The 288358-nt window shown below is 40.6% G+C and overlaps 15 protein-coding genes, 1 long non-coding RNA gene and 1 other non-coding gene across 23 annotated transcripts in view; 5 read left to right on the top strand and 12 right to left on the bottom strand.

Annotated features, from left to right (window-relative positions):
• Positions 1 to 4507, bottom strand: part of LOC120574850 (cytoplasmic phosphatidylinositol transfer protein 1-like) — a 48617-nt gene extending 44110 nt beyond the window's left edge. Inside the window, exons 1-2 of the mRNA XM_039825314.1 lie at positions 4399 to 4507; positions 3870 to 3988 (exon numbers count right to left, since the gene is read on the bottom strand). Of these exons, the coding sequence (XP_039681248.1) occupies positions 3870 to 3917 (48 nt within the window). The 5' untranslated portion in view covers positions 3918 to 3988; positions 4399 to 4507. The remainder of the gene's footprint in view (positions 1 to 3869; positions 3989 to 4398) is intronic.
• Positions 4508 to 26481: 21974 nt separating this feature from the next.
• Positions 26482 to 36812, bottom strand: cacng1b (calcium channel, voltage-dependent, gamma subunit 1b). Its single transcript, XM_039825522.1, has 4 exons — positions 36232 to 36812; positions 29341 to 29415; positions 27603 to 27740; positions 26482 to 27293 (listed from the first exon to the last, which is right to left on the bottom strand). The coding sequence occupies exons 1-4, from the start codon at positions 36470 to 36472 to the stop codon at positions 27061 to 27063; spliced, it is 687 nt and encodes a 228-aa protein (XP_039681456.1). The 5' UTR covers positions 36473 to 36812; the 3' UTR covers positions 26482 to 27060.
• A 4134-nt stretch (positions 36813 to 40946) lies between these two features.
• LOC120575167 (voltage-dependent calcium channel gamma-4 subunit-like) lies at positions 40947 to 63573 on the bottom strand. Of its 3 annotated transcripts, XM_039825819.1 has the most exons (5): positions 63522 to 63561; positions 63186 to 63432; positions 44730 to 44813; positions 43644 to 43784; positions 40947 to 43192 (listed from the first exon to the last, which is right to left on the bottom strand). In XM_039825819.1, the coding sequence occupies exons 2-5, from the start codon at positions 63331 to 63333 to the stop codon at positions 42666 to 42668; spliced, it is 900 nt and encodes a 299-aa protein (XP_039681753.1). In that variant the 5' UTR covers positions 63334 to 63432; positions 63522 to 63561; the 3' UTR covers positions 40947 to 42665. The 3 variants fall into 3 exon arrangements, with proteins under 3 accessions (XP_039681753.1, XP_039681752.1, XP_039681751.1); XM_039825818.1 differs by having other exon boundaries at positions 63186 to 63573; XM_039825817.1 differs by lacking the exons at positions 63186 to 63432; positions 63522 to 63561 and adding an exon at positions 53321 to 53885.
• Positions 56770 to 59521, top strand: zgc:161969 (uncharacterized protein LOC569044 homolog). Its single transcript, XM_039825816.1, has 2 exons — positions 56770 to 57101; positions 57400 to 59521. Exons 1-2 carry the CDS (start codon positions 56898 to 56900, stop codon positions 59110 to 59112), a joined length of 1917 nt encoding a protein of 638 aa, XP_039681750.1. The 5' UTR covers positions 56770 to 56897; the 3' UTR covers positions 59113 to 59521.
• Positions 63574 to 64030: 457 nt separating the features above from the next.
• Positions 64031 to 69822, bottom strand: aimp2 (aminoacyl tRNA synthetase complex interacting multifunctional protein 2). 2 transcript variants are annotated; one of them, XM_039826061.1, is made up of 4 exons: positions 69661 to 69822; positions 66747 to 66965; positions 66162 to 66396; positions 64031 to 64884 (listed from the first exon to the last, which is right to left on the bottom strand). In XM_039826061.1, exons 1-4 carry the CDS (start codon positions 69673 to 69675, stop codon positions 64496 to 64498), a joined length of 858 nt encoding a protein of 285 aa, XP_039681995.1. In that variant the 5' UTR covers positions 69676 to 69822; the 3' UTR covers positions 64031 to 64495. The 2 variants fall into 2 exon arrangements, with proteins under 2 accessions (XP_039681995.1, XP_039681994.1); XM_039826060.1 differs by having other exon boundaries at positions 69547 to 69821.
• Positions 69823 to 76059: 6237 nt separating this feature from the next.
• pvalb8 (parvalbumin 8) lies at positions 76060 to 79671 on the bottom strand. The gene is made up of 5 exons (XM_039825192.1): positions 79416 to 79671; positions 78953 to 79020; positions 77970 to 78102; positions 76904 to 77013; positions 76060 to 76377 (listed from the first exon to the last, which is right to left on the bottom strand). Exons 2-5 carry the CDS (start codon positions 79011 to 79013, stop codon positions 76352 to 76354), a joined length of 330 nt encoding a protein of 109 aa, XP_039681126.1. The 5' UTR covers positions 79014 to 79020; positions 79416 to 79671; the 3' UTR covers positions 76060 to 76351.
• Positions 79672 to 80865: 1194 nt separating this feature from the next.
• On the bottom strand, positions 80866 to 80937 carry trnaq-cug. Its single transcript has one exon. It is a non-coding gene; the product is annotated as a tRNA-Gln (tRNA).
• A 2979-nt stretch (positions 80938 to 83916) lies between these two features.
• On the bottom strand, positions 83917 to 85811 carry LOC120575117 (parvalbumin beta-like). The gene is made up of 5 exons (XM_039825749.1): positions 85658 to 85811; positions 84998 to 85064; positions 84732 to 84864; positions 84303 to 84412; positions 83917 to 84213 (listed from the first exon to the last, which is right to left on the bottom strand). Exons 2-5 carry the CDS (start codon positions 85056 to 85058, stop codon positions 84188 to 84190), a joined length of 330 nt encoding a protein of 109 aa, XP_039681683.1. The 5' UTR covers positions 85059 to 85064; positions 85658 to 85811; the 3' UTR covers positions 83917 to 84187.
• A 1584-nt stretch (positions 85812 to 87395) lies between these two features.
• Positions 87396 to 90071, bottom strand: LOC120575118 (parvalbumin beta-like). Its single transcript, XM_039825750.1, has 5 exons — positions 89972 to 90071; positions 89031 to 89099; positions 88631 to 88763; positions 88348 to 88457; positions 87396 to 87662 (listed from the first exon to the last, which is right to left on the bottom strand). Exons 2-5 carry the CDS (start codon positions 89089 to 89091, stop codon positions 87637 to 87639), a joined length of 330 nt encoding a protein of 109 aa, XP_039681684.1. The 5' UTR covers positions 89092 to 89099; positions 89972 to 90071; the 3' UTR covers positions 87396 to 87636.
• Positions 90072 to 92327: 2256 nt separating this feature from the next.
• pvalb5 (parvalbumin 5) lies at positions 92328 to 95236 on the bottom strand. Its single transcript, XM_039825751.1, has 5 exons — positions 95081 to 95236; positions 94487 to 94563; positions 93274 to 93406; positions 92845 to 92954; positions 92328 to 92585 (listed from the first exon to the last, which is right to left on the bottom strand). The coding sequence occupies exons 2-5, from the start codon at positions 94545 to 94547 to the stop codon at positions 92563 to 92565; spliced, it is 327 nt and encodes a 108-aa protein (XP_039681685.1). The 5' UTR covers positions 94548 to 94563; positions 95081 to 95236; the 3' UTR covers positions 92328 to 92562.
• Positions 95237 to 96294: 1058 nt separating this feature from the next.
• On the top strand, positions 96295 to 126764 carry lmtk2 (lemur tyrosine kinase 2). The gene is made up of 14 exons (XM_039824634.1): positions 96295 to 96835; positions 105270 to 105403; positions 106576 to 106729; positions 107609 to 107685; positions 109460 to 109578; positions 109893 to 109980; positions 114426 to 114556; positions 117620 to 117704; positions 119154 to 119275; positions 120022 to 120171; positions 120339 to 123405; positions 123515 to 123647; positions 123735 to 123986; positions 124609 to 126764. Exons 1-14 carry the CDS (start codon positions 96733 to 96735, stop codon positions 124635 to 124637), a joined length of 4644 nt encoding a protein of 1547 aa, XP_039680568.1. The 5' UTR covers positions 96295 to 96732; the 3' UTR covers positions 124638 to 126764.
• Positions 126765 to 129041: 2277 nt separating this feature from the next.
• Positions 129042 to 143072, bottom strand: tecpr1b (tectonin beta-propeller repeat containing 1b). 2 transcript variants are annotated; one of them, XM_039824087.1, is made up of 26 exons: positions 142942 to 143072; positions 142577 to 142676; positions 141088 to 141320; positions 140784 to 140966; positions 140110 to 140232; positions 139895 to 140017; positions 138312 to 138486; positions 137562 to 137662; positions 137373 to 137474; positions 135979 to 136106; positions 135270 to 135883; positions 134791 to 134903; positions 134509 to 134664; positions 134278 to 134427; positions 133928 to 134085; positions 133520 to 133647; positions 132923 to 133016; positions 132691 to 132787; positions 132523 to 132602; positions 132361 to 132417; positions 132100 to 132274; positions 131716 to 131851; positions 131423 to 131515; positions 131201 to 131307; positions 130913 to 131032; positions 129042 to 130131 (listed from the first exon to the last, which is right to left on the bottom strand). In XM_039824087.1, exons 3-26 carry the CDS (start codon positions 141310 to 141312, stop codon positions 129997 to 129999), a joined length of 3573 nt encoding a protein of 1190 aa, XP_039680021.1. In that variant the 5' UTR covers positions 141313 to 141320; positions 142577 to 142676; positions 142942 to 143072; the 3' UTR covers positions 129042 to 129996. The 2 variants fall into 2 exon arrangements, with proteins under 2 accessions (XP_039680021.1, XP_039680022.1); XM_039824088.1 differs by having other exon boundaries at positions 142879 to 143028.
• A 2906-nt stretch (positions 143073 to 145978) lies between these two features.
• bri3 (brain protein I3) lies at positions 145979 to 151740 on the top strand. The gene is made up of 3 exons (XM_039824091.1): positions 145979 to 146577; positions 147675 to 147783; positions 150328 to 151740. Exons 1-3 carry the CDS (start codon positions 146424 to 146426, stop codon positions 150458 to 150460), a joined length of 396 nt encoding a protein of 131 aa, XP_039680025.1. The 5' UTR covers positions 145979 to 146423; the 3' UTR covers positions 150461 to 151740.
• A 132-nt stretch (positions 151741 to 151872) lies between these two features.
• On the bottom strand, positions 151873 to 182245 carry baiap2l1b (BAR/IMD domain containing adaptor protein 2 like 1b). Of its 2 annotated transcripts, none has more exons than XM_039824089.1 (14): positions 181811 to 182245; positions 179592 to 179667; positions 179235 to 179321; positions 173100 to 173161; positions 171558 to 171629; positions 170527 to 170661; positions 165093 to 165245; positions 164578 to 164733; positions 163352 to 163466; positions 162370 to 162586; positions 159451 to 159513; positions 158022 to 158238; positions 152947 to 152993; positions 151873 to 152862 (listed from the first exon to the last, which is right to left on the bottom strand). In XM_039824089.1, exons 1-14 carry the CDS (start codon positions 181859 to 181861, stop codon positions 152790 to 152792), a joined length of 1524 nt encoding a protein of 507 aa, XP_039680023.1. In that variant the 5' UTR covers positions 181862 to 182245; the 3' UTR covers positions 151873 to 152789. The 2 variants fall into 2 exon arrangements, with proteins under 2 accessions (XP_039680023.1, XP_039680024.1); XM_039824090.1 differs by lacking the exon at positions 181811 to 182245 and adding an exon at positions 181660 to 181678.
• Positions 182246 to 195344: 13099 nt separating this feature from the next.
• nptx2a (neuronal pentraxin 2a) lies at positions 195345 to 207298 on the bottom strand. 2 transcript variants are annotated; one of them, XM_039825929.1, is made up of 5 exons: positions 206312 to 207298; positions 204259 to 204502; positions 201309 to 201553; positions 198389 to 198568; positions 195345 to 197793 (listed from the first exon to the last, which is right to left on the bottom strand). In XM_039825929.1, exons 1-5 carry the CDS (start codon positions 206759 to 206761, stop codon positions 197566 to 197568), a joined length of 1347 nt encoding a protein of 448 aa, XP_039681863.1. In that variant the 5' UTR covers positions 206762 to 207298; the 3' UTR covers positions 195345 to 197565. The 2 variants fall into 2 exon arrangements, with proteins under 2 accessions (XP_039681863.1, XP_039681862.1); XM_039825928.1 differs by having other exon boundaries at positions 204259 to 204505.
• Positions 207299 to 229629: 22331 nt separating this feature from the next.
• On the top strand, positions 229630 to 231644 carry LOC120574416. The gene is made up of 2 exons (XM_039824674.1): positions 229630 to 230894; positions 231052 to 231644. Exons 1-2 carry the CDS (start codon positions 230702 to 230704, stop codon positions 231642 to 231644), a joined length of 786 nt encoding a protein of 261 aa, XP_039680608.1. The 5' UTR covers positions 229630 to 230701.
• Positions 231645 to 285919: 54275 nt separating this feature from the next.
• LOC120574841 overlaps positions 285920 to 288358 on the top strand; it is a 3552-nt gene continuing 1113 nt past the window's right edge. The window contains exons 1-2 of the long non-coding RNA XR_005641915.1: positions 285920 to 285940; positions 287802 to 287866. This is a non-coding gene — a long non-coding RNA (uncharacterized LOC120574841). The remainder of the gene's footprint in view (positions 285941 to 287801; positions 287867 to 288358) is intronic.

Below are 288358 nucleotides of genomic sequence, written 5' to 3' on the forward strand. Positions count from 1 at the left end.
AAGATATACGTATTATCACTGAAAGCGCTAAAACTTAATGCAAGAATACGCAGATTATTAAGAGATAAAGCTTTGCTCCTCTATGTCTAGCCATTGTTTGCTGAAGGCCCTATCTAATGAGATTTTCTTTAAGGATTCACACATTTTCCATAATTTGTTGGTTCCAAAATAAGAAAGACATCCAACACAACTAGCGATGGATGTGACAATCAAGTATGTGAAGGGACACATTTTGATGGACCGATGGGTTGCTAGACTTTGGTTTTCTTCCTGTGACTACAACATGACTGACATGATCACAAAGGATGTCAGCATTTGGGTTTGTGTATATCCTGTGTTTACATTGTGACAGATCATACTCTGGCCTCTCTCATCCTGTTAAAGACACGAAAATGTTTCCTGATCAGTGGTAGGGTTTTCTGAATGTCCACACTGATGTGAAAACACTCAACTCGGGCAAAATACTAACTGTACAACAGAGACAATTTGACAAAAATAAATTTCATTTGAACTGTGATAGATAATGTAGCTCCAAGAACACACAACACCTGCCCTAAATCATTGGAACTTATATTAGTCAAATGAATGGTTTGCTATGCAGTGCATCTCTAGAAAGCAACAACCATTTACACGCACACACGGCTGAAATAGACACAATTACAGGAGAAACCTCAACACCAATTATCGTATCTACATTTTAACAACACTAAAGTGATTGTAACAATAAAATGTCCCCATCAAACTGTGTCATATGCCTTTTTAACAAATAACATCCATATTTAGTATGAATGTAACATTGTAGAGTTAAATGTTATTCTGAGATTCTTTGAGGTGGCAATATAAATCTCACAAACTACTAAGCAACAGAATACTCAGATCATTGACTATTATCTGCCTGAAAGAAAAGAGTACTGCAGCTATTTTAGATATATGTCTTTTGCAGTAGCCCACTGAATTGCACTTATAGATCTTCATGACGTCTCCAATTTGTTTTGCCAGCCATGCTTCAACTTAATCGCCTCCTGAGAAGTCTGTTGAAGATTTTTGGTGATCTGTAGTCATGTCCTTGTGCAACAAAGCGGTCAACTTCACTAACAGACTCTTATTTATCTGTTGAGGAGCCTGCTTCTCTCATGCTGCAAATCTATTCAAGGAGATTCTGATCTGTGACTCTTATCATGTGTTGATTCAGCAATGCATACAATATAACCAGGACACCAAAGCACTAAATAAACCCAGAAACCCTCATACATGCTTTCATTACCTCCCGTTTGGACTACTGCAATGGAGTCCTGTCTGGGGTCTCCAGCAAAACCCTAGACAGGCTCCAGTATGTGCAAAACTCTTGCCTCCAGGGTCCTCACTCACACCAAGACGTGGCAGCACATCACCCCAACCGTCATCCACCTTCACTGGCTGCCAATTAAGTCCCGCATCAAATATAAAATCCATCCTGGCCCCACTGTACCTCTCCGACCTCCTCCATCCATACACCCCACCCCAAAACCTGCAGTCCTCAGACGTTGGCCTGCTCTCCATTCCCCACACCAGACTATGTACCTTTGGAGACAGAGCCTTTAGTGTTGCAGCCCCATCACTCTGGAACACCCTCCCTGCTGATATTGGAAATGCTACATCCCTGGACATTTAATTTTTTTTTCCTGAAACACCACTTTTTCACCACAGTCTACAACCTCCCTTAGTATAGCCACTATAATTCTGTAAAGTGTCCTTGGGTTTCATGAAAGGCGCTATATAAATAAAAGTCATTATTATTATTATTAAATGAATCATTGCTCACCATGAATAGGGTATACTGACTCTGTGAGATGATGCATTTTATCATGCCTCCATTTTCACAGGAACACATAGCAGTACAATACATAATTTGCACCAATCCAGATGACAGCATTACTGAAACATATTGACCACAATTGGTTGCTGCTGGGTTAAAATTAGGAAAGAGCAAAAAACGTGTTTCCTTATACTCCATGTTTGCATTTTAAAATCATCACCCGCTGCTTAAAACTGTTTTAGAAGGAGAGAGATCCACTCACAATTAGTTTTGTCATTTCCACTTGTATAAAGAGTTTTTTTTTATTTAAAACACACACACACACACACACACACACAGGTAAGACTTTTACACACGCGTGCACAAAACAGTATAGGTATACATGTATAGTGAATATGGTAAAGAAACACTGATTATTTAGCTGGTGATACTAACGATCACTAAAACAGATGTACAGATTATATGCTACCCATTTCACGCACACACACACACACACACACACACACACACACACACACACACACACACACACACACACACACACACACACACACACACACACACACACACACACACACACACACAATACTGTTGATGACTCTATAATGAGTCTTTTTGTGTACGGATGTGTACTTACATGCTGCAAAAATGAATAGATTACAAATGTTCATTTGTCAAGTCAATGGATTAAGTTGGATCCCATTATTACCATTACAACAACAGATGTGATAGCCTTTAGCTGGCCACAGAGGACAACAGTGTCTTCCATCACCACTGGAGTGAAGAAAGGAAGAAGAGCCAATCAGCCATAGGACACAATGTGATAAAGCAGCATCCTGGTAATTATAAACATGAAACATAGAGCAAGATAAGGATCAATAGACTTCAGGAGAGGCTGTTCAAGTCAGCCCTCTGATTAAAAGTACAGATTTCATCCTCACTCAACCTAAGAACACAACAATGGGCTTAGCTCGACTGCAGAGAAGGATTGTTATCTTTACAAGCTGTCTAAGACACAACTTAATGGTAGTGACTCTATGAATCCCACTTATTTAGAAGAGTCACTGACTCCCTTTAAGTGGCAGCTCATATCACATCGTGAACTGGGTTCAATGGTGTGTAAAACCTTTATGACACAATTAATCTCATAAAACACTTCAGCTGAAACTTCTGTTGTTTAGGGTCAGACATAACATAGAAAGGTAACACTAGAGCAGATAAAAAAGACACCGGAGTGTTGGACCAAGCAAAAACCCAATAAATACAGTCACAACTGAGCACTGAATGTTTAAGAAATATTGTATCTTATTTGGATCCTAAAATGTCAAAACACAGCAGCATTACTTGATCGTGAGGCTGTTTCTGTGTCACTGTGACTTGAGGGCGACTTCAGCCTGCAAATGCTCATTTCCCTAATCCTTACTGTGTGTGGATGTGTCTCACTCTCTACAGATAAAGCGTGATCAATATGAAAAACAAAATGTGCATTAAATCTGCATTTTAGTCATTTAGCTCTGAGACAGAGAACTATAGAATGCATGCATTAAAAAAAGTACAAGCAACCCAAAATAAGCAGGACAAAGGTAACAGCACATGAGTCCTCATAACATGCGACCTTGCAATTATTAAATACAGTGGTATTTGGAGAAGAAACAATACAGCTGTGAACACAGGTAGAAAGCATTTTGTGTCAACACACATTACTTTTAACAACAAAGCATGCAATCACAATCCAAACACTCAAAGTGAAATAGATGCATGATGTGTCCTTGACTACCAATAACAACACAATTCCCTCTTGTGCTGCTACTGTACACGATCTCTCTTGAATAGCATGACTTCTCTTGAACACAAAACAGTAGGCTTAAAGAGAGACAACAGCAGCTCCACCTGGCGGTGGTAGCTCAATATGTCCTTTGGTGCAAAAATGACAATTGCATCACTGACAACTTCCGTTAAACCCGTTAAATCAAACAAAACGTGCTGACCTGGCAACTCTGTGGCTGTCAGCTACGAGCTGGAAGAGTAGACAATCAGCAGAAAACATCACGAGAACAAAGAAAACTTCACCTACCTCCTCCACTGTGAGAGGCATGCAGATGCGGTACTCCTTCATCAACATAGTCCTTGCACAGCGGTGATGGCTACACAGAGGAAGATGTAGGCTGTCGAGCTTCGGTCTTGGGGGAGATCCTGCAAGTCAGTTATTTAATTGAAATCATTTGTCCAATGAAACGAAGTCACTGAGCTCCACAGATTCACTAAATCCAGACCTCACTTCTGCATCAGCAGCACCTCCTGCAACTGTGCCTACGGGAGTCTCTACACAACAAGGGTCTTTTAAGTGCTTAAATAACTCTGCCGTAAAATCAGCAGTTGCCAGTTTTATAAACGACTCCAACAGCATCGATTATGTTACTGGATAACGTCGGCAGTGTGGAAAGTGTTCAGAAATCACAACAAACTCCAAAACAAGTCGCTTCCAACAACAACCGCGGTTTTAACTGGCTTATAGCCGCTCGCGTCCCGGGAAAAAAAAGAAAAAAAAGATTGAGGCTGTCGTCGTTATACAGGTCTTCAGACACAAACACTCCTCGTCTTACCGTGTTTTCTCGAAAGCAGTTCCCCACACGTACCAGCGCGTCTCTTGCTTCTTTTGAGTTTTCCTGACAGCTCCGTCCAGGGATGCGCAGCCGTGTGGAGGTAGCTGCGTCAAGTGAGCGAGAGAGAGACAGCATTATGGACCGGAAATGCGGGGATTTCACTTTAAAAGCGTCACTATAAAAAACGGAGCAACCACTGATCTACTGTAGGCCTAGGTAGCCTACTAAATCCAAGAAATTGTAAAAGTGTATTTCATAAGTCGGAATGTTTTTTTTAGCAGCTATTTAATATTGGCGTTTGCGTCAAACATTCAATAAATCTTATTTTTATAGGCTACTTTACAGATAAGTGAACCGGATTTTATCCATATGGATATTGTATTTGTATCTTATACAACCAAACAAAAAGTAAGCTGATGAAATGGGGAAAGTTACAATGTGCAGCATTGTATATATCATGTTTCATACAGTAATTAGGTCTATACATCTAAATGATTTGCGATTGTTTCTTTCTTTTTTTTTTGTTTTAGCAAACAGAGCCTCTTTATTTGGCATATATGAGAACCACATAAGGTTTGTATGAAACACATAACATAAGGTCTGTAATAATACATATAACACTGAGGGTAGTCTCATTAGGTCTTGGTTCTGACCATAGACTGTACAGTCTCTGGTTCTGACCTGTCCTAGTTGTAGAGCTGACCTTGGTTCTGAACTGGAGCTGGCTATGGTTCTGAAATTTAGCTAAGATGTAAAATTTGCTGCTTGAGTAATAGGTTTTCAGAGAGCCTTACCCAGCTATTTAATGATTCTAAACAAAACTAAATATGCTTTTCCCTCTCATGTCTTTAAATATATTTTGGTACCACTTTCTAATAAGTCACCTTTATAAAGGGCTTATAAATTGTGACTAATGGCTTTGTTAATGGTGATGATGTGATGATGCTTTAGAATCCATTACTAAGAACAACTTTTTGGTGGCCAGGTTGTTTCACTGCTGCTGAGTCATTAATATTCATCATAAAGTTAAAAAAAAGAAGGTATTTTCACTCTTGAATAAGCCAACACATTTATGGCTTATTTGAAAGTTATTTTCATTACTGTAAGTCAATAACAAAGAGAGGCAAACATCAAATCTGCAATTATATATGTCAATAAGCCAATAATAAAGGGTGATGAGTTTCTCACTTGCTAATAAGGCAATAGCAAAAGTTAGAAAGTTGACAGTAATTACAAATGTTAATAACTCATTAAGAAAGGTTCACAATAATTGAATGATTTGCAGCTCTTTTCCAAAAGATCAGAAGTCAAACTCTCCATAGGAAACCTGATGAATAAAAACTACACAAGAAAGTGTCCTGATGGAGGAAAATAAACACCAGCTGCAACCCAAAAGTTGTTCATATTAATGGATTACAACTGATCTGTAAAGCATTAAAAAGCTATTTAGATTAATTGATAAAGACACTGGATGTAACTTATAAACCTTTTATAAAGAGTGCCATTATATTGCATATTGGCAGGAGTAAGCATTGGCAATACTATCCTTTTTTTTTTTTTACCATTGTCTAAATGTTATATTTATTTCAAAGTTTAACTATTTAGTCAGAAAACTTACTTTGTTTTATGATTTTGTACTACAGCATGTATCCCCTTTGTCCTATTACAATGTTCTTTACTCTTCTAGCAGTCATAGCTAATGTTAGTGGTTATGTTAGCGAGCTAACTAGCTGACATGTTCTCTGAATGACTCTGTTCAAGCTAATTGTTGGGTCACTTACCAGGAAGTGCATGTTGTTTTCTTTCTTCCTTTCATTTTATCTTCAGGTATGTATTATTTTTGTTTTTTTAGTCAATCAGCAGAGTGATGTCGGTAGTTGAAGACAACTTTTTAGCGTAATGTTAATGTTAGACTAGTTAACTTTACCTAGCAACCTTGGCCAATGTTGAAGCTGTAACCTGTCTGCTTTACTCAAAATCCGTGACTAATAAGTGAATCTGACGAGAAAATAAATTGTGGTATTGGTAATACACACATAGCATAAATTATCAAACGTTTTGTTACTTCTTCAACATCATAAACAAAGCAGAAAAATATTACATGCAGTAAGTTATTCTTTTCAAACAGCAGATGTCACCAGAGATCTTCATTTCAGACAAGCACTTTGTATGACATAAATTGTGCTTAATTTGTAATTCCTTTTCATGTTGTAAGAAATTGGTTCTGTCATATTTCATTTGTTGACATTAGAAGGTCTTGTGGTTCTTGAATAAGTGGGTGCACAAAACAGTCAACAGTAAGTTTAGTTACTAATGTTTTTTTTTTACTGCAGGAAGGGTCTACAGCATGTGTCTTTTTTATGTTTTCATTTTGCTGTGCATTCATATAATGTTGAATTTCATTAAGGTACACAGAAGGACAGTCTTTGAGCTCCAGGTAAATGGACTTAGTAATGAAATTTTAAACCCTGAAGATTTAAGCAGATAGACATAGGTCAGTGTAGGGTATGAATTACCAGTTAGAGAATAGGGACACCATATTGAAGATATTACATATATATGGTAATCAAATGATTAAATAGCTGTTTCACAAAAATAGATAGATCTTCAAAAAGAAGACATTTTAGGACTTGTTTTCCTGAGATTAGAAACTATATGGCATAATGTTTAATGTTGGTTGTTCTGTTTTCATGCCATGACAACTCAATTAAGCTGTCATGATAAGCTAAATTAAACTATCACTCATTAGTTTAGCATTCAGAGTTGATGAAATTTACGTTTCTCTCCCTGCTGTAAGGGAAGAACACAGACGTTTTTATGTCTCAACTCAAGAGGGTGCAATGCACTTGCATGTGTTGAGTATCTTAAACACATTTCTTACACCGTTGGTGTCACAGAACAAGACAGTCATAGAATTAGATCTGAGCATGCACGCAACCACAAATATGAAGGCCAAGATGTATGTGCCAGAATTCAAACAGTAACTCTCCCACAATTGTTAAAAGCATCCAGACACACTGATAAACCTTTTGCACATACTGTACAGTAGCTAAGGGATCAAGTCAAAATTGTGCTGAGCAGCTGAAAACAAACTGATGATGTAATAATTAATACTATTACATTATACATTACTTAAGACTCACTTTATTACAGATAAAATGCTGTGCTTACACACACACACACACACACACACACACACACACACACACACACACACACACACACACACACACACACACACACACACACACGCACACACCCCACAGATTAATTAAAGGGATACTTCACCGATTAGCATTAAGCTTTGTATCAGTAGAAACCCGGTAGTATTTTCGAATGACCGTGCTTCCCCTGAGACTAGATTTCTCTGTATTGTGGGTCTGGAAAAAGCCTCCGATGATGCAAAAATCGTCATTTAGCGTCATCAGAGGCATTTTTGCCTAGAGGCTCTGGACTACAGCCAGCTAGTTCCGCATGTTTTATACTCGCCCATAGGGGGTGGGACTGTCACTCTCCGATGCGAGAAGAGTGTCAGCCATCTTGAAGCTATGCTAAACAGGCTCTCTCTTTTCAGCAGCAAACTTTTACAACAATTATGTGCTTTCAAACTACCGCACGTGTACCACCGGGATACATTGGTATGGATCGGAGAATATGCAGGAAAAGTTATTACAGACGGAATACTCGATACACTACGCAAGCTTTGCCTCCTACGGAGACCAGCACCTCAGCCTGCGGTGTCGCTTGATGCCGCTAGCTGGGTAAGGGGACATCGAAAGCGGTGTGTGTGAAAGCGGATACACAGACCGAGGGCAGGAGTTCGAGCCAGGTGGAAAGCTAATGCTAGCCGGCCACCTGTCCCATCCATCCTGCTTGCAAGTGTCCGCTCATTAGACAACAAACTGGACTACATCCAACTTCAACAAAACTCCCAACGCGAGTTCAGAGACTTGAAATATCCATTTAAAGAGCCAGAACAGTTGACTCTGATTGGTGATTGATGCAAACTCTTCTCCAGCTGAATTCATTATATACCCGCACACAAGGAAACCACTAACACACACACACACACACACACACACACACACACACACACACACACACACACACACACACACACACACACACACACACACACACACACACACACACACACACACACACAAGAAAACACAAGCCATTGTTTTTGGCCTGAGTTGCCACAAGACATTATGCTAAGCTTTTTGTGGTCAAACTGACACCTGCTAAAGTTAGGAAGACATATACTGTATATATCTGCTCACACAAACACAAACGTTTTTTTCCAGCTGGTATCACAGTGTAGGCAGAGAGGCATAACTGTTGCTAAGAGACCTGGCTTCCTTGCATCTTGTTGCTCAACATCATAAGTTGGCCTTTACTGTCACTTTCCTAACCTTTCAGCCCAGTCCGTCCGCTGTAACTGTGGAGTAAGGATCTTGTTTCTCAGCTTGTCCTTGTGGGGGTTGGGCTGGAGCAAAAATTAATAAGGGGTTTATTGGAGCCAACACTCTGGGAAAGAAAACACTTGTGTTAGATGGGTGTCACAGTAATGAATGCATTACATGCAGGTGAATAGAGGGGGAGGGGTCTAGGGGGATGGGGGTGGATGTCTTTTATACTTAATTTGTGTTAACAATGAATTTCTTGCCACTCTAGTAGGACATGATTGAATTTATGTAAAGTTCAACAACAGCTGCTGCTATTAAAAATTGGGCTATGCAATGTGCACATTAAAGGTGCCCTGCCACACGTATTTCATTACTTTGTGGTAATGTCTGAAGTTCTACCATGGACTCTGTAACATTTTTTGTGGAAAAAATGCCTTGGTTACCTTGTTTCAAGCCATTCTAGTATGGTATAGAAAGCCTACAGGAAGACTCAGCTCGATTTCTGCCAGTTCTCATTAATATTCAACAAGCTAAGCTGTTTGAATCTGATTGGTTAACAGCTAACCAATGAGAGCCTGGCTGTCAGAATCCTTTACCCAGCCCAACTGGGCGAGCTAATGAGTAGTAATGAGCTCAGGCAACATGATCAAGGTCAAGGTCAAGGTAAACTTTATTATCCGACAAGGGGAAATTCATGTGGTCATTCATTACGCACACTTGTCACAACATATTTTCTAAACATATAGACACCACAGACAAACCAATAAACATGTATAGAGAAGAGAATAACAATACTACAGAAATGACAATAACAGAAGTCGACAATAACAATACAAAAAAATATATATGGCAGGGCACCTTTAAGGTTTTTTTACTTAGCTCAAAACTATGACCTCTTTGATCCTTCTGTTACGGTGGCCCTGAGAGGCCACAACACGCAACAATAAGACAACACATGCAAATAAACCACAATAAGACAACACGTGCAAATAAACCACAATAAGACAACACGTGCAAATAAACCATAACACGCAACAATAAGACAACACATGCAAATAAACCACAATAAGACAACACGTGCAAATAAACCACAACACGCAATAATAAGACAACACGTGCAAATAAACCACAACACGCAACAATAAGACAACACATGCAAATAAACCACAATAAGACAACACGTGCAAATAAACCACAGCACGCAACAATAAGACAACACATGCAAATAGCCCACACCACAACGGAAGTGTTTCCAGGGGACATTTTTAAGTGATGCACACATGCTTCAACCATTGGCATTTCCGGTACATGGACTGACCAACAACAGGACAATTTTAACAATTTTTGCCATTTTATTAATCACTAAATTCACTTCTGAGTACGTTTTAGGTGAGAAATTAACTCTTTAGATTTCTAATATAGGCAGTCTTGCGAAAATCGAATTGACAATTTGCTTCAAAGTTTTTGGAATTGAGTAGCTAGCTCCATAAAGTGACGCGACAGCCAGCTAGCGCCTACCAGGGCCGCTAGCTCATCGCTCAGACAGTCCTGCTCAGAGATCCCGCTCTAAGCTGGAGGTCTCTCAGACCGGTTTCGTAAATAAGAGGCTTTTATTTCGCCGTTGATGGATTGTTTGTTTAAATATCACAACACATGTCCATCATAAGATTAACGGGAACCTGTGGTTAGCTGCATTTTCGGAGTTAAACTCCACAAGCGCTTGCAGGCTTAACAACCTCGCTGGCTGGCCGTCTCACACACACACACACACACACACACACACACACACACACACACACACACACACACACACAACAACACACACACACACACACACACACACACACACACACACACAGGCGCCGATACATAATAATAAAATACTGAGCACCCTACGTGTGCCAGACTTCCAGTAGGCTACATTCATTTAAAAATAAACATTGCAGTTGGTGCTAAGTGGAGCGTCTGTCATAGTGTGATTGGTTATGTCGGTGGCATTGATTCTTAATTTCCCACGAAGCTGATTGCGGTTATGTGTCAGTTGAACTTTTCATCTCCAATCCTATCTGTATTTGTGAGAAGTGTTGCTGTCCTGAGTTGAAAGCCTATTTTAGCTTTATTATCGAGTTAAGCCGCTGTCCATTTCCCAACGTTCTGAAATGCAAACAATTTTTGACTACTTTTTTTTTTGAAGGACGTGCGCCCGTGAGCACCCACAGGGGAAAACATAAATCGGCCTACCACACACACACACACACACACACACACACACACACACACACACACACACACACACACACACACACACAGACACGGCCACTGTTTATGGTTTAGCTCTAATACCCCTAACTTATTCAAAAGAGTGGAACGCGATCCCGACTATTAGTGTATTAGTTTAAGTCAGTTTAAATTATAAAAAGAAGTAGGCCTATGCACTGGCGGGTCCTAGGTGTCCCTATTAGTGTTATGTGGAATTATCATTTCTAAATTATTGTAGTGCACTGTATATGCCTAGGGACAACAGATGGAAATTAGCAATTCAAATTACGAAAGGTATATAAATTAATATATAATTCTAAAGGTGTCTCCCCTTTAGTCTACATAACATGTCATAGCATGTTACCACTTTATGTACAACTGTTCATTTATCACACAGGCTCAAACTCAACTTCTAATAAATCAGAAAACAAACACACCAAAAAAAGTATGAACTAAATACCAAATCTAATGTATAGCCTGTCATAATTTAAACAAGTCTCCCGAAGAGAAATTGGTATCCCCCCAGTTACTACCTTCTCTCCCTTGTCACCTTCTATAAACATGCAGCTCATTAGCTGCTCAGATCATCATGGAGCTTGTCTAATGTTAGAGCATGACTCACTTAAGAACAAACCCTACACAAGTTAGGGAACTGGTCCTCAGTCCAACAGGGCAATCACTTTTTATACCCCCACCTCCGTTATCATTCCCACAAGAATTACAAACATCATCACTCCTCTGGCCGCAGAAGACGAGGAGTCAACTATGGTAATCTCCGTTGCCTTGACTGTTCAAATGATCGCGGGCTGTGAATACAATCCCTATCAAATTCGCATTGTTGAATGTGCAATCACTTTCGAACAAAACATTAATTTTAAATGACTTCTTTCTATCACGTGATCTAGACTTTTTATTTGTCACGGAAACTTGGCTGCATGTTGGTGATCTAAGCCCTTTCACTGATTTCTCCCCTGGTGATTGTGACTTTTTTAGTCCTCCCAGATCCTCTGGCAGTGGTGGGGGTTTCGCGACAATCTTCAAAAATCACTATAAATGCCGTCAATTGCCAGTTGATAAGTACACTAGTTCTGAGGTGCAAGCATGTAAGGTTGATTTGTCCTGATTTGTGCACTGGTGTATAGACCCCCAAAGTACAATAAGGACTTTATCAGTGAATGTTCGGAGTTTCTATCCTTGATTGTGCCCAACTCGGATAAGATTGTAACTGTAACTGGTCCCACACACAAACATGGTCATACACTGGATCTTGTTTTGTCATTAGGTTTACCTGTTTTAAATACTGAGCTGGATGTTGCTAGTCTATCTGACCATAAACCTATGATTTTTAACCTAAACCTTGCTTGCCAGATCGCTACATCTGAGCACTGAAGCCGTCCACCGCTAGGCAATTTTCTGATGCTTTCATAGCTTGTCCTTTTGCTAGCCCTACAGAGATGACCTCCACCTCTCTGTCTACAGATTAGCTAGTAACTTGGTTTAATACCACTGTCACAGATGTTCTTGATATTGTTGCCCCTTTTAAACTGAAAAAGACCCAAAGTCAAAGCCCAACCTTGGCTTGACAGCGAGACTTGTGCTCTTAGCCAAAAGTGTAGAAAAGCAGAGAGGAAATGGAAAAAATATAAACTGCAAGTGTCCTATGAGATACTGAGAGATCACCAGGTATCCCACCAACGCCTTCTCAAAGCATTTAATGCAAAGCATTTCTCTGATATCATAGCTAAAAATGCACATAGCCCTAAAATTTTGTTTAGTACAATAAATACTGCACTAAATCACACTATTGCACTCCCTGATGCTACGTTTGAAATCACAAATCACAATTTTTGAGCTTTTTTTTTATCAACAAGGTTGACACTATCAGATCTTGTATTTCACCTACTGATCATAACCCTTCTAAATCAATCCTATGTCCTGCTTCTCTGAATTGTTTTGTGTCTGTGGCCCTGTCAGCATTGATGGAAATTGTATCATACATGAAACCTACCTACCTACCTCAAGGTTCGATTTTAGGTCAAATTTTATTCTCTTTGTACCTGCTCCCATTGGGCTCCATTCTTCACAAACATAACATATAACATTGCCACTGTTATGCTGATGACACACAGCTGTACCTGCCTCTAAAAACAGGTGATACCAACTCTCTAAAGTCCCTTTTTCACTGCCTGAAAGACATTAAGTGCTGGATGGCTAACAACTTTCTCCAACATAATGAGAGTAAGACAGAAGTCATGTCGTCAGTGTGCGCCCTTTGGCCAGAAATCTAGGTTTCATCTTTGACCCAGCCTTAAAATTTGACAAACAAATTAGTTCTGTTGTCAAATGTAGCTTTTTAACATCTCAGGACTATTGCTAAACTAAAATCCTTCCTCTGTCGTAAGGACTTGGAGACTGTTATTCATGCTCTTATTTTGTCTTGTATTGACTACTGCAATTCCTTGTATTTGCAAATCATTTTTATCACGCCTGCAGCTTGTCCAGAATGCGGCTGCTAGATTGTTGACTGGTTTCAAAGCCCGTCTACAGAAAGAAAGCCTTTTCACTCCCTATTCAGTCCCATTGTACCGAATTTGGTTGCAGTTCTACCAGAGTTCCACTGGGGGTGATTGCGGTCCAGTGCAAAATGAATGGGACTCTATGGAGCTAGACAGCTTTGATTATAGTTTTTGCAAATTCAACATGGATTATAGCTCGAAAGTTGAATGAACGAGTACTTATGTCCTTTCGATTTCTTACAGGTTGAGTCGTTGTTGCCCATAACACGCTAGCATTCTGCTAATGAATGCTGATTGGTCAGTGAAGGACTGATTACGACCAGAGCTCCCGCTTGACGGCATCCGAAGCGGAGCCAGAATGTCAAAGTGAATATTTCGGCATGGTCTTTAAAACATTAGCAAACCCCTTTCTAGCAGGTGTATTGACAGGGAGAGTCTAACCTGTCAGCTGTGTTGTCGATGCCTCGAGAGAGAACAAAGGAAGCGACTCAGAGCTTGCTGTAAAGCAGCATCTCCGGCCGTACAATGTGTATGGTGTCATTGACATTTTAAAAGGCTTTTTAGAACAAAAATGCAACCAAGCAGTGTGTATTTTCTTTGCCTCCCCTTTCGAACGCAACATTCAAATTACTAGACAAAAAATTATATCCTGAGAAATGTGGATTTTGAGGGGTATAGCTCCATCACTCCTCCAGGAACCTAAGATCGTCTAATCATCTTTGTGGCCCTGAGACTCTGGAACAAACTTTCCATTCATATTAGCTCCTCCTCTACTGCCAAGAGCTTTAAGTTTTGTCTTAAAACACATTTTTATTCTTTGGCGTATGATTTAGTTTAGGGACATTTGTATAGAAGTGTGTTGTTTGTATGATGTTCATTGTGTCTATATTTTCTTCTAGGTTGGTTTTAAATGTACTCTATAAATAAATTGACTTGACTTGACTTGACCTTTAAACCTGGAACCAGGAAAATACAGTTATCGCCATCAGACTGAACAGCTGTGTTTATCATGTATGTATGTCATGTATGAACCAGGTGTTACAGTAAGCACCATGGATGCCTGAAATGTGTGAGGTGGATATATCACATTTGGAAAATGTAGAGGGTGCCTTCTTCAGCTGTGTGTTTTCATCACAGGGATTCACACATAGATGTGACTGCATTTGATACACGCATGGACACATACACATACACGTATATCCCACATTACATGTAGACACACTTAATGTAGACACACTCAATTACACACAAACAACCACGAACCTCAGTACACTTGTTTCCAATACACTCATTCTAAGGAATGCTGTCAAACGCACACCAGTGAGGTGGCATTTAAGAGTTGAGAGATGACAACTGAAAGTAGTTTTGAAGACAGAACACCTTTGCAGGATTTTATGAGGTGAAGTTTGTCTGCAGATAAATTGCTGTCTTTCCCCATTGCTAGACTGGCTACTAGCACTCAAAATTTGATTGAATTTGGCTGATGGAAGAGGATGAGTTCCGAGGGTCCCGAGCAGGGTTCAAAATTAACTTTTTCGTCTTACCAGCCAAATGGCTAGTGAATGTTCAAATTTGACCAACCACAAAAAAAAAATTTTGTCTGGTAAGTGAAGCAAATCTTCCAGCCACTTGCATATTTTACCAGCATTTGGCTGGTGGATGGTGTTCATTTTGAAACCTGGTCCCGAGCCTTGTTGATGAGGCCCACTGCAGTTGGAATGAAACTGTTCTTGTGGCGTGAGGTTTTGTTCCTGATGGACCACAGCCTCCTGCAAGACGGGAGTGTTTACAAAGTGGAACAAGGGGGGGGGAAAACAAAAAAATTATAAATTTGGGGGGGGAAAGGAAAAAAAAAAAACCCCTTCAAAAAAAAAAAATTTTTTTTTTTTTTTTAAAGTCCAATTTTTTTTTTTCTTTTGAAGATTTCAAGAAATTGAAATAAGACATTTAGTTATCTCCTTTAGCTCTCACTCACTCTTTCCTGTCAAGGTTGGAAATGGCTATTTTCCTCTTTATGTTTTCCTTCTTCATGCTACAACACATTCTAAAAAATATAGATATAAAGGGATGTCTAAACAGAAGTACAAGCGTCTTTTGTACAAAGAATGCAGAAGGACAATTCAAATTTTTTTCCGAGTTGAAAGGTTTTCTTTGTGGCAGCTGTTTTGATTTAACATAAATGCAGGAAGATTACTGTAGGAAGGATCAGTAGAAAGAAGAACCCTGGACAGAAGAGAAAAACAACAAGAACCATGATGAACGATGCAGCATCAAGTGGCATCACCCGTCGTTCAAATGTGGATATTTACATATTGAAGCTGAGGAAATTTTACCAACACATCGCTCACAAATGCTCATCTTCTTTTGCCACATGTGCACTCACCCTTATCAATCATGCAGATGCAACCTTTTAGTGCAGAGATTGACACTTCGTTGTGAAGACTGTTTCCATGGATACACTGAGATCCAATCCCCTTCTCAGCTTTCCCTATTGCTAGTCTAAAAAGCCCAGATATGTAGGGAGTGGTGGTGCTTCAGGACCAACATTGCCAAAGAAAGAAATGTACCCATCGTATAAAAGAAGCACCCATAATGTGCCATTTTATCATTTCAGACTCCCGATTTCCCATCTTGTGGGTCAGAGCCATCTAGGTGTCTTGCACATTTCATTTAGAGCAGAAGATTGTCTCTTGAATAATGTATAATGAAATCTGAACTTATTGCCAGTGCAGAGATATTGCTGAGAGATGTGACATTTTTTTTTTTTATCTGGGGGCTCAGTTTGCATTTCTCCTCGAAGATTAAACGACAAACGCTCAATATCACAGTTATTAGGGTGTGATGAAGGCAGAAGACTGCTTTGAAATGTGTGTGGGTTAGGGTCAGTCTCCTCGCGTGTATGTGCACATACTATTTGTGCTTGTGCGCATAACCGCATGCCAGAATTTCAGGTTTTTCACAGACATAATGCTTTTGCTTTGTCACAGTGGCCACAGTGCATTTTAGGGCTGCTGATCATCCCCTGCTCACAGCCAAGCTGCTGCCTCCATGTCACTATGGAGACACTGGTTGCTATATGTTTGTGTGTCCTTTCCTCTCCATTGATGGGTTTCCATCCACATTATCATCTTGTAATGACGTATAGAAACAGAAAATCAGGATAAAAATGGAAGAATTCAACACAATGTTCCCATTATTGTGAAAAAGTTTGCACCACCACTCGAAGCGGAAAACATTGCTGTGTCGATAAAGGAAAATGCAGCATGCCACATTCGGTTGAATAAATAATGACTGACTTGGCACAGTTATTTCAGTTAGAAGTTAAAATTCACCTGATAGTTGGATAAACACGTATCTTGATTCATGCCGTGTGTCCACTTAGCTCAAATCATATGAGGACAGGACAATAAAGAATATGAAAACATGACAAAATCCAAAGATGAAGTGCTCTAACCATCTCAAAATTGAACTGAGTTGAATTTTCATGTACGCCCTATATCCCTCAAAAGTGACTTGGTGTTTTACTTCAATTTACACCAAAAGCCCATTTAATTTAGTTACTTTGTGGTTCAACTTTGACCTACCATACACACTGTAGTTGTGTGCGCGCACACACACACACACACACACAAACACACACACACCTATTGTATTGAAACAGCTAGGTCGCCAACAATAAAGTGAGGGATTAAGAGGATTACTGTTTTTAAAGAATAGAGACAGTAAAGAACAATGGCAGAACAGCAGTAAGAAGCTGAAAGGAAAGTGAAAGACAAGAGGAAGATCTGGGGAAGAGAAAGGGGATGATAAGGGAGGATTGGGAAGAGTTCAAACAGACAAAGAAATGGGAAATTTATTAATAATCGTTCAGATGGAGGCTAATGAGTTCAGACCTTGATGTAAGTTTGACAAACACACACACACACACACACACACACACACACACACACACACACACACACACACACACACACACACACACACACACACACTTCCCCTCACCCTTCCTCCTTCTCACCTGTGCAGGGTGAACAAAGACACACGGTGAACTGATGATCCAGTAATACTGATGTTAACAGCTTGCCCATGGCTGTTCACGCTCAGGCACAGACAACCACTGCTTCTCATTACCAGAAATCAGGTACGCTTAAAGTAAAAAAAAAACACGCACGCACGCACACACAAGCAAATGTGACTGTCACTGTCTGTGACATGTGTCTGTTTATTCATTAACATGCTCATAATTTGTCTAATTCTTTCCAGTGGAAAAAATGGCACAGAACTGTTTTTTTTTCACGTCTCTGTGAATCACCTTTCAAAAAACGAGATAGCATATATAATAATAAAGCATCACAGAATAGAAAAGGTCTCATTTGTCACAGGATGTCAGCTTGACCTCTCCCAGAGTAGGACACAACACAACCCTTCAATTTGATTTTGTGAGAGTGGATGATTGTTGGACTCAGCTAAGAAATGTATCGGATGTGTGTGTGTCTGTAATAGTTTATATGTCTGCCTGTTTCTCTGTCAGTCTCAGTTGATCTTTTAAAGTGCACTTTGGGTCATTTCATGCAAACAGAGTAAAGAGTGAGTAAGTGTGCTGCACAACACTGGCTTTAGGTGTGAAATGAACACGTTTAGGCCTGACTGGACCTAAGTCTAAAGTCCCAGAGATCTAAAGAACAAAAAAAACAGCTGATGCAGAATGTTGACATGCAACAGCTGTTTCTGAATAATTTTAACCATGTTTGAAGATACTTGAAATATATTAACATTTGCAGATAAAACCAATCCAAATCATTTTGAATTTGTCACAGTGATCTAACAAGGATTCAAACATTATTTTAAGCATTTCTGAGATGTGAAAGTATATTGCAATTGTAGTAGCTTATACTTGCAGTTTTACTTAAAAGTACCCATAATGTAAAAATACTCCATTACAAGTAAGTATTAACAGCAAAATGTATTAGTGAATGTAAAAGTATGTGGCCCCTGTTACTGATAAATGATATTGTATGTATTACTTTATTATTATTATTATTATTATTAAATTGCTAATATTATTGCATCAGTACAAACGTAACAGTTAACTGTTGTAGCTGGTCCAGGTGCAGCTAGTTTTAACTTACTTTAGATACAGTTAGTTTATTTCAATCCATCCAAACTGCCTGTAAGGGATCGGATGTACTTTAAGAGCTCTTTAATTTTTCAGTTTGGTGCATTTTGTTTAATTGTCATAACTTGTAAATTGAAAGACAATTTTATTTCCACAGTTATTTTCCTGCGGGCAAAATTTGAAATCACAAAATGTCTTTGTTGTGTCTTTTCATTGATAACAGGGAGTTAAAATTGTGGAAAGTAAAAAAAAATAGAATAGAAAAAGCAGAATGACACCCTAAAAAACAAGCAGGCAGACAGATGGAATTAAATATATGTTTGAAAAAAAGAAAAGGAGCTGGGCACATAGAGTACTCATAGCTGTGACGCACAAACTTAATGCAAATCAAGACAAAGTTAAAAGAAAAAAAAACAGTGCCTGTGATTGATCACACGTGGGTGGACAACTTCAAAGGACAAAGCAACATGATGGAATAGTGATCCAGCTTCAATCCCATTCACATTTTCTTAATTGGATATATCATGCAACTAACAACTTCTGTCAACCCTGAAACAGCTCCTCATTTAATGGAGGAAATGCCCTTTAGTCAGGGTTGCCATGGCCCGGTCACAGAACTAGAGGAGACTGTGGGACGTCTGATGGACTTGAGGGGAGCATGTCAAGCTGAATCAGTACAGAGCATTATGTAAGAGACTAGCAGCGTCAGCTCCAGCAACACACAGCTCTGATCAGCTGAAGACACAGAAAACCTCTGTGTTGTGTTTGACCCTGAAGAGAGTTTAGTCTTGCGGGGAAACCTGTGGTTAATATCTGTGTGTGTGTGTGTGTGTGTGTATGTGTGTGTGTGTGTGTGTGTGTGTGTGTCGGGGGACGAAGTATCTCTCCTACTCTTTTACTTCAAAAAAAATCCCACAGGCACCGACAACTCTAACAGTTCAAACCTCTTGAGGGAAACAGAAGCCATCATTTAAGCCTGTGTGTCCTTTTCTCCACCCAACACAACAGTGTCTCTCTCAGCCTCTTCCGTCTTTCACTCTCCCTCTCTCACGGTCACCATGGTGACTATGAAATCCATATAAAAAGCAAGCATATACTGCATAATGACAAAAAATTAAATTACGGTAGGATTGAGAAAACTTTTGGCTGTACTTATGTGCTCTCCTCCCACGTTGCCCCCTGAGTGAGTCACAAGCCGGGCATGTTGGAGATGAGAGCTTTTACTGAGCAAGTGAGAAAAAATGGTCGTTCTGCAAGCGTCATTCAAAGGTTCAGTTAGCACACGAGCAGAGAAGAACTACATGAATGTAGCCTGTTTTCCTTTTTCCTATTCAAATGGCACAGTCAGTGAAGAGCTGAGCCCCCTCCCCTCGACTATCAAAACAAAACGAAACTTGGCTGCTGACTAGAGATTTTTTCTGTTATGTTTTCCTATTGCACAATGCATGAGACCTCAAGTTCAGAATTTTATTTTTCTTTGTGCAGGTGGACTTAATGTCCTCATACTAATTCTGGCTTATTCTCAGTTTTTTCATGAAAATGCTTTTCTCTTACGCACTTTTTTTCTCTTCCTGCATCATCCCCTGTATTTGAAGTTAGATAACTGGAGTGAAGTAAATAGCAAAGTCCTGATTACAGTAAAAGATGAACATAATGAGACTAGGCAGTTTTGTTTTTCTCTGATGATGTCATTCATTTTAAACCTGTTTGCTCAGTCAGAACGTGTTTTTTTTTTATTATCAGAAGGTTTATATGCAAACTAATATAAGGCTCCCGGTATTGTTCATTTCTTACCTAATATTGCGTAATTTTCTTCAGAAGAAATTAAATGACAACAGGTACAACAACAACAAAGTTAAAGAAAAAGAAACGTAGACAAGGGGAAACCAAGAAATGACAGTAGCTGTTTGCTCCTAACAAACACTTTTTCTTTAATTACCTGTTGCTGGCTTTGTCAGTGTGTGTCCTATTTATTTCTTTTCTTCCTGTCTCCGCTCTTCTCTTACATAATGAAAAAAAAAATCCATTATGGCTGTACTCTATTATTCCACAAGGGCCGGACTGAATAACGCCTCCATGCTCATCAATTGTTTCCTGCGCGTTTGTGTGTCTGTGTTTTTTGGGCAATTATTGCCTGACCTTTTAGTCCACCTCCCCTCCCTATTGATTGTAAAAACAGAGTTGGATTTAAAATTCACAAACAAAACAGTGCGAGTTTTGAATACTCTTGTTGCCTGTGGCAGCAGGACCTAAGCGCGTGTGTTGTGTGTGTGTGTGTGTGTGTGTGTGTGTTGTGTGTGTGTGTTAGTGTGTGTGTGTGTGTGTGTGTGTGTATACATTTGCTTGTGTTTGTTGAAGTATTTGTATGTACACCTTCTTGTTTTTGTAATGTATATTTTACACCAACTTAAACCCCTTGAACTTTCCAGTAAACATATGTGATTTAGTCAAGTACTCTCAACCCTTCATCTCAACATCCATGCTATGTCAGCTCCTCTGCCTCCAGGCCAGGAGTGCAGGGCTAGGTACAGATGAAACACTGGTAGTGCGTTGCTGGGTTGGATTGCCTTATTACAGGTCTATCTCCTCTCAACAGTCACTACCGATCCAAGTCATTAGACAGCAGAGTGCCTGCTTGAGAGAGCACTGGAGCAGAGAGAGATAGAGAGGGGGAGAGGGGAGGGGGGAGAAGGAAAGAAAAAGCTGATAAAAAGAAGGGGGAGAGGAACTCACTGTCACTGCCTGCAGAGGAAAGTGTCAAAGACGGGAGAGGAAACAGAGGAAAATTAGAGGAGAAAAGAGGAGAAGATTGAAGCAGACTCAGAAGAGTGAAAAGGATGAATGAAGGATGGGGCATCATAATCTGCTGCCAGGCAATAAATTGCCACAAAGAGATAAGCGATGAAGAAAGTAGATAGAAAGATCAGAAAACAACAATGATGTGAGACAAAGAAAGAAAAGGCCAAAAAAAAGAATCTGGTTGAACAGAGACAATTGGGCATGCGAAGTACCAGAGAGAGATAGAGAAACAGTGACATGATGATGAGGAAGGATAGAAACTGGCTAAATGTCCGAGGGAAAGAGAGGAAGGTTTAACTGAAGGAAAGAGAAATACAGCCCTAGATAAGCACAGTGGAGAAAGAGAGAAGTGAGTTGAGGGGGGGAGTACTTCAGCTAACTTGAGTGTCAGTGACTTTTTCCTCAGATTGAATTTAGTAAGACCTTTTGGCCAGAAAAAGTAGAAGAACATGACAAAGTAGTATACTATGAAAAATGATCTGTGAAATAATATCATGAAGATGCTGTACAATGGAAAGTACACACGGAAATCAGTGTCTGTCTTACCCACACTGTTCTTACAACAAGTTACATAAAAGTAAGCAATTAGCAAATTAGGTATTGGGATGGATCCACAGAAAACAGCAGCACTCAGAGCCATTTTAGTTTGTACGTTAGTTTGTTAAAATACTGCACTTGGAGTCATTCTGTACCTTTCATTGTTTCCTTTGCTTGTAGCTCTTTGGAGGAGCATGTTTGCTTCTGTCTGTTGGTCTCCGTGGCCAGCTTGTGTCCATATAATTTTTCAGGGTGTTTACGTGTCTCTCTGTTGCTGTCGTCACACAATTTCATAGTCTGTTTCTTCTCTGTCCGCCAGACGTGCAAGAAATTTAACCCAGTGATATTAAACCTTTTTGTGCCATCTCATTCACGCTCTCAGAGACACCGCTGAATGGAAAATATGTGTACTGTCCTGCTGTGTGTAGAGAATAGTAACCGCTTTGACAGCTCTCAGTCAGAGGTCAGGAAAGGGACTGATGGCTTTACATTCATAGCAGTGACTCAGAGGACCGGATGACTGATACGTTAGTCTGCTTTCCTCATCGACAAAAGTGACACGGTGAGACAAAACATTTCTGAGACTACATCTACCGTGGTCACATCACGTCCAGAAGCCTTTCTGATAAGATTTTAATTCATAGTAAAATATTTTCTTCTTCTTAGTAGCATTCAGAACTCATCAGGTGCACATTTTTATCTACGATACTAAAAATAGGGGACAAATAGACAAACCAAAGTGATTTCCATAACTCACATCTACATGCGTAGATGAAAATGATGTTTAATGTTATATATATTTTTTTATTTTTGCAACCTTATATTTTACTCATTATACTCACTTTCCCTACAGGGATGTGATATATAATGCAAATTGTTATCTAATCTAATGTGATAAATAATATTGTTTTAAACTGGTGTGTATGTATGCACACATACCTATAGGCTATACATATTTTTCTGTGAATAAGAGATGAGTGTGAGGGTGTAGCACACATGGGCTGTGTGGTTTTGTTTTTTACACGATGCTGTAGATTTAGGTTAATTTCTAATGGGTTATTTATTTGTCTATTTATTGGTCTGCTAAGCAAGTTGACAGTATTTATGCACGCACATTCGCCTGTGGACAAAGTTTAAATCATGGCTTTCCAGGTTAATGAATACAGTCAACCTTAACTTAAAATCATCAGCAAGCCTCCGGCATTACATCTATCCACTGCAAATTTCCATATATACAATCTATTGTGCTCTAGCCTTGGACTATGCACAAGTTAATAAAAGGCACAACAAATGTGTGATCCAAAGGCACAACATTTTTGTGCGTGTTATTTTAATTAGCATAATATTAAACACATTGTTTCTCACATGTACGGTATGGAAACTGGGATTGTGTTTGAGCAAACAATATAAAACAAAACCAAGAGGGAATTCCAAAGCCAGTGTAGGCGGCAGAGAGTAAATAGTGTATGCTCTGCTCATGCTGCGCTCATTGCTCTAAGGAAAAGGGCTCATGAATCATTTAGGGACCTTTGTGCATCTAATACATCTGCTCTTGAAAAGCCCTGACCTGCAGTGTTTAAGGTCTCCCATAGGTTTGTCCCTCAATTCAAAAGATTCCTGGACCTAAGCGACTCTGTGAATGTGTGAGCAATGACACAAGAATAGTTGAATTTTCTGTAAAGAAAAGACTTGAAATGCCATTTTTATTTCCTGAATGAATGTACATCCATTGGCTCTCTCTATCTATAGGTGCACATATAAAAACATATGGTGGAAACCCTGCTTTATGTGTAGTAAAATAATTTCCACAGTAATGGAAGCAGAGGGGAACTGACATGATTATGCATCAATACATATTGGTTGAGAAAACCATGAACCCATAAACCTGTGCACAAGAAGTCATACCTTCATCAAACAGCATTATTGACCTTTTTAGGGGTCCATTTTTATTTTTGCTCATTTGAAGAAAAAAAAAAAAGACTATCATGGATATATATTCAGAACACTTACAAATCTAAAATGAAATACAAATGAGGTGTATTGTTCACAAGAAATACAAAACTCTGGGTGAGTCCTGAAACTACTACAGGTTTATTGTATATATTGTATTAAACATCTCTCATTTTTCATTTTCGTTTGAATTGCAGCTGCGTCCTGTTCAGCTAAATGTGATGGCAGGATTCATGTGATTTATATAAAAAAGTCAATAAAATGAAAAATAAAACAGGTATTGTTTCAGTTTTCTAAAATAGAAACCTGTACAATGACTCATTAGCCTTTGTTATTGCAGTAAGAAAAATGGAAATGTTCCTCACAGAAGGACCTCAGAGCTAAATGTAATCATTTCTTCTTGTGTTCCTCTGTGAAACAGCGTGATTAAGGGAACTGTCGTTTTACTGCACCTGCTCCAGCTGAAACACTTCGGGGCCAGAGTGAGTCAAATTAACGTTAGACTTAGATGGCTGATTTGCTAACAATATACAACCCTTGTGTGAAACCAAGCAGGGACAAAGAGTCAAATAAAAATTACTTCTGTCAGGTGAAATCTGATTTGTGTGTTTTGTATTGATTGTACTATAGTAGAATCGAAAAGGTCATCTACCGAATGACTTGAACATAAAAATAAATAAAACTTTAAAAAACAAGTCTGTCCATCTGAAGCAGACAGCAAAAATATAGTTGTCTACAGAAACATCTTCAAGCTTTAAGGTACCATTTTACAATTATAGGCAATGCTTAAATTAAAGTAATCTGTGTCATACTTATCCTAAATATTTTTGACCCCAAAAGAAAAATAACACAATTTAACAAATAAAAAAAATAAGTGCTACTAAAATTTTTTTTTTAAATACATTTTAAAGATATTCTTTTTGGATTAAATATGATATATTTTATGTGAAGATATGCTTCACAACCTTCACAACCCACAGTTATGTGGCAATGTTTTAAGTGAGTTTTGATAAGCCATGCCCCCCCCTTAGTGTCAACCTTTCCATATGCAGTTTACAATTTAAAAAAGAATTGCAGATTTACTGGATTTGCCTCGAAGTTTTAGTAATTTTTGAAGCTATGGTCCAGTCCTTGATTTCCGACAAAAGCAGGTTTCTCGCTTCTACCTGGCGACCGTTGGCCAAAATGACAGCTGTTGCTGATTTTACTATGACTGGACAATGGTTTTTCTGTATACATTTCTGGTGTCTATTTTTATTTTTTTAACGCTCACTTAAAGCAGAGGACATTTGCTAACACATGAAGCATAAGCCTGAGGTTCAGCCAATACTATAGACAATAGTATTGATTAGAAGTCCTGGACTTAAGTCACCAGAGACTGAGGGGCTGAACACTGACCTGAAATAAATGACTGATGTCAAGAAGGGAGTATCAGGCAAGTGGTTTCACTCTAGACAATCAATGGCCTAGATAGATTCTAGAAAGTCCTTGGAGAAAAGAGGGGCTGCAGTGACAGTAACCCATTTTAACGACTAACTTCTTCACTTTACACAAAGTGTAACAGTGCAATGGTTCACCATTTTTATCTGGTTAAGTGTGGTACAATTTTAGTCCAATCTTGCCTGGTCTAGTCTGCTTGTTGTCCTAAAGTCATTTTACTTTCATTAGAGTGACAGACACAGTAGGATTACAATAACTGCAGTTGGACTGTTCAGATGTTGTCAGGTTAGCCACTAATGACCATAAGTAATTTTACATTATATGTTTAAACATATTTTTCCAGCACTATAGGCATTCTTTGTTTTGTGAAACTTGGCACTTTACAAGTCTATGACCCAGGTCTAGTCACACCTTAAAGGTATAGTGGAGGATTATCCCGAATTTTAGAAAAGAACCGCCCTCTCCACTTTTTGAAAAAATGCACATGCGCAACACTCTACCTGCTCCCGAGAGGGAACACCTATTAAACGTGTGCACAAGAGTGCACTGTTTACAAGTTGCTGTCGGCATGGCTCATACAAGCCTACTTTCCCAAAGAAGATTTACACTTTTTCACAAATGGAGATGTTTACCGTGTCTGCGCGGTGCGTGACTTGTGCCAGGGCTAGCATCGCTAATCATAGCTTACATCAACTTTGACTAGCAGTGATTTTAAATGGATTTCTCCAAATAGCATGCCAAACGTTACCTGTTGAGTAGAAACTTCGCGACTGAGGCATCAGTGGGAAGCCCAACCTGTGCTTTTAGCGCACACGCCAGCGTGTAAAATATTCTCCCAAAAACACTACGGTCTTGTTTCTTTCTTCAGAGGCCTTTCTCTTCTTGTCATACAATTCCTAGACACTTTTTCTCTTGCGACCCTCAGACATTTTGAAAAAACACGGTGAGAACGGCGAGCTTCAATGAATGGCTGAAACCGTAGCTCACTACCTATGCTCACCACACATATACACCTGAAAGTGCGCATAAGCAGAAAGCGAAAACTACCTAGGGACGAGCACGTACGACGGCCTTACGTAAACATATCACCAGAATGATTGACAACTAGGAGGACCAATAGTCTTGATGATCCACCCGGAAAAAGAAAATCCTCCATAATACCTTTAAAGCGTGATTCAGGTGTGTTTGCATGTTTTGCTACAAATTGTTTCCAAAGTAGACAATACATCTCTAGATTGATCATTTCTTGACATCCAGTCATCCACTGGTTGCAGTTAATTTTAGTGCAGAGTGAATGAAAATCAATTAGCAAAAAATAAAAAATTAAATACCTTGCTTCAAACAGGCATTCTATGATGCACATTTAGTTGTTTTGTTTATCATTAATGGTACTTTTTTGTCACATGGCAATGCAGTTACAAGCAGGGCCCAGTTGGTGTGTGGGTGTGTTCAGGTGCTTGTGGAAAGCTCCAACATCTGCATTTATGAGGTATGTTGTCACAACATTGGCCTTGTAAAAAAAACTGATAATGTTAGTTTATGTGGGATAGGATATGTATTTAAAGGGCAAATGATGCAAAACCACTTGTATTGTTTGTCATTTTAACCAGGCTTTCAGACATTGCATAACCTGTGGCTAATCTAAGGTGTCAGGCTCAGCGTCCATGCAGGTCTCCCAGGGGTTACGTGGCATGCGGGGCATGGAGATGAGGAGCAGGGCCACTCCACTGAGGATGAGCAGGGTGAAGGCAGCACAGGCGCAGGTAAAGGACCAGGAGTAGTAGTATTCAATCCAGATGGTCTCATCACTGGCGATCATGCGCTTGACAGACTGGCGCATTACCTCGACAGAAATGACGATGCAAAGGCCTGCATGACAAAATAGAAAGAATTGGTTGCTATGATTGTAAAAGCATGCATTCATGGTCATTTTGTTGTCATTACTGTTTAATCAAATGCTGTTATAAAAGCTACATCAACTCTCAGCCCTTATTGCCACCTCCAAATGATTTAGAAAATCTGTGTCAACTCGTTTTAATTAGCAGCCTAAATAATATCCATTGCCAAAAGAAAAGGTGTGCACGATGACACTGACACACCTCACTTCAGCTGTAACGCAAGAGACAAGAGTAGCAGACAGAGCCTGTTTTGTGATTCACACTATTTGCCACGTCTGACCTGCAAAGCCGAAGAACATCCCAGCAGGCCGAAGCAGGTAGTCCCGTCCCTTCCCGAAAGAGAAGATGACACAGAGGGTGCCCAGGACCAAGAGGAACAGACTGAAGATGGTGATGGCTGCTGCTGAAATATTGTACTCTGAGACAGTAAAAGGAAACAAAAAGGAAGAGATATGACACACAAAGAAAAACAGTGAGGCGGCAAGAGTGAGTAAGAGATGGAGGAAAGAGAGACAGCAAAGTGGTAGCAATAATGTATTGAGAGAGTGGTGTGGGAGCAGAAGGTGAGGTTGCAGTCTCGATTACATAATAATTGTTTCAATATTACACTCATGCGAGTTATGACACAGACAATTAGCCTTTAAATTTACCTCACTTTAAAAACAACTATTCAAACTGGCAATAATGTCAGATAAGATGCTGCAGGCTTATAACAAGATGATTAGAGCATCTCTCTCTCTCTCTCTCTCTCTCTCTTCTCTCTCTCTCTCTCTCTCTCTCTCCCTGCCGGCCTGCCTGCTCTCCTATCTGCTTTCAAATGAAGATAATCTAGTCTTTCATTCTGTATAACACTCCAACTGTGATGGAAATGATCCTTGGAGCATCCTTTTCCATTTCAGCACCCTGACTGTGGAGTAACACTGAGTGTAAAATAACCTTACACTTAATCTCTCCAGTGAAGGTCAGCTGTCTGTTTGAGGACTGTTGCTCTGTATGAGTACACACGTCAGTTGTTTTATGCATTTCACATGTGCATGTTTTTGCTCAACCACTGGCCAATTTTTTTGTGTCACGTCCATCAGATTTTCAGGCTGCCCAAATTTAATCGTTTATTTCTTGTATTTTATTATATGTAATACTCTCTGCTGGTACAATAAAGCTCTATACCCCTTTGACACTGTTAATTTTATTCTTTCATCTTTTACATAATGTTTTGCACCTGCTTTTGATTCTCACATTTACATTTGTAATTCATTTATTCTCTAAGTAAAGATTTTCTTAATACCTGTTTAAAATGCACTCAACCAATGCTCTTCTTATATCTTCACACCATGTTGTGTTTATATATGTAGTTACAGTTTAAAAAAGTGACTATTAAATTAATGTAAAGGAATACGTTTCCATAATAATTTGTATCTTAGGCCACACATTGAATGTGCAATCCTGACGACCATGGACCATATAAGAACTCTGTATATATAATTTTCAACATGTGTCTATATGTCTCTTCACCAAGACATAACTGCAATTTATCTACAACTTTGACAATGATCTGTAATTGCCTGCCGTTATGAGTAACAAACTGTGTTCCCCAAGACATGCTTCCCTGTGTTCGTCTATAGTCAAAAGCTGAAAGGGTTGGCTAGCAAACATAAGGAAGTAGAGGAGCTGTTTCCCTAAAAATATGTTTTCTTTAAAAAAAATAAAGGATGGTGTGCATGTAAATGAGTTTGGGTTCAAACGTTTCCTCATTATATTGAAAAAGAAAAACCCAGGCTGCATCAACATTTCCTACAAAACAGAAATGCTATTACACATTAAAGGAATGTGTAGGAGACCGAGTTGTAGTATCTGCGTATATTAGGGGTCTTATACTGTATGTGACACATTTGATATCTGAGCATATATCCACATAGAAAATGCTGGGTTCCCTGATTCACTGTACACATGTATTTACACAGAAAGTTGTGACTGAAAAAAAAAACATGTATTCTGAGTGGCAGTGAGGAGGCACCCACCTTTCTGGGTCTTCACTTCAAAAACTTCAGCTTCTTCCCCCGAGGTGAAGTGTTTGAAGTAGGAACAGTTTTGTGCTGCAGAGTAGACAGGAAAGGAACGTGGTGAGAGAGAGGAAAAAAAAAAAAAAAAAAAAAAAGAGAGATGAAAAAAAAGAGAGAAGAGAGAGAGAGAGAGAGAGAGAGAGAGAGAGAGAGAGAAACAAAAGGGGAAGAGAGCATGTGGCTCAGGTTGTATGTAGCTGTGTGCCTGCAATATCAATCAATGTAAACGAGAAATCTCTCAATGGATCCCATTAAAAAAGCTAACACACACACACACACACACACACACACACACACATACACACACACACACACACACACACACAAACAAACAAAACACATTAAGGAAACACACAGTTGTACTTGCCATTGTAAATTATTTTAGATCGGTAAAGAATCAACATGCGCAACTGTTGCAGCGCATTCCTCTTTGGCTGTTTCATCCGATGCACGCTCCACTCCGCCCCCCCAAATCACAGAAGTGTTAGTGTGACTTGCTGTTATCCTAAAATAAAAAAGTCATACACTCAAATCCTTCACTGTTCACCATGTTGGCTGTGTGTGCAGTGTACACAGGAATGACACATTTCTGCACTTTGGTTGCCCAAACTCTCGACCACAATCTTCAACATATAGGAAAACGATTCCTGGGTGCTGTCATTGCCCACACATCCATCTATCTATTGGCTCTCTCTAAGGGCAGCTGGGCTGTGAGAGGGAGGGGTGGAGTGGACGTAAAGGCCAAGTCAGTGTTCCCTATTTCCTCTCACCATCCTTTCTTGCTGAGATTAAACCCATAAAGCAGACAGGTGCTCTCTCTGTCTACACAGAGATGGACAATTTGTGTGTATGCATGTGTGTGTCTGTGTCTGTGTCTGCGTGTGTGTGTGTGTGTGTGTGTATGTGTGTGTTTGTGTGTGTGTGTGTGTGTGTGTGTGTGTGTGTGTGTGTGTGTGTGTGTGTGTGTGTGTGTGTGTGTGTGTGTGTGTACCAGGCAACCGAGGCACTGTTACCCAGGATGTTACCCAGGATGAAAAAAAAATCATTAAAGACGTAACCTAGCAACAGGCTGCTGCTGGTCTTGGCTAGTCCTATCTATTTACCAATGTAAAGGCATATCAAGAGGAGTGTGTGCATGTGGCATGTGCGTGTGTGGGTGTTTGTGTGTGTGTGTGTGTGTGTGTGAGGGGATGGACAGGCTGGGGAGAATCGGAGCAGCGTGGATCTGCAAATATATTATTGTAATTAGTCTTCTCTCATTCGCTGTCTTTACCTCTGAGGCTAAACTAATCTAAACTAATATGTGTTTGGGCGTAGATATAAGATTATCTCTTCACTACATAAATACAAGAGAAAAAGACCTTTGGTTTATACAAAGGAAGCTTCAAAAGCCTGAGCCTCTTGTTTTCTGCGTGATCCTGGTGAATTAAGAAGGACAAGAAAGAAAATGAAAGTTAGGATAGTGACTGATTTTTTTAAGTTGAGTAATTAACTCTTGTTAAGCCCCACCTCCCACTTAATTACCGTCGCTACGCCTGTCAAGCTTTTCATTCTAGCATGGCACTTATGCAGTTTACAATAATAATTTATGAGTAATAATCGAGAAATCCAAAGCTCGACAGAGCTGCAATTCCTAGTTACGGTTGCTATGATATGGGCTAAATGTGTTGTGATGGTGATTTTGCTAAATGTTATCCAACCATGTCATCAGCTACATTGGCAAAACTGTTCTAGTATTACAATATGTGATTTGTGTTTATGTGATTTTGCCATTTTGAGTCATTCCATAAAAAAATAGCTTTTATAACACAGACAGCAAATATGGTTCCAAACTCATAAACCAAAAATCAACCCAATGACAGGAAAAGCTTAAAACTTCTTCAAAATGGGCAGTCAAGGGAACACATCTCTTCTTACTTCAGTACTTTATCTTGGTGCTAAAACAGATATAAGAAAGGAAGAGCAGTTTCTCAGGTGTGATTCATCCAAATCATTTAACCACTTTGCTACTTTCTTGTCACTGGCAGCCTCAGTACGCTAGGCCAAAAAGTTGGAAAACTTTAACTTTTGTTGCCAGTTTCCATAACTATGACACATTATACTGGTTGACTTTACTGTTACTGTTTGCTAAAAAACAAACAAGTGCAACTACCCACATTTTGTAATGAAAGTAAAACACACTGCCAACATCTTTAGATGGTGAACATTTACTGAGGGGGAGGACATCTGGATGTGTATCATTGACCTTGCAGTCATGCTAATGGGGAGATTTAGTTCCAGTGGGTGAGAGTGATTAGAGCGAGGCATCGCTTGTCATTTTAGCTTTGCCTCGTTCCACTAAACTCTGCTACCACCTTCCTCTCTTTGATATGCAGCTTCTCCTTTACCCTTGCCTTCCTTTCCCCTGTTATTACAGTAAACCTGTCTCTATCTTTCACCTCAACTCTGTCTTTCATTCCTCTTTAAGTTTAGTAGTGATGTGGTTTTCCTTTTTGTTTTACTGTTGGTTTTTAACTATGACAATTCACATTTGGTCTTGAAAATAGCTTCTATATCTTTTGCAGGAGTGTTACAGAAAATGTTATTTTAGGAGATGGGGGGGATAGGGGGGCTGTCCTTTTATAGCCACGCAGAATGACGGACTAATTCTGGGTCAATGTGAAAAGGATGGGTGGTGGTGGTTTGAATGGCTATTCCACTAGGAGCTCTGATATCTGGGACACAGCAGCACAGAAGAGTCCTCACGGCCCTTGTAAGTATATGCATGTATGAGTGTGTGTGTGTGTGTGTGTGTGTGTGTGTGTGGTGTGTGTTTGTATGTGTGTGTGTGTGTGTGCGTGTGTGGCCTGACCTTTATTGTGAAATTCAAAACATTAAAGTTTGTATGTCATCCTAATAGTCAACACAAACTACATCTCATTCTGTTAGTGATGGTATGTCTGAATATGTATTTCCTTTTATATATCTGAAATGGGAGTGATAGAAATTTTGAACCTGAAACTTGTTGCCACACCTCCGCAGTTTTGGCTCTGCACCCGAAGCTGGCAGACTAGACAGGAAAATTATTGGGCGTCTAGAAAGTGAAAATGGTGGCTCAAGGTGACAAGAATGCTTTTGAGGGTATGAATTGGGGGCACCAGCATTGTGTCACTGACAAAAGCAGAGGAGAAGGATGTTTTATTTGAAGGTGTAAGTGCACGGGTGGCAATCTCTTTCCCTAGGACTAGAAAAGTTGACCTCTTGGAAGCTTTAAGACACATCTAATGATAAACTCCTCTCCTTCTTCTTTGCACACATATGTGTAGGAACACACGCTTGCACACAAAAGCATCATTTACGCTCTTTATTTCCAATCCGAGCAGCATGATGCGATCCACAAAGGGTTTGTTTGATTTTTACAGCACTCGAGCTGTCATGCGTCATTTGTGGGAAGTTCATTTCAAAAGTCATTTCGGTTCAATGCTTCGCTGCCGTTGTTATGCAACCCTTTCACAAAAGCAGTGTAATTGTGCCTACATGAAAAGGTGTTTGTGTACGCGCCTCTTGACGACTAACTCCCCCCCCCGTTTAGGAAAATGCAAATGTGTGTTATTAGGTCCAATCACCGCCTGCTTGGGTATACTGTTCATCACGGATGTAATCTGTTATGGTGCACTCACGAACAACTCAGGTATTTTTTGTGCTCATTGTGCTTATGTGCTAAACACTACGACACACACCTTTTATAGCTTTAGTTACTTTGCCTATTCATATTAATTATACAAAATATTATGAATAATCTATGATGTATTAAAGTGGATAAAGAGGAGACTTTATTGATCCGGTGGTGAAATTCACAAGCTAGCTGCCAAATCAAACTTCCGCTGTCATTTTGGTGAAAGCAACTCAAAAGTAATGCAAAAGTAGTGTAACGCATTACAATTCAGAGACAGTAATATTGTAATATAACTAATTACTCTCAAATGACAGTAACTAGTAATCTATAATGTGTTACATTTTGGAAGTAACTTGCCCAACACGGCTGGTGTTGTGTTGTTTGCTACTCCATTAGGCTCAAAACTCAGTGGCTGGTTATGCAATTGTTGAGTGTATTTTGCACAAAATGTTGAGACAAAATTATTGTAATATTTGTTCATAAGTACCCAATGGTATTTTAAGTTTAATACTGCATTATAAAATCAATGGAAACAGTCAATACTACTCCGCGTTGCAGACCTCGTTATGAGGTGTGTTAATGTGTAACGGTGTTGCCAGAGGTTGGCTGGCTTGTTAAGTGCAAACACTGACTCCCTTAAAAACACCTGTGAATTTATCACATGTGAAACACTTTGTACATGTGAAATTGCACTCAAAATATGAATCCAGCCAGGCCTTCAGTTTTTCTATGTGGTACTCTCTGCTGTCAAACTACATCAACCAGATTGAACTGGGTGGCGGATAGAAAAAGCACCTGTTGAGAAAAAACCTGTAGACGCCTTTTCTTGGCCACTGGAGAAGGACAATCAGATGGTCACTGAAACTCACTTTCTGAAGGTGGTAACTGGCCAATCAGCATCTCACCCAAGGTCATCCACATGTTACATACAAAGACATAGAGGACTAGGATTAGGGACACACAACCACACTCGCAGATCCATTTCTTACAGCACCTGGGCCACAAATGGGGACAGAGGGGCTTGTATAACACAAACTCTTGAGCCTGACGTGGGAGCAAATGGCAGAGCTGTGGAGCCACGCACCAAATCCCTAGACCTTTTTCAGGTAATATGAGAGAATGACTCATTTTCCCTCGTAAGCATAGTTTAGAAACACCTCTGTGGTTGTGGGAATGTAAACCAAGAGGGTCTCTATTAAAACAGCCCTCAGCAGGTGGCAGCCGACTGAGGGCTGAACTCCCTTCGCTGCTGGAAGCAAGACAGGTGAGTCGCCGACAAGTTTAGTCTGTCAGATGGCTTCTCTCTTGTGATTCCTACCCATTCCAGATTGTGTTGAGTATCGCAGAAGCAGTTGGGATTCCGCACACAGATATTCTGATACTGTTTAAATGCTGCTGTCAGGTTGTGGGGGCGACTTGTCAATGGGGGAAAATCTCCAACTACAGCTCTTGACAGATATATCTCCATTTTACACCAAGAAGGTGTTCTGGAGGCCCTCAGTGTGTCACATTTCTTGTCTGTCACATACTCTGTTTACCTGCCCTCACTTGAAAGCCCCCCACTCTCAATGCATACTATAAAAGTAAAAAATAAAATGTATCCCACTTTCCCCGCCAACAGAGGCATCCCTGCCTCCATCCGCCCACGGAGACTTGTGTTTTCTTTCCCAATCCCCTTCCTCCCTCCCGAGTCTCCCAGGTGTACTCTAACTCGTGAGCTGGAGTGAAAGCCACACTTCATTAAGGCCTGTACTGATCCTGAGGTGCTGGAGTCGGAGGCTAAGTCAATGATAGAGTCAGAGTGAAATTTCTCTGTTAGGCTGCAAGGCACGCGCACACAGCCATAGGCCAGCTAGACGCTCTTTATCCCAGCGCTGGCTCTGTTCAAACAGGGCTTGTAATTAAAGCTACAAGGCTATTTTGGTGAAGCATATCTTTGAATACCAGAAAGAATGCTTTTGACTTATTTTTTGTTTTTTTACTGTAATGTTCACTTCCATTAGGTAAGAGTTTGCCAATGGGTACATTTAAACATTGATCAAACTAAGGTTTATCAGTGGCATCAGAAAATACTGCTTGAATTAGGTGCATTCCCTAAAACTGCTCTCTAGACAATCTTGCATCTGGTTTGATCAAAGCCAATCTCAGATCTGCGGTGACACTGGGAGCCAGACAAGAGATGTTGAAGTTAAATAGCATGTATATTGAGTCGGAAAGTATGCTGTAACACTTCCTGTGAGGTAACGTGAATTTCATTCATTTTCATTTCTCATCTCTCCCATGGAGAGTCTATCAGCCCAGACAGAACAGATTCATGTTTTTGTCATGTTAACTGTGAAGTACAACAGTGATGCTCTTCCATCACACACTTGACTTCAGCTGTTCGACTGTGCTGAATTCTGAAGTCTGTTCAGAGACATCCTTTGTGGAAGACAATGATGGTTTCAGTAAGAAGCTGGCTATAGAACTGTTACACACATGAACACGTGTTTGGACTGAAACACAGGGTGGTAGAAAAGGCTGAGCACAATTGCTCTTATGTACAGACACTTCAACCTCAGACTGCAACCCTCTCTGTTCCCTCTTGACTTCCACTGAATCCTTTCCTCGAAATACATTTTGTAGGGGTAAATACTGTTTGCATTGTCTGATCCTGGATATACATGTACAGGGACTGTTGAAAATTGTGAAGTGATGGCAAAACACCAGTACTGCATAGCTGAAATCCACATATGTCAAAGTCGAGGCTTAATTCTAACTGTGATACAAGTGAGTATATGAAAGCAAGCAGAGAAACCACCATATTCAGCTGTTAAGTCAATTTTTTCTATTGTTTTTTTTGTCTTCTTTGACTTGTATGTTTACACAGATACATAAAGCAAAACTGCAGTATAAATATGTATCATCCAGCTCCAATCCACTTTCCACCAAGTCTTTTTCTTTCTCCGTGTTTCTAAATCTAGCAAAAGAAAAACTCCTAGCCCTGACAATACATCCAGGATTATTTAAAGCCAGGTGAGCTCAGCAGTCAGCACCAACACAACAAATTCACTTTGATAACAAATATAAATCTCATTTTACCTCTAAGTCAGAATATATTGTAAAATGTTAACCTCAACACTTAGCACAACAACAAAAAAGTCATCAAACAGCAGGTTTTCATTTACCAACAGTAAGAACAAAATACTCCGTACCTCCAGGTAAGCTGATGGGGCCGCAGCCTTTGCCCTGAGGGTCCTCCTCCACAATGAAGATACTTTTCTTGCAGAGCCTCCAGAGGCCAAAGTGGGCCGCCTCGCAGGTAGCGTTGAGCTTCTCTACCCGGGGGCTGAGCACGGCCCAGTGGTCAGTCACCACCGCCGCCAGCATCGACGACATGCCCACCACAATCACCACGGATGTGATCTTGACCTTAGTCGCCTGCTCCTCAAACATGTTGCTGCTCGATGTGTGTGCAAAGTTGTGTGTGTGTGCACGTGCCCGTGTTTGCACGCGTGTTGATGCGTGTTTGACACGATGAAGTAAAATGCTAGCGTGTATGTGTGTGTGTGTGTGTATATGTGAGTGTGTGTGTGTGTGTGTGTGATCGTAAAGACTGCCTATGACAGACAAGGTTGTCCTGTTTGTCTTCGGTTGCTTGACGTCCGGTGTTGACTCCAGATGTTCCACCGTCTTGTCTACAGCTTCAACCCTCCTGTCCACAGCTCATTCTTTCTCTTTCTCTGCCTTGTGCCTGGTGGTTAATGAAAGGGGGCCAGATAACAGTGCCCTAGTTTCTACCTCTCTCCTCGCTTCCTCTCCCTCCCAAGTTGCCTTTGGTGAGCTAAGGCCATTCAGCAACGAGATGAAGAGGTACTGCTAACACCCATCGCTCGACCATTCTGGTGTTGACAAGAGTCCAGGTCAGGATTAGACACTTTCATTTAAAGTTTAGGCACAGTCTACTGATCGTTACCATTCCAGTTGTGCACTTCTAACTACAACATCTAATGAAAACTTCCGGCAAGTGTTGACAGTGCTATTCAATATTTAATCACAATACCAAATACTGATGTTATCAATCTACCATTTATCTGAACCATTCTCTGTCATTCATATTCTTATTCAGTCCAATCCGGCTCAATTGTCTCAGGCGCTGTGTGCCAGGGGACTCCTGGGGGAGAGATTTCATTTATTAGTTGTCATCTAAAGGAGCTGATCTACTTAACCAGCCAATCAGCAGTTAAGGCTTGAGACAGGGGTCCCACCTGTAGCCAGCAGCTGATCCAGATTCAGAAAGACAGAAAAAAGAGCTTCGGCATAGGATCTCTTATATTTGAAGTTCAGTTTATAAAGTCAAAATAAAGTGAGTTCTCGATTTATACTTTATATATTCTTGTTTAATGAATTGGAAAATCCTAAACGTGGCTGTGACATGCTGCTGTATGTCTCCTTTTTTTAAACCAAATCTTCAAAGACTTTCATTTTTATGTTTGACGATGTATTGAGATAATAATTGGATTCGGCACACAAATGCTTTTGGAGGCTTTTTCTAAGAAAATGACATCACATATTGAAAAAAACCTGATACATCTTAAAGGCACAATCAACCTTTTTCCCTATGAAATACTTGGGTAATGGGCATGCTTTTTAAAAACTGCTGTGCCCCACTTTAGACAGGACTCTGGCCCATTTTCAGCCCTGACAACCCTCACACAGTTCTAGGTTTTTAACACTCTAATGGCGTTTTTCCATTACATGCTACCTGCTCGACTCTACTCGACTTGTCCGCGGCGCCCCGTCCTCCATTTTCCATTGCAGACTTAGTACCGCCTCATGCGTGAGGCGAGCGTTGCTGGTCATCATAGCGACGCCGCAGGAAACTGCCGTGACCTAACGCGACACACACACACACACACACAGAACGTCAATGTTTTTGACTCTCGCCATGCGGCTGTTGCAACAGCCAGAAGACAAATTTTGTTTCAAAAGAAGCTGGAGGCAGCAAAAAAACACACCGCTGGCTTAACTATTTAAAAATGGCGGCTTTGTTCAGGACACTCCCGTCTGTCGCTAGCAATGATGACGCAGTGATTAGTGACGATTCTCTCTGACCAATCAGTAGTCTGCAGGTTTTCACGTCACCTTTTGGTATCGGCTCAGCTCGCTTGGAACCTGGACGGAGGTGATACTATAGAAAAGTACCCATTAGCAGGTACCAGGGACTTTTTTTCGTAATGGATAAACAAAAAAGGCGAGTAGAGTCGAGGCGAGTCGAGCAGTATGGAAAATCGCCATATATGGCAAAACGTTGAAAGGGCAAGAGGTAAAGGGAAAGTGTTTCGAGAGAATCATTTGTATTTGTGTGTGTGTGTGTGTGTTTGTGTGTGTTTGTGTAAGAGCGTAAAACAGAGACAGAGAAAGTCTGTTTGTTTGTATATTGCATACCCCAATTATATAAAATATGTGTTAATGTCTGTGTGTATAAAAAAGAGAGCTGGACAGAAACACCACAGCAAATCTGATGTCGCACACTTTTTAGAAAATGACTGACAGAGCCAAAGTGCTTTCTGTAAACACCATCAGTACCTAACTGAACCCGGAAAATGATTATCAAAGATAAATCATCTCACTCGCTAGCTTAAAAAGAGAGGAGATGAGAGACAGTTGTGTTCATTATCACGTTCCACCTGGAAGCATTTGTGGCAAACCTGCCTTTATTTGTCCCAGAGGAGAAGGCTGTGAGAGCAACCGCTTGTCTAAGTGTGTAATGATAGTGTCTTTCGGCGCAGCCTGTCTTTCTGGGTGACCCTCTGACCTGCTTCATATGCTCACACTCCCCTGGTGACAATGGAGAAACCAAACACCTCACAGCTGCAGGGTCTCCAAGCAACAGCCAGCAGTGTGGACGACTGCGGTGACACCTCATCAACGATACAAGTGACTCCTACTGGAGGGATCACCTCCTATCAAGCGAGCAGGGATGAGAAATACAGAAACAGATGACAGCATCTGGCAAGAGTCTCTGACTACATTACCAGAAAAACATCACCGGAAGCTTTTCAGTACCTGAACAGTTAGAGCAATGTCAGAAACATACAAAATCACTTCTGCTGAAATCAGGATTGACACATCTAAACTCAGCAGTGATTAACTTCAATTACAGCTGCCAGCTTCCCTGTCAGAATTTTTATTCCAGGATGAAAAACCGCCTTAACTGGTGGCTAATTTTACCCATAACAGAATAGATTGCACAGCCTTCAGAGGGACCCGACTGTATTCATCTGCTAATGACAGGCAACATTACTCAAGCTAAATTAGATTACCCATGCCCCGAGGCCATTTCTATGAGGGTCATGTTAATATTCCTCTCTAAAACAACGGGATCAGTTACCATACACGCTGACGCCAACGTCACTCATTTGACCTGTCCAGCAAAAGCTTGGGCCATCGATCAACATGAAGATTAGATGATGTGGGACAGTGAATTGTGAGTTAATGAGCACATATTGAAGAAAAATGAAATTAGGTGGAAATTACAAGGTGCTGATGTAACCGTTGTACATCAGATATCACTATCAAAAGATAATTTCCCCAGCTAGATCAACAGTACCTCTCACCAGCATAATTACACCTATCAGGGTAATGTAGTTTTCATTTTGTTTTTACAATAATATGAGGCACACCATACCATGGTTAGTAAAATAGAGAGTGCTCCACGTATATGACACAGTGCTTGTATTGCAATATAGGTGGTATACAGCTTTTCCTTGCATGTTCATAGCTGCTGCATTTGGCCAAATAAAGAGATCTGTAAAGACAGTATTGTTAAGAAAACAAAAACACTTGAAAAAAAAAACATTTGACCAAGCAAAAAGAAATTTAAGAAATGTAACCTCAGCTGAATAGTCTATTTCTCTGCTCACACTCTTTTCTTCAGTCGGTATATTGAGATTCACATGCATTGAGAAAACAAAGGTTCAGTCTGCTCACTGAATAAATCAGCTTGGTAAATGTGTTTAGAGATTGCAAAAAAGCCTCATTTGGTCAGGTGTATCTCTCTGATGACTTTTTAACATTTTGATCTAAGAGCGCTGCCATCAGCACGATGCTGAATGATTTATTTCTTTGCCAAACAATGTAGAGACTCTGAGGCTGTAATAGCCAACTGATTCAGTCTTATACAGCCGAACTGAAGAGGCATTCAGGACTCAGAGAAGGTCAGCCACAGAAATCTGAATGAAACACAGCAATCAAAGGTCTTCAATGGAAAGCAAGCTACACTGAGGTGAATGCTTATGACCGTAATTATTTTTGCATACATCCCATACATCTGTCTCTGTATTCTGTTATACATAGCTGGAGGTTTGTTCTTTTGCATCAATTAAATAACCGTGTGGATTTTTAACCATGTTAGCAGCATGCCTCTAGGGATGGCAATGTCAGTCTGTTGGTCGGTCGATTCACCACTTTCAGACTGAAACATCTCAACAACTATTAGAAGGATTCAAATAACATTTTCTACAGACATTCATGGTCCCCAGAGGTTGAAATATAAAAAAATACAGTAGGTGCCTACGTTTCAACTCCTATACAACTCGTCCAATTAGCAAATGTTAATCGTTGATTTATTGAAAAAATAATTTAGTTTGAATGTGCTTATTTCACAATAATAGTAAGCCATGAATCAATATAAGCACATACAGTGATGTACAGCTGCTGTATGAATAGAAAATATAGCCTCCATGTAATGTACTTTACCTTACACAAAAGAATATTTAATAGATTGACCCTTTTGACCGATAAAAGCAAAATCAGTGTGTGATTGCTTGAATAAGATATGGTAAATTAAATTGCATGACCTATGCCAGATTGCATCAAGGCATTATTATTGAGACATATAATAACAAATAACGCTTTGAATCCTCTGTTGAACATTCAATGCTTTTTTTTATTGTACTTTTCTATACAGCTTTACATTACAAACAAATACATTTGGATTTTACCCCCAAAACCGTAATATAAAAGAGTACACTCAGAATAGATCATACTGATGGCTTTCTTTTATTCTATGAGCTAAGCCTGGTACATGAAGTGTTATCTCTAACGGTATATCAAACACACAAAATACAATCAAATACGATTCTGTGGTTGGGTGAGCTCACTTGCCAAGCCAGAACCAACTGAATAGCCCTAAGACTAAAATAAAAAAACAAACACCAGCTGGTTCTTGGAGAAAGCTCAAGCTCACAGCACAGTCACAGCACTTAATAAATACAGTATGGCGTTTTTTTTTTTCACCTCAAATCATTTTTACCAGGTTTATCTTTATCCCTGGTCCATTAATTCCATTCCATTCCACTAAAAGAATCATGGACGTGCAGAACCACAGTACACACACAGACACACACACAGACACACACACAGACACACACACACACACACACACGTCTGGTTATTGAAGCCTTCAGAGACGCAGAGCAGACAGCTCAATCTGCCTCTTTCTTGGTCCTGTGTTCGACATGGGAGGGGAGAAAAGGCAGCCAGATGGACTCACAGGTGATGTGACAGACAGACAAGCATTCTCCGCCTGGCGTGATCCTTATCCATTAAACTCTCTGTTTTCATTCAGACCAAAGGGAAGTCCTGACCTGTGCCGTTTTCACAGTTCTAGGGCCCATCTTTTTGTCAGCTGCTCTTCTCTTGTGACAGGCACATACACAATGTCACATCCATCGGGAGGTGTTGATGGATGGATGGCCTGGACTGATATGGAAGTGAATGAAAAGGGGCCATTGAACATAGGTGCTCTACTGACAACATGGACATTTTGTTCAACTAACAAATGTCAATAAGATTAAGGACGAGACAGCGAGGGAGACAAAACCTTTCATATTTCATACTTTTCATATTTGGAGGATTGGATGGTTGACTTGTACAATCAGCTAAAATACTTAACATTCAATACATTACAACTCAGCAAGTCAATCATTTGTGAAGACACTGACTCCCAAACCATACTACCGTAAAAATATTTGTTTGTTTGTTTAAAAGGCCATGCATTATTCTAAAGGACTGTGCTGTTGTCTCTATCAAACATGATTAGAGCATAAGGCAAGACCAAACTGGTTATGAGGACACAATACAAACTTTGGAGAAGGGTCGACACTTTATAGAAACTGCACACACAAAAGGAACACTTTCAAGTTGAAGAGTATATTTCATTTAGCACCTTGTTGAATAATTTACAGGTAGAATACTGCTGATTGGCACGTCTCACACCCACAATGTTTAGTGACCATTACACAGACAAGGGTTGTGATCCACACACTGCTGAATGAAGCATTTTGACAGTTGAAAGATAACGCCAATTTCGAATCAGCTACAGCACAGATTATGTACATTTATTCTGCTTTGATGATCTCTACAGGCAGATAAATGAAGGTTTGGTTAACTGGCTCATCTTCCGTCCAGCTGACTGTCCTCTTTTCTCCTCAGGTCCTTTCAAACAGGACAGTCTCTCTGAATACTGTGCGTCTGGTGGCAGGCTATCAAAAGCACTCAGGCTCCAACAAATTAGCCAACAGATTTTTCATCATTTACTATTCCTTCCACTTCGAGGTGAACCTCCAGCCCAGTAACATGCCCATCACACCGGTGTGGTCCTGCGATTCACCCCGTCCTTTATATCATTGGGGAAACAGTTATGGACCTGGAGGAACTCAGCAGACGCCTCATGTTCGGGGCTGTATGTGTTCTCCGTCACACTGTCCCTCGCCAGGGCGTACATAGACAGCTCGTCCAGGGCCCCACTGGAAGATGGCCTCCCCTTCAGACCGACCACAGGCGAGTTCTCTCGCGATGCCTCTGTTGAATGAGAGCTGGCGCGTGATGTCCGCCGGCGGTAGCGGAAGCTTGGTATCCTCGAGTACGGGGAAGAGGAAGAGAGCGAACGGATGAACTCGCGTCGCGCCTTCCAACGAACTTCCTTGTTTCTCTCAATGTAGATGTTGATGGCGAGGACAGCCACAGTTTCCGCCACTATGAAGGAGAGGGCGCCAAAGTAGAACGACCAACCGTAAGAATAAGTGTACTTCTTGTCGTCGTCCCGTTTATCACTGGGGTCTCCTGCATTGCTGGAGATGTAGACGATGATGCCAATTATGTTGCTCAGACCTGATGAACAAGAAACAGAAACAAGAACAGGAAAAAGGCATGGTGGCATGTGATGTAGCCTAGTGGATGAAATAGTGTAGACAAACAAGTAGAGAAGAAAAGTGAATATGGGGAGATCAATTATCCATGACTTTACCAGTAACAATGATGGAGCCCACAAACTCCCACTGTGTAAAGCTGTTGATCAGTCAGTGGTTACAGGACTCTCATCACTACCGAGATCATTAATAACACGTGTCCTCATCACTTGTGTGTGAGGTGTATGATAAATGGACATCCTGACCTTCAGTGAGGAATGGAGTTCATCTGTGTGATTGCACCTTTGATGATGAGCAATATGTGATACACACAGGTGCTACATCAAGCAGCTTTTCTTTATTATAAAGCCCCAGCCCTTACATGATTACTGATCGCTGGGAGCATGATTGACAAGTGTAATCCTCCAGCTCACCTGCAGCTACAAAGAGAATGCCTGCGCTGAGGAGGACGTTGCTGGTCTTGTTGTAGACTCGGCCCACCCCGACACACAGCCCGCCGAGCATCAACAGGATGGTGCTGAGGATGGGGAACACACTGGAGGCACGGACTATACCTGCAGAGATGGAGGAGGAAGCACATGACATGATGAATGTATAATTGGGTAAGTGATTAAGTCAGTGTAAATGGTTTTAACACAGTTCATTAACCAATATTTGATTGTACAATAAAGAGTTACCGTTTAGTAAAAGATGAATACAAATCAAATCATCAATCAATCCATATAACATCACCCAAGTCAAATTATAACGCAATTTATAGATAGCAAAATAAAACAATAAATACATTAATAACAGTAAAGTAAAATGTCTTTTAAATAATTTAGATTTTCATTTTGTAGAGGCCTCATTTACCCAGTCCCCGCTTTTCTCCCATCCGCTTTTGGTGGCCTTGTTGTGACAAAACGTTGCTAATCAGCTGCAGGATGTAACGGATCTCTCACTCACTATCACCTCCCCAGAAATTAATCGCTGTGCCATTTTACAAGTTTCCAAGGATGGATGAGCTTATTCAACTGTTTAGTCTTTTATTAAGCCCTTTTTTTCTTTGGTCTGACTAATAGATTGAGTTTAGACTTTGTCCAAAGTCTTATAAGTCATCTTTGTTGCTCTCTACATATTGTGCAGATACTCAATTGGCTGTGCCTTAAAGAATACACTGCAGTGTTTGTTATATTGATTTAAAATAATTCACAAGAACAGTCAGACATCCAAACAGACAAATATAAAAAAGATATACCATTGGTAGTGGTGACAGTCTGACAGCAATGATTGTAATTGAGTCCTGAACACATTTGAAACCTGTCTTACTGAATGCTGTCAGAATTACTCTGCTCCCTTTCTCCGCCTTTGTTCTGCATTTTATCAGTCTCTATAGAGTTTTGCCTGTTTGGAGACTGCTCTCAGAATCAAACTATAACACGCTGAAGGTTAGTGGATTTCTTGTCTGCCCTGACGAGTAAAGGAATGGTAAAGGCAAGACAAAGAGGACGAGCACTTACGAAGCAGGTATTCAGAGCTGTCTGTGTCGTAGTCATTATCGTCGGGGAAATGGTTGATTCTGTAACAGCTGCCTTGATTGATTCCTGCAGGACAAAGAGAAAGAGTCTCCAAAATAAAGATGACTTATGGTACACAAGGTGCTATTAAACAGGATGCGATGGTTAGGAGGATTGTTTAACCATAAAATAATAGGATAAAGAACACATGCATAAATCTCCTTTCGAGGCAAGCTGAATTTAGACCGGATTTTAGACTTTTGTTGTCTATCCATCAATCTCCGGTTGGTTATTACAGTAAAGGTTGTGGGGCTGCTCGAGTCAGAGCCACAGTTGCTCTCAGCCCAGTGACCTGTTTTTTGTTAAACTGTGTCCACTGGAGTAAGACACTACTGTGCTCTTGTCTCTGATAACAGAGGAAGGAGTGGGAAGTCACTTCTCGGATGACCGCTGGTTATTTTTGTCAACAGGGCAACTTCTAGAGAAAGAAGAGACAGAGAGCAGCGGGACATGAAAAGGGAAACACGGCCTTTAACTCTTTAACTTTTTTTGTGGCAACTGTTAGCAATAAATACCACCGTCAGGCAAGTGTTATTTATACTGTTTAATATGAGAAATGTAGCACTAAGAAAATACATTGTTTAAGCTTTTTGTTTTTATTAAGCACTTTTTTCTAAAACCATTGTTTTTCTTTCAGTGTATAGCTTTTGTTGGATGGAATAAACTGGATCCATACATATAGTACACAAAAGTATTACCTTTATCCTCTGCCTCGTTTTTACCTCCAACCATAAATGAGACTTTGACCTAAACTGTATAAAAGTATGCTGAGGGTCAGACAAGGATTGTTCTTGTTCATATCTCTCTGGGTTCACCGCAAACCACACAGAACTAAAGATGACAGCTCAATGCACACATATTGGGGGATGAAAGTCTACGTGACGAGGTGTATGTGTTTGTGTGTTTCGAGGATCAGTGCATACGCTTTGCGGCGGGGGGGATTTAAGATTGCGTTACCCAGAGGGATTTGATGTCTTGTGTCCAAATCCAGCTCAGGTTAATCGTTGAGTGCCGGGAGGAACAAGAAGCCTATTTAAACAACAACAAAAATATGTGCTGGAAGCTTTTACTGTAATGCCATTGTAAGTTGGAACTGGAGAATGGAGAGTGATGGAGGTAGAAAAAAAAAAAAAAAAAGAGAGGGGGGGGGGTGTATATGAGAAGAAAAAAAAACAACAAATGGGGGGGGGGGGGGGGGGGGGGGGGTGGGGGGGCGGGGGGGGGGGGGGGGTGTGGGGGGGGGCCTTGATTGGCTCTCACTTTTTGAGCTGTGAAAACCCTTCACACTTCAGTTATTCTGCAAACTACACCCACAGAATCAAATGTGGGCTGGGCTGTGGCCTAATTTGCATCTTTTTTTATGTGTTCATGTGCGTAGCGTTGCATTTCTCTGCATCCCAGGAAAGCAAGTGAGCATTCACTAAGCCCCCACCAGCCTTAGTTACCGTTGCTACACCTGTCAAGCATTCAGATCTCACACAGCACATAATGCAGTTTATAACAATGGCACATTCACCACCAGAAATCTTAGTCATTTTTGAAGCAACGAGACTTTGATTTCATATGAAGGTGGACAAAATTTCGATTATGCTAAAATGAAAACTGACAATGGCTGATTTATCAGCTGAAGCTAGCCTGCAAATTAAGCTAAGTTTAGCTACATGAGTTGATTTAAAAAGTTGTTGCATGAGAAGGAAAAATGACTTTTTCATTCTTACATAACCCTGTTTGGCTGCTTAGCTTACTTGTTCATATTTTCAAAGTGGATGTGCTAGTTGTAAATGGGCCATTTTTTGTTAATGACCTAGTCAGCAGGAAATAAAAGTGTAGTTTACGTTAGAGAAAATAAACTTTTAATCAATTTCGTACACTTTTGCTCTTGTGTTTTTAGTTTTAGGAGGGATTAAAAAAAAGAACACCACCCTCCAAACCCTTTAGCTTTGCCTTTCTGTGTAAGCATTAAAGACTTTTCATCTCTAATGGCCCAACAGGCTCAGGCACAGATGATTCGAACTGACCTACCACAGGATAAATGTCAACCTTTCCATTAACTGACTATGTGTGTGTGTGTGTGTGTGTGTGTGACAGACAGACACCTGTCAACTCCATTTCCCAGGTGCCAAAGGGTCAACAGCCATCAACGTCTATGCCACAGCTTTTAAGGGCATGCTTGCTTCCATTAACTAGGTCTGCTACATAATAAGGGACATCAAATTAATTAGCGTCAAATCAGTCGGTGGAAATGGAGCACAAGTTTCTGTGTCTAGTCACTGATGGAAAAAAGGGCTGTGGACTATTTTAAGCAGTGATGTGAGACTTTGTGCCTTGTGCAAAAACACATCTGGCTCTTGTGGTTAGATCAAGAACCGTGAAAATACAGACACCTTTACTAAACTGTGTCACACTGCTTTAAAACATTAAAAAAATTCACCTTTATGAACCCAGAACCCTACTATTAATTTTGACACAATATTCTCTTTGCTCTGCTCCAGTCTAGACCCCAGCTACTCCAGCCAGCCTGACGCCTGTCCTGTCTTGTCTCCTGTGTGTGTGTGTGTGTGTGTGTGTGTGTGTGTGTGTGTGTGTGTGTGTGTGTGTGTGTGTGTGTGTGTGTGTGTGTGTGTGTGTGTGTGTGTGTGTGTGTGTGTGTGTGTGTGTGTGTGTGTGTGTGTGTAGGCTGTCAGCTGGACGCTTTGTGAAATGAAAAAAAGGCAGAATACTGACTGGAAGAGAAGGAGGAGGGAGGGAGTGAAGATGAGGGAAGAAGGTACAAGGAAATGAAACAACAAAAGCACAGGGAACAGAGGAATTATGGAGATAAAAAAATAGATAAGAGGCCACATAAAGAGAGACTCTGTCACAGGAGGAGAGCAAGGAATCAATGAGAGAGAAATCGGGAAGGTAGAGACAGCAATAATGGGGAAAATGTGTTTTTTTTTGTGCTACAAATGGAGAGTTGTGCAATGTAAAAGCTGTGAAACTGAGTGGACAAGTAGAAACAAAGGTTTGCCAGACAGACATATAGCTGGTCACCTGAGTTATACAAAAAGTGCTTATCCACAAATTTGGGGGATGCTATAAAGTGATTGTGTTGTGACAAATTGAGAATATCGCACAGTAAACACATTACATGGGAAATAATATGTTCCCTGGACCTGAGTTGCAAAGCATCATGCTGAGACTTTCCTCCTCTTCTCCATGGCAACCCGTTAGCCCTTAATAAGCTCATTTACATAAACAATCTCCAAGGATGTTTTTGACGTTTTCATTGTATTTTGATACTCACCACATAAGAGATGGCACTTCCCAAACCTCCTTCACCACATAACAGTACATAACTGCCAGACATGTGTACATGCATTGGGAGCAGCTGTGGTGGGATGATGCACAGGATGATGCACATCATCATTATTTTGAATTAACGCTGCTCAGCCAATAAGGGAGCTGGTGTCTCCAGGAGTGCAGTATATCATGACCATGAGCTCTATGAGACACATGCCCCAACTTCCACACACTTCAATTGCTCTGCAAATAGATTGATGAATAAACCAATCAGAAGTGACTTTAATATTGCATTTCACAAGTAGCCTACAGTGGGAGATGCACTTTCAGTTATACACATAACAGATCTACAAGGAAAAAGGAGTAGCAGCACCATGTTCTGCTTTGTTCTTATCCTTGATGCTTTTTAGATCTCTGACACTGATGAGGAACAGCGCTCTGAGGTTTACAGCAGGTGGGATGGTTAGGTTTTAGGAAGCTGTACACTGTTACTGGGCCTTGATATCAAGTGCAGACATTAGAATACTTTAGAAGCCGGGAATGCCAGGACAAAGTATAAAAGACTGTATAATCAAATAAACCCCTCCAATTTTATTTTTCTTTCAGCCCAAGTGAGGATGAAAGAAATGCATTTTTGGAAAAGACATCAGTGATTCAGTGTTGATATGACTGACAGTTGGTTAATTAAATTGTCAGCAGGCAGCAATTTCTTCAAACACAGCTCTGCTTGGGGTTGACTGTGCATGTGTACCCACGAAGATCTATCAACCCCAACCCTAACCATGTAGTCTGTTGTGAAAGCTGTTATGCTTCGTCACTTACTTATAAAAATGTAATGTTTAATGGTTTTTCAACATGATGTTAAAGATATTATTGTATGATCTATTGCACTGCAGCCCTCGGTTCTCTCTTACATATTGTACTGTATATTTCCCAAGTGATTGAAACCTAATATTCTGTCAGAACAATGAGGACAGTGTCACTTTAGAAAACAGTAGCCTATATGAGTGTTAAAATAAATTATTGTAGGTGCTTATTTCCAGTGTCATTCTAGTATTATAAAATTGTCAGGACAAAAACCCTGTCCCATATAAATGTAATACATGTTTAAAAAAGGGGATTCAGATTGCTATACTTTCCTTTATCCTTGTCCTTTCCCAATGCATCAAATTGTAATTGTAATCCCAGTGTTCATCCTAAAAAAAACTACCTTTTAAAAATGTTTTTTTTACCATTACAGTCCCAAGATATTAAATTAATCTTTATGTTACTGCAGGTTTACAGTAAATGGCCTAAGAGGTAGATGGATGGTAAAGGGATGAAACAACTCAAAGCTATGAGGAATGTACAGTGTTAGTATTGAAACAACAGAAGCCCTGCTACTTCTGGACAATTAAAAGCTCAGTTGAATGAAAAGATCAACACCTTTTCGCTTTCTTGCTGAGAGTTAGATAAGAGCTCAATACTCTCATGTCTGTACGAATATGAAGCTACTGTTAGCTTAGCTTAGCACAAAGATAGGAACTAGTGGCAGACAGCTGGCCTGGCTCTGTCCAAACTAAACAAAATCTATCTACCAGCACCTCTAAAACTCACTACGAAAGCATAAAAAATGGGATTATGTACTGAAAGATGGAATTTTTGTTACCATTGGGCAGAAGGAGGATAGCTGTTTCCCTCCATGTCCAATCTTAATGCTAAGCTAAGCTAACAGGCTGCTGGTGATAACTTCATATTTACCAAACAGCCATGAGAGAGTGGCATTGATCTTTTTCTCATGTAACTTTCGGCACGAAAGTCAATAAGCGTATTTCCCAAAGTGTCAACTTTTCCTGTAAGGTTACCTATTTGCAAATATCTATCAACATAGCTGATTTGCATATGACACAAATTAACTTTATTTAAAAGGAGAAGAGAAATTGAATGTACCCAAAATAAAAAGGGGCGGGGGGTTGTGGGTTTGAATGAGGTGACAGAGGTTCATTAAAAAATGAAGCAGAAAAAAAAAAGAAGAGTTCAACCTATTAAGAGATGAGGAGACAGAGAGCACATCAGGGGGAGGAGAGGGGGATGGAGTGTCGAGGTGGAAGTTGGGGCCTGCTGGCTAATAAGTGCCCCCGCATGGCTTCTCAGTTGTTGCGCTTTAATTACAGACTTGTGGAGCATGGTGTGAATGGCAAAGTGACCCCCTCCCCCCCAAAACCCAACTGTTCCATGCCTCGCCACTCACGCTAACTCACCGCGAGCTGGGGTGTTTACTGTAAATATGTACCTGCTAATTAGATTATTTCTCATTCTCAGAGTTGGTTTTATGTAATTGAGTCACACATGAGCAACAGCCTCTGATGCATTGCCGATTCTGATGCAAATTAGGCGCACTCAGTGCTACCCTGGCCTCACAACATTCATGTGGGAAAACAAACACAGCAGAAAAAAGCAAAACAGCTGTTGAGAAATGCACAAATGAGGGTAGTGCTGACCTCACTTTAAAGTAGCCCTCATGCGATATATATTCCTGCCTGCTCCTTTAAATGTCATGCAGGCCTGCTGGAGAACATTCATTAAAAGGGTTCTGAGAAGACAATAGTGCTGAACGGCTGCTATGTGTGTTACAGCAACGTGTTGCCGCTGAGAGAAAGACATGTTGTCGCTGATCTGTTCAGCTAAACGCGAGGATGTTTTCCCCTGTAGCTGTGATACACACAGAGATTGATGTCCCCATCAATAACCCAGTGTGCTTGTCATTATGACCGGAGGGGTGTGTGTGTCTTCCTTCCTTGTCTTCTCCCTTTCTCACCTTTACTTATTATGAGTCTCCATGACAACAGATTGTCCAGCAGCTTCTTGTAGTTTTAAGCAGAGGCACAGAGGTGAAACTATTAGCACTGGAGAGAATGATATGATAGGCTGGCCTTTGTTTGTGCAAATGATGCATTCAAAAAGAAGTCTCAGTGCACAGAGTTCCAACCTCATCAGCATCCATTGAGTCTCTGCTGTCATTATTCCACGTTCATTATTTACTTCAAAGCACTGATGGGAAATGATGCTTGACATAATCGTTGGCTGGCATTTGAAATTTATTTTCATTTCTTGGGGTCTCGGGGATATTGCACACTGTGAATCACTGTGAATCTCTCCACATCACAGACAGGTTCCCAGCTAAGCAGGACTCTCAGTAAATTGCAAGTGTCATAACACACCAGTGTGCTTCACATGTGTCTAAAAGTGTCCATCTTCCAGAAACAATTTAATCATTGATGACAGCTCCCTATATGTGGGCTCTGATGACATTAAGTCTTGAAAATGGGAATGAAGCCAATCCACAGAATAAACTGCAAATATATATATATATATGTAGTCAAACAAAGTGTTAAAGTGCTCATATTATGCTCATTTTCAGGTTCATAATTGTATTTAGAGGTTGTACCAGAATAAGTTTATGTGGAATTTTCAAAAAAACACCATATTTTTGTTGTACTGCACATTGCTGCAGCTCCTCTTTTCATCCTGTGTGTTGAGCTCTCTGTTTCAGCTACAGAGTGAGACATCACACTTACGTCATACATATACCATCTTTGTTGGGAGTCGCACATACGCAGTAACTAGGTAAGAACTACTAGTTATTCAGTTGCAGAGTGTGAGGGAGTGCCACGCTAGCAGCTAGGCGAGCATTATAACGTGTGTTACAAAGGCTGGCCTGGTTTGTGAACAGTGTTATCTGTTGGAGATGGTAAGTCCCTTTGGGTGGACTTTGGGCTTTTTCACTTTGTAAACCTATAACATGCACAAAAAAGATATATAACACAATAAAGGAACAGGAAAAGCCAAAAAGCACAATATGAGCACTTTAAATATTCAGCTGACAAAACAAGACAAAACAAAACAGGTTTATATAACTTTTAAAACGTATTGGCATCAATTAAAACCCTAATTGTATCCACACCAAAAATCACGCTGTTATAAGAAAATGCATAAAAGAAAGAAGTTACTGTTGTGAGAAGGTGTTGTTACTGCAATAATGCTCTAGAAGTTAGTCTTTTTGTGAGTCACCCTGCTGCTGGGTTAGTGTGGACACCTCATACATCTCTCTGTATCTCTAAAGTGCCTTCCTGCATAGGCCTACATGAAGCCTATGGCCAAAGTCCTTCTTAATTCTATAGTTTAGATAGAGTTTAATAGGCCCTGTTGGCATGCACACACAAAGCTAAATATGTGTGGTGGGACCGTTTTGTATAAACATTATTCCAGCAGTGAATTTGAAGATACGTTTAGTCAGTTTTGGTATCCCTACATTTCAAAACGTAGGCTTTCTGAACAAATTCTGAAGATATGCGAGTTTCATGTCTTTGCTTTCATTTATTTGTTAAATCTGTGTCTATCAATCTCTGCGTCATGGTCATGGCATGAAGAAATCCATCCGGTCACATCGACTCACTCATTGATCGCTGAGGCGAGAAATCAAGGGGTGGCCGGAAGGACGATCGGGCAAGTGTCTGCCTCTAAAAGTAAGACGTCACTGTCAAATAATTCAAAAACACTCTCCAAAAGGATGGAAGGGGGATGTTTACCAAAGGTTCTAAAACAGAACGATTTTTTTTCTTCTATTTTGCTTGGACATGACGCGAACTCAGAGTCATCTATTTTTAAATCACCGGGCATGTTTCCATAGCAATTTCAGGGATGTTGCCAAGCAACAGCATCGATACAATGAAGACATGAATGAAAGTAGACAAACAGTGCGCACATTTCCTGGCAGCGACCGGCTTAAAAGTGAATGGGCTCAGACACGCCGGTTTGGCATCGCAGTCTGTTGCAGACTATAACACAGCCGTATTTATTGTGTGGGCCTATGCTTTAACAATGCGATGTAACTGTTGGCACACAGCTTGTGTTGAGCGCAATTAGCGGGACACCGGCTGCTTGTTTCTCGTTTATCTGCTACTTCGGTGGTTTTAAAATCCGTATGTGTGCGTATCGAGGCTTTCTCCATCTGACCTATAACCTCTAAAAGTTGTTCCAACTTTATGGCCATTTTCTTGTTGTTTCCTCATCTCCCGATTAAAAGATTTGGCGTGCGTAAAAGGAGTGCGCCACTGAGAAACAAAAGACTACTCGAAAAAAAGACAAAATTCTAACTATTTGTTTTGCGCAAAGAAAAGGAAATCCTGCATCTATGTCAAATTACCATGCAGAGCCCTCCATATGTTACCGGTGTCCAGGGACCCAAAGTGAGACTACTGGAGCAGGCTTACCTTCAATACAACAGATTCTCCACAGCCCGGAGTGGGTGAGATCGCCTCTCTTGGTTTTGGGCTGTGACTGGGTCTCGTCTGTGGTGGCATTGGTGGAGTTGCAAATGTACGCCCGTGAATAGAGCCAATAGTCCGTGCCGATGGCGATGGTCATCAGGCTAAAAGCAGCAAAAGCCCCCAAAGTGGCCAGCAGCGTTTGAACCCTGCGGTCACACCAAGCCATGGCGCTTCATACTATTCCACACTCTCACCGGTCCAACATGCGCTCACCGGAGCGCGTCAGGGCGCGGATCCTGGTCATATGTTTATGTGTGTCCACTCTCTCTGCTCCTCGGCTAAAAAAAAGTCAAGCCCAAAAAAAGTGAAAGAAGAAGCTCGAACGCTCACCTGATGCTCAACACCAACTGGATGCAGCTGTGAATATGAGAGGACACCAGTTGTGCCCACTCCAGAGGCTCCACACAGGTTGGAAGCGCGCAGGTTCAGCACGACCGCAACATACCAATTCAGAACACTTCAAACCTCCTCACCACTTCAGTCTTCTGTTCCCCCCCCCCCCTTTATCTTTGCCTCAAAACACTTTTGTCTATTCCTACACAAACTGCGCCTCGTTAAAACCCATTGCTACGTCAATGGCTCTAACGTGAGACCCCACCCTCACCAAATCTAACCAATGGAGGTGCTGTTGAATAAAGGAAGGGACAAAAACTCTTAGCATTACAATTGGATCACTAATGCATTTAAAATATGTGGAATCTTTGGGAAAATATTAATTAGCAAAACAATCTGTCTCTCAGCTGAGGCATTTGGACACTCTTCACTGAATACAGAAGCTATGAATATTACCAATGTTTATCAATTACTAATGAGAGGTTTAGACACAAAGGTCCTTCTCTTTGGTGCACTAACACCAAACATCCAAACCCCCATGGAACAGACCATTAAAAAAGCAATTAGATGCTTGGTGAGTGCATGTTCTCACCAAGCACACTGTAAATCACTCAGGTTCAAAGGATTTCCCAAGATTAGATAGATAGATAGATAGATAGATAGATAGATAGATAGATAGATAGATAGATAGATAGATAGATAGATAGATAGATAGATAGGCTCATCAGTGCCAAGTAAGGTGTGAATGGTAAGAGAGGAATACATTAAACATGTGAATAACCTGCAGAATCTCAATCTCTCAGACACACTCGCACAAACTCTTCCCTCCTCTGCTTACGTTTGTGATTATGCAGCTGACAAATCTGTTTATTAAACATGCAAAGAAAATGCCATTCATGCCCATGTGAACACCAGATTAAAGATAATGCATCTCTGAGCCAGAAAGAATGTTTTCAAACTAGCCGGGAAGCACTTTATTGGATGGCTTCGACCGGCACAGCGCATCTGGCTTGATAGAAAACATCTCTTGAGAGTACTGCCACTGGTTTCTGTAGAAATCTGGCCCTGAGATTGGGCAACTTCACCCTGTTGCTCATCTTAGAGTAAGAATTGGCTATGTTTTTGTCTGTGAAATTATTGTGAACGTGCCACATTTATAGAAAGAACAGCTTTCAACGAACCAAACCACCTGATATGCACTAATGCAATACTAATACAAAAATACAACTAACATAACAAAACATGGCAACGTAGCCTGAGCAGGAATAAAAAGATGTATGAAGTTAGGACAATGTCTGGTTGTGTGTAGAGCAGTTTCTACTTTAAGACATTTTAACACAAAGATGTTTAAGTTCTTCTCCAGACATATTTTAAAAACATATAAAAAAAATACTTTGAATAGCCTAATAGTTTGTGTCTGATATGTTTTTTTCACAACAAAGTTCAATTCAATTCTTAAAATTACATGTACTCTTTCTCCCCGATTGAAAATATATAATCCGCTACTTCACTGTAAAGTCCGTTCTCAGTGTGTTTGCACTGCAGGCTTCAAGTTTCCACATCACACTTATGTAAGTTACATAGTGGACCACGTTTGGCTCCCAAATTAGTTGTGATGTCACTAAATCATGCTCATATTTTCACATGGTAAACTCAAGACTACAGAGAAACGTTCCTCCTTCAGCAGATGAATGTGAAAATATTTTTATAGTGTACATCCCTGCACTTATATCATTCTGCACAGGGAATATCAAGCATCCAAGTGAAGTAGCAATCAGAGGAACAGTTTTGAGTGGAGGGGAACATTAAATGCTATCAAAAATATTTGAACAGTTTGAGAAGGTGCACTGTCAGCTATGTTTTTATTTGGTGAAAGCGTAAGCCTATAAAACCAGCCAATAACAATGTTTAACCCAACCAATTTTAGCCTTTTTATGTATATGAAATATATATCTATTGTAGATTATGAAATGTATTTGAAACAGCGTAAACCACAGACTACAACAAGACACAGCCATTTCTCCAGTGTCTGATCCACTTGAAACAATCACCATTCCCTCTCTATTGTCTGTCTGCTGGACCGATTATTATATACCACGCCTTATTGATCATTGTTATATAGGCTACTATACCATATACCATGTAACTGCTGTATACGACATATTACATTAAACCTTGAATAAGTTATTCTGTTATATTGCTGCATACTATACTTCTACCATATGATGTTTTATTGTCGTACTATATAGGCCTATATTATGTTATTCTATACTATATTAGCCTACTACACTACTGTCTCCTTTCCCCAACTATATTATCACATACCATTTTATATTATACTATATTATGTATGTAACATTGACTTTTGCACTATATTCTATTATATTAATAGAGAAAAACACTGAGTACCAACCATATCATGTATTAATATGCGGTTTACTCAGACCTGTTGACTATGCTGCTATTAATCACTCCACTGTCACTTTATCAGCACCACTCACTTTAACATATTTTTTTGTCTCCAAATACTCTGTATAGTTTCTATCATTTTATTCTATTTTAGTTTATATACCTCTTTTTATTATTTCTGTTACTTTAGCTATACTTTTGCTATATGATATTTATTTCTGTATTTTTCTGTTGTACTGCTGAAATAACCGAATTTAGTTTGGTGTATGATGTTATTTTATCTTGTCTTGTCGTATCGTATCTTATTTCTTTGTTTTTGTCTTATTATACATTTCCTTGTATGGCTATTTTATGTCATTATAGTTCATTTGGTGTTTTCTCTATTGTTTTAACATTTTTACTTCCGCGGCCCTGATGGTGGCGCCAACTCGCAGCAGCAGGACCCGAAAAGGGAAAAGTACTACCATTAATGTGAGTAAAAATCACAAGGAGAGGTCCCTGACGTCACGGTGTGGGCGCACGTGTCTGCACTACGCATGCGCAATACTCCACCGTGCCTATTCTCCCAATGGATTTAGCAGACTCTCAATGCGCATGTGCTAAAGGAAAACGTGACGACAGTGTCCTCTCCTTCTTCGTTTTCAGAGCAACATCTGAACAAAGGCCTGCCCCTTTTCTGAGGATTTCTCTACCGCCATCGTTACTTTACGTGTAATCACGATTACTAAATCGGATTACGATACTTTTATTATATTTCAAGACGTCGATAACAGCATAGATGATGTCCGAAATTGATGTTGATCACAATGAAAGCAGCGGCGAGACCAAATCGGCCATGCATACTTGGCGTTATCGCCACCATTTCACGTACAAGGCAGATCAAGGAAAAAATATCATCGTCCAGTGTAATCTATGTCTGCCGAGGGTAAATCTGCTGTCCACGTCGAAAACCTCAACATCAAACCTAAAGAAGCATTTAGACGTAAGTCACACAAAGTAAATTCCCTGTAATGACCTCCTGTAGCCGTCCTGTTAATGTTTTAAATAGTCAATGAATGAATAGCTCCTCTCGTGATAAATAACGTTACATTCTAGCTGCATGTTGATTACCAACTCTAGGCGCTGGAGGCTCTTTATGTTCAACTTCGCTAAAAAAGCAACCATTTTACAAGTGGTATTTTCATTGCATATGAAGTTTATAAACTAATGGCAACTCAGAGCATATCAATGGCACACCTCCAACCACTAACATGAGCCCTTACTGGCGTTTTGTCTTGCAGAGAACACACCTGGGCTGTGAAGCCAGGCCTGATGTCAAGAGGGGGAGGAAGAAAGAAGAGCACAATGGTGAGGAGAGTAGGCACTGCCAACTCAAAAAACTTAAAGCGGAAATCATCTCCAAATGCATGACCCAAGCAAAGATCGATGAGCTGATTTTCAACTTCATTGTGGAAGATTGCCAGTCATTTTATGTGCTAGAGCAACCTGGCTTCAGAAAACTGATTTCGGGCTTAACTGAAGGGCTAAAGTCCATGGACAGGGTGACCTTGTTTACAAAGGTGGACCAGGGTTTCTCCAGGATGCGAGAAGAGCTGATGGCGAAACTCGGCAGCATCCAGTACGTGTGCACCACGGCTGACATCTGGACAGCCTACAACAGAAGCTTCTTTGGGATGACCTGCCACTGGATTGATAGACATTCTTTGGAGAGGAAATCTGCTGCGCTGGGGTTTGCACGGCTGCAGGGCAGAATCACGCATGACACCATCGCTGGACGGATACATGACATCCACGTGGCATACAATATTGAAAGTAAAGTTCAGACCACAGTCACCGATAACGGAAGCCCCTTCATCAGTGTGTTCAAAGAGTTTGCGGTGGACAGCCAGGAAAGTGACGATGACATTGGGTTCTACGAGAACGTGAGCACCGTCCTCGAGGGGGAGCCAGAGCAGGACATGCTCCTGTTTCTGCCCACTGTGCAGCGCTGCGCATCACACACCCTGGAGCTGATTGTCACTGAGGACTTTTGGCAGGCTGTGTCACAGGGGCCCATGTGCCAGCTACATTACAGTACAATGGCCAAGGTGTTCGCCATATGGAGCAAATGCCACCATCTCCAGGTCGGTATGGATGCAGCAGAGGAGATAGGAAAGATGGCCCTCGTTGTGCCCGCTGTCATACGCTGGAATGTGGAGTACTGTGCTGTGCAGAAGATCGTCTCTCTCACTGAGCGGGAGCTGACTGAGCTGTGCGCCCGCCTGGAGGTCCCGCGCATGCAGCAAGAGGAGATGGCCTTCCTGAAGGAATACGTGACCGTGTTCCACCCGCTCGCTTTTGCACTCGAACTTTTCCAAGCGGAGCAGAAATGTTACCTGGGTCTGGTCATCCCGACCGTTCTCAGTCTGAAGAACAAGTTAAATGAGCAGAAAGACGCGGCCAATTACTTCGGCGATGTCATCAACGCCATTGTAGTGGCTATTGATGTGCGGTTCCAGGAGCTGTTTTCCAGCACAGAAGCGAAGATTGCAACAGCGACAACTCCTCAGTTCCGTTTGTGGTGGATGGCTGCCTCTGACAGAGAGGAGATGTGCTCCCTGCTGGCTACAGAGGCGGCCCAGATTGATCCCTGTAACCTAACCGAGGCAAACCCCAGCCGGAATCTGTCGACCATTGAATCTGAAGATGACTTCTTCAGCTATGGGTCGGTGAAGCCCACCGTTCAGATCCAGCAACGGGGAGTGATGGACGAGATCCGCAAGTACGTCGAAGGAACAGGGAAGAGCCTAGATTGCCTTCAGGACTTCCCCAGAATGAAGCAGCTTTTCCTAAAATACAACACCACCCTGCCATCCACGGCCCCTGTCCAGCGTCTCTTCAGTCAGAAAGGCAACCTGGTCACCTCACAGAGAAACCTTCTGACTGATGACTACTTTGAACGCCTTCAGCTTTTGAGATACAACATTAACGTGTGTACTTTGGTCACCCAGTGAATACATTGCCGGTGACTCTCTCTCAGCCGTTCAGTAGATGCAGAATCAAACCATATTGTGCTAAAATCATTACAGAAAAACTTAGAGTAATATCTAATTTCAGACAATTTAGCCCAGCTGTTTTCTAATCTTCCTCCCCTGTTTTAATAGGCATAGCCTATATCTCCGTTCCTGAATGGCCTAATGGAAATATCTAATTGACAATCATTGACAATGACATTCAAGGACTGAATTGATGACAAAAGCATCTTCCTATCTGTGCTAATGTTGTGATTTGAAGTTGCCACAGAGTAAATTGAACTGATTTTGTCTTTCAGTTAAGCTAGTTTGTTTTTTCTACAGGTGCTCAATGAGAATGCATCTCCTGTCTGTATGTTTTATATCACATATAAAGAGACAAGGAAAGAGCCTTTTGTGTCTTGCCTTTTTTTCCACCAAAACCAGGTGGAAAACAAAAGTAACTAGTGACTGAGGAAGACACAGATCACACAAACGCCAACAGTTCCAGTGCTGCAGAGTCCCAAGTGTATTCCTTGCCACACATGCCCAGATGTCAGTTAAGCGCTTCCGTCTTGTCAGACCGCTGTCTGGAGACCAACAGGAGGCTGTCAGAGCATACAAACACAGGCTCTGTGTGGACCCGAGCTGTCAAAAACATGGCACTTCTGAAGATGCCAATCCCGAGAGAGTATCAAACGCCCTGGGATTTGCTTTTTCTTCTTTTCAACATCATTGCATGTATGAATCTAAATGTATATATTCCAGTTATCTTTCTTCTTCTTCTTCATTTTTTAGGAAGAGATATAAAACCTCCCAGCAGTGAACTGCTCTGAAACTGCCCTCACTGCTCCAAAGTGTATTCTGCTTGAGAGACAGGGTATTGGGATTCTATTCAACGACATCAGCTGATGAGGGGAAAAGCAGCTTGAACAACTAGTTGCAGAGAAAGGACACGGTAAACGTGTGTAGCTAAAGGACTGCTGCAGAAATACAATACGTTAGAGCAACCAGGTCAGAGTTGTGATTTTAAATGAAAATTGCACAATATTAATATTCATTTACTTTATACAACCCATTACAAATATTTTCGATAATCCTTCAGATTGTAATGTCAAAATAAATTCTTGCACAACCGTCAAATCTTAGAGAGGGGTGCGTTGGTTCAAAAACTCCTGACTTGAAAAGAAAAGCAAAGAATCCTGCACCCTGTCCATCCCTTGAACTCACTTTTTTAACAAATGCTGCGGTCCTCAGACCTTCATCAGGCAAAATGTATACAGACAAACATTTACATGCAAACTGCACCATAAGGGCCATAGGCTTTTAACCAGGAATAAAACGGCAATCAGAGGACACCAGAAACATCACCGGGTATGCACAAAAAATGTATGGTCAATGAGCAACACAAATACAATGCTCAGCTCTTACTATTGTTATTCATAATTTGTGTTAAAGTTTTTTTTGCCAGTATTATAGAAAATCGGTTAACATTACACAATAGGGACATTTAATGAGAATGTGTTTACAAACCCGTATTTAGTTTGTCTTTTTCTACCTTTTATTGACTATAGGCTACATCGTGAAATATGAGACTAAAGAAAATGTGAACAGATTTTTTATATTGGCAAGATTAGCATGGTCTTAATTTTTTTATTGGAGGAAATCCTTGATCTTAAAGTGCTCATATTATGCCTTTTCCCTTTCCTTTGTGTTATAACACTAACCCTTACGCGCTTCACTTTGTAACACACGTTATAATGCTCGCCTAGCTGCTAGTGCGGCACGCCCTCATACTCTGCTTCTGACCATAGACAGTATATAAACTGGACCAATAGATCCCGTTGCTCTGGACGGAGACCAGTGAAGGATATTAGAAGCACTTTTCCGGTGAGCGCTGAGCGTTACTGCGCAGTCTCCAACTGAGAGAGACAACGTAAATGTGACGTGAGCAACCTGTCTGGAAGTTGTAAGTCTTCTGGTAGCTGTGCCAAGAGAAATCTCAATCATTCCCAATCTTGCAGAGATGGAAAGTGTAGGTATATGTAAGGAGATAACATGGGCACAGGCTAATTATTGCTAACTAAAAGTCAAAACTGCCTGCGAGCTTCTCCTGTACTATACGGTAATTCCTCTACTGTGTGACAGTAAGTCTCGTGGTTATGACACAATCGTTAGCCTATTTTTACAAAAACGGAGCCATAACGTGAGGTACAAGGTAATGGAGCCTTTTATACATTGTCGTGTTTCTTTAGAAATAAACAATGGACAAATAGTCTAAAGTTATTTGCTGTCAAAGTGACGTCAAAATGAATAGCAGTCAATGGGATGCTAACGAGAGGTGATATTGTTGTAGCATCAAAATGGCGCCAAAGGAGGTTCGAGTTCTGAAGCGAAGCTTACCCCCTTGCTTCTGACTGGGTAGTAGTCCTTACCTAGCTGCTGCGCATGTGCGACTCCCAACAAACATGGAATAGAAGTGTGATGTCTCATTTAGTAGCTAAAACAGAGAACTCAACACACAGGGTGTGCAGTACAACAAACTGTTTTTTGAAAATTAAACCATGTAAACCTATTCTGATATAACCTCTAAATACAATTATTGAAGAATATATTTGGTAGAAAGTTAGTAAGAGAGTCTCAAGCCACCTTGACCTTGCTTTCTCTGTGTGTATAAAGGCCTGGGAGTGATAGTGATAAGACTTGTGGGGGGTGCAGCTGGATTGGAGAAGCGCCCAGTAAATTTATTAACACAGTATCAAAATTAACTGGTGAGAACAATGGTCTAGTGATGAATCTGTGCGAATGCGGTTGGAACCGGAGGCCTGGACCAGGTGCACTGATAACGGTACATACATCGTTGCAGAAGGAGGAATCTGAAGAAGGATAAAGAGAGAGGGTAATGTTAGGTCGGGCATTCGGACTCCCGGAAAGACTGTTGGCGGTAGGGCGAGAGAGGATTGTCTTGAAGGAAGTCTGATTCCTTATGCATAAGCTGTAACTACTTGCAATATTGTCACTAAAGATGATTGACTTCAACTAGAGGACTCCTCTAAGTTATTTCTGGCCTACCATTAAACAAACACGAAGGTTAAAAGGTGCAGTCTGAGACAACTTGAATTGATCCTTAATCGACCCTGGCCACTGGGGCCAGGTCCAAACCAGCACCAGAACCACAAAATCTTCATTATGAACCTGAAAATGAGCATAATATGTGCGTAGTTTCTGTCGCCCCCATGAGGAATTCTAAGTAATGACAACAACACTGTCGGTGCGTCCACATGATACAAGCTTCTGTGATCGAGCACAGCCCCCACCCCCTCCTCCACGCAGTTGCTAGTAGCCAAGGAGGACACTGAGGCTTAAAAAAACATGGACTCTTCAGAGGAGGTAATTATCTTTACTTGAGTTTTTGCACGTGATAGTCACCGGACGTCATAATCTTCTGAACACAGCCATACTGGGAAATACAGAGAGAGTTGTGTGGAGCGGACAGTCTTAATTAGTTTTGTAGCAACTCGTTTGGCAATCTAACGGATATTCATTAATATAAAAAAGTTATGCACTATAGCTTTAGCGTGTATCCATACTAGGTGTTTTTAGCATCCCGATTGTTTTTTTCCCACGTGAAAGCCTACAGCCTTTATATACATGGTGCGATTTGCATGGTGCCGTTTGTATGCTTTTTGTCTGATGGAGGCCCAAAATGTGAAGTGAGTTCAAGTGATGGACAATGTAGTGGATTCTTTGGTTTTCTTTTCATGATAGGGTCCCTCTATCTTAAATGTACAGGGCAGAACATTTTACTGTTGAAAAATAAATTTGTCACTACTCTTTGGTTGAGAAACTACAGTGGTGATGAAATCGTCTCAAAATATTTCTTGTCATTTATCGTCCGACACGTATGCCGATACCGTCATCTATGCACTGAGCTAATATTAGCGGCTGGCTGCTTTAACCAATATGAAAGTTTGTTTTAAAACGACAAGCTTAATGTTAAACATTATCAATAATAAACTTTCATTTGAATTTTTGGTGATTGGCCCATAATAATTTCCAAACCATAATGCACTTACGTCCTTTACTGTGTTGGCTGCAGTCATCCCAAGCTCCAGGGACATGGGAGCCACGAGGAGTAGAGATCTTCCTAAGATGGGATTTCTTGTGTTCGTCATGGAAGAACCACATTTCAAGTGTTTCCCTACCTTCCACTTCTTGTATCATTGGATGAGGTGCAGCTGTGTCTCTGGATAGGATCAGCAGGCAAATTAAGTTAATCAATATAAATATTATCTTTAATTTACAGATGAAGAATCCTGCCACCTGTTGGACAAAGAGGTACACTACAGTAAATGCCACTTATTCAGTGACTTGAGAACATTTAAAAGGGGAACTATGCAGTTTTAATTTACCTTAACTGAACAGCATCGGAGTCATTGGAATGGTTATATGACTTTTTTTGGGTTGAATGGTGGTCGTCTCGCTCCTCCCTAGTGCCTGCGAGCAGAAAAACCACCCTTGCAATTTTCGGCAATGGCCGGCCTCAGCGTCAGGAAGTATCGCGTGATATCAGGTCTCGCCATGTAACAAATTGCTTCACGGCACTGCACACATACAAGAACCGGCTAACAAGGTAGCAATGGAGTTTTTCACACTATTGTCATGGCTGAGCCGGCTGAAAAGAAGCAGAAAGCTAGGAAAGCATTGTCGGAGGAACAGAGAAAGAGGAAATGGCAGACTGACCGAGTGAGGAGTCAGACACAAGTAAACATAGGAGCTGCCAAATATCTATTCCAAAGCTATAGGGGGAGCTCTATAGAGAAACCTGTGAGCAAAGACATGGCCAAAACTGCATAGCGCCTCTTTAAAATTAAAAAGTTTAAAATTCAAACAGTCGAACAAAACAAACCCCAGGCCCCAGTTCAAAGTTTGATCCAAAGTGGAAGTTTTAATGGTTTCAGAAAAACAAATGGTGCTAAGTATTACTTTCGAAAACCCCTAGTAATACCTGTCACCAAACATTACCACACACATTAAGAACAGGATCATGTTAGGCACAAAGTGGATGGAAGGTGTACACAGTGCGTGTTACTTCTGTCAGTACCTTTGATTGAATCCATCACCAAGCCCTTGTCTTTACAGTCCTCTTATGCTTCCTCCCTGGCAAAGATAGCCTTAGAATATCTTTGTTATACAAAAGCAGCATGGCAGAGACAAATACTCTTAAGTTACTTTAACCGCAGTCAACCATATTGCTTCTACTGAGTCTTTGTCAGTTCAGTGATATATTATATTGGGGAGGAAAGCATTAGAGGGTGTTCCAGACATGGCTGGGATATTTTAATATTCTAATGCCCTTCTCTCACTTTGCCCGGGACAGCCCCAGTCACTGCAGAAATAGCTTGGCAGGGCTGAAGTGGCCCAGGTTCTCACAGGACTTGATCCAGCGCTGGACATTAGTGGGAGTAGAGGAGGCAGAGCCACTTTGCAGCACGCAGCAATAGCAGGCGATGTCGGCCAGGGAGAACTCCGGCCCGGCCAGCCAGGGGTTGCTGCCCAGAGCGGAGTTAAGGGCCCGTAGGACAGTAGCCCGCTCCTTGGCACTGCCCTCTGCCAGCTGGAAGAAAGCTGTGTCCACCCAGCTGTCCACCAGTGTGGCGAGAGCAGGGTCGCTGGGGTAGGGAGACAGCAGCTTAAAGAGGAAGCGCGCCACGTTCGCCTCACCCTCGATGGGACACATGTTCTGGACACTGAACTTCATCTGCAGTTTGGGGACTGTGAATTGGACAAAGCATAAACATGTTTAATGGTAAACAAGGGCACGAGCATTTACCACATATGCCAATAATTGATAACATGAATGCAAAGCTTGTAATGGTTAGAAATAGCATTCTATAGACACAAGGACACTTTCACATTTGTATGTGATTTTATGTGATATTAAAAGCTAACAATATTGGGAATTAATAAGGGATGCACCGACACCACTTTTTTAAAGACCAAGTACAAATACTTACATTTAATTAGAACAAAGCAGTGTTTTCAAAATACCATGCCTTTTTCTATTCAAAAGTCAGTGGACTGGACATTTCCCTGAGCTAGTGTACACTATATAATACTAAATAATAACTAAATAATGTACACTACTGGTCATAAGTTTGGGGTCACTTAGAAATTTCCATTCAACACTCCATTACAGACAGAATACCAGCTGAGATAAGTTGCATTGTTTTTTTTAAATCAGGGCAGAAGTTATCAGATTACATTATGTGCTTACATAATTGCAAAAGGGTTCTCCTCCTTATGACCTCATAAGGAGAAGATTACAGATCGGCCCATCTGAGCTTTCATTTTCTCAAAAGGCAGAGCAGGATACCGAGGGCTCGATTTACACCTATCGCCATTTCTAGCCACTGGGGGACCATAGGCAGACTGGGGGAACGCATATTAATGTTAAAAAAACCTCAGTGAAATTTTTATGCCATGGGACCTTTAAAAAAACAATGCAACTGATCTCAGCTGGTATTCTGTCTATAATGGAGTGGAATGGAAATTTCTAAAGGACCCCAAACTTTTGACCGGTAGTGTATATCATTCCTGATATCAAATTACTGAGTGAAGTTTAGAAAGAATGCAGAACGCCAAGTCTGATGACGTTATTCACAAGCATATTAAGTAGCCATGTGTTACCAGCTCCAGCGGAGACGATGGTTTGTTTACAACAGCAGCTAAGTTCACGAGGTTTTGTCCAAATTTTAAGACTTGTGGCAAACTATATAAACAGTTAGACTACCAACTAACAGCTTTCGTTTTAGCTTGTTTGTAAAAAAATAAAAAAATAAAAATATAAACGGCTGGCATTGCTCCTCTTCCGCCTCCTATACCTGCTTGACGGAGAAGTTAATGTAACGTTGCTATGAAGTGGTTTCGGGTGTGCTAGAATCAAAGTAACTTTATGATTACAAGTATGAGTGAATGCGCACGGCATCAGACCGATACTCAATGCTGGCATCGGTATCGGTGCATCCCTATAATTAATTGGTCATCCGTACCATCTTTCCATATGAGGGTGAAGCCCAGCTGGAACATCTGGCGGGCATAGCTGTCTGCATGGCGTGGGCCAAGGCAGGACAAGAGCTGTGGCGGCACACTGGTAACGGAGGAGTGGACATGGACGGTGGAGAGCACCCGATAGTGCTGGCAAAGCACGCTGTGGAGCACCAGCAGGGTCAGGGGTGGCTGTGCCGGGTTAGCGTTTATGACGATGTCACGGAGAGCACCGAGGTCCTTGTGACATGAACAAGACAATGAAGGTAAACAGTTGCAGTATCAAAAATAAAATATTGGCCAGTACCGCATGCACTAAAAGGCTGTAAACAGTCCACGCCCTCATGTGTGCTTCAAAACAAATTCCAATATGATCAGGTTTAGCACGTCTGAATGGTATGTATAACTTCTAATGACAGTAATGATGGGTGTGATCAGGAAACAGAAAATGCAGCCAAAGTAGGTCAGTTGCAAGAAACAGAGGCATACTGTCAGTGCATGGTTCATCTAGGATGAATTCTGGCATCACTAATTAACACTGTGTCCAGTTATGATGCAGAGCTCACTAGTATTAATCCCAGTTTTCTCACCTTGCCCAGTAGTGTGTCCAGGTCTGAGATGCCTTTAAAGGTTGTGGAGCTGGGGCTTTGGGAGGAGAGGCTGCTGCTGACTGTCAGGTCCAGATCGGCATCTGGGGTGGTCACCGTCTTGGCCAGGCCCTCCACAGCTGCTTTCAGGTCGTACAGTTTTTTCATGATCTCATCCTGCCGGGCCTCCAGAGCTTTGACTGCTGGGTCCACCTCGCCATTCTGGGGAGACAGACAGAATCGCTCAGTTTGGTTGAAACCACAAACGGGAATGTGACGGTGTGTTCATTCACATTTTTAACAATTTGAGCACAATCATGCAGCAGTTTTACAACCTGGGTGTAAGCTAGTGTCCCTACATTTAATTGTCCTTGCACAGATAACAAGAGGCAAGATTGAAAACATTAAAGGTCCAATATGTAATATTTGTACTGTAATAAATCCAAAAATGACACCAATGCCTCATCAGATATTAAGGAAACATGTTAAACTGAAATACTATCTTTTCTGACAACAATGCTAATTTCAGTATTTTTTCTTTTTGAAATTTACATTCCGTGACGGAATTTATGTTTATGTTTTGATCTGTGTGTTGTTATCAACGGCCCAGTTTGACAGCCAGGCCGGGTTACCAGATATACCTGTAAAAACTTAAACCCAGCGCGCTACAGCTGTAACGGTAGTACAGCCATGAAAGCAGCTAACAAACGAACAGGATCAACGGAGATAGATTCTACCTGACCTAAAAAAAAAAAAAGTAAACGGCATGTTTCTAACAGTTGCGTGAGCAGAGACGTAACAACCCCCTGGTAAATATTGGAGATGCATTTGAAAGATGGAGACAGCTTAGATCCCAAAAGGACGCAGAGTTGGCTTATTTCCTCCTGAACAGGTAAGCATAGCTTCAGGCTAATTTATCACAGCCACTAGGGACGGGCATTTTATATAGCTAGAGTACCCGAGTTGGTTACTCGCAAAAACAATTGAGACACAGCCAGTAAAGTGATCCCGACTGGTCCTGGCTAACGCCGCCATGCTAACCCTGTTAACTGCTAACGTTACCGGGAGGACCAGGCAAGCGGGCCATGGCTGTTTACAACGTGTAGTTCAGCAGCTGGAGCCGACAACGGTGAGTTATTTTAAACCATGAGAGGGGGGCTGTAAACGGGAAGAGAGGACTGTGAGTTTGCAGTGTGTTTAGCGATTGTTGCCGTAATTTCTGAGCCAATGAAGTGTGTTCCGTCCGGCAAGGTAGTGGTATTTTTAAGCGTTGCTATTGTAATTCTAAGCCGAGGAAGTGTGCCTGACTGGCGTGTGGAGAGGACGGTGAGGTTGTTGTGTTTTTAGCGGTTCATACTGTAATTTTGAGCCGAAAAAGTGTGTCTGTCAGTTGGTTACAGAGCCCGCGTGTGTGTATATATCTATCGCTCCGCGTGAGCACGGGGTTTTTATGACTGCGATATAGCCAGCATAACGTTAGCTACTCGCCGCTGTGGAGTAATGTCTGGCTATGTGAGACTAGCATCTAACGTTGCTACTCTGCTGTGCTGTGAAGTAATGTCTGGCTATGTGAGACTAGCATCTAACGTTAGCTACTCTGCTGTGCTGTGGTGTAATGTCTGGCTATGTGAGACTAGCATCTAACGTTAGCTACCCTGCTGTGCTGTGGAGTAATGTCTGGCTATGTGAGACTAGCATCTAACGTTAGCTACTCCGCTGTGCTGTGGAGTAATGTCTGGCTATGTGAGACTAGCATCTAACGTTAGCTACTCTGCTGTGCTGTGGAGTAATGTCTGGCTATGTGAGACTAGCATCTAACGTTAGCTACTCTGCTGTGCTGTGGAGTAATGTCTGGCTATGTGAGAAAAGCATCTAGCAACATTGTTGTGAATGCTGCGGTCTCAGCCTGGCAACCCCCGTGAACTTCGAGTCTGGGCAGGAGGGGGCGGGGGAAACGACTGTCCAGTATTTTGAATTGGTAGTGCAGTAACTATTTTAACCGCTAGCTGCCAGTATTACATACAATATTACATATTGCACCTTTAAACATATCCCCCAGTCAAGCTAAACAAGTACGCATAGAGGAATCAAAGAAAGACATATCATGAAGAGATTTTAAAGACTACACCTCAGGTAGATATAGACCTCAGGTAGATACAGTTTCAATCTTGTACCATCAGAGTAGGTCATATACTGGTAATATTTGCCACAATGTCTACCTCAGATGAGTTAACACTCTACACTGCAGCTTTGAAAAACGTATCCAGATACTTAAGTAACAAATTCAACATATACCTCTGAAATAAAGTGGAGCAGGAGTATAAAGTGGCATTAAAATGGAAATACTCAAATAAACTATAAGCACCTTTAAAACTGTAATAACGTTACAGTACTTGGCTACATTCCACCACTACTCCGCTGAAACAAGGGTCTCCTATGTGCAGACATCATCATGATGCGTATTAATATCGACAGTGTCAGCAAATACAACAAAGAGTGGAGACAAACTACTCTAATACGCCACTTTATAATCTTTAAACGTTGATGGTGGAGACGTGTAGTAATTGTTGCATCAGCCAGAACTTAGATTGCTCATTTTCCTGACAAGCTAACTTCGCTAGCTAGCCAACTTGGCTAAAGACTGCTAATGCTAATACACAGCGTGAGATGCGCATGTATCAATTCGTGAGAAACAAAACGAACTGCGGGAAAGCAAAATACAAGCGAACTGCGGGAGAGCAAAATACAAGCTAACCAGAAGGAAAAAACGAAGCTTGTCAAAATGAAATGAGTTAACAGTTACCTGAATCGCGTGTTCAGAGGTGTAGCTGTTCCCCTGCGGCGCGTGGATATTTGGTAACTTGTACATGCAGGTTGGTAAATCAGTCTTTATGTGACTTCCAGAGATGGGCTTTACCTGGTACATGGGCATGGTGAAGAACCTGTAGTGCTCTGTCAAAGACAAACAGTTAAAAACAAAAATCCCGGACACAGATGTCTTTTAGGGCTGTGTGATGTTGACAGGCAGCAGCAGCGGCTACCGACGCTCGCGGTTACGCAGGAAAGAGGCCGAAAGTGACGTCACATCCGGGAAAAGTAAAAGGTGGTGATAAGTAGTTTTCATTCAATTAATTCGTTGGGGATTAGATAGTAGAGGAGCTGTTCATTTGTTGTCGTTATTTTTATATTCACAGAGTGGTGCTAAAATAATCCAGATTCAGAGATACACCACGCGCCACATTTCTCTCTGCATGAAACATTCCACGTGCACTAGAGGGCGCCAGAGTATCATTTCTCACATCCTGTCTTTGTAAATTGAGTTGCAGCAAAGAGGTTGGTTGCAGGAGGTCAGCAGTCAACAGAGGAGATGGTCATACTACTGGCATGAACTTAACTTACACACTTAACTTTCTTTGACAGTTAACAAAGACATGACAATGAAAATTACTGTCTTGTTATCGTCCATGCCGATGATGTCATTTCATATCTACACTACACATGGTTCAGTTCAAAACCTTAAGTAAATACATTTTTACGACTATAAAACACATACAAGGTTGGCTTTTTCAATTATTCTATAAATAATGGTATAATCCATAAGTATGTAGTAAAATTGTCAATTATGTAAACAGTATATGTATGTATAGCCTATATATACATGATGTATATAAATGTGACTTTGGTTTAAACCTTGTGTGTGAGTTACATGGGCACACCTGTGTGTATAAGAGTGTGAGAACACAATCACCTTTAGTACCTGAGCTTTAGAGACAGTTTAGGATGAATACGAGTGAGAGATTTCACACATACATTCCCATAGTCTACCATTTTTTTTTCTTGTGTCTCGGCTGACATCAACATCTCTGTCATGTCTTGTGGCCAAATGGATAAGATAAGATAAGATCAGATCTGACTGCTTCAGTCCTACCAAAGTCAACCTGTTTCACCGATCAAAATTGATTAGCTCAGTCTAGCCTGTTATTCAATCACAAGTGATCTTTGACTCAACCTGGCAGCTCTGCTGAGGTAATAGTCAGATCTGATGGCCAGAGTAAGACCTGAGATAGAAACTGAGACTACGGAGGGAGCTGAAACCTGACAGTTCACAGTAGTTCTTTAAATCATGTAGGAACAAGGGAGTCTGTCAGGCTGTAGGTAGCATGGGGAGTGACATAGGCCTTGTAGTTGCTGACATAGATTACTGTAACAGTGTGTTAACTGATGCAACAAATACTCTGATTAGAGTTGCCTTAAAGGAATAGTCGGACATTTTTCACTCTCTGGCAGGGAGTTAAATGAGAACAGTGATTCCACTCTCATTTGTCCATTAAATATAAAGCTACAGCCAGAAGTTAATTAGCGTAGTTTAGCACAAAGACTGGAAACAGGGGAACACAGCTAGCCTGGCTCTGTCCAAAAGTTTAAAAAAAAAAACAGCCTATACCAGCTCCGCAAACTGTAGTGTAAAAGCATCAATTTGTAGTTTTACAGGGGGTTATGTTGGAAAATGTCTTGGCTGGGAGTTGTTATTCATGGAGTCTCAACTGGTTGCCTGGCATCAGCTTACAGCCCAGAAACTCCCAATAGGTCAAACTTTTGCTTTAAACGCAGCTTGTTATTGTGTGTGATACACAGGTTCAGTGTAGTTATTGAATCTCACTAAGTGTAAAGATGAATATCACAGTTAAATTGCATCCTTAAAGTGCATGAAGGTCATAGAAGGAGTTTGACAGGAAGAAATTCATCATATCACTGTACATGTAGTCTATGGGTGTACTGGGATAGGATGATGATGGAACTCAAGGCTTTTTGGTTTTAACATTTATTTGCACAGCTTTAAGGAGATTAAAGGTATATACTTATGTATCATGTAACCTGTAATGTAAACTATTAAAACATGAAGTGCAAAAGAAAAACATGACATTAACAGCAGTAGTAATGTTTGATGATTACTATACATTTTTAGACGCAGGCAAGTCATTTTGTCTGAGTTTATGAATGTACCATGTGTGTAATCCAAGTTTATGAAGGTTCTTTTTAGTTAACTCTCTGTATGTATGTGCATTTGTGGCATTTATGGATGCTGTAAGGTGTTTACTGACCAACTCCACCTGGACACAAACATTCTTTCGTTGTCCTGTCCAACCAGACCGTTTGCCTCCATTATAGTCAAAGTAAGTTTGTCCAGGATGACTCCCGCCATCTTATCTAATTGTGCCTTCTCATTTCAAAGTACCTGTCTACCTCTCCATGACAGCCATTACTCAGTCTGAGGGTGAGTCAGCATACTATGTAACAGCTGTTCAGGGGTTTAAGCAGGGTGTGGCTTTTAGTTTCAAACTTCTATTAGTCTAGTGAATAGACACAGCTCGATGTATAGCCTATAAATAAAACCTCAATTAGCGGATGTGTAAACAATAGGCTCAAGGCAGGGTGGAAATAGATTTCTAGAAATTGCCTTGCACAGATACCGTGTGTGTCAGGAGTGGCCATTGATATGTGCATGGCCTATCATTCATTAATGAAGGGTAGCTGCACTCAGACATCATACGTAGTGGCTCAGGACTAATGCTTGTAGGGGAACAGAGGCAGTGCTGTCATCCCCTGCATTATGGATAGAGTTCCTGCGCTGAGCTCACAAAGCCCATTCAGTCATTCTAACACGCCAGTTAAATCTTTTACGATGTTCCTCCCTGTTCAGACTATCAGGTAGCAATATAGTCTGATGCCCCCAGGCTCCAAAAGACTGGGAATAAGTCCAAATATGATTAGGGTTTGTCATAGCAGATGCTGGATGCACAGCGGAAGTCCAAATGGTTCAACTTCCCATTACCTCGTCTGCTTGAGAACTTCAGTTTGGTTTCAATTGAAGATGGGATGCACATTAAAGTTTCACACAGACTTAATCAGTAAGGTGAGCCTGACGCTCCTTTCTTGATATGAGTTTTTGGTGACAATGAAGCGAGGGCATCAATTATTGAAGTGCCAAGCAGACAAGCGGGCTATAGTCCATGTGTCCATCCTAAAAATGCAGACGGATTGCATGGTACAGTATTAGCAATCGCACAAAATGTACCATAATACTATTGCAATTAAAAAGTTAGGTTTGCTGGCTTACTTTATTTCTTCTAATAGTTAATCCTTTGTTTGTTACCTAATGCTGCATCCTCATTTTTGCTACTGCTATTACTACTACCACTGCTACTATGACCTATACCACTGAATTCAGCCCTGTTGACATTTTTATTGTGTTATTTTGTAACCTTAATTTCCTTTATTCTTACAATACAACACCCTACCTACACTGTAAACCCATATTTAGTTGTAATTAAACATTTTAGTGGTCACTACTTGTTCTTTCATGTTTTGTTAAAAACCATAGGCATTACTAAATCACATTAGATAGTTTGTTTGATAGTTTGGGGGGGGATTGATGTGGTCTGGGCAGTGAGGAAGTGTATGGTCAAACAGATCCAAGCAGAGCATGTTGGAAGTTATAATCTATGCATTGTCATCCTGTCTGTTTTACTGAAATTAATGTATTAAATATATTCTTCTTAACTCTATACTATTGAATAGAAGAAAAAAAAACATATTTATAAGTGTTTGACAAGTAGAGCCAAATGTTTCATATTTATTAAATTTCATGTAACATATGTTTACTACTGATTTTTAGTAATGACTACTTATATGAACTTGATTTGTCTACTGCATCAAACTACCAGTCTGTGCTAATACAATTTGACCTGTTAAGTTTCACCTTGTCTAAAAACTTAAACGGTTTAAGGCAACGGGTTTCCACGCAAATTTCTAGTAGAGTCAACTAATTTGGATAACAGTGTATATGTACATCAACAGGTACATGATTTATCATATTACTTAGATTTACCCTACTGCTTGAAATTAAACTTAACAAAATGATAGCTTGTTAACTCATTGTTTCCATCAACAGAAGTACAAAGAAGCTTTAAACTAGTATGTTACATCTAAATTTCTGTTTTAGCTCTTGGCAGATGATAGAACTATCTTTTAATAACAATACTGTAAAATACTATCAAGACCTCCTCCATATTCACCTGCAACTGCTGTTGTTTTTAATTTTCTTCACATTGTTAGCCCACAAGGACTGTTGGACATTATTGGCCTGTCAGAGCAGCACCGTCCTAGAGAAAAACCGAGCTACAGTGACTCTCTCTCTCTCTCTCTCTCTCTCTCTCTCTCTCTCTCTCTCTCTCTCTCTCTCTCTCTCACTCTCCACCCTTCAGGTAATCTGCTTGTCACATTATCTTGTACTGCTGTCCTACGGCTGCACATCCAGCAGTCAGCGTCAACTTGTTGGCTCACATTACCTTCCTGTTTACCACTCGCTTCTACTGACCTGCAGGGGTCATGCCTTATTGTGTGTCCCCTGGCCTGTGTTACCCATTGGCTTCCCCAACCTTGTCCCGCTTTCAACCATGTACCCCCCCCCACTCCCATTCTCACTCCTCCACTCCATGTCTGCAGGGATGCAAATCAGAAACGGACAACAACATATATGAATGCGTGGTGATCTAATTAGCGCGGTGTCTCTCTACGTGTCCACTGCGTGTCTACTTGGGTCCTGATAGACAACATTTTTCTAAGATGCATATACAATTTAAGGCAAACTTCAGGCAAGAGCAATCTTGGGGTTTTAATAAAATGCAGTTGGTTTAGTTCATGACTTCTTACATAATGAGGATTACGAAACTCTCTCTAACTTTGTCTTTGTTTATACTCATGTCCATAATTGTGACCTGCAGGATCTCAAAAGCTTGTTTCACTCTATGTTAGGTATTTTACAGTGAATGTTAAGTTTTTGTCTTTAGTCACATTGCTGCACTTTGACTGCAAAATACTCAATAATTTACAGTTAGGGATTTATGGATTTTTCTTATATTGAGATATAGAAATTACTGATATTGCCTGAAACATTTTAAATTGCTAATTAATCGGTCAATCACTTCATAGTGACAGTAAAATGTATAATATGAAAAGACACACAGGCAATATGCACCTGGCCGAAGAAGGAAAACTCTGAAAACCTCTATCATTATTACAGCACATCATCTAAAACCAAGCAGCAGTTTTATGACTTCACATCCTACACTTGTGACCACCACCTCATGCTAATAGCAGGGTATGCCCTATAGTTCTGAGTAGCAGGTGTCTGCTGTAATAGTCAGGTTCTCCCTGTAATATACAGGTAATTAAAATGACACTTAGGTGTAACCACTGGAAGAACGTGTGGTACTGTACTTTGGCGCCTCTAGTGTAAATAGTGAAGTAGTTTTTAATTTTAATCCCATGAATCCTGTAAGTGCAGAGCATTAAAAAGCTGTGCGCTATTTCAAGTCTCTTGGAGGAGGGTTAGGGTAAGGTATCAAGGAGACCTGGCAAAAGAGTACATTTAAGGCTAGCATCCTCAGCTACAGCGTTCTGCAGAGTTTGCATCTTCTTCTGCGCATCCCACACATACACAAACACACACCACACATGGATGATCGTCTGTGTCTGATCTCATATTGGATTTTTGCAAAAGCATTGGGTTTTGTGTGTGTGTGTGTGTGTGTGTGTGTGTGTGTGTGTGTGTGTGTGTGTGTGTGTGTGTGTGTGTGTGTGTGTGTGTGTGTGTGTGTTTGTGTGTGTGTGTGTGTGTGCGTGCATGTGTTTTGTTGATCTAGCCTGAGCCACACCAAAGTTCAAATGGGTTTATTTACAAAGCTGAGGTCAGGTGTCACTTGATCCAGCCGCGGTGACACTCAGGTGGTCATCAAGGTCACCTCCTCTGTTTTTTCCCTGTGCTAGCTCTTTCAATCTAACTCTCTCTCTCTCTCTTTCTCTCTCTCTCTCTCTCTCACACACACACACACACACACACACACATGCACTGTAAATACACCTCAATCAGAAACCCTGTGTTTTTAGGACATGTCCAACTCATTCTCATATACCTGACACTGTCTGACATTCAGTCTCATTTACCGCTGTGTTTGATATGGGTCAGTGAAGATTCAAGGACTACACAGAACTGTGAAAACAGTGGTGTGGCTGTGTGTTTGCTTGTGTGTTTGTTTTGTGCATAGGCACATCTGTATGTACATATGTGGATATCCACTTCCCTAAGGGTTAATTACACTGTATTTACATGTGAAACATTTCAACATGCCATATAATACAGTATATTTTTCTGCCATGCCACCCTGTTTTATCTCAGACCACATCTGACCAGAATACATACAGACACCAACAGAGATGTACACTTGAGTAGAAATCACGAAACATAGCCAGAGGATTGGGATTTTATTTTTTTATTTTCTCTGTAATTTAGTAAATTTTACATTTATTTGGGAAATACGGACTTATGATCTGTCTAAAAACTTGTGAAAAGAAAGAAAAAAAACTAAAATCATGATGTGAATGTCTGTGAACCAGAACAAGTCTTGCAATAAATATAAATAAAAAGAATCAAAAGGTTTAATCTAACCAGATGGAAAATGATAGACTAAAACTAAGAGAGCCCGTGAAGCAGTGGAGTAGGAGTGGGTTGGTGGGGTCAGATAAAGTTGGAGATGAAGTCCAGTTGTTTAGGACAAGACCATGGCCTGGAACTCTGTGGAGAAAATAAACAGCATTAGTAAGATGATGATTGACCGCATGTGTCTCTAAAATATGGCTATTTAGGTATATTTAGTAAAAAGAAAGATGCAAAACCATTAGAGTGAGAGAGATAGCATGGTGGTTAGGGTTCTGTGCTCTCAAGTTAGCAGCATTTCATTGACACGATTTGTCTCATCGATTAAACAAATTCACAAATCTAATGTCACAAATGGACGATAGAAGCATTGTGCAGGTGTCAGTTTTGAGTACCTTTAAGACAGAAAAGGTGTATAGGGACTTGGGGGAGGTAACTATTATTGCTGCTTGTCTTTAGACTGGTATATATAACTGTCTCTCTTTCAGGCACCCCGGACATGCGGACTACTGTAGGAATACAGCGGATTTAGTCAATCTGCATTGTTATTGAAAATGTAAAAATGATGGAGAAGTGTTTCCTAAGTATTGGGGTGTTCTAGTCACACATACACACATGCATGTCTTGCACAATGGGTATATCAAATAGGTGTGGATTCGCTCACCGTCTGCTCCAATCTTGCCATCACTGTCGTCATCACAAGCACACATGAAGCCCTTGGTCTCCTTGTCTGTCAGAACACGAGCTCCAGGGGAAAACCTCTGGAGGAAAAACCTGGCATACACAGAGCAAACTTCAAGTTAGAGGTAACAACTAGATGAAAAGCAATAGCCACGAGGCAGAAATCAGATCAATCAACTAACACTGATCCAATCTGTCACGTTATGTGCATTGCTGCACAGAGATTTTGTAGTTAGTAGACAGTCTCTTACAATGGTTACAATGGCCCGCGTTAACCGTCCCAGTCAGGGGCAATTCTAGGATCAGACCTTTAGGGGGGCTCAGCCCCTAATGAGAATGTAACGCGGATACAGAGCCTTGCAAAAGAGTTAAACCCCCCACCCATCATCGTCCCCTCCCCCACCCCCTGCTAAATCAGTTAATCTCTGGCTACTAAAAAACAATGTCAGCTAACATTTTTTGACACTGTTAACACTATGATGAAGCTGACACAGTTAATGACCAATTTGACACAATGTTCTAACATTCAGCAATTTTAGTTGCTTACGTTTCAGTTTGGGTTCTAATCTGCGCCATGAAATTATCAACTTCTTCTCTGGGGACTACCAACGTTAAACTTCACAGCCGCGCTCCTGCTCTTCCCCTGATAGAGACTCAGCCAAAGGTGGGAGTCTGGCACCATAACCTCAGAATGGCCCAAACTACCTTTCTGTTGACCCTTTCCTTGACTGGGTTACAGGTGCATAGCATCGGCTTTTAAAACAATTTTTTTTAGGAAATTTAGGCTTGAGCCCCCCTAAAAAGGGTCTAAAATCGCCAATGGTCCCAGTTCCATGTCAGCCCTGAAATCCTAATAGATAAATGAATAAACTAATGATAAACTGGCCTCCTCTTTACTACATTCCCTTTCGTACAACAATCATAAAAAGAAGAGGATGGAATGGAAAGGTGACTGTTTTCCGTCTAATCTCTCCTCCCGATTGAGGGTCCATTAAATCCTAGGCACACAAAAACAAAGGCTGTAGTTAGTAAACTGGCTGCTCACTCACTTGAGCTCTTCCTCCTCCACAAAACCACTGGCATCATTGTCCAGGATCCCGAAAACCTTCTTCACATCCTGCGGGCTCTTCTTGTTGAGGCCACACAACTGGAAAAACTTCTTGGGGCAGAAGGAGTCTGGTGCTGGAGGATAATATAGAGAGCAGAGTCAGAAACGACACAATGAACTATAAGCAATATCAGCAAATCTTCCAAAAATTTATGTCAGTTTAAATTGTGGAGACAAGATGACATAATAAGTGTAATGTAAGTGACCTAACCTCCACATAGTATGAAGAAAATATTGGTCTTGAATGTTCTCTGTGGATTTTCTTTTACATTTTAATTTAATTATAAGAATAATTCTTAACTTGGCCCTGTATATTTTATATGTCAACAATAGTCTTTCAGTAGACTCTCATACAGTGGTGGAATGTAACTAAGTTTATTTACTCAAGTACTGTACTTTAGTACAAATTTGAGGTACTTTACTTGAGTCTTTTCTTTTCATGCCACTTTCTACTTCTACTCCACTACATTTCAGAGAGAAATATTGTACTTTTTACTCCACTACATTAATCTGAAAGCTTTAGTTACTAACTGCTTTATAAATTAAGATTTTTGCACAATGTTTTGTTATAAATTAAACTACCCAACAATATACAGGCCTACAAGTCCAGCTGAAATGATTAGCCGATTAATCACTTAATTGATTGACAGAACTGCTTTGATCATTTCCAGTTCCTAAAATGTGAGGATTTTTCTGCATTGAGTACTTTTAATACTTTATGTACATTTTACGTTACTTGCATTCAGTGTGGTATTAGTACTTTTACTTAAGTAAAGGATCTGAATACTTCTTCCACCACTGCTCTCATTTACAGAGACAACCCTATTGTCTGGTGACTGCAGGCTCCAGTACAAAGACTGTATAGAATATAAAAGAAAAAGATCTAAGGAAGAGAGCAATAATGATATTGGTGGAAGACGATACCTTGGCAGTCCTTGAGAGCATTGTCAATGGCATCAGCGGAAAGGATAGATGAGAGAGACATTTTATTCCTGTAGGAAGAACAACCATGGTGAATTATTAACACATTAGCCAGGTACAGTAGCAAACCATTTAACTTGACACTGAGGGAGAGCAAAATGTGTCCAGGTGACTATACTGACACTAAGAAGTCAGTGCAGTAAACTGGCAATGAATCTCAAAAAGTTCTAATGAATGGCATAATATAAAAGAATCTATTTTTTCAAATACTCTCATCCAACAGATTAAAAACACAAGTCTCCCCTTTTATACACCCAATTATTTCCCCTATCATCTAACTAGGCAGCCTCTGAAGTGCCTTAAATACACAAGAGCCAGAACATTTGTCTACAAAATAGTTTTAGAATTAAATATATTGGCCACTTCCCATCAAAAGCCACCTTTCTGAATCCACAAAGCAACTTACCGTGTTTAGGAGGTTCTCGCCTAGTCGGTGATCCAGCAGAGAGGTAAGGCTATGTGGTGACTACTGTCCGTCCAGGTGGATTTATATAGGTCTGATTGCAGTGACAAAAGGGATTGCTTGAGTTACCTGTCTATGGATCAAATTCTAACTGCCCGCCCCTGATCCAATTTCTCAGCTAACTAATTAACCTTTACTATTTATAACGCCCAGGGGCTGAGAAAGCAGACCGTGGACATTTGTAACGCCCTTGTAAATAGCAAATTAAGTTAAAAAGCGCGTTCTTCTCCGAATCCACCACTCCCTCCTCTCATCACTGTGCCCCTCCTCCTCTCACCTCTAGAATTATACAGTACTGTAAATGCAGGGAGGCTGTAATGTAACAGCAATCTCTCTCTCTCCTTTTCTCCCTCTCTTGCTGTTTCTGCCCCCCTACCCCCACCCTTACCCTTTTAGACAGATATCCTTTTACAGGCACCAGTCCCAAAACGAACCATCTGAGCCACATCCCCTGCAAATATGCCCTTATCATTACATTTGAGGTAAGTTATGGAAAATAAAATGTCAGCTGACATTGAACCCTTCATGTAATATTTGTTTGCGGAAGGAACATGTGTCTCCTGCAAGACAGTAGCATTATTGTGAGATTATTGAGTCACCTAAGAGGTCAACCCATACTCTTTGTGTCTGGTGCCCTGGCATTCTGTGGTGCTTCACCTGATCTGCCTTGGACATGAAACATCTATCTGCCCTGTTTGCTTAGATGCAGATATACAACAGATGGGTATCAGATTATTTCCAATCAAATCTAATATAACCCCAAACACGCATAACTGTTCATCAATGAATGTCAGGGACTCCGGTGCTTTATAACCTTCTCATATTGACAGGGGGGGGGACAGTGTTGCTATATTGCTTTGTCAACTGTGCTGATTAAGGGACCAGAGGTCACCCTCTGCTGTCAGTGTCCCATCCTGCCATGATGGTGATGATGATGCATAATGTCCCAGATATTCACATGCACCATACAAATAGAGGTATAGCAGTCAGAGGTCACTTAGGGCTGAGCACTGGCTTCATTTCTACTGATCATTTCTCCCATTTGGTCACTTTGTTTCTTCCAGTGCAGTACACATTCGTCTGTCCTATTTGTCCAGTTGCAAAAGGACCAATTCAGGTTCTCTTTTCCGAGGGCATTTGTGGCCTCCAGCAGGTCTGACACACAAGCAAATGCAGGGGTCATTAAGCACATTCCTGGGAGAGTGTTCACTGCAGCAGCACACCAAAAAAAAAAGGTCATTTCTCCCCATGATGTAAAGTTAGTTGAAGGTGTGCTTTTGCAGCAGTGCGTAGGGGAAGAGAGTGACAAACAGACACGCCTTTCTAGAAATTGTTTGTGGGAACATTTTATTTTATTAATACTGATCACTACAGCAACGGTCAATATGTAGGTAGGTCCCACCGAGATTTGAACTCGGATCGCTGGATTCAGAGTCCAGAGTGCTAACCATTACACCATGGAACCACTGGTGCCACGGTAAACTCACTAAGTGTATACAACAACAACATAAATTATGGGTATTGCACCCCCGGTCAGCTTTTTTAAATTAGAAGTCAACCACTACGTCTGCGTGCTTGAATGCGCGGGGCACGGACGATTGTTGGCAGCGCTGCTCTCTCACACGCGTCAGCTGGCGACCGTGAACTGCAGGTAATGTTGGCCTGCAGGTGCGGATGATAGTTAAACATTATCTAGGCTATAGTCCTGAAGACAGAAAACGAAATTAATTAGAAATAAATTTTATTTCATTTTATTGATAGGGGACACATTCATTCTAAGAACACGTGTTTCGGGCACGAATTTTACGCACAATGTGCAGCTTTTTGTTTAATTCATCGGCAGCATCTTGATGTCTTTCATGAATAAAAGATTTTATCTTCGGCATTTCGTCATTGTCATCCCTTCCTAAACCTAATCCCGGTGCCAACTTGGGGCCCCTCAACAAGTGATGTCTGATAGGGAGGTTGTACTGAAGCTGGACGTCTTTGAAACTCAATCATCCCAGACGTGTGAAAAAGAGACTGCGGACACCGGATCAAAAGCCTTGCTGCGACTTTACCTAAACCCAGTGCATGATGTCATGCGCCATATTGATAGCCTACCTTACAGACTATAGGCTACTGTTACTGGGCGATCATTTATTTATTTAGGGCCTACATTTGCTAATGTTCTTTACGAGCTTCTCTCTTCCCATAGATTTGCCGAGAGGACGACCCTCCCTCTTCATTCTGTCTAGCCTCGTTCGGTTTGTTTACTGTTTGTTTTTCGGAAATAACTATCAGACCGTCCCTCCATTAGGCCTACGTGGCAACACTTCAACATGTCAATCTATGCACGTCAGTCTCAAAATCAATGTTTAGATAATGTTTTTCTTAATTAAACTAAGATAGAATCATATATAAAATTAGATTACTATTTAACTAATTTTCAGTGCAATTTTTTGTAAAATCTCACTAAAAATACTAATCATTAGGCCCTATTTCAAGAAGAAAAAGGTCGGATATTCCGATTTTTAAACAATATAGTTTTTTATTACTATAGTGTAGTGTGTACTACAGAAAACTTTACAGTGTTTATAGAAAAAAAATCTTTCAGTCCTGTTACAATGTTTTTGTTTTTTTTACAGTATCTGATTAGACAAACCCTTACAGTAAAGTTGCTATACAGTAAAAGTTTGTTGCATCGATGATTGGGGAAGATGTCCTCAGTGATCACACTTCTGATTATGGGATAGGAATTATGGAACTAGTTTGTTGTTGAATTTGATGGGTAATGTACAGTTACATGTTTGCCTACTGTAATGTGAAAACAGTGAAGCAAACGGATCATCTTTAGCACTTCAAAAGGGTCATTTTGAAACATGTATCTTACATTGTTTGGTCTTGGACTGAGTGCTTGTTACAATATCTTAACTCAAATAATTGCACTATGATATGTTTAGGTGACTTAACAAATGTACTCGTTGTAGGCTATTTCACCAGAAACATAGGGGTTGAAACGTTTGTCTTGTAGTGAAAGATGTTTACAAGCTAAATGAAAGGAGAATCAGTTGCTTTGAATGCAAGATTGAATGACTAACAAGTATTTAGAGTTTTGAAACACTATGAGATAAGATAAGATATACTTTATTGTCTCCGAATGGAAATTTGTTTTGGACTCTGTCCTTTCCGCAGCTTTACAAGGACAAACACAAAATACAGAAAATAAGCATCTCTCAACACACACTCTCATGCAACACAAAACATGCTTTCATATACTGTATATTAGACAGGTACCTATATAGTACGCACATTAACTCCTCCTTTCATTGGCAGTTTCTAATTGAACAACCCAATACATATTGCACAAAATGACTGACATAATGCACAACCCAAATAGCCTACGTATTGCACAACCCAAATAGCCAACATATTGCACAAATGACACACTTCCACATAACCTATGCAGTACATAATGACATATTGAACAATCCAACAGACCATGAATTGCACCACTAACATATAGCATAACCCCAATAACCTACTTATTGCACGATGACAGTGCACAACTCAGCCAGCCTACATGTTGGTGTTGATAATGGACATATTATTATATATAAGGGACAAATGAGTGTTTATATCGTTTAACCTGCATTTAGGAACCCTGAATCTTCTACCAGAGGGTAAAAGCTGAAATTCCGGGTGAAGTATGTAGGTCGGATAGGAAACTATGTGTTGTGCCTGTCTGATAACTGACTGCTCATAAATTATCTGGGGGGACAGATGGTTTTTGACCCCCATAATCTTCATATCTGTCTGTGCCTGACGGGCGATCTGTGATTTGGACTGTACTGTCAGGTTACCATACCAGGCTGTGATACCGTATTTTACAATACTCTCTAGTATTGCATGATAGAACAAAACATACATTTTTGTGCACTGCACCATGCAATTGATAATAGTACCATAGCGACTAAAAAACTGGATAATTTCGTCCTGTATGTATTATGAGTTTCTCAAGGGCCCCATAACTGAAAGGGGGGCTCGTCCAAACAGTTTTCGTATTGCCATATAATTAGCTGTGAACGCGTATCTTTATCTGGTGCGTCTGTCCCAACTCCTACTGTGGTAGTAATCATATATTTACAGTCTATGATAGTAATGGACGTAACTCCATCTAGTGGCTGCAGGGTGGAGCTGCAGGACTGTACACAAACACGCTGATTTGTGTTGTGTATGCGCGCATTATAGGGATATATGTGTACACATAGTGTTTGTGTGGTTATAATAACCATTGCTTTTTTTTCTTTAATCATATGCATTCATGTCAGGCCACAAACGTTATTTGAAAAGATAGATAGCTAGATAGATAGCTAAATGTATAGATATGTACAGATGGATTTTTTTTAAGTTTGTAAGATGTTAATGAATTGAAAATCACACATTAATAATAAAAGCCCAATAATACCGCAGTAAAATAATATTTATTCTTTCTTTTTTTTAACCGTTTTTACCTGGAAAGTGCATCATAGATTTTACAGTAAGCAAAATTCATATTTAAGACATTAACACAACCGAGCGACATTCACAATCATCATTTTTGGACAGTGTGTTGCATAGGAGGAAACGTCTCTTAAGCAAATGTATAAAAATTATTTATATTTAGATGAAAACGGGGGAGGTCGATGAGGGCTTTGTTGTTCCATCAGAGCAGGTGTTGTTGGTCAGTTGCCACTTTATGCCTTAACCATGGCAGCGAACTCTGCAGGAGACAATAAAATACCCAGTTAGCGTCTACGAAAAGCATCCAAAGAACGATGTAACAATTCTGCATGAGTTGATGAGAGTCACCATCAGCGCCAATCTTGCCGTCACCGTCGGTGTCAACGGCCTTAAGGAAAGTCTTGGTCTCGGCGTCGGTCAGTGCGCGTGCACCTGCCTTGAAGTTCTGCAGGAACAGCCTGCGGACGGACACAATCGGTGGTTTGTTCACAGACACACTTAACATTAGATATAAATAGAAAACTTACAAAAAATAAAGTTTATGTAGTAGCAAGGTGGCTGAAGATAGTTTGACCCTGCATGGGGTCCTTCAGTCTCCATAGCCGGAAGAACGATAGCTAGACCTTCTGTTATTTAGGCTACATTATAGACATAGCAATTATTGTTTTACAGCTGATATTAGAACAGAATATGCAAGAATGTCTAAAACTGGTCTGATGTGTGGATATCTGTTTAGGACAAAGGACGTGGGGGTCCCCTGGCTGGTGTGTATCTTACTTCAGCTCCTCCTCCTCAATGAATCCACTGTTGTCCTGGTCAATGATTTTGAAGGCCTTCTTGATCTCTTCGGCAGACTGGCCGGACATACCGCATGCCTTGAGGAATTTCTTGTGGTCGAATGTGCCAGGCTCTGGAAAGAATGCAGGGTTACTTGTTACTAAACTGTAATAGCTGGACAAAAAGTACATTGATGCTCCAAACACAAAGTCACACAGGGGAGGGCTGTGACTGTGATTTTGTTAAGTGTAGCTTGGAGAGTCAACCTTTGCACCCGTCCAGGGCTGCAGCGACTTCAGCATCTTTCAGTACTCCTGCGACGGCCATTTCGATCTGCAGGAATCAAATACAAGCGATAATTATAAATAACCTACTAATACTTGCATATTATGGCTAAGGCCATGCGAGAACCTTCTAGTATCATATTGTTGACTGTATGGATTATGGTTAAAGATAGCTACCCTAGGCCTATATGTCTTTTATATTTTAGATGAATCATAGGCCTATCAAATAGACACCGATCATTGTTTTCATTAAAACAGCAGAGCACCACTCCGTAATTTGCATGTAGTTAAAAAATGAATAGAAATAGATAAGAATAGAAACATTTCAGATTTCCAAGAGCAAGTTATTCAATCCACTTCTTTTTGGGTGGCATGACTGGTGATGATGGTGCATGTCCAAATCCCGTTCGAGAGGCTGAGATTTACAGGTGCAACTCTATAGATGCTGGGAGGTCTGACTAGTAATCCATGTCTTTATGCCGCTAAACGAAAAACAGAGAAACTCTTTCTTTTGATGCTGCATTGCAGTGCGAAGTCCACAATAAAAGTAAAAAATAAAAATAAAAAATGTTTTCTGAAAGATGCCAAGCGTGATGCTGCGGCTTTTGTCTGCGTGGGTCCCGGGTGTTTCTCCGTTCTTACCTCTCTGGTTTCTTTGCTGTGTAGGGTACAGATGATACGGCCAAGACTCGAGTCGACTGCAGTGATCTTCCCGGTGTTCCCGGTGACCTTTTTATAGTTTCACGCCATCGAAATCTGAAGCATAAGATAACTGACACCGCCGACGAGAAGGGGGTGGCGAAAATGCGTCCTGCAGCCAGAGAGCGGTCTATTTTAAGTTTCACAAATGAAGACGCTTAAAAGGTGCGTTTGAAGAAGTCTTTAATGTCCACCACCCCGCACCCCTATGCTAAGAATAGGCATGTGTACTGCTGAGTAGAACGAATTGCAAGTGCTGCTGGCAACACACATTATTCAAAAGGGTAATACTGAGCATGCATGCATTATGGCTGGCGTAACTGGCACTAAATGGTTGTTTTCCCCTCTTTTCATTTAACATTTTTTATTTGGAAGGCATGGACTATTGTATTCATGAATTTACAAGGGAAAAGTAGGCTATTTCTTTCGCACTTAGTTGCATGTCTTGATAAAGTAGGTTATATATTCTGTCTGTGATATTGTCTGCCCCCATACCTCCCAATCATTTGTGTTTTGTCAGATTTAGCCTGTATCTGGGAGAATATTTTAATCAGGTTTCTAATGGTCTACTTAAATCAAATCAAGTGCAAATCAGTCATAGTTATGGTACGTATAGAAACAGTGTAAAATTCCAAATGTCAATCAGTCCCATTTTTACTGGCAAGTCAAAAATGCATTGTTCAAATTAGTTAGAAAGTGGACTGAGGGATGTTTCTCTTCAATTGCTTATTGCACACAACCTCTTTTCAGGTACAGGTACCATTCCTGTTGTTCTAAAAGTTTAGGGTGTTTAAAAGCAGAAGGGAATGCTCATGCAGATGATTTTCTTTTTTTTTGCAACCTCCAAACAGAGTAACAAAGAGACAGAGATTCATCTTGACATTTCAATATAATGCATCTCCACTGTCAGGCTGAAATTAGCTTTGACCTGTAGGTGGCAGCACTGCCCTGCGGGTTAAGGGTGAGGAGAAGGCAGACTGCTGTCACTATGCCTCTCTCTGTTTTGACTACTGGTTGATGGTAACGAGCTCAGGGTGTCATCTGATAGGGTTGAGGGTTTACATATTGCTGACTTGCAGTTCCCTGAGCATTCATAGCTTCCCCTTGAATTTCAATTTGACTTAAATATGATATGATTCCCTTTTTAAATGTATTTCTTTGCTAATACATGTTTGGAATATTTTCCAAATGTAGCATATCTAAACACTACAATAAAACTGAATGAATTGAATAATTTTACGACCCCCTCAGATCACTAAAGATTTGCATCCAAGCACCAGATTCAAAGGTTCTGCTGATGCAACGGTGGCTGCCAAGAGCCCTCCTGTTGCCACAGCACATCATCTAATTGACTACTCAGCAGTTGGTGGAGAAAAAGACCTTGGAACAGACCACCTAATTACAGTATGTGGGACAGCTATCCATTGCAAACCTCCCTGTAGGCAGGAAGTATCTGAGCAAAGCCCCAGGGCTTGTGCTTGTGCCCCTGAGTTCAGCTATACTTCCCTTCTCATTTACCATTTATCAAAACAAGTGCAGGTCAGTTCAATTGCACCTTTAGAGCATTCAAAATCTCTGGCAGGTGGAAACTAATTTCTTCCTCAACCCATTGTGTTGACATAACCGCAGCTAGAGAATACACCACGGTTGACGAGTACAAAGACGACTGACCTGAAGGAGATGATTTTACACCAAAAGTGTATTTATTCCTAGTTTTTCACTCTTCCTCAAAAGTGCAGATGGTGTTGTACAGTTTCCACAAGTCATGCTTCAGAACATTTGACACATCTGAGTAACATTCACAGTAAAATATGTGTTTCATGTACATAAGGTATAAAAAAATATTCTTTCAGCTGATGATCACTGATCTTGCAAGGCGTTTGCTGTTCCATGAAAAGAATTGGATCTTGGTCAACGGATATTTATCCTTTTACAAGCATGGCAAACTCTGTGAAAGTAGAATGAAACTGCCATTAGTAGTGAACAAAATGTATTCAGATTATTATGACATCATGGTGGTATGATCTAGACCAGTGATTCCCAACCAGGGGTCCGTGTACCCCAGGGGGTACTTCTGCAGTTGCCAGGGGGTACATGGAAAGATTACAAAGTAGATCAATTCATTTGAAAAAAAAAAAAAATAGAAATTAGATATATGCGAATATATGCGTATGGGGTTTGCTAATAGTAGTGTGATTGCTGACCAAACCGACCAACATGATTGAAAATTCAATTGTATGAAAAAAATACTTTTTACCACTTTTATATATATTAGAAAGGAGTTTGTTGACAAAGTTAAGTTACACGTACATGGAATTTTTAATAATATATAATAATATATATTTTAAACAAAAATTGGGAATTGATAAAGTTGTACATGAGTTAATCTGGCATGTTGTGGGGGGTACCTCGCACCAAAACGGTTGGGAACCACTGATCTAGACTGGACCCAATCTCTGACCATGACTTTGAGTGTGTGCAGATATTTGAAGTATGTTAATTTCTGTTAAATATTACATTGTAATGCAGATTCACTCAGAGTCCATTGCCAATAAGCATCAGAATCAATCTTGTACGTCTCTGCTGTGTTCCGCTAGATTCAAAAATGTGTCAATGAGCTAAAGAACTCATACCTTCAATACCGATCTTGCCATCACCATCACTGTCACCAGCGGCGAGGAAAGCCTTGGTTTCCTTGTCAGTGAGTGCTCTGGCACTAGCAGAGAAGTTCTGCAGGAACAGTCTGACAGGTAGACAAAACGGCAAAGTTAAAACTGTGAACATCTCTGACTACATAGATTGTTTGATTGTAAATCACTGTGCAGAATGAGTATCATTTAAAGCATATTCATGTTTGATATGTTAAGGCAAAATGTACCAACAAGCTTAAAAGTGTGCATTGCTTGAGTGTCTTACGTCAGCTCCTCCTCCTCAATGAAGCCGCTGTTGTCTTGGTCAATGATTAGGAAGGCCTTCTTTACCTCTTCGGCAGACTTGCTGGACATGCCGCATGCCTTGAAGAACGTCTTGTGGTTGAAAGACTCAGCAGCTGGAACACATGTTGTAAAACCATTAGCACCCTTACAGGCTGCATTACATAGGCACACAGAACTTCAGTGTTGATTTAATATGATAACTGTGGTTGACAGTTTACATGACAGAGTTCAGTACATTGTAAGCCGAGTTCTTTGCTTTAAAAAAAAGAAAGAAATCAAATTTGCATTGACAGTGATAATTCATTATATGTAAATAATAAAAATGAGGATGAAGTTTGTGTTTACTGTATCATTTACTTATTAAAGATAATAAAGCTCACCTGCGCAGCCGTCCAGAGCTGCTTTGAGTGCAGCAGCATCAACAACACCAGCACAGGCCATGTTTTAGTCTGAGGGAGAAAAATAGGTGAGGCTCATGGTTAGTATGAGCATCACAAATCACATACAGTAATCATACAATTGCATTGCAAATATCCTTTAAAGCAATAATTACTGATATTTGTATCTGGGAGATTCTATACTCTGAGGGCCTAAGATACAGTGACTTTAGAGAGGTATTTAGGGGGTTTGATGATGAACTAGTGTTTTCCTGTTTTTGAAATCCTCATATATCAAGTTGAGCCTAAAACCATACATCAGTGGCCAGATATTCACTGTAAAGGATTAAACAAGGCTATTCATTATCTAGCTTGACAAGATAAGGAAAGTTCACTGTGTTGGAAAGAACCAGAAACATACAAAAGTTTACAGCCATTGGTGTGTTCTGGTCACGGTGAAACTAATGAATTGCTTTAGTTTTGCAAAGGCTGCTACGCAGCATCACGCCCTTGTTTGTTTTAGTGAGATAAAGAGCTACGCTTTGCCTCTGGATGTCAGGCCTGACCCCCAGCGCTGCTATGGCACTAAATAGATGATGCTCCCACTGAGAGGCCAAATCACGGCAACATGAATCACTGCCACATATAGGCTACACAATGCAGCTAGGTAAACGCAGCTTCAAACGCATCGATTTCTTTTTCTCTCATCCAGTTAAAAGAGACAAAGTAAAATAGCCCAATTATCATCCACAGGTGTTTATCCTTGGAAATCAAATGAGCACATTGGGTCTCCTTTTCGCACTGATTGGGTCATCCTGTGCTCTGTGTAGTTTCTCTATGTTGATCCATTCCTAAATAGTATAGTCCAAGAGGATCTCCTCGTCTCAATGCCTTTCCTCCCAGTGTAAATCGCAGTCAGTGTGCGGAGCGCACTTCCCACTCACCTTTGAGTTGCGTTGAGGAGAGTGAAAACCAAGGCGGACGAGGGTGAATGCCACTAGCAACTTTCCCTCTCTCTTATATATCCTTGAGCAACACCATTTACAGAGATTTGAGTCTCTGTATCAGGTTGCCTACCAAGATGCATGGGTTTCGAAAAAATGTGTCCAGTAGTCTTGATCTATTTTTAGGTGAACAAATGAGGATGCTACCATGTGTGCGGAGGCCTATAGCTAGACGTGTGGAAACATGAGCAGGCCCGCTGCTCACTGACTTCGTGGGACATGTTTCACTCATGTGATTTATAGCCAACATTCAAGACGCTGATTCTGATGTTGTAATTTTTATCTGAGAATATTAATGTACTGAATAAGCGAGAGTGAATATAGGCCTACTAGGTCATGGGTCATATCCCCTAATTTGGTTTGTGAGAAAAACTTGGAGCCAAGGGCTCACTGCCAATTTTAACTAGCCTACTGGTTATTTAATGAGCAGAGGAAATTCAATTCACGGCCTTAAACGTCATACAGCACTCTGAAACATATTAGGCCCCTCAAAGGTTGTAAATATAGGCTACGTGTAGATTAGATATAGCCTACTGCCCTCAAAGGCACAATTGCTTTTTATCTCCTATGATTATTGAGATGTCTCCCTACTGCTTGTTAGACTATATATATTGTGTCTGTTAATTCTGCCCATTCATGAATTTACTTAATTGTCTGGTTATTTCCCTTATAGTTTGTATTCTTCTCAGTTTTATTATGACTTAATTATAAATTTTGGAGTCAGGCTTTTGATTCTTGCATCTGAAGGGTTGGCGTTGCAACACCCCCCTGAGATTATAGATATGTATCTGTCCTGTGACATGACCTGGCTATAAAGTACAGAATGCACTACAATATTTCCATATGGTTCATCTGAGTCGAGTTTCAAGCGAGCCCAGCGGCCAGACAGGGACAAGCCTTCTGGGCCAATCATTCAGACTATATTTTGTGTACTGTGCAATTGCGTGCGTAAACACGTGAACAACTTAGCAATATGTTGACAACTCATTTCACTTGACGTGCTGCCATGGCAAAAAACACAGCTCATTTACTCCACATATTAATAACTTTGTAATGCAAATATACACCCATTTTGGTCTTGTTTTTGTCACACGTCACACTCTTTATGAAATGTAAACCCTAGACTTTTAACCTTTAGGTCATTTCAACATCGATCAATCATCTCAGTCATTTCGGTGCTGTTTTAATAAAATAAAGTATGTGGACGTGTTGGCTCAGTGGGTAGAGCAGGCGCACATATACTTGGAGGTTTATACCTCGACGCAGCGGTCCAGGGTTTGAATCAGACCTGTGACGATTTCCTACTTGTCTTCCCCCTTTCTCACCTAGCTGTCCTGTTAAAATAAAGGTGGAAAAGCCCAAAAAATAATCTAGAAATAAAATAAATAAAAAGTATTTTTCCAATAATTATGGTAAATATTTCTACCTGCAGGAATTCAAAATACGTCCAGCAGAAGGCAGTAATGATCCTTATGAGGAAAATGAGGGGAATTTTTAGGAAGAAATCTGAAAAGTGGTCCCATCAATTTAAAATGCAAAAAAGAAATTGGACTCATTGACTTTTCAATTTCCCCATAGTCACAGGATATATTCTACTCTGCAGTAGTAAATTATAATAGGCACTTTTCACAGCAGACATTTTGACTAATTTTCCATTCTATTCAAGTGTTCCAGTGAGAGTGGCAGTGAGCCAGCGTCCACAATAGCCTACCAAGACCCTACAAAACCAAAGCAGCTTAATGGAATTCAGCCATCATTTGTTACTTTAATTACACCTGTGCTTTTCCTACAGTGCTAAGTCAAAAAAATTTCTCTGGAAAAGGCCTATGGGGGGTTTCCCTACCATTACAATTATGCCAGTGACTCTATTATTGTTGACATCCTTCACAAAGCCAGAGTGAGTGGGATGAGATAGTGTATCAATAGGCACTCACCATACTTTATCCTGGATATTTCCAGATTGATACTCAGTTTTAATTCATGAACTGGAGACTGGTAATCGTAATTTCAAGCTGCGTCTATTTGTGCAAGATTATTTGGTGAAAATTCTCTAGTGGTTAATCGTATGCTTATCTTGTCAGTCATCTCTAACTTTTCCTATAGATTTAGTCAGCTTAAGTGTTGCAGGGACCTTATACCCAGGAATAAGTTCAACACATTTTAACCCCTGAAAATGCCACTACAGTAGTTTAAGGGTTAATGAAATGTTGAGGCCTATATGAAACACTTAATGCATTGTCCATTACCAACACTTTAGGCAGATAGATAGGAAAAACTTAAGCAGCACACAGTGATATCACATCTTAAATATATTTATTAACCAATTACAGGTACTTAATTGATTAAACACATGCAACTAATATCAGATTTAGCCATCTGCCAAATATCTTATGCATTATTGTATCACATCAACAGGGAGAGCAGCAAGCAGGAGAATATCTGAGGTTTTTGTCTTTGCATCAAACAATCTGGAAAAACCCTTTTATCTTATAAAAGGGAAAGTGAGCCGTGGTCAAAGATGTTTATTCTCTTTATTTCAGGATATCACAGAACTCTGTGGAGGAGAAAAAGAAATTCAGACAGAGATTCCTATTGAGCACGACACACAAGAAGTCAGAGTCATACAACATTATGGTCAAGCAAGAATGACTAAACAAACAGCAAGTTATTTTGAGAATACTTTACTATAGTGTTTTTGAATGTGCTTTTTATGGACTGCAATTTCAGCACTATGTAATGGACAGCTCCCCCTGCACAGACCGCTCTGTTTCTCATCTACCAACAACTTTTTCAGATGTTTTACATGCACCCACCTTCCATCCCAATCTTGCCATCACCATCCTTATCGCCTGCAGCCATCAGAGTCTTGGTCTCAGCTACAGTCAGCTCCCTTGCTCCCTGAGAGAAATTCTGAAGGAACAGTCTGACAGGTGCACAAAAAATATCAGAGATAAGTTCAGACTTATATCATCATAGACTGTATCTTTTATGATGCCATTTTCTTTCCCCTCTAGGCTTTTCTGAGCATTCAATCCCCCTCCCCATCACTCACTCACCAGCCCTTCCCCACATGTATTACTGAATTCATTCACAGCAAGAATGCTGCTCCATTCATGCAGTGACCTCTACCTGTGGGCTATCACAGCAGAATTTCAATGTAGATGTAGCACACATGCACAAACACACTCACAGACCCATCTCTATCATTGCTCTAGCCCTTAAACCACACACACAATCCTTACTTGAGCTCCTCCTCCTCAATGTATCCACTCCTGTCTTGGTCCAGGATTGTAAAGACTTTTTTCCCATCTTCCTCAGATGAGCCAGTCAGTCCCACTTGTGCAAAGAACGACTTGAAGTTGAATGTGCCTGGAGCTACATAGGCAGAGAGAATGAAAGACGAAGAGAACAAGAGAGACAGACAGATGTGGGAGTGAGAGGTCAATCACAGAATGACAAGAAAGCAAAAGTGGCGAGGGACTGAATAGAGATGTCGCATTTACTCATTCGCTCAGATGATTTTCATTTTTCAACCAATGACATTTACCAATATACACCCTGTAGCGCTTCACTGTCTTATACCATTATAGGCTAGGCATACTGTATGTCAATATGCCATTGAAACAGTCAAAGCACACTGGATATTGCCCATGGGCCGAAGGCAAACCTAAATGTTAAAAGACCTTTATTTATCAAGCTGTTCAGAGTGGAAATTCTGATCTACTGTAGGAATAGTTGAAGGAGTAGTGTTGAAAGATCTGATGAATCAGACTTGCAGCCACAGAATGATAAATGATTGATTTAAAAACAAATAATCATATGATAAAGGAGTGTGTGTGTGTGTGTGTGGAGGGGTTGGTGTATCCATAACCCTAATGTGATTTGTCTGCTATCCCCACTTTCATAGAACATTTTGGTTTCCCATCACTTTTTTTTAAAAGAAATAAAAGAAATACTACCTCCTTTTATTGATAAATGAAAAAAAAAAATTTGATTGTTATTTTGCCTGCAACATCGCCAACAGCAAGACTCTCTTAAATAAAGGGCATATAAGCACTGACATTTGATTTTTCATCTGAGGGGGTGAGCTGTGTCTGCCTTGTCATGCGAACATAATTGCTGGAGATAAATGATTAAGTATTTTGGGATGTCAGGGCTGTATTGTGTGATTTGGTATATTCTGTGTGAATGCTCAACATAAACACATTGGTATCTGGGTGGGGACTGCTCTCCTGCCACATGGCTGCCTGGTTACCTGCAGGTTCTCTGTCCCCACTGTGAACAACACATACTGTACAGGTATCCCTACTGGGACTGGGAGTGGGTTTAACAATGCCTGTCTGTTATTCTCTGCAATATGTGAGTGGATTTATATTCTACTACTGTAATGTAAGTGTTCTAGTGTTAATGATGTTTGTTAAGTGTGTGTCTCCCTGCGTGTGCCGTCTGACTCACCTTGACAAGCCTGGACCGCAGCCTGGATGTCCTCGGCGCTCAGCATCCCTGCAAATGCCATGGTCCTCTGTAGCTGCCTGAGGGGTGCAAACACACACGGAGGAGGAAATGCAAAGTGACAGTAAATGAAACCGGTGCAGGTGTTTTCGGCTGTCAGACAACAGGATCTGTCAGATAAAACTTGTGGATAGATTTAGAATAATCATTCAGGCTTCAGGTACATGAGCACTGTCAAAAAAACAAGGTGCTAAGCTGTACCTTTTATAAGTGGGGCTGTGCCATTTTGACAGTGAGGTACAAGCAGATTAACAAAAGATATAAGTCTGTATTGTTTTCTCAGAGAAATAAACTTTTATTTTATTTATGACATATTTTATTATATGAGAATTGCCTGATGATCCAAAATTAGAGAGAAGGTTTTTGCAACTTGAAGGAGCAAACAAAAAAAGGGTTGATTGTCTTATTTTCTTTATTTCCCCCTCTTTTAAAAGAAAATAATTGAGATGCTTTAAGGCACAAACACACACAGAACGGACAACTATCATCACACAAGCATTGCCATGCACGTGAATTTGCAAAAAACTTGGTACTCACCGTTCTTCGGGTGAGGTTTGCACTCTGAGCCTATGATGCGCAGATCTCTGCTTCTCCTGTTTTGTCCTTATAAGCCACCAACGCTCTCTTGTAGCTTTGTGATCCGGAGTGCAAGAGGCAACCTGACGTATCTGTCCTCAAATCCAGGGAGAGTTCCCCCACGCCACAGAAAGCCTCCTCCTTCATCAGTTAATCAGAGCAGATGATTTTCTCACTCACGATATTATGCAAACTTGCAGGCATAAGAAAAGAATACAGTAAAAAATAATGACTTAAAATAAGGATTTGTTAAATAATCATAAATATATATACGTATTTTTACAAGTGCACATTTTTCATATGTTTATCTTACTAAGTCTGCTTTTAATGCTACTGCTACAACAACTAATGCTGTTACTATTGTTCATATTAAAATGAATAATAATACAAAAAGTACAGAAGCAGGTGTACTCAGGAAATGTAAAACCTGCAATGTGTATTTTATTTGAGTATTATTTATGTTTGGTAAATAAAAAAGGTAATAAAGACACTGTATAAACACATGAATATGCAACTGTCATATTGTAAGTCTTATCTATAAAGGGGAAATATGTGGGTCTGTCTTGTTATGAAGCATACACAGAGCATTGCAATAATTACATTTGGTTATATATTCTTCATTAAGGTTTTATCACACCTAAAAAAAATGGGATCTATAACAAGTTGACTGTTCAAAAGCATAGTTCCCATATTTGTAGCTATTGTGATCAAAACAGAGTTAGATTATTATTATTATTATTATTATTATCATCATTATTATTATTATTATTATTATTATTATTGCGAAGAGTAGATATTTAATAATGTTTCCCACTAAATCTCACACATCTATATGAAATCACTAGAAAGAAAATGAAAAAAAACCATCAAGAAATAGATCGAAAGCCAGCATCAGCCCACCTGTTTTATGCTGCTTGGCAGTTTATAACTGGCCGTTAATCCAAAAATAAACATTTATTATAGACAGGTTGTCTTTTCGAATCAGTATTACGTGCCTCACGTGGTTGGCAAGTGACTTGATGTAAAAAGCTTTATTCAGCTTTGATACAAAGCACTGGATTCCCATGACTTATAATAAATGTTGAAGCTGATTGGCTCTGTGTTTTTAACGCGAAGGTATTCTTTGTTGTGATTGGCTTGATCACTTGTCAATAATTTGAGGATTTACGCCTTATTCCGTGATGTGACGTTGTACAGGAACATGGCGCTTCAGAGGGGAGGTGTTTCATGGTAGTCAGGGCTATTGATTTATTTCCTTTAGCTATGTTAATTTAAATAACATTAAGGTACATTCACCAAATATGATCGGTCGTAAAAGGTTATCGCTCCTTTTGTCTCTATGGACAACGGAACACTAGCTAAATCTCGTAGCGGTGTTTGCTGTCGTCAGCTGAAACTGTTAGCATTGACATGCTAGCTAGCTGTAGCTAGTGAGCTGGCTAACAGTAAGTAGCTAACGTTGAACGGACAGAAAATATGCTTGTTTGTGTAGCCTACACTGGCGTTAAACTAAATACCAATGATTAAAACACGCTATTTAGCATCAAAGCAGTCATTTATTGTTTAGGACGAAGATTCCAGTTAGCTAACATTTTGTTAGCTAAGCTAGGAGGATGAAGAGCCTCCATGGACATGTTTTGTTGCTGGCCAGTGGGGTTTTCCTGTCGGCGTTTTGGCTGTCTGAAGGTGCCCCTCTTCAGTATCCTCACAAATCAGGTGAGACAGCTGACTGTAAGCTAAGCGATTGTTTGTTCACTCAGTACAACTCCTGTCTATCCAGCTGCTTAGCTAACAGATGTTTCTGTTAGCTTATAAATGTTTCTGTTAGCTTATATTTGCTGGCTGGGGGAACGTTAGCTGTTAGCTAACAGCTAACAACACAACAGCCTGGCTGCATTTCCTGCTAACCTGTGAAGATTGTTATCAGTGTATGGATACTTGTACTAACCGACTATTGTTTGTTTGATAACGAAGTTAACGTGATATCTATTATTGTTATTGGTGAATCTTTTAATAATGCTTATAATGAAAAGTAACAGGATGCCATCGACAGTTTCCCTCTACCAGAACACAGAAATACTTATTAACCTTGTCTAGTTTCATTCTGATTGATATTTAACAGAAATGAATGAGCTTCCTGGTAGCAGTGGTGTCTGAGTTAATATAGTACAGACTATTATAACTGCAGGTACAGATAGGTTAATCTGGCAGTGGGATTGGTCCAGTCAATTACATTTTACATTTTAAAGTTGTGAGTCAATAAACTGCATGTTGGCCTACCAGCATTGGTTTTGAAGTAAACCTTGAATAACCTTTTTTATGTGGACTCTAGTTTACTCATCACAAGTTGTGTCACGGGTGTGATCACTTGATTATTTTAGGATGAATCAAAGTGTATATGGAAGAAAACCGTTTGCCATACTGTCATATGACAGTGTGATAATAAACACTTGATAGGTTGATTAAGAGACTCTTGTTCAGTACATAATTACAGAACCAGGAAGACATTGATTGTATTAAAACAATTCAATTTCAGCTGTTTTACTTTGAATACTATGTGAGATTACTGTTTTGTAATTGATAGTGGACCGACAGAATGAATGACAATTGTGTTGGTCGTTTAAGTCATTTATAACAAAATGTCAAACATTTGGTTACAGCTTCTAAAAGATTAGTATTAATTTGATTTTCTTCATTTCACCACATTGTAAATTGAATGCTTTTAAAATATTTTAACTGTTGTGCTGACAAAGTTCTGAATTTTGATTAATCAAGAAATGGTACACCAATTCAAGTAGATGACTCAATTTACCGAAAGAATCACTTGATGTATCAGCTACAGGAATAATCACTTGCAACCCTAATGTTGTGGATGTCCTACATCCGCTTAAATAACAAGGGAATAGTTTCAGTGTTTTCATTTTTTTTGCAGCTTATCAGGGTAAGAGGCTCTGTCAACCTGCTTCCTTGTGAGAAATGAAAAGATACAGACGTGAATATGCTGGATTCAGGGTTGGTTATGTGTAAACGTAACACATTCCAATCGTATCAGCACCAGTCAATGATTAGCAACAGTGTTTGCTGCTTACAGTATTTTACTACAGCATACTGGAAAGTCATGTTGCAATATGAGCATGCTTTTTATGCTTTTATTACATAGCAACCTGTTCTTTGCCCCACTGGATCTTCCTTTTCCGTGTATACAGATGTGGTGCAGTAATACTTGATCGTTTCAAGGTTTGGTTATGAATTGTGGGTGAGAGCACGTATAAGAACAGTGACTGGAAAGTCACTTGCAAAGCCGGTCTTGAAGTGACTCGTGCTATGTTTACACACATCAGACATGGGTAAAGGTAGATCGGTAAGCTTTACTGGAAGTGTCATTGTTTTAACTGATGATAGTGGTCTGTCTCGTCTGTTATTCAAACTTCCACTACATTGCACAGTGATTCAGTGATTTACCCCCCCCGCCCAGGCTGTAGAGGATGCTGTATTATTATTAGTACAACACTTGCACAGATGAACAGTCTATAATGTGATGTTTTTTAAAATTGTTTTACCAGTGTAAATATTGATCATTTATAATTGAAAATGGCAGAACACAATCTTGCAAATATGGATCCTTACAAGGGCAGCCTTTAGTATGGGCTCTTCATGTAATTGATGAGGCTTAGTGCTTCTATCCTAGCAGCCAGACAAATCTTAGCGGAACACAAACATGTCAGCCAGACAATGCCATCCCTCATCCTGTACCTAACTGAAAGTACAGACATCCACTGTTGTGCACGCTGGTGGGTGAAATCTGCAAAAATGGGTCAGCTCCTCCTCTGCGTGGATGCCTACTGAAATATGCAGTGGAACCGAAATAAGACCTGGCAGCTCCCTGCTGTATTGGTCCCAAAAACCAGTTGAGTCATTTGGTGGGGCCTGCCAAGTCATAATATAAACCCATGACTCAGATAAGGCCTAACTGAGAAGTACTGATCCCATGTAGAGCTGCCGTGACCTAGCTCCTGCTTTTTCTATCTGACTGCTGCTGCAGCCTCTCTGGGAGTCCTGCACTGCCTGGAACCCTGTTGCTCTGCTGAAACAGACGGGAGGGTGTTTGTATCAAAGAGCTGCCTGCAATTACAGCTGAATGTTGTTGTATTTTACAGGATTGTTGTGAAGTTAAGCTAAAGCCAGTTGGAATTCTCTCACAACAAATGCTCCTGCCAATGACATCATTTTGTAAGCTATAATTGTAGATGGAGGAAATGTTATGTAAAAAAAACAGGCACGTGACATATTTTTGATCTGACTGGAACCGGGCTATTAAATTTTGCTTTATCATTAGCTCACTCTTGGATTCATGATGTTGGAGATTCTGGCCGGGTTAGAATTATGAAACATGCATTTCATATCAGGATAGTCTCATGACAGGATCAGGCTGCATGGTATCAGTTTGATAATGGTTTGATCTGATGGACCTGTTGTTTTGGGTACAATAACTTAAGCTTTGGCAAAGACGGTCTTCTATTTTTCAGTTCCTCTTCTGCGTGGCACAGTGGAAGACCTCAGACATGGGTTTCCCTGTCTCAGTATGAGGCTATTGGGGGAGGGGGAGGGGGGGGATGCTGCAGTAGATAACATTTCTTGTTTTAAATGTTTATGGTGGTTTGATGTTTACATAAACTATAGTACTGTAGCTTTGTAACTCACCAGTTCAACTTACAAATGTCCAACTAAATCTGATTAATTAATGTTTGCTGAACTACTGCCTGTGACTGCTGAAGATTTTATATAATTTCTCTTCACTGGAAAACATTTAGTGTACTTACCTTAAGATTTAGCAGGGAAAGCCAAACCAATGGTATGTCTTGGACACCACTTTTTTTTTTTCCCTTTGTTTGCCTATTGTGTTTTTGTTTGTCTCTTCGCTCCTGACAATTTTTATTCCTCTGGATTTCTTAATGCATATATTTTTCTTTTCTTGTGCAGTGGATGTGCCATTTGTCGTAGTGTAAAATATTGTGTCGTCTGTGGTTTTGATTGGTGCGTGTTAAGCAGATTCAGTCTAATAGGTTGGGCTGCGTCAGCTCAGAGTTCTCCTCCTGTTCCTTTCACTTACAACTGTGGCACAAAGGAAAGGAGTATAGCCTAGGACTGTGACGATAACCGCATCACCGCAATACCGGCGGTGACGTGCCACTACCGCGGTCATGACGTCATCACCGCCATCACCGCATTTTTTTTTTTAGCTCGCGTAACTTACAGGAGAACAGATATTGTGTGATATGACATATAATGAAAGCAATAATCATTGTGTGGTTACCCCACACTCTGTCTGCTCAGCTGCTAAGACCGCTGTACTGCGGAGCGTCTTTCCTTGGCATTGTCGGCAAACCTTTTTTTTTCTTTTTACTTTATTGACAATAGAGCTTTCTGAACTGTCTGTGGAATAGATCAACGGAGATGAGAGAAAGCAGAGTGGCCATAAATGACAGCAAAACACAGTAAAGACTCTCACATTGAGCTGAAATGGAAACACTACGCTACGCACAGAGTGCCCTGCATAGGACAGATAATTCCTTTGCAGCGAAAGGTTTAGATTATTTCCCCCTCAAAATAGATAATTGAGCACTGTAGTGGTTATGACCATATCAGTGACTATGTAACTACATGGAAACGGGATAAACGATGTCTGTGGCTTGCACAGTAATAGCGTTACTGAAGCTTAGCTGTTGCATCGCGCTGTCTCCTGGGAATTCAGTTGTAGCAGAAAAAGGTAAACTGTAGTGTGCAGATTGGAGCGTAGTGTGTGAAGAGTGAAAAGCGGAGTTGTTTATAAGGGAAGAAGCTTGGAGTATGAAGAATATAGTAGATATAGCTACAACACACGGAAGAGCCTTTTGAGTTTGATGGTCGTCCTTATTTATTCGAACCCGAGTATACAGACAAAGAACTAGCACAACTCACAAGAGTTGGAAAGAACGAGACTGACAGACAGAGGGGAAACAGGCAGATGAACTTGCTGCTCCAAGCACAAGCTAAAGCTAGCCTTCAGTAACTGGGAGACATAGCCACACCACCGGGCGCTCCGTGGATTTTTATTGGGATGATTATCACAGATGCCTGGCTGAATACACTCACCGGACGGCAGCTAACGGCTAACAGCTATCTGGCTGTACACACTCACCGGAGGGCAGCTAGCAGCTACTACCGCACTACTGTTTTTTTTTAGGGGGGAATACACTTCATGACATGACCTGTCCTCTGGAGGACATAGCCACACCACCACCGCTCCGTGGATTGTTATTGGGATGATTATCACAGAAGCCTGTCTGAATACACTCACCGGACGGCAGCTAGCAGCTAACGGCTATCAGCTAGCAGGGCAAGCTAGCTACCGGCAGGATCGAGACAGGGACCAGGGTATTTAAACAATGTCTGAGTTGAAAACGCATCTTGTTGACACGTAAGGGCCCTGTTCATGTGGCACAGACATATTAATTGCATTTTGTGTCTGTTAAGAGGCACAAAGGCACTCTAAAACTTGCCCCGAGCACTGCCGTTTTAGCTCAGGGGACGCTTGTGTAATGGTAGCTGCAGCTTCTCCGTGTTACCTGCACTGATTGGTGGGTGGGGTGTTTTCTATCGGAAATTATCGCGTAGCTATAGCGAACAAGATTAACGTAAAAATTGGCCGGAATTCTCCTTTTAAGCCGATGTTTATCGCGGGGGTAACGGCCATTCACTTTACCGGTGGTATTGACAACAGATAAAGCCACTGTGTCTTGAGAAGCTCAAGCTTGTTGTTTTATTGTTTACTTTATATCATCTTTGCTATCTCTTTTCCCTCTCGCTTTTCCTCACAGCAGCACTCTTACGCTGCTCTCCGTTACCGCTTGCTCTCCACACGGGCACTGACGTCAATCACTTAAGGCCCCCTGCCATTCTCGCTCTAATTTACACTACTCTTGTAAGGAGGTTGCAGTTAACCGCCATACCGCGGTGATATGCGATAAGAAAAATACTATACCGTCACAACCCTAGTATAGCCTTCGGTAGCCCTAGTATTTTATATTATTCTTACATTAATTATGGCATTCTATCCCTGATTTGATGTTAATTTTATATTTATTCTCCCTTATTGTAAAGCACATCACAGAGTGAAACAATTGTAATTTCCCCACTGGGGATCAATAAAAGTATATGACGTTAATGACGATGGACCCTTTTAATTTTTAATTCCTTTTCTCATCAATATTTCACCGCAGACACTGTCTCTCATCTTTAGCATAGAGGAGAGATTTGTGGAAGTAATCCTGTGGAAACATCCATCTTTTAGAAATAAACTATTTTGTGTTTCAGGTATTTAAAGCATTTACAGTTTGCATTACAGTACATCTCCTTTCACTTATCCTAAAGGCCAAGTTACCTCTGGTGTCTTTAACTGAGCATGATAGAGTTGTGATCTTAATATCATGGGTAAAGAGGCCAGAGGTTTAACAGTCCTGTCTATTTTTGTCTGTGATGGCTTGGCGTGCTGTTGTAGACATTAAATGAATCTCAATCAATCATGGCTGGCACTTTGGGTCATATCTAATGTCCCACAGGGAGATGAAGTGATTGCTGCTCATTTCATCTGCCCTCTGAATATCATGGGCTGTGCTGTCTGGATTTGTAGTAAGATCACTGCTTAGCCTGTTGGTAGGCTACTGTTCAGCAGCTACAAGTTCTTACCTCAGGTTCATTGTTTTATTTATGAATTGGGGGAAGGCGGGGCTTGATGCCAGATTGAGTAATTTGCTTCTGCACAAGACCTAGGGTTGGGGTTTGGCTGAAATTACCACTCTGCCCCCCCTCAACAATGCAATTGTCATTGGTTCATTGTTCATGTGGATACATCTAGAAGCATTGTGTACATTTGCAGATCTGTGTGCACACTGATGTGTAAAACAAGTAAAATATACATATTTCACCTCTTTCTGTTGGCAAACAACATTATGCATTACAGCCATCTTCTGGTAACGAGTGTGACAGGCACATTCCAATTTCTCTACTTGCTTCCTACTTGCTATGTTTACAATAAGGCATAACACACAGTTTAGACGTTCTCATTGACATCCAGTCGACTTTTTATGTCTTTTTGTCATCTGCATTTGTATTAAATAGATTTATCAAAAAGGACCGCTTGATGGGGAACATTTGGCCAATGCTTGTGCTGCTGCACTAAGAACATTGATCAGTCCACAATTTTACACTTGCAAAATCCTCTAACAACCTAAATATAAACAGATTAATGATGACTCATGTATTGTGGGATAAGCTATTCAAAGAGATTTGGAGACTGAAGAAAAACTTTTTTTTTTTCTGTAAGGAGCACCATCCACACTATAATGTGAAAACCTTTTTAAATTGATCCCATCTTGAAAAGCACAGTTTATATTAAAAAAGGCCAAAATGGAGAGAAAAATATTGTTATATATTTTCAAATTTAGCGGTTTAGTGTGGGCCAGACATATTGACCTTAGTCTGGTTTCTCATTATTCCGAAGTGCCAACTCTTTGTATTGCAGTCATACTCAAGGCTGTTGTTTTTCTACTTTATATGCTGATGAGAAAACAAACTAGAAGTAGGTTTGTAGTCTGGATACAGCACCCGGCTTTATCTGTCAGGAATTTGTAGTTCAGCAGAAGGAGACTCCGTAGGTGTTGATTCTCCCTCTAGCAGACAGGATGTACCTGACAAGCTACAACCAGTGGGAGACAGAATAAACTCAGGAGGCAGAATGGGGTTACACTCTTACTATTCTCTCGGTACACACTTACACTCACTGACACACGCACATCACGCCAGATATAATGTTGTGGGCCGAGATGAGATTAGAGTTTACATTAATTGCAATGTGACACAACATAGTGAAATTACAAATTAAGAGAAGAAATTGTGCACTTGCATTCAGAGAGACTCCCAGACAACATCCACAACACCATTTCTGACTGACAGTTAAAAGTGGAAGGGATTGACTTGAACGTCTTCTGACTGTTCACTCGCATATAGCAGTGACTACAACAGACAAATGAGCAGTGACATTTGGTACGTGAGAAGACAAGGTGGGCATGCGGTGAAAGAACATGGTGACAAGGTCACCCCCCACAAAAAGGTTAAGCTCTTGTCAGAATTACAATATACACATCTTTTAAATATTTTTTTTTTATTTTTTAGAAAAGGGTATTGACAACACTTACGTTGTGCCTTTTGTAGTATCTTTTGGTTATAAATAATATATAACATATTTATTTGATAAATCACTGACTTAATTTAAATCAAAATCTGGTATAAATATGTCTTCACTGCCTACTACAGCTATTATTTCCTTTTTAGTAGCATATTGTCCATGGTTATTACAAGAATACTCTACTGGGGCTGGAATAAATCAGGCCTCTAATAGTTAATGTGTGAATGCAGTCTCCAGAGCAAAGATGTTTCACTAAATTGGAAATCGGTTGCACTCAAATGGAAAGCCTCAGCTGTGTGAATGTTGGTCAGCATATCAGTGTAGTTAGAGAGCAGCAGCCGAGCAGCACAGTGGGTGGGTTGCAAGGCTGCTGTCAGCCCTGACACTTGAACTGCTGGGCCAGCAGCATCCTTAACGGCGCAGCCGAACACCTGCTGTCACCACTGCTGCACCATCAGCTGCGTATCAGCAAGTGGAAACCCCCACAACTGTCTCTCTGAATGGCTGACCAGGGGTAGAGGATGGGTGGTCTGGTCTTAAGAGTCACAATTGTTACATCATGTTTACAGAAATGTTAAAAAGAAATCAATAACTGTTTGCACTCTTTATTATTATTTTGTATTATTATTGTGTTACACTGCAATTGAGTTGCTAGTAAAAGAGAGTTCTAGAAGTAGCATTTTAAGAGCACCGTGCAGTGTATTTCTGTTTTCAAGCTTCAGTGTACCTACCTTTTTGTTGTGGTTGGATTTAGAAGAACAGCCAGTACACCCCTGGAGCGCAGTATTGCTGTCAAACTCACTTATGTTTATATTTGTAACAAAGCTTTCAGGTGCCAAATTTTTTTTCTCTTCTGAATACATTTTGAAGCACGGCTATGAATGTGAATAAATTCAGCATATTTTCTGTCTGTTTTTCTCACTTCAGGTGGAAGCACAGGAGATACGTTGTCTGTGTCTCTCTACCTGTCCCTGGTAGTGTCACTGACGGCGCTTGTGGCCTTGGTGGTGTTGCTAGTGAACTGTGTGACCTGCTGCAAGCAAAGGGAGATCAACTTCAAGGTGAGAGTCCTGGTGGGCAGGTAGCCAGACACACGCAGCTCCACCTGCTCCCTCATAAATACATGGAGTAGAAATGGATTGTATTGGACAGTGTCTGTGAATTTAGCGTCTGTCGTGAAAGATATGCACCGCAGTATCGTGTTTAAGGGTGTCACGATTTCGATTTTAAATTGAAATCGTCGACGCTGCCACGCCCCCATGTCACGTCCGGTCGGTTTGTCAAGTGGGAAAAAAAATGTGTAGCTTGCTCAAGGTTGTCCATTTCCTGATTGATTCTACCACCACTCCAGTGGAGGTGCTAATGAGCTAGATTATTACACAAACAGTAGCAGAAGAAGACCAGCTACGCACGCACGCACGCACAAAGCATACACCAATCACACTCAGCTTGAGCGAAGTGCTGCCCGCACGAATGAGGTAAAAAAAACGGGAGTGAGACGGTTCATTTTCCCGATTCAGTGACACTACTCGGGTTAATTAACCGGCTCTTCGGTCAGTTCGTCAACACTAGTGTTGAAGTGCTGCGAGTCAGTCAACCTCCTCTAATTTAGCTACAGCCAGTCAGAAGATAGCATGGTAACTGCAGATGCAGGAGACCCATCGACAGAACTTGAACCCCCTCCTCTTTCACTAAAGTCACCAAGTCAACAGTTTGCAAGCTCTGCTATGTGCGTGTACCATATTCTTCCACTGGCAGCATGACTAACATGGCAGTTAATCTGTCTGGTATATGTTCAACTGTTCGGAAATAGTTTAAGACACTTAATTGTTCAGAGAAGACTATGGACATGGCTGTTTTATTGTTTTTTGTTTGTTTTGTTGTGAACTTGAATGTCATCTTCTGTGACAAAGACTGCAGTTACAAAAGAGAAACTAGATGGCAGGTTATTGATATAAGTTATTGTCACATTATGTTAATGTTTTAAATTTGACAATGTTGTGTGGTACATTGCGAACAAAGTTCAGCTATTATATTGCATCAAAGTCTAGTCTAAAAATGGCATAGTAACCTGTGCTTTAAAAAAAATAAAAGTAAAAATCTCGAATCGAATCGAACCGTGACCTTAGAATGGAAAATGTAATCGAATCGAGGATTTGGAGAATCGTGACCCCCCTATTCATGTTGTAGTGGGTTTTTTTTTTTATCCACTCTTGATTTTTGTTTGATGTAGGAGTTTGAGGACCACTTTGACGATGAGATTGACTTCACTCCACCAGCAGAGGACACGCCTTCTATGCAGTCCCCAGCCGAGGTGTATACCCTCGCCGTGTCTCCTGTGGCGCTGCCTGGACCCCCACACCTCCAACCTCCTGTCTGCGTCACAGGTCGGACACATGCACACTCGCAGACAAACAAAAGATGTATACTGTGTGTCAAAATGCATTGCTTCAAACATGCACATATTGTACATGTAGATGACCCATTGATAATGTTTTTGAATGGCTAGATTAAATTTGTCTGAGTTTTCTTCTGTTTTTGTCTTTTTTGTGTCTATTTTTAGAAAACTGCACAATTCTGCAGCACAAGTTTTTCAGTCTGTGAATTAAGATTACAGAACTATAGAGCAACTATGGGCCCTGACTTTGGACTTAAACGTGGCTGGGGCGTCTGTTTCTCAAACTGCTGTCCGCCATCTTGTTGAAAACCTTTTCCTCTTTGGCTAGTTAACTTATGTTCAAGTTTCCCTCATTCATGTTTTGAGCGCCCCCCCCCAAGTAGCCATGAAGTTGCAATGCTGAGAAGGGGAATCTATTTAGAGTGCCTTATTTTATTAATTAAAATATTGATATCTGGTGCCAGCATATCGATTATCGTATTGCACGAAGGACACCGGTTATATTGCCATATATATCGATATTTTGTCTCACCCCTACTTGTCATATGCCTTTTTATAGTACATACTGTAATTAGGTCATTCCACGAGAAAAACACATCTGATTGGGGTCTTAATAAACTTGCACTACTTGATATCATCCAAGTCTGTTTTTGTCATATCTCTGTAAAAACCCACTTTCAGCAAAATTGCAGTTTTCGGTTTGGTGAGTTAAATCAATCTGATCAAATCTTTTTTCCTTTTTTTTTTTTTTTTTTTTTTTTTAAATCACCATATTTATAAGCAAGAAATGTTAGTTTTCCAAAACTCTGTATGAAACCTGTTGATTAGTGCAGTCTTAATTAACATTGTTTTGTGGTTTGTTTCACAGAAGGATCCACAGGCTTCCAGGTAGCACGTCACAGTCTGAGTTACATTCAAGAGATTGGCAGTGGCTGGTTTGGCCAGGTAACCTGATTTTCTTTAATGTTCAACTTTTGTATTGTCCCAAACAATAAAAAATACAAATAGATAATGTTAAGTTAGGGTCATGTTTGTTTTATACTAGAGAGATGTGAAGGTAGCTGACTGTGTCATTATTATTATTATTATTATTAATTATATATATATATATATATATATAATAATTTTTTTATTCTCTAAATCTCTTATAACTGGAGGTTTATGCACATATTCTCTGCCCCTGTTTTTACTTCTTTTTTATAATCCTTAACCTGTTGAGTGGAATTTGCATTCTTCCCCCATTTTTCAAATCTGTTTCCTTGTCCGATGTTTTTGTCTGATATTGTTTGCCTCTTTTTAAAGTAGCTTTTAAATGTTCCTGAAACTGTTTAATGTTCCATCTGATGATCATGAATGTCCTGTAACAACAAACGAGACTAACAGTGGAAAGAACACTATTTTTATATAGATTTTGCCACAAAAAGATTTACGGCAGGTTGACCGGCTCTACAGTCACACATTCTGATGGGTCACAGATTTCTTTATATAAGCCCAATTACATTTAATTTTAAAAGTTATCTGTTGTAGTTATGGCTGACTCTGAGGCAGGGGTCATCACAGAAAAAGGAAATTGAAAGAGGAGATCGAGTTGCGTTACGGTCAGACCTTCAAACTTTGTCCACTCAGGGTCTCCAGAGGCATACTGCCCCTAGGAGGCTCAGGTGCCCATGTTTCCAAAAACTGGGTTCCCGAAATCATGCAGAAGGTGGCTTGGAGAAAACTCTCAGGGCCAGATGTACTAACGCTTTTTTGCCCACTTCAGGTGTATTTGTTTCGCAACAACTGCCTGTCGTGGGAACTGAAAATCGCGGTTTTCTGTGTTATGCATATGCATTCATGGGAGGGTGAAGGGGAAAGTGAGAGTTCCCCATAAAGAGATGAGAAGGGAAGTGTAAAGTGCCCCTGATTACGTATTCTGCGGTATGTACAAAAAACGGCCGTAAAAGCGCGCCTCTATTTTGCGGTGAAAATTCTCCGCCTCTTAAAAGCAGGTCTAAACCAGCCACAAGCGGGTTTCCTCGCATATGCCTCCTGGTGAAATGGCAGCAGTAATCCGAGCAAGACGACGACATAGGCCAAGGAGATGAGCTGAAAGGATTTTTGCCACAAGGATCACACTCAGTTGAGTGAACACGAAATTATTAAGCGTTACAGATTAAGCAGCCGTGCAATATTACAGTTACGGGAAGAAATCAAAGATGACATTGAATCTCTGACTCAGCATTCACATTCCAGCCGTTGTTAAACTCCTCGCTACATTACAAATATTGGCATCAGGATCATTTCAAACAGTCTTAGCCTCAGCAGTGGGAATATCGCAGCCTGCACTCAGCCGTATCATAGCACCAGTACTTAATGCTTTGCTACACCGCAATTTACGGTATAGTGGGCAGAGAAAGGCGCTGATTACCCGATGAACTGCAGGTTTGGTAAATACAACGTAAGCTGTAAGTATCGCAGCGTGCGCTTTCTGCGGGTTGGCCATGGCGCTGATAACGCTACATTCGCAAATGTGCGTACATCTGGCCCTCTGAGTAACTCCGGCACAAGCCGGCACATGCTAGAAAAGATCTTTACGACAGCAGGCGTGGTAAAAACATCACATCCAAAGGGGCCGCTAGAATTGACACAAACTGAAAGTTCCTCGTAGCCACTTTAACATGTTACATGCTCTATCTCTGTATCTTGTTTAGCGTAAAGTGGTGTTTTGTATTCACAGATCCTTCTGAGTGAAATCTACACAGATCCAGGTGGATCCCGAGTGGTGGTGAAAGAGTTAAAAGCTAATGCAAGTGCCAAGGAGCAGAATGATTTCCTGCAGCAGGGGGATCCATACAGGTAAACCGATTTAGATTTTTGACTGAAGACTATTATTTTTTCAATTATTTTTAATCAGGTAATTTATAATTAACATATTTGATTGATTATTATTAATATTTACTTTAATTACATTTTTAAAAGTATCGGTGTAGGGCAGCTATATGACATCACTGTAATGTTAGCAGCACCGTCTCCTCATCCTCTTACCCACTGGGTCAGACTTCATCTCCTCTCAAATCTTACGGATATTATTTTAAAGTATTACTTCAAAGCTTATTGCAGTCCTTATCAACATCATTATCAACAGGTTTTGTGTTATTTTGTCTATACAGAGTCCTGCAGCACCCAAACATCCTTCAGTGCATGGGACAGTGTGTTGAGGCCATTCCCTTCTTGCTTGTCTTTGAGTACTGTGAAATGGTGAGTGACCACATGCTCTGCTAAATGGTATTTACAAGCACAAACATGCAGTCTTTGTGTACTAGTGTCGAGGAATTAAGAGATTAATTATTAATTTACTGCTTGCTAAATCTCCACTTACGTAGAAGGCTTCATTACATGCATACATATTTTACTGCTGGAATAAAACATAAAACTGGGCTGTTTATGCAGCAGAATGGCAAGAAATGTTTTTTTAAATTGGTGCAAAAGGGCAGAGAAAACAGTCAATAAGGCTCGCTCTTTTTTCAGCCTACTTTTTGCGATACAGGAAACAGTATTGTGCCCAGGTTGTGTCCATAAACCCTCGTATTCTTGCCAAACAGTGCACTTAAATGAATGTGTGTCTGAAAACTTTATAGGCGAGAAGTAAGCAATACAATAACAGAATCTTTGTTTATATTTGATCAGCACTGCTTAGTTTTACAGTATAATCTGAGTTCGGTCTGAGTTTGAGAGGGAAAGAGAGAGGGGCAGCTCTGTCTCTCGATATGTTGCTATATTCTTTGTGTCTGTATGAGAAAGTACAATCTGTAGTTCGAACAACAGCCCTCGAGCAAGCGAAATGCTTTGCTGTGGTATGTGCACGGAGATCTGGGCGCTGGGAAGATCGAAGGAAGTTTACCGTAGTTCATTTACATATACTACCCCATTGTTATATTACAAAGCTGGTTGAAAGTCAGCAAAGTATCCCTTTGATTGAGAAATCTGAGAATTATTAAGCCTGTTAAACTCACAAATTCATAGGGCAAGACCCCTTTTTTAAATACTGTCCAGCAAGCATGCATAGCTGACCTGCCATATTAACCATCTGGCTGAAAGCCTACTGTTTTGATCCCAGATTAGCCCCTCTGTTCTTCTTTTCATATTGAAGTGACTCAGACTCCATCATGGCATCTGATTTATTCACTGTTTGTCTTTACTTATTCTGGGTGGGCCAGGCCCAGACTGCTGGGAGCTTCCTCCCCTCCCTCCTCTTCTGCTCCCCTCCTTTTGCAGAGATCGCATAACTAGTCTAAGCCTGAGACTTCTCGCTTTCCCACTTCACCCAGTTAAGCAACAGTCTTAATTTACGCTACTCTGGTGTCGGCTCCACCAGTTGCTGTGTTTGTGCATTTTATGGGTAGCACCTTGTGCATGTTGGAAACTGTTGAGTTCAGTCTAAATTAAACTGAGCTGTTTCTAAAGAAACCTCTGGGTTGCCCAGTGACAAATGCAATAAGACAAAAAGTTACCTAAAATATACTTAGTGTATGTATGTTTGAATTATCTATTACAGGACAACCCTTTATGACAAGTACAATAGATTTTGGACTCACAGAAAACACTGCACATTGTAATGCATTTTGATGCACTCCAACCTGTAATAAATACTAACACTCAGTCAGAGAGATGTTGATGTTTATCAACAGTTGAGGGTGTAGTTTTTTGTGGAATTAGATGACCGTATATTTGAAAATTGTTTGTTTCATTTTAATTATGAATATAAAGAGAGAATCAATATGTGGCAGTCAACTTTGATATTGTGGCGTGCCGCCATAAATTAATCAATGTATGGAAAACACTGTATTTGGTATTGAAAACATTTGACATTTTGATTTCTGCAAGTATTTTTTCGGCGATTGTTTGGGGAGCACTTCAGTTGTGGAAACTGCTAAGAAACCTCTTTATTGTCATTATACCTATGAAAGCCATGCATCGTCTGAATGCCCTAGTTCTCTAGTGTGTGGTTGCAGAGTTTCATGAGGCTGTGATTATCGTACAAGTCACATACAGTATACAGTGACACAAGTTTCAGATAATGGTCTCATTAAATTGAAATGGCTATTATGGCGGGGTTTCTATGCAGTATAGAAAAGTATAAATTTGATTTTAGTATTTGGATAATTATGAAAGAGTGTAGAAAATTGTTTTTCCAGACTATTGCCCCAATTCTGTTTTCTAAAATATAAAATTCAGAATAAAAAAAACCCAAACTGCAGCCCCCGCTTGCTTTCCTGTTTTTCCAACCTGGTAACGTGTCCAGCAGGGTCCAGTTCGGTTCATCTTGCCAGACATTGCATAACGTTGTTGGGCCGGGGATATTGTCAGTTGCCCAGGGCTGGCCTGTGTCCTGGCATTGTGTTCTTTCCCAGCCAGCTCTAGTAACACCCCTGACAGGAGATAGAAATGAGTTAAGGTGAATGACTTATCACAAGTGTGTGCGAGTCATTAGGGCAGATAGCGTTTGAAGTCCAGGTCCTGTTTGTTGAAGGTGATAATTTGTGAGGGTAGCACAACTGAGTGATGTCTGGCCTTGTTATCCCTTGCTATATAAAGAGTTTTGAGGACTTCATCCAGCATTGACCCTGCTTTCATGTTAAATTTAAAGTAAAAGACAACATGTCCGTGGCCTCTATTACTACTTCAGGCGGCATCAATCATCCTCTAGATGTCCCAACGTGAAATGTGGCACTGCAGCTGCGCAGTGGACTAGATGAATCCCTAAAAGCCTATATACTGTGACGTTCCCTCTGACAGCCCGGTGATTGATGGTGGTTTTTCTGTCCAATATCACCCGTGCCGGGTAACCCTGACTCAAAGCATTTTACACATCAAAATACATCAAGCAGCTAGTGCAGGGGCCACAGAATGTCACGTACTATAGTGTGAGTGACAGCTTGTAATGCATGGATTTCCTGCCTGGTGCCTGGCCAGGATGTTAGTCAGACCCTTCTCTGGTTCAGGGTCTCGGGCATGAGCCAGCTGACTCCTGGCTTTCGAAAGTTGTTGATCTCCGTCATATATTACAGTCGTTAAAGCAACAATCCTGGCAGTGTTATGGTAGTGCTCTTTATGTTGTTGTGATTGCGTTTGTTAAGTTAAACATTACTGACCATGCCTACAGGTATACTGAGCATTATAATTCACCTTGTGGGTAAAGTTGCCCTTTGTGGTTGGTGTCCTTTTTGACTTCTGAAGGCTATTGTGCTCTTTTGTTGGTAACTCATTCTTTAAATTAGTTTAGTTAACAAAGACTGTTGGTCACACTCTTTGCCTTGGTGGCTATGAAAAACCATGTGAGTAAACAATACACCTTTTTTAAGTGCTTTACCCTGGATTTCACATGACTTCCAATGGCCCACATGCTCTGTTTAGCTTACAAGTAAACATTCTAACAGTAGCCAGAATATAGACTGCATCTACTATCCACTAGCAACATGGACATAAATAGCTTGGATTTTTTTTACATGACTTTATCATGTGATGGCTCAGCCAGACATGAATTTGTGGATTGGGAACTTAGTACATTCTTGTTTATTCACAGGCCAGACACAAGGCCTAATCGTTTTTGCCTTAAATGTTGTTTCATTAACAGTACTGGATCTTTCCTCTGAAACTCAGACCTAATCACCTGCTGCAGAGCCTTCACAAATAAAGACAGGCAGAGCGTATCATTTACCATACATTGAATATAGCTCTTCTGTGAAGACTGCTTCTCAGAGCTGCATGCGTGCGTGCCTGTGTGTGCATGTGTGCAGGGGTAATGTGGTCAAAGCAAAACCATTTTGTTTATGTAAGACAACTGATCTAGGCTGCTTGTAGTGAGATCGCTCAGGGAAAAGTAAACCCACAGACACACTCCCTTTATTCGTCTTCACACAAACTATCAGTAACTGCATATGATTTACAATATTTAACAAAAGCACCTCGTATACGGTATGTTGTGAATCTGGTGTGTGTACAGTATGTTCTTAGAAGCTCATTCCTCAGGGGAGCTTCGTTCTGCTGGCTAATCGGGAGTCCCCTTTGCTCCAACTCTGTGGTGAACATGATATAAAAAGCACACATAACTTGGCCCTCATGCCTTCACTTGTAGGAAGTTAGAGTTAAATATTCTGATGTCGAAAATGTCCACTATCTTAAGTTGTAACAAAGTATATTCAGACTGCCCTTTGTCTTTGTTTGCACACATTGTAGTAGAGTACGATACCCTGTATTGACAGTTTATCAACCATTAAAGTCTGTTACAGGAGTCTGTAAACTTGTTCCAGATTAACTTTCTTATATTCGGTCACACTGGTGACTGTGTGAATAATTAACTCAAAAGTGCCTTGTCCTGCTGCCCTCACGGGACACCTTGTTCACCTCTCCCAACCGTACACAAGCACCGTTGATTTCACTGACCTTAGCTAGACTCTGTGACACAGCATAGAGGTCTATTAAACAGTGTTACCCTAGTTGGTCCTCTCACACAACCACAGTGAGAGAAGTGCTGAGGAGACAGGAGAGTCTACTGCCCCTGTGTGGTGGTCTCTGCACAATGCATTTAACTAGTGCCACTCCTATTGCTATGACACAAATAAGATTCTTCTTGATTTATTGAATGTTTGTTTGATTTTGGTGAGCTAATACAGCTGTGTGTTTGTCTGTGTGTGTGTTTGCAGGGGGATTTGCGGGGCTATCTGTCTCAGCAGGATTGGATGTTCAGAAATGCTGAGTTGCTGCAGCTGCAGAGGATGGCCTGTGAAATCGCTGCTGGTGTCACTCACCTTCACAAACACAACTTCCTGCACAGGTAGCACTTCAGAATTGCAACACTTAAGCAAGCTCACAGGTTTTATACCCACTAAGCTAAGCATTGTGTTTCTGTTTGCCTGCCAAAGAATACAGCTGCTGTTTATGGTATGCTCACTCTCTTGGTGACAGAAACATTGCAGTTACATATTTTAATTACATTTTTCACTAAGCCAACATTTTAGTTTTTCTTCCCCAGTGTAATTTATTAGATTAGTAGTTATCTTAATTAAATGGGTATGACCCATTCATTAATATGTAGTTCTTATATGTAGGACAACGCTGTCCACATGACTCAAGCCTTCGGTGGTTGTGCACCACCCCCACCAGTTGCTAGTAGCTCAAGGAGGAAACGGTGGATTAAAAAACAAGATGGACTCTGCAGAAGATGTAATTAACTTGTAGTTTGTATGTCCGCGTTGTCTCCATAGCTGACCGTTGCTATTGTTCTTTCTCAGCGGTGAAGTGAAACGCATCACTCGAGCTTCTGCTCGCAGAAGTCGCTGGACTACACCATTTTGTAAACATGGCCATACTGAGAAATACAGAGAGTTGTGTGGAGCTGATAGGCTTAATTAGCTTTGTATCAGCTCATTTGGCAATGGCTTGAATTTAACGTTCATTAATATTGCATCTTGTCAACACATAAAAGTAAAACACACAAATATTGCTATCCTAAATATTAGTGAAGTCATTTTACCGGGTATTTAATGTCACTTGACACAAACCTCATATGATTGTAAAGACTTAAGTCAACTGTTAGTTTTATTTTAGTGTCCAACCAGTCTCAAGAGTACCAGTGTTCTACAAAAAAGGTGTGTACAGCAGAGAGGCTGCATTTCATTTTTACCTCAGCGAGTACTGAATTTCTGGCTACTTGCAGCCAGCAGGCTACAGAGGGTGTTGGGAACGTGTGGCTTGGGGGTAACATACGATGCTCAGCTCATCAGCTCTATTTTTCATGCTCAGAATAAGCTTAGAGGGTTCCAATTACACAGCTCCCATGCATTGCCACAGTGTCAGCTGTCCTCTGCCAGAGGAATATGATGATTCTTCTCTTTGCATGTAAAAGGATAGCCTCATATTGGGCCTTGTGTTTTAATCCTTGTTACAACTCAAAGGGAGTTTTACAAGCTTCCCTTCCAAGTGTAAACATTTAATTTGCGATCATAAAAATGTTTCTGTGGCACTTTTGTTCAAAGGCCACAAAAAAGAGGTTACACAAATGAACAGGAATGATCAGTGCAGCGACATGCTGGCACATTTGACTGAGAGGTGTTTGAGGGTGCAGCGCCACAGACACAAAACCCTCGGGGCAAGACTAGTGCTGTGTGGGCTGATATCCAAAGCTGAAACCTCAGCTTTGCGATGCAAGGGTTGAGAAAGGTGCTGCAAAGAGCAATACATCTGAATATATTCTCATTTAGAAAATGGAAGGAGGTTTCTTTTAAGGCATGGTTCAGTGATTGCTCTACGTACCTTTTCAGTCAAATTTCTGTACAATTTCTGCCATGTTTGCTCTGTTCGAGTGTAGATATTCATATATTTATTATTTAGATATAAGTATTCACTGGGTTGTAAAACTCTTTATATGCGTAATTACAGGATGCAAAAGTCCTACCAAATTATGGGAGAAGATATTCAGATATATGTAAATTCCTATTTTTTAAAGCCTAAATATTCAATGCTTCGATAACCCACTGTATTTAAAAAATATCAACAACAAAACTTCTTGCAAAAATGACACCAAACTGCATTTGTGTCTGATGGTATAGGACTGATCACTGTCATTCCACGTATTAGCCTTGTAGGGGCTAAGATGTTGGACCCATTTCTTTACTGTATTCTGGGCTCTCAGCCAACAGCAGGGGACAGGGGTATTTAGGGAGTTTTAAAATAAATCTCCATTTATCTTACAGAGCTTTCAGTAGGTCTGACAGTCGCTGGGCCATGTGCACACAAGAACACTGGTGTCAGCAGTGTTTGTCGTTAGGCAGGTAAACGGGACTTGGAACTTGTGCACAGGAAATGCCACAGGGCTGAAGGAAAAGCAAAGTCTGCCTCTTCTTTCACTGTGAATTAACTACCATATGTCTGCTTAATGTGCAGAGGGAGCCTCAGAGCTTCTCACGCCCTCTCCTGGCAGCCTCACAAAACGTTTGTGTTTCCCTCTTGAAACTATATCCTGCTGCTGTATGCACGAGTCAGGAATAGCCCCCGTATGAGTCTTGTTGTAAGGTGAAGAGCTGATGCAAATGACAGAATCTTCAATAGTTGCCAAAGTCATTTCTGATCCTTGCCAGAGTCCTTTGATTCTTGTGAGGTAATCTTAGCCTTTAAAGGGGACATATGCTATTTTTTTAAGTGCACACTTGGGTTTTTACTAAAACATGTTTACATGCTTTAATGTTCAAAAAACACATTCTTTTCTCATACTGGCTGTCTTAAATATACCTGTATACCTCTGTCTCTTTAAGTCCCCCTCCCGTAAAACCTAGTCTGCTCTGATTGGCTTGTTAGAAAATGTGGTGCACCTTTTGCAATGGAAGTTCTCAAGCTATGGGTGTAGATACTCAGATGCGGGGTGTTATGTTCTAATGAGCCTGTATGTGACGTGACATAGGAAGGGAAGCCGAATCTGAACGGCTTGTTGAATCCCATGTTTTCTGATCTAGACAGCCCACAAAAAAAACGTAACTGTCCCTCCAGATACCCACATGTATGTGCACAAGCACTGACAAAGTGAGTTTTTCATGATATGCCCCATTTAAGGTTAAAAGGGGATGGTGTATTCCTTGTTGATCTCGATTAAATTTTTAATTTATTCACATTGCTTTAACTTTGCTTTATAAACACAAATAACAATGCACTGGCTAAACAAAATTGACTAACTGGCAAGAACAAGCATCAGCTGAATATTTTCATTCCAGCGATTTCATTGCAGGCAAGTCACAAACTTGCCTGCAAGCTTCATAATCTGCGAATGCTTTTCTAACTGTGAATTTCTAAACTATCTAATCCATCCAGATGTGTCATGCTGATGTTGTTCTTTATGCTCTTTCAGTGATTTGGCTCTGAGGAACTGCTACCTGACTGTAGATCTTACAGTCAAAGTGGGAGACTATGGAATTGGACCCTACAGATACAAAGTAAGCAGAAACCTACATTTTAGATATTTTTTCCACATTGAGATTTTATTAGTTACTGTATGGAACTGCATAGCCTTGTCAACACCAGGTACTGGCTGCACAATATACTGTACATTGCACTGGTTTATTGACTAAAACCAGTTGTAGTTTTATTCCTCAATAGACATAATCCAATAAAACTTCTTAGGGCTGATATTGATAAATAATGTGATTATTATTTGAAATTGCTGATTTGATGCAGATTATCAGTGGTAATCATGTGACTCATACTGTGCCTGTTTTTTATGTGGTCACTAAAACTGAGTGAAAGCATGTGCATTAAGAAGTAGCTGCTCATAATCTGATTTCAGAAACGTTTGCACACATTGTGGGCATTATAAACTCTGACACATGAAGAAATGATGATGTATGAAGTGCATACCAAATTTAGCAGGTTTACACAATGCCCACCGCAAGGCACCAGCAGCTAGGGCTGGGGACCTAATTCAATACTTTTTAAGCACCGACCGAAATGCCTCTAAAGTATCTAGAATCAAAAAAAGCCTCGTCCTTTAATACCCAATTTAAATACCTATGGAGTAAATCTCATCAGCATTAGTGAGCCAATTAGCATGCAGCATGCTTCTACCAAGATCTAATAATGCTGGTAAATTGGCTGTCTAACGTTACACGTCATAGAGGCAGGCAGGACTCTACGTTACACAGAGACGGGGTCACGTCATAGGAGCTGGAAAAAAATAAATAAAAAGAGACTGCAATAACGCCTTGCATTATATTGTTTTTTCTGCCATTGTCAAACCCATCAGAAAATGTGGCCTGTTTTTAATGTCATTTTAACTCTTCTGTTCTTTCACAAGGCACATGTGAAGAGTTTAGTAGTTTGAAGTCATGTTTTGTCTATAATTTACCAAATTCAACCACATATTCCTTTTTACGATGGATAAGAACTACTCCACTGTGCAACTGCTAAACATAACTTGTCTGATTGAAGTCTGGCTATCTGGCAGCTCCAGATGACAGAAAATAAATCTTTCATTTTAGGCTGTGCAGATTGTTTGCCTTTGATCAATTGCATGTTTCACTGAAGGATATTGTCTTCTCATGAAACTGGACACACTGCATATGTCCCAAGGCAGTTCTGTCTGCTGCATCCCTTAAATACTGCTGACATATATATATATATATATATATATATATATATATATATATATATATATATATATATATATATATATATATATATATATATATACCCATCGGATAAGGTCACCCAGTGAATCTATTTCTGTAAATAAAGGGAGATGCAAAGCAAATGTGCACAGCCTCAACAAGAGCTAATAAACACTTTTTGGTGTTGCACAATTATTTGCAGTGTTTCTTCAAAAGTTATGGTTTGTAAAAGTAGTAAATACAGTGTGTGACTGTTTTTTTTTTTTCATGTTACTATAGGAGGATTACATCATCACGGAGGATGATGTGTTTGCACCCCTTCGCTGGTTGGCTCCTGAGCTGGTGGGCGAGCGCCATGGGGGTGTGATTACTATGGAGCAGACCAAGCCCAGCAATGTGTGGTAGGTACCAGACTGCAGTTCTTCACTGACACTAGAGGGTGTTTTTAAAAACCTATGACTCATAGTGACTGTGTGTATGTTTTTAAATAAGTATTTCCTTCTCTCCTGAGAGACAATATTTTAACCCTATTTTAAGTTTTAAATTCAATCAAGATTTGTACCGCCTTATTGCCTATTATTAGGTTTACAAGACACGTAAACCGTACACATATTTGGACTAAGACAAAGACAATAAATTGCTCAGCAGTACACCTCTGGCTCATTGCTGAGAAATCAAGCCCTTTCTGCAAATACAAGAGTTTGTAAATCCTACACAATCTGGACAATTTCCAAAGGGGGGGGGGGGGTGGACACTGACACTGCACCAACTAAGCATCTCTCCACACTATACAGTCCCTTTACGACTCATTGACCAAATGCGTTTCGGTCATAAATTGCAGGGTTACGTAAGGTAGTTTTAATCAGAAGAGACCGATTTCCCCTTGAATAAAAAAATATGTAGGGATTTAAAATGATCCCCAAATTGCTTGTTTTAAATTTGTCTCTTGCTATCATAGCTGCTTCATGAATCATGTAATTTATTTATATTTACAGTACAGTTTTTGTTGGTAACAGTAGTCACAACAGCTCACCTCATGAAGTTTAATGGTTTTTGGGTCGAGGTCTTTTGCTGAATTTGAAGTGCACAAGATAACTTTGGTCCTGCAGTGAATTCCAACCGCTATTTTGTCTTCTATTGTCCATAGGGCCTTGGGGGTCACATTGTGGGAGCTCTTTGAGAATGCTGCTCAACCGTACCCCCATCTGTCTGACCGGGAGGTTCTCAATCATGTAATCAAGGAGCAACAAGTCAAACTCTTTAAGCCACAGCTGGAGCTTCCTTATTCTGACAGATGGTGAGTTTTTGGAACATGTCTATTAGAACAAATTACATACAAATATTATTGTAAAATAAAAACGGTTTGTAGTACTGCTTAAATCAGGGTTTAAGTCATTAAAGTTATTTATTATGGCCATTCAAATGTATCTGAAAAAGAAGTGACTGTTTTCCCTGTAACTGCAGGCACGAGGTCCTGCAGTTCTGCTGGCTGTCTCCAGACAAGCGAGCCACAGCAGAGGAAGTGCACCGTTTGCTTATCTACCTGCGCATGCAAGGCCAGAAGGACATAGAAGAAGACTTTGCGCAACGCTGGGATGCTCTTAAGCCTAACCCTTCCACTCGGCAGACCACTGTTAGCCACTCCTCTTTTCCAATCTTGGAACAGTTTGCTGATGATGCCCTGCGACAAGAGATTGACGAAGTTCTTACGGTCACTGAAACAAGCAAAGGTCTCAGCTTTGAGTATGTTTGGGAGGCAGCCAAACAGGACCACTATGATGGCAACTATGGGCGTTCAGGCCTGGACACAACATTGAACTATCACAGCATGTTCTTTCCTGTTTCCAGTGAAGACATCCAGGCCCATTTCCCTGATCCTGCAGCTAGAGCCACGGGCACAGAAAGGTGTAACACTCCTTCAGGAATTCCTGGGATTGTACCAGTGTTTGATGCACAAAAGCCATCTAATGGTAATGAATATTACATACAACTAGAAGAACAAGGGGAGAGTACTGTTGCGGAAAATGGGAATAGAGGGCAAGACTTGGACTTCAGTACAGGCCAGCAAGACTTTGTTGTTCTCCAAGACGTCCGTCTGGATGAGTCTAGTACTGATGCTGATTTTTTCCACCAAAGTATTGACTCCAAGGATTCTTATTTACCAGACAGCCACATTTGGTCGTCTCTTGAAAATGACAGTCCATACCACACCAACATTTTCACTGACGGGGGGTCCAAGCAGCAAGAGGACTCTCCTTCCTGGAGACGCAGTTTTATGGAGCTTCCAGAGCGCTATGGCAACCCTTTCCAGGGAAGTGCTCCTTTAGAAGTCCAGGAGGTGGATACAGATAAAAGCTATGGGGATTCTTTTTTAGGGGATTGTTCAGAAGCCCCTTACCTGGAAGATTCGGTAGACGTGGAGAGGGAGAACACCGATGCGAAGAGGCTTCTGAACACTGAAATACTAGCTGACAACTTTATGTTTCTCAAAGACCACAGCCTGATGAAAGACAGATCACATTTCTCAAGTCCACAGGAGAATTTTCTTCTACCTGGCCGAGCTCACGAACCAGAAGAAAGATTCAAAATGAGTTCTTGGGACAACCTCGAGAATTTAGGCAGCTTAAACGCAGCAGACACTTATTTAAAACCTGCAGCAAGTAGCACATCCTCAAGACAGGAACTGTTAGACTCTCCAAGTTCCAGCTTGGGGGAGTTATGCCCGTCTCTGGTAGAAAACGAAACACTGGTGCCTTTCATTACAGTGGTCACAGAAGATAACGCAAGCAACCAGCTGCCAGTTGGAAATAGTTCTTCCACCAAAGACCTTGGTCTGCAGCAATCCTCAGACAGAGGTATAGACTCTGGTTTTGATTCTACCTCAGAGAGGTTTGAGTTTATCATCAGTCAAACTGATGGCCCCACCCCTGCATTCTCTGAAAGTGCCACTACAGACTCATTGTGCACAGATGCCAAAATTCCCAGCCTTGAAGATGACCATGGAACCTCTAAGGATAATGTTCAGCCCATAGGAAGTGAAATGCCTGAAAACCTGCAAGTCCAAGCATTGTCCTCAGACAACGGACACAGTGAAGACCTCACAAGTAATGATCTGTTGAGTGAACTAATTGAGGATGCAGATATAGAACTGGAAACCACTCTGTCTGACCATGAAGAATCCTTTATGGATGCTAATGGACTCCCTATTGTCAGATCTTCTCTGTTGATCTCTGGGCCATCTTTGGACCAGATCAGCCAGGACAGTTTACTGGAAGACAGTATGTCCACCACTCTACCAACTGTAGATAATCCAGCCGAGACACCAGACTCTTTAGACTCTCTTGACATCCACAGACTCGGTGAACAAGGAGAAGAGCTGAGTGCTCAAATAGCCCAACACAAACTCCAGCCTCCATACAAAATATCAGACAGTGGGTATGAGACGGAGAACCTGGAGTCTCCTGAGTGGAACTCCCAGCCTAATGTTAAAGACCATTCCCCTGTAAAAAATGGCACAAGTGTTGCCAAAGAAGAGGAGGAGACGGAGGAGCTCACAGCTGCGACAAATCTGGTTCCACCAGAAATCATCATCTCCGAAGTAGAGGGTGTGCTGGATGCTCCCAGTGAGGATCCCTGTGAGTGCCAGCAGACAGATCACGTAGCTCCTGCTGAGGAGCCACTCATGGGCAGTAATTACAGAGACTCTGCCTACTTCTCAGACAATGAATCCGAACCTGAGAAGAAGTCTGAAGAAACTGTTCCGGGAGTTTCTGGTGAAGTCACGTGGCTGAGGAACTCTCCTGAGGTGGTCAGCGTGGAGCTCAACGTAGAGAGCGATGTAGATTCCTTAATTTCTCAGCAAGAATCTTCTATAGCTGTACAAGCACGGGCAGATGGAGAAACCTCTGCTTCTCATGTTGGGGGCATATTACAGGAGGCATATTCAGATTTCACAGAGAAATGTGAGAATGAGGCGACAGAGTCTAGCAGCAGTCCTAAAGAAGATGGAAACAAACCAGAGTTGTTCAAGGACTTAAAATCTCCTGGCCAACCAGACCCATCAAAAGATCTAGAAACATCAACTCCACTTCCTTCTGTTGCCCAATCAAAGCCAGTGCCAGAGAGCTCAGGTCATGCTAAACTCACCAGGACCTACGCGAGTGATGGTCATAAAATAAGAGAGGCGGACATGGAGGGGCGTTACCTGGGGAGGCGGGATGGCTCGGGTTTAGATGGACAGGAGGACGGCGCAGATGAGGACGAGGAGGACGAGAACAGCGACGACTCTGATGACGACATCCGTGGGTATCAGCTAAACAGCTCCAGTTCAGAAAGCGAGGATGATGCCGTGCATACGGTGCCACTTGTTGTCTCAGATGACAGTCGTGCAAAGAACCTGAAGAGCCTGTTGAAACCCACCACGCTGAACCTCCAAGCGTCGTCTTCCCCGTTTCCGGCGAGGTGCAGTGCAGATAACTCAAGAAGAGCTGTGTCTTTTTTCGATGATGTCACGGTGTACCTGTTTGACCAGGTAAAGTATGGCCTATTGTGTTGTTCATTGCCAGAGTCTGTATAGGTGTAACTAGTAAGACTCTTTTTGTGTGGCCATTGTAATTAAAATCCAACTCATTCTGATGTAGGAGACCCCCACCAAGGAACTGGGTGACCACTCCTCAGGCTCAAACAACCAGGCACCAGAGTTCAGTAGCCCAGTGCCCACTGCAAGCTACCTGAACCGGTTCACAAACTCTGAAAGCTCCACCGACGAAGAAGGTAATGCCAAAACCCTCGAAATGTATGCAGCTGCTGAAAATGGTCTTTGCCATTACATGCCCTCACTCATGTATTAAATCCCTGCAGGTGGGGGTTTTGAGTGGGATGATGACTTCTCCCCCGCACCTGCCTTCCTGCCCAAGATGGATAAAGACCCTGTATCAAAGACCATGTCCTCATCTGCAGCATCTCGCTTTTCCTCTCCGCCCCCTGCAGCAGGGCGCGTGCTGGAATCCAGCTGGACCAGCTCCTCAAACTACTCCCGTTTCTCCATTTCACCGGCCAGCATCGCTACCTTTTCCCTTACACATCTAACCGACTCTGACATCGAACAAGGAGGCAAGTTGAGCATGCAGTCACACCAAACCTACATGTTTTTTTAGTTGTTTTTTTTTTAAACACAGGCACATTGTGGGCTTATTTGCTTTCTTGCCAGTGGTTATATGAGAAGATCGATACCACTCCTCTCTGTACAGTTAATATGAAGCTCTGGCCAGCAGAAGGTTATCTTAGCATAAGCTGAAGTCTGAGACAACGCTCCAGGATGTTACTGCACCTGGTAAAGAAATAGTCCGACCAACAACCCCTTTTAAAACCACAACATGTTTTACGCTTCTTCCCCTAAGCTAAGCTAACCGGCTGCTGGCTGTAGCTGCATAATTACCGTACACACACACACACGAGTGGTATTGATCTTTTCTCTCAGCAAGAAAGCAAATAAGCTTATTTCCCGAAATGTCAAACTATTCCTTTTAAAAATTGTTTATTGCAGTCTTAATACATGGTGCAAATGTATTAAGATAGTATTTAATTCATTTATAGAAATGTACATGACATTGTCACTATCCTAGTTAATATCTTTACTGACTCATTGGGCCTTATAATATTAAATGGTTATGTTTGGGTAAAATTCAGCAACCAGTTGAACACATGTTTAAACTTCCTCTTTTGTTCACCCCAGGAAGCAGCGAAGATGGAGAAAAGGACTAGTGTTATATATTATCATCACACTATTGAAAAATGAACCTATACTCGCACTTTTTGGGAACGGAGAACGGCTGAATAAGGACAAATGACGCGGTTTGTGGGGCAAACCGTGGATGCTTCTCTCAGGCAGAACTGCTCTTTACCTACATGGATATGGCCGTGAAAAACAACCACTTTCAGCAAATAAGACGGACGATGCCCAGCTCCAGTCTGAGCCATATCACCTCTCCAGCTACATCAGTGTGTGTGGTTTCAGTTCAGTGCAATTCCACTTTCAAGTTTCTAAATGTTTGCTTTAAAGACTCCTCAAGCGTATTCCAGGTGTTTGGCTGCTTCTTTTTCTTGTGTCAAAGTGCACTCATTTTCCAGGACTTTTGCATCACCAAAAAAAATTAACGAATAAATAATTCAGACTTTTATGCTCTGAATTCAACACACTGGGCTGGCAAACATATCACTACAGCCAAATAAGTATAAGCTCTTATATTTCAGCAGTTTGAAGATCCAAGCTTTTTCTCTAACTTTGTTAATTTTGCTCCTTCATGTTGTGCGATGTTTTCAGTGGTTGCCTCTGTTTGGAAGAATTATTTGTTTTTTCGTAACCTCTCGTTGGGTGTTAGTCACAATCTCCTAATTGGAGAAAAACTGTGTGGTATCCTTCTGTAGCAGCATTTCAATAAGAAGGGTTGAACTTTACTTTAACTTAAATCCCTCATCTACAGAGGTGAAACACTGTTCCTTTAAGTTTCAAAGGAACATTTACAGTAAGTAGTTTCATATTTTTGAGACATCTCGGTAGGTATGGTTGGTGGTATTAGACAAGAAGTGTCATATTAATCCTTACAGAGGTGATCCAGTTGTGAGGAAAAACGTAAAGACAAGTTATTCATTTTGCAATGCTTCATTTTATGATCTGAAAAGTTGCTCGGATGGTTTTGACTACATGTCACGGGGTCTTGTCGCAGTGCCTGTGATGCTGTAAAGACAGCTGCACTCCCATTTTCTATCACTACAAAGTTTTAAATCGCACGTTTAGTGAGATTGTGTAAAAAGTTGGAAATTTTATTTTTAAATGTCAGAATGAATACATGTTAATGAGCGGTTTGTAAACAAATGTGCAATGAATTTCATTAATTAGTTGAAATTTGAGTTCATAGGATGACCCGGTGAACGCGGCCGTGTTTCTTCAGCAATGCGCAGGGACTTAAAGCTTCACAACAACTCACTACTAGAACAAAAAAAAAAAACACTGCTGCTTTTTATCAGCGTCATCAACAGAGTTGTCTGCCTTTTTAAAAAAGAAAAAGAAACGTGTCAAACTTAATTAACCAGTTCAGATGTCCTTTTCCTCAGTACCCCTCATCATGCATCTCTGAGCATACATCGTCTCTGTAGTGGCTGTACAGGGTTGGCTGGGGATGTGTGCGTAACATGATCAGTTACTGTATAGAGGCATAATGCAAACTGTTACGCATCAAGATATACTTTCCCTCCAAGGATTTCATGTACAGATATAAAAACACAGTTCTTTGAAACTGTAGGTTGTACCGTTACTGTATGGTTCTTTAAACACCTTTTTTTTTTTTTGAAGATTTTTTTCACAGATGACCTGATGAACAGCTGTTCTTCACCTGTAGTAGATGTCCATCTCCCCCCGGCCCCTTACAGAAGGCACTGTATATTAGATAATGTTAACCTCTGTTAAAAACCAGCAGCCCGTGCTTCAGTTAACTTGAACATTTATTTAAGGAAATCTTATTTTATTTGACTACAGTATACATTTGCCTAATCTTGCACATTTGAGAAATGTAACTTAATGTTGATCTGTACTGATGTATGTAAATGTAAATTTTCTTTTTTTTTTTTGTCTGTAAATGGGAAATGATGTAACAGAGTTATAGGTATGAGGTTTCATTTTGTAACTTAAAGCGGAGTTGATCAGAGGAACATATCACAGTTATTGGCTAAACAGTTAAATTAAGACAAAGGCAGATGTGAATTCATTCTGTCCTTTAAACTTGTAGATTTTAAAAAATATTTTTACTTCGTATTTATCATGCTTAGTGTAATTGAATGAAATGTTTATAATTACACTGTTTAATATGAAAATAAATGCAAATGAACTTCTAATTAGGGTTTGTATCTTATGTCACATTTTTCTGTGTGGTTGCTGGAAGGTAATCACTCTGGGAGTGGGGGGGGGGGGGACGTAGGCTCCAGCCCTCAGGATGGATAAAAGACAATAAATCGGAGTTGGCAGCAAAAACAAAATCTTCAGAATAGTAAAATTCACAACAGAAAAAGAATATCCCAGTTAATACAGTGAGTACAAAGTATTGTTTCATGCACAGTGCCAGGACATAACATTAAAGATGTTTGATTTGCACTGGCACAAACCATGACTAAGCACATAGTCGTCATTATCACAATCAGCAGTTTACTAGACCTTTTTCACGGTTGACATGTCATAGTGGGAAAAGCACAGGTGTATTCGAAACCATTAGTTTTTTTCGATTGCTAAACGACAGTGGGCACAACTGAAGCCCCATGTGCACAACTCAAACTACAGTCTGCATTACCAACGGTCACCTGAACTAAACCGTTCATGTCACCTGCAAAACTCATTCAAAGCAACACAACTCTTAACACACGTCTCGAAACAGGCTCAGTGCAGCCAGACACTGTACAAGCCTAACTGCGATAACACACAGTCACTCAGAATTGTATCGACTAATCCATTAGTTGATTTAATCGACAGATCTGTAAATCTGAGTTTCTCCACAAAGAGTCATGCAAAAGCACCACTTTAATTCTTGTTTACCAGAGATGTGCTTGTACGTTTCTTGGAAATAAATCATTCAGACTATGACAGACTAATCGACTAAAGAAATCTAAGTTGACTAAGACCAAAACGAACAATTAGTCGACTAATCAAGTAAGAGGGAGCAGCCCTAGTAAAAACTCTAGCGTCAAACACTAATACAGAAATTACAAACCCCTCGTCTTTATAGTTTGAACAGTTTGAGTTTACACTACTTAATAGTTTCTTTAAAGAAAATATATAGATTTTACAATACACCAATTTTACATAAGGTAAACAAGAAGAAATGAAAAGCAGCAGTTTGCTTCAATATAGTATTTTGTCTCTAGTAATTTATGGAATTACTGGGGGGAGAAAACTAAAGGTACATAACAGTAACAAAGAACAGTGACTAATCCTGCCTCTCCAGCATCATGTGGCAAGTTTTCTTCATCACATTGGACGTCTGAATCGTCTCTAAATACAAATGAATGTGGTGTTTCCATTGCTTTCACCTCCATTACTTTCTGAAAAACAGTAAGAAAGCAGTTTTAATATTGTAAAGATATAGTATTTTTCACATTTATTTATATCTACGTACATAACCTCAGACATCTTACCTGGGCACGTTGGTATCTTTGCTTTTACCTGTTTCTCTCAAACGGTACAATGTATAATTGTTTCCTTCTTATTTGGTGTTTGTATATAAAAATACTTTCTCTGTATAAATACTGTAAATGTTCACTAACTAGTCTAAAACAATACACCTGCTTAGGCTTTCAGCTAAAATTCCATTCAGCAGTGTTTGATAGGCACCAGACTGGAATCTATTCTGTTTTGAATGTGTGGTTAACAGTTTTGACAGCAGTTTGTTAGCATTTGAACAAAGTGCTGTAAATCCACAGTGTTGTGCAGGTTGTGGTTAAAGTCCTGGGATAAGTGTGTAGAGTTTTGAAAACTGTGTTCAAGCGATGAAAAACGAACTAGAGTTTGGTCCACATGAACTGCTGCTGTGCAGACTGTAGTTTGAGTTTTGCACGTCTCCAGTTGTGCCCACTGTCGTTTAGCAAAAAAAAAGTGTAATGATGGCTGCATTCCACTTAGAGGCCCTGGTATTGTGCATGTTGACTCACTGAAATAGCTTACTGGGACACTTGATGGAATTGAGCCATCGTTCAGGTTAAGCTGTGCTTTTCCTGCTATGACAAGTCAAAATATCTGCTGTGAAAAAGGTCCATAGGTACAGTACCTGTATATGTCTTCAAACATGTAACTGTTGTCTTAAGTACTCTAAACGCAATTTACTTGGCTCTTAGCTTTCTAGTGCTCAGGTGTAACAAATGGTTGTATATTTTACACCTATGTGTCCCAAAGGTGAGGGATAGGTCTTTTTTATGGCGTTTAGTAGCTGAACCGTCCCTGGTTTGATTCTGGCAGGAGACCTCTGTTGCATGCTCTTACCTCTGTTTCCATCCTGAAACTTTCAACCTTGGAGTCCATTTATCAAAATAAAAACTTAAATTCAGGGGAATTACTATGTGCTTCTAGCTCACAAACTGCAATCAACTTGTTTTCCAGAGTGACTGAAATGATGCTAGAACATAAAGCAATGTTTTTAGACTTTTATTTCACATTTCAATGCCCTTGTAAGATTAATGATGAGTCATGGTGACATCCAGACCTACTGTGGCATTTCAACAGTCACGGTCATGTCATGGTCATAGCAGTCATGTGGATCGATGTAACACTGACGAGAAGAACTTTCCTTGTTGCAGGAGGATAGAGAGGTCTGGTAATTCAGACTGAATTTTCAATATCTTTCTCTGCAGTCGCTTGTAATTAAAGGGCATTATATTTTCCTGAAGTATGAAGATCTCAAATTTCTTTTGAAAAAGCATTCAATATTAGGAAGGCTTGTCGGAGCAATATGGGCAAAAAAAACACTCCATTGCAAACATAACAGACCAAAACATATGGAGAAACAAAATTCAACAAATGCATAATACCGCTACGTAAATAAATAATTGAAATCACATGCAAATGTATGACAGGCAAAAACAAAAGATTCTAGAAACCAAACCAATTTAGGCTACAGTGGGATTGTGTGTTTGAAGACAAGTTAGTTTAGTGCCTAAGCCTTAGCCCTTTATCAAAGTCCCACCCTTCTAGGTTTTCACAGAATATTGTATGTAAGAATTAAAGCTATTGCTAGATCCCAAAACACCCAATAACCAAAGCCTAGTAAGAGCCAACACATGCACTCACTTTTAAATTTTTTATCGCACAAGACGTCAAGATCCGTTAAAATGCCCTTGTGCTCCCTTTTCTGTTTTGTCATCGCTGCATACTGCCATGATTTCTGCCTGGTGAAACAAGCCAGGGAGTAACATCCATCGATCGATCAAATGTCAAATCCAACCAACATATACCTTTAAAACTCAGTGGTATGATTCATCCCTTTACATGAAGGGGTAAGGGCCTGTGGGAATGGTCAGAGGAGACAAATGAGGATCCAGGCACAAACCGAGAGGAGGAGGAAGAGGAGGAGAAGGTGGGATGGTGCTACACACCCACAGCGTCCCCGTTCACTTGCGGCCGCGGGGGGAGCGGGCTGCGTGGGGGTCCGACGGGAGCAGGATGGGGGGCGCGAGGAGCCTCTACTGAGTTTCCCCTCACACTGATGTGCTCCCATCCTCCCTGGAAGTCAAATACACATAAATGGAAGAAGAAGAAGAAAAAAAACTAAGACTTGTACGTTACCTAACTTGTGCACTAGAGGGCACCAACAAGGCCACAATATTCTGGAAACATGTTTTAAACCCTGTTCAATAAATTCTAATAAATTAAAGAAAATAAGGAAAAAATGAAATAACCTGCTGCGTGATTCCTGCTGTTTGGTTGTTGTCGATGCTGGCACAATTCATGTTAACCAGAAATTCTGTCTTGCTCAACATTGTTTCTCAGATTCAAAGGAACACAAATAAATACAGTACAATGTGTAGCTGTAATATTGGAGCTAGCTACTCTGTGAGTTAGTCAGAATCGTTTTATTATTTATTATTTCATATCTGCACCAAACGTGTATTAGTCCACTGCTGAAATAGTCTCAAACAAATGCACTATTTACTCCTGTTTGAGTAACGTATGATAAAAACTACAGTGTCCAGCTGTTTTAGGAAGTTACAGAGCTTTAATAAAAAAAATAAAAAAAGAACTTCAGTAGGAACAAATAGGCTACCACAGACACAAAAGGGATGTCAGAAAGTATTAGGAGACACACATGGTTGGTTTTGACTGTTGTTGATAATAAGAAAACTATATCTTTTAAGCTTTATTTCAATTCAATGGGTGCTAACATTAAAGCAAAACATATTAAGGTCAAACGTATGCTATGTAAAGTATGTTTCTTTTCATTTTCCTTCCCTTTTATTATTGAAATGTGAATCAGAGGCGGTATACCTAATGATCATGGACTCACCCCTACACCATAGTCCCAGGACTGGCCCTTGGGCTGCATGGGTCCCACCCCCAGCCTGTGGCAGACAGCTCCAGAAATCTCAGCAGGGAAGCCTGGAACTCCATCTGCTATGGTCCACACCTGGAGAGCACAGCGACAGCACTGAGCCAAACACTGGCCATTTGTGGTTTATTATCAGATATAGTTTACAGTCGGATCCCACTATAATTCCTGCCACATGCTAGCAATGGTGGGGAAAGCAAATGTCCCCATCATCGCTGTCCTGACGCCTTCTGATGTCATACTGACCTGGTCCAGCGGTCCCACAGAAACCTTGGTGACATTGTTAGAGATGAGCTCCCAGGCAGAGCCCTGAGGGTAGCTGGGGGTGAGGCCCTGTCTGTACCACAAGTTACCTATATGAAGAAAAAAAAAAATAAAAGGGTTTACTGGATTTTAAGAGTCTGGTTCTAATAAAGTAAAAAAAAAAAAAAAAAAAAAAAAAAAATAGTGGTGTTTACTGCTACTCACTGTTTTCATCCACAGAAAAGACAGAGGTCCTCCCAACAGACAGCTGTCTGAGAGTCTGCCTGGGGGGAGACGGGATGTGGTACCAGCATTCTCCTGTAGAGGGACGAGAGCGCCGGAAGTTTACTGCCTGCTGCATGTACCCAAACAATAAAACCTTCATGGGCTTTTAATGCTGCATACAGGATAGGACTGGTGTGTTGATGCAATACAGATTTCCATTGAAGCGTATGTGATTTTTGTCTTGCAGATGTGATATGTGATAACATGATCTGAGTTTCACATCTTCAACTGACCTGCAGGGTTTAGTGGGGAAACAGACCCCCTGTAGAACACAGCTCCGTCCTTGGCGATGGCCCACACCTGGTTGGCTCCGCCGATTGAGATTGACTTAAAGGGCTGGTCTGTGCCCACGTGTAGCCAGGAGCTGCCCTGTGAGATCAAAACACACTGGCGTTAGAGGGAAGTGTTGTTTACAGCAACGTCGGCAGAGAAAAGATGAACGCAAACTGGCGCTTTGAAGGAATCGCAATGGAATTATTGTTACCATGGCGTAAGAAACTAACATCTAGGAATCGTTCCTGCTGCACTTACTGTACCTACCTATCTCGCTTGGTTAAGATCTAAAAGTAACTGTAAATGTTTAATGTCAGAATTAGTTTGCCTAGCATGTTTCGCACCGCAGGGGTTTTGGGGCTGACTCCCAGACGACACAGGACATCTCCCTTGTCACTGAGGGCCCAGACGGGGACCTGCTCCATGCTGCTCTGGGCCAGGCAGGGCATCAGAGAGATGTCACTCAGGCGGATGGGTGGGACTTGCTGCCACGGACCTCTCAATGTGACCTTACACTTCCTGCCAAGTAGAATATATGATTATTTTAATGCTAAAGAAACGGAGTTACAAACCACAGAAATGTGAGCGAGTGTGTGTTTGATTACCTAGTCCATCTTCGGCGCCTAACAAAGTCTTTCATGGTTTTGTGGCCGTGAAACGTCCTGTAGGAGAGAGGTCAGTCAGACAAATGGCACACCTCTCTTTCTTACAATGTTGATTTTTCTTTTGAACATTCTAAAAAAAAAAAAAAAAAAATAGTAACATACACAGGGAAGTCTGCCGCGTACTGCCAGCCTTCTTTGTCTGTCCCGCCAGGAACATTGTAGTCCACGGCCCACTCTGACACCTGAAACACAGTTTGTTGGTGGAGAATTAGCTTGTGACGAGACAAGAAATGAAATGTGTTTGCAGGAGGGATTTTGAATCGCACCTACCCAGGACCACTCAGGGGAGGGCGGGTGTGCGTTTCCTTTGGTGAACTCCTTTAGTCCGCTCTCATCGCTCCACATCGGACGGTCTGTAGGAAGTCCTCTGGAGCCCAAAAAAAATACAAAAAGTTTATGCTTTTAGTGGTAGTCATACAGACAGTCCTGTCAAAAGCCTTTTAATGATCAAGATAAACCGCAAAGAGTTTATTGAACATGTAAACAAATGAAATGTTCCTACTTGTCTGTATATCCTGTCATAGGGTTCCATCTTTGATTCTCATATACATGAACACTCCGGACATCAGTCTGCTGGTGCATCTGAACTGCATCTCCTGCAGTAAACACAAACATGGACTAAAATGTATTGCTAGCAAATAAATAGCTACACGGGTGTGTATGTGCAATTGTGCATACATGTCTCTACATCTGCAACAGATGCTAAAGCAATTGCACACAAAACTACAAGCTGTTAGCAAGAAGACTGAGTGTCTCTTATGCGTTATGTCAATAATAAATTATAAATCTGACATAAATTTAACATTAGAAGTAAACAGCTCTGGAGCTAATGATTATTTTCATGAGAGATTATTGTACCAATTATATTTTCCATGTTAACTTGATGAATAACTAAGCAATGATTAAAATTGTCACAGATCAATTTCATGTTGATCGACTAATTGACAATTGAACAATTTCAACAGTAGGAATAAATACATGACAAAACTGAGAATTTAAAAAGGAGTCGGACCCATCAATAGTTTGAACATATGAATATCAAGGAGTCGAGCCTCGTGGTGTAGATTTCAATTTGTGGGAAATATATGGGCAAGTTTACCCGGGGTGGGCTGTTGCTCATAGCGCCCACTGTAGACCCAGGCGGTGCCGTCCCACCCGACGCCCCACACCAGCCCCAGACTGTTAGACTCTACACAGCGCAGGTGACCCGGGACCTGCCGCCAGAACCTGCAGCACCATACAGCGGAAGCACCCAGCGTTAGCCACACTATTGTTAGCACACAGAGACAAAGTGCTGCCACACACAGTATGAAGATTAGAGATTTGGCACATTAGCAGCACGTATAACACCCACTCTCACCATGCAGAGCAGTATGTTAACTGACATGTAGCAGAATTAAAACAATGTAGGCACAACAAAGCTGAAGGGAAACCAGGTCTACCAGAAAGACAGGATGAAAACAAAAGAAGCAGGCAGACAGAGACTACTATTTGGTATCAGTCTCACATGAGGTCACAGGCCAGTGTGTTTGCGGGGGCCTCCAGGGAGAAGGACGGCTCATGGACCATGATGTCTCCCTTTGAGGTTGTGGACCACAGGGCCTGTCTGGACGGGGGACCTGTGAGCCCTCGACACTTACAGCAACAGTCAGACAACAGGCACAACTAAACGCAGACCCAGAAACAACAGGGAATGTGATCAGCAATGAGCGTTTTTCTAGTAAATGTAAATACTAGTAAAGTAAAAAAAAAAAAAAAAATTCTACCTAACATGCAACGTTTTAATCTACATTTTCACTTTCGTGTTTTCATGCTCAGTGGGCTTAAAAAAGTATGTATTTTCCGTGCAACTGTTACCCAGTCATTCATGTCCTTTTCAGTTTGTGCTGCCAGTACCAGAGGCCACCTCTGTTTGGTCCTTTGGGCGGTGTACACAGCAAAAGCATAGTGGCAGTCCCTGAGCACCGGAACCAGCGCCGTCACTTCATTTATAAGGACATGAAGGTACTGTGACAAAGAGACAAGAAAATGAGTATGGACAGCTGTCAGTAGACAGTTGAGAATTTAACCGACCCTAGCAAAACCAACCTTTTTCTCATCATACTGTGTGTAGTAGACAAAGAAAATGCTGTCCTTCCTGCCGTCAGACTTGGTGGACTGCTCGAGGGCAACAGCCACATCCACCCAGCGCTGAGGCTTCCAGTCTCTCCACCAGCGCAACGCACCTTTACGCACCCACACCGACTGGCAAGGGAAACGGGAGGATGTGACCACATACAGACAGAAAAAAATGTGACAAGAGAGGCGATATGGTCAATCCGAGGCAGAAAGGAGGAGTTAAAGAGGAGCGTCAAACACAAGCAGTCTTACGTTGCTTCTCTCAAGCGGTTTCTTGCTGATCTCCTCTCTGTGTTCCTGCTGCTGCTGCTCGCTCCAGGCTACAGACTGGACTGGAGTCAGGGACAGGGAGCTGGTGAGAGGACCTGACAGAAAGACATACAAGTCAGACGTTTAGACAGACACACAGACAACCATAGAGATGACACGTACAGTATATCTCTATACATGTAAAAGTATGTAAAAGTAACAGTGTGCAACATTCAAACAAAGATATATAACAGATATAATATACATCGTTTGTGATTAAGTTGGAAGTGGCCATGGCGTGTTTACATTATTTTGTGTACTGTCACTACATGACATGCAATGTTCGTAAGCCGTCATCATCAGATTTTGCTATCTTTTTTTTCATTTATTTAAAGGTATGTTTTTTGGAAGGTTGGTAATTTAATTGTTCATTTAGTAAATACATCAATCTTAATATCACTGCATAGCGGCTGTCCGTATACCTGTGGGACTAAGCCAGCTGATCTGTGAGCTCGCATCCACATCGCAGCCTCCACCAGAGATCCAGGTCCACACCGGCCCGTCCTCTTCTCCAACACCGTGAGAGGTCTCTAGAGTCCCCAGGGCATAGGTGGCAGCAGCACTGCCATCGCCCAACAAAGGCCCCGCCGCCTGTGCACATCGAGCTGCTTCTGCTCCCTCCAGATCCACGTTCATCCAGGGGACGTCGTGTCCTGCGGTCTCAGGGGTCGGGAGTATCGGGGCTGGGGACGGCTCCTCGACTTCTTCCTGCTGTACCTCTGCGATGGACGGTTGGGGAGTGGACGTTTTGTCCCGGTCTGACACCAGGCTGTTAATGAAGCTGTCACTTGCAGGGATGAATGGTTTGGGGGCATCCTGTTGGGAGGCTGAGGGAGTGTCCTCTGTTTTCAGGGGAGGTGTAGGCGATTCTGCTTCTCCTAATGGGACTACAGAGGGTGCTGCTGCCTCCACGACTGGGCTGTCTTTAGTGCTGTCTTGTGGGTCAGTAGGACCTAACTCTGAGTCAGAGTCCGTGCAGCTCAGAACCGAGCCTTGTGAGGCCTCAGTCAGCTGGCCACCAAACTCACACTTCTTCCTATTAAACAACACATATGGAGAGAGCAGGGACAAAATAAGGGATATAATCAGGGTGGTTTCATTACAGGATCCAACTCGACTATTTATACAGACCTGGCTGGGATAACCTCTTTGCTATTGCCCCATTGGGCAGAAACAGGAATCCAGCCATTCCCACTTGGTTCAGACAGTGTCACACCCATTCTGAAATACAGGCCGCGGTCCTCACCTACCGCCCACACCTGACAGAAGGAGAGAGAAGAAAACAATGTAGAACAACAAAGGTGAACTCAGTAATCACAAGAAAGGAAATTAAGTAACTACATGAAAACTAATGGGATAAACATGACAGAATCCTGTCAGATAAAATATAATAAACCTTTTATTCACTCTTTAAAAAGGTGTATCCGTGGCACTAGTAGAACACAGGCAATTGATACTTTATAAGGTCATATACTGTAAAACTGGTGCCTGTCGCCTCACAGAAGCCATATCCGTAATTGCAGCTCTGAAAAATTAAATATGGGATATGATGATGACAGCTTGGCCAGCTTCTAACTAGGGAGTTTCCCCACATGTCAGGCCAGTAGGAGCTCGATGGTGTTTTAAGCCCCCCAACGTCTCCTTCCAGGCAGCGCTGCGACCGTTCACTTCAAGGCACCTAACCCTAACCATTGCCTAATCGACTTCAAGGCAGCACTGCAACCGTTGACTTCAAGGCACCTAACCCTAACCCTAAACCTAACCTGAACCATAACCTAATCCTAGTGCCTTCCAGGCAGCGCTGCCTGGAAGGAGACGTTGGGGCTTAAAACACAGATAAACCCAGTAGGAATCCAGTCTGGGGATATATAAGGCTGGGCCTGAGGTGCTACTGCTGGGACATTGGCTGGAACGGCTGGCTGTACTCGTGTTACAGGGCAACTGCAGGGCGGAACTAGAGGCCAGAGGTAGAAGGGCTGGGGAGGGGGAACAGAGGTGAGAGAAAGAAGGGGAGGAGGTGTGATATGTGGGTTTGCAGTGCTAGCAAAGTCCTCAGCAGTGAGATAAAGAGTGAAAGCCTTTCTGTCCTGACCCTGGCCCTGATCTGGCTTGTCCTGAAACCAGATCCAATGTTGAGGGTAAAGTGAATCGCTCAGAGGGAAGCAGCTAGAGTTCAGTAGAAACACGCTACAGTAGGGTTTAAAAGGAAACAAAAAGGCTGGAAAGCGAAACTATATCGTTAATAATAATTAAGTGTAACTGACAACAAATCTAGTATGTTGTTTTTGGTGTTTAATACATTTAAATGTTACGGGGACATACATTGTTTCTTCTTAAAAATACCCTTCTACATTGTTGAACCTCCAATTTTGTTATATAAAACACATTTACATTATGCAGATGACTTTGCTATTGTCTTCTGTTTTACTGTATACCTTTAAGGGGGAAATCAATACACTGTGATAAGGCCTAGGCGCTCATCAAAAAGGTGTGATGATTAAATTATCAACAGAAAACTTTTTAACCTGGTCATTGAGTCCTACATCCACCACCATCATCTCCCCTCCGATGCTGATCCAGCCGGAGCCACAGGGGTTGTGGGAGTTCACGCCACGCCTGAACCACACCTTGAAACGCATGCGCGTTAACACACAGATATGTTACCATCACAATGAATCCAGTCAGTTTTACGCATGCAAGGAGTAATGATTCACCTTATAGTCTTTAGTGACCACCCAGACCACGCTAACTCCAACAGCCACATGAAGCGCTTCAATCTCCTTTCCTGGTGATTCCACCTCGACCCACGATGTGCCTGATAGAAGAAAATGCTGCACGTTTACCAAAACAGCACGAAGGCAAGCCCTTATCTTAGCAAGCAGTCACCATTATTGTGGTAGTTTATGTTATGTTTTGTAAAATAGTCTGCCCTACAAAGCTAGTTTAAATTACACCTTTTGTTCAAATGACATTAAACTTAAACCATCATATTTGACTTTTGAAAAAATGTCAGAAAGTATTGCTGCAGATCATCTTCGTAAGGCAGTATAGGTCTGGCTTATTTTCTTTGGTGCCCGCATCATGACAACGCTACTGGTGGTCTATCTTGTGAGACTTACAGTAAATTCTCACCTTTTCTTAAAAGCTTCGCGTCATCTTTCCGAGATACTTTTTTTTTTTTTTTTTTTTTTTAGGTACAGTATATATTAAATAGATATCTCATGTACAATGATGCTTTAACAAATAAAACTGATCTTGGTGTTGATATTGACAATTTAAACTCTTATCCAGATAAACTATCTTATGGTCACAAAAATCACAAACAATTTAGAAGAAGGGACACAGATACAATATTATTATTACACAAGAAGTATTGTTGAAAATAAAAAAAGGGGCAAAAATGAGAAATAATGGAAAATGATTGTGGTGGGTACATGTAAATGGGAACTACAGTGAACGCTGACCAGTCGGGCTGTCCAGGGTGAGGCCGGTACGGACCAGCAGGTTCCCATCCCAAAGTAAAGCCCACAGCAGGTCTCCGGGGCCTGCCGATAACTGAGCCACCTCCTTGGGCACTTCTACTTCCTCCCAGCGGGAGCCCTCTGGGACACGAGGGTGGATGCCCTCCCTGAACCACACCTGCAGGGTAAAGATAAAGTCATAAAATTGGATTGGGTGGGATATTGTATAGCATGCTGCTTGGCTTAAAATGATATAAACACAATACAAAATATTATGTATATATAAGATAAATACCAGTGTCAGCACAGTACATTTTATAGATCATTTACAGAGCATCAAACTATATTATATAATGTATAATTTTATTTGTATACAAAATGTAATTGGTTTAAAGGTACAATATGTAACATTTCTGCTTTAAAATGTCTAAAAACGACCATACCTATGTTATATATTTTTATGAGTTGTGTTCTTACACTATCCCAAATGTTTCCACCAAATGTCAAACCCAGAGAAATCTGTTATTTTATTTTCAGACACGGCACGTTTCCTTTAGTCGCCCATCAGTGGCGTCATATAACCTTTCACCCTCCAGTTACTCTAACTTCCGTCAGAACACTGGCACCAAGAGGATAGTTCAGGAGTAATTGTAAATCATACAATGTCACAGAAAAAAAAATACTTGTAACCGTAATACTGCTTTTTTTTGCCATACAGCATCATTTTGTGATTAATTACATCCCACTTTTTAATCACAGTAATACAACAGAGACCATATCTATTTTGTAAGTTCAATATCGATACCAGCTTAACGTTACTACAATGTGCTAACGTTGATGCTAATGCTTTGTGGGTAACATTATGAGGTTACAACATCGTTCAACACGCTAATAGTTATTTTTAGTATGACTGTTTCGACCACAGCTAACAGGACTGAGCTAACCCATGAATAACTTCACTAGTAACGTTAACAATAGCTGTATAGATAGACGATTAATCTAATGCTAATTTAGCCAGCTAGCACACCCTGGTCTGTCTGCCTCACTCCCCCGGCGCAGAGAGACTCAGTCGGGATGATAGCTGACAACAGCCCCGAGACATATAGCTAGCTAGTTACCGTTAGCCCCCAGTCAGCTATCAGCCAGCTACTTTCATTACAGCAAGTAATAAGAATAAACGTTACTAAACGTAACGTGAATAAACTTGAATGGATAAACTTGTCCGTGAACTGATGCATTCTAACCGGCAGCGAAGGTGTTTAACACTAAAAACTCCCATAATTCCACGCAACTTCACAACGTCATCAAAAGTCCAGTTTTACCGTCCATTGTTTTGGTTGAGAGACCCCTAGCAAGTTACATATTGTACGTTTAAGGAGACCTTTAAATGGCAATGTAAATTATATGAAGTCATGCTGCCCTCTTGTGGTAAAAAAACAAACAATTCAACATTTTCAGTGCTGAATCAACAGGAACGTTGATTATCATTGCTTGTTTAATAAACCCCATCTTTGCAAATTCTCAAAACCACAGTGAGTGGAGCATGGAATGCTTCACTAAGAAGACTGTTGGTCCAGTGGACTGACCTCTCCTTGTTGGGACACGCCCCAGAGGTATGGATACCTCCCAGACTGGTCACTCATCTCCCAACCACCACAGCTTATGTCACAGAGCGGCAGCGGGGGCTTCCTGGGATTGTCCAGAGGGATCTGCAGAAAGACAGTGGCTTTGCTCAAATCTTCAGTCGGACCTGTACTCAACCTTTCTACAGATACATAGTATGACCACAGAGCGTCCAAACCTTTGCCCAGGTGCCTTGTGCCGTGTATCTCCTGTAGCGGATCCACCGCCTGCGACGAACACAAGAGTTCCACTTCTTGTCTGGGGAGAAGTTGGCCGGGAAATCGACTGCATACTCCCAGCCCTGAAGAGAGAGACAAACAGAGCCTCACTAGCGTAGACAGAGTATGATAAGACATTTAATGTTTCAATTTCACAAAATTAGAAAGACAGCAAGCAAGAAAAAGGAAAAAGGACTGTGTGTGTTTAAATTTGATTATTTTGCACAATGAAATCAAGACAACAGTAACACAATAAAATAAAATAATATAAAATAAAGATTGTGCAAGTGAGATTAAGAAAACCCCTAGGGGCTTGTAGAAGGGATCTCACTTAAGGAAGAGAAGTAAAAAAATATATAATTATCGATCACAGTTACAAGAGTCCTAAACAAACAACAACAAATTGAACACAAGTAAGCACTGAATTTATAAAAACAAGCATTGGCTACATAAACAACAAAAGGCATAAAATAAAATTACAAGAATATAGATAAAGTGAGATCAGGATTTTTGTGTGTGTGTGTGTGTGTGTGTGTGTGTGTGTGTGTGTGTGTGTGTGTGTGTGTGTGTGTGTGTGTGTGTGTGTGTGTGTGTGTGTCAGTAGTTATGGGAGTGTTCATGGGTTATTTCTTACCCCAGTCTGGCTGGGTTCTCCTCCACAGTTCTGATCCACATACCAGTCTCCTTCCCAATCCCAGCTGCGGGAGGGCAGCTCAAAGCTGTGGAGCGGTTGAGGATTCATCCCGGTCACATCGCTCCATGGCCAGCGGTCGGTGGGCAGCAGTGTGTCGGTGAAGCTGTCCACTGGGTTCCACCTCTGAAAACACACACACACACACACACACACACACACACACACACACAGAGCAACAGCGCTTTAGTATTTACGACACACTGCGTCTACATTGTAAGTGTATCAACATACAGCTTGGGCCAACCTGGTTTTCATAGGTCTCCTCCCGGTAGCGGATGGGGGTCTCACTGGGCATCATGTTGAGGTAGACATGGTGGTCGCAGCCGATGCCCCAGCAGCGATCCTTCCCCGCAGTGACACGCTTCAGCTCTAGCAGCATGTCGTCTGCACGCTCCCAGCGCTGGCCAGCTGTGGAAAGGCCATACACCCTGCCATACACATCCACGGCCCACAGCAGCGTGATGGGCATGATGGCCGCTGAACAGAGACAGCAAGAGAGCACTCATCTTTCCAAGCTGCCTGGTATTTATTTTATGACTGTGCACTTTGATTATTATTATTATTATTATTATTATTATTATTATTATTAATTATTGATATCCTGAAGACATTCAACCATAAGCAAAGGCAACATTCACATTTAGATTCATTCTTGAATAGTGACTATTTATTATTGAGTTATTTCTTTACTCTGGTAGTCTGCATCACCATAATAAGAAAGAGGATTAGAGCAGTAAGAGGAATACATCAGGGGTTGGAATCACCAGAGACCCCACGTTAAAATATTATCACAATATATGATTGCAATTTTTAACATATTGCGGTATTCTGCCATTTATTACAATTTATTAATTTCTTTGTCAACATCTGTTTTATCTATAAAGTTTTCATTGCAAAAGAAACATTTCTCTGTTTGTTCATCTCACTTCAATGAGTCTATCTAGTGGACTAGAAAAGCAATTGATTTTATTATTCTAGTACCAAAAAGTTAAATTCTCTTCGTGCAATGTATATAATAAAAGATGGATACTTGGCATCTGTGTATTGATACAGTATTGCCACGGAAAATATTGAGATACCATGTTTCCCCCACCCCTAGAACACATATGTGATGAGTGATGTGTCATATCACCAGAATTACATAGTTATTTTCAGAATAGGTAAATAGTCTGCATTTATATAGTGCTTATATCCCAAGCACTTTACAATTTTCACACACAGCCAACACTCATTGTAACACAGTAAAAATATGAAATATGAATACCTCAATCATATACGTTTCTGCTGTGTTTGATGTACAGTATACATCAAACACACACACACACACACACACACACACACACTTTAGTTTGATTAAAGTTGAATAGGACACACTGGATAAATAGACAGCCACAGAAATCATTATTTTTACTTACTTATCTTAAAATGTTCCCTAAGCTTTGTTTTGTTGGAATTCTTCAACTTTATTTTATTTTTTTTAGTGACCACTAAAACGTGGCAAAGGGCTTTTAATTTGTAATGTCTGACCGGAAGTCTTGTGCTTATTCTGGCTGCCCAACATGACACTATCTTTATCGACTGACACTAATCCGTTACAGTCTCGACTACCACTATAAAATCAATCAGCAATTTCCTGGAATAAACTTAATGTACATTATAGCATGCAGTGGAGCTTTACGCACACGAGTAAACACACACAAACACCGTGGGCTCAAACAGCTGGCTAACGTTACCTGAATGTTGGTATCTGATCCGCGGTTGTCAAGGGAGAATCAACACACGCGACATGACATCAGGTGCAACAGCCGATACCTGCCATCTCCGAGGCCCATGCTAGGACAGACACAGAAATACATGTTGAATAACAACGGAGGGAGTTTGAGCATGCAATGCAGCGTAACAACACGGATAACTGATATGGACTCTTGTGCCGCAAAGTCGGCTATAAGCTGTTTACATCAGGGAGCAGGCAGCAGGCAGCTATACCCTCCTCATTTCCTCAGTCTCGAGACTTTCAAACACATCTATTACTTACACATGGGGCTCTGTCATGAGCAACACCTTTGGAGAAGAAAAGTAAAGTCACTCATGCACATACCGGCTGTGGTATTTAATTCCCATTCTGGACCAGAGGAACGCTCCGTCCAACTCCCGAGCCCACAACAGGAAATGGAGGTAGTGTTGCTCTGATTGGTTGAAACTCTTCATGGAGTGTGGTATCCCTTGCTCCTATTGGTGGAACACGAGGAGCTCCTGTTATTTATTTTTTTCTCCGACGGCTGCTGATTGACGCGCATATTTCAATAATTGATTCAGCGCCGAATTAATTATTGAAGTCAAGGTTGGTTTTACTTGTTTGGCTACAGTTTGGAATATTTTATCACAACATGAATGGAAAATGCCAGAGTGACCGGTGCTCAGGAACGTGCCAACTTTCCTAAATAACACTAATGTTTGGTAGTTGTGGACTGCAATTAAATACATTTTCTAAAGTACTGTAGACCTAGTTACAAATTACAGGTACTTTACTTTTCTTGAGTATTTCTATTCTACGCAACTTTATACTTCTACTCCATTACTTCCAGAGGTAAATATTGTACTTTTTGCTCCACGTTTACCTGTCAGCTTTACTTTTCAGATCACATTTTTTATCCCCTTCCTTTCCAGTGAAAACCATGAATCTCCAAATTTGGTGATTTTGAATTTTCTAATAAACTGAAGAATGAAGTTTGGGGGGAAAATCGTCTACTTCTTAAGTTAAATAAACAATTTAAAGTGCTCATATTGTGCTTTTTGGCTTTTCCCCTTTCCTTTATTGTGTTATGTATCTTTTTGTGCACGTTATAGGTTTACAAAGTGAAAAAGCCCAAAGCCCACCCCAAAGGGACTTACCATCTTCCAGAGAAAACACAAACTGCTCCAAACAGCTCTATTGTAGTCCAGCCTTTACTTCCGTGACGAACGTGCGTCACTTTGTAACACACGTTATAATGCTCGCCTAGCTGCTAGCGTGGCACTCCCTCATACTCTGCTACTGACTAGCTAGCAGTACTTACTGCTCATGTGCGACTCCCAACAAAGATGGTACAGAAGTGTGATGCCTCACTCGGTAGCTAAAACAGAGAGCTAAAAACAGGGTGAAAAGAGGAGCTGCAGCAATGTGCAGTAAAACAAATATATGGTATTTTCTGAAAATTAAACCACATAAACCTATTCTGGTACAACCTCTGAATACTAAATACAATTATGAACCTGAAAATGAGCATAATATGAGCACTTTAAAACATCTTGGATCATGAAAATGCATCATCACAAAAGTGACTTTTTAGAGATACGTGGTTCTCAAAGGACAAACATATGACGAGCTTGTAGAATATAATGCATTGCTGTAATTTAAACTATCAAACAGTAGGCCTATAAACATGATTTAAAATTAGCACAACCTTAAACATCAGCAGCAGTAAAATGCAACATACACATTAATGCAGCAGTAATAATAATAACCCTAAACATCATATAAAAGTAAAACACTGACAGGGAACATTTAATGCAGAATGAGTACTTTTACTTTTAATAAATTGCATTTAACATGTAAATCTTTGCAATCCTACCTACGGCACCTTTAATAATTCAATTTTTAATGAGGTCCAAAGGGGATTTAATGGCATAAAAGTGTCAATAACAATGTTGCCAAAGCATCAAAATACAATTTGTCCAAATATTTGGACACTACACACTAAACACTTATGAGTATTAACACAACATTAATTACAATAATCCTATATTGATTCCAGCACCCTTTGCACTCTGCACCACTGTCTTATTGTCTACAAAAGTTGTATTGTGTTGTTGAGAGTTTTATATAGATACCTTTTGATATATGTTACATAGTATCAATGTTCATGTTTACCTTATTCAGCTTTGTTGTCCTTGTTTTTAGCTGTCCATTTCTGTGCAAGTACATTGAGAGTGACAAAAACTGGAGTCAAATTCCTTGTTTGTATACACACTTACGTGGTCAATAAAGCTGATTCTGATTTTAATACTTTAAGGTAATTTAGCTGATAATACTTTTGGTGTTGAATGCAGGACCTTTACTTGTAGTGGAGTATTTTCACAGTGAGTATTAGTACTTTTATTTAAATACAGTATCTGAATACTTGGTAAAGTAAATGCCATGAGGCTGCCTTTCAGTGTGAACAACGAGTGCCCCAGACAGCTACCTCATCCTCGGGGGTCCCAGGTTCAGCACCTTGGACAGGGGCAACAGTCGGCAGCCATCACCTTACCTCAGCATGTGATATCATGATGATGACTGATGAGTTTAGAGGGCATTGTGTCTCTTTGGTTTAACTGCTAACATATAGACATGTCATAGACATCTAAAATATGACAAGAGGCCCCAACCCTACAATGCTACATGTGCAAGAGTTTAAAATATAACAATGCATTGTAAAAGTGTGTCATTAGTTCATTTATGTAAAGTATTAATCTAAAATATATGAATATCTGTAAAAATAAAATATAGAGTAGTAAAGTATAATATTACTATAATATTTCCCTTTCCCTTGTATATAAAACAGAAATTTGTACAAGTAGCTCAAAATGTTCCAGTACCAGTTTCTTTCCCCACATCATCCATTGGGAGTCTTCAAGCTTTAGCAAAGCTTAACATATTTTATATCAGTTAAGTTTTCAGGTCACCATAGTCTTGTTGTGTTGTGATCTACAGGACTCCACAAACTGTTGATGAAGGCCCCCTGAATAAAACAGAGGAAATAGTATCATATATATATATATATATATATATATATATATATATATATATATATATATAGACGTTGTATTAACTCGCTCGTATCCTCTCCAAACCAACAACGTGATATGCAACATTAACGGTAGCCCACTCGTAATGAGGACGTTTATGTAAGTCACAGCGTCAACAATCGATGCCCTCCACACATGGCGTCTCACCTCTAACCTAATACATTGTATGTGTAGGCCTATGATTAAAACCAGTGGGCACTGGGAGGCAATGGTGTGCTGGCTCTGCAGTGCACTGCATGCAGCACTGAGCCTTTTATTTTCATGAACTGTCGCTTTAAGAAGCCTTTCAGTGCGCAGAGGCGCTACAGCAGCCCATCACATGATTCTTCTCTTGTGACAATCCAGACTGAAAGGAAAAGCATTACTGAGTTCAACTGAGTTACGAGGCGCTGGGATGACAGATTACTGATGTATTGGTGCCAAAGGACCAACTGCAAGGAGCGACATGGAGTTAAGTTAACCATTACCAGACCGACTCAGACCATTCCTGTCTTTTAAGTGGACATTTGGTAAATATTTGGGGTTGTTGCGCCACCAGGTACAAAGTTGGCGCATGGAGAGGGACGAAGTTTCATTTTTTGCGCAGCGTCTTTTCTTTGTTTTTGTCGCCACTGCGTGTCAACCAACGTCGCACAGATTTTCGGACAAAAGAAGCCAAATAACCGGAGTACGGTTTTGACCCTTTTTTGTTGCTGACGATTTAAGTTAAGAGCAGAGAACGAGACAACTTGAGGACGCATCGAGTCGGGTGAGATGGTGGACAACAAACCTCTTCTTCAGGACAGACCTCCCGCGTACAACGCTGTCCCAGGGGCTTATGAGTACGGCCCGCAGCAGCAGCAGCAGCAGGGCTATGGGGCCATCCCCCCGCCGGCCCCGCCGCCCTACCAGTACCCCGATGGACAAGGCAAGTATAGCCCCGTTCACGTTGTACACGTACACTGTCCACATTTGCCAAAAAAGTAAAGCACGGTGAGGACTCACTGCTGCCCACTTCCGTCTTCGTTTAAAGGAAATTGGCTTTGTTGTGGCTCGGAGTCTGGGAGCGTCTTTTTGTCTCAAGGGGGTGGGGGGTACATCACGTCGAACCACCGAGTCTGTGACTTTAAGTTACAAATGCCGTGAAAGAGTAGGCCTAATAAGTTTCCTTCATTAGTTGCTCCAATGTTGCGCTTGCGCAGTATGTCAGGTGTTTAATACTGACAATACATTAGAAAATATGCGCCTTTTTAAAGGGAGTGTACTACGAGTGCTCAATAAACGATAACCACTACACTTTATAGTCGGATGGCTTACAGCGTTAACACATAATCTTGTCAGTGTTTTATAGGAAGCAACAGAATATTAAATATGTCGATGAAGTTTTGGCACAGTGCAGGGAGCACACAGGTTGTGCTATTGTAGTCCCAGACCACAGTACTATCTGCTTCATGTAAAGGAGCCAGTCATCACCTGACTGGTTGAGCTGCAATGACAAGGAAGTCCTAAAATTTAGTCTCATTTCATGTAGTTGTTGTCATTTCCTGTTTGCTTAACCCCCCCGGTTCTTGGTCTTGTGGGTAGATTAAAGTAGCCTGTTGCTGCATCTGAAAGGGACGATTATTATTATGAAACAGTGTAGGTACAGTATATGTACAGCCGTACTGTGTTCTGTTAAGCGTTGTAATCTCTCTCCCAGAGAGTTGTCCCTTATCAGACAAAATGTGTTGTAAACAAGCATGGTTATGGTATCAAAGTTTACTGTGTCACACAAATATCACTGCCTTTGAACACCGGTGGTAAAAATTAAAAAAAAAAAAAATTCAGTATGGCCTGAGAGTGTCTGTGAAATAAAGCCCTGAATCCCCAACTCTCCTACAAACGCACTCACAACACAGTCACACAAATCAAAACATTATTATATAATTACATTATATGGTAATTTGTTTAATTATTTAAAAAAAAAATGATGTGGTTATTTATGTCCACAATAACATGTATGTCGTTTCCTTCTGTCAACCATAGGATACCCATCAGCCCAAATGGGCCCTGCCATAGCCCAGCAGCCCTACACCGGGACTTACACCATCATACAACCGTCTGTAGTGGTGGTGGGAGGCTGCCCTGCCTGCAGGTGAGAATGCACACACACACACACACACACATACATATATATATATATATATATATATGTGTGTGTGTGTGTGTATATATATATATATATATATATATATATATATATATAATGTATATATATATATATATGTATGTATTAGATTGTATATAAAGGTACATAATGGACACTCAATGGTGTTTTAAACCCCCAACGTCCCCTTCCAGGCAGCGCTGTGACCGTTGTCAAACGGATGTGACTTTCAGTTCTGAAAGATGATTTTACATTGGTTTCACTGTGCCTGAGTCAACATCCTGTCAGTCATGTGATTTCAGCCTCAAACAAGTGACTGGGATCAGGCCCAGGTCAAGGTGGCTACAGAACACAGTTTACAAGAACAGCAAATGGAAATCAGATGTCCTCACATCCACTGGTTGCGTTTCAATAAAAATATATACTGTATATCTATTCCAAGGACGTAAGGAAGTTGGTTGTGTAGCTTTTTATTTCATAGCAGGATTGTTTATTGTCATGTGAATGAATACCCTGCAAGTGCACTTCTGTTCAGTTTTACTTGAACTGAAAGTTCAAGTAAACTATACACACCAGTGTGTTGCGTATGCCTTAGGTCTGGGTATTTTTTTTAAAATGACGATACCAGTACGATACCAGTACCAATACCAGTACCCTTAAAGTGATACCGATACCAATACCAGTACTTACCAATACCAGTACTTCATTTGATACCTTTTTGTTTTCTATTCCATTCGATACTCATGTGAATGGAAGCATTCAGTTGCGTTAAATGCCACCACCGCTCCTCCACATCCAAAATAATTTTTATAACATTTTTAAAATTGTTCAAATTATCAAAATAATCAAAAAAAAAAAAAAAAAACTGTACAACTCTGTCAAATACACTGCGCTCAACTTCACCACACCAAAGACTGTATGGGTTGCAGTTGCTGTGGTAGTGGACCAATCGCACCTCACATTAAGTTGAAGAACGCTTGTGGTGATTGGCTGTTAGCAAAACCATACAAATAGGGTTTTTCTAGATCTGGGTGAAAAATGGATCAAATGCAGGTATCGTTTGACTGGAGTTTTGATACTACTTCATAATGTGTTGTTTTGGTCAATACCTTAAAGGTATGGAGTACCGATACCCAGCCCTAGCGTGTCCACAGTATGTAAAACATTCACAAGTGTGGCTAGTACAGTTTTAGTCGGCATTTGCATCATGGCCTCCTCATCATGTTTCCTCGGTCGGTGAAAGCCACAGTACCAGTGTACAAATGCGTTGTGCAAATACTTACGAAATGGCACAGCAGCACATAGTGTGGTGTCATGGTAGACCAAACACTGTCAACTTATGTAAACATGCCTTGTTTTAGGAGCTATAATAATTTCAATTAGGTTGAACCCAGGTCATCACTGCAGCAGAATCTAATATTATCTGTGTAATTAAGGCCTATTTATCAAGATTATTTCTATTTAATCTACACCCCAAAAGTCAAAAACCCATATCTGACACTCTTTCATAGCATTAACAGTAAGCGCTTTCCAAAAGCAGCTTTTTATTTCCCATGAGTTTAGGGTCTAGTTTGATACATTGCATTTGTTAATTCCTTCTCGGGGCCTCCAGCAGATTTACTGGGCGCTTTGGTTGGCGTGGTGCAGTCATGAGACTGTGGTTAGCACTTTGTTCATCGTGACTCTGGATTAAAGCTGCTCTAAGGCCTTTATGGCTTCCCTTTCAAAACAAGTTGCTTGATATTCTGATGATCATTTGTTATTGTTGTTTTTTCGTGTCACACAAGGCAAAAACTGCTTTCCTTTTTTTTTATTTGAACTTTTTTGCAAGACGTACTGTAAGACAAATGCTTAGCAACCTTTACATCTGATACAGCTTTATGGGGGGAAGAAGAAAATGGTAAAAAGCACATTTTTGCCCCTACAGCCATGGACAAAGACATGTAAAAGGTCCTCCATCCCTCCTGCAGAGGAGCAAGACACCCAGACTGAAAGATACACAGAACGACTACAAATGTGTCTGCGGCGGTTGCATGTCTTTGTTGTTGTTTTGTATCTCTTTGTGTTTTTTTGTGTGTGTCTCCTTGTGTTAGTTTTGTTTCTCTGGTTGTTTTGTGTCTATTTGTCATTGTTTTGCATTAATTTGTATCTTTTTTGTGTGTGTTTTTGGGGGTCTCTGTGGTTGTTTTGTGTCTTTTTGTGGTATTTTGCATCTCTTTGTGGTTGTTGGGATAAGTTGGGATCCAGGGGCCCTGAGCTTGTACCCAGTAGGCCTGTTCAGTTATCCATTCAGAGAACAGGTTTTTGTGTGATTAAAATTCTGCATTAGTATTTCTTCATAGTGTTCCTTACTAATGCTGTGTGTGTGTGTGTGTGTGTGTGTGTGTGTGTGTGTGTGTGTGTGTGTGTGTGTGTGTGTGTGTGTGTGTGTGTGTGTGTGTGTGTGTGTGTGTGTGTGTGTGTGTGTGTGTGTGTGTGTGTGTGTGTGTGTGTGTGTGTGTGTGTGTGTGTGTGTGTGTGTGTGTGTTGCAGAGTTGGTGTCCTGGAGGATGACTTCACTTGCCTGGGGATCATGTGTGCCATCTTCTTCTTCCCCCTGGGTCTCCTCTTCTGCTTCGCACTGCGTCAGAGAAGGTGTCCCAACTGTGGCGCCACTTTTGGCTAGAGGGACCAAACCACAGCTCATGCACCTACTCATGCTCCCTTGCGCCGCAAACACACACACACACACACACACACACACACACACACACACAATCTAGCATTTTTGTCTTTTATTTTGTTGTCTTTTATTAATATTGCACATTGCTGTTGCCATTATGTTATATACAGCAAATGATCAAGATGATATTACCACAATTTATGATGTTTTATTAGAGGCACGTGTGTTTGCGTCTGCTAGTTGAGGATATATTCTAGCATATGCAAGTGTCCAGCTGTCGTCAGTGCCTTCACTACATGCTGAGTGATCATCAGAGATTCCATCAGTCATGATTTCTCCTGTAGATTTAGCTCAGTTATCTAATGATCTGAGCAGATTCCTTTATGTTTTTTCAAGCCAGAATTAACTGAGACACATGCTCGGGTTTTTCTTTCTTTTTGTCTTTGCTGGCACACTGCATACATCTTTTTGTGCTTATTAATATTGTACTCTACACAGCATCCATGTAGATCACTGACGTAATAGCCTTTTCCGGAAATGTAAACTTTTTATTTGAAATGTTTTGTTTTTGGCTCAGTGTGTCACAGGGAATAACCGAAACATCTTTAACAAAGAAAAAGACGTGTAAAGATCCTTGGATGTGAACTGTCCCGGCTGAAACAATGGACTTGTCTCAGGCAGAAAGCCTGCACCATTTTGTCTATTTTTGTTGATATTATTTCTTGGGGCCATATTTGCACTGACAGTTTGTTTGGTGATTATTCTGCTGGGTTGTGCTTTTCCAGGGCCAATGCAGACCTCAGGTACATACAATCTGAAAACGCCCTTGACTTTACAACCTCAATCACTGTTCGGACATCTTCTACTTCAAGAGGACTCTTATGTCAAAGCGCAGACTCCTTTTAATCTGCGGAGTTTCACTTTGGGGAAGCATGCTGAGAGTAAAAGCTGAAGAAATCTTTCAATTATGTGTATAATCTCTGGATTTTTATCTTAGTACTCTGTGACAAGTCACCCTGCCCCATTCCTCCCAAACCAGACAATCAACCGAGAATGTCTACGTTCCTGCATCTGCAGTATCTTTGTGTCTACGTCTTCCATCGCAGCAAGCTGTTGTATAACTGTCCATGGCAGAAGAAAAAGAGATAGAACTGGGTGGGAGTGATTCAAAATATATATATATATATCTTCTTGCTTTTGAAAACACACTACGCACGCTCTTATGATTGAGGTTCTTACTTTTTATATGAGTTACTGTAATTAAAAATGAATGCTACTTATGGTTTTGACTACTTGATTGGATTTTTCTTTTATAAACAGATGAACATTAAATACATTTAAACAAAGGAATATATAATAAGAATACTCAGACACCTTGTGTCCATTACTTGAGCAAGATAAACTAAACAGCAAACTGAAGAAATAAATCTTTATTTTTCATACAGCAAATTCTAGTAATGTTGTAATGTGGGCCAAAAACAAGTGTACACACACTGTAGTCTTAAAATGCCATGTGTAATGATTAAAGCAGAAATTACTGCACTGTCAATGTGAAGATGAGGCGAATGTCCACAATGTAAAGTTTACAACAGTTAAATTATATTTTTACAGTAGTTGCATGTGTCATTAAGGCAAAAGTCCTGTCTGCATGATAGTCTTGCTCTACAAAAAGTTTAGTTAGATGGCAAAGGACAATATTTATAGCATCTGTTGTACAAATGTATATACAAGAGAGACTTGAAGATCACTTGTGTGCTCTTTTTGGATGCATGTCTTTAAGTGTTTGAATGTTTCTCTCCTTAGAATAGTCAACATCATTTTAGTATCGACACTGAGATGCAGCATTTTTATTAGGACCCAAAGGTGAAATGCAGAGGTCCTCTAAGTACATTCTTCTACTGTCCTATGGCAACAGTCATTTTGACGATGAACAAGCAACATCAACAGCATACATACATTGCAGTATTTTCTTGACAATTTTTAGTCATCCATTTCTCAAGTGCAGGTAAGAATGTGGTCCTTTAAACATCACCACCACAGAGGGACGAAAATAGACATAGAAAATATGTATATCTTAAATATATGAGCATCTGTTCTGTAAAATAAAACGGTCCCAAAATACTTCCAGGTGAGAGTTTGCAGCAGTAAGGGGATCCCAGATTCAAATGGCATTTATTTTTCTTCTCAGTGATGGCCAAGTTCTGTCTGGTTCCATCCAGAAGATGAAAAGCTGCTGGACAGTAAAGGTAGGGCAGAGCTACACGCACAGGGTAGATGACACAGAAATGTTGTCAAGATGTGGGAGTGGAGGGTGTGTGGAAATGTGGACTGATTAGACGGCCGGTGCGGAGCGGTCGTTGGTGACGGTTGGACGTAGCCTGACTGTGGCGAATGGGTTTCCTCCTCTGTAAAAAACGCAGCAGAATAAGTGATGAGTGCATGTCTGAGAGAAAGGCAGATCATCTCATTCGTGTGCTTATGTGACTTACGCGAGGTAAGCTGGCGTAGGTCGTGAGATGCCATTAGGCTGTACTGTCTGTGGAGAAAACACAGATTCACCATTATCTGAGTCACACAGCCAACACTCATTGTAACACAGTAAAAAAAATAAAAAAAAATAAATAACACACATTTGCAATATGAATACCTCAATCATATACGTTTCTGCTGTGTTTGATGTACAGTATACATCAAGAGCACACACACACACACACACACACACACACACACACACACACACACACACACACACACACACACACACACACACACACACACACACACACACACACACACACACACACACACACACACACACACACACCTTAGTGTGACTGAAGTTGAATAGGACACACTGGATAAATAGATGGGTGAGCAAAAGCGTGGGAAAGGAATCTGTGTAGAATCTGGACCTTCTGGAAATTCAAGTCTGTTTCATAATCATCTGCATAAAGTTTTCTTATGACAGGCCAAAGTCAGTTCCACTGAAGTTGAACACAGACACAAGGTGTAGGGCAGGGTTCAACATCCAAGATTAGGATTTTGTTCAAGACGCTAGCCATTATTTAATGCTATTTATAGTGGGTAATTTCTGTTGCCCCCATGAGGAATTCTAACAATCTCTCTCTCTCACACACACACACACACACACACACACACACACACACACACACACACACACACACACACACACACACACACACACACACACACACACACACACACACACACACACACACACACACACACACACACACACACACACACACACACACACACAAATCAACAGAGTACATAGTTTCTTCTTTTCTGTTGCAGTTAGAATATATTTTCTGTATTTTTCTATTAATGTAAACAGGTTGTGTCCTACATCCCTCCCCATTTACTACTTAGTGGACTACATTTAGTGTCCAGTTTTATTTGAGGTTGAAAAAAACAAATATGTGAATGCTGCTACAAAATGGCAATGAATCATAATTGTCAGAAATCTCAATTTACTCCAATATAGAGTATAATATAGTCTATTTTATAGGCAGTAAATGAGTAAATTAGGGAGTGATTTCGGATACAGACAATGTTTTGAAAGACAAAAAACATCCAGAGTGCTCATGAAGTTCGGTCAGATGTTTGAAGGTGCTCTTTGCTTCTCCCTGTCTTTTACATTTTCTATTATGAAATAGCCAGTAAAATAAAGGCTTTTTAAATAATTTTTGAAGAAGAGTGCCTTGGATTCCCCTTGTTTTCTACAGCCAATGCTTTGTTTAATGTTTGTCAGCGTAAGTGCTGAAGATAAATTGTTGATCTTCCTGGCAGCTGGCCCTGTCTTCCAGTTATCAACCTGCAGTACTGCAGATATTCCACAAGAGGTCAGAAGTGGATAGAGTGACCTAGCTCTCTCTCTCATATATATATATATATATATATATATATATATATAATTTACAGCGCTGGAGTGACTGTTGTCTCTGGCCAGTGTTTCAGTCTTGGCACTGTCCCTCTCACTGTGACCACTTATTCCCCACATGCCACAAAGAGTTTCACATCTGTCCCCCTCTTACAGATGTTTGGATTACAAATCACGTAGCAACAATGGTGGCTGGTAAAGGACATGCTTCTTTATTCATGTCAACTACTCTAATCTCCAAATAAAATTCAAAGTGTGTCTCTCTACTTTCGTCGAATAATGACTGCAGTTTAACTCGTGTTGTCTTCCAGTCGACCATAAAGTTGTTGTCCTTCCGGGTCAAAATTGAAAATGAACTTTTTTTTAGTCGCATTTTGTCCACGCTTCTGGCGCTTTTTTTAATCGATTTCTTCAACACTTTTTTTCATTCATGGTCAAAACACGTAATTTATATAACATTATACCAGAAATTATGAATTATTTTGACTAAAAGTTAAGAACAGAGGACGTTGAGTGGATCACAGACAGGTATCTGTCAAAGTTTAGTCAGGACACTGTTTTGAAACAGTTTAAAAATGTTTTTTTCAAGTGCTACAAAATTGAATAAAACACCCAAAATGCAATGAAAGTAATCATTAACTTTACCTGCGACATACATCGATGCATCCGTGTTATTTTTGGGCAATTTGGTGGAAAGAAACCCATATTTCTGATATAAAAAAACGTTGGAAAAGGGTCAAATTTGACCCAAGGACAACACAAGGGTTAAAATACACTTGTAGGGTGAACATGCTAATTCACAGCTCAGCCAGGGAACCAAGAATGTCTTCCCCACTGTCTGTTCTGCTCGGTTAAACTTTGAGTATCAACAACATTCTTACTTTGCTTTTCATGGATACTCCGCTTGAAGGTCAAACCCATCTTTAACTTTAGATCTGTAGATCTTAACTGTAGATCTCAATCTCTATCTCGGTTTCTCTCCAGAGGAAACACACGCTTTACCAATTGGCCACATCAATTCAGTTTATCACCTGAGAAGCACGCTCATCATACTGACAATAATGTTCGTGAATGTTGCAGTCCCTAACTAACCCAACAGCGCATGCACAAACATGTGCACACACCAACACACAGCCTCAGCCACCCACTCATACACTGAGCTGAACATAAATCAGATTACATGTATTACACTAACTGATTTACAAAACTGTTCCCAACACCCAAGTCTATTATGAGATCTCGGTTTTGAAAGCAGGGTTTTCTGAGTCACTAACGATGAATGGAGGATACACTTCAATGGAATTGACCCTTACAGTATTTTCTCTGGAAATAGAGGAATGGAGAGGCATGCGTTAAAGATGGAGAGATAAACAGACAAATTACTTGAGAAAGTGAAAGAATGAAGATAGAGCTGGGTATCAGGTTCACTCAGAGTGGAATTCCACCATAGTGCCCAGTCCACACACGCACACACACACACACACACACTTTCTTCTTTTCTGTTGCAGTACATTTTCCTGTGTCCTACATCCCTCCCTATTTACTACTTAGTGCACTAGGAGGTTGGAACTCAATTGAACGAAAAAAATATACGTGAATGTTGCTACAAAATGGCAATGAATCATAAATGTAAGAAATCTCAATTAATATATATATTATAATAAAGAGTCTATTTTATAGGTTGTAAATGAGTACATTAGGGAGTGATTTCAGACACAGCCAATGTTTTGTTTAATGTTTGTCAGCGTAAGTGCTGAACATAAATTGGCTGTGGACCAAATGAGCGGTTAATAATGAATACTGTTGAGGCAAGAAAGAGAAAAGTATCACCGCTTGCCCAATTGAACCTCTATCTGGGTCAAACATCACAGCCTACCAGAATGAATATATATATATATATATAGATTCTGTTGTCAGTGTCTGTCTAGGCCCTCCATGTGTATACTAATGTTGGAAAGGTGCAATAAACACATTTTATAAAGTGTATTATATTTACCTGATCAGAAGTCTAGAGGTAGACTAGAAAAGCAATGTTGTGTAATGTAGTGCAAAGTGTGTGTACAGTATTTGATTGCGCCGTATGTGACCCTGAAGAGCCACAACACATTTACATATTTCCAAAACAGGCAAACTACAAAAGCTTTCATAAAGAAAAACCGCAACTTGGTTGACACTTTGCATGCTATGCAAACGGGAGAACATCCGTAAAGTAATGACTGTAGCCAAGTTCGTAGGGGAGGTGGCTGAAATAATAATAATAATAATAATAATAATAATAATAATAATAATAATAATAATAATAATAATAATAATAATAATAATATGATAAGACGTATTCTATGTTACCATTTGTGAGAATGGACATTCAAAAACATCTAATGCTGAGATTTAGAAAACTTTTCTGTTCTCGGTTCTCGTCTCTATCCTAATGTCACTGCCGCTTACTGGAAAAGAAACTCCAGGAGACTCATTATCAGCACACCAGGCATTATTAAAACAAAGGCAATCTTCTTTACAGCTGTGTCCTAATCAGCCTCTGTCTTCATCCCCTACTACCATGTGAGGATGAACCGAGTCCAGCAAATGGACTGCAATTTTGGAAAACAAGACAAGTTTCCTGGAGTAAATCTGGCAGTAGCCTTTATAAAACATTTCTCTCTCTCACCCCCCCACCACCAAAAAGTGGAAAGTCTGTGTAAAGTTAAAAGTCCATCATTCTAGTTCCTATTACTAAATATTCTGTTTAGGGTCATGGGGGACTGGAAAGGACCCAAAATGCCCTGGTTGCCATTGTAGGTTGCCATCACTGGGCCAACACACACAGACAAACATGTTTCTACACGCATTAACACCTATGGGCAATTTAAAGTTTCCAATCCACCTGATTGAAGGTTGTAATACAAGGGAGCTGCTTAGTAAAGGCGCCTTTTGCAGTTGGTGCACATATAATAAAAAGGTAAGCAACACCTTTTCGGTCTTTATATACAATAAATGTGCCATTCTCCAACATTATGTACCACGTTTGCCTCATATTGAGCCAGGAAAATCCCTGATTTTGTATGCTTCTTTGATAGTTGATATTTCTTTGATAAGTTGACATTTAGTATTTAGATTTCTTATTGGAAAAAAAGGCTTAAATCAGTATTAAAAATACCTAGAATAACCACTTGTTAATATGTGCTCACATGCATTTGTTCATGAGATATCCACGCCATAGAAGCTTTACCTACAGCAAACTCAGTATTAAAGTCTTAATGTGTACATCAGCTGACACAGAGTGTATCAAAGTGCAGTCACGTTTCCAAGACATAAAAAGCTCATCTGACAGACACACACACACACACACACACACACACACACACACACACACACACACACACACACACACACAGTCAGCAGCCAAGATAAGGCTGCATAGCTGAGGATACAGTAGGTATCAGGTGAAATATAGCCACACATAGCCAGTTCTATCACGACACTACGGCAGAGAGGTCTGACAGACGACAGTAGGTCAAAGTGTTCTGGGCTGATTACTTCAACAATATTTTTTTTTTTTTAAAAGGCACTAAGCTTAATGGAACATTTTACACATGGCTTTAACTTTTGCTAAAACTGGAGAGATGTGCGATAAATGCACGTAACCCAAGCCCACGGACTGACCGTGTGATCAGACGAGGAGGAGGAGACTGCAGAGGGCGTGGGGGAGTGGTTGTGGTGGTTGTTTGTGGGGACGACGCTGGGGTTGTTCTTGATGGCGTTGCGCTGCGGGACGTCACAGTAGTCCGCTGGGGGGAGCACCATGGTCGCATCGTCTGTCTCCGTGTCCTGATGGTGGAGGTTGACCACGCTTTTACTGCGGTACGGGGCATTGGACACACTGCAGAGGAGCAAGAGGAAGAGGAGGGGTGGGGTGAGAGGTGATGGAACAGGGTAGAAACAAAAAGACAAAAGTAGAGCACAAAGGATGAAAGACCAGTAGAAGAGGGGAAGAATAAGGCCACTTAATTAAACTTATTTAGATAAGTCTCCTGGCATGTGTGTGTGCTCCTGTATTCCTATCTTCGAGTGCTGTATCTTTTAGTTTAGGGTTACTAATAGAATGGTTAATCCTAAAGTTGATGTTAGATTTACAGGCATGATGTTAAAATTAAGGTTATTGGGGAAAACTCCTCAAGCACAAAAGAAAGAAGGAATCTGTGTGTTGTTGTGTCCCCCAGCGCTGGTTATAGTTTCAACTTCCTGTAGCAGTTGGCTGCCAGTCTCTCTGTAGGAGGTGCAGCACATTAAGATCTAATAAATTAAACCGACAGGGATTAGTCTCTTTGAAGAAACGGTTGGAGTCGACTTTCTGAACATTCATTTTCTCTCTCTCTCTCTCTCTCTCTCTCTCTCTCTCTCTCTCTCTCTCTCTCTCTCTCTCTCTCTCTCTCTCTCTTTCTCTTCTCTCTCTCTCTCTCTCTCTCTCTCTCTCTCTCTCTCTCTCTCTCTCTCTCTCTCTCAGCTTGTGTGAAAAGTCCAATTTTAGATTCATTCCAATTACACAGATTTGTTGGTTACACAATAATTATATGAGCAAAATATACTATGAATCACTGGTTTCTATTAATGTTTCCTCCCTCATGTTGCGTTACGTCATGTAACACAACACACAGTGTTGTAAACATTTTAAACAGAAATAATAATAAGGTGAAAGCTATATTGGGTATGCTAAACTAAACAGATGGGTTTTAAGTTGTTGTTTAAATTGGTGCAGAGTCTGAAAGAAAGGCTTCACATGGCTAAATGATTGAGGAGACTGAAAACAGAATGTGACTTAAGCCCAACAGGAATCAAAGGTTGGGGAATGGGAGAGTCCCCTATAGGATTAGAAAGGTTATCACTCGAACAGGAGTAACTAGAGGAAACACTGCCAACAATACAGCTGGCTGCCACATGAAACCTGCTGGTGTATGTGTGTGTGTGTGTGTGTGTGTGTGTGTGTGTGTGTGTGTGTGTGTGTGTGTGTGTGTGTGTGTGTGTGTGTGTGTGTGTGTGTGTGTGTGTGTGTGTGTGTGTGTGTGTGTGTGTCTGGAACGTGGAGTCTCCTTACCTGTTGTTATTCACGAGAGGCTCGGAGAGTACACGACAGTAAGATGAAGGGAACCAGCCCCTCCTGCAAGACACAGACAAAGAGATAGGAGCCAAGTTAGGGATGATTACATCTCAGTCTATCCTGCTGCCAGCCGACCTTTCAGCTCTCACTGCACAGCAAATTTGAAAGCCTCTTTAAATGATTAGCAAAGAGCTCTGCCCTCGACTCAATGACTTCCTCCATCTCTTGACCTAAAGAGACAGAGAAAGACAGACAGGTATGCCTATGGAACTATGGTAGCAAAAAGCTAGAATTCATCACAGAAAATACATCCTAATAAATGGATGCCACCGATTTGTAAACGGAGATCATCAAAGGGGACCTTTTTTTTGGATTATTTTGATGGATCTATTTCTTCCTAACAACAAATCAATCAAACTTTGTTTGTATAGCACCTTTCATACAGGTGAGTGCAGTTCAAAGTGCTTCCCAGATGACTGTCAAGCCGATAATAAGACACAACACGTATAGACAGTAAAAACAGAAAAGACAAAAACAATTCAACAAGTTGAGACCACCACACGCGAGACAATAACAATGATGAAAATGTAACAACCTAGATGTAAAAGCTGTAATAACAGTAATAGTAGTAAAACTAGATACAATAACTAGTAAAAATAGATTACAAAGACATAACAACAATAAAAAGATGATAATAAAACAATAACATGGATTTAAAAGCTTTAATAAATACATTTAAAATAGATACACACAAGCTAGACTTTCACTAGATTAAATATATTAAAAATACAAAAATAAAACCGATGAGAGAAAAAAATATATAATAAAAACAAAATAACAAAATAAAATAGGATAACATTTTGTATAAAATCATGTAAATAATATGTGTAAACCATTCTTAATCAAAAGCCTGGCTGAACAGGTTGATGTTAACACTTCCTGCTGCTCTCAAACCTGTTGGTTGGGGACTGATTATCTTCCATCTTTTATAAGAAGCAAAGGAAATCAATGACTTGAATGAATCAAGGTCTTGTCGTCAAAGTCTTATCTCAATTTGGAGCCTTTGCGCTGGTTTAATACATGAGTCAGTGTCTCAGTCAGACTTCAGAGACCTATGAGGTTCCTGGTGGCCTCTGTGAAAGTCAAGCAGCCATTTGTTCGTGCCCACACACACCAAAATAACTTCATGATGGAGGTGAAAACCATATTGAGAACATGATGAAGTCAGTCTGAAATGATGTCATTAAATGAAGGTGCTCCAACAATGTCTCACCTTGATCTGATTTAAAAAAAGAAGAAGTTTTATTTCAGCTTGAAAACACATTTAAAAGAATGAAAATGTGTTTTAAGAAAAACAAGTCACAGCTTGTTTCTATCACAAGTTCAGACCAAGGACTGTGTGTCATTGTGCTGTTATGGTCCAAGATTGTTCGTAATCAGTAAGTAGCCAGCCAGCCTCGCCCTCTGTGTGGATAAATGTTAATATTTGCACATCTGGTCTAGGAGAATTAACGTTTCGTTTGTCTACCTGTGATTAAAAAAGACCCCTACTGGAAAATACACCTCACTCAATCTTACACATATTAAGAACAGCTTTTATTTATTTAGTGAAGGGTTTTCTACTGAGAACACATGCTGGCCACTGAACAGGTTTACTGAAACAACTTGGTGTTAAAAAACATCTTGCACAAGGACAACTCACTAGTACTCGTAGCCAGAGACGTTCACTTTCCACTACGGGTTCTTTCTGGACGGGAAAGCAAAACTAACAAGCCTGTTTGGATGATAAGATAGTGGGATCAAATGTATGTAGGGAAAGTGACCATGATAATACACATGGTCACTAATGTTGCTGTGGTGTATCATTCATTACTAGTGCAATTTAACGCTTACTGTCTTGCTGACATACATCCCACAGTACATCAATAGTGTGTGGGTATCTGAATCAGTCTAGGTGTTGCCAGGCGAGTTGCTGGGCTACACCATCAAGGCTGGTAGAAGACAAAAGGAGAAACCCAGCGAGAGACCCAAATGCATCAAAGCCAAACCTCCTGCAGGACATCTCGTCAGATGCTGTGATCTTATAAACATGGTCATGTACACTTTTTAAACCTTTAGGCACTCTAGCTCGCTCCGCTTGCAGCGGTGAGGCGGCGAGCCCAATGTTTAACTTTGCTGCAGCCTCACTTTTGAAAGCAACTCTGAAATGATTCCTTTTCTGCCCTGGATCAGTTATATACACACTTGCCAGGTAATTTCCATTGATAGTGGTACAGATCAAACCGGATGAATGATTAAATTCAAAAACACTTCCAAGGGCTTCAGATCAAATCAAAAGTCAGACATCAAAGACCTGGGTAGAGTGGGCTTGGTTGATGCCTGTCTATGAGGGAGAGCAGGTGGTACTCTGAACTTCTCTCTCTGCCTCACTCCAATCCGCTATCGTACATCCAAGCCACAGGCCATACTTTACTTTGATTTCCTTATCAGTGAGTGGTCCAGATTAGGCAGCACTTGGCGAGCCTAGAGCTGTTTGCGTACGTGTACATGTTCAGCATAACAATCAGGCGAGGGACCATCTGGCCAGTTCGGACAGGGCAGTCCAACGTGTGTCAATTACCTGACTGGTAGGAGGACGGAGAAACATGACAAGCATGTTTTAAACAATCGATAATAAAGGCCATGATGAGGTGTAGGTGATTATAGTAAATGTACACACAAAAAAAGGAATGTCTTGTTAATATTCCCTAAAATATAAAGGTAGCTGACATATTTATTGGTTGTGAATGTGTGCACATACATGTAGTTCATCACACGTGTACACACCTTATGTACAGAACAACGTGCACATGCCTTTCATTAGTTGTGTAAATCATACTCTTTGGTAACATATGGAACACGTGTGATTCGACTCACTTTGAGTTTTTCTCCAGTTCGCCGTACATCCACCCGTCTCTCTCGTCAGGGATGAGCAGGGCGATGATGTCTCCCTCGTCAAAGCTGAGCAGTGTGCTGTTGTTGCCGGCGGTGTGGGGGAAGATGGTGCGCATTCGCGGCCTCTTCACTATATTGTTGAGGCCAGTGGCGACAGACACAGACCTGGCAAGATTGTTCTCCTCGCTGTTCCCGTGGTCTGGAAGGGATTGAGGAAGAAAGGTGAGCATGAAGACTAACAGTTGAGAATGCAATAACAGACCAGAGCTTAGTCCCATCAACATCCTAACATGCTCACAATGTTATGAGCCAATGCAACATTTTGCTAATTAGCAATTAACACAAAGAACAGCAGAGGCTGATGGGAATGTCATTAGTTTTGCAGGTATTTGGTCATAAACCAAAGTACTGGACAAACGTAAAATTTGACCTGATGATGGCGCTCGCTGAAAAGTCAGCGGACAAAAGTGATTACAATTCATCCTCTGGGGACTGTGAATGTCTGTACCAATTTACACGACAATCAACCTCATGGTGGCACTACAGGAAAAGTCAGAGGATCACCAAAGTCATTTGAATATATCCTCTTGAATATCTGAAGCAGATTTCATGACCTATTCAATGGTTGTTGAAATATTTCAATCCGAACTAAAGAGGTGGACCAACCAGCAGACAGACCTACATCGCTAACTCTAGAGCATAAACCAAAAAAAACATTTATTTGAACCATTTCATCCTGGAATATATTTTTGTAGCGATGAAAGGGCAGCAAAACTGCAAAGACAAAAGTACTCAACCCAAGTGGAGCAGTTGCTATTGATCTAGGCAAGACAAAGGCCATTCACATTTCAGGAAAGAACAGATTGTTCTTGCAGTCTACTCTTGAAAAGCAAAAGCTCAAAGCCACAGTGGCACAGAACGAGGTGCCAAATGAAAACCAATGCCATATTCCATGCCATAATACCTATGCTGTTGTTGGTAGTGCTGGTTACACTGGTAGTGTTGTTCTCCTGGGTGAACATGCTAGCCAGAGGACTGGTCTGAGCCTGCAGAGATGGGGCCGGGGGAGCAGACATGTTCTGCCACAAGAACATTAATGATAATGTTAGCATGTGTATACAGTGCAGAGAAAAAGAAAGTGAATTACCTAAATGTATGCATTATTCATCCATAAAATGTGGTCTGACCTTCATCAAAGTCACTATAATAGACAAATATGCTATGTAAACTAATAACACAAATGAGTGTTTTCTGCCTCAAATCAATTAAGATTCTGTGAAATTTATTGATTTTGCGAAAGCAACTGCAGGTGGACACACACGGTCACTTTTTTCTCAAAATTATCAGTTTGGATCATTGTTATGCATATTGCCTCTGGACATCACGCACCCGAGAGAAAAAGACAGAGAGAGTGTGTGAGAGAGAGAGAGAGCTATAGAACGCACTCATTTCTAGTGAAAAAACATCGCGACACATATTCAGAGGACATCCCCCAAACAGTGATCCACCCATGCAGACAATTTGGTTGAGGTCACTGCTGTAAAATAAAATGTAACTAGTTACTTTTTATGTTACTATTTCAGGCAGATGCAGCTTGTCCATTATTGGGACTTTGAAGAATACCAGACCAGATTTTATGACAAAAATATGCAAAGATGCTGCAATTTTATGGTTCACTTCCTATTTCTTGGCGATGTTTGTGTGACATCAGTACTGTTATATATATTTGACTGTTTAATGTTAGCAGTAGTGGCCTCATCAAAAGCTAAACATTAACCTATAAAGCCTATAAAGCTTCTTTAGCGAGATGCATTGAGTTTACAATCTAGTAAAAGTGACAGATCAAGAGGCATTTGAACTTATTATTGTAAACATAAGGGATACATTCATGTGAAGCTGCATTATGCTTAATAAATGCCGTTAGTCTTGATCAAAATTTGAAAATAAAAATAAAATATATTTCAGCATACCTGTCTTTACATAACATGAGGCATTTATCTCAACTCCACATCTTAAAGAACACTTTTTCTCTTCATTAATCTGCAAATCTATCCAGCAAAGTGCTCTGAAATCATATAATCTATCAATAATCTATTTTGAGATTGTGTTCTACCGCATAAAAGAGATAAAGTACTACATGTGTAGCACAAGATCACGTCTTGATTTGTCCCTTTCTCCATCCCGTCATACCATGCTGTGCCGTGACGGGGAGGGAGAGGGCAGAGGTGTGATGGAGATGGGTGCGCGCAGCCCCTCAATCATCGACATTATGCTGTCGGGCATTTCGGAGGCGTCGTTGCACTGGTCCTGCCAGCTGTTCAGCTTTGCCGTCAGCATGTCTCTGGCCTGTTCAGCAGGGAAGGACATAAGAAGAAATATTAAAAGAAAACATGAGTAATCAGTAGAAACAGATTTCCATCACTATGGTAACACAATGCATAGAGAGTCCTGAGATTGTGGGTTTAGGAATCAAATGTTCTGATGTTTTTTATTTTTTTTTTATTATTTTTTTTATTTGTTGATGGTTTTCTCTGTAAGGTATAATCTGCCGTACTTAAAAAGTTAAAAATCTTGGTGACCTATTTGGATTTCTCTTTGTCATTTCAACCCCACATTTAGTCTAACATAAAGATAGTGCTTAGCCAAGTGTTTAGTCAAGGAAAAGCTAGATTCTAAGATAATGAGAAGGCTGGAGTGACTTGTACCTTCTCATGGAAGGAAGCAAACTGGTAGGAGAACATGCAGTGTTTGTCCACCAGGAAACAGAAGCGTCTCTTCTCCTCCAGCAGAGCCTCCTTACAGCCGTCTGCGATGAACAACTGCATGTCCATCTGACGGCTTGTCAACGTTTCCAGGCACTGATAACAAACACACATATAATACCATATTATAATGATAATATAACAAGCCAATTTAAATGGATTGAAATCAATTGGTTTGTCTTGTCATCCACCGTCTTACAAACTACCATCTCAAATAGATCATCAGGTCTTATCTTCCAGACCACACGGTTTGCAGCCACCTAGTCCCTTTCACTGGCGATCTATACACAAACCCAACAAGGGCAAATTATCTGAAAGGAGCAGGGTTCCTTTCTGAATATCCTAATCTCCCTCTTGCAGGGGGAAAGATGTTATTAGACAAGTGTTTACTGTATTGACAGATGAGGTTGCATTTAGTGTTCAGTAAAAGGATGGAGCAACAGGAAGAAAAGGAGACAGGGCGGTTGTAGGGAGCGGATGTCTTATCTACACTGACAGCCTGAGATTATTGAAATGTCTGAAGGCTACTTAAAGGTGCTCTAAGTGATGGGACGCGTTTTTTAGGCTACAACATTTTTTTGGTAGGCGCAGTTTGTTTTTGTTGCCGTTTGTGGAGCCTGAGCTGTCTTCAGACACCGCGTTTTTTTACAGTGTGTTCAGGGGACAGGCAGCTAGCGGATAGTGAGGAGATGTTTGCTGCATGTGACGAAATATGTTGTAGGCTAAAAAATGCGTCACATCACTTAGAGCACCTTTAAAAAGGAGCTTCAGGCTAGTGTGTGTCCTTGTGCATGTATGTGAAAATGTCTTTCCTAAATCACTTAATGTTCAAAAAAAAAATTTTTATATCTTGTTTATTTGATATCATTTTGTGAACAAGCATAAAGACAATACTCTAGTACATGTGGATATGAGTGAAGAGTTGTTTCAGAAAAAAGCAGCAATCAATATGTATTGTAATGTATTATTAATGTAGGATGATTACCAGGGCCCTGGTTTGAGTATTACCAGTATATAATTATTTACAGGATTTACATTTTGGCTCATGCAATACATTTGTATGATTTCTTACCAATTGTTCACATAACACATATAATCTCTACTTTATAAAAGAGTAATACACAACAAGGTCAGAACGCCCTACAAAAAACAGAGTAAGTGGACTTTTGTCACGGATTCCTTATCAAAGCTAAAAGTGAGATCCATATCGTCATCCTCATCCAAGTGCCTGAAATAGGCACGCAATTTAACAGTTGTTGATAGAATGGCACACACACCTTCTCTATTGAGCTCCTACAACCGCCCTCTTCTGATAAAGCTTTAAATCGCTGAGGGAAGCTGAGGTGGGTTAATAAGTGCATTTTAAAATTCTCATCTACTGTCTTAACCTACGCCCAGAAACATATTGCACATGGAATTGTGTTAGTTAATTTGATTGAGAATGTTGAACCAAATTAATATGGAGTGCAAAAATAAAGAGACAATTAAAATACTTGATTTCCATTAACCAAAATCTTTGTATAACTGTTCCTCTGGGTGTAAACATGCCCTAAAAACTCATACAAAAAACAATTACTTTTATAAAAAACAGTCAGAGAGGGTATAATAAAAAAAAAAAACATGACCTACACACCGTTGTGTGTACATTCAATGCTAAGTAACTCTCAGCAGAGGTGATATCATCCTTGTCAAAACAGTGTTGTCTGTCTGCCTGACCGAATGCGAATCCATCTCTCTATTGCCAGGAAGTCCTAACATGAACCTGTGCATTTAGAGTTGTTAAGATAAGATAAAATAGACTTTATTAATCCCACACTGGGGAAATTCCTGTGTTAATATCTCATTAATATGTTGTTAATCTCTCGTCCAATACCCAACGTTTTGATAACAGGCGTATTATTGCGGCTGCATGTAAACAAACAAGCAGATGCAAATTTCTAAAGCAAACACACACAACAATAGAATAGCACTTTTATTCACTTCACTACTTCATTTCTCTTTTGCTGCCTTTGTTTTTTCTAATGACCGCACGGACATCCTATAATCTTACCCTGCTGCTATAACGGCAAGCTTTACTGCAACATAATCAACTCACAATTACAAAGTATCTTTATAGAATAGGATGTGTAACAGCAAAGACACATACTGAAAACTTTAGCTGACCTTTAATGTTGTTCAAAACTAATTCAAAGCATAGTCTTGCTTTGTTGACATCCAGGAAGTATTTGACTCGGTTGTATAATTGGTATGTGTTATAAAAACTGACCGACTGCATGGACGTGGAGTCTGTGAAGAGTTTGGTTTTCAGACCCACATTCTTCATCATCTAGGTAAAGGAATAAACTACAAGTTCCTTCTATACAGCATTTTTTCTATACAGCTTTCACATAAGATGTTATCATAAATGTCCTTGAACACGTAAAAAAACCCTAATTCTTTCCATTTGAGAGGATAGGTGTGTGTGTGCCACACTAGGTGCTTAATATGTGACACTGCGTGTCCAACAGACCAACTGATAAAATATGTATTAATCATATGCATTAATTTAGCTAATCGAGATGTTCTATGGGGGTAATTATAATTTCATTACTGCCCTCTAAATTATCTCCCAAATGTGTCACATGCATTTCAAGTTATTTTTTATCTATTCTTGTGTTTTGGCAACAAATACTGTTGCATTTCATGCCAACAAAGATCATTTGAATGGAACAGAATTGAGGGATCGACAGAAAGAGAGAAAAAGACCTTTCAGAACTGTGGAAGTGGGCGGCATAATTTCTACCAACAAGTGGACGAGGGAAAAAAAGGGGAGTTTGAAATGCCACACACACACACACACACACACACACACACACACACACACACACACACACACACACACACACACACACACACACACACACACACACACACACACACACACACACACACACACACACACACACACACACAGTGAGCTTGTTGCTATGGACAACCTACAGTATGTATTACTATTGGTAAGAAAGAGCGAGGGGTGGCAACAGAGAGATGAGACAAAGAGAAAAACATACTACAAACTTCTTCAAACAATTAATCACACTTTATTTAATTTATCTTATGTACAGAGGGTAAAACTTGCGCTTACTTTGTTTTGAAGAGTCCTTTAATCAATTGTTTGACAGTTGTGACAGCACTCTTTTTTATTTTCCATCTCTGCTTATAGACCTTCAGTTTCTTGGCTTTGAACTGTCTTTGGTGTCTGCTCCTGCCTCTAAACCTTGACACCCTGTCTATTCGTCTGTCTGACCCATCAGTGTCCTAACACCTGGCCTTAAATCAGAAAAATGAACTCAGCAGTGAGTGAGCACTCTGTGACGGTGGGGTAGAGCAGAGAGGTGAGAAGGAAATAGGAAACAAAGAAGGTGAAAGAGGGATATAGATATAGTGGGAAAAAGAGTGTGGAGGAATGAGAAAACAAAAGAATGAAAGGCGAGAGAAGAATATAGGAGAGGGGAGGGAGGACGGCTGTAATTTCTAAGACGCCACAGGGAAAGAGTTCATCATATTTTCATAATCAAGTTCATACAGTAGTCTGCTTGTAAAATATACTTAAATGTATTAGATCCTTTCAGATTGATTTTAACATAATCTCCTAGATCTTGTTTAGCCAATAAAATATTAAACAACTGTGAAAAGTTGCCCACCAAAACATCACCGAGCCCGAGGTGGCATTCAAATGTCTTGTTTTGTTTGACCAAAAGCCAAAAAAACTTATTTAGTGTACTGATCTGGCAAAGAAAAGCAGCACATGCTCACATTTGAGAAGCCGACACTAAAGAACATTGATGCTTGAGAAAATGATGCTCAATAGTTGCTGATCATCACATCAAATAATTGATTAATCGACTGATCACTTCAGCTCTAATTCATATATGCTTACACTGAAAGTGACAGCTCTGCAATTCAAGTTTATATAACTGGAGAAAGGGAATTTCTTTTGCCACTATTAATGTTCCTATCAAGTTATTTCTTTGGGGTAATGATGATTCAAAGTCTGTGTAGAAGGTTAAAGCTGCAATAAAACCATATTCGCAACATAATTCCTTGTGTAATTCCTTGTCTCTGTTGACCTCTCTCACTTTAACTCTGCCAGGCTAGGGCGTAGGTTAGACCGTGTTGACAGAATACACAAACCTTTAACACACACACACACACACACACACACACACACACACACACACACACACACACACACACACACACACACACACACACACACACACACACACACACACACACACACACACACACACACACACACACACACACACACACACACACACACACACACACACACACAAAACAAACACAACACACACACACACACGGGTTATGTAAGATCTGAAGCTGCTGTGCTCTCAGGGTCACCGATATGAGACTAAACTCTTCTGCAATTTTCATTCTACAGAGTCACTGTCACAGGGTGTGGTGGCAACATGTAATAACAACTTTAACTGGCTGTAATGACTTAACATTCCTCAGTGATTCATTGTCTCAGGTGGTAACGGTAAAAAAAAATCTTTTTTTGAATGATACGTAAACAGATTTGGGATAAAAGACAAAACATACCAAGGGTTTCTTTTTTTTTTTGTGTATCAGTGCCTTTGTAAATTTTAATACAGAGAGGGGGACAAGAAAATAGTGAGACAATGTAGTACTTTGCTAAGAGACCCGACACACTTAACTGGGGATTCAACTGAATCTATCCTTCTGCTTCAGTCTATCCTTCTGCTAATTCTGCATTAAACAAACATGTCTCAGTACTCCACATGGATAAATACTTCCTCTTCTGTGTTTGACATGGAAGCAGTGTTGCTATAAATGGCAACGTCCACATTTATTTCCATGGTGTCCAGGTCTCTGTTTATGACCTGATGGCTGGCAGCCATTAAGTGTGGAGAGGGTGCAGCACTTGCATCTAAGTCTATACAGAGAATAGTTAAAATTGTACAGTGGTTTAAATCCAGCAACACTGGTCAAATTTCCTCCCTTATGTAGTTGCTTGTTTGTGCATGTGTGGGTTTACTTTTATCTGTGAGCAGGTGGAGCAAGGTGGTGCAAAAGGATTGCATGCAGGTGTATTCATGGAGTGGGCAAAAGAAGTCAACAACAAAAAAGATCTTCTCCTGCACGACTGCACTAACAGACACTTTGCACATTGTCCCCAACTACTGTTACACTCTCTTTGACATGGTGCATCTCAAGTGTCAACGTTTGTAAATGAGTGTGTGTGTGTGTGTGTGTGTGTGTGTGTGTGTGTGTGTGTGTTGTGTATCTGTCAAAGAAAGAGCATCCATGTATGATGTGTCACGTGTCAGTCTGTCTACATCCATCTCACCTCACTCTCCTTGTTCTCGTACTTGTTGGCGTTCTTGCCTTGGCTCTTTCTCCTCAGCTTCTTCAGATCTGCCTGGGACCTCTCCAGTGAGTCCTGCTTCATCTTGTGCTCCATCTGGTACCTTTTAAATGTGGCCTGGAGAGGAGGAAAGATCCATGTGAATGCATGCAAAATAACTGGCTTTATACAATAAACCACTTCTGAAACACGTTATTTCTCTTAGTGTGAAGTTGGTTCAGTCTGCCATTCGACGAAGAGAATGAATAAAATAAAGTTTGCGTAAAATTATACATATTTCCAGCTACCTTTGTGCAGTTGTGCAGACATTTGCATCTGTAATGCACTGCAGACCAAAGTCAGAGCATTAACCATCACCGATTCCAATTTGAAAAAAAGAAAACAAAAAACAACAACACGGTTGGTGCACCACTTTGACTTTGTGTTGCTGGTGGAAAATAGGACCTTGTTTTTCTCCTGTGTGGTGCAGCAGTAACTCCCATTAGGGCATAACTTAATTGATATGACTGCAGTCATAATGACAGAAAATGATAGCACTGAATGGCTGCCCAGGATCAGATGAGTGATGTAAATAGATCCGGTGTCGCTGTTGTAAATGTGGTTGTTTCTATGGGTCTATATACCTGGATTTATGTTATCGGTTGATGTATTTGTCTGTGTATATTGCCATGTGCATGTCAGACTATGAAAACTAATCTCCCTCATGGGACAATATCTATCTATCTATCTATCTATCTATCTATCTATCTATCTATCTATCTATCTATCTATCCATCCATCCATCCATCCTTGAGTTTTCCACTCATCTACCTGCTCATCCTGTTGAAGATCACAATTATCATTAATCAATTGTTTTACACTAAGGCCTTTAACTTACAGACATGTTCATGTGTGCTTCCCAAAATGTACCAGCAACAAAAACATAACAAAACATACTTGGCAGTGTTCTCATGAGGAAGGTGGATGGAGTGCTGCCACAGACACAAAAACACACAGACACACACAGAACTTACTGTCATGTATTTTACATCCATTTCATTCTTTTTCTCCAGCTCAGATATTATCTCCCTGTGGAACCTCTTAAACTTCAGGTGAGGAAGATGAGGAGAGACCGGAGAGAGGAGAGGGAAAGAAGACACACTGGTGATTATATTATAAACACGATGGGAGGATGAAGTGCTGCAGTTTGTCAGTTTTGCGGTCAGTGGCAAACAGGGATACTACTGTAAGTGTTACAGAGAGAAATGGAGAGTGATCATTTAGAGTGTATCTTTGCGTGTGTGCGGGGGTGAGAGCCAAGTCTGAGGTTGCGCTTATGAATGAGTCAAAGTGCTGCCATCACCACACCCTTGCTGCAGCGGCGACAACCACATGGGGCGGACCAATAAACTGGAAGACCCCATTTGCAGAATACACACAGATGACTACGGAGACCTTATCAACCACTTTTTTTTTCCCCTCTGACCTGAATTAATGCTGTGACTCACCATCTGAAGTCCGTCAACAAGTCAACCCACTCAGTGATGTTGTTAGCAACAATTTCTCAGAGTGCCTCAGAACTTTTCTGCCCCAAAGTTTAGCTTTATTAGGTTCTTTTTAAACTCTGGCATTATTTATTTTATTTTTATTTTCTTGTGCAACATTTTAAGAAAAACTCTTAGGGTTAGCGTATTAAGATCCAAAAGTTATAAGTGAGGGCTCGATTAATGTAAATGTCATAAGCTAATCAAATGATAATGCCAAAGCATTTGTATGTTCCAGCTTCTCCAATGTAACATTTTGCAGTTTTTTTCTACCTCATATTATCACAAACAGAATCCCTTTGAGTTTTTAACTTTTGTTTTGACAAAATAAACAACTGGAAGATGACACTTTGGGGTCTGAGAACTTCTAATGGCCATTTGTGCCTGAGGACCCCCTTGAAAATGAGATGGTGCATCCCAAGGGGTTTATTCCGTTTTTAAATAAAATACATATGTCCTTCATTTCTATCATTTTATAGACTTAACAATAAATTATTTCGGGAAATATCTAAAAGATTAATTAATAATAAAAATAATAATTTGCATCTTCACTCGATTGTTCGCGTGCTAAAAACCTAAATTAGGCTGTACTTAATGCACCAGATTGTAACAGCTCCAGCTGGTGTATCCCCGGGACATGTTGAGGCCTGCCCCTGGCTCTCAGCAAGGAAAGAAACCAACCAACAGGTGCTCCTATAACCCAAAGCTATTGTTTCCCTTCCTATCCAACCTCTTTGTATCGTGCTTGTCCATGGTGCTACTGTAGTTGATGTAGGTGGGGAGGGAGGAGAGGCCGTATATATCTATCAAAAGGTGGGAGGAAGAGAGAGAATGCCACTGGCTGACTGTGTTCACCACTAAATAGTGCTTAGTGGATTAAGGCTTCGCTTGTGCTTTTCTGGAAATATACAGAGCAACAGGTTCAGAGTTTCTGATGAAGTACATTTGGGTGAGGCGCAATAGGGAGAAATTAGGTTACACAGGAATTTTCAGGAAGCATTATGCTAGTGCAAAAACACATCTAACACTCACATTTTCTTCCAGCTCAAAGTGAACCTTCCTGTGGACCTCGGAGATGTCCATCAGCACTACACCTGTCGCAGAGAGAAAAACAGACAGGTAATATACATGTCAGAAGAAAGACAGGCCAGCAGTAATCTAATTTTTGGTCTTGTTTGCTTTCCTTAACAGGTAAAATGATCTAAAGGTATTGTGCAACACTTCAATTCAATGACAATGAGCACAATACATACAGTAGACCATATATATTATACTGAATATGAATGAATGCATCGCTGAGAAATGATGTGTGTCATTTGCAACCTCAAAAAACATCACGTCACCATCTACAGATTGTTTAAAACGGATTTCCTCCGCTGAAATGAAAGGAAAATAAATAGATGTGCCTGGACTAGAAAAACTGGACCACCTACTGCTCGGCTAATCATAAAGAGCTCAGATGGCAGGCAGCCAAAAATCATAACCGTCTGTTACTGCATGTTGCTCACAAAAGGCAATCAAATTAGGATTATGGAGTAAAAATCATTATATAAAACAAAATTATTAATGTTCTTATTGACCTCAAGGCTACAGTACACACCACCAGTGATCATAAAAATCACCAAAAATCATAATTGGATTCCCAAATTCTTTATTTTACTGATATCTGTCTCATTGTAACAAAAACAAACTTAAAATTATAGAAGCCAAACAATTTTTTTAAGACCACCAATTTAATAAATAATAGCAAACAGTAAATAAAAATGTAATGTGTCAACGTTGTGCAGCATTAATCAGTAACTCTTCTCTGAACCAGATGGTCTTCATGCCGACTCATGTCTGTTTTTAACATTGTCTGAAGCCTGGATAGTGCTGCTACAGATTGAAAAGGCCTCTGTCTGTCTGTCGGTCTGTCTATTTGGCTGGTGAAGTCCTTTGACAAAAAAAAATGTTTAACACCCCTTAGTGAATAATTTGAAAACGGGTCCTTTGAGAGACACATGTAATACATCTCTCATCCAACTATAGTTAAAACTACAGTATGAATAGTGTACAGTATATGCAGGGTATCTTTTCTGTGTATAGAATAGATGTAGAATACATGACAGATTAAAGACTGTGTCTCCCATGTGTCGTATAATACTGTAAAAGCAGGATGCAAATCATTAGAATGGAAACGGATGTTATGACTTTCTCCCGCACTGAGCTTTTCCCATAGGAGTTTATTTTCCGTGTACAGTAAGCAACTGCCACGACCAAAAAACATTTTTCAGTAGCCAACAAGTACAGCTGTACTGTACACACGGGTGTTGATAGTGATATAACCTTGAAACATTTGTTAAAGACACATTTCCTACTCTACAGATACAGCTAATTGGAATATAAATAAAAAAGATGGGCCATCACAGAGTGGAGGTGTTGGCTTGGTAAATAAACAACACTTTAGTCATTTAATATTTCCGTGTTTGTAGATGCTGTAGACCAATACTGCAACAAATGTGAGAAGGAGCCATCTACACAAACCTCACAGAAATGTTTTCTAAAGATAAATAAAAGGGAACAGCAATAATTTGCTCTGTTTTAATTTAACAAATCAATATAAAAAAGGTCTAAAAAGAAAGATATAATTCGATCAGAGGTGGTGCCTCCAGAGCCATATAAAAAAAGAAATCCAGTTTCCTTTTCTCAACAAAAATGTACTATGCAAAGCCCTGACAGATGTTCAATATGCGATGTATCAATGTGTCCTGACTCCCGTACATTCATCAGCATGTAAACACTGCCTTTCCCCCCACCCTGTCTTTCTACACCTTAACTGCCCCACCTTTTCTTATTATGGCGAGACTGGCTCTTTCACCCAGCACAGTTCAAACAGCTCGGCACATAAAGGCCAACAGATGATTCCTGTAAATCTGCCCTTTGACGGGGTGAGTTTGTTAGGGTGCTTGGTATGGCAAGAGACATAAATACCTGAGAGAGAAAATGAGAAAGAAGAAAGAAAAAAAAAAAAAAAAAAAAAAAGAGGGTTGATACCTTAAATTTCCTTATCTTACAATAAGAACAACGTAATCTTAAAAATGTCATCAGGTGTGGTATACCGTCAAATACCTGACTGACTGGTTTCTTTGTTTAACACAAAAGTTGTGAGTCATCAACATCATTCTATTCGAATAATGACATTAATGCAAATGTGTCATGTTACTGACACAAACGTCTTAGCTTCAGTAACGTCACCGGACTAAACAGCCTTTTATTCCAGCAGTTCACACTCCTTTGTTTATTTGTTGTCACAGTATGTATAAAGCGTTTTACGGGTAACAGCGCATCCAACCGCCATTAGCTAACAAAACCAAGCCGAGATAAACCCACACAATACAGACGCGCTGCCTACAGACCTGTTTACCCAGGTTGTAAAGAGTCCTGGCTGCACACACTGTGCTTTGTGGAGCAGTTTTACATCCACCATAACGGGGGGGGGGGGAGACAGTTGTTACTCAAAGACAAAAGGTAGCATCTGACAATTCAGCAAGCTTCAAAAGAAGTTAAGTATCTAACGTATAACTTTGCCATAAAATCGCTAGGATGTTAGCAGTGGGTGAAAGTGCAAAGAGGTTTATGATAAGCTCATCAGAAACTGTCACTATTGGGGCACCCTGGTAGCTCACCTGGTTGAGCGTGCGCCTCATGTACCAAGGCACAGTCCTTACCGCAGCAGCCCGGGTTCAATTCCAACCTGCGGCCCTTTGCTGCATGTCGTCTACACCCCCCCCTCCCTTTCCTTTTTTTCTATGATGTACAGATGGATGGAGGATCGTTTGAGATGAACTGCGCATCGCCTGTAAAGTGGACGAGAGCAGGCAACAGCAGCCGGGGGCGGTGACAAAAATCCGCTGTCGGACAGTTTCCAGCCCATTCCAGCAGCCTTCAGGCTGAACAGGAAGTCACAGAAACACTGTGGTCTAATTCCGATTTAATAAAATGTTATCAGACCCATATATCAGCTTGTACACATTCTCCAGTTGTTTTTATTAAATGCTCTACATGCAAACTGTTGCTGATTTTAATTAACACACTGTAGATGATCCGCAATCTGAACGGATTTAGTCTCTCTGACTTCTAAACGTCACTATCAGCCACACAATATGTGTTCTGTACAGAATAAGCCTTTAAATCAGACAAATAGCAGTTAAAACCCCTCCAATTCAAAATCAACAAAACGTTTATATAAAACGTCATCATGTTGAGTCGATTCTGAACCAATCGGCTCTTAGATCAGCTGAGAGGCCGGCGTTTCCCAGCATGCCCTGGGTCCGCCTGGGTCTTGCAGTCGGTGAAAAGCAACTGCGCTGCCTGCGTCTCAGAACTGCGGCCGCCTTGATCTCGTGAGGTTATCGTTGCCTACGTGTGCATGACGTCAGAGCAAGTCGGGATCGAGTCGGACACAAATCTAACCGGCACGCATTGGGCGGCGATCGCCGGTGATCGATTCTCCAACGAGCCTAATGGATCATGCCCATAAAGTAGAACAAATAAAGTAAAAGAAAGTCCGAAAGCGATATGAACAGAACTAAATGTGTGCAAAACATAGAAAAAGAAAAGAAACTCCCTATGAGATAATTTTGTAAACAACATTTTGCTGGTAGCATGCAAAGCGGCCCACAGTTCTTCCTCTGTTTTGAATGTGGGCAAAATAATCCTGGCAAGGGAGTGAGCCACCTGACACACTATGCAAACATGCTTGGATTATGTAAAGTGGGCCTGATGCCATTTGAGCAGGCCAGGACCATCAAAGGACGGCGTGTATTTGTGCGTTTGTGTGTGGGTCTATGAAGCGTCTGCAAAGCCCTTGCTGCTGTAAAAGGGCAAGGCTGGATGGGATTCAATTACGTGCAGATAACAAATGATGCGCAGTCATGGTGCCCACAGGCTATACATTTTTATTTTGTGTGGAAACACTTGTAGGGTCCTCGTCACAATTCTCTGAGGAAACCAACAACATATTTTATGTTCCAGCATCAGTAACACTTCAAATGCAGTTACAAGATAATTAAAAAAAGAGTGAATACACAACCATCCTTGTGCTTCAGATCTTAATTCTTGCTTATAGCCTGAAACAAGTCAGATGGCTAATGCTTTAATGAGCTGTTGACATTTGAACTCTGGCAGAGGAGGAAGGAGACTAAAGGAAGTAAAAGAAGAAGGTTGGAGGACGAGGTGCACCCGTCCTACAATGCCTCTAAAGGGTATCTGGTTTCTGGTTAGCTAGGCGTCACTAAAGCTCAGGTTTCTGACGGTGCAACTTCACTACGTCTACAAGCTCAGGAACAAAAATGCAGAGACTTTTTTTTTATTCTTTTTGGTCCTAGCGGGAAATTCTGCATCCTTATAATTTATATTGTTGTCTTGACATCCTGGCTGATTTTAGGGGCGCGTAGTACAGACTCCAGTTACAATGCATCATAGATGAGAAGACTGTAGTGTGTATTTAATCACCCCCTGCTCTACATAATGACTGATCTGTCATGATCTGTCTCTGTCTGTCTCGCTCTCTCATACAGGGATTAGTGGGTGCTGGAGTGTATCCACAGGTTAGAGGTGAGTGTGATTTCACCCTACACTAAAACGGTTTTGTAATGCTAATGGTGTGTCTATGTCATCGTGTCATCTGTCGTCTTAGGACCTATCATTTCTAGTTTTCATTTGCCAGAAAAGGGGAATTTGTGTGTTTATTTTAAATATTAAAACCGGTGACATTTGGGTAGAAAAGGACTTTAATTACTTCCTTTTAATCAAGGCTATACTTGCCACAAGAGAACCTGATTTACTGTGAAACGCTCTAAACAATCTTAAACAACAATCTATCTTTCAGCAGGAACCAACAACAACGTTTGAAAACATGTGGGCATTAAATACAGATGTGCTTTCTTGAAGTAATTTGGGTATTTTGGGGTGAACAACACACAACAGCTTCAAGCCTTTGTCATCCCTAAACTAGATGGCACGGAGTCATGACATGCCAATTTGTTTTTCAGAGACTGAAAGCGAAAGTGCATCACCTGCACACTGAGTATATTTTATAACCTACGGAAGACAAACCAAAGTGTTTCTGCCATGTCATTAAGTTTACGTATAGAAGAAAAAAATGTCAGTCTATAGTGTGGGAAGATCACTGACTATGGATGGAGAGATAAGATGTGGATTTATAATCACACTATTTTGCACAATAAAAACTTGTCACCATCAGAGTCCATTGTGACTAAGAAAAATACAATCTGACCAGCCACAGTTCTTCACTGAGGAGCAAATTAAAAACTGTTATACTTCAAGTCTACACATCTACATTTTTTGGATGGAGTATCACTTTAAGTGTGCCAGGATATTGACACCAGGTGGCACTTCCCATTGTGCTGCTGAATTTAATTAGCAGTTTTGCTGCTAATCAGCATGGGAGTTGAGAGACAAACAGTGGTTATATCAAAGTGTGCCACTAGTGACAATGAGTTAGGGGGCCATCTTTGGACTACAAATGAGCTTGTGGGAACTGAAGCCTGGGGACTTGGTTAGAAACCAACAGATAACCAAACAAACCCAAGCCACAGTGTTTTTCTACACATACCACACGTACATTCATCTCAAGCATCATGCTGGCATTAATCAAAGAATACCTGCTGCTGTGTTTAAGCTACAGTGTTCCTGTATATCAGTGATAATGACAAGGTACATCAAAAAAGGTACAATCATTGGTGAAAAAAAAAAGTGCATAATGAGCTCAAGCTGGAAGAATTAAAGACCACTGACTGGGGGTATTTGTTACCTTGCTTTATCTTGCGTGTATTAATGATTAACTCATTAATTTGTCTTTTATTTCTATTGATTGTGAGGCACTGCTATAAAAACACTACAATTAATAATGTAAACAGCATTTATATAAAGTGTAGAATGAGAAACTTTTGATGTCTGATTTAGAAGAAGAAATTAACCAGAGAATGGCCTACATTTATAGACATATACTGTATAAATGCACCCCGGGGAAACCAACAATAAATGCTTTTAAGACCCAGGTGAGATAAACAACTGTTTCAGGAAAGCAGAAACTATCTCCACAGTCGGATTTTCACTTTGTTGAAGCAGTAGAGAGCCAGAGGACAGGGCAACATGGAAACTTACCTAATTCTCTGGAGACAGGAGACACTGCAGCATTCTCCCCAATCTTAGACATTGCATCAAAATATAACTTTCCCGCCAGGATCATTGCTGGGAAAATGATAGAATGATCATTAATGTTTGTCACAATAGTGTGGGAAAATTATCGGCTCCGTAATGCATGTTGAAGACCATTGAACAACAGCTTAAGTATTCACTATAAAAAAAAGGCATTCAAATTTGGCCTGGTATACTTGGACCCCAAAAAAAAAAAAAAGCTTTTACTCTCCCAGCCGCCCGTCCAACTTCTGGTTATAAGCAGTGTGTTTTTCTAAACTCGAAGTTACTGTGAATGTCTATTATCGTAGTAAAAATGCTCACCAGCTGCTGATTTCTCATAGTTCTTGCCCAGGTTGACCAGATTCCTCAGTCCTGGGTTGAACTGGTCCATCACACTCTGGGTGGTTGGAAAAAGAAGGCGAGACAGTTACTCATAATTTCATTCAAGGTTTCAATTGTTATGCTGTTGAAACACTACTGACTCAGTCAGGTGGGTGACTGAGTCACATCACATGCGAATAAGGTGGGGAAAAATATATATCATATTGGTGGTGATTGTGCAGTGGATATGACACATGCCTTTGGTGTGGGAGATCTGGGTTCGATTCCAACTGCAATACATCAACCAATGTGTCCCTGAGCAAGACACTTAACCCCTAGTTGCTCCAGAGGCGTGCGACCTCTGATATAAAGCAATTGTAAGTCACTTTGGATAAAAGCGTCAGCTAAATGACATGTAATATTTAAACCTGTTGACTAATCGTTAACAGGACAGGAGCTATGATATTTAGGCTAAGATTCACATGCATGCCATGCAAGCAGATTTTTCTGACATACAATGTCATAGAAGAAAGACAAAAAGGGGTTACATGGAAAATGACACAGAGACTGACGAATGGATGACAATACTGCAAACAGAATGAGAATGAGCGTAAAACAAAAACACTTAAACAATTTAGACAACAGAAGAAAAGAAGTTTTTTTTTTTTTTTCCATCATACCGATTTGGGGGTTTTACATATAGAACTACCAGTGTTGATCAACGTCACAGAGTGGAACTATCATCCGTAAACATGAGCCAGCACTTCTCTCTGTAATTATTGAGCTATTCTTTCTCCACGTCATATCAGGATAAGGAATTAGCTTCACACCCAAGACAAGAATGCAGGAAATTATTTAACTTGATGGTAAGCCACCTTGAGACACATATGGCAAACAATGTTTCATGAGCCAAGCAGTGCTCCCCCACTTCTGATTCAGACCTTTGTCAATAAGTGACACATTACATAAGCTGCAGAAACTGTCAATCTGAAATGACACCATATTAATAAAATATGTACACAAAAATCTTTGGGCAACAAAGAAAACCACTCATGTAAACATCCATCTATTGGTTATAGCAGCGAGCCAGAGGTGATGGCTGCCGAGGAGATTGCTATATACTCTTACACACGCAGCCAGCTAAATTATTAAACCTGGAGTCTTTTTCCTGCATTTCATCACACCAAGGAGCTGTGGGGGCTGTCCCGAGAGGAGGCAAGCAGATTAAAGCTATTCAAGGAGGCTAAATGCTTGTGAGAAAAATAATTAAGTCTCTTTTTCCCCCCTTACAGCCTCTTTTTATGGGTGATACCACTTATCACCTTCACTTTGTCACCTGTGGAGTATGCAGACCTGGCTACACAGTGGGAACAGTTAAAACTCCTGGTGGGATTTGTGGCTCACATCCATTTATGTATAATTATGTTTTTTTTTTTTTTTTTTATTGGTAAGATTTCTCCTTTAACCCCAATTAAATCACATAGCAAACACTAAAGGATACTTCTCACATCCAACTGTGCAAAAAAACTAAAAAAACAAACCCAGCAATTCAGTTTCAAATCACACACATATTTAAAAAAGAATAAACCCAAGTTAATTACGGGATGGCACAAATGCCATTGTACACCAAAGAGCACTTCAAATGATGCTGATCAACCGAGGCAGCACTTTAATAAGGAAATGGCACTCCTAGGGTGGGGCTAATTTCTTTAAAAACAGTGATCCAAACTCACTAATAGTCAGTTAAAGCCTCTGCAAACTAAGTAAAATATGTTGATAACACTGCAGTCTGTCTCTACTGATACAGAGGTAAATAAAGAAGGGGTTATACTAATAACTTAGCCCAGGGATCCTTTAAGAGCACAAGAACTTACATGTTAAAAATAAGTTGTTCACAGCATTGACATTTATTTATAATAGCGCATTATATTATCATATAATATCTTAGCCTATAGTATTAGCCAAAACAAAAAGGCTAAATGACTCCAGGCTGAGTACTCCATCTTTGCCTGTAGCCTACTATTAGTCAACAGTTTAAAAATGTACTAGCTTGGCTAATTAAAAACACCTGTTAGTCGTTCAGGTTGTAAACGCCACGGGAAGTTGAAGCACAGCGAGTGGAGCTGTTTCAGCAGAGTGGACACATGGATGTATAGAGTTTTTTTTTTTTTCTCGTGTCGTGTTCGCACCTGTTGTTTTCACACCAGTAGGCTACCCACCTTGTATGTACTTTCAGTTAGCTTGGTCACCTCATCCGCGCTCCTCGACATGTTTATAGATCCTCTCGCGAAGCCCGATAAAGAAGAATTATTTATTTATTATTTTTTTTTTTTTTTTTTTAAAAACACCGACTCAAACCAAAAAGAAAAGGTCCAACGGGGAAAAGTGACCAAACCTATGGACACATGACATTCCTCATAGCCAGCAGGATACGCAAGACGCACACATACAATCGAAAATGACCAAAACTGAGAGGAAGAAAAGGAGAAAAGTCCAACGTAACGGAGAGTCCAGCTGTCTGTTGTTGCTGCTGCTCTGACTGTGTGAGCACTAAAAGGCTGAGCTGTCAAACTTGTTGTAGGTGGTTAGTTCAGAGCAGAGGAGGCCTGGGGAGGTAGGAAAAGGTGGACAGGTGTCAAGCCGACCGGAATGAAAGAATGAACCCCTTTTCCGGTTGACTACTTTCAAATTAAATCTTTTGCTGGTTATTGTGTCATTGACCACGAAATATATATATATATATATATATATATATATATATATATATATATATATATATATATATATATATATATATATATACTTAAGGGCTTTTTTGCAAGTAAAAGCCCTGCATTCAAATAAATGTAGTGGAGTAAAATAATACAATATTTGGAGTACAATATTTCCCGCTGCAATGCTGTGGTGTAAAAGTATAAAGTAGCATAATGTTCAAGTACACATACACAATTGTACAGTACTTAGTAGGCTTTAGTATGCTACTTACATTTCACTAGCTAGCTGAAAAAGGTGACCTGTTTAATGAGATTGAACAGTAAATCTTAAACTTTTTATTTTTTTTTATTTTAAGGCGTTTTTTATTAGTTTGGGCCTTAAATGAACAAATCTACAACTTCTGTTAACATTTTACCACCACTCTTAGCATGGTTTAAAACTTAAAACGTTTTGGCTGAATGAAAAATGATGTACCCTACCCTTCAAATGCTTTTAGTGTCACCCTTTATTATCTCCAATTATTTCTATGAAAGCCTGTTTTTTTACGCTTTTATTTTGAAGGCATCGTTCCAGTATTGTTCTGGATATTTCTGTCTGGCTTCACACTTCCTGTAGGCAGGTAGAAAAGGTGGACAATGGACTAAATACTGGAGACGGACGCTCCCTGGAGGTAACTAATACAATACCACCATACAATGCAAACACACATCAGTCCAGACTATCTACACCCTCATGTGCTTTTGGGACTGAAGTTCAATATGAGATAACGTTTTCTTGTAACTGACATGAACCATCTTTCTTCTTCTTTTTAAAGGGGTTTATTTTTATACATTATTTTCTTTTTTTGTGTGTTTTGGTTCAACCAAGAACGTTTTTTGTGCATACATTATTTTAAGTTTGCTTTCAGTGTTACAGACATGATATTTACATAGTAGGCCTACATAAAGACTTTATCCATTTTGCTAAGATATACCACAACCTCGCAGTTATACATTTGAAGGATAAGATACAGCTTTGGTTACATGTCGTTGCATTTCTGACATTGAAATAAATAAGTGGGAGCTCCTTATTTGAAATGGCATATCATACAATGATGTGAGGAAGCTTCATGATTTACCACTAGATGTCCCTCATGGTCAGCTTTTCTCTCAAGCTAAGATAAGTTGAGACCTAAAAAAAGATACATGTGCATGATTTGCATGTATTTATACATCTAAACCCCTTGTAAGCATTGCTGACATTCATGTTTCAATGATCAGTATTTCATTTTTTACATATCTTTTTTTTTAAACCTTTTTTACATTTCATGACAAGCTGACATGATAAATACCAATACAATGTCCAATTCAAACTCACAGAGATTTATCACTTTGTGTAGTATATGGACGTCCAACAAATTAAACAAAGCAATGGCAAATATCACGAGTATTGGGAGAGCAAATATGCAGAGCCTTTGCTTTGTAAATGTCATTTGATGTTAAAACTGCGGAAAGCTGCCCGCAGCCATTGGGAGCTACAAAAGAAGCTGAATGTAAAATGAGATTGTGCCCTTAGGCTCTCAACACATACTACTGCTTTCAGTCCACAAAATGCTATAAGGTGACACATACAATGCAATTAGTCTCAAAAGCCACTATGTGAGGAGTATTCTATTGTTCCTCTCTATTGCTGTTAGCTCTTGTATCACGGCTGTCCTGATAACCTCCCACTGAGTCATCTTCCTGTAGGCAGGAATCAATACTTGAGGAATATAATGCTAAATAAAGCAATACGAGGGTCAATTATAACAAGTCGCTCAGATTTCTGAAGGGCTGAAAAGTAACTTCAGGCTTTCACTAACTTTTGTGTTCTCAAGCACAGATGTGTGGTAATAATATGTTTTTAATGTACTTTATGTATATTACATAAAGTTCACCATGAAAAGGTTCCCTCTATACCTTTTCACATTTCTCACCCAGATTCCCTACACTTCCTACAGCAATCACGGTCAGGCTCAGACTTAGTTACAACAGGGTGGCGCCATCAATTAGCTGGTTTATTTCTAATGTGATCAATAAGATTTGAAATAAAATCGTTTTTTCTTAACCAAGTTAATGTGCTAGCTTTGCAACTTTAAGTGGAAACAACAAATTCACACTATAGCATCTTATCTTCCAACTTAGACTTGGCCTCAGCGAGTCAGCTGTCAATAGTCATTCCCTGAGAGAGAAGCTTTTGGACATCGGCTATCTAATTTAACCAAAGTTGATCTGTCCCATCCAAAACAAATCCATTTGGAAAATTTCTACAGGAAAGTTGAATGCAGACACCCAAGTGTTCTGCTATGAAATAGACTTAAATAACCCTCCGATCTCCAATCACGTCCCCTTTTACTTGATCAGTGATTGAGTTGACCAGTCAGCCAATCATAAAGCCTGTCAAACTGTCTGAAGAAATTGATGTTATTAGCACCAGCTAGGAGAGAAGAAGAGAAAGAAAAAAAAAAACACATAAAAAAATAAAAGCATTGCACAGTATGTTTATATACACAGTCTGTGGTTATACCTTTGAATAACACAACTTATGTAAAACGGTACCGTCCTGTTGAACTGGAAGGATATGAAACATTACATCGAACGCTCTATCAGTACACTACAGTGTCCAAGTTCTCTGTGACCTCTCCTTCATTCTCTCTGTTGTGTGTGTCCTCTCAAGGACAGCCTCCCATCCATTGCGATGGAATAGCTTGGTGCACCAAAGCATTCAAAAGACTGCTTGTGCTGTGCCAGCAAGGCCACCTCTTTTTTCACGATAGTCATATTTCTTTTCCTGGCAGTGCTTTACAAAAGCAGTGCGGTAGACAATAGAGAATTTGCTTTGAGAATTTGCTTTTCGCCTTTGAAAATAGTACGTGATTTAAACAATTTATGGCATAGGAAGTCTAATCAACAGCAGCTATGAAATACTCTGCAAATATGTCTACTTTAACCCTCATTCTCTGAAACTCTTAATTTCTGTTTGCATTGATGTCACTCATGCGTGTTTCTATAATACTGCAAGGATGGAATAAAACCAAGGAAGATAAAGACAAAACTCCTCATTCTACTCATCTATTTTGACCAACACCAAGGCCCAGTGTGCAAGAAGACTATTATTTCCTGACTGAGCTGCAACACTGGAGCTCATTACTTTCACCAAGCAAGATCATAAATCTGGCCTTAATCTACTGGGCAAACTGAAGGCCTAAAGCCAAACATCTAATTCTAGTATACAACACATTTTGAAGTAATAGAAGTAATAGCTTGACCAAATACCTTAAAAAAAAAACCACAACAGTCTGTCGTTGTGAAAATTAGGTTCTATTAAACAACTACATCAGGAGTAAGATGGGCAGCGAATTCCCGGGTGCATTTAGCAGAAAAACAACATATATCCGAGGGCTTTAGTGACACGTTGTCAGCGTCACAGTACTCATAGTACGAATAATCAGTAAACACCAGGCGCTTAGCTTTGTCAGTCTCATCCTGATGGTTACAGAAACTGGGATTTTAGCAGCTTTTGGGGTTGTACTGCACCAAATTACTAATTATCAAGTCAAGGCAGACATAAATCTCCGCCTAAAATAAAAACCTGAATAGATGACGTGACGGAGCCTGGAGGAGGCTGGAAGTACTTGAATAAGAGGATAAACTTATATGAAAATAGATTTTTAAAGGGGACTGGAGACAGACAAAATGTCCATCACATTACTCCTCAGTTATAGAATCATATTTCTAAACTCATTGTTATTCTAAAGTGGTAAGGACAAAGGTCTGAATTTTTTATCTTTATGAGGAGAAACTGCTGATTCACTAAACCGCTGAGTCATGTGTTCAGGTATTCTTCAACATTATATTAAAGGAAAGGCAAGGGGCGGATTTGATGTAGCCTACAGCATGCCTACAAAGAGCGAATAAATTGCAAATCACACGTCACACATTTGGCCATTTTATTTTCCACTAATGCCCAATAACATACTCTTTTCAAGGTGAGCTAGACATTTAATAACTAATCATTTTCAGGACTGAGAGCCAGGTCTTTTTTGACCTTGTAAATCAGTCAAAGAAAATAGGAAATGACCATATCTCACAACACAAAACATCACAATCATTCACTTTTCTGCAGTGTTTGACGAACAGTATAACCCAACACACACACACACACACACACACACACACACACACACACACACACACACACACACACACACACACACACACACACACACACACACACACACAGACACACAGGCCCGGGCAGGCAAAGGTAGTGTTTGCTCCTGATGATATTGCGGTCAGCAGTATGTGAAACTTTAATAACACAGTTGATGTCAGGCGCCACATCAGACTATATCAGCCGTGTTGGGTAAAAGTGAAGTCCCCTGCCATGTATGAGCTCTCCATGCTTCACTAACACAAGAAAACACCTACAACAGGAAACAGCAATGATCCCTGTATCAACAATAACTGGTCATTTTTATCCATCAGAGAGCTGGTTTTGTGTTCCACTGGACATTGTCATTGTTGATTTATTTTAAATTTTTTACTGTGATCTGCGCAGATCTGAGCGTCATCCCTTTTTGAGCTGAAAACAGAACTCTGGATACAGTGTGCTTGTTTATATATGACTGTAATCAGTAAATGTCATGGAAAAATGCACTCATTAGTGATGAATAAACAACACGGCAGCAAAGAGGCCATGTAGTCATGATTGATGCAGCCCTGTTTGTCACCTTCTGCTGACCTGCATTTAAAACAGCCTTATAAGGCTAATCAGTGTAATTTTTTGAAATGCCGCAGATCACTAATGAACTTCTTCTCCCGGGAGAAACAAGAAGAGAATGAGCCTGAATGTAATACTGCCTGTAGCCTCATGTGGGGCGTAGATTCCCATTTAAAATTGCCAACAGTTGCTATTTTGAAACTCTCCTCCATGACCGGTGGCAGCAGACATTAATATAAGCATTGATCCCATAATTGTGTTTATGCAGAACTCCTTTTGGAATCCAGATATTTTTGATCACACCCAAGTCACATCTCAAAGCTACAAAAGCTCGTAATGCGGCACTGAGAAATCTCACCCACGAATCTTGTCTGAATGAGACAAGAGCTGTTTTTTTTTTTGCTACAAAGCTCTGCGCTCGGAGACCTTGACTCAGTGCGTATGGCAGCTCTTTGCACATAAATACACACACACACGCACGCACACACACACACACATGCACTTATTAGCGTCTCTGTCATCACGATGGCTTGACTAAATACTCTAGGTTTGTTTCTGGGTTAATTACACCTTCCTAATCCCTCTAAATCTATGCCTTATGACAGACACGAAAGGCTTTGCAGTGTGTAATATTGCCATCTTTCCAGTAAATGTATTACATTTTTCCTCTTGCATATTAAGGCCTCTTTTTATTTTTTTTTTTTTTTTTTTTTTTTTTTTTTTTTTTTTTTTTTTTTTTTTTTTTAAAAATTTTTTTTAATTTTTTTTTTTTTTTTTTAACAAATAAAAATTAAAAGGGCTAAAAAAAAAAAAAAGCAAAATTATTCAGTCTTACTTTCAGTGTAGCAAACCTTTCACAAGTTCAGTGAGGATCTCTGAATGATCCAATGTTGACCTAAATGACTAATGATGATAAATAGAATCCAGCTGTGTGTAATCAAGTCTCCGTATAAATGCACCTGCTCTGTGATAGTCTCAGAGGTCCGTGTAAAGCGCAGAGAGCATCATGAAGAACAAGGAACACACCAGGTAGGTCCGAGATACTGTTGTGGAGAAGTTTAAAGCCGGATTTGGATACAAAAAGATTTCCCAAGCTTTAAACATCCCAAGGAGCACTGTGCAAGCGATAATATTGAAATGGAAGGAGTATCAGACCACTACAAATCTACGAAGACCCGGCCGTCCCTCTAAACTTTCAGCTCATACAATGAGAAGACTGATCAGAGATGCAGCCAAGAGGCCCATGATCACTCTGGATGAACTGCAGAGATCTACAGCTGAGGTGGGAGACTCTGTCCATAGGACAACAATCAGTCGTATACTGCACAAATCTGGCCTTTATGGAAGAGTGGCAAGAAGAAAGCCATTTCTTAAAGATATCCATGAAAAGTGTCGTTTAAAGTTTGCCAAAAGCCACCTGGGAGACACACCAAACATGTGGAAGAAGGTGCTGTGGTCAGATGAAACCAAAATCGAACTTTTTGGCAACAATGCAAAACGTTATGTTTGGCGTAAAAGCAACACAGCTCATCACCCTGAACACACCATCCCCACTGTCAAACATGGTGGTGGCAGCATCATGGTTTGGGCCTGCTTTTCTTCAGCAGGGACAGGGAAGATGGATGGAGCCAAATACAGGACCATTCTGGAAGAAAACCTGATGGAGTCTGCAAAAGACCTGAGACTGGGACGGAGATTTGTCTTCCAACAAGACAATGATCCAAAACATAAAGCAAAATCTACAATGGAATGGTTCACAAATAAACATATCCAGGTGTTAGAATGGCCAAGTCAAAGTCCAGACCTGAATCCAATCGAGAATCTGTGGAAAGAACTGAAAACTGCTGTTCACAAACGCTCTCCATCCAACCTCACTGAGCTCGAGCTGTTTTGCAAGGAGGAATGGGCAAAAATGTCAGTCTCGATGTGCAAAACTGATAGAGACATACCCCAGCGAATTTTACAGCTGTAATCGCAGCAAAAGGTGGCGCTACAAAGTATTAACTTAAGGGGGCTGAATAATTTTGCACGCCCAATATTTCAGTTTTTTATTTGTTTAAAAGGTTTGAAATATCCAATAAATTTCGTTCCACTTCATGATTGTGTCCCACTTGTTGTTGATTCTTCACAAAAAATTACAGTTTTATATCTTTATGTTTGAGGCCTGAAATGTGGCAAAAGGTCGAAAAGTTCAAGGGGGCCGAATACTTTCGCAAGGCACTGTATACTACATAGGGCATGTATGCAGTGTTAGTAATTTACATTGGAACATGAGGCAGTTTCTACAACAAGCATTTCTTTATCATTCTATATATGAACATGATATCTTGAATGTATATTATTTACTATATAAGTGGCACATTCTGCTTGTATCATGATCCCTAAGGACATTATTTAAGTAGGGATGAATTAGCCATGTGTATTTGTGAGGTGTAACCTGTGCTGCTCCCACTGCTTGCCATCATGTCTAATTCATAGTTCAGCAGCAGCATCCTATAAACAGAATCAAGATTCAGGTTGAGAATAATCATGCATTTTGTATTCAGAGGGTAAAGGTGTGTTTGTGTGCCTGTGCATTTTTCTATAGCTCATTAAACATGGACGTGTAACTTACCCTTGAGTGGCTAAATATTTACACAGGCTTTGAAACGCTTGTGTAAAGGGAAATGTGGAAGGCAGTGGAAATAATGCAATGTCTTCCAGCAATGTCCATCATACCGTGTGGCTCAAGTCCATCAATCCCAAAAGAGTATATGAGAAATGTCACAGAGATGTGATGATTTGTAACAGAAACTTTAGTTTGGAAAACTGCTGGCTGAATGAAGCAGAATTAACATCTTAGCTATGTCAGAGCCAAACGGCATCCCAAAGCAACTTTTTGTGCAAACTTCTAAAGTTCATAAACTTAAGAAGTTATATTATATTCCTATCAGCTGGATTACATCCGGAGTGGAAGATGCCATTAGTGGGGAAAAGGAATGGCTTACGTTGTCTATAGCTTTGTGAGGAATGACTTGTCGAGTACAAGCCTGCTATCAATTATGCAAACTCCACTGCTGTTAATGCGAACAACCTTGAAACTCTTTGGAACAATGTGTCAGTCGAAACTCTTGTTGCGATCTATCATGGCCACTGTAACTCAGGTGAACAATGGTCTCCTTGGCACAAACCGTGCCTGTCTGCCTTTAAATCTCCTCTAACTGTGCATATCGATAGAATTTCACCACCTCCCTGCAGAATATATTACGGCTTGATTATTTAATGGTGTCATCTGCTATTCATGATGCACCGGATTGAATTGCGTAAAATTGAACAAGGCTAAACCCACTTCTCTTTTGATTTAGTGCATGGCCTCATGGACTTGCTGTATGTGTCTTATTTTGTGTTGCATGCTTGTGTGCAGAAAACACATTAGCTGTACATCTGTGTGTGGCTCACAGTGAAATTTGAATAAATACAGACTCCTAACATTTCTGAAAATCCCAGAGTGACAAATATCTTACAGAGCGGGCACACAAATCCTCAAATAATCCAATCCATCCAATCTCTAACAAGGTACGCTGTGTTTAAACAGGGTGAACACATACACATTTATGATAAACTGTCCACTTTTCCTCTGTTAAGCACACTCGCAGCCATGTCATATCTGCTTAAACTTTACCCAGCATCCTCTCAGCCACGTGGACTCTGCAGGAAGAACATATGGATACTGACCTTGGCAACAAGGCTGTTGATCTAGGCTGCCTCGCGCTTTTATTGTATCATAACCATTCCTCTCACACTACTCTCAGACACACAGCTGCTTATTTCTCATGCTCTCAGTAACTCTGTTGGTCTGGTATCTTCCCTCAGTGTCAAAACCTCAAACATCAAGCTAAAACTATTGTTGTTTTTTTATGACCATTCACTGGAACATGGGCGGCCATGTTCCCCCATCTGTCTCGTCAATGTGTAGCCTCTTGTCTGTCAGAGTAATAAACCAGAGTTTGTTGCTTGATCCAAAGCAATATGGGCTTACTCTCAGCCAGTGGGAACAGGAAGTTCATCGTCATAAATAGTAAGCAGCTCTATAAATAGAGCCTGAATAGATTTATGTCCATAAATAAATGGTATTATGTCCCTAGATTCCTTTCCACATGATCTGCAAATGACAGCAGAGAGCAGGGGGCTTAATCACACCAGCAAAAGTGTGTGTGTGTGTGTGTGTGTGTGTGTGTGTGTGTGTGTGTGTGTGTGTGTGTGTGTGTGTGTGTGTGTGTGTGTGTGTGTGTGTGTGTGTGTGTGTGAACATGTTCTGTGAGTTGGTAGAAGGGAGGGTGGGTTCATCTTTTGGGTAGGAAACGTTGGCTGGTGGTGATTTCGTTAGCAGCGGTGGAATGATCTAGATAATACACTTATCCACGGCCCTCTGGGGGAAGGCGAGCCACAGACATTTGATTAGATTCCACAAAGATAAAAGGATCATGAAGAGTCACATGTCTAGTTTATTACTGGGTGACTTTGAGAGTATTTCCCATGAATCAACATCAGATAATAAAATGATGACTTTCTGTGTTTAATCTCCAGTCAAGAAGCGCTGATTTGTTTATCGCACATTTTTTTTCTTCTTACTTGAGTGACTAAGCTAGAAATGAGGTGAGTTTTATTTTCACACCTGCTCAACTCAGATCACATCTTGTTCTTCATTTTTCCACCACGTCAACTGAGGCACAATGGATTCTTCCTGCTGTTCTTTTCTATTGATGGTCAGAGCATTAAGGAATGGGGCAATGTGAATTCAAGAGAGACCAAAGGTTCCCATGAGAATGAATTAAGTATTAACCAATGAGAGTCTTTTCATCCATTCAGCCGGGATAGCTTACAATAGGGTACATTCATTACAAAACCATACATTGTGGTTTTATATCTTACAGTCACTTTCTAGAATTTTGTCATCACAGTGTGGTTGCCAGGCAACCAACAGAGGCTCTAAGGAGTTACTGCACCCAGCTCGGTCTTATAATGCATCCATGGCCCAGCCAAAGTACAATCTGGCACATTATCCCTCGTAAAATCACAATGTGTCGAGACATAATTTGTTAATTACATTGTGAGCTTTTGTCACCTTTGGACAGACTCAGGCTAGCTGTTTAATTTGTTTCCCGTCCTTGTGCTAAGCTAACCTGCTGCTAACTGGCAGTAGCTCCATGTTTACCGTACGGTCATGAAAGTGGTATGGTACAAGAAGGCAAATTTGCAAATGTCCCCAAATTAGAACTATTCCTTTAAGAGAATGAAATCAACATAGTGTAAGTGCATTTTTTTCCGTTTCAGGCAACAACAACAAAAAGAGAGATCGACACAGGCCATTAAACATCTTTATTTGTTGCAGTGGAACGCACACGTTTTGAAGAAAACAATGAATCACCTTCAGTGATGTGCAATGAGAGATTTGTAGCTGCAGAGCTTCACTGCTCGCAGGACTGACAGAAGAGGGCTGTGTTGAATTTGCAGTCCAAACAGGTGCTAGAGAGCACGATTTAAAGAGATTGTGGGAGAGATCTGAGCTCTCGTCCTTGCAGACAGAAAATTATATATTACAGCCTATCTTCCAGATTTATTATTAAAGTTTCTTCCGCAGAAATCCCCTAGATATTGTTATAAATGTAAATGGTCTCTGTAGGAATACATTATATCATCCTCAGAAATGAAGTGTGACAGTGAATCCGTGGAGCTTTGTAATCTGAGCATGAAGTGTCAGATTTATGATTTTCTACTATGCTCGAAGACACGGTGCATTGCTTAACAGAAAAAAAGATGAATGAATATCTTCATTTAGCATCCACAGGCTCTTTGATCTTCAGAGAGGTGGCATTGCAAACTGTCAAATAGCAGCTGTTTCCTCTTCTGTTCTGGTTAATTTGTTCATCCCTCAATCATGTCGTCCCTGTCTTCCCGCTTTTTTATTCTCATTCCACCGAAACAACATTTTAGTTGCTCTCCTCTGTCTGCTGAGCACCAAGAAGTAAAATGGTGTGGAAAAGGTAGAGCAGAGATGTTTAATCTCCTCTCCTGGAGAAATAAAATCAGCTGTCTGTCCCCCTAAAATGGGTGAATAAAACTGTACTTATGATATTAAACAATGCCATTTTAGAGAACATATTGTCTTGAATCACAAACAGAGGCGAAAAGTGAGCGTAGCCTACTTGTGTGTCTAATTTAAAAATGGCTGCCAGACACAACTAGAGATGGGAACAGAATATAACATTTTTGATGCATAATGTTTGAGCCTGTGATACAGGCCGAAAGGACTTTTGGGGTCTCACTAATAGTCTGTGACATCCAAGAAAACAGCAGTTTACAAATGCCTTGGAGAGCTTCGGCTTCTGCACGGTCTTTTCTTCCAACAGGCTTTAATTACTAAGCCAAAGGACTTCTCTAGTCACAATTCTGAAACTTCTTCTTTTTTCTCACAGTCTTTTAAAGCGCTCCTTCTTTGGGTCTCCATGGGGACTCCGTGTGCCAGAGAGAGGGTGCTAGGAGCAGAATGGTACTTTAATTCTACCCCCTTCCCCACACACATCTCCTCCATCCCCTGCACATCAGCGCATGCATCCGATGGCAATCAAATTCTGATCTAATGTTAATTATGGGATTTCACTTTATCACAACCTTGGGCAATGTTGGAAAAGCCAGGATATCTCCAGGCTAGGACTGAGAGAAGAACGTATGGACATGAAAGGAAGCTGTAATAAAATGTGCCAAATAATTATTCACTGTCACTCTATTCAGTCATGTGTGATGAATAAGCCAACCTTGAAGAAACGGACAAACTGGCAACACCACTGAATTGGTAATTTGTTTTTAGTGATGTACTGTTACCATTACATCTGCAGCAGCTGCCAAACCCTCCAGGATTTCACTGGTTTGGAAATCTCCCTTTCAAACTCCACCGTAGTGGGAGGAAAAACTAGATCAAATCTACTCTTCAGACCCAATAGACCAACAACTGTTGTTGCTTTCTGACACACACACACACACACACACACACACACACACACACACACACACACACACACACACACACACATGGTTTCATTAGTTCAATACAACACTTCCTGAAAGACAATTTGTCTTATGCACAATATTCAACAAACCTGAGGGAGAATGGCTGCAATTACAGTAAAGCAGAAGGTGTGATCTGACAGCAGCAATCACTTTGTCAAAGAAAAACAACCCAAACACAGCTTTTGTTGGGTATCACAATCAGACTCACGCACTCCTCTTCCTCCGACACACAGGCTTCTTCTCCTGCATGAGCAATATGATGGATGCATCAAACACAGGCCTTTCCATGCCTTGCTCCAACTTAGCAGTAGCATTCATTGAAGTGATATCTTGTTGTCTGGTTGTAACAAATGTGAAAATAAGAAATCTTTTTCTTTAAAGATTTTTTTGGGGGGGGCTTCTCCCTTTATTAGAAAGTGGATAGATATGAACAGTGGAGAGAGATGGGGGAATGACACACAGCAAAGGGCAGCAGGTCAGATTTGAACCATGCACCTCTGTAGGACTCAGCCAACATAGGGTGAACGCTCTTACTAGGTGAGCTAGAGGCCACCCTGAAAAGTTTTTCTTCTTGCATCTGAGTGTAGAGAGGATTGGATGAGAAACCACATACTGTATTACCCATTATCATTATATCTGCAGCGGTCCTTTGTTCTTTAGAGTTCTGAGAAGAATCTACAATGCTTTTTACACAAACAAATGCATCTATCTTTTATTTAAACGCAAGTTGAAATGTTTTCTTTAATAATTAATTTGTACTTTAAGAACATCGGGATGTGCAGTGAATGTTACAGCAGCAATGCAATGGAAATTAAAAATGCAGAATACGCTGGAAAAAAACACACACATACACACATATTTTACATTGTTAGTTGTCTATCGGAGGCCTCAGAATGTTATTCTATTAAAAAAACAGGACCCCCCCTGGTGCGTCACCACCAACCCACTGGCAGTAGCATCAGCACAAAGCATTGAGGAGAATGAAGAAGGCTCACAGTGTCCTACATTGTAGCAGCTCCCTTAATCCGCATGAGCAGATTTTTTCATTTCCACCTGGATTTCTGCCAATCCAGCGGATTTCTCCACTGCTGACAACATTACATTGCCCAGATGAGAGGACGTATACTTGCATGTGTATTATGGCTAGTCCTACAAATTATATGGCTATACCAACCAGACAAACACACACACATCTCTGTTAGAATTAGTGTGACCAGAAACGTCAAAAAAAAAGATCTTTGTTAATCTCCATCACAGTTTCATTAAAGTTACTTTATTGAGAAACATCAATGATGAATGGTGCATGACTTTGGCAGGATTACACTCCACTCTGACTTCATCACTAATGCAGTGCAATGATATTTGAATCAAACATGCTTCAACTGTTCAGACACCTGTTTGTCTATTCTGTCGCTGCTTTAATTGCCACACCTCTGGAATTAGTTCAGTCTTTTATTGGGTGCAAAAAGACATTCAACCACATGGTTGCAAAGGTGAAAGGTGCAAAACTGAAATGGGTATTGCACATTAAGGTGACTTTCAAACAATGATAGCAAACACATTTTTCTTTTCCCTGTGTCTGCGGCTGCGCTGCTACTGAGCTGTTAGTGCTTTAAAAGCTGACAAAAAGTTTGAATTGTCCACAAGCAAAAGCACATATGGTTTTCACAAAAAGGCCATTCACCATATAAACAAAGCATTTCTATAAGCATTTTTTTGAATTTTGTTTTACAAAATGTGCTGCTAATGGACAAAAATCATGAGCAGAAAAAGCTAATAAAATACACTTTCTACAGGACAGACGTCTCTTGATTTTACATTGAAACATTGTTAACAAAGACACTCAAAAGAGGAACAATCACAATGTGTTGGTGACAAATCCAACAAGTGCACCCTCACTTTTATAACATTCTGCGCTGTCTAGTAGCCGACTGCATATCTTTTCTATTATATATTCAAATGCATTTTTTTCTAACATGGATATAAGCTGTTTAATGGCTTTTGTACTAGTGTCTACTCTGTGAGTAAATTCCACAATGAAATAAAAAAAGAAAGAAACGGATACCAATTTGTCTTTGTTGCACCTTTTAAATTGTTTCCTTATGGAGCTCCAGCACCAGGCTTGATATCAATATTTTACTGACAAACAGTATTGAAACAAATGTTCACCACAACATTTAAGGACTAACATAAATCAAGCAGCAAAAAGCATCAATTTTATTCACTAAGCGGTGCCAAAATCCATTGATTCCCTACATTATTTAAAAAATAGATCATATCCCAGGATCTTCTTGTTCAGTGAGAGGAAATTAAGACATTCATAATGTTCATGTTCATGTTGCTGCTCTCATTTGACATCCCCTCTACGCCTCTAGATGTTATCGATTATGATGCACTTAGCTTTGAGAAACAACAGCGGACCGATGGCTGCTCACTACCACGGTTGTTCATGAACACAGATAATTACTACCCAGATGAGGAATTAAGGATTGTCCTTGATGGATAAGCCCAGTCCCTGCCCTCACTGGGCACTCGGCAGGCATCCACAGTTCTGTCGATACGCCAGTCCTGGGCATCTGTCCGACATCGCTATTAACCTGAGCAGGGCCAGCCCATCCATAAAGCTGTTTGGGATATGGCAGCTGCTCAAGGGGCAGAGAGGTATTAAGCATAGATTTAACAAGAATGAAAATGTCCTCCCTCCCTCATAATCTCTGGTCTTTTTACACGCAAGACAAACCATACGCACATGAACATACACACACACTCTTACGTAATGCTGTCAGCACGCTGCTTTGGCTTGTTTGGACACACCACACACATTCTGTGTATTGACAGAAAACATGCACTGCCACTATTGAACTGACTTCCCATTCACTGCTGGGGCTCATGCAAAATATTTAGACATTCTGCCATGTTTTAAAGTAGCCTAATCAACAGCAAAGGCTGTTCTTGTCCACTTTGAACTTTGAATCCACCTCATTTCACTGTGCCTCATTGCTCTTCAAACAGCCAGGGGGCTCGCAGCAGGAAGTACTCTACCATGTAACACGGGAATAGTGTTCCACAGCACATCAATGCCTGTTTGAGCTCACATTCACTGCAAATACAGTGCAGCATTGTCAGTGTAATGAATGCAACTGAAAAGAGCTGTTTTCAAAGAGGAGTCAAACAAAAGCTGATCTACTGAAGAGAAAGCACAGAATGACAGTAGGTCATATTATTACAGTAGACTGATGCAACAGCATATCTTCTTCAGATGAGCACACTGATTTGAAGTCTCCTGTAATGTCCTCAGGGTTCAAATAAAATGGACATATCAACAGGTGAGTTCCTTAAAGGTTGAGTCTCATACCATATAAATATGTAAAAATGTTGCATTGGTACCCCTGTCTTTGGGAATTGACTGAAGCAACACACAGTCAGAATCTCGAACCCAGAGGCGATACTGAATTTCCTTACATCAGATCCTTTAGGAATCAAAAGCACGATCTTCACAGATCTCCAGAGCAGTTTTACTCGCACCACCAAACACTTCCACATTTGCATCAATCCAAGGAACCACGTTGCCAGGCATGTAAGCTGAGCAGTTGGCCAGACCCATGATGTCCACGGGCCGCAGTACTCGGTCCCACATGTTGAACTGGCTCAGCTCGCCCACAAAGGCCTGGGTGGCGTCAAAACGGCCTCCAACTATGTCCTTCATGGAGAAACAGGAGATGGAAATTTGTGAGTTAACTTCTGAAGGAAATGTAAACAGACTTTAATTTGAATGAATCAATTCCGTTTGATTTTCATCAAACTGCCAAACAACTCTGGACATTTTGCAGTGTACACTTTAAAATATATCAAAGTGTTGCGCAATCTCAAATGCTGTGCAACATGCAGCAATCTCACCTTGTGTGAATGACAGAACACAGCCCTCATTAGACTCCACACTAATGCAGTAAGTTAATGGCTCTCTGAGGATATTACTCATATGTCGCTGTACATTTATGATGTATACACATGGTGCTGTCATGGAGCTAAATGCTAGAATAATCCGCAACTCCCAAAGGCGTAAAGGTGCAATTTAGATGAATGAGGTAATACTGAGAGGGCCATAATAGCGTGAGAAGAGCCTTCGTGCCTTCTCTCCCCTGCTCCCTGCTTTGCACCTCCAGCACTTAACTCAGGGGAGAAAACACCCAGGGATTTTATCAACACAAGGACACACACACACACACACACACACACACTCATGTGCATGCACGCACACCTGTTCTTTACCACGTAAGCTTCTCTACTGCTCTCACCTGCTCCTGGCCCAGGATGATCACCCCTCCAGGTTTAATTGGGTGCCAGGGGGCTAGGTTGTCCCCGGTGCCTAGACGCTCGCCATCCTGGTAAGCCTCCCAAAAACCGTCTCTGGTCGTCCAGGTGATGCAGATGTGGTGCCACCGCCCGTCACTCACTGACAGAGGGAGCTGGGCAACCTGGTCAGGAGTTTGGGGCGAAGGATGAGTGAGAAGAGGGCAGGGAGGCAGGCCAAAGGGCAAAGAGCAGGGAGGGGGAGCATGAGGGGGCAAGATGAGTCAAGAGATATTTGAGATTAATTGCGGCACGTTGGAAACAAGGACAGTAATTAGAAGGGTTAGGGCTTCAAAGAGCCAGCCCTCTGCAGAGAATTCTCCAGATGAGCCGGTGCGACATATAAAATTTAGATTACCAAGGTGACATCAAGGGATAGAACATCCTTCAAAGCAGTCGGATAGCTAACAGCAAAACAGTGTCCTCTTATGCATTTACACTTTGTTCATAGATCAAAGAAAAACAACTGGTTATTTTACCAACCAATGACATCATAGTCCTCTGAGAATACAGCGCAACACATGAGATTATGAGTGTACTTCTGTGTGACTCATTAGCCTTTTTTCTCCTGAGCCTACAGAAGTATTTCACACTCATATCATATAAACCTGAAAAGATGGGAAGAGCCACTGAAAATAAAATTCAAATAACTTGCAATTACAGAGGCAATTGACCTGCTTAAGGATGCCAGGTGGCATCTTAACGCCACTGGGACTACAGGGAACACAGGCAGTATTATCATAAAGACATAGTCTGAGCCTCTGCCTGACTATTTAAAGATTTCGGACTTTAAAATGAAAAATAAATTCTAAATTCTCAAATATTCTGCAGCACTTAAAATAGGACAGCCATGATTTTTTGTGCACAAAGGGCTCAATATTAAAGCACCATATTTGCAGGGCATACAAATACACGGCTCACTCATCTTCATTTAAATGACTACGAATTCTCTAAATTTCAAAACATAAAAAGCACAAATTGACTGTTATTTAGATGTTTTGACTTGTCATAGCAGGAAAAGCAGAGGTGTAAGTTCCGTTTTGTGCTCCATCGAGCCAATATGTACAATACCAGGGTCCTGGAATGGGTACCTCAAAGAAATCGATACATCTACTGTATGCTTCTCCTGCTGTAAAATGTCAACATGTCTGCTGTGAAAAAATGATGTATTTTACTTTTAGTGGTTCAAAGGACATTTTCTTCTTCAGCTTCAAAAGTGTAAACGTGTTATAGAAAATGAGCTCACATGCATGGTGTCTAAGAAAAACATGTCAGCCATATGAATTTTTAATGGTATTAGGATAATTCATAGAATAATCAGAATAATCTGCACAGAATTGCTTGAAGATTTTCAAAAATTTGGAAAACTGTCCTCCAGATAACACCAGGTTCATAAGCATCGGATTACATGCACACTTGCCAAAAGAACCCAGTTTTAATGTTGTACAAGACCAGATGAATCTATTACAGATTAAACTCCTGGCAGCCGCATTTGATTAGAAAATGGAGATGCCGTAAGCATGTTTTACTTGATTTGAACATTGGAGAGAAACATTCACCAGATATCGACAATCTTCCTGAATAAAGAGACCTGATGCCTGATGAATATGGTACTGTATAATAACAAAGATTCCCTCTCTGCATAGCCTCCCACAAATACAAAATACAGACAACGCTGCACTTTTTAATACTGTTGAGGCAGCTTTCTGCTTCCCTCTCAGTATGCAGCCAAATGAACAGCATAAACAATGTTCCCCAGTGGACCCTGTTATTAACACATGGATGTGCTGCTGCACATACGGTTATCATATTCTCCTCCAGCTCTCTCTCTTTTGCTCTGTTGCTTTCTTTCTCAGACAAATTATAAATTCCTTTTTCCTGGCATCTTGTGATCTTTCACTCTTTCCCCGTCTCTCTCTCTCTCTCTCCTCAGCACTCTGTCGCCTCCAAGGCTCTGCAGCTTTTCTATTTCCTACACCCTTTCCCTCTTTTTTCTCTCGTACGCGCATCCCTTTCTCCCACCAACTTTCTCTCATCTGTCTGACTTGAACACATGTATAATGCATGGTGAAGGGAAAGCTGTGAGGAGACCTGCCTGTGCCAATAACGTCCAACGTAAACAAGAAAAAAAAAAATCCTCTCCAGTGCGGGAACATTTTACAAAATAATAATAATAAAAATCCTCCAAATCTAACATTACACTGCTGAAGAAGCAACTGTGCCACCAGGAAAATCTTTTATTACATCACATTTACAGCATCAACATAACAATAACAATTATTTCCCTTTTAAGGCTAAACTACATAAAATATTCATGTATGTTTTTAACACTTTTCTGTTGTGTTAATTGAAATCCAGTTAGTTGACTGAAATCTCACAGTATGTGACTGTGTAGCAACAATATAGTGTCTACAGAGAGCAAATGCCTTTAAATGAGCACACATGGCAGCACAAGTTCTCTAATGAATTACTGTTATTCTTGGTGGTGTGAGGAATGTGGGTCAATGATATGAAATGTTTATAGGGTGCAAAATTAAACATTCAGAGCTGATGGTCAGTGAATTTCCTCTCAGCTGTATCATGATTGTGCTCACATCTGCTTGGTTCACAACACAGAGAAGCAACCAACATGAACATACTCACGCCTTCTTTGCATTTGATTAGCGTCACTGCTGATCTACTTTTACTACCATCGTTACAGCCAGCAGCGTTGCCAGACGTGTGATGAATGATTCTGAGCTTCTGAATACATCTCGCTACATCTCTCTACATACACCCTTTTCAGGAAATCAGGGCAGAGTGAAAGAATCAAAGTCGCTTTCCTCTCCATCAACACTGTTCGCCAGTTTCTAATTATAACCCTACCTTGTCATTGACTAGTAGCTCAATGGGGTTGTTCCCCCATTCAATGAGGACGATCTCGTTGGCCTGGCCTGGCACGCCGTAAGAAAACGGGGTTCCTATGCCGGGACTGGCACCGGACTTAAGCCACATGCACACAGTGAAGGCGTACATCTCAGGGAGGCTCTTCTTGATGCGTCCGTACAGGTAGTTAGTGCGAAGAGGGAGAGACACCTTGAAATCCTCGGGTGACTTGAAGGCATTGTTATCTGTTGATGGACAATGATTACATATGGTTACATGTTTTAAGTTAACTTTGGTGTATTATCCTCAAAGAGTCTTCTTCTGAGGATGACGCTGAAGAGTGTAACAGGAAGTGTCTGAGAATGGTGACACAAATGAAGACATGGAAAGGAAATTCAATGTAGGATGAGAAAGAGAATCACATGTGAGAAGCATGTTGGCTGCTAGCAAAGTAAACATAAAGCAAAGTCAAAATGGATTAGGGTGACAGTAAAGGTTGACCAGCTGCTTCTAATATCACATCAGTGAGAAAACTGAAAACTTTTTAGCTGCGGGATGGTAGAAATTCTGTTAACTGGTCTGCCATCTGCACGAGGAAAAACAAATGTGCCAAATGCAGTCCCAGAACACAACAAGACTAAGAGTCTACACTACAGCCATGCTAGTGATTCTGTGAGGCTATACTTAGGCATATGTATACAGAATTTTGCAGGTATTTGGTTATAAACCAAAGTATTGGATAAATGACAATGGTGCTAATAGAAAGATCCAGGGATAACAGTTATGAAAATTCATCCTCTGAGGACCATGAATGTCTGTATCAAATTTCACAGTAATCCATCCAATAGTTATGGAGATATTTGTCAACCTCATGTTGGTGTTTCAGGAAAAGACAGAGGATCACAAAAGTCGTTAGAATTCATCCTCTAGGAAACTTGAATAGCTGTGGCAAATGTCACAGCAATCCACTCAATAATTATAGTATAGTTATTTCAGTTTGGACCAAAATGGTGGACTGAGTGACTGACAGGCCGACACACCGACATGGCCTTTACCAACTGCCACTTTGCTCGTTTGAAAGCCATGATGTCTCTCTCTCATGGGTGGGCCAAATCATCTGGGCGGGCAAAGCAGAGAAAGGGGAGGTAACCTTGCTCCTTATGACCTCATAAGGAGCAAGATCCCAAAAAAATGACTGGCCCATCTCAAAGGCAGAGCAGGATACCCAGGGCTCGGTTTACACCTATCGCCATTTCTAGCCACTGGGGGACCATAGGCAGGCTGGGGGAACTCATATTAATGTTAAAAAACCTCATAAAGTGACATTTTCATGGCATGGGACTTTTAAGATATTTATGTCCGAGCCCGACACAGTTAAAATCTCGTATTTTTCTCATAGTAATGACGCATGTCAATTTGTTTGTGTGGAAAGCCCGCTTTTATTAAGCAACTGTAGGAAGGCATTCGGAAATGTCAACAGATGAGCGCATCAGCGCACGTGGGGCAACAAGCGCACGTTAGGCGTGCACCTACACAATAAGCTTTTTTAAATTTAAAATGTTCAATGCCTTATCGCGCTGATGTGACTGAGCCCGACCCGAACATCATTTCTAATTTAAATATCTGTCCGAACCCGCCCGTCGGGTACCGTTGGGTCCCGACGGGCTCGGTTCAGGTATCCATCCTTTAGTCAGTTGAGGCCATTCACATCACAGCTTGTAAATGATGCAGCTGTTGGTCAGTTACTGTAAAGAACCATTACAAAGAGTTTTATGTAATATTCAAAAGACACTGAATAAAAGAAATGAACAAGAAATGGAGTAAACATGGATAGACAATGCATGAAAGACAGACAGATGGACAGAGAGAGAGAACCTTACTGAAAATGTAAGGAGACAATTGTGAAAACCACACACACATAGCCTACTGATGTGCACTGGGTTTGCACCAAGGTAACATGTTGCATATTTCAGCAGGAATGACCCACAGTGTTACGGGTTTAGCAGAGTATTTGAGGCTTAGCTACTGTTACATAAAATCACAATTTCTCTGGCTATATGATCCATCTGTATCACTCAATGAAAGGTTTACAATACATAAGAAAAAGTGGTTTGTTCATGCAATGTGTTTCATAGAAACTGGTCCGCTGCCACTACTTCTAAGCTCCCAATTTCTGTTCCTCTACAAGCTCAAGCTTAAACTTCTCAAGATCACGGGGTGCTGGACTTTATCCTGGTAGTTCTTTATTGTAAGCCTAGAGCAGGGAGCAGGGAGACAACCACAGCATGTTGCAAACTCCTTGCAGAGCAATCATCAGTGGAAAAAGCCTCACATTTACAGCTGACAAAACAACACCGTAAAGCCTCAAACATCACTGTAATTGAATCAACGCCTCTCTGGCACCGTCTTGACGTAAATTGAACTTAGTAAGGCTCACAAAGGTATTTATTGTGGGGTTATTGTATTGACTCATTGTATTCTACAGGTGGGTGTGCTGACGTGCCCTCCTCCTTGTAGATGTGAGCAATTAAATTTGGTTAAACCTTGCATCCTCAAACAGCCACTGACTGAATCAACTGAGTGTCGGGGGACATGGGCCTACAGGACATGTCCAGTGAGCGAGTGGTGAGATAATCTTCTAAAATAATTTTCCTTTTGGCAAAGGAACATATTCTGTGTTATTCTGACGTCTACCATCAAAGTGATACCCTGGAGTGTGGACATTTCTTAAACTAATTAAACATTCAGGGTTGCTTTCCAAGCCTTATTTTTCAAGACTAGGAGCTGCTCCGAGAATGGCCCTTAGAAAAAAAGTTGTGCTGTGAGATTTTTACTTGCATCATCACAAATTTGCACAGAGATTGACTAAGTAGTGCTACATCTGGCAGACAAAAAAAAAGCCTGGCATTAAATCTGGCCAGCAATTCACAGCACCCATTGTATCACTTACTTTTCTCAAGCTCAGTGATCCTCTCCAGGAGGGAATTGAGAGCGCTCTCGGTGCGTTGTCGGTGGGCCGCTGTGTCATTGTAGAGCTGGCTCTTCTCCTCCTCCAGATCGGCCACCTTCCGGAGGAGCTGGGTCTCCAGCGCCCCCAGACGCTGCCGCAGCAGCTCCCGCAGCTCTAGTGGCAGGGGAGTCAGGGCCGAGACACCTCCAGCTGACACATTAGTGCTGGGGAGGCGCAAACTCTGCTGCTGGGGGGCCAAGTGGGAAAGATGGCAGGAAACAGCAGCAGACAGAGAATGGAAGGATAGATAGATAGATAGATAGATAGATAGATAGATAGATAGATAGATGACATAGATAGATAGATAGATAGATAGATAGATAGATAGATAGATAGATAGATAGATAGATAGATAGATAGATAGATAGATAGATAGATAGATGAGGCAGAAGGGAGGGACACATACAAACCATAATCCAGTTAATCTTGTGCACTCGAGTTAGATGACGGATTTTATCTACCTTTTAGGCCTGATATATTTTAAGCACCATTGTTTTTGATACAGCAATATCAAAATGACGACAGTGTGTCCCTGCGGCAGACTTTGATTGGTGACCTGCCAAACCCCCATAGCTGGGCTGGGTATTAAAGGTAGGTGCCACGAGTAATGTTACCCAGAGTTCCCACCAGGCGTGATCGCAGATGGTTTTTGATAAAGAGGGAACAACAAGGCCCACGCTTATAGTTGGTGCTTTTGCCCTCAGATGTTCATTTCTAAAGCTTGTGTTGATGTTGCCTTGCTGGCTGGGATTCACACACGTTGGGACAGAGTTTGATTAATCTTCCATGACACAATGGAGCCATCTGAATAGCTCAAATGAGTGTTTCCCAAGGTAATCTGGTGCTGAAGCAAGCAACTGCAAGGTCCTGAATGCAATAGATGGTTTTGATTAGTGAGACAGGTCCTGCTCCAGGGAGCCATATATGCATATCAGAAACACCATGTCTTGCAATAATCATTATGTTAAGCAGATGCAGATCAATAGATGTGGGATTAAAATGCAATATAATATGCATCCTCACAGCTGCAGTACATCGATGATTTGATCAGGGCAATAAAGCTTCCAATCAAGAACAAGAAACCATGGAAGGAGGGTGGGGTGGAGAGATAGAGAGATGGTTGGATCGGCAATGCAGCATTCTGTATATAGAAATAACCTTGAATTTAAATAAACAGCGTTGTGATTGTTTATGATAACAGAGCTGTCAGATGGTGAAAAATGCACTACACTGGTAATATGACGTAAGAGATAAAGCCATGGTTTATACCAACCTTCTGCTGTATGTAAGCACATAGGTGACCTCAATATCAGCTGTGATCTCTGAGCTTTGTGGAATGAATGCACACACCGGAAGTGAGGTCTCCTGGGGCTGAAGGAAGGGCTGGTTGAGATCAAGCTCTCAGAGCAACAGGAATATAAGAACCACTAAACCATTATGCATTTGATGCAGGTGAAACTTGCGGGAATTAATTTCATCATCTGCTTAGAATAATTAGTCACATAACTGCAAATAGCCTAACACACAATATGTGGAATGAACACACACACACACACACACACACACACACACACACACACACACACACACACACTGTAGTCATACATGATCCCTGCACCACATGCGTGATCACACCTTTGACACGATTTTGTGTCGCTCATATCTTATGGATTATATGCAGCTGGTTTCGCCATCAGACTTATCTTTTAATGATTAAAAACGTATTGATGTGACACGCCTATTACGTGACCCTTTGATCTCACCTTCCCCCTGAGAGGTCTCCTGCAGCGCAGAGTATTATCAGACGTGTGTGCAATGCCCCATGTAAGGCATATATGGCGAATGGACTGAAAAATATTACCAAGGCGCGTGTGACATAAAATATACTGCAGTTGGCTTTGTTGATGGGCATTCATAGAAGTAATAATAATGATGTTGGTTTCGGGGGTAAACTAAACAAAAGTGATTTTCTGACACGTTTGTGCCATCTTACCTCCAAGTTCTCCAGGCGACCCTTGAGACTCTGCATGGTCTTGCCCAGTTGGTCTATGGTCTCGCCGGGGTCCCGGGGCAGGTCCCCCATGGTGTTCTTGCCGTACTCCTTCCGTCTGGAGCCCTGACCCCGGGACTTGCCCTGCGGCGACTCGTCGGCTGCCGCCTCGCAGCGCGCCAGCTTGGAGTTGAGCTCCTTGATGGTCCCCTGCTGGCTCACGATGGTCTCCTTCTGCTGCAGGATGGTCTCCCGGAGCTGGATGATCGTGTTCCGCAGCTCGTCCTCCACGGGGCTGCTGCTCTGGACACGGTTCCCCGTAGGACCGTAGCCGCAGCCCGGCTCTGCGCCCGGGGGAATGGCGTTGCACACGAAGCGGCTACCTGTAGCCTCCTGGCTTCTCACGGTACGTCCACTGACCAGGTACAAAAGTCCAACTACTAAAGTCAGCATCCCGACTAGATGGACCTAAGCAAATCCCACGTTATTAAAGGAAAATTACTGACTGAATGTTTAAAATCTCCCGTAAAATAATAAACTTATTTTAACAACAGCTCGTTAATTGAAGCGGTCGCGGGCATGTTCTACACTTTCAAAGTGTGATAAAAAAAATAAAAAAAATAAATAGGCTACCAAACATAGATTAATGAAGTGAAACCATAAAGAGCAAAACAAACGTGAATCCGCAGTGAAAAATCATAAAATCATACATCCACCAAACACATGGTCGCTCCTGTTTGAAACAAAGACACCAACAAATCTGAATTCTTACTTTCAGCAGGTGGAAACTCGGTATCAGGATTTGATAGTTTTTTTTGTCTTCCTTTAGTGGAAGACAAAAAAAAAAGTTGTACTGATTTGTTATCTTGAGAGAGAGAAAAATCCACAGCAGGTAGGGAAGTCAGTTCAGCCTGTTTTGCCTCTCCGGTTGGTTGGATTGTCAGTGAGTGGTGCTGAAAAGACAGCGACGCTGCTCAACCAGATCATGGGGAGGTGCGCACTGGCTCTTCCGCACATCATCGGTGCACTCCGGTTATTCAGCTTCAGGCCACGTCATCACTATCCCAGTGGATCCAAGTCAAGCTTTGGGTCCGTTTCATTTATCACTTGTTTAAATGCGCGGAAGCTTAAAGTTAGTTCTCCAAAAGGGTTTACCTGTGTTATCTGCGTTTTAAAAAATACAGGTCAGCAGAAGGTGACAAACAGGGCTGCATCAATCATGACTAAATAGCCTCTTTGCTGCCGTGTTGTTTAATATTATTCATCACTAATGAGTGCATTTTTTTCCCATGACATTTACTGATTACAATCATATATAAACAAGCCCACTACATCCATAGTTCTGTTTTCAGCTCAAATCAGAAAATCAACAATGACAGTGTCCAGTGGAACACAAAACCAGCTCTCTGATGGATAAAAAAGACCAGTTATTGTTGATACAGGGATCATTGCTGCACTGTTTCCTGTTGTAGGTGTTTTCTTGTGTTAGTGAAGCATGGAGAGCTCATACATGGCAGGGGACTTCACTTTTACCCGACACGGCTGATATAGTCTGATGTGGCGCCTGACATCAACTGTGTTATTAAAGTTTCACACACTGCTGACCGCAATATCATCAGGAGCAAACACTTTGCCTGCCCGGGCCTGTGTGTGTGTGTGTGTGTGTGTGTGTGTGTGTGTGTGTGTGTGTGTGTGTGTGTGTGTGTGTGTGTGTCTGTGTGTGTGTGTGTGTGTGTGTGTGTGTGTGTGTGTGTGTTTTGTGTGTGTGTGTGTGTGTGTGATCATGGCAACATTTCTGTAGCAGGGGCTACCACAGAGGAAGTTTGGAGTACTTTGTCAGGTGTTTATATGTCTTTGTCATCGAGATAGCATCACAACCGTGCAAGATACAGTCATGAAACACGTGCATAGTTGAGATCATAATGAAGGCCGAGTTTAAAGAAGGTTGTGGTCCGAGCAAGGGCGCAGGAAGTAAGGGGGTAGGAAGCAAGCAAGCCCCCCCCCCCACTCCCCATACTTTACGCCCATAGCATGATTTGGCCTTGCGGCTGTGATCCCATGCATCGCAAGATGGTCTCTAGATAACGTCTGGATATTGGATTTTTGCACTCTCTATGCAGTCTTAATTTGTTTGAATAAATATTATTTTCTTCCAATAGGGCACACTTGGTCTAAGGTCAAACATTAAGGATTAGTAAATCCAACTGAAATCCACAGCTCAAATCAGAAGTTTGATAGTGTGACTTGAATGTAAAACCAGCTCCACTGACTTCTCTCATTACCCATTGATTTGCAATTAAGGAAATTACTTTCATTTTCTACACAGCACGCTTCGTGACATTAGTTAAAACTTGACTCTTGTGATGACAGTATTTGTGCCTTTGATAGAATATGACTTCGTGCCATGATGCTGATCAGATGAATGTATTCAAATGAAAGACGTAGTTCAGACATATTAAACACACGTCTTGCTGTGAAAATATGATGGTTGATGCTGAATGGCACCAAGGCCATACTGAATATAGACATAGGTTGTCTCTAGCTTGATAGTTAGTCATGCTCATAAAAGAATGTCTTTATCTGAAGTGTTATTTATATATAGTCCGTGCACTTTGATTTATGGAGCTTTTTCTTTGGCTCAGGTTGCTGTCATTTAAGGATAATGCCTTTCTTTTACTTAATATTTTTTGCATTTCTAGTTTGGAAACTGCTCTTGTAGATCCAGTCAATAATAACAGGTTTTCGTTCTGTCAGGCTGATAGTGCACCTAAGGCTGCTGATATGAGGACATGGTGCTGCTGTAATTACTTTATTTGTTCACTGCTAATAATAAAGCCAGTTGAGTTTTTACTGGGAACTCTTGTTCAAGTTTAATTGTGGCTACATTTTTTGTGCGTTGATGGCAAGTATAATATTAGCGACCTGGGCCAAATAGTACTTAGAATAATCCTTGATGTTTGCTTTAATCTGGCTGGCTGGAGGTTATTCTATAACCATTGGATAACAGTTTTACAGGAACAGCAAGTGAAACAAATGGCATGTTAAATTCATGGTTCTGTTTTCTGTTTCAGTTTCTCAAAGTGCCAGTTGCAGTCAGAGTGGGACAAATGTATGCGTCCATAGAGGTAGGCACGGTATGTAAAAACTTCACTATGTGTCAAACATTTTCTTGTATTCAAATCCAATCCCTGCTGACACACATCTCACCCCGATACCGATTTTATGTGGAAACATGTCAAACCTTCGAAGTAAACTATGATCTCAAAGCCTTTTTTAGGATGGGATCCCATCTCAAAATAACCCAAAGAGAGAGAACGATATTTAGAAAAAAGAGAATGCTTTCTACAGCCAAGTATACAGCAGTGCTATGCTGTTGCATGTGTAACATAATTTGATGTTATCGGTTCTATATATTTAGAAATATGCAGGCAAATGCTTGTTAGGTGACAAGATGAAGCCATTACCCTCAGTGATAGACAGTGAAAAGTATCAAAGCAGATTTTGTTTGGAGCTCCCCTCATGTTTTGTCAAACTAAGACAAGGGAGCAGGCGTCTGTCAGATACCTGCTAAGAATTGTAGAATATGAAAAAAAACTTCAAAGCCAGACGTTGGCTCAGTTCAGATTATGAATCAAGCTCAGCATGGCTGTTATCAAGCAGAAAAACATTTTTATTTTCCAAAAGTGCCTCATCAATCTTTATTTCCTCAAGATGTTTGACTTAAAATCTCAAACGAAGGACAGTGATAGCTCACGCGGTGTGGTTTCTTAATGTGGTGTGCAGTATTACTGCGCTGCCCATCACAGCCGTCATCTCCTACAATATCTGCTCACAGGGCCTAAGAGCTAAATGTCAGCCGGCATTAATGCACACTCAGCGTACAATGGGCACAGTGCCAGCACTGACAGGGAACGACCGGTGAAGTCACTACTAAGGAAGGCAATATCTAATAAGACAGGTCCCCTGGGATAAGGGACAGACGATCACCATAGCAACCTTTTCTCTCCCATCCACCACCACCCCCCCCCGCGCAACCCCCACCTCAATGAGCGAGGAGCGAGGAACTGGCAGAGGTGAAGTGGGAGTACTGAAGACTGAGCAGAGATGACAACTTTCACTTCAAAGTTGATGGGATAAAGTTATTTCCCTTTCATGTTGCAACTGGTGAGCACTGGGGTGAAGTAACTTTACTTTTTTAAGCGCCTTCAGCGAGGGTTAAGAAGTCAGCAGGGATTGGACTCTTATCCAAAGTTGAGTTTCCCATCTAAATTAATACATTTCAGAGATACACTTTGCACTTTACAAATGTCAATCAGAATTTCTGTCCGCACAAACAAAGACACTGATTTACAGAGAAAAAGAAACGCTGCGAATGTAGCCTACTTTGTGGTGTTATGCACAAAAAATATGAGAAACTCCTCTCAATATGATGCAATTCCAATACAACAAAACCCCAAAGTACAGCCTCAATATTACCAGAATTGCATCAAAACTCTTTGTCAGCGACAATTTTGAAAGATATTTATTTATATATTCATTACACAACTGTTGTCACACAGTGTTCATCTTAACTTTAAGACAGCTTCGAACTGGTGGATGTAGTATGTGAATATATATGAGAGCACACATTCACAGTGACGTCTTAAATTAATTCACATTAGGGGTGGGAATCACCAGAGGTCTCACGATACGATATCATCCCGATACTTATGTCACGATACGATATTATTGCGATTTTAAACATATTGCAATATTCTGCGATATATTGCAATGTATTACCTTTTTTCCAACTTCAGATTTTTCCCAATTTCAAATGATGTCCCGAAAGGACAATTTTGTCAACATCTGTTTTATGTGAAAAGATACATTTCTCTGCTTGTTCATCTCACTTCAATTTTATTGGTGCAAAATCAGATTGTCAAGCAGACAAACTGACCAAGACATATATAATAAAAAATCGATACTTGGCGTCTGTGTATCGATACAGTATTGCCACGAAACATATCGCGATACTATGCTGTATCGATTTTTTCCCCCACCCCTAATTCACATACCTACTTTCAAGATCCTTGGCGATGTAATTACACCAATTAGGCCTTATCAGCTCTTGGACATCCTACTAACAAACATGTTTCACTACCCAGATCATCCTTTGTACACCTTCCTACTCACCATTTTGGTATTTCATTACTTTAGAGTTCTACCTACTGTGAGTGCAGTGGATGCTGAACACTTACAGCCTCTGAATGGAGCCACACTCACCCCGCATGACACAGTCCCATAGTTGTTTAATCACTCAGATAGTCACAGCGTCCAAAATACAGGGCATCTCTTCCTGTGTTCTCACCATCCCTCCTCCCTACATGCGTGCCACCTGCTGCTGGCTACCTGCTCATCACCATGAGCTGTCAGTGGCCCAAACAACTCCCACACAAGGACAGCACACACCCGTTTTACACACGGCCACATACAGTACACACATGAGTCTGGAAGCAAGCAAGACGGACAGAAAAGACATTTAATAAATGTGAAATCTGTGAGTCTGATTTTGCAATACAGGCTATGACACACTTCAGTCACGTTTCTGGACAATGGACAAAGAACAAAATATCAATCCAGCTCATGATAGAAATACACACACATACACTCTTCTTCTTCCAACTCACGTTCCCAAAATTCACTAACACATGCAGAGTGTGTGAAAATACATTTTAAAAGTGACATGCTCTCATTCATAGTCCTCAAAACTGAGACAGAAGAGTTCAATCTTTGTTGCAGTCAAGGACATTATGAATAAAAAAAGGAAGAAAAAAAACTAAGTACGTTCTCGTATTCAGAAGATTATGAAAGCTGCAGTTCTTGAAATTTCTCTGAGAATGTGTAGATTATCTGCAGTGAATGCACCATCTAAATATTGTGTATTTTCATTAGGCTTTGAAGATAATGAAGCACTCTGAAACAGGCTCAAATCATGTATAGTATGCCCAGTTTAACATGGCAGACAACTGAGTGGTGTTGCTTCACTCGCATATACTGTATGACGTACTCTTCTTGCTGTAATATATATCTAACGCAGCCTTTGCAATAAAGCGGTCTTTTTAAACTATTTAGGGCTACTGCAAGGCTCCTTTGCAAATGTAGCATTTCACAAGCCTACCAACAGTTATGGACGACTTTGTGGGGGAATAATCACGTTTGTGACGCACTCCCCTGCTGCTGCTGCTGCTGCTTTTCAGCGTCTCTTTTTGATTCCTCATATCAGCTGTCGGCCTCCAACACCACTTAAGCCAGAAGAATATCGTGAGCTGATGCTCGGCCTTTGTTCAGTCGCTGTTTGTATGCTTGGCAGTATGCTGCTGGCTGCTTCATCGGTCTGCTTGTAGGCGATGTCTTGGCATCTGCTGGCTGGTCTAATCTCTGGTCTTATGCTGTTGCTGTCTAACTACAGTAAGTGTATTGGTATTAATTGTGAATTCATGACTCATAGTGCCAGAGTATGTTGTATATTAGCTTCTTGTAAACATACATTTTCTACTGTTAGAGGTTGAAAGTACATTTAATCAAGTACGGTACTTAATAACACGTTTGAGGTACGAGTACTTTACTTGAGCATTTCCAATTAATGCTACTTTACACACCTGTGAAATTGTGTATTTGTTTTACTTTACTGCATTTATTTGTAAATAAACAGCTACTACAACAACAATGTGATATATTGCTGTACTGTAGAATATATTAAAGGCTCTGCACACCCACACAGTGTTTTTAGTTATGTGGCTGATTAGACCTGCTGAGGTTGGAGTTTAACAATGCTACAAATGTTGGGGTATATGTAACGGCACCATGTACTAACAAGGATGATGAAGTTGTAAATTGTCCAGCAACAATACTAACAGGAGCCAAGTTTAGTTTTTTGTCTAGTTGCAGGAGACAATAACATGTGTGCACAAATAATGATCTTATTTTATTATCTGAATTTTCTGATCTGACACTGCTATGGTTAAGGGGAAAAAAACGACTGTTTTTGACTGTGGTATTGGTTATATTGACTATTTTGTGGGGAAGCAAAAAGTTGTCTCTTGTGTCCAACATTTGATAAGCAGGGGAACGGTCACATTAGTAGTGGTTTGTGCTGACAGCCCACACGTAGATTCCACATATTGTCTGGCATCAGCTCTGTATCAAATGAAGTTTTTTTTTCTTTGAAGAGAGTTTACTGTCACTCCCCAATGTCCTCTAAGGCAGTATAACGTGACTTGTAAGGTTTCCTAACACAGATATGCAGCCAACTAACTCATGATTAGCCTTTTGAAACGAGTTGCTGGAGGAGGATACGGCACTGACAACAAACACAGTAATCTCTTGCCCTCTCTGATTGCAGTGCTGCGAGACATTAATGTGAAATTGGATAATTATTTCTCTACATGTGCATGATTAATGGCCTTTTATGCAGCTATCATGCTGGATGTAGGACAGCTGCCTTCCGAAGTAAATAAATAAATATATAAATAAAGCTCTGATTGACTTTGTTCGGAAGCCTGCCAATTCCTTTGATGTAGAGAGTGGAATTGAGCAGAGGCAGTCAAGAGAATCATCCAGTTCAAAGTGCAAAGAACTTAATCTCTTCCTGTCTCGGTAATGTTATTAGACTCTTGAAGTGCTCACCTTGAAAGAACATGGGAAGGAAAGGTTATTGAAGATATGTTGGCTTCTCTTGAGCTCGGTGAGGACTCGAACCATGACACAGAGCCATATGACACAAGAAGACCGTGTCATGAGATGTTGAATATTTATATTATTTCTCAGCAATTGGGCATTATGTTCCCCCAACCATTTAGCATTCAAACATAGCTTTGCGGTGCATTGTTGATTTACCTATTATCAGGTAAACTATTATGAACGCCTCAACGTCTGCTGCCATTTTTAACACATTAATTCTAAAGAGCTCACTCTTTGCTCTGAGCAATATGCTACATTGCTCTCAAGGCTGTGAGCATTGCATCATTTGGAAGGGCGATAAGGTCTAATTCACAGTCTGCGCAGCGTTAACACACAGCTCTTAATGACTTGTCCGTAAATGAAAACAAACTCACAGGTTGCTATTATGTAATTCACATGCTGCCATAGGGAATGGCCGCCCACAAACACCACATGGTACGCCATCAGCGCTTGGCCATAATGAGTCAGTGTTTGTGTGTTCACACATGTGTAGTGGTCTGTGCATGGTTTGCTGTGAAAGTTCTTATAGAAACTGCAAAAAAATCCAAAGGAAATAAATTAAATAGCTCCAACTTGCTGCGATTAAAAAGCAGTTTGTCCTCAAGTGACCCTTCTCTCCATGCCTCAATTGTTGAGAGTAATATAAAATACACTCAGCCCTCACAGAAAGGCCCCTTAGCACAACAAAAGGATATAATTCACTGCTGAGGGAGTTTTTATCTCTTTCTATATTTTAATAACTGGCCAGTGTTTGGAGGGCTTTATACAAGGAATGCGCTGCGCAGCCCCAAGAGAACCGCTGGCCCTCGTCTTTCAGCTTTGTGATCAGAAAAACAAACTCCCTCTTTAAATTAAGCAACTGAAAATCAATTAACCTCAACAGTAAGAGCAGTCCATCCCATGTGTCTTTAAGCAAGAGATTTGCACAGTGATGCATCATTCGAAGGTGGTATGTCAAATGTTTTGTGTTTCTGGTGTGTTACCTGACATACTTTGTACTTTATTACATCACATGAATGTGCTATCATCACATTTGATTTGCTATATGAAGATGAATTCATTGCAAACTGATATAAATCTTAGATAAATGAGGAGCCAGCTGCCTCTTGGACAGCTTGGATTTACTCTGTAGCCTCAAAGTAACACAGATAACCATTGCACTACAATTCTGGTTCATTTGTTTGTCGGTGTAATGCATGATAACTGAGACACCAGTGGTCAGATTTTTATGGAACCTGAAACCAGTGTGTGAATCACCACTGTTATTATTGCAGATTCAAACAAGAAGGCATATTTGTCTTGATTTGCTCAGATGTTGACAGCATCTTTTTATTGAAAGGCCTTGTGTTTAAAGAGCTTGGGCTATGATTTCAAAGGTGCTGATGATGGAAAGTAGTAGCCTGGGAAAACCCTGATGAACTTCTGGCAAATTTGATGGGATAAAGAGTCTGGCCAAGAGCCCATTCAAGCCCATTTCCAATTTTTCCAAATCGATACACCAATCACAACCGTTGACGATAGCGCAGCGATGGCGAGCGGCTTTTTGTTTACATTCAACATGACGGCCACCGAAGTGCAACCCGTTGATGCTGCTGTCGCTGCTACGTCTGGTCTGATTGGTTGAAGGACTATCCAATTGCGTCCAGAGGCATTTCAGCAGCGTCCGTTGGTGACGCCCCTTTGGAAATGGGCTATGAATGAAGCTTGCCCAGACCCACTCTGAGTTACACCTGAAAAGGGTCTGGTGTCACCCAGGCTAGGAAAGTAGGGATGTTGATTCTCACTTTTTTTCACAAATCAAGAGTCATGTACTGTAATATACTTCATTTCAGATGGAGTAATCGCACAGCAAAGAAATCTACCGTGTTGACCAGAATATAATATATATTCTTTTTGTTTTAGGGGTGGCAGTAGCTCAGTCTGCAGGGCCTTGGGTTGGGAACCCGGAGGGTCGCTGGTTTAAATCCCAGTACGGAACAAAGTACAGAGTGTGGATTGGTAGCTGGAGAGATGCCATTTCACCTCCTGGGTGCTGCCAGGTGCTCTTGAGCAAGGCAGTGTACCCTCCAACCACTCAGGGTGCTGGTCCAGCACTGGCAGCCCACTCACTCTGACATCTCTCCATTTGTGCATGAATAGGTCCTGAGCATGTCTGTGTGTATTTCAGGCCTGTGTGTAGTGATTTCTAACAAAACAGAGTGTAAATTGTAATTTCCCCACTGGGGATCAATAAACAATACACATTATTATAAATTTAATTATTAAATACTTCCATTAACACACCTCTGTGTGGCTTGTCTATCAGTCACATATGATACATTTTCTGTAGTCAAATGTATTTCAGTAAAACACATTACACTACCTGTCAGAAAAGCCCATAGGTTGAAGTGGGCCTAACCATTTTTGGGCTGACTAACTCTTAACGACATATATTATGGACTTTAAAAAAAGTGTTGCTTAGCAACAATAATGCAACACTCTCTCCAATCAAAACATGTATATGATGATTAAGAAATCAAAAATATTTTCTTATATTTGGGCCAATACGGTATTTTTAGAATGCAGTCTTGGCCATGTGGCACCACTTTTTTTTCATATGCGCATGCTCAAAGTACTAAAGAAAACAAGGTACAATAGACAAAAAAATATTGATCAGGTACATGTCGGATTAGTAATCAATCAGTCTATTACTTGTACCCTTACCTAAGGAAATCTACACATTTTCTTTGATGGAGTGTTGTCAAATGATAAGATGGTGTTATCCACTGTTTGTCAATTGCAACAAGTGTATGTCTATGTGCCAATATTGATCTGAAAAGGTCAAAACCTTCTAAAATTATATTACTTTTTAACCCACATTAGACACATGAATTATTATTCTAGTATTTCTTAAAATGTATTCAAAATGCAAAACTTTTAATAGCTGGTTTGAAGATATCATTTTATTTTAATACACCGTGGTTACAGGCAGTCCAGCCAAGCATGATGTTCAAATCAACCCTTTAATGGTTGGGGTAAGACACAGAATCATATCAAATTAATTGTCTGTTTTGATTTTCTGATGAGCAGCGAAGCTCCATAACAACATTTCTTTAATTATCTGTCATTTGTCATTGTTGAAGAATATGTTGGCTTTTTAAATATATTTGTAAAATATTGGAAAAACTATGATGTGCTTTACACACACATACTATATTTTGACATACATACTGTACATATAACACAATGTAGGATCACATATTATATAGATTATAAATTCAAAGTTACCCTTAATGCATTTATTTTCACGAAAATATGTGAGTAAATGTAATAAAGATCAATATTTCATGCATTATTAGTGAAGTTCATATTTTTAGAGGAGTACATAAGGGAGGTATTTTATAAATTATCAACAGCGTTGCAGATTCAGTGTAATCTGTGAGGGAATGTAGGTAATACAAAGGCGATAGCCAGTGCAGTGAACATTTATTGACAATGATAGCGAAGTCTGTGCTCATCCCTATTTAAAATTCTTAGCTGAGTTCTGGGACCCACCCCAAATGACAAACAGGATCTCAAAAGGTCTGCTGCTGTCTCATAATATCATAACTGCGGGTGCTGTCTGCCAACTGTGACTGTTTTTGATTAGAAGCAGGCCACAGACGGAGTGCCCCAAGGTCCAGCTGCAGCAGGTTGTGGCTGGCCTCGGGATTCAGAAGGGAGAGCAGGCCTGGCAGCGTCCACACCCAGGGGACACTTCTGGATGTGTAAGGTTGCCAGATGTTGTCTGGAACAAGTGGAAAGCCCCCTGGCGCAGCAGGCCTTCGTCATGGCATCCAGTGGGCTTCACTTGCTAGGCTCTCAGCTGCCTTTGGGTTTGCTCATCACAGGGTTGAATAACTTTGATTGTGTATTTGTCTTTTTAATGCTCAGACATGCATAGTATACCAGGCATGCATATTGAATCAGTTTGCTACTGCTTTCTTTTGTTCAGTCCAAACCCACACGAAAAAGTACACAACATGAGTGCCCAAGACTATGACTACGATGGCAGACTTCTCTAACTTTGCTTGATGATAAATAATGTAAGTCTTGTCACACAGCTCTTGAGTCAGAGGAGGCTTTAAGTGCCACGTCACGTCAAACAGGCTGTGATTTTAGGTCACAGTTGTCACATTCTGAGTAAAAGGTCAATATCTCACCACAAACTATTGTGTTACCATGGTAACATTGTCAGAAAAGTTTCTGACAACATTGTCAGAAAAGTTTCTGACAATGTACAGATTTACAGTTGTAGCGTTACAACAATAAAACAGCATCATTCAGCAGTTTCTGTACTAAGGGGCTAAATCCATAGATGAATTATGAGTAGCTTTGTCTGATGTGAGTAGGATTCAGTGTCTTTGTTGTTTTGTCATTTTTTGTCAGTATATTTCATCTCCTCTACCACCTCCTCCCTTCTAGCATCTGTATCTGGAAGCCTACTATCTGATTTTACTATTTAACTATTTTCAGATTTTTTGGGTGCCATACTGTGTCATATCCCAGTGGTTCTCAAAGTGGGGTTCGGGGACCCAACAAAAAGGGGAATCATTTATTTTCACTATAATTTCATCCATAAGTAACACAATGACAGATTGTATGGCTATTTCTCTCATGGGTTTCATTCACTTTATGTAATAAAACATCTAAAAGCAAAAATTCTATCAGGTAGGGCAGTGGTTCCCGACCTTTTTTCCTTGGCGCCCCCCTACTTATGTCTAAGAAAAGCTGAGCCCCCCCGAAACCGAAGTTGAGGTAACTTTCGAGATAGAGCCTTACTTTCTTTTTTGATACAAAGGAGTTATCAGCACTTTTACGTTTCTCCGCCATGTTTCATTCATAAAATAGTGATGCTGTGGCGGCAGGAAAAACAAGGATGATAGCAGCTAGCAGCTGACCTGATGACGGCAAGGGTCACAGGTTAAGAGGTCCCGGAGGTTTGGCCTACTAAGTAGCCTGCCTACAATTTTAAGCGAGAACAAAAATATATAGTTTTTATACAGACTTTTGTATACATTCTATATTTTAGTGTATTATCATAATTTGTTTAACATTTTATTTTACCTCAACCTTAAACCAGATAAAGATCTTTGCCGCCCCCCTAAGGGATGCCTGGACCCCAGGTTGGGAACCACTGAGGTAGAGGACCCTGGGACAAAGTCTTATCAGATTGCGGTCAATGGTCTAATTTGTGTCAGTTTAGGGGTCCTTGATGTAAAAAAAATTTTTTTTTGAGTACCACTATAAAAACAAATATCTCAATGTTAAAGATCTGTCACGTACCGCTCCTGTGTCACGTTTGTGTTTTGTTTTTGATTTGTTTTTGTTTCAGGTTATGTTCACATTCCTGTTTTATTGTGAAGGTTCCCTGTTGCTTCTTGTGTTGTCTGTTTACTTCCTATTGTCAGTGATTGTTTATCCCCGCCCTAATGTTTTGCACCTGTGTCTCATTGTCCTTTCTGTTTAGTGTATTTAAGTTCGGTCTTCCCCTTACCCCAGTGCAAGATTGTCTGCTTCCCCTGTGTACAGCCTTCGAGCGTTATTTCCTAGTGTGCTTATCTGTTTGTTTATTCCTTGGATTTCGACTTCTGCCTGTGTTTGGATTTTCCCTTTTGCCTGCCACTTTTGGATACCTTTGCCTGTAAGTTTATTCTGACTTTTTGCAATAAACATTTGCAAATACGTACCTGAGTTGTGTATTGTGGGTCCATACGTTTGTGTGCCTGATAAGATCAACAAAATGGTGATGGCATAGGTGCACTGTTGTAGGGATGACACTCATATTTGCAGCCATAACAATGAACCTTAAACTCTGATAAGGTGACATTACGAAATGTGAAAACCTTAGGTTTGAGCTGATAATTTTGGTGAGCATGACCTTTGCTGCAAGTAATTAACAAAATAAGCAAAAACATTCTAAAAAATTAAGAGCATAGACTCCAATAAATAGGTAATTTATAAAAAAAAATTTAAAAAAAGAAGGAATTTCCTTCTATGACAACAAAGTGAGCAAGTGGGTGTTGAGACTGCAGGCAGAAAACTGTGTAGGGGGTCTGAACTGTCCTTGAGTATTTTGGTGGGGGTGCACAGGGTGGCCTCATCACAACTTTAACTCAGAGATAGAAAAGAAGACGGAATGCCGATAATCCTGCATCCTCGTTTTTGTACCTTCTCCAGCTCCTCGGAGACGCCTTTCAGCCCACCCCAAACTGGGCTGGCATACTCAAGGATTGGACGAATGAAAGTCAGGTATATTTGTTTTAGAACGTCACATGGGAGACCAGCTTTTTTCGGCAACACTGAAGTAATGTATCCCTGGCCATGTCATTGGGAGAATATACTTGATGTGGGCATCCCGTAACAAATCAGAAGATATCTGAACTCTAAGCAGGTTACAGGTGGACACTTCTGATGTTATGTCCTTAAAATGTTGGAGACGGGAATGTTGTCCTCTCTTCTGCCACTGATTACCATATATAAGGTCTTAGCTCAATTTATTGCCAGTGAAAACGCTTGTCTCCTGTGCGTATGGATGGTGATACATTTTGTGTTCTAATTAAATAAGAGACCTGGTCGTTTTTTACAAGAAGTGCACAGGATGTAAAATAGAACTGCACTGAACTACAGTATAGATACAGAAGTAGATTTTAAAATGCCTTGAACAACAGCAGATTTTGTTAAATGGAAATATTTTTATTTTCTCTTCACGCCTCAAGCAATCTGGTGAGGGTCAAAGCTCATGAAAGAAAATGAAGAACTACAGAACTGTACAATTTGGAATTGTGTGCAGTAATCATTAACTGGCTCATTGTGCTTAAAACTTTTCTACAGACCATTTATTAAGGCACATTATCCACAACACAAACAGGCATGCTTTTTTGTGTTGTGGGTACTCATGCATGTATGCAAACTCATGTCTAAGCAACTTTGCATAGGCCTACATTTCTAAAGTACTACATTTTTGCCTGATTTGCCAACTCCAGTGTATTCACCGCTTTGGGATGACTCCAGTGTTCCAGCAACCTATTGATTTTCTGAGAAACATGTGAACAGCACCTTGGTTGACCTATGGTCAGTGGAAAATTTAAATTCAGGAAGATGGATTGTTGCACAACCTTGTAATGTTTCTGAGAAAACAGAATTTAGATCAGTGCAGATTTGGCTCAGTGTACTCACTGTAGCCTACTATCATAGATGTCTTGTGTCAGATATCATCAATCTGTTCAAATGGTTGCATGGGCAGTGAAAGAGTATGGCTATGGTAGTTAGCCTATACTTCACTGCTTCCATCAGATTTGATTGTTTTTTTAAACAACTATTAAGTCAAATAAAACAAGGTAGGCATGTAACTACACTGTAGCAGGCACAGATAAACAGAGCATGTCCTCACAAGATGGTGCCCGCCTAGCCTCGTGAGACCGTCCTGATCTCGCGAGCTCCAGTTTTCCACTCGCAGATCAGTGTCAGTACCCGATCCGTTCCACCTGCACAATCCGTTCTGCGCATGTGCAAGATGACACGTACGCCATGACGTAGGCGCAGATGATAATGCTGCGTTCATGCCACCTCGAAATAACAGGCACCGCCCCACTGGTTACGTTGTTTCTGCAGCTAGATTCAGTCTAAAATAACGTTAAGTTGAACTTAATGGGAAAAGCAGGCTACAGCTAAATTAAGACATTACAGTAATAACAATAAAGACAAGTATTGAGTGATTGTATTTTAAATTAGCACACAAGTAGAACTGACGTAACAGCTGTTATATATGTTAACGTTTTCAAGTTTTATTTTGAGGGTCTTTTAAAGTTTACATGCTGTCTCAGCTAGCGGTTAGCCGAATTAGCTGTTAGCTAAACTAACGTTAGCTTAACTGTGGAGGCTAACGGCAGACCGCTGCAATCAGCTAGCGGTTAGCCAAATTAACCGTTAGCTAAACTAACGTTAGCTTCCCGGTAGAGGCTAACGGCAGACCGCTATATTAACCGTTAGCTACCGCTATAATCACCTAGTGGTCCGCCGAATTAGCTATTAGCTAACTAACGTTAGCTGGAGGCTAGCGTGTGAACATCTTGCGCATGCGCAGAACGGATCGTGCAGGTGGAAGCGATGCCGTTATTCCAAGGTGGTGGTGGAATGAACGCAGCATTATCATCTGCGCCTATGTCATGGCATACGTGTCATCTTGCACATGCGCAGAACGGATTGTGCAGGTGGAACGGATCGGGTACTGACAATCAGTCTGGCATCTTGAGATAGAGAAAATTTGGAGCCGTTAGCCAAACGACCGGGCCAATCAACGTTGGTTTTGAGGTGGGTTAGGAGGTGATAGACAGATGGTTTATCCAATCAGCTAACCAGTATTTTCAGACAGCGGTAGCCCTAATTCTGTTAGCCACTCGCTAATGCTTTTTTTCTCTTGGATCCTTCTTTTGGAATATGGAGCGGGAACCTGAAATGGTGGCTTTTATTCCTAAATTCTCGTTACACAAACGGCAAATATCCTTTACCGACATGTTGCTTGCATGCTGAGCTAACGAGCTATGCTTTGCCTGCAGCAGCAGGCTTGTATTTTCATACGCTTCGTGGATCTGATTGGTTGATTTGGCCCGTCTATCACCAACATAGGTGATAGACAGATGGTTCATCCAATCAGCTAACCAGTATTTCCGCCCCTTCCCAAAAGTTCTCCAACGGAAAGTTCCCAGATGGATATGCCGAGCAAATGCGAAGCAATCCATCTGGCAGAGTCAAGTTAGTGCCCGCCGCCACTGCGCCTTAATTTAACACATTGTGATTTCAACTTAATATTCTCTCAAGCCGATTTAAAAAAAAAAAAAAAAAAAAAAAAAAAAATGCCCCTTATCATTTCATGTTAATATATTCATCACTTAATTATTAATTTCATTGTCTATTTATTATTATTATTATTATTACATCGTCTTCCTCAGGCAGTCTATGTGTCGACCATAGTCTATATCCACGACATTCCACTTCGGGGATTGCTCCATTGCCACCGGAAATTCCACTGGATGTCCCTCTTTTCGGCCGGATGTCTGTTACCTTCAGCTTTCTTTGTGTTTGGAATTTTAAAGTGCCCATATTATGAAAAAAACACCTTTTCAGGGATTTGGGGTGTTCTTTTGTGTCTCTGGTGCTTCCACACACATACAAACTTAGAAAAAAATCCATCCATGCTGTTTTGAGTGAGATACGGTTTCTGAATGTGTCCTGCCTTCAGTCTCCTAGTGAGCTGTTCAAAAGTCTCGGACTGTGACGTCACAGTCCGAAATGAGCTGGCTAACCACAACCGTTAGCTCGTAGTGTTAGCGTTAGCATGCTAACGCTAACGCCATACGTGGCATGTTACGTCGTTCTCATATAGTTCATTTTTTTTTTTTTTTTTTTTAAAGGAATGCATACGTTTCCGTTTTTGAAATAGGGCTTATCATGGGCTACCACCTGGCTGTAGATAGGTGGGCCAACGCATTTTTTGTCTCAGTGCAAGTAATTAGGTTGTTTTGTTGTCTTTTGTTGGCTCACTTTTACTCACAACATGCTAACCGGCAACATAGAATTCCATTCCTACTACGAGCTAACTAAGCGGCGCTGCCGGTGTTGCACTGGACTAAAACAATGCATGCACAAAAATGCCTTGGCCCACCTATCTACAGCTAGGGGAGACCGGTATAGGCCCCTATTTCAACAAACGGTGGCGTATCCCTTTAAAGCTAATGCACTTCGTCAAAGTGATTCTTGCTGTTCTGAGTTTGTACCTTCATGGTTGAATGCACTCATTGGAAGTCGCTTTGGATAAAAGCTAAATGAAATGTAATGTAATGCAATGGTTCTGTGCATCTGATTTACCGCCCACATCTTTGCTTTTCTTTGGCGAAAAAGTAAAAGATGATACGTAATATTAGTCTGACAAAATAACATAATTCAAGATCCCCTTACAGCTTTTCCCAGAGCTTTTAATCACATCTTACGTTCTTAATCAGCGTATGGAGTTTGCTCAGTCCTCAGGGCCACCTCTTATCAAATGGCTAAAGTTAAATACTAAGTCACAGGATGCATGGCCGGATGAAGCCGTTTGGGGTCCCTGGGCAAAATAATTGCTGTTAGGCTCCTCTTAGTCTTGCATTGCCAGAACTTCCTCCACAGCGCTGCAGAGGAGGGTCTGGCTAGTCCACACAGCATTCCGGGATGGGAGAAAAACGTGCTCTGGTTTATAGGCATTCCTTTAAACCAATCACAATCGTGGGTGCCTGGGTGCGCTCACCTGGTAGGGCGCGTGCCCATATACAGAGGTTTACTCCTTGACGCAGCGGCCGTGGGTTGCTGCATGTCATTCCCCCTCTCTCTCCCCTTTCATGTCTTCAGCTGTCCTATAAATAAAGGCCTAAAATGCCCCCAAAAAAACCAATCACAATCGTCTTGGGTGGCGCAAAGCATCGGACGGAGCCCTGGCAAAATAGCCTGGAACATGTGTACATTCAAAGGTTGTTTTAGTCATGCAGCAGAAAACTCAGATTGGACAGATAGTCTAGCTACAGTAGCTGTCTGGATTTACCCTGCAGAGATCTGAGGAGCAGTTAACCATAGTCCTCATAAATTATGAGATCTGAGGAGCAGTTAACCATAGTCCTCATAAATTATGAGGACTATGGTTAACTGCTCCTCAGATCTCTGCAGGGTAAATCCAGACAGCTAGCTAGACTATCTGGGGTCTAAATCTGAGTTTTCTGTTGCTTGACAAAAACAACTTTTGACAAACAACACATGTTCCACCAAAACAAGTTCCTTCCCGAGGCTATTTTGCAGCTGCTGCGGCTCAGTCCAGCGCTTAGCGCCGCCCATGAAGCAGATTGTGATTGGTTTAAAGAAATGCCAATAAACCACAGCACATTTTTCTCCCGACACCCTCCATCGCAGCGCTGTGGAGGAAGGTCTGGCAAAGCGAGACTATGTCGACCTGAGCTGGAAATGTTTAGCTAAAAGTCAGTCAGAGAGCTTTTCTGAACAACTCAACGAATTAGCTTAATTAGCTAGCTAGCTAACAGCTAAAATCTGCGATTGGCAGCCAGCAAAATCTCAGAATGAAAATATTTCTACATGCCTAGCAACAGTAACCACGGGGGGCGGAGTTTAGCGAAGGGTGAATCTCCGCGCTAAATCCTGTCCGTTTACTTCGCCGTCACACGGTGGCCCTGTTGCGCACACAAGGAGATATGGGCCAACGTTTTAGATGACAGAACTTGAGCAGTTGATGGCCAAGGTCGGGTGAAGGTGAAGTGAATAAATTCGACGGGGAAACAGACTTTACAACAAGACCGGCTGACCGATGCCATATATCTGGGAACCCGAAGTTGCTGGAAACAGGCTGCGCTGCAGATGACCTAGCTAGTGCAAAAGAACAGATAACCAATGTTACTAAGTTACTGCATACTTTGAGGATAATGTTAACGTTACGTCAATACACGAAAACCCTAAAGAAGTTGGAGTAATTTACAAAACTGCCACTCTGGAGCTGCTACTGATGCTAATCGACGAGCTAACTAACTAGCTAGCTAGTGTAATGTGCAACCTAGCTTGATTAGCTAGCGCACACCTGTGATCTCCAAATTGGGATTTGTGGCTTAAAGAGGAACAGCAAGATTAGCTAATCCCATCTGTTAAGTGCTATGAAATGTAATATCGCCTTGCCATCAAAGTAGAAAAAGAAGACACACCTTAAGGTAAGACAGCTGGCTTTGTTACATGTGTGGATGCTAATTGGTTTAATAAGCAACACTCTAAGAAATATCTGTATATTAACAGTTGTATGACTGTATATTTTAACAGAAATTGTCCTTAGTACGTGATTCACAGGTGTATTTCTGTTAATTTACACTTCGAATTGCATTATGGGAACTTCATCTCTGCCAAACTGCTGCCAAATCAGTTTCTGGCGGCCATATTCCATTTGTACAAAGCGGGATAAAGCGGTACGAATTTGACCTGCATTTCAGCGGTAAGTAATTTTATGGAACATATTAACAAGTGACTGTTTTCTTAGCAGTATTAGTTTTAAAATGTTATATTGTCTGTTTTGGTACCATTCAATTGTTAATTTTCGATGGTTAATGCTAATAACGTTATAGCTAATATTGACGTTAGCTAACGTGAGCTGTGTTCACAACGGCATTACCGTGTGCTATTAATCAGCACTTTGGGATTTGGAGATTAAAAAAAACGGATTTTTTACCAACTGAGCTGCTTTGTGTGAGGTATTTTCTGTAACGTTAGGTCAAATAAACACCCATTATGCCCCGCTTCAACATTATTTGTGGGTCCTCATCTATGAATTATTTACAGTACATTTTCCGTATTTTTAATCCGAGCGGGACTTTCGCGGCACTTGAAACGTTAACGTTTCCCTCGCTTTGACCCTCCCCCCCGCTCCACTGTGTATGTGTCTGTTGTGTGAACAAGCAAAAGTTTAACGTTAATCTCCTCCTGCTCCCCTTTTTTGTAAAAGGTAATTATTTCATGGACATTTAGAAGAATATGATGAGGTTTATTTTCTTGGTATTGTGAGTTTACGTTACGTTTGGTTGTGGTCAGACAGGCTAACGTTAATGTCAATATATTGCAGCGCAAAATTAGTGGTTCATACTGAATTGTCTAGCTAGCTAATCCAACCTTCATTTCGTTAACGTTACATGGGGTCTGGCTTGTCTCTGTTTGGCAGTTACGTTAATACGCTATGAGGAGGCAAGACAGAGCGCGGCAGTTAACGTTACATGACGCATTACACATTATCATATAATAGGCAACTCATTCTAAAGTTAATCTCTTGTCTCCCAAGCACCGATCCTGATGTTGTCATTGATAGTATTATAACATGTTTAATTTTTTCGACTGCAATCAGAACAAATATATAATATATGGCACATATACAGAGAGAATATTTATATTATCAAGCAAATTCACTTCTCAGTACCCCATTTCCGGTTTAGCATTGTAGCCTTTGAAATAAAAGCTGAGACTCAACGTAAGATAATAGTTAGTGCAATTCAGTTACCAAGTGTCGTGCTTTTACTTTGAAAGCTGTTCCGTTAAAATTGTGTTCGCCACTGCTAGCTAGCTAATGCTTTGATAGCGCGTCAAGTAGACAGAGTGAGTTCAGGATAAAGAAGTTTAGTAACGTTTTGAGAGTAAGTAAAAAAAGAATATTTTTGGAGATATTTTGTTGACTGAACAGGCTACAGGCTTACATGCATATTTTAACATTCGTGCTGGCTAGTTAGTTCTTCTGGAGAGAGTTCTAGGCTAGTTTGTGTGACGTTACAGAAGCTAACGTTAGCTAGCCATATTCCCTAGCTAGCTGTCTCCCCTTTGCCCCAGAAATATTTACTCGTCACGTTACTTTTCTTGGCAGGCAGGCACAACTCGGTAAAATATGTGTGTGTGTAATAATCGCCTTTTAACTCATATTGTATGTTGTCCACATATGAAGGAAAATATGTTGCAAAATGGGAGAACTTGTATTAAAAACATTGAAACATTTTCACTTGTATTCAATATGCATGCACACATTTGAGCTGATAAAATGGGAGCTTGTAGAAATTTGCTCTTACTGAAATGTTTTTCACAGAAAATATTTACACCATTTTCCGAATGGTGTGTCACTAAAAAGTGTACATTGATGTTTACATAACTACAATGACAGCTAAACATTTCACATTTCTGCCACATTTACCTTCATATCCACAGCGCTTTTTGTTAGGGTTTGTGTGGCTTTTTGACTTAACTTTAAAAAAAGAGGCAGTATATATAGTAGACATTAGGACACTTTGAATACAATGACTGTACTAAATGACTGTTGTATTTGTTGTTTTCAGATTTCAAACAGCAGTTGGACGTCTCAGAAGACACCAAAGAAAGCCACGCAGCCGTCTTGCATAGCCTTTACACCACCTTACTACTGGTACATTAATGGGATAACATGCTATTTTTTTTGCTTGCTCTCACTATGATATTTAATTGTGGTATCTGTGAGTTTAGAAATGCCTCAGTTTCTGACTATGTAAAACATTGTAGAACCCATAGAAACATTTACAGGGGCATTTTTCCCTGTGGGTTTCCAGACTGCGGAAGAAGCTTTTCCTCTTACAATTCTTTTAATGTGCACTTGTCCAGATTTCACCATGAGGGGAGGAAGCTATCTTTTAATCGTAACGTATCTGTGCAGTTAAAGTGTTCTTGGGAGTTTTGTGGCAAAGAATGTGGAAGCATAAAATGTCTTGTAGCTCACCTTAAGTGTCATTTGCAAGAGGGTCTTGAGGTGACATGTCCTTATAGTGGCTGTGCAAAGACTTTTAAAGTCATATCCTCTTTAACATCACATTTATCAAGATGTCACAAGCAGTGTGATGTTACACACATTGATCAAAGTTATATCAGGGGAACAACAGAGTATGCACCTGCTGGTTTGGATAATGCATCAGACATTGATAGTGAAGTACAAACAGTGCAGCAAGATGGAGAGTCTGACCCTGGGTCAGCCCAGGATAAATTCACTGAAAACATGGCTCTTTTTTTTCTTGGCTTACAAGCAAAGTATCTGGTCCCTGCTTCTACAGTCTCGGAGATTGCAAGTGAAATGAGGTTACTACAGGATATGCAGCATGAGTTTACTATGGATTTGTTTTCAAGAGGTCTCCAAGAATATGGTGTGCAAGATGAGGCTTTACAAAATCTAGGGAAATGTGTATATGAACAAAGCCCTATGCAGCGCACTCTACATGCAAGTAGTGGCACCTTAACCACACACCACAAAAGACTTCAGTTTTACAGGAGAGAATTCAACTTGGTAGAACCAGTACAAATAACTTTAGGCCATGATGACAAAGGCAAGACAAGACATTTTCACTATGTTCCCATTTTAGAAAGCTTAAAAGCTATCTTGAGAAATGAAAGTGTACAGCGTCAAATTCTAAATCCTATTCATGCCGACGAGAGCATGCTATGTGACATTGGAGATGGTTCGGTCTCTAAATCTAGTGAACTGTTTGCCTCTGATCCACATGCTCTTCAGATCATGTTGTTTCAAGATGCTTTTGAAGTCGCAAACCCTCTGGGGTCCGCCAGGCTAAAACACAAAGTTCTTGCTGTGTACTACACTTTAGGTAATGTCTATGCACACCACCGATCCACCGTTGACTCTATACAGCTTGTACTACTTTGTTTGGAGAAGGACTGTAAGTTGTTTGGACCTGAGAGAGTTTTTGAGGTTTTGTTATCAGACTTGTGTGACCTGGAGTCAACAGGCATTTGTGTTGAAGGGAAAATCTTCAGAGGTAGTATTGCCTGTGTCATTGGAGACAATCTTGGGTCCCACTATCTTGGGGATTTACTGAAAATTTTAGCTGCGCGGAATATTTTTGCAGGTACTGTCATGTTAAAAAGAGGATTTTCAAAGAAATCCTCTTTCTGCAGCCACTGAGAGAACGCCAGCTAGTTACAGTGAATCATTGCTGGAGTTGGAAAATAACCCAGATATCCAAAGCACAAAGGCATCAAGCTCAAGAACAGTGTTTTGAACAAACTCACACATTTCCATGTTTGTGCACCAGGACTCCCACCCTGCCTTGCCCATGATTTATTTGAGGGCATAGTTGACTATGATTTGGCGATGTACCTGCAGTTCCTTGTAAAATCAAGGAAGTGGTTCAGTTATGATGTACTTAACCGCAGAATTGTGACTTTTAGAGGTGAGAGTCAGAATAAGGCTAATGTTGTACCTACCAATGGGACCAAACTTGGTGGACATGCTGCCCAAAACTGGTGGCTTCTTCGGTTCTTGCCAGTACTGTTACATGACAAGGTCAGAGACGCTAAGGATGAAATTTGGCAACTTGTACTGCTACTTAGGCAGGTGGTTGAGCTTGTGTGTGCTCCCGCAGTGTCCGAATCACAGGCTGCCTACATGAAGGTTCTCATTGAGGAGTACATAGAAACAAGGCATCTCCTCTTCCCACTTAAAAAGCTTAGACCCAAACATCATTACCTTTTACATTATTCAGATCTCACATTACAGTTTGGACCCTTAATTCGTATATGGACTATGCGATTTGAGAGCAAGCACAGCTATTTTAAGAGGTGTATTCGGGCAAGTAAGAACTTCAGAAACATCACAAAATCCCTTTCAGAGAGGCATCAGTTGCTGCAGGCCTACCAAAGCAGGGGCAATCTGTTTTCCCCTGAGTTGATCATGTCTGACTGTACAAGGTTTTACCCAGAGTTGTATGATAGTCAGGTTAAGGATGCATTCAAAGTATTTGATGTCTCACCATCAAATGCGGTAGTGACAAACAAAATTACTGTACGAGGCACATGCTACGCAAATGACATGCTTGTTATTTTGAGCTGCGAGGGTGGAGAGTTAACTCTCGGGCTGATTGCATGCATTGTAGTGAAACAACAAAAGACTGTGCTTCTTTTGCTCCGACAGAAAAGAGCAAGCCTTGATCCAGATCTTGGTGTTTTTGAAGTAGAGAGTGAAGGTGGTACTTTTATTTGCCAAAGACTTGATGGGCTTCTTGATTACATCCCACTTAGACACTACTGTAGAGGTGGCAGACTGCTGGTTGCTCTTAAACACAGTCCACCATGGAGCCTGTAAGGGAGAAGATCAGAAGCACACTGCCGTCACTGGAAGAGGAGCAAATAGAAACTCTTGTCACAAAGTTGACGGATATTGGAGTTACAAATCTGGAAGACTGCACGTTTTTAACAGCAGCTGACTTGGATGGGATTTTGTCGTTGATACAGTCCAGAAGGCTGATAAATGCATTCTCCTCAGGTAGGTAATGGGCTTGATTAGACATTTAAGCACATGCGCACACACACATCAACCTTCTTGGCATGACAGTACATTCAGCTCTTTCTCAGTGTCTCTGCCTCACACAATTGTTTTCGTTTTTGAAATTCACATGTTTTGATTGATTGTTCCTCCCTAGCATCTCAGAGTACCTTGGTTGTGTCCGGTGCGCCAAACGAGGATCTGGTGGGGACGCCAAGTGTGACGCCAACTGTGACGCCACAGAAGTTTCAAATCCCATGGCAGAAGTTCCCAGATACGTTGATGGATGCACTGAAGGAGAAGAAGAGACCACCACCAAAACATAGAAGGCACATGATCCGGATCATCATGGAAGACATGATGGCTACTGACACCAGACCAGGCAGAAGCAAGTTGAAGCAGGTTGCACAGCAGCTGGTTGAGAGATACCCTGATTCCTTCTTGGACAAATGTGGCATAAATGTTGTGGGTCAGGGTTTTGCATCCCTTGTAATGCAAATGGAGAACAGGGTTGAGAATGTCAGAAGACAGTATGCTTTTAGCACATCCCATGAAGGGAGGCCAAAGAAAAAATGCAGATCTTCTGACCGTTATGGTTGTACTCAGTGGCAACCCGAGTCACTGAATGACTTTAACAGCCAAGAGGATAAAAAGAAAATGCTTCAAGATGCCTTTAAAGAAAACCTTCTCCCTCAGAGTGACATTCAAAGACTGATGTCTGAAACATACTGTGCCCAGCGCTCACTTTGAATAGTGAGGAAAAATGTAATCAAAGTCATGGAAGAATGGCCTTACCTCTTCATCACCACCCATCTGCTCGACCACACAGAGAAACTAATGGGATTTCCTGTCCAAACCAAATTGCTGGACCAAATTCAGGAGAAGGGCAAGATCATCACAGAGTTTCTTGGTAGCCAGGGAATCACAGGAGTAACTACAGACCCATTGAAACTCCTCCAGGGTCTAGTGAAGTACCTCGCAGAGGAACAAAAGGTGCTTTTAATAAATGAAGAAGTAAGTTCCACAGCAAAACATCAATTCACTAATTTGGTAAATTGTGATTTAGCCCAACAAATATGTCTATGCAGCTTGGCATATCACATCTTCCCCTCTGCCTATTATGTCTTCCCCTCTCTCACAGGATGCCTTAGCAGAACTGCCAAGCACCCCATGTATCATAGTTATGGGTAAGGATATGCCTGTCTACTCTAAAAATATATGCAGGTGTTGTGTATTTGTTAATTAATTGAAACATGTATGTCATTGATTATGTTTTGCAGATGAAGGAAGATACAAGATTTCAGTGGATGAAGTCACCGTTAACATCGTTGGCTGTCCACTAGTTGCTGTGAGCTATATGTTCAGCCTATATTATGTGCTGAATATAAAGTATCCAAAGGGAGCAGCCCTGACTCTGGAGTTCATCCAGAGGTAAGTTTTGGCTATGTTTTCTATCCGTTTTATAGTATTATTTATTTTGCGATGTCTAGTGACATTTTTGTTTGCCACAGGTGCCTGCTAGGGATAAACCCAGAACGGGGCACGAAAGCAGAAAAGGGGGGGAAACAGTACAACGTCCCCCCAAAACTGCTTCGATTCCTGTCGGACCTTAATGACTTCAACAATCCGTGGAAGATTTAAAGGTAATTACACACACGCCTGTGTTATGAAGGAAAATGCGTAAAACTAGGGGTGTAACGGTTCACAGAAGTCACGGTTCAGTTCATACCTCGGTTCAGACATCACGGTTTGGTAAGAGTTTGGTACAATGGAGGGAAAAGCAAAACTGAAAAAAACAGAAGGCAATTTTTTTAGTGCATATCTCAGGCTGTCCCACTTAGTGTCATCCAGTCTCTCCCCTGAGCTAGGTGCAAGAGCCTGAAGTGTTTAAACGGTAAACCATAAGTAAAACTGAAAATACAACATCTCTGTTCTCTGCAAAAGACGAACTAAATGACCTGATAAATGCAACCTTATCACGACGTCTCCCGGCCATTTATCACCGCAGAAAGCTGCTTCCTGCCTGGCTTTAGGGTAGTTAGCCTGAAGAAACAAGACCTCTGTCTCAACTATCGTTACGGTTCGGAGCCGCGGTGCTGGAAGCGTAACACTAATACAACAGCAGTCTTGTCCACCACTCTCTCGCCTGTACTACTGGAACTGACTGGGAAACCACAGTTTTCCGAAACTTGCGATCTTAAGAGGCCGGTGGGTCCTCTAACTCTTTGCCGCCACTCACCATACTCGTCCTAAGTGCTGCTATCTCTGACTGCATACAATCAGCCAATCAGAGCTTCAGCGCTAAGGCTGGGCTACAGATTAGGTGTCCCTAAAGAACCTGTGTATCTAACAGTAGTTTCGCATTACATTAATTGCATGCAAGTTTTATTTATACCGTGTATTCTCCGTGTAAATTCATGCATCGAACCGTGACGCCCATACCGTTTAATACAAATACATGTACTGTTCCAACCCTAGTGCAAATAAACTTAAACACTGTATTTATTAACTAGCAAAATCCTCCTAGAGTGCGAGTCTCATCTGCACCAAAAGAATATAGATAGTTGAAAAAAATGCCCAAGTTATAGAGGACCGACTTCCTGTACGTCCAATCAAAACAGGAAGTGTTGCGTGTATTGGCAACAGTTATTCTGAATCAGAGGAAACTCTGCACTCATGTGCAACATTTGGAGTAAATTGCCCAGGCCTCTGACGTGCTGCAAGGGCCCATTCAACACTTGCAGCTTTAACTATTAAAGTGATGGTTCGGAGTAATTTCACCCTAGGGTCCTTTGCACCATGACCTCGAGCCAAACGCCCCCCCAGAAACTTTGTTCACCTGGGTCTAACATTGGGAGAGTTAGCGTAGAGTAGCGTTAGCCGCTGAATAGCTTAGCACAGGGGCTAATGGACCCACGTTTGTATCTCTTAAAGGGGTGATAGAATGCAAAACCGATTTTACCCTGTCATAGTTGAATAACGACAGTTCAGTGGGTAAATAGGACATACATAGAAGCTCAAAATCCCATTGACACCCCTTTACTATGAAAATCTCATATTTTGAAACTGCCGCTGAAAACGGGCGAATCTCAACAAAGCTGAGTTGCCCACGTAAGCATCTCAAAACCGGAACCTTAAGAGAACAGTCACGCCCCAACATTTACATAGGCTACACAACTGACCTGAGATCAGGTAGTACATTTACATAGGCTACACAACTGACCTGAGATCAGGTAGTACATTTACATAGGCTACACAACTGACCTGAGATCAGGTAGAACATTTACATAGGCTACACAACTGACCTGAGATCAGATAGTACATTTACATAGGCTACACAACTGACCTGAGATCAGGTAGAACATTTACATAGGCTACACAACTGACCTGAGATCAGGTAGAACATTTACATAGGCTACACAACTGACCTGAGATCAGGTAGAACATTTACATAGTCTATACAACTGACCTGAGATCAGGTAGTACATTTACATAGTCTATACAACTGACCTGAGATCAGGTAGTACATTTACATAGGCTACACAACTGACCTGAGATCAGGTAGAACATTTACATAGGCTATACAACTGACCTGAGATCAGGTAGAACATTTACATAGGCTACACAACTGACCTGAGATCAGGTAGTACATTTACAGGCTACACAACTGACCTGAGATCAGGTAGTACATTTACATAGGCTATACAACTGACCTGAGATCAGGTAGTACATTTACATAGGCTACACAACTGACCTGAGATCAGGTAGTACATTTACATACTACACAACTGACCTGAGATCAGGTAGTACATTTACATAGGCTACACAACTGACCTGAGATCAGGTAGTACATTTACATAGGCTACACAACTGACCTGAGATCAGGTAGTACATTTACATAGGCTACACAACTGACCTGAGATCAGGTAGTACATTTACATAGGCTACACAACTGACCTGAGATCAGGTAGTACATATACATAGGCTACACAACTGACCTGAGATCAGGTAGTACATTTACATAGGCTACACAACTGACCTGAGATCAGGTAGTACATTTACATAGGCTACACAACTGACCTGAGATCAGGTAGAACATTTACATACTACACAACTGACCTGAGATCAGGTAGTACATTTACATACTACACAACTGACCTGAGATCAGGTAGAAAATTTACATAGGCTACACAACTGACCTGAGATCAGGTAGTTTTCTGAATCTAGGTCACGCAGATCTCTGCTATTCCATTACAAAATTCACTTCTGAAACTTTTTTATGCGAGAAATCAACCATATAAAGCTCAAATATGGGCCGCTTTACGAAAAAGGATGGCTAATTGCAAATTTTCTCCGACTGTGTGTCGGAGTTTAGTGCCGGTGTTGGTGCTGCCTGGGTTGCTACATCGCCGCCCTGACCGCAGTGTCAGCGAGCTTGTTACGCCCGCAATCTTTTACCGCAGCCCGCAGGTTCCAGTTAATCTTATAATGGGTATGTGTGTTGAGTTATTTAAACAAACAATCGGGGAAATAAAGCCTCTTGTCCGCGAGTCTCATTGATAGAGCCGCGGTGAGATGGAGTCCATCAATGAGAGCTAGCTAGCCTCCTCCTAACTCTGACATTCACAAAAATACATTCAATTGAAATCCGAAATCGGACAAGTGTTAGCTAAGCTTTGTAAGACCTTGAGAAACCTGTAATATTCATGCCGTGACGAAATTCAAACTGTAAATATACTTTAGTTATGCGAAAGTGAGCAAGCTGCGATATTTCCCCATTGTAATGAATGGGACATATAGCAAGCAGCTGCTCGTCCTACAAAGACGCCTTGCGTTCATACAAATGCCTTAAAATCAAACCGGACACAACTGTTAGCTTTATAAGACATTGGGGAATGATGTTATATAAATGGCGTGACGAAATTCAAACTGTAAATAATATATTTATGCGGGCAGCTGGCCGCGGAGCCCCGTATGCAGTATCCACAAAGGGTGACTTTGCCCTGGGTATGGAGCCCAGCAGGCTGCCGCTTTCTCGTCAGACTGTGTGGAGCTCCTAAAGTCCGACACGTCTTACCAAATTTGCAATTAGCCATCAATTTTTGTAAAACGGCCCATATTTGAGCTTTATATAGTTGATTTCTCGCTTAAAAAAGTCTCAGAAGTGAATTTGGTAATGAAACATTGCAGTGTCTGGAATATGAGATTCTGTCGCTTCTATATTTATGTGTATTTGGGATTCGCTCAACCAATCAGCGCGCGTCTCTAATGTCTGCGTATGGCAAGTCGCTCAACCAATCAGCGCGCAGCTCATCTAAATATTCATGACCATACCATATTTGGAAGAAAAGCTCTTGTTACAAATAGGGCCAAAACACAAGGATGCATAAGGGCCAATAAAATATCAACCAGGCCATTTTCAGCCCAACCAATGTTACATACCCCATTAGGAGACCATAAGGAACAGTGTGAAATACTCTATATAATCATTTTATCACCCCTTTAAATGACCCCACTAATAATGCCCGAAATGATACCAAAGGTCTACACTAGTATATATAGGTTATGCTCTCATAAAACGATGGATTGGAAAGTTTGTAAGTACACCAGAAGTTTATGTAAATAACACTTGCCTGCTGGCTTCTGCTCTCTGCTGTTGTTGCTGCTGCTGTGAGACGAGTGCTTAGGGACATCTACAAATTACAACACCGAAAAGAGATGCAACAAAAATATTTATTAATTTAACTTATTTTAGTTAGTAAGTGCTGTAGTATAACTAGCAGGAGACAAGTAATAATTGAGGTAAGTTTGGAGACATTACCTTATTTAATCATTAAATTAACAAATATTTTTGTTGTAACTCTTTCGGTGTAGTAATTTGTAGACGGCCCTAAGCACTCGTCTAACTGCAGGTAGCAGCAGCAACAGCAGAGAGCAGGCAAGTGTTCATAAACTTCTGGTGTACTTACAAACTTTCCAATCCATCGTTTTATGAGTACATAACCTATATGTACTAGTGTATAATTTGGTTTATCCTTTTGGGCATTATTAGTGGGGTCATTACGACGATACAAACGATGGGTCCATTAGCCCCTCGCTTAAGCTATTCAGCTGCTAACGCTACTCTACGCTAACTCTCCCAATGTTAGACCCAGGTGGAAAAAGCTTCTGGGGGGGTGTTTGGCTCGAAGTCATGGTGCAAAGGACCCTAGGGTGAAGTTACTCCTACCATCACTTTAATTTACCTTTTTAAAACTCTTTCTAACTCAATTCATTTCTGACAAACGATAAATAAACAGTTAAAAGTGTAGTGTTCATTTTATTATTATGTTTACTGTATATTGCTATGAAATTGGTAATAAGTAATTCTGTTTTTGTTTTACAGCAGAAGAAGCATCTTAAATGGAGAGAAAGGAGAGGGATGTGTGTCTGTGTATCTATGGAGGACAACAGTGGGGTATTCACTTTTTTTAAATGAGGACCATTTTGCAAAGTGAGGACATTTAAGCAGGCCTCACTTTTTTTTCACTGTAATTACATGCTGCGTTCAAGTTTTCAGCGAGATTCTCAGAAAGGTGAAAAAATCTGTTACTGTGCATCTACGCCTGTGTACGTACTCTACGTGCTCTCTGTTGCCCTCTTCTGATATGGATTTATTGCACTGGAGCAACTAAAACTACAGAAAGACATGTCACATGGTTTGAGTAGGTGAAATGAAATGCATATTTAGAGATGCACCGATTTCAACTTTGTAGGCTGATTCTGATTTCCGATTTTTCCTTGAGTTTGACCTGCTGATAACGATTTTAGCCAATTCCGATTTTAGCCAATTCTGATTTCATATTTTCTAACCACTTTACACCACACACAAATGTTTATTTTCTATCTTTTCTTTAATAGAACATGTGTTGAACAGATAATGGATCACTATATAATAGAACTATATAAATTACTCCTGGTGTGGGACATTCACACACATCCACTGAGGGAAGATTACTACGTTTTTAATACTGATTTTCACCAATATGCATCCCCACTAACCTGGAAAGCGTTTTAAACCGTTACGTTAATACAGCGTGTCGGAGGAAGACATCTCCGTCTCTCTTTTTTCTTTTTTTTTGCAGCGGGGGCGGCAGAGGGACCACAGCATTAGCTAACATTAGCTTCTTGTCTCATCTGGGGTCTGATAAACAGTAAATTAATCAAAGTCAGGGTGAACGCTATTTTCCGATAAACTGTAGCTGTCCTATTTCACGGGACCCGTGTGAGTGCGGTTTCATGTCCCAGTTGTTCAGCCTCAGAGGAGAGAGAGAGACCGTTCGCTCGCCTGAGATCAGTAGTGAGACGGCTCTGTATAATTACGACTTTATAACATTTCAGAAACAGCTGATTGAGTGGCGGTGTGCTGATCTTGCGTGATGTTAATCATGCGGCGCCCGAGTGAATTTGACCGGCATGAAATCGGCAAATGTCAGACTTACTGGCAGGTCGTGGCCGTTCACGTGAAAATCAGCCAATTCCGGTCACCGGCCGGTCAATCGGTGCATCTCTATGCATATTCAATTTCATTCTGGTTTAATTAACTATACTTGTGTTATATTGTAAAAAGTATTTTCATACACTGCCTCTGATGTACTTAACATGTAAACTTAAATGTAACTTTAAATTCCAAATTGACTTACTGTCAATGTATAGACTTTTTGTGAGAAATGTCTGTATCAGTGGCCGTTTTATTACTTTGCATTCTGCATTGAGTCAATGTACAACAGCAATGTGCTGTGTTCATCAGCATACACTTTGTTAATGTTATCGATAGGCCAGTTGGTTTCAGATGCTTGTTGACCTATACTGTATTTTTCTTAAAAATGTAAACTTCACTCTAACTCTTCAGTTGTGTGCTTACACAGGTATATACAGTATTTATGGATGATTTAAATTCCAATACTACTGCTTTTGTTGGATGAAAACTGAGTGTTAGTGGCTTAGATTGTTATTGTTACACATTGTAATTTTTCTTAAATGTCCTTTTTATATTTTTAAGGAATTTTAAAAGATGAGTTAATAAAAATCTTTTTTTCCATCATAGATTTGTTTAAAATGTTTTACAGAAATGTATTACCATATACGTACACTAATAATTAACAGAAAAGTTAAATTTGTATTGCTGTAAGTAATTAACAAAAACGGTCTTCCTTATTTACTGTAGTTAAACCTTAAAAATTACAGGACAAAATCCCGGTAATGAGCTGCCAGTACATTTCCTGTTATTTTACGGATTTATGTAAGATTCACAGAAAATGTTATGTTTTTTTTACTGTAGGTACACCATTAAATAACAGAAAATGTTATGTTTTTTTACTGTAGGTACACCATTAAATAACAGAAAATGTTATGTTTTTTTACTGTAGGTACACCATTAAATAACAGAAAATGTTATGTTTTTTTTACTGTAGGTACACCATTAAATAACAGAAAATGTTATGTTTTTTTTATACACCATTAATACAGAAAATTTTTTTTTTTTACTGTAGATACACCATTAAATAACAGAAAATGTTATGTTTTTTACTGTAGGTACACCATTAAATAACAGAAAATGTTATGTTTTTTTACTGTAGGTACACCATTAAATAACAGAAAATTTTATGTTTTTTTTACTGTAGGTACACCATTAAATAACAGAAAATTTTATGGTTTTTTTACTGTAGATACACCATTAAATAACAGAAAATTTTATGTTTTTTTTACTGTAGATACACCATTAAATAACAGAAAATGTTATGTTTTTTTTACTGTAGGTACACCATTAAATAACAGAAAATGTTATGTTTTTTTACTGTAGGTACACCATTAAATAACAGAAAATGTTATGTTTTTTTACTGTAGGTACACCATTAAATAACAGAAAATGTTATGTTTTTTTTACTGTAGATACACCATTAAATAACAGAAAATGTTATGTTTTTTTTACTGTAGATACACCATTAAATAACAGAAAATGTTATGTTTTTTTTACTGTAGGTACACCATTAAATAACAGAAAATTTCCGTTTTTTAATTACGGGACAATGTCCGGGTAATGAGCTGCCAGTACTTTTTCTGTTATTTTACGGATTTATTTCTTAGAGTGTAGTTCTCTGTCCTGGAGCTGTAGTTCTCTGTCCTGGAGCTGTAGTTCCCTGTCCTGGAGCTGTAGTTCTCTGTAGCTGTAGTTCCCTGTCCTGTAGCTGTAGTTCTCTGTCCTGTAGCTGTAGTTCTCTGTCCTGTAGCTGTAGTTCCCTGTCCTGTAGCTGTAGTTCTCTGTCCTGTAGCTGTAGTTCTCTGTCCTGTAGCTGTAGTTCCCTGTCCTGTAGCTGTAGTTCCCTGTCCTGTAGCTGTAGTTCTCTGTCCTGTAGCTGTAGTTCTCTGTCCTGGAGATGTAGTTCCTTGTCCTGGAGCTGTAGTTCCCTGTCCTGGAGCTGTAGTTCTCTGTCCTGTAGCTGTAGTTCTCTGTCCTGGAGATGTAGTTCCTTGTCCTGGAGCTGTAGTTCTCTGTCCTGTAGCTGTAGTTCTCTGTCCTGGAGATGTAGTTCCCTGCCCTGCCAGAGGGGGGAGCTGACGTCTTCCTCTCAGGCTTCCTGCTACAGAAATCTGTAATTTTCACCTCCTCTCTGTGTGTGTGTGTGTGTGTGTGTGTGTGTGTGTGTGTGTGTGTGTGTTAGTGCGTGTCTGTGTCTGTGCATGTGTGTGTATGTCTGTGTGTGTGTCTGTCCTTCTGTGTGTGTGTGTGTGTCTGTCATGCATTAGCATTGATGATCTGTGTGGATGTCATGAATGTGTGTGTGTCTCAAGTCTGTCCTTCTGTCTATGTAGTATGTCTGTGTGTGTGTGTGTGTGTCTGTCCTTCTGTCTCTGTGTGTGTGTGTCTTTATTGTGTGTGTGTGTGTCTGTCGTCTGTGTGTGTGTGTGTAGAGTGTCTGTGTGTGTGTGTCTGTCTGTGTGTGTGTGTGTGTGTGTGTGTGTGTGTGTGTGTGTGTGTGTCTGTCCATCTGTGTGTGTGTGTGTGTGTGTGTGTGTGTGTGTGTACATCATACTTGAAGTGAACCAGATGTTTTGTCACATCATTTGTCTCTTCAGCGGTTTCTCTTTCTTTGTCAAATATTAATTCTTGAACACATCACCTCTTTCCACTCTTCTCCTTCTCATCTTCCTCTCTTTCATTCATTCCTTCATCATCCTCTCTTCTCTTCTCCCCTTATCTTGCTTCTTACCTTCCCTCTTCACTCCTCTTTCTCTCTTTCATTCATGCTCTCTAGTTCTTTTTTCCCCTCTAAATACAAACCCAACTCCCTCTCTCCTGGCCCAGACATGAGTCATCCTGCACTTAGGAGTTCGTGTGTGTGTGTGTGTGTGTGTGTGTGTGTGTGTGTGACATTGTGTGTGTGTGTGTGTGTGTGTGTGTATGGAGAGAGAAACATTCAGTGTCTCTTTGCCCTTGGCTCTGTGATGCTCTTGAGCTCTTCTTTGCTCTTCTTTTTCCATAATCGGCTCACTCTCTCCACTGCCGACCATAGAAGGAACAGTGTGAAATACTCTATATAATCATTTTATCACCCCTTTAAATGACCCCACTAATAATGCCCGAAATGATACAAAGGTCTACACTAGTATATATAGGTTATGCTCTCATAAAGCGATGGATTGGAAAGTTTGTAAGTACACCAGAAGTTTATGTAAATAACACTTGCCTGCTGGCTTCTGCTCTCTGCTGTTGTTGCTGCTGCTGTGAGACGAGTGCTTAGGGACATCTACAAATTACAACACCGAAAAGGATGCAACAAAAATATTTATTAATTTAACTTATTTTTAGTTAGTAAGTGCTGTAGTATAACTAGCAGGAGACAAGTAATAAGTGAGGTAAGTTTGGAGACATTACCTTATTTAATCATTAAATTAACAAATATTTTTGTTGTAACTCTTCGGTGTAGTAATTTGTAGACGGCTAAGCACTCGTCTAACTGCAGGTAGCAGCAGCAACAGCAGAGAGCAGGCAAGTGTTCCTACTCGGTGTACTTACAAACTTTCCAATCCATCGTTTTATGAGTACATAACCTATATGTACTAGTGTAGAAGTTTGGTATCCTTTGTGGGATATTAGTGGGGTCATTTACCGAGATACAACGTGGGTCCATTAGCCCCTCTGCGCTGTATTCAGCGGCTAACGCTACTCACGCTAACTCTCCCAATGTTAGACCCAGGTGGAAAAAGCTTCTGGGGGTGTTTGGCTCGAAGTCATGGTGCAAAGGACCCTAGGGTGAAGTTACTCCTACCATCACTTTAATTTACCTTTTAAAACTCTTTCTAACTCAATTCATTTCTGACAAACGATAAATAAACAGTTAAAAGTGTAGTGTTCATTTTATTATTATGTTTACTGTATATTGCTATGAAATTGGTAATAAGTAATTCTGTTTTTGTTTTACAGCAGAAGAAGCATCTTAAATGGAGAGAAAGGAGAGGGATGTGTGTCTGTGTATCTATGGAGGACAACAGTGGGGTATTCACTTTTTTAAATATGAGGACCATTTTGCAAAGTGAGGACATTTAAGCAGGCCTCACTTTTTTTCACTGTAATTACATGCTGCGTTCAAGTTTTTGCGAGATTCTCAGAAAGGTGAAAAAATCTGTTACTGTGCATCCACGCCTATGCATTACTCGACGTGCTCTCTGTTGCCCTCTTCTGATATGGATTTATTGCACTGGAGCAACTAAAACTACAGAAAGACATGTCACATGGTTTGAGTAGGTGAAATGAAATGCATATTTAGAGATGCACCGATTTCAACTTTGTAGGCTGATTCTGATTTCCGATTTTTCCTTGAGTTTGACCTGCTGATAACGATTTTAGCCAATTCCGATTTTAGCCAATTCTGATTTCATATTTTCTAACCACTTTACACCACACACAAATGTTTATTTTCTATCTTTTCTTTAATAGAACATGTGTTGAACAGATAATGGATCACTATATAATAGAACTATATAAATTACTCCTGGTGTGGGACATTCACACACAATCCACTGAGGGAAGATTACTACGTTTTTAATACTGATTTTCACCAATATGCATCCCCACTAACCGGAAAGCGTTTTTAAACCGTTACGTTAATACAGCGTGTGGCCGGAGGAAGACATCTCCGTCTCTCTTTTTTCTTCTTTTTTGCAGCGGGGCGGCAGAGGGACCACAGCATTAGCTAACATTAGCTTCTTGTCTCATCTGGGGTCTGATAAACAGTAAATTAATCAAAGTCAGGGTGAACGCTATTTTCCGATAAACTGTAGCTGTCCTATTTCACGGGACCCGTGTGAGTGCGGTTTCATGTCCCAGTTGTTCAGCCTCAGAGGAGAGAGAGAGACCGTTCGCTCGCCTGAGATCAGTAGTGAGACGGCTCTGTATAATTACGACTTTATAACATTTCAGAAACAGCTGATTGAGTGGCGGTGTGCTGATCTTGCGTGATGTTAATCATGGCCGGCCAGTGAATTTGACCGGCATGAAATCGGCAAATGTCAGACTTACTGGCAGGTCGTGGCCGTTCGCGTGAAAATCAGCCAATTCCGGTCACCGGCCGGTCAATCGGGCATCTCTATGCATATTCAATTTCATTCTGGTTTAATTAACTATACTTGTGTTATATTGTAAAAGTATTTTCATACACTGCCTCTGATGTACTTAACATGTAAACTTAAATGTAACTTTAAATTCCAAATTGACTTACTGTCAATGTATAGACTTTGTGAGAAATGTCTGTATCAGTGGCCGTTTTATTACTTTGCATTCTGCATTGAGTCAATGTACAACAGCAATGTGCTGTGTTCATCAGCATACACTTTGTTAATGTTATCGATAGGCCAGTTGGTTTCAGATGCTTGTTGACCTATACTGTATTTTTCTTAAAAATGTAAACTTCACTCTAACTCTTCAGTTGTGTGCTTACACAGGTATATACAGTATTTATGGATGATTTAAATTCCAATACTACTGCTTTTGTTGGATGAAAACGAGTGTTAGTGGCTTAGATTGTTATTGTTACACATTGTAATTTTTCTTAAATGTCCTTTTTATATTTTTAAGGAATTTTAAAAGATGAGTTAATAAAAATCTTTTTTCCATCATAGATTTGTTTAAAATGTTTTACAGAAATGTATTACCATATACGTACACCAATAATTAACAGAAAAGTTAAATTTGTATTGCTGTAAGTAATTAACAAAAACGGTCTTCCTTATTTACTGTAGTTAAACCTTAAAAATTACAGGACAAAATCCGGTAATGAGCTGCCAGTACATTTCCTGTTATTTTACGGTTTATGTAAGATTCACAGAAAATGTTATGTTTTTTTACTGTAGGTACACCATTAAATAACAGAAAATGTTATGTTTTTTACTGTAGGTACACCATTAAATAACAGAAAATGTTATGTTTTTTTACTGTAGGTACACCATTAAATAACAGAAAATGTTATGTTTTTTTTACTGTAGGTACACCATTAAATAACAGAAAATGTTATGTTTTTTTACTGTAGATACACCATTAAATAACAGAAAATTTTATGTTTTTTACTGTAGATACACCATTAAATAACAGAAAATGTTATGTTTTTTACTGTAGGTACACCATTAAATAACAGAAAATGTTATGTTTTTTTACTGTAGGTACACCATTAAATAACAGAAAATGTTATGTTTTTTTTATCCTAAGGTACACCATTAAATAACAGAAAATGTTATGTTTTTTTTACTGTAGATACACCATTAAATAACAGAAAATGTTATGTTTTTTTTACTGTAGATACACCATTAAATAACAGAAAATGTTATGTTTTTTTACTGTAGGTACACCATTAAATAACAGAAAATTTCCGTTTTTAATTAACGGGACAATGTCCGGGTAATGAGCTGCCAGTACTTTTTCTGTTATTTTACGGATTTATTTCTTAGAGTGAATGAGTGCAATAGTTTCTCTCTGATCAGTGCTTTGCTAAACAGCTGTCTGTGTATCGTGTGACTTGCAGGTGCCAGTTTGTGTATCTGTTAATGCAGGTTTAGAAGCTGTGGCAGACTGATGGCTTTGGATTGATAAGGCAACAGTATGGTTTTAACAGAGAAACTCAACAGCAGATGTATGGTGATTCGCTGGTGTGCATAGAGCAGGTTGCTGTGTCTGCTTTGATGCACTCCTGCAGATGATTTTATTTCGCTGATTAAATCCTGTGTTGACGCATAAAGGTATTGATGGGTGGAACTTGTGTTTTTGTTGGCTGAAAGTATGAATTTTTTATTGTACTAGACGTTGTTGATGGTGCAGATGTGTTGCACTGTGTGTTGGCTCGCAGGCCTCTGTGTTCTTGGCAACCGCTGTGGTTCATGTTGTGGTTCTTTGTGATGAATGACATCTATGTCTCATCAAATATCCAAGCCTGAGCTCCACTGTAGACCGTGTACAGAGAAGCTGGAGTTTGAGTTTGTGTGTTTCTGTATATGTCTGGATATTCTTCACTAATGTATAGTTGTGTGTAGGGCTTCACAATATGAGGAAAATATGTGATAATGATATAGTATTCTGCTCAAATTCAACAAATTGCTTGTTGAATTTAAATTGAATGAAAGGAAATCTTTTCCAACATTCTTTTATTGAACACATTGAACATTGAATTGTATATAAAAGGCACCAGGAAAAAAAAAGAATAAGTTTTCTACTGATATTTGCTTTCAACTAACACAAAAAATCTCGTAGTGTCTATGCAATATGTATATTGCACCAGTTCATATTGCCGATGACGATAAAAAAAACGATATGTTGTTTAGCCCAAGTTGTGTGTGCGGAAGAAAAGATGTCACAAGCTTCAATTGTTGCAAAATTTAATAATATTTCATTCCATACGGTTCAATGCTTGTTTATGTGTGAACGATAGACCCAAGATATTTAAAGGTACACTGTGTAGTGTTTGAAGTATTTTATTAGCTAAAATCAATGTCTTCATTCATAAATATGTCCTCATTGGTGTAAAATTACCTCTGCCAATGATCTGACTTATCCTCGTAAGCGACTGATTTCTTATCTACATTGGACGGGCGAGTCCAAAGAGGCTTCCATGTCGTTTCGTCATTTTGAAAAACTAAAATCGCTGAGAGGGACATAAAGCACTAGCCTACCTGTCTAGCTAATCCACAACGCTTTTTCGTTCAAAGCCAGCGTCATGTGACTGAAACCAGCTGAAACGGAGAAAGAGATCTAGGGCTCTATGAATTCTGTGATGTGGGAAAAATGCGGACGGAATCTGCACATGAAAACGGAATTCTCTTATACACGCGGAATCTCACGCAATTTGCATATGTTTTGACATATTAAAAGATTATTATTATTAGTGATGCACCGATGTGAAAATTGTGGCCGATACCGATAACCGATATTAATATTGCGGTTATGGCCGATACCGATATTTACCGATGTCGATATCTCTGTACAGAAAACACATTTTTATGATAATCAAATAAGGAACTATTTACCAAAACGCATTGTTTTTACTTTTGTGATTTATTTTAAGAAATCGCTGATATTTACCTTTTACCTGTGTGCAAAATATGACTGTCATCAGATTTTCAGAAGAAAAAATAAATATTTATATAAAAATTAATTTTTAAAAGGATACAAGTGTGTCCTGAATTCACACTATGAATAAGCCAACCAGCCAAGAGTATTCACAATAAACATCTAACTCACTTGAGACCAAGTCACTGTATTCTGTGAACATTGTACAACAGTTCAAAACTTTAAAGTACAGTAGTAGGCCTTAAATGGCCAAAGCCAAAAGTATTGAAAAAGGTAAAATGTGAAAATGGAGCCAGAACAAACTGGACTGAACAGACACTGGCTTTTACAGTCTTCTGAACTGTAAGTACAGTAACTACCAAGTACTTTAGGGTTAGGCCTAACCCTCAAAATTATAGAAATTGGTGCCTTCTAGGCCGAGATAAGCCAGAAAATGTGTTTTTGGCTCATATGGATTAAAGACACCAAATCCCAGAATGCACTTGCTTCGCTGCCTAGACTCCACTCCCAAGCCATGCCTACCGTTTACAGACCGACAGTGAGGCAGCGTTCAACTCAACCCAAATGTGTTTTATTGTCATTTCAACCATATACACGAAACAACATTTCAACGTGGCTCTAATGGTTACACATTTGAAATATATAAAAACGACATACGAAACAGGTGTTTACAGTCCACCAAGCGCTAATGCTAGTATGCGTTAGCTGAACTGCGGTGTGTGTGCAATAGCTAAATGTAGCCAATTATAAACACAGTTGTAAATTTGTGTGAAATGTATAATGGTCGGCATTTACTAGTCACAAACTCCCCCAGCAGTTAGCATTTCGTTGGATGCAAGCAGCTAATTAAAGCCCGTGTTAACAGAGCCCATCTCCACTCTTACCCGGCAACATGTTTCCACAACAAGAAAAACAGCTCTGAACTCGCGATGGGATATTCGTTGAAGTTGGATGTAGTCCAGTTTGTCTAATGAGCAGACACTTGCAAGCAGCATTGATGGAACAGGTGGCTGGCTAGCGTTAGTTTTCCACCTAGCTAGGTTAGCTATACTCCAGCCCCCATTTGCGTTTCACCGCTGAGAAAGTCCCCCCAATGATCGCTCCGATCCGGCCGCTGCCCGCTCCGGCTGCTGCCCGCTCCGGCCGTCGCTGCTGCCCGCTCCGGCCACTGCCGCTCCGGCCGTCGCTGCTGCCGCTCCGGCCGTCGCTGCTGCCCGCTCCGGCCACTGCCCTCTCCGGCCGCCGCCGCTGCCCGCTGGTCAAACTAACCTGTACGGCAGGCCGCAGCAACCTCCTTATTTCCGAACATTCATCTCTCCCCCGCCCACCGAGGGCCGGTGGTCTACTAAATTTTCCAGTGTCCCACTTCGCCGGCAGATTCCGTCTGCAAAAACCATTGATATATGGCAAAAACCAACATCCCCGCCCCCACACTCGCTGCTGCTGCTTCTTCTTCTTCTGATTTCGGCAGTATAGACGCTGTTAAGCGTATTACTGGCCTCCACAGGTCAGATTTAGATCTAAATTCTCACACACACGTCAAATACACAGGAATGATTCACATCGGCCCTATTCATCGGCCCTATTTTGACATCGGAACGATACCGATGTGTAAAAAAATGACCATATTGGCTGATATTATATCGGCGGCCGATATATCGTGCACCACTAATTATTATAATTTTTTTTACTTCTCATTTTTCAGTTTAAAACAACAAGCGTAGAAAGGTCTCTATCTAAATCGTGGCCAAATGGCATTGTTAAACATGTTGCTTAGTAACCATACGTCCTCACGTTCACGTTGTGAGTTTGTTGCGTGGGGAAAATTTTTTTCGAAGCGGGTGGCTTCTGATAAGCCAACGGTGGCGAAAAAATGAAGAAACTCTCAATTGACTGCTAAATACCGGGGTGAACAATACCCCAACGTAGAGCTGGGCCATATGGAGAAAATCAAATATCACGATATTTTTGACCAAATACCTTGATATCGATACTGCAACGATATTGTAGTGTTGACTAAAATATTTACACAATGAGTTTTTTGATAAATAATCACCAGCAATGTAGATATAATAACTAAATGGGTAAAGGCAAATAGTAGAACATTTAAAACAGTCTGGCAAGTTCAGAAAATGACATCACTTTACTGTAATGCAGCCTTTAAAACCAGGAAAAGACAACACTTGTGCCATATTACGATCTCCAAAATAGACAATATCTAATGTCATATCACAATATCGATATAATATTGATATATTGCCCAGCTCTACCCCAACGACTACTATGAGTCTGGACAACAACTGTTATGTAAATTTTGTCAACATACTGTTGACTGGACCTGCAAAGACCCATGTAACGACCATTTGAAATCAAAAGTTCATCTCAAGAACAAAGCTAAATCCACAGCGGGCAAATCCCTCCAGGTTACCACTGAGGCAACGACAAAATCACTAGATGAAAGGCTTGAGTTTGTGGAAGATTTTGTTGCAATGTGTGCTGAAGCTGACATACCGCTTGAGAAAATGAAGAGGATACGTCCGTTTCTTGTTAAACATTGCAAGCAGGGAGGCGAACTCCCTGAAAACGGCAGCAGCCTCAGGCCACCCATCTGCCACGGGTCTTTGACCAGCACACGCAAAAAGTGAGAGAAAAAAGAGAGCCGTGGAAAGACAATCTTCGTTGTTGTCGACGAAACCTCTGACAACCGAGATTGCGGTGTCCTCAACATTGTTACAGGTGAGCATCCAATTAGCTTTTATTTAGGTCATTTTGAATGTGCTTTGCTGAATATATTAACAGTTTAAATAAAAAAGCTGAATTGTGAGTTTGTGTCACTGAGTTTTTCAAGGTCAAAACTGCTTAGAAGTGAAAAGAAAACAAGCAAATCAGAAAAATCCAAAAGGGCTAAAAATATATATCCGAAAACACAGAATTTGAAAAAAAAATAAAATGTGAATTTGAAATGGATTTCATAAGGCCCTAGAGATCAGTGAGAGGCGTTTGTCACTGCCCCAGCAAATTTGAAAGCCTGCACTGCACTTTAGTTCATAATGGAGGATCATACTTATGCCGAGCCACAGGAGAAGGAAGACCTGTCACAGCTTTTTGGTACATAACGGCTACCTTTAGTTGCAACACGCATTTGAGAAAGCGCTAGAGAGCACTATTCTTTGAATGCAAAATACAATTTTGCTGCTCGATGGGAGAAATTCCTACACAGTGTACCTTTTTAGGGTTCGAGGGCATTCATTTTTTTATAATCTTGTTGTATTACTTGCAACGCATAGGCCTAAATGGCTTAATTAGATCAGCCACTGCAGTTAAAAAATCTTGGAGTTGATTGGTTGGCAGCTCAGGTTTTGCAGAAAGAAACTCAGCTCCAAAGCATTATTGTATGGGCACACAGAAAGGAAGAAATATTCAAATCTGTTAGCAGGGACAGCTTATTGAATAACATTTTTTAATTTACTTTGAATAATTTAATTCCAAACAAAGATGCTTTAAAGCGCCCATATTATGCTCATTTTCAGGTTCATAACTGTATTTTAAGGTTGTACCAGAATAGGTTTACATGGTTTAATTTTCAAAAAACACCATATTGTTGTTGTACTGCACAGCTCTCTCTCACTGCTGTAGATCCTCTTTTCACCTGGTTTCTGTTTTAGCTACAGAGTGAGACCTCTTTTCATCTTCTTCTTCTGTACTATCTTTGATTGCACTCGCACATGCTCAGTAGCTCAGATGTAGATCATGTCAGCTAGCTAACTCTAGAGACAGTAAAAGAAAGCCTGTTTCTCCAACTTTGGTCAGTTACAAGGCAGGATTAGCTGGGAGACTTCTAAATGAGGGCGCACATGTAAGTAGTTCTTTTGTAGATTATGGTGAACTTGTGTGTGTTGTAGCAGTGCTTTGCTATTGAGAACGATGTAGCATGCTACTGTTAGCATTAGCGTTAGCATGCTAATGCTAACGGTTAGCATGCTAACGAGCTAACGGTTGTGGTTAGCCAGCTCATTTCGGACTGTGACGTCACAGTCCGAGCCGATTTTGAACAGCTCACTAGGAGACTGAAGGCAGGACACATTCAGAAACCGTATCTCACTCAAAACAGCATGGATGGATTTTTTTCAAAGTTTGTATGTGTGTGGAAGCACCAGAGACACAAAAGAACACCCCAAATCCCAGAAAAAGTGATTTTTTCATAATATGGGCACTTTAATAATGTCCTGCTAAGCCACAGAGTAGTACCTCCCCCTCTCTCCCCCATAGGAATTCCCATATTGTCCCGTCGCATCACACTAAGTGATTATCATTAGCGTGATGCCCCTCTGAAAGTTGTCACGGCCATTTCTGTCCCCTAAAGGACTTCACGCCACTTCTGTGTGTGTCCTCCACACTGACTCAACATCCCCCGCCCTTCACTTCCTCCTCTCCCTTTTCATCCTTTAGCCACAGGCTTTCTCTGGCCGGGAGAGGATTTGGCAACACCCGGATTTAAGACGGCTGTGCCGTGTGAGACAAATGGAGCGGAATGTATCCCAGAAATCAGACGATAATACCGTGACACAGATGCGCCTCCACTTGGTAATTTGTCTGAGCAGTTATGTGACACAAGCTGTGCAGAGATAGTGACCAAGTGACCAATTAGTGAAAGAAGATATCAAGTAACATGGTGGTGGAATCATGGTGGGGTGTTTTTTGTTGTTTTGTTTTCTTTCTTTTTTAAATAGACTATCAGGAGGACATTTGATAATGAGAAAATTTGATATTTAAGTGCCATTATGTGTCGTCGTTTCACTTGAAGCACAACCAACTCGCAATTCACTCGTTTCAATTAATTTGAACCAATTAAATGCCATCCATTCCCTTTTTCAAAACTTTTAAAGGGCTAATTTTTTACACAAACCTTCAATTGTTTTCAGTGACCATTTGAACCTTGAAATCCATTTATGAAAAGTATGTAATTTGCTTTCTAAATGCCGTCCATCACAGCTTTCACAATGGAGAATAACTGAAAGTCTTTGTGCAAGAATTCAAAGTATCCATCCATTTAAAGTCGAACACAAAGTGTTCATGAACACAATACAAAAATACCAATGACGAAGAGCAGCAGATCACAATGCCTCAGGCTGGCACACTTTGTGCCATTTTTCAAAGAGTTTCATTCACAGCATTAACCACAGTCCAATTTCAAAGCTGCCATTCCTTTTCAAATTCCTCAGGGAAACTTGTTTAGGCTCTTTAGTTGTATTTTTGAACCACAAAGTAATATTTGATCATTTTTAATCGTAACTATAAAGAACAACCTATCAACCTCCTGTTTGATAAGTAAGTATGCATTTCTGTTTATGAGGAATGCATCCAAAATTAAACTTAACCTTTGCCAACTTGGAGAAAGCAATCCATACTTTTATCATTCCTTATCTTCAGAATGCAGTCACCAGACAGGGAGACACTAATTACACATATCCTAGTTTCACTTCAGTGCTTACTGGTCTCTTTGGAAATTGAGTATAGCATTTGGCTGATGACTTTTAAAGCTCATCTAGGCCTTGTGCTTACAGACATTAATGACATTTCAATCCCACATGAGCCAGATAACAGCTTGAGATCCTCAGGTGGAGCTCTTCTGGCTGTACCTCAGTAAATGGTCTTTTTTGCCTTTGTTTACTATTAAAGATATGTTTTCGGTTTCTGTTTGTGCACAGTACTTTGAGCTAGGGCTGGGTGAGAAAATCGGATATCACGATATTCTTGACCCAATACATCAATGTCAATATTGCGGCATTATTGTAGGGTTGACAATTGGTGCTTTCAAAAAATATTTTCACAATGGGATTTTAGATAATTATCAATAATGTGGATATAATGACTATGTGGGTAAAGGGAAATAATAAAACTGCTATAAAAGTGGTAAGTTCAGGTAACTACATCACTTTACAGTAATACAGCCTTTAAAACCAGGATAAGACAACACTGTCATATTACGATATCCAAAATCTGAGACGGTACCTAGTCTCATAACGATATTGATATAATATTGATCTATTGCCCATCCCTACTTTGTGCCAGTAAACCCTTTTGTTTAGCAGGACAACCTTGCCATTATCTTGTATTTCCTCCTTGTGTCCATGGCAGTCGCTGAAACAATCAATCAAATCAAACTTAAAGCCAGGAGCCATTTAAGAAGAGTGTGAATTATTGAGGGGAAAAAAACGTCCTGTCTGCAGAACAAACGGCAACAAATTTTCCCATATCGCATCAATGCTTCTTTCTTGGTTATTATACGTTTTTTTTAATCTCTCCCCACCTCTGTCACACCTTCCTCTTGTTACAGGTGTGCAAGCGCATCAGTAGGTTTTGAAAAGGTTTTGTGGACACGGTTGGCATAAAATAACACCCGCTCTTTCTGAATGCCACAGTGATATAAGATTCTTTTTGTCCTCGTAGCCTCTCCCCCCACTCTCTGCATCCACATCAGATATTCTTTTATAGCCGTCTCGGAGGGAAACAGAGGGAGGCTGCGCACTGAGTACTGACCCACACTGAATGCAGTCATTCTCCTCTCTTCCCTGCTCTAATTCCTAATTTTACCCACAGTTGTACACACTCACACACACACACACACACACGCACGCACGCACGCGCACACACACGCACACACACGCACGTATGCAGCTCAAAGCATTCACACACGCCGCCTGTCGCTGTTTTTTCATTCACCACACGGCAAACCACAGTGTTCATTTTCTTTGTTGTATTAACTCTCACCTGTCTGAACTTCTTCTGTGTGACTTAGGCTGAGTGACTCATACAGTGTGGCTGTTTTTTTGCGTTAGTATCCCTACTTGGAAGGAGAGGATGCATGCCTGATATTGCACACAGTCTTTGTCCACCTGCCTTATCATCATCTACAAATAAAGTGCCCTTCCTGACTTTCTTTTTTATTAATTCAGACCATATGTCTTAGTCACAATTTGTGCAAGAAACTTAATTGTTTGCCCTCTTGACTTTCCTTCTTTCTCTCTGTTAGCTGTGCTCGGCTGTATTTAACCTGCTGCCTGTTAAAAGGTCTCCAAGTGTCCCTAATTGAAGTCTCTGATCTGGACCAATAAAACACACACACATGAGGGGTCTGGTTTACTCATTCGTATGAAGTGCGTTTTCATATTTTCTTTGGTGTTAGTGCTTACTGATGGGGTGTCCACTTCATGTTTATTTAATGACTCACTGATGGCGGCTGTAACGATGCCCCTGAAAGAAAGACTGAAGTAGCCCGTGAATGGATTGAAATAATGAGGTCAGAGAAACCAGGGCAGTTCACCACATCAGATCATTTAAGGTTTGTGTTTTCAAAGCCTCACAGCAAGAACCACTGTGATTGTTATCCTCTTGTTGCATTAGGTTATAAATTATTAGGGATCAGTGGGATCAACTAACTAGGGTTACTAGAGATTACTAGGGTAGCACCAATTCAACTTTTTCCTCCCAATACACATACAGTATCGATACCTCAAGTCTGATTACCAATCTGATACTAGTGCTGTTTATGTAAGGTAACATAAGGCCAGACTGGCCTGGCTGTTGCCGCCGCCGATGATAAGGGCCGGGGACAGGGCTCCGCAGCATTTTCCTTGATGGAAAATCCCATTCTCTGTGTTTGAATTACCGGTGTGATTTAGGGTTGTGATGTTGCTCAAGGTTTCAATTCACGCCGATGTGAAGAGTTTTGAAGAATTTTGAACTGATACATATTAAAAGAAACTTTAAACTTTCAGCTCACCAGATGAGACATGAGAACGAGACAAGATTTTACCCCTATTTATAAAAAAAAAAAAAAAAAACTTCTATTAAGAAATAGGCTTTACTCAGAGAACCAAGGTTACAACGTAACCAAGTGTTTCATTGCAGCTCTAAACAAGGAAGTAGGATGCTCTTGTATTGATTTATGACCATTTTAAGACGAGGGGAGAACATTTCTCTTTGTTTAATATCATTCAAAGTAAAGTTTTAGGTTTTGCTTTGTGCTTTCGACTCGTTTAAAAAAGAGAGAAAGCGATATGTGCGAGTCAGCGCCACACTAAACGGCACGCTGCAGTCTGCAGAGAGAGATCTAACGCTGGGTTTTACAGGCGGCTTTTTACAACTGCAACTCTGCTACCGCTCTGCAAAAGTGAACTCGGAGTCAACTTTGGCGAACGGGCAGGGGATCTTGTATGCTAATTAGAGGTCCAGGCCAGACTCTTCTTCAAAGCCAGATGTATTATAAAACCAACCAGGTCAGACTTCATCTTTTTTTTTTTTTTTTAACCTTTATTTATTCAGAGAAGGTTCACTGAGAGGCATCCTCTCTTTTGCAGGAATGCCCTGATCACATTCACACAGTTACACATTCATACCTGGAAGCTGCCCAGTCTGATCTGCTGGCCATTGAGCAGCTCAACTGGAGCGGTTGGGGTTAAGTGCCTTGCTCAAGGGCTACTGCTCTGCACTTGTGAGCGATATCGAGTCTTGTCACATTTTAATCTCGCGAGTGGGACAAGATGTCGTCACACCTCTACTTTAAAGTGTTAAATTGAGAACGGAGTAGTCAACCTAGGGGAAACACTGGTATCTACTGGTATCATGCTCTGTCAGTCATCTGATGTAAAACCTTTCATAGGATTCATATTTCATTAAGATCTTTGGGAACATGGCTTGATAAGATGGAACTTTCTTTTTTTTTTGTCCGTATAGCCCCCTGCATGTCATGGTGTCATCTTCATTCTGAAGGAAACTATGCTGATTTCTTTTAGCATTCCTGTAGAGTTGTTTTCTTTTCTTTTTTTCTTTGGTCTTCTGGTTAAAATGAATCCCCAAAAGCAATATGACTTTTTCTTCAGCGTGTGTGTTTTTTCTGTATCTTGCAGTTTGACGCGTGGATTTAAAGAGACCTTCGTCTGCAACTGAGCTCTGTGTGCGAGTGTGAAGAAAATCCGTGACCTAACACTCAGCCACTGTGTTTGTGTGTATTCAGTGTGTGTACGTGCCTAAGTGTGTATTTGTTGATCTCGCTCCCTATGTGGATGGCTTTGTATCATTGTGTACTGGGAAGACTTCGGTGGCTCCGCTTCTTATCCGCTGTGGGCTGACAGAAGGGAGTACTGTGTGACAAGTCATTGATGTCTGGATGATCTAAGAGGACACTATCTGCTCTTTCCCTCTCTCTCTCACTCGGTGTGTACGTGCAAGAAAGAACAAGTGAATTTGAAAGAAGAGGTATGGCTGATAGTCTATTCTGAGAGCAACTGAGATTTATGTCATGGCATCTATTGTGTCTAAAATTCCGAGAGAGAGAGAGAGAGAGAGAGAGAGAGAGAGAAAAAAAAAAAAAAAAAAAAAAAAAAAAAAAAAAAAAAAAAAAAAAAAGAAAAAAAAAGAGCCCAGCTGCTGCCACAACCTGAAATAATAGATGAATTGACAGACTTGCATGCGGCAGACAAATTCAGTTGCTTACTCCCACTCATGTAAACAGATACAGTACATACTAACACAAATGAACAGGTGTGCAAAGCCCTAAAAAAATCCAACTGGCAGGAGCTTGAAGTAGAAATGTCGAAGTAGTTTAACCCGTCTCTACAGTCTCTAAGTTTTCCTCACAACTTAGTTGAACTAGTGACAATTGCAGTGAAACAGTATCTTTAGCCCATGTGGACCACATTAAAGATGCAGTAGGTAAGACTTATAAAACTAACTTTGCTGAAACTGCCCCTATGTTCCAGTAGAACTACATAGAGCATGTAATTAAAATAAAATATCCAGCTCCTCTGGCACTTCCTACAGCTTGTTATGTGATTTGCAAAATTCCACTGTTCCCTGTTCATTTACACCAACAGGGCTGGCGGGGGGGGGGTCTCACTGCGTGTCAATCACTGCTCATGCATTCATTCTCCCTTGTGGGGGGGGGTCGGGCTTAGGAGACCGTTTTGGGCTTTAGCAGAAAGGAGGGGAGGGGAGGGTCTGAGAAGTTTTCCATGTTCAAATTCTTTGGCTAAGTCCTGGATCTTCACAATCATACCTACAGCACCTTTAACATGGCATTGGACCCAACAGTATTTGGGGGGGGAATACAGTATGGGGAAATATGTTCATTGTGATGTGAAATGTTCTTGGTTTGGGTAAGAATGAGCTGACGTTTTACATCATGATACCACCAGCATAGGGCTGGGCAATGTTGAGAAAATCAAAAATCACGATATTTTTGACCAAATACCTCAGTCGATACTGAAATGATATTGTAGTGTTGACTATTGGTGCTTTCACAAAATATTTACACAATGAGATTTTTGATAAATAATCACCAGTAATGTGGATATAATGACTAAATGGGTAAAGGCAAATAATACAACAGTTAGAACAGTCTGGTAAGTTCAGAAAATGTAACTGTAATGCCGCCTATAAAACCTGGAAAATACGATATTACGATATCCAAAATCTAAGACGATATCTAGTGTCATATCACGATATCAATATAATATCGATATATTGCCCAGCTCTACACCAGCATAAGATTAACCTTAATCTTCTTCTTTTTAAACTTTTACACTTTTAAAGGACAAATGTACAAACAATACATAAACAGCAGTGCTACATGACTGCTCCATATAGTAAAGAGAAATGTGACATTTAGGGCTGGGCAATATGGCCTAAAAATAAAATCCCTGATTTTCTTTTAAAAAAAAAACCGATTTAAGATTTAAATCGATTCTTTTCTCCCTCTACTTAAAATCAATCTGCAGATGACAAAGAAAATGTTCAAAACAAGTTTTATTTTGTTTTGACTCATACACACACGCACACACATGGGGCATGTATACCATTATGATTATTCATGCCAATTTTGTGGAAATATAAACTGGTTTGAGGTTGTTTTTTTTGGGGGGGGCTATATATTCAACAATATCAAAACGGATGCGTTTTAAAGCTGTTTTCACACATACAGGTAATTCACTTCTCGTTCCTCGCTAAAAGTTCAAATCATTTTAACGTTATTGCGCAACCTTGCCCCTATTTTCACCTGTTGCTGAGTAACGTACGTTAACATCCCGTGGTCTCTTGAATGTAGCATACCTGTAGCAAGTTCCTTCGTAGTGATAAAAACAAACGTCGAAGCGGAGCTCCGTGCTACAGAGCGGCGATTGCAAGTTGTTTAAGCCGCTACAGACCTCCGTCACAGCTCTGTTGTATCAGCGGCATTTAGTAGATGTGTTGAGCCGCAAAAGAGTTCCTCAACACGGCCTCTGGTGCCCTGCATGGTGCTCCTTCAGGTCAGCTGTAGCTGGTGGTTCAGTTACCGAGAATAGGTGACTCTCAGCCGGGGACAGTGCACCGCGAGCTGCCGGTCATTTCGGCGGAGATTACAGATAAGTAAGTAATGAAACGACTGGTTAAGAAAATAATTAGTTAGTCCCTGTCACTGCCATGTTGTTTGTATATCTCTATGGCAAACGCGCGGGGGGAGGGATGAGCCTGTTCCGAGCTACGGGAGCCCAGAGGGGAGCGTCGGCGGATGTTAAGGAGAAAATCGATTTTTCATTTAAACAAATCCACGTTAACTACACATTCGAGTTAATCGATAAAATCGATTTATCGCCCAGCCCTAGTGACATTATTAGCAAGACAAAATAGGGCACTGCACCATAGTAATGGTGACAGCAGTAAGTGGAACACACGAGTCAACCCCATGGCCATCAGTTTCAGTTTCATATTATCTATCTATTCAAGTCCAGGTTATAGTCCACTCCCAAAAGTTCCGGTGGCCTCTTCCACTTATGCAGACAAATATGAGTCCTATTCTTGATGTAGTGTCCATGTTTGATGAGTCACAACCTCTGAGATCAGAGATTTTCACATGGAAACAGAAGGGCTGGCACCAACCCACCTGACCATTATGGCTTTCCTGGCTAGCATTAGAATCGACTGAATCACACCATCTCTTTTTAAGAGAGACCGGAACCTTCTCGAGCAGGCAGAGAAGTGGGTCTGCTGATACCTGCTGACCTATTGCTGTACTGTGCATATCGCCTTGAAAAGGGCCTACTTTTGATCTATATTCTCATAATAAAATCAAAGGAGATTAATTTTGGGTAGTGTTTAGTCAATTTGTTAAATCAACAAGCTTTCCAGGCTGAACAGAGCCAAGCAAGAATATTTGGCATCTGTTCAGTTCCGTCAGCAACAATGATACAAAGACTGCTGTTAAGTTGGTATCATCACTGGTGCTGTGACAGGTCAGTATGACATGAAATATGATGATCAGTACTTAAAAATTAGACCCCAAAATGCCATGAGCCAGGAGAGTGAGTGGTTTCTCAGCCAAATTATGCAAAAACCCCAGTTATCAAGTAGTACTGAGAAAGCCTGAAGAATTGTTCATTCACGTGAATATTGAAGATGTTATCAACTAGTCGTCACAGTGTTATAAAAAAATAACCTCCGCTACTGACGCCATGGAGTGTAATATGCTCACATGCACATTTGAAATACACACCTCCCCCTTTTTGTGTGTAATGGTTGTTTAGTAATAGCCTGCAACTAGTAGACCCCAAGGCTCTCCATCTATACTATTTCTCAAATACATATGCCATTAAAGCAAAAAAAACTTCCTTTTAATTTCACTGTTAGACGGAAAAGTGCTGTTATAACAGGAAGAGCCCAAAGCTAAAGGTGAGTTGTCTTAGTAGTTGAATACTATCAACGGTAGCACATTATTACAAGATCCCTTCTAATGAGGACTTGTGTTTCGGACGTCATTGCAAAAACAAACACTTAAAAATGAGCTCCAAAGAACCCCAGCTTTGTTACATTATTAATGGTCGCACAGAGACCAGATAGGGCTAGTGTAAAGGAAGAGAGGTGGAGAATATGCAAGAAAAAAGGAGCAAGGAAAAGAGGAAAAAAAAAGAATAAAAGAAGGTGGCAAGAGGGACAACAAGGCTGAAAACAAGAAAATGTATAAAGGAAGAACAGTATGGAAAAGGTAGGACAGAAATAAAAAAGAAAACAAGAATTGTTAGGGAATAAAAAAGAGCAACAAAGACAGATTGCATGATGAAAGCATAAAAGTTAACGACACAACAGAAAAGCAGTGAGAAAATAAAAAGTACATTCATCTCATTTGAGCTCATTCAACTAATTAAACCAACTCTGTGCGTGTTTCTGTCTGTGCCCGATCAGCAAGCCTCGCAGCCTGTGCCACCCAAACTCGCAGTACCTGAAGCAAGGAGCTATTTAAGCACCCAGTGAATTATTCAGAAACCTCAGCCGTGTGCTGAACAAACTCTAAAACTGATTGTACCTGAACTTTTTTATATCTGGTCCTGTTTTTTTGTTTTTTGTATAAATCTATCTCTACATTTTCCCCCCTGTCTTTCACTACTCTTTGCACACATGCTCATTCCATTTTAAACCGATTTGGAAACAAAGCACATAGGCATAGGGCTGGGAAATATATCGATATCGTGATATGAGACTAGATATCGTCTAAGATTTTGGATATCGTAATATCGTGATATGACGTAAGTGTTGTCTTTTCCTGGTTTTAAAGGCTGCATTACAGTAAAGTGATGTACTTTTCTTACCTTTTACTTACCAGACTGTTCTAGCTGTTCTTTTATTTGCCTTTCCCCTAGGGCTGTGCAGTTAATTGAATTTCGATATAATAGTATAATCGAGAAAAAACGATTATTTTGCCATGTTCAGTTTTGCAAGAACACTCTTATTTTGTCTTGTGTTCTGAATGACACGGGCATGTGCACATCCGCATGTGCACATCCGCCCCTCCCGAAGCCAGTCAGGGAGGCAAGTCGTGTGCATATCATCCGCTGGAATTTAAAAATTCAACGCGAGTAAAGATGGCAGCACCATTTAGTGAGCAAAAAAACGCAAAACCAACTCAGTTTTCTGGGAACAGCTAATGTTAGCTAACCCTGCGGTCCCTCTGCCTTTGCCCCCCGCTGTAGTATACTGTCTATAGACGTTCTATTCCCCTGACACGCTGTATTCACTTACTGTTTAAAACTTTTTCCAGCTTAGTGGGGGTGCATAGGCATACTGCTCAAAAACAACATGAAAAAACATAGTAATGTTCCCTCAGCATTTAGTTTTATTGTTAAACTGTATGTAAATGAGCAGGGACGTTAAATCACCTGTTTCACCTAACGTTACTCAAAGGTACCGTCTATGTGCTGGATTCTTCCTAAGGTTAGCTAGCAAATAAGCCCACTGACTGCGACATTATTGTTGATATTTTGGCACAATGTTTAGTAATGCCAGTAGTAGTGGTCATAGTGAGTCAACATGTGATGTGAGATGCACATTGTGTTAGGTCTGTGGAACTGCTGTGTAACGTTATGTGTGATATCTGTAAAGCTGAACCGACTTACAGTAGTAAAACAGATTTTATTCTGATCCAAAGACTCTTTCTGTGAGATAAAGGACACTAACAGATTATTCCCTGGACACTATCCATTATATCCAAATGTCAATGAGTAATCGTGTTAAATAATTGTGATTTTCAATATAACTTTTTCCATAATCGAGCAGCCCTACTTCCCCCCCCCCCTTAGACATTATATCTACATTACTGATGATTATTTATCTAAAATCCAAGTGTGAAGATGTTTTATTAGAGCACCAATAGTCAACCCTAGAATATCGCCGCAATATCAATATCGAGGTATTTGGTCAAGAATATCGTGAGATCAGATTTTCTCCCTATCGCCCAGCCCTAATGCAGCATGATTATGATGGCTGGAGCTGTACGTTTTTGTTGGTAAATGTGAGCCGTTCGAAGCACACACACGTCTTCGTCTTCATATCAGAAACAAGGAAATTAATTTGGTGACGTACGTGAGTTAAGTCAACCCGTTGTCACTCCCGCTTGGTCAGTGGCTCTCAGCGTCACATACTGGCGCAAAGTCTGGCACGTGGCACTGCTGTGATTGGTTGAAGTCGTGGGAAACTCCGGTTATTGGTCAAAATTGCGAGTCACACTGAATTCACGGTGATTGGTTGAATTTGCAAGAATTGTTGCGATCGCGACATCGCTTTGCAGCAATACATGATTGGAATACATTACAAAATACTCTGAAACTTACGTCTCTAATCCCAATTTCCACCTTTAAGCTTAACCTACAAAACAACATAGTCGATTCCTGTTCCTGCTGATAAACATGAATCATATTTATACATATATACTTAAGCATTTTTTTTTTCTTTGCCGTCTATTTTTTATTTTTTTCTTATTTTATAATTGCTTGTTCTGTGTGTTATGTGTATGTATAGTTGTGGAGTATGTTACCATTTATTTCTGTAGCCTCTTGGCCAGGTCATGTTTGTAAATGAGAAGTTGTTCTCAAACAGGTAACCTGGATAAATAAAGGTTGAATAAAAAAAAAAGCGGAGGGACTGATTAGAATATCAGGCTCGAGGCGCAAGCCTGAAAAATAGGGCACAGGCTGAGATACAGTGCAAGCTCTGTTGATCTATTACAGTGAACTATCACAAGGTGGAATATAATATGTGGTAGGAGCTGCATTGTTTTCTGTCTGCGTGTGTGAAATATCTCCACAGCCACGCAAGCCAGTGATTATGTCTTAAAAGGGATTTTATTAATAAAATTTCTTTTAGAACAGAGCAGGTGATGCCAGATCTTTGCAGCAGCCATATTTGCAACTTTCACAATACCTCAACACCTTCTATTCCTTTGTTGTCTGACCCAGTTTGCCTCCATCCGCTCATAGTCCCACCTCCAGACTCACCTCAGGGGCACCATCCCTCTGGCCCGTAATCCTTCTAATTCCTCTTTTATTTCCCTCGAGTGCAGCATTGAGTCTGATTTTCAATAAAAAAGTAGTTTCCTCAATCAAAAAAAAAAAAGATTGTCTTGAGCCTTTTTAAGCTATGTTCTTTCATTCTTACACCTCCTCATATTGTCAATGCCATTGTTGCCAGTGTTGTTCTGCCACGAATCAGGAAGATTACGGCTGTATTTCACAACACATCAGCCCATCGGATCTCGCAGTATGTGGGTGTCTCTCAAAACTCACAATTGGACAAAACACAAAGAGCAATACTTAAGTACAGTAGTGGTGAAGTTTTATAAAGTTGTATTTTACTCAGTGGATATCTATCGCTTGCTGTATGTGTCACAAGTAAGAACATCATTTTAGCCCCACTTTGAAAAAAACAAAAGTTCTGTGACGTGATCTTTATCAGGACTTGGTAAAGTTTCATCTCCACCGCGCCGTGGTGCTGCATGCTGACAGCGAGCTCCAGAAGCCAGAGGGCTTCAGGTGAAATACTCTTACTCCACACATCACACACCCCCTGCCATCCAGCCCTTCCCTCTCTCGGTGTCAGAATCCTGTCTAGAGGAAGGCTTGCAGCAGTGTGAGGAACCTGTAAGTCAGGCTTTGACAAAGCCTTAGAAAATATACAGTATGTGTCTTTGTATTGAGCTCTGAGGGAGGCTATGAAATTGCCTTCTAAAGGCACTAAAAGCGCTTCGTCTTTGTAGAACAAAGACAGCTCGCTCCACAAGTCTCACAGAGAAGGGCTCTCAATAGCTCAAGATGCAGAGAGAATCTGGTCCTCAAGTTTAGTGGCAAAGGGGGATAATTCCAAATGCCATTAGTAATTATGATGGATACAAAAATAATTGCTGTTGCTGCAACCTGGTTACTCGCCTAAATTGGACCCAATGCAACAAGATGCAGACCAACTGAACCAAATGTTTGTCACTCAATATGTCCTTAAGACCACTCAGTTTTCTAGAGATAGCTGGGGGTGGGATGAAAAACAAAGTAAGTGACATAATCTAATAACCAAGGTTTTATTTTTTATTTTTATGATTTAACGTTTTTTATTTAACTTTAACACAACACACAAAACATACAATTTGCAACATGAACATATCACCCCCCCCCACCGTCATCACCACCCACCCAGACAAAAAAATAAAGATGACACAGTAACTACAATATTGAAGACCATACAAAAAAATAACAAAATAGACAAACTATAAACCAAATAAACATACAGTATTTATAAATGATGTTTGAATGATAGTTTTGCAGTGTACAAAGCGATCTGTAAAATGCCCGTTAGACGCACATTCATTACTTTCTGTGATCAATCACTTTGTGAAGTCTGTTTCGATGATAAATCATTCTCTGATATTTGATAATGATTGAGCTATCACTGCCAATGACAGTTTACAAGTGCATGTGATTATCAATGACAATACATGAGTAGCCACAGCCGTGTATAGTAGTCCCATGTAATGACTAAAAATTGAAATTGCCGTTCTTTTCATTAAAATTGGTGAAGTAGACAGACATATTGATATTCAAGCAACTTGCATGTATCTAATCGGCCATCGCAGCATTATTCCGAATGATCTCGTGTAGCAAAAGTAGAGCCTGGTTCAACATCTTTGCCAGACAACACTGTACCCCTACTGGGTTGCCGGGCTGGCTTCATTCAGATGAATGAGGAGGTTGCAATTTTTTTCACGCAGGACTACGGTTGGTCTGAACATGGCATCTGGTACCTAATGGTATAGTGTGTGTGTGGAACTGAGCCACCAATCACAAGGTGGAGTCCTCCAGGCAACAAATCATGCAAGTGGATTAGCAAAGATTCCCGCACAGCAGAAGTCCACAGTAGACTGAGCGTCTGCAGCAGTGACCTGGGAGCCTGGGAGTCTTTGCTTCTTCCTGTCCTGTCCCATAGTGTGCACAGTAAAGATGGCTAAGCCCAGGGCTCCTGGGTAGCTCACCTGGTAGAGCGCGTGCCCATATACAGAGATTTACTCCTCGACGCAGCGGCCCCGGGTTCAACTCCAACCTGTGGCCCTTTGCTGCATGTCATTCCCCCTCTCTCTCTATCATTTCATGTCTTCAGCTATCCTATAAATAAAGGCTTAAAATACCCAAGAAATGATCTTAAAAAAATATAAAATAAAAAAAGAGAGCTAAGCCCAAAAGAGAGATGGTGTTGGACAGTTTTTGCAATAATTTGAAAAGTATATTATGTTGCCAACTCACGCATGAGGTTCCTGCATAAATAAATCACAGAAACGACCCCTGTAAAGTCTTCAACCCTACATCAAGTAAGTTATAGTCATCATATACACAAATGCAGCACAGAATAGGGCCATAATTAATATAAGTTAGTACGTTATTTTTAAATTAGTAAAACGAATACAGAAAAACTGATTCAAATATACTGATGGATTTTGTATGTCACAGTAATGGATTGTGATTAATTACAAGGCAACCTGCAGTCACTGATTTGCTGCAGTGCCTGATGTTTCTTTGCTTAAGAGCCATTATATTGAAGGATCTAAAACTACAAGCTGTGGAGAGAAAAACAATGATCTGTAAAATTGGATGACATATTGGCCCTTTTTATGTAAAGTTAAGTGTGCAGCAATATCAACAAGATCTAATTCTGTACAGCCTAAATTCCGACCATGACCTAATTTTCATAAATGAGTCTCTCCACTCATTAGTGTGAAATGTATGAAGAATGAAATGACCCGTCAATCTGTCGATCGATCTTCGTGTCTAAATCAATCTAACTAACTACTACGTAATTGGGGCTTCAGTTTCAGTAATGAAGAGATGTTTTGTGAATTCAGCACGAGTGTCAGGTTAGCATAAGGAAGAGTGTGTGGGAGTTGTCTGTAGACGGCTGTTACACAGAGTGAAGAAAGTTACTAAGTGCATAATCATCACTGCTTAACATTTTGGTAAAACACAACGGCACTGAATGCTGCTTCGGAGTGGTGTGGCATGTTAATGTGCTCCTGCAGTTATGACGAGATGGTACAGAATGTTTTTATAAAGTCAAACGGACATGAAATCATTATGAAACATCTCTTTGGGTTTGTAAATGAACTTTGACATTAAAAAAATAGATTTCATAGAACAGCTGCAAGAAGGAGGGGATGCAGAGCCACGCATGATCTCTCCCACAATATTGTAAGTATAAAGAAGATTGTAGAAAGGTTATTTCCACCACTGTAGAGAGGAAGAATGAGCACTTGCAACTTTACATGCTTGGTATTGAACCAGTGTTACGTGCTGCCATTGCATCCTTGAGCAGAATGCGGGCATCTGGGTAGCTCACCTGGTAGAGCGAGCGCCCATATAAAGAGGCTTAGTCCTCGACGCAGCGGCCGCGGGTTCAACTTCGACCTGCGGCCCTTTGCTGCACGTCATCCCCCTCTCTCTCCCATTTCAAGTCTAAGCTGTCCTGTTGGAAATAAAGGCCTAAAATGCCCAAAAAATAATCGTTTAGAGTGCGTTTTGAGCACTTCTAGAGGGTGATGCTGCATATAAACAAACAGGATGCTGCCTGTGCTGAGTTCACAAACCCTCCAGTTTGAGTGATGACAATAACAAACGGTGGCAGACTTGGAATCGGTGAGAATGTCTTTCACGATTCCATGAAACATGAAGGTGGCAGATGAATTGTTTTGCCCTGTTGGTGCCTATTACAGTATTTACTGCAGCTCCACCAGGGATCTTTTGTACATTCTGGAAATGTATACATTTATATGTACATGAATCTAAGACTGTAATATTTAGCTTAATGATTTGCCTGTGGCATGCTGTTTTTTAGCTGTTTGACACCAAACAAGCAAATTGTTGGGGCGTAGATCTGTGTAAAACTCACTTGCGAAACAGTTTGTGTTTTCCCCTGGCTGGTTTGCTCTACAGAAATAAGGGGAATTGTCGATTTGCAAAGACATTAAGGTCAGTTTGGTCAAATGCCACAAAACTTGAAATATATTTTAAACTAAAGTTGGTCATTCCATCACATCCCCCTCTCTGTGATGTACTTACCAGACCAACCCTTGTGGGGGGAAAAACAAAATGCAAAAAATTGTCTTCAAGGCCTCAATGTCTCGTTTTCATGTGAAGGTCTGGATAGAGAAATGTCAGGATGTTACTAATGAGCACTGCCCTGAGCTCGCCGTACATGGCTACTCTCAACCAACTGATTAGCCATTCCTTTTCTGCATTTGAAGCCAATCAAAGTAGCTGACTGAGCTGTATCACTTTATATCCTTTCATTTGTCAAAGTGCTTTTTTGTTCGGTTTACTTGTGTATTTTCAATTGCGCTCTTAGTCTTGGGTGGGTGGGGGGGGGGGCTTTCTCACCTCTGAAGAGCGTGACATGGAGCAATGAACACACAAACTGCTGTTGCAATCTCATGATGTTTGGCACGTGCAGGGATAATAGCTCATTAGGTCTGCAGTCTGGGAATGATGGCTTATAGAGATCATGATAAACCATCATTCGCTTTAATTAGAGAAAATGCATTCATCTTCCGCTGTGTTCTCTGCTCACACTGGAGTCTCCTTGGGGATTTTCCCACTCTCTGAATTCCTCTCGCCTGCCTCGTATATATCTGCCGTAAGACGATGTAAGAGAAGAGGTGCACATTGTAACACACAATTAGTATTAAAAAAAGCCCAGTATTAGTGGAATGAGAGTGGCATAATATTTTATGCTTTACTTTTCCCTTGCAAATTAATACCCTGTGGCAGCACTGCCCTTTTGAGGTGTCCTTGAGCTAGGAATCTTCCACATGTAGTTGCAGATGTGCTGTTGACCTTAACATCTGGCTTCCCTGTTAATCAGTAACTTAAGAGATTGATTAATCCCTTTGCAATCCTTAGAGTATTCCAAAAACCTGTCGTTTGTAAAATAACGTCAAGCTTGAATGGCTTTTAAAAGTCATTAACCCAACTATTGGTCTCACTGGCCCAGTGACCTGTTGAACGGAGCTTAGCAGAAGCTCAGTCATGACGCCTACTTCATTCTTCTCTCGCCTCTATTGTTTTGTTCATTGTTGCCTTCAGCATCTGTCAGTTATTTAATTGTACCACTTCTAGAATGCTGCTGGTTTAAAGTCAAAAGGAATGTTTCTGCTGATTCATGGCATACTGGTTTGGCATGATCCGCTGAAGAACATGCAATAATGGGGTAAAAGTAATGTATAAGGTATTGCTCATGCTGGATGAATCCACAGAGAAATATCACCTGACTTCAATGGGCTACGTTTTAGGGTCTTTCAGCTCATTGTTTTGGTTGTATGGCCCACAACTTTGTTGATTCAGTCTCACCGCTCTCATCAACCTCGTTTCCAGCAGCAGATATTTTTTTTTAACGATAAAGCTCTGTCTAGCACAAATAAGCAGACTGACATAATGACTAGCTCGTGAACATAACTGAGCGTTTAGCAGCTAATGAAGCAGATATTTCCCTCAGAAGTTGGAGACCAAAACGCAGCCTAACAAGTAGTTAGGCGACCGTTGCCAACATGCCATATCAACTTTTATGAGGTGATAATGTCATTCGGTCGATGTTGGGTTTATAGCTTTTTACACTGCTCCCGATTGGCCAAATAAGGGTCAGGTTAAATGTACAGGTGGCAACAGTACAATGAGAAATCAAATGTTTTAAAGGTCCAATATGTAATATATTTAATGTAATAAATCCAAAAATGACCCCAGTGCGTCATCAGATATTAAGGAAACATGCTAAATTGAAGTACTATCTTTTCTGACAACAATGCTAATGCCAGCATTTTCTACTTTTGAAATTTCCGTTCCGTGATGGAATTTCTGTTTGTGTTTTGATCTGTGTGTTGTTATCAACTGCCCAGTTTGTCAGCCAGGCCGGGTTGCCAGATATACCTGTAAAAACGCAAACCCAGCGCGCTGCCATGAAAGCAGCAAACAAATGAACAGGATCAACGGAGATAGATTCCACCCGACCCAAAAAAAAAAAAAATGCATGTTTTTAACAGTTGCGTGACCAGAGACGTAACAAAGCCTGGGTAAATGTTGGAGATGTATTTGAAAGATGGAGACAGCTTAGAGCCTAAAAGGATGCTGAGTTGGCTAATTTACTCCTGAACAGGTAAGATCACAGCTACAAGGGACGGGCATTTCTTTCAACATTTGTGTACTCGCATTGAATTATATAGCTAGAGTAACCAAGTTGGTTGCTTGCAAAAACAATTGAGACACAACCAGTAAAGTGATCCCAATGCTAACCCTGCTAACCCTGCTAACTGCTAACGTTACCGGAGGACCAGGCAAGCGGGCCACGGCTGTTTACAACATGTAGCCTGTTAAGCGGGTGTAGTCGACAACGTTGCATTATTTTAAGCCAAGAGAGGGGGGCTGTAAATCGGTGAAGGGAGGACCATGAGTTTGCAGTGTGTTTAGCGATTGTTGCCGTAATTCTGAGCCAATAAAGTGTGTTCATTCGTTGGAGAAGACGGCAAGGAAGCGTTATTTTTAGCGGTTCCTACCGTAATTCTAAGCCGCGAGGCGGTCTGTCCGTTGGGTTGAGAGCACAGCGAGGTTGTTGTTTTAGTGGTCAACCGTAATTCTAAGCCGAAAACTTGTCTGTCAGTTGGGTACAGAGCTCGGCGTGAGCACAGGCTTTTATGACTGTCAATATAGCCAGCATAACGTTAGCTACTCTGCTGTGCTGTGAAGTAATGTCTGGCTATGTGAGACAAGCGTCTAGCAACATTGTTGTGGATGCTGCAGACTCAGTCTGGCAACCTCCGTGAACTTTGAGTCTGGGGAGGAGGAGACGGGGGGATTTTGAATTTGTACTGCAGTAACTATTTTAAACACTAGCTGTCAGTATTACATATTGCACCTTTAAGTTTTTACAGCAATCAACACTTTGATTGTTAGTGTTCTAAGTAGGGTGGTGATTCAAACCAGAAATTGTAGTCAAATTGAAATGCAGGCCTGGGGGCCTGTCAACAGCAGATTTTACCACCATCGACAACCACAATTTCAGTTTTTTCCCAAATGTGTATTCTCATGACAAAGTGACACATCTGGCTGCACAAAAATGCAATCCAGTTAAGCAAACCCGCATCTCTCATCCCTCCTTGTTTAAACTAATTTTGACTTGACAGACAAAAGAACCTCTCAGATTTTTTTAATCCCTTTTCCAGCTTTTTGTTGTTTGACAAGATTTTGGCATAAAACAGTCATTTCTATCCAATCACACCTCCATAGCTGCAAAGCCTGATGCACTGCATGAGCACTAAATTTGGACAGAATTCAAGACTCAGCCTATTTGTATTCAAAGGAAAATATCACTTGCGCATTAATTTTATGTTAGCACTGGGCTTAAAAAGTGCAGTGTTGTAATTACTAATGGGTCTATTCAAAGAGGACTCCTACGTTGACATTTACACCAGTACTATACTAGCATGAGGTTAAAACGTGCCTTCTTTTTACAAAAAGGGCTGTACTGAAAACATCGTGCTATATTGTTACAGTACATAGTTCTCCTTACTGTAGTGAAAGAGGTGGATTACATTTATATGCATATGCTGTAACGGACTGTATTTGCAAAGTGAGCATCATGTACAGTGTAAAGGATAAAAGCCTAAAGTAAACAGCAATGTAATAAATGATACTTAATAGCAAATAATTATATATTTTGTTTGCAATTGGGCGAAAATGGTGAAAAAAATTTTGTGACATTTTCATGTAAAACATTTTTGGTGGTTCTGGTTCCTGGCTGACTTGGGAACATTACAGGAAAACATACCTAAAAATGACTTTTTGTACTTTTTATAACCATAACTAATTATCTAGTACAGTAGTACAAACTATTTTCTTCCAGGAAAAAAAGCAAAAACATGTTCAGAAATACTTGCAAAAGGCAGTGGTATTGTTAAAACTAAAGTATCACACAGATATACACTTTGAAATGCCACAACACTTGAGGCGCTGCCACATGAAAACCCGCGAAAGTGAAAAACAGTTAAGACAGTAGTGTCTCCTTAACAAGAGTTTGATCTTGAAGTGTCTCCTCTACTGAGCGCAGTACTCCTACAAAATGAAATCTTGCTTTTTTGATGAAAGGGAAATTGAATTTCCCAGAATGCTCTGCCATCGTGGGCAAGGCGAAAGAACCAGCTTAGCTGAGGGTTTGTTAAAGATTTTACTTTTTTTATCATGAACCCCTCTGAAAAATGTGGTTAAGGGGCATCTGTGAAGATTATCAGTCCTCCAAGTTGGGCGATCTGTAAATAGTGAGTCAAAGGCAACTGGTCCTGGTTTTTGCTGGTGAAGATTTATCCAAGATGATCTGATAAATGTCCTTAAGACCTTAACAGCAAGTCCATTTACCTTTTTTTTGTTACTACTGTGGATTAGGGGTGCAATCTCATATCTCAACACCTATCCGTCCACATTGAACAGTTATATGACATTCTGTGTTAAATAAAGCCCAACATATTCATGCACCGCTGTTCACTGGAAATTCTGCATGATCCATGTTCTATTTGTTGCTGGTACCACTTAGTGTATAACCTATACAACATTTTCAACATAAAAGATCACTCATTATGCAAAATCACTACTCGGATTCTGCTGCTGTTGACTGAAGTAAAATGAAACAATCCTGTGCAGACTTGGAGCTAAATGAAACTCCTTTGGCTCCATTAATACAAGCGCCGATGACAGGAGGAAGAGAAACAAAGGCAAATTCAGAGGGCTTAATTGGGATAAAGGCTTCTCTTTAAATCTAGCACTGTGTCTCCATCATAAAGTATGCTTGGGTGTAGTACTGATGAGCCAGAACACTTTGTCTCCCCTCCAAGACACATGCAAGCTGGAGTGGATTAATCATTCATGTTAAAGGTGCCACAGCCTGAAGTACCAGGCAGCAATGGCAATGTCTTGTGTGCGTGCAATGGCAGTGTCTTGTGTGCGTACCTGAAAACCTCCTGGACCGCCACTTTTAGTTTGAAAGCAGTCTCGCATTGTCAGACCTTTCTCCACAGCGCTCCGGAGAAAAGGTCTGGCTAGTCTACAGCATTCGGGAATGGGAGAAAAACGTGCTCTGGTTTATTGGCATTTCCTTAAACCAATCGCAATCGTTTTGGGCGGCGCTTAGTGCCGGACACAATGACGGTGCCTCTGCAAAATAGCCTCGGGAAGGAACTTGTTTTGGTGGAACATGTGTACGCTCAAAAGTTGTTTTAGTCGTGCAACAGAAAACTCTGATTGGACGGATAGTCTAGCTAGCGGTCTGGATTTACCCTGAAGAGATCTGAGTAGCAGTTAACCATAGTCCTCGGAAATCCACCAGAGGTTAGAACGCCAACACAAAGAAAGAGGAAGGTGAGGGACATCCGGACGAAAATGCGGGACATCCTGCGGAATTTCCGGCGGCACCTGAACAATCCCGGAAATTAAAACCTTGTCAATATAGACCAGTTTGAAAGTCTCCTATCCCTTCCCCTCGTCTTTACACACAGTTGAAAGATAAGCATTCATGTCTGTATTTCCATTAGAATCATAACCATTAATCGGTGCAGTGGATTGCTCCTCATATCATTTCATTTCTTTTCATTTTCATTATTTTCCATATGGGATAAATGTAAGCTTTGCATAGGCTAGAGTTTCTCACATGAAATGATGAACTTAACATATTGGCAAATATAGGAGAGCACAGAGATAAGGGATTTTTTTTGAAGAATCTTGGTCCTACTACTCTGGTTATCTTTTGTCTTAGTACAAGGAAAAGAGATAAAGGAAAGCACATTTGTTGACTATCGTTATTAACCCATTGCTCATGGTGCGCTGAAAGAGATGGAGAGAAAGGAAAAAGGAGAAGGTTGTTGCTGTGTTCTCTCCAGCTGTGAACAAACATGTATTTACACATAGCATACATGATTACTGCTTGGTCTCTGCATTCATGTACGTTTCTGCATTCGTTGCTAAGGTTTTTTTGTTTTTGTTTCGGTCATCGGACCCGACGTTGAAAACCATACAGAGCCTCCCCGTATACCGATACGCTGCGAAGACACTTTGACCAATTAACTGGCAACGGTTTGCCCTCTCCGCCTTGGAAAGTTTTGTGGGTTATGAGAAGATCCCATGTGGTCCGAAGAAAAAGGGGGTTGCTGAAAGATTCATAGAACCCTCGTTCAACATGCGTTTCCATGGCAACACAACCGTCTCTGGCTAAAAGAACCGAAGGCCTCAGTGCAGCACGGGGCCGCCACCACCTCAAAGACCCTTTGATATCTGTGTACACAGAGCAAGACTGACACACACACACACACACCACACACACACACACACACACACACACACACAAACATGCAGCTCGCCTTTTGCATATTCTTGTATTGTCTTGTAAAATTTCTGTTCTCATTTTGTCCCCCCCCCCCCTTGGAAATCAGTTTAATCTCATTCTGGTTTTGCAATAAACACTTGACTTGATTTCTAACAACTCAAAGGCAAACATTGTTTTCCTCATTTGAATTCAGCAAATGAGTTTAAACAGATTTACATGGCGTTACACAACTGATCAGATGTAATTACCTGGATATGGGCTATTTGGGCGAACGTGGGCAAATTGAGTTTTCAATGATCATCCGCAAATTTGTCCTCCCTCACACACATGCAATAACTAATTCAAATACGCTACCCTCCATCATGTGGGTGATTTGTTCAAATGTAACCACCAGTGGGATTGCGTGGAGGCTAGCTGTTCTTTTTTGACTTATTTAAGCTGAGGGACTTGTTTCATTCATTTTTCGTTTTATAAAGATGGTATGAAGCCTTTTTCATCTTTCCTCAAATTGCCTCTTGCCATCCATAGACTCAGGCACTGAACTGTCCACCCACGGTATGAGGTTCGCTCATTTCATAAATAACGCATCCTGCTAAGTGAAACGATTTAGTGCACAAGCAAGACCAGAAATATTATTGCTGCATTTGATAGCCCCCAGCTAAGATTTGGGTGAGGTCTCACCGCATCTGTGCCTCACACAGCCAAGGGAGGAGGAGGGGGGACTCAGCAATATCTGCCTACAGTGCGTGTACGCTGAATAATAAAATGCTAAATTTGTCCATGCCTTGTGAGACAAGGCAATTAAATACTTAATGAAGTAATACGATGATCTACATTACTCAAGCATGTGTTGTCCGGATCGAAAAAAGTGAACTCTGAAGTGGAAATCGGGTACTCACTCTTCCCACGTATTAGTAAATGAATGGACATCAATTACCAAGCAGTGGATGAACCAAAAATAGTCTTATTAGGAAGATAATTAATGTATGGCTACTTTTACAGTTATAATAGAAATGTTGACACCACTGCCCCGAGGAAGCAATCACATAGGCATGTTATGGGATTTGTGATAGTGACAGCTACGAAAATGTGAAAGGTGGATAGCAACTTTCTAAACACTTTACTTGTCCTTAGTCATTTTCTGGAGTTGTTGTGTTCAAACTTCCACCAGGAGCTGTGGAGACTAGGAAGGCCAGCAAGCAGTGAATAAAATACTGAATAAAGTGCAGAAGTTAGTCATAAAAAGCAGGGCTCGACATAAGCAATGGCCCGGGACCAGTAAAAAAGTATGTCGGACTAGTTGATTGGCCAGTGACTGTGGCTCTGTCTGCTGCATCAGCAAACGTCATACAGAGTGGCACGAAGTGTGTGAATGTTAACATTTCACATTTTCACCTCAGGTAATTTGTAACCAATTCATTTGGATACAAGCGTTGCATTTTGGAAGATAGACGGGATTCTGAACAGCGATGCCCGCGCTGCGTGCGCACACACACAGCAGGTGTGTGTGCGTTACTTCACGCAGCACATGTAACTGACTGGAAACGTTACCGAGGATTATTTACCGCTGATGGCGCAGATGAACGAACGCTACACTCGTTACTGATTACATGATTAAAGAGTCAATACTCATCAATACCCACCTACCTGTCTACAGGCATAAACATGTAGAAACCGATATTTCTGTCTGCGCTGTCCACTCTTGTCCACCGCGCTGTGCAAACACAGCTCTACTCTGCAAATAACGACTTGAAAGATGTCGGTTTGTAGTCGAACTGTTTATCTTAATTTGCAACCAATCTTGAACTTTGGACAAACTCTTGTAAACGTAGCTGCTGTCTAAACGAGCCATCCTCTCCGCTGGAGCGGTAAACCTATGGATGTATTATAAGACCAAAACAAATACATGTGGCTACTTAATATGCACGTGAATGACGCCGTGTTCTTCATTCTTGATGATATTGCCGGTTGTATTATTTATTATTACTTATTTCAAATTAGGCATACAGGACGAATGCTAGCCTGCTTATCAGTCCATTCATCATTACAGCTGCTGTTTTCCATAACTTTTCACTTCAGCCTCTTTGACAGTGGCCTGTTACATTACATTTTAACAGGCCTTTCTTTCTGTAAGCATTTTCCACCAATCAGGACACTGATTACGTTTCAGTAATCAAGACTTTAACCATCACTCCTCAGTGAACTGCCCCCTAATCTGAGATCATTTTCTAGTTAAGTAACCTATCTAGTTATCATTATGGATTTTCCATGTTTTTAGAGGTTTGCTTACACTAATGCATGTAAAAATATAGCATTAATTTAGTAAGAAAGTGAAAATATCAAACAAGAAGATGCGTATTAGGCATTTTATTTTCTTTATTTCAAAGTCTGGCCCCTGGAGTGCCTGCTTAAAAAAATTCTGTCCCTTGGAAAAATGTAGTTGATAACCCCTGGTCTAGCTTTGCTGCTCATGGCACAACATCCAGTGGCAGTGGCTAGCTGGGTTAGAACCATTTTCTGAAGCTTCATGGTAGGTGCGGCGTATATTTTCCTGCTTTTATGTCCTTTGCCAATCACGCGCCTATATTTCTTTCAGGGCCAGTAAAAATGTAGAATGGGCCAGCAAAACTCTGATCTACTGGCCCCGGGGGCCAGTGGAGATTTTTTTTTTATGTTGAGCCCTGATAAAAAGGTTTTAGCTCTTTGTTAAATTTTATACTGCTCCATCTTGACTTCGCACAAGCTCACTGCAATCTTGTTATTCGTTGCTCTAAACAGGAAGTGGCAAATTGCGTCACTGTTCCTTCACTTCGTTGCATTTTGTCGGAAGGCTTTTTAGCAGGGGCAGAGCCAGATGTAAACATTTGGGGCTTAGACCCAAACCTAGGGGGGTCCAGGGGCACGTTCCTCCAGGGATATTGTTAAGGCTGCTACTGCACTATTTTTCATATAAGTCATTTGAGATACTAGAATGCCTCCTAAATCATTTGGGAAATGCGTAAGAGTTGCCAAGGAAAATAATCATTCTGTAGAGCCTGCATCCTATTTTGTATCCAATTGTTCTCCAACTATCTTCGTCATTCTCAAACCATAACACAACAAATGTTATTGATGACTCATTTTCACACTCCTGCCACCTAAAAGAGGCAAAAATTATCTGATGTTACTATTTTTAGGTTACATAACATAGGTAGGGTAGGAATTTGGCATAAACAGCATTCCAATCTTGAAACCTATTTTTGTTATACTATGCTGGAGTAGAGTTCACACCATGCATGTTTAGCTGACTGTACCTACCTGGGCTCAACCAGCTCTACTTTCTCGTTTGCTAAACACAACCATCCTGATTCTCACTGGAGAGATTAAGAGATTACAGACCTCTCTCGTGTGTGTCCGTGTGTGTTTGTGTCCTTGTGTGTGTGTGTGTGGTGTCCTTGTGACTGTGTGTGATGATATGGTGCGTGGGTAGGGCAACACGTGGTGGTCCTGTCTGTAAGTAGGATTTTTATTTCAGTTTTCAGGTTGTGCGTGTAGATCTGTTTTTGCCACATAGTGTTTGTGGAGTATTCAACCCAAGGCCACTGCGAGTGTTTCACTCGCATTTGCGTCTAAAACTTGTGCGAACGGTGCTAACTGTAAAATGTATTTAGGAGCATGTGTGCGAATGACCTAATGTTAGGGTATTTTCACACTTGCCGTTTTTTGCAGATGCGACGGCCAGTAGCGCCCGTGAACTGCACTACATTTCAGTTTTAATTTGTTGTTTCTGTCCATTACTGGCGCACATGATATAGCGTATCTCAGAGCCCCGCTTTCGGAACGTCATTATTTTGCAGCGAGCCTGCAACTGCAGTGAGCGTTGTCTGCGTGGGGTTTTGAAAAGTAACCAGAGTTGCAACCGCTTTATCGGAATTGCTATTCCTGTTAACTGAACAAGCTGTAAGCGCCCCGCCCGTACTCGTAAAACCGCTGTGTTTTCCTGTGGGTAAAGCGGTGGAGATGGAGGAATCTCTACCCTTGGCATTGCGCACCGCTCTGCGTTGCTGCCGAGCTCTGCATTTTTTAAAGTTCATATTATTTCAACTTTGACCTTCTTACCGTTGATAATTCAAGGCGCAAAAGCCAGAAGTAATGACGTATACCTGCGGTTTTGCTCGCTCTGTGCTCTGCGCCCTACCTCGAAGTTTTACCTCTTATCATGTGTATGCGGCTTAACAGAGGGGTTGGAGGAGAGTTGTAAACATAATACAACTTTTTTTTTCTGCCACATGGCATCGTTTTGTCATTGACTACATGCCATTTTGCAACACAGTAATACAACAGAGACCTTATTTATTAATATTGATTGATTTCAATATCGATCGATCCAACACCAAAGATTCAAGACTCCAAAGACAAAAGAATAATGGTAATGGTAACCGTAATGGACAATTCCGCCTCCAACCTGTAGGGGGACCGAAGAGGGAAAGTGCTTTGGTGCCTACTGTAAAGGTGCTGTTGACAAGTAGCTAATGCTAATGCTTGTTCTATAACGTTCGCTAATTCTTAGTGGGTAACATAGGATTACGACATCGTTCGATACGCTCAGTTATTTTTTAGTATGATTGTTTTGACCACGGTTAACTCTGGGCTAATGTAGAGATTCTACGTGTTTCAGAATCTCTGAAGAAGGAGAGGCTGGGGTCCAAATGAAGGGTTAACACAAAGATTTATTAATAAAAATGATAAGTCAAAATACAGAGAATGCGCTGCGGCGGGCCTTGAAAATAGTTGCTTAAAGTGCCCATATTATGAAAAAATCACTTTTCTGGGATTTGGGGTGTTCTTTTGTGTCTCTGGTGCTTCCACACACATACAAACTTTGAAAAAATCCATCCATGCTGAGATACGGTTTCTGAATGTGTCCTGCCCGGTCTCCTAGTAGGCTGTTCAAAATCCGCACGGACTGTGACGTCACAGTCGAAATGAGCTAGCTAACCACAACCGTTAGCTCGTTAGCATGCTAACCGTTAGCATTAGCATGCTAACGCTAATGCTAACGCTAGCATGCTACGTCGTTCTCAATAGCAAAGCACTGCTACAACACACACAAGTTCACCATAATCTACAAAGAACTACTTACATGTGCTCCCTCATTTAGAAGTCTCCAAGCTAATCCTGCCTTGTAACTGACCAAAGTTGGAGAAACAGGCTTTCTTTTACTGTCTCTAGAGTTAGCTAGCTGACATGATCTACATCTGAGCTACTGAGCGATGTGCGAGTGCAATCAAAGATAGTACAGAAGAAGAAGAAAATAGTTCTCACTCTGTAGCTAAAACAGAAACCAGGTGAAAAGAGGATCTGCAGCAGTGAGAGAGAGCTGTGCGGGCTACAACAAAAATATGGTGTTTTTGAAAATTAAACCATGTAAACCTATTCTGGTACAATCTTAAAATACAGTTATGAACCTGAAAATAGGCATAATATGGGCACTTTAACCCTAAAGTTCCCACATCTCTTTCGCCCGGAACCCCTGTCAGCCCCCTGCTTTATTACTCCAATCCCAGGAGCGGTTACTTTTCTCCTTCGTGAGTAAGAGCCTTCCTCATAGGCTCTTTGTTGGCATGGTGACAGGTTGGACGCATCTTGTTGGTTTCTTCGCTGTCCAATTAGGAAGGACATGCCCTAAACTCTGCCCCCTAGGGGTCATTTGCACATACTGATGAATAGGTTCTAGCATGCAGATGTTAAGTCTTACAAGTTTACAGGAATTAACATTCTATTGTCCTAACCCAGACTAAAGCACCAGGAGGTTGGAGACTGAAGGAAGCAGAAGGTTATTTCCTGCTGTGTAGCAGAAGGATTCTCTTTATATGATAATAGTTGGTTTTAATCTAATCTATCTGCAAGAGACAGGAAAATAGGGGGAGAGGAAGGGTCTGTCTTTACCTATTGTTTACAGAGACAAAAGGTGGTGACTGTGATAACCAAATCAGTCTCGACATCAGCAGTTATATAGATTCATTCCTATTTTCATAACCCGGTTGCAGCATACAATTTATTACTTAAAGCATAAAACATACATGGTTATTAAAATCAGCACTGTGACAACTTTATTTTACTCAACACTAACCCACAAATTCATCAGTAACGTTGACTGTATAGCCTAGATAGACGACTGATCTAATGGTAATTTAGCCAGCTAGCACACCCCTGTCTGTCTGCCTCACTCTCCCGGCGCTGCAAGGCTTCAGTCGGGATGAGAGCTGACAACAGCCACAGTCAGCCCCCAGCCAGCTAGCAGTTAGCACTTTACTCCGGTGCTAAGGACGCTAACAGCAGTTTACTGAACCGTCGGGAAACAGACCAGAGTCAGAACAGCGGCCATTCGTAACGTTACACCTCCGTTAGCGTTACCGGTGACCCCCTCCCCCTTCGCTTTTAGCCGTCTTTACAGTTAGCTAAATTTACCCGACAAAAGGGGCATAAGAAATTTAAAGATGTGGTAGCATTGGATCTGGACGGGAAGGATAACTCTGGGAGTTGGAAGGGGTGTGTCGCGGTTCGTGGATCTGAGTGTCGCGATTTCGGTTTCATAACTCATATCGTTAGCCCTACTTCATAAGGTTTTGTATTTATATCACGATTGCAATATTGTAAAACTAAGCTACGAGTTACTGTGCACCAGTGGTGTAGTCTAGTTTTTGGTAGTGAGTGTACTGTGACTGAGCGACACCCCATACGTTTTTTTGTAACGTTACCACGTACAGTATATCATCAGCCTCATCTGGCTCCTTTTCTGTAGTCTCTGCATGTTAACGTCTGCTGCAGTGTCCCTCGACGCGCCAGTAGGTTCAGGGGCAGGCTTACGAAAACACTAAAAGAGTAGTTTAAATTCACTTTTCGTTCTCCTTTAGTGATTATAGTAATTTAATATTTGCGCAGAGAATGACCGCCAAGCAACTGTGTTGTTGTTGTTGTTGTTGTTGTTGTTGTTGTTCCTTAGTGACTTGCAACACGGACAGGGTGAATTTATGAACGCAAACAATCGTCGTTACGTAACGTTATCTTGCACTTTTGTAAGTGGGTATACGGAAATCCTTGTCCTTTCCTAGTGGCTATACGGCGTACACCTGCATATCACTTAGACTACACCACTGCTGTGCACCAACAGTAATAGCAGTTACCTTATGTAAGTCACTCTATAGCTGACTGGATTGAGTTGTCCAGAGGTCTGTCTGGTTTGAGTGGGACATTTGTTGTACAATGACAATAAATTAACCTTGAATCATATACAATTAAAAGCAGTTTAAAGTATACATAATTACATCATTATTAAATAGTTTAAAGCAGAAATAAAAGCCTAGTATACTTTTTCTATTCAAATAAATGAAATCACTTAGCTTGTAATTGACTCATCGTATTCCCTTTTATTAAAAAACACTTTATTTGATACACTTTCATTGCACCCCTAAAATTCTTTATGCAATTTTTCACCTTAGTAGCATACGTGCTCCTTGGAGGAAAAAAAAAAAAGCATCAAGCCCTGTTTTCACACAATCACAGATATCACCCAATGCTGAACTGTGGTTGTAACGTGCACTTTTGCCTGTTCACATTTGTGTGTGTTCACAACAGTATATTTCTGTGATTGTATTTATGAATGACCCTTTAGAAAGCCATAAGTTGCTTATTTGTTGGGGCTGTTTACCTCTCTAATGGAAGAACCCCAATTATATGTTTGCTTCTCTGCTGCTGTTTTTCATAATGCATATTTTAAAAAGGATCCCAGAATAAGGAACCAGCTGTAAGTCATTTAATGCTGCTTTAGGGCTTTAAATTATCATCCCACACTGATAAAGACTCATGGACTGAAAGCAGATCTTACCTTTCTCATCTCCAGATCTGACATCCATGTCTGCTGCATGTTTCTGATTCAGAGTTATTATAGCTTGTACGGCAGAACAGATCACATCTTTAATAAGGTGTAAGAATCCCTAAATTTCTAACTGTGTTTGGAGTTTGGATTGAACTTTGCCTCGGTGACGACTAGAGATGGATGATGACGTCAAAAGAGGAGGACATGTGATGTCGGGCAGAACTTCAGCTTGAAGAGAGAAAAAATCCCAAAAGCTCAAGGACACAAGACATGACGACAACCTCTCTCAAAGCCTTTTGTATCAGATGTGAAGATGAGTTCTTTTATACACGCATTAATATAACAAAACGTGATAAACTCTCAGGAACAGTGATTGTACAGCGCACCAGAGAAAAGTTTAGGGTTGCAGTGACATCTGCTGTCGTTTGTTGAGAATTGCAGTTCGGTTTCCTTTTTGCAGTGGCCATTGGACCGCAACATACAGCGTTTCACATGCATTCGGAGAGCCACCTGTTTTGCTGTGAGACCTTATGATGCTTGTTGTTATAAACGTCACTCAAAACTGTAACCACTGCATCTTATATGCCCCTGGTATTTTACACAATGTCGGCTGAAAGCTTCACTCTTTGATATCTGTGTACGCAGTTTGTTATTAGCCGACATAGTCAGTTCAGTATGTCCCTGTTCACCATACAGTACATTCAGTAGCTTATCATCAAGACTCGAGGTGCGAGGATCTACCCTGATGCGTCGGATGGTTTCTGGGAAAAAAATCCTTCCTCCAGATGAAACATGCTTATTGATTTTTCGAAAACTCCCCAGGCACAGGAAGTCTCCACCATAAAGGGTCAAATAGTGGGGTGTGTTCAAACCTACAAATATCTTGGAACAATCATTGACAGCAAACTGTGACGCTGCGTATATAAAAAAAAAAAAAATAGGGAAAGCAGCGATTGTTTTGCCTGAGAAAACTGTCCTCCCTCCACATTGACAGAACATCGATGACCCTATTTTAGCGTGCTTTGATTGATCCGTTTTGTCTTTTGCCTGGTGTTATGGTTTGGGAAGTTTGACCGTCTGAATCAAATTGTGAAGTGGTCCAGTAGGCTGATGGGAAAGCCACAGCTCAACCCAGAATCCCTGTATTCTAAACAGTTCTTTTGTAACTATTTTGAAAGACCACTTCCACACTTTACATTGTGAATTTCAGCTCCAACCATCGGACGCAGGTATAAAGTACCAGCCTGTAAAACTAAGCGATACAGAAACAGCTTTGTCCCAGTGGCAATACATTATATTAAATAATTGGTAGCAATACAGGTCCACTGTCTATTTATTTTTATTTCTTTATTTGGTCTGCGGAACTATTAATTTATTGTATTTTGTTAGTAATTCGCAATGTTGTCTCCGCGTTACATCCTACTGTGTGTGTGTGTGTGTGTTTGTGTGTGTGTGTGTGTGTGTGTGTTGTGTGAGAAAGGAGGCTGACCCACTCAACACCCACTGTAAACCAAATTTACTTATCAATAAAGTTAGCTTGACACAGAACCATCTGAAAAGGCATCATTGGAAACTGTTTTGGAAAAGCGCAGGCACTTTCAAAGAATACCTGGCAGGTGACTGGATGAACCACCTGTCTATCAAACTCTTGCTGAAGCCAGTCGTGAAGTGCAAAAACCTCTTTTCCATCGAGAAAAGCTTTCAGTGCTGATATAACTGACATTTTTGCATCACGCTAACCTCATTGTTGTTTTGAGCGAACCCTCCGCCCAGCTCACCCACCTAAACCACGCCGGGGCTGCCTGTAGCTCCATACAGGACGCTGATTGGCTAGCGGTTCTGATCCTGACAGGATGGATTTTCGTTGCGATATGTGATCCCGAGATCTTTGCGTGGTCTTGTATATTGCGAAGATCCAGCTGCTGGTACGGGTAAGCAGGAGTAGAGTAGTGTGTTTTTATTTTTTCATCATAAACCAGAATAGAGAGAGAGAGAGCGCCGCGATGCCTCCTTTTGAGTACCTAATGAAAGAAGACTTTCTTAACTCCTTAAGTTTCTCTGTGAAAGATTTTAATGGGAAATGATCTTCTAATAGCTTCCCGCTGCCCCTCTTCCTCACTTCCTGTCTCCTATGTCACCTCCATCCACCACTCCCTTTTGTCTTGTCCCTCCCTTTACTCCCTCCCCATCTCCCCTTGACTCCTGTCTTCTCCCTCTTCGCTTCCATGGCTGTGCAGTGGGGCTCTCTCCCATGAAGCCTGTCCCACGCTGAGGGCCTCGCCAATTAAAGGCTGTCATGTTTGCTCTCTGGTGGAGCTGCCATAAGTGGTTCAGACAATTTGTATTACAGAAGGTCTATCTCATGCATGGCTGAGCTGGGTGATGGGGCCTACTTGAGCTAATAGGCTGTGGACTCCAGAGCCCACAGACTCTGAGCACTCCACAACTGGAGGGCTTAAGTAGGTGCTAGTTAAATGCAGTATTCAGACTGGACAGAAATTACATGGTGTCACAAAATGGCAGATATATGCATGTACAAGCGGAGGTGATCCATGCACATAAAAGGCAAACTGAGGAGGCACACAGCCACACACAATTTTTTTAGTTTTGTGCTTCAGATCTTCCCTCGCTTTCTCTTCTGTGCCAGGCCCTCTGTTTGCTGCTTTATGCCATCCAGTTTACATTAATTGGACAAAGCACTACAGATCACCTCTCATTACTTTAACTGACAGGACCGGTCTTGGCTGCTTTGTGAGAGGAAAAACTGCAAGACAGAGGAGAACATGGGTGGGAGCTGTGTGTGTGTGTATGTGATTGTGTGAGCTGGCGTGAAAAGGTGTTAAAACTAAATGTGATGTTTAGCCAATTTTCAGGTTGTGATAATTAACAGTATAATTTGCACTACAGTGAAAGAGGGGCTTGCCATTCATAAATTATATTTGTTTGTGCTGTTGGTGCTCTAGATGGGTATGGGGGCTGTGTGATTGCCCACATATTGCTCATTTATTTGTTTATTGGTGTATTTCTGTCCAATCTCCTCAGGTGGTTGCCGAAGGGGTTTGTGGGAAAGGTCAGCCTATCTGCATAATTTCCCATTACTGGTAATACGGGAAGTGCTTGGATTCAGGCAGGCGGCAAGTCAAATGATGAGATATTCTTATTTCATGTGCCTCTAAATGAATTGTCACTCACCAGGGTGTGTGTGTGTGTGTGTGTGTGTGTGTGGTATGTGAATGAATCTGTGTAATGGAAATATGCGTGTGTATATGCTTGTGTGTGCATGTAATATGAGTGCTGAACATGACCTCTTAACACACACACACACACATCTATCTATCTATCTGTCTGTCTATCTGTCTGTCTGTCTGTCTGTCTGTCTGTCTGTCTGTCCAGAAAAACGTGATTATACGATCGCATAATTCAATGCATGATCAGCCAAAGTATAGATTCATGCAGGGCCGCATTTTTTTCAAATATGCCGCGAATTTTGCCCGCATAAATTGCTGATTTCCGCACAAAATATCACGGTGCATGCATGATTTCATAATCCCCGCATTTTCGTTTGCAAAGAAGTCACATATATCTTAGCAGAAAGTTGAAATTTTTTTACTTCACACAAGAGCAGCCATTTTACCCTGTTGCCATGGGAGCGTTATGAAGTGTCGTAATTGATGCATCGTGAGAACATCATCGAAAAGCATGGTGTTGGCGGTTGAATTTGACATGTACTTTGAGCATGACTTTTGAGTCTCTTAAGTTGGTATCCAATAAGAAAGCTATCTTAGTATCTGATGTCTACCGGTACTCAAATTTCTTTAAGTGCTCCTGCTGTCTATATTAACTTGATTTTTGAAAGTCTGTCTCTTTTGTATCTTTATTTCCCTCTGTTTAGACTATTTCATTTTACTTTAATATTATTTGTATATATTTTTTGTATCTTATTTGTTTTATTTAGTACCCAATGGCTGAGATATCTGTAAATATTTTTGGAAATTAAGTTTAAAAAGCAGGGTGTTGGGGGAATCACTTTTCTTCTCTTTTTCATCAAACCGCGGTTTTTGCAAGTTCCACTTAATTTTTGCAAGTTCCCTTAATTTTTGCAAGTTCCGCAATTTCATCACATAAAATTGCATAAAATATCCGCATATTCCATGGCATTTTTAGAAAGCGTGCGTGTAATCGGATTTTGCCCTCAACAATCACAAAAAACTCCGCATTTTCTGGGACTGAGATGGAGATATATATAATAAGGCTGAGCAATTTTATGGAACTGCGATATAAATGATATTTTCCCCAGAAAGTGTCGATTTTTAAGCCGCGACTATCGATACATAAGTCCATTCAAATACCCCGTGTGTTGCCCGTTTGCGGTGCCATTATTGCTAATGACTGTAAACCGTCTTGTGAGCCATCTGACAGTTAAATTTCTGATTTTCAAATATAAAAAATTGGCATTGTCAAATGCTTACAATTTGTGTGTGAAAGTATCTGCAGTTGAACATGGGCATTAAATTAGTTTAAAGTGGCATGAAAAATGGCATGAAAAAGCATGAAATAAGATTTTGCTGATACCTGTAGAAACCCTGTTATAGCTCATTACTTTTAACGTTAAGTCAATGGACAACAAACGGCGTTGATAAACACGCTATAAAAGCCGATCATGTGGTTAATAGCACGCCACAAAATGGAAATACCTGAATTGGCGCGGTCATACATACGGTTATTTCATGAGATCAGTCTGCATAGATGGTGAATGTCATTGGTTGTATCACTCAATGAGGCACATTGTGCAAGTGTTCTAAATATATTGATCGCTTCACTTTTTTCTTTTCCTGCTTAGGTCTTTCACATGAAATGTCCAGTTATAATAGGGATGTGCCAACCACATTCCCCTGTCAGAAGCTTAGTAAGTACAAGAATATTTTCATGTAACACCCAGACTAATACTTATGTATACATTACATACTCTTTGTAACTGGTGAATCAGACTTCAGGTTTTCATTTTAATGCTTTGGCATTTATGACAACCATCTCTTAATAAAATTGTTATTTAATACAACTGATTTGTCAAATACCGGGTTAAAGTTTACCTGTTAAATAGTGTTATGTAACAAATTGAATAGTTATTCATTTTTCTGGGATTTCTAGAGAGCACACTTTTACTGAAATGCCTTGCTGTTACCAGAAGAACCATGATTATAGTGAGTAATTTTTTTTCTTAATTTGTCATTATTGCCAGAATTCCAAAAAATAGTGCTGACAAAGCTGGTGACTCTCACTGATGAGGTCAAACAACTCCAGAGGAGCATGCCTAAATCTAGCATTGAGATCATAAAGATTAACACCTTGGAAGAGTTCGAGAGGGAGGGAGGCTTCTTCTGGATAAAAAACAAATTTGAAACCTTGGTAAGAATTTTTCAACCTCTAATGAGCTTACAATTCTATTGATTATCCTTAACAAACGTATTCGTGATAGTTATCCCGAAGTTGGTGGCAATCACGTGAGCTTTCACGCTAAACACAAAAAACCAGAGCTTTGAATGTAAAATGATAGAGAACAGCCATTTGGAATCCATTCCTCTCAACATAAACACTTTATTGAAAGAGAGAGAGAGAGAGTGTGTGTGTGATAGTGTATGTAATATTAATGCAAATTGTAACTTCACTAAGTCACTTGTTTTATATTTCCTTTTTATATTTACTTGAATACTGTGTAATGTACCTGTATTGCAAGTTGTTCTATTTTTTGTACTGGTTTTTATAAAAAAAAAAAAAAAAGAAGAAGTGAAATTTGAAAAGTTAAAGTTCTGAATTTTGACTACAATTGTCTTTGCATTCTGATTCCTCACTACATTAGAAGCATGACTGGCTCTTATTTGTAAGCAACAGCATATTTTCCAGGGCCATGCAAACCCTTTATTACTAGTGTGGAAATATTCTACAATATTCACTAATGACAGTAAAATAGACCATGCTAAGTCAATTTACTGCAGTAATTCCTCTCAACAAGTAGAAAATGCATTGAACACTTGACTATGCATGAAAATAAAATTAAAAATGTCATAAACCGGAAAACCGTCATCATTATAAAAAAAACGTGATATAAATTTTTTGGTCAAACCGCTCCAGCACTAACTTGACTTGACTAATGCCAATAGGGGTTGCGCGAACACAGAACGTTCTAACCGGAAAACAGGTGTTATTTCTAGGATGCACGATATTATCGGCACAACATCGGTATCGGCACAACATCGACTATGATTATTTCTGCCGATATATATCAGCCGATATGATTATGGTGTGTGGTGGAGGATTGGTAGACGTTCAAGTAAAAGATGTCATTTTTTATTTGAAATTTTTATTTATTTTATTCATAAGTACTGAAGTCTTAACTTAAAAATGTAAATGTGGCACTGGCATATCATTTATTCTCTAAGTGAAATAATGTACCATTTTTTCAGTGGAGATTTGTAAAAATCTACATGGTAGAATTAAATGTGTTTTGTTTGTCTTGTGTATTGCCTTATCTACAACACAATGAGTGTAATATGGTAAAGGTAGCTACAGGAGAGCGACATTTTCTTCAGTAAAAATTAAAGTGTAAATATATCAGGGGAAAAATATCGATATCGGCATCGGACAAAATCAGTTTCAAAATATCGGCATATCGAATATCGGCCAAAATCCAATATCGTGCATCCCTACTTATTTCCACTTTTCACTTCAATACACTACACATCTGCAGTGGTAGGTGATGTCTTAGGTAACTTAAGTTTTGCTTATCATAATAAAATTTGTATTTCTGATCAAACTGTAGTATATTTCTTTTAATTAAAATGTTGAAATGTTAATATATCAGAAATGGCAACATCCGAACAGCAGGAGTTTTTGTTTTCGCCAAGCTGCAAGTCAGTCAGGGTGATATGGTTCCAAAAGATTATGCGTGTAATTTTGTTGTAAGGAGACACACCCTGCAGTCGTATTTTATGCCAGAAAATATATGCAAGAGAGTAATAAAGCAGAGATCTTATATATTGATACATTTCAATATCGATCCAGCAAATTCTTTCAGCTTTTGTATTTACCTGCTGATAAAATGTTTTGGAAAAAAATGTTATATTTGAGTTAAAATATTTCATTATTTCATGATTATACATATGATTTTTGTATGGTTTACATGTTATGTTTTTAGGGCAGCAAACAACTGGACCCAAATGTTCTCAATTTTTTACCATTAATATATTTGAATGTGTTTTTTTAATTATAGGTTTGTCAGCTGGCAAGAGTGGGTGGGAAAGATGTAAAGGACTGCACGCACAAAGTGATGGACAGGTATTTATTTACTTATTAACTTAACAGATCCGCAATCTGTTTTCATTTGGTAGTTTGGTTTTAGTTGTTGGTTTGCGTAAAGAGTAGGACTGTGCACTAGGGTTTGGCAATATGGATAGTTTTTATATCTTGGTGTTTTTTAGCTAAATAGTGCTAAAAGATAAACTGTATATTATATATTTTATGAAAATGGCTACATTTGTAAGTCAAAGCCACCTTGAGAGATGACATATGCACTTTTATTTAAACGGATGGTCATTAAAATAAAATGCAGCGGTTACTTCCCTGTTTTATTCCCTACGTTGAATAAAAAGCCCTATTTCTGGTTTCCAAACAACAATAACCGGAGGATTAAGGGGAGAGAAGGAGAGACAGACATGGGCTCACGGGACAAAAGAGGGCATGAGAGGAAATTCCACCAGATTTCACTCTTCTTGGCCAAATTTCTGTTATCTTTCTTTAAAATTAATAATTAAATTAATACAACTTTAA

The sequence above is a fragment of the Perca fluviatilis genome, chromosome 15 (assembly GCF_010015445.1).
Source record: "Perca fluviatilis chromosome 15, GENO_Pfluv_1.0, whole genome shotgun sequence".
NCBI classification, from domain to species: Eukaryota; Metazoa; Chordata; class Actinopteri; order Perciformes; family Percidae; genus Perca; species Perca fluviatilis.

What these genes read in the sequence shown, in the direction of transcription:
- pvalb5 (XM_039825751.1), bottom strand. Translation starts at nt 94,547, where the DNA reads ATGGCATTTGCAGGGATGCTGAGCGCCGAGGACATCCAGGCTGCGGTC. An exon ending in ATTGAGGAGGAGGAGCTCAA is followed by an intron (nt 92,955 to 93,273) that starts GTAAGGATTGTG and finishes TGCACCTGTCAG; the next exon opens with ACTGTTCCTTCAGAATTTCT. An exon ending in TGGCAAGATTGGGATGGAAG is followed by an intron (nt 92,586 to 92,844) that starts GTGGGTGCATGT and finishes TCTCCTCCACAG; the next exon opens with AGTTCTGTGATATCCTGAAA.
- lmtk2 (XM_039824634.1), top strand. Translation starts at nt 96,733, where the DNA reads ATGAAGAGCCTCCATGGACATGTTTTGTTGCTGGCCAGTGGGGTTTTC. An exon ending in ACCTCCTGTCTGCGTCACAG is followed by an intron (nt 106,730 to 107,608) that starts GTCGGACACATG and finishes TTTGTTTCACAG; the next exon opens with AAGGATCCACAGGCTTCCAG. An exon ending in ACCAAGCCCAGCAATGTGTG is followed by an intron (nt 119,276 to 120,021) that starts GTAGGTACCAGA and finishes TATTGTCCATAG; the next exon opens with GGCCTTGGGGGTCACATTGT.
- LOC120575118 (XM_039825750.1), bottom strand. Translation starts at nt 89,091, where the DNA reads ATGGCCTGTGCTGGTGTTGTTGATGCTGCTGCACTCAAAGCAGCTCTG. An exon ending in AGCTCTGGACGGCTGCGCAG is followed by an intron (nt 88,764 to 89,030) that starts GTGAGCTTTATT and finishes CATGTGTTCCAG; the next exon opens with CTGCTGAGTCTTTCAACCAC. An exon ending in TGGCAAGATCGGTATTGAAG is followed by an intron (nt 87,663 to 88,347) that starts GTATGAGTTCTT and finishes CTACTTTCACAG; the next exon opens with AGTTTGCCATGCTTGTAAAA.
- LOC120574416 (XM_039824674.1), top strand. Translation starts at nt 230,702, where the DNA reads ATGGAGCCTGTAAGGGAGAAGATCAGAAGCACACTGCCGTCACTGGAA. An exon ending in GATAAATGCATTCTCCTCAG is followed by an intron (nt 230,895 to 231,051) that starts GTAGGTAATGGG and finishes GTTCCTCCCTAG; the next exon opens with CATCTCAGAGTACCTTGGTT.
- aimp2 (XM_039826060.1), bottom strand. Translation starts at nt 69,675, where the DNA reads ATGCCCATGTACCAGGTAAAGCCCATCTCTGGAAGTCACATAAAGACT. An exon ending in TGGACACACTACTGGGCAAG is followed by an intron (nt 66,397 to 66,746) that starts GTGAGAAAACTG and finishes TCATGTCACAAG; the next exon opens with GACCTCGGTGCTCTCCGTGA. An exon ending in CACCCTCATATGGAAAGATG is followed by an intron (nt 64,885 to 66,161) that starts GTACGGATGACC and finishes TCCAATTCACAG; the next exon opens with TCCCCAAACTGCAGATGAAG.
- tecpr1b (XM_039824087.1), bottom strand. Translation starts at nt 141,312, where the DNA reads ATGCCCATCACGCTGCTGTGGGCCGTGGATGTGTATGGCAGGGTGTAT. An exon ending in CACAGTATGATGAGAAAAAG is followed by an intron (nt 134,428 to 134,508) that starts GTTGGTTTTGCT and finishes TCTTTGTCACAG; the next exon opens with TACCTTCATGTCCTTATAAA. An exon ending in TACGCGGCAGACTTCCCTGT is followed by an intron (nt 132,418 to 132,522) that starts GTATGTTACTAT and finishes TCTCTCCTACAG; the next exon opens with GACGTTTCACGGCCACAAAA.
- pvalb8 (XM_039825192.1), bottom strand. Translation starts at nt 79,013, where the DNA reads ATGTCTCTCTCATCTATCCTTTCCGCTGATGCCATTGACAATGCTCTC. An exon ending in GTGGAGGAGGAAGAGCTCAA is followed by an intron (nt 77,014 to 77,969) that starts GTGAGTGAGCAG and finishes TGTGTATGCCAG; the next exon opens with GTTTTTCCTCCAGAGGTTTT. An exon ending in TGGCAAGATTGGAGCAGACG is followed by an intron (nt 76,378 to 76,903) that starts GTGAGCGAATCC and finishes TTTTCTCCACAG; the next exon opens with AGTTCCAGGCCATGGTCTTG.
- cacng1b (XM_039825522.1), bottom strand. Translation starts at nt 36,472, where the DNA reads ATGTTTGAGGAGCAGGCGACTAAGGTCAAGATCACATCCGTGGTGATT. An exon ending in CCCCATCAGCTTACCTGGAG is followed by an intron (nt 29,416 to 36,231) that starts GTACGGAGTATT and finishes TCTACTCTGCAG; the next exon opens with CACAAAACTGTTCCTACTTC. An exon ending in GATGTTCTTCGGCTTTGCAG is followed by an intron (nt 27,294 to 27,602) that starts GTCAGACGTGGC and finishes TTTGTCATGCAG; the next exon opens with GCCTTTGCATCGTCATTTCT.
- bri3 (XM_039824091.1), top strand. Translation starts at nt 146,424, where the DNA reads ATGGTGGACAACAAACCTCTTCTTCAGGACAGACCTCCCGCGTACAAC. An exon ending in CCAGTACCCCGATGGACAAG is followed by an intron (nt 146,578 to 147,674) that starts GCAAGTATAGCC and finishes TGTCAACCATAG; the next exon opens with GATACCCATCAGCCCAAATG. An exon ending in GGAGGCTGCCCTGCCTGCAG is followed by an intron (nt 147,784 to 150,327) that starts GTGAGAATGCAC and finishes TGTGTGTTGCAG; the next exon opens with AGTTGGTGTCCTGGAGGATG.
- zgc:161969 (XM_039825816.1), top strand. Translation starts at nt 56,898, where the DNA reads ATGATGTCCGAAATTGATGTTGATCACAATGAAAGCAGCGGCGAGACC. An exon ending in ACCTAAAGAAGCATTTAGAC is followed by an intron (nt 57,102 to 57,399) that starts GTAAGTCACACA and finishes TTTGTCTTGCAG; the next exon opens with AGAACACACCTGGGCTGTGA.
- LOC120575117 (XM_039825749.1), bottom strand. Translation starts at nt 85,058, where the DNA reads ATGGCCGTCGCAGGAGTACTGAAAGATGCTGAAGTCGCTGCAGCCCTG. An exon ending in ATTGAGGAGGAGGAGCTGAA is followed by an intron (nt 84,413 to 84,731) that starts GTAAGATACACA and finishes GTCCGTCCGCAG; the next exon opens with GCTGTTCCTGCAGAACTTCA. An exon ending in CGGCAAGATTGGCGCTGATG is followed by an intron (nt 84,214 to 84,302) that starts GTGACTCTCATC and finishes TGTCTCCTGCAG; the next exon opens with AGTTCGCTGCCATGGTTAAG.
- LOC120575167 (XM_039825817.1), bottom strand. Translation starts at nt 53,543, where the DNA reads ATGGCTTGGTGTGACCGCAGGGTTCAAACGCTGCTGGCCACTTTGGGG. An exon ending in CAGCTCTGAATACCTGCTTC is followed by an intron (nt 43,785 to 44,729) that starts GTAAGTGCTCGT and finishes CCATCTCTGCAG; the next exon opens with GTATAGTCCGTGCCTCCAGT. An exon ending in CATTCTCTTTGTAGCTGCAG is followed by an intron (nt 43,193 to 43,643) that starts GTGAGCTGGAGG and finishes CTTGTTCATCAG; the next exon opens with GTCTGAGCAACATAATTGGC.
- baiap2l1b (XM_039824089.1), bottom strand. Translation starts at nt 181,861, where the DNA reads ATGTCGAGGAGCGCGGATGAGGTGACCAAGCTAACTGAAAGTACATAC. An exon ending in CTATGAGAAATCAGCAGCTG is followed by an intron (nt 179,322 to 179,591) that starts GTGAGCATTTTT and finishes TCATTTTCCCAG; the next exon opens with CAATGATCCTGGCGGGAAAG. An exon ending in TTGCTTCCTTCCATGAGAAG is followed by an intron (nt 164,734 to 165,092) that starts GTACAAGTCACT and finishes CCTGCTGAACAG; the next exon opens with GCCAGAGACATGCTGACGGC.
- nptx2a (XM_039825928.1), bottom strand. Translation starts at nt 206,761, where the DNA reads ATGCTGACTTTAGTAGTTGGACTTTTGTACCTGGTCAGTGGACGTACC. An exon ending in GATCACTGAGCTTGAGAAAA is followed by an intron (nt 201,554 to 204,258) that starts GTAAGTGATACA and finishes GTCCATCAACAG; the next exon opens with ATAACAATGCCTTCAAGTCA. An exon ending in AGCTACTAGTCAATGACAAG is followed by an intron (nt 198,569 to 201,308) that starts GTAGGGTTATAA and finishes ACTCCTGACCAG; the next exon opens with GTTGCCCAGCTCCCTCTGTC.